Source organism: Doryrhamphus excisus, linkage group LG1, assembly GCF_037039965.1.
Source record: "Doryrhamphus excisus strain RoL-2023G ecotype Guam linkage group LG1, RoL_Dexc_Guam_v1.1, whole genome shotgun sequence".
Taxonomy (NCBI): domain Eukaryota; kingdom Metazoa; phylum Chordata; class Actinopteri; order Syngnathiformes; family Syngnathidae; genus Doryrhamphus; species Doryrhamphus excisus.
The window spans coordinates 27,343,449-27,582,261 of record NC_136357.1 but is presented as its reverse complement, the minus strand read 5'-3'; the positions used below and the strand labels follow the sequence as shown (position 1 = coordinate 27,582,261).

Here is a 238,813-nt window from a genome sequence, read left to right as displayed (position 1 = left end):
AATAAAATAAAATAAAATAAAATAAAATAAAATAAAATAAAATAAAATAAAAAATAACTACTCTAAGCTCTCATTCTAAGTCTTTGGTGTTTTGCCCCCCATTGTCCCTCCCGTGTCCAAAAATGTATTTGCTCCCTGCTTTTTTACCAATTTAAGAGGAATAAAGTGTGAAAAACAACATACTTTTTTAAAAAAATTGCAATTAAAAAAATATTTTTGACCAAATTGTGAATATGTGGTCATCCGCGGTCATATGTGGTTCATGGGTTCCAGACCCAATCACCATTACGCACCACATTGCTCGACTCTTATACTGCAGGAACTTGACATGACTGCGAATCATCACGCTAGCGAGCTTGCAAGCTAACCACTTTGCCTTGAATTTATTTCTTCTAAATTCAAGACGCCAAAAATTAACCACTTCCACACGAGATGGGAGGATATTTTTTTTCTTCACTCTATCATGTCGGAGAAGACAGTATTAAGGTATCTATGTTTTGTGTCATTACTTCCACCTAGTGACCAGAAAATAATATAAATAAAAATAAATTTAGTGTTTATACTGTATAAAGGTGTATGCATATTCAATGTATACTCCAGTACTACAATATGTATTGCCTGTGCAGTTGTTGCATGAGAAAAGCTGTGCAGTGCTGCATGTGGTTGCTGCCTCACAGTGGTTGCATTGTAGTAGCTTCCACATTTGGTTCCTCTCCCTCTGTATATAAAATGGTGTGTGTACCTCCTTCCTGGTTTCTTGTTTTTTACATGTTGGTCACACTTTAATCTTTCAGATCATTCAACTAATTTAAATATTACTGACAACAGAACTGAACGCAGAATGCAGTTTTTAAATGAAGTTTGGTATTATTCGTGGAGAAAGGTCAGAGTTCAGGACAAGAACATTTAAAGCTCATCTCAATTTTTGTATTTCAGAAAAAGAGCATCATACCAACAGTAAAATATGGAGGTGGTGGTGTGATGTTCTGGGGCTGTTTTTTCAGAAAAAGAAAATCATACCAAAAGTAAAATACGGTGGTGGTAGTGTAATGGTCTGAGGCTGTTATTTCAGAAAAATAAAATTATAGCGGTGGTGGTAGTGTGATGGTCTGGGGCTGTTATTTTAGAAAAAGAACATCATACCAAAAGTAAAATATGGTGGTGGTAGTGTGATGGTCTGGGGATGTTATTTCGGAAAAAGAAAATCATAGCAACAGTAAAATACGGTGGCGGTAGTGTGATGGTCTGGGGCTGTTATTTCAGAAAAAGAAAATCATAGCAACAGTAAAATACGGTGGCGGTAGTGTGATGCCCTGGGGATGTTATTTGAGAAAAAGAACATCATACCAAAAATAAAATACGGTGGTGGTAGTGTGATGGTCTGGGGATGTTATTTCAGAAAAAGAAAATCATAGCAACAGTAAAATACGGTGGCGGTAGTGTGATGGTCTGGGGCTGTTATTTTAGAAAAAGAACATCATAGCAACAGTAAAATACGATGGTGGTAGTGTGATGGTCTGGGGCTGTTATTTCAGAAAAAGAAAATGATAGCGGTGGTGGTAGTGTGATGGTCTGGGGCTGTTATTTTAGAAAAAGAACATCATACCAAAAGTAAAACATGGTGGTGGTAGTGTGATGGTCTGGGGATGTTATTTCAGAAAAAGAAAATCATAGCAACAGTAAAATACGGTGGCGGTAGTGTGATGGTCTGGGGCTGTTATTTCACAAAAAGAAAATCATAGCAACAGTAAAATACGGTGGCGGTAGTGTGATGCTCTGGGGATGTTATTTGAGAAAAAGAACATCATACCAAAAATAAAATACGGTGGTGGTAGTGTGATGGTCTGGGGCTGTTATTTCAGAAAAAGAAAATCATAGCGGTGGTGGTAGTGTGATGGTCTGGGGCTGTTATTTCAGAAAAAGAACATCACGCAAGCAGTCCTGCCCTGCAAAAGGAACGGTGAACTGACTCTCGAGCCAATCAAAAAAAAAAAAAAAGCATTTGCAACTGAACGGACTGAATGGGTATTTTAGAGGCGGTGACCTCATTCATTCAGTTCACAAAAAAGAACTAGTTCTTTTGGACCCGTTCGTTCATGACTGACACACCACTAGCAAGCGCGTTTGTGATGGGTAGCTCGATTCGTTTTACTGACTCATGAGTCACTCACTGAAGTGAGTCGGTTAAAATCTTGCATCTTTTTTTGTGGAACTACTTATAATTGAGAAATTTGACAGCCAATTTAAAAAAAAAAGATCATTTGACTAATAACGCACACGATCCAGTTTATGCTTTAGTGGGCGTGATCTTCCACGTCCCGAACTTCCTCTGTTTACCAGTCTTTTCCCCCCTCAGGATCTTCATACGTGGCTTGTGGAGGAGGTGGCGGGGGGTTAAAGGCAGCTGCAGACGGCCCATTCCTGCCTTCAGCTGCCGGGGGGGAATCTTGACAGTTTTCGGCGCAAGCCAGCCTCCGTCAAGTCGGGTTGGATGGCAGGGACACTACGGTGCAAACCCCATTTAAGAAACAAGGTATTTTAACACGGAAATGGCGAGAAATGTGTCGCTGTGCTAACTTTCCCTGAAAGTCTTTGCCACATGTATTGACGTGCACTGATTGAGCGTCCATGCTAGTAGCATTAGCATGCAAGTGTTTTCATTTGCGCTAGCGTTAGCTTGCTAACATTTACCTGTCTGCGTCAGAGCTGTTTTTTGGAGCGACGCTATCAGAAATACTTATCAGACTTATTTTAATTCAGTTAAGATTGTTTTATTGTGTATTGTTTGCGTTCTAGTATCGAATACGGGACGAAGGCTTCGTCCCAGTCAAAGCTAGCATACTAACCTGCTTGTGTTGATGCTGTGTTAATATACGTTAACTTTTCTTAACCTCTCAGAGGCTAATTCAGGCAAATTCCGCTTTTAGGTCTGTAGACGTTTACATTTAAAACTCTTTTCGTGTACTTTTTCCACGATTCTACGGTGGCCGATATGGACAAACGCGCTACAGCGTCCAAAAACGCTATTAAACGCTATTAAACACATACTTACTGATATGAATTCCAATACTACAATTACATATTTGTTCTAACCAAATATATTGTTCTCTGGTTCTTCCATATCTTACTTATTGTGTGGAAATATGGGGTAATAACTATATAAAAGTACTCTTCACTCGCTAAATGTACTGCAAAAAAGGTCAGTAAGGATAATTCATAATGCTGCCTACAGAGAATATACTACTTATTTTTAAAATCACAAATACTTCAACTTGCTGATTATAGTTAATCTTAAAACAGTTAAAATAATACATAAGGCTAAAAATAACCAATTAGCTAAAAATTAGCTACACTTTTCCTCACGAGGGTCGCGGCGCCAGCCAATCCCAGGGCACATTTAGACAAACAACCATTCACACTCACATTCATACCTATGGAAAATTTGGAGTCGCTAATCAACCTAGCATGTTTTTTTTTTTTAGAATGTGGGAGGAAACCGGAGTCCTCGGAGAAAAACAAATGAAACATGCAAATGATGGGTGGAATTGAACCATGGTCTCCTAGCTGTGAGGTCTGCGCGCTAACCACTAGACCGCCGTGCCGCTGATGTGCTATATATATATCACTAAATTGACAGTTACTATGGTACCCATTATGTCATTGTATGGTCATATGACCTTGTACTTTGGTACGTGACAAAAAAAAAATTAAATGTAAAAAAAATAAAACTAAAATAAAAAAAATTCATTCATTTTCTACCGCTTTTTCCTCACGAGGTTCGCGGGGGTGCTGGAGCCTATCCCAGCTGTCTATGAGCGAGAGGCGGGGTACACCCTGGATTGGTCGCCAGCCAATCACAGGGCACATTTAGACAAACAACCATTCACACTCACAGTCATACATATGGAAAATTTGGAGTCGCTAATCAACCTAGCATGTTTTTTTTTTTTGGAATGTGGGAGGAAACCGGAGTCCTCGGAGAAAAACAAATGAAACATGCAAGTGATGGGTGGAATTGAACCATGGTCTCCTAGCTGTGAGGTCTGTGCGCTAACCACTCGCTATATATATCAGTTAGTATGGTACCCATTATGTCATTGTATGGTCATATCATCTCGTACTTTGGTACGTGACAAAAAAAAAATTATTAAAAAAAATGTAAAAAAATAAATAAAATTTTATGAATGAATCACTTTAAATTATATTAGGAAAGCAGGAAGTGAACAAATGTAACAGTTACTGATTGTAAATTTTTCCTACTCCTTTTTGGACATGTGGAACTGAACTGATTATGTGATGCATTCAATTGTAATCTGATGCATGTTCAAATGAAATTAAACCATTACCAATACATAAATCCTGCAGGCAGCAAAATGGCCAAGTGTTTCTGACATGTTACTTTTTTTTTTCTTCCAGGATTACCAATTACAGGTGCTCTTCGGCCCTTGGTACGGATGAAAGCTGAAGGCCGCCACAAGCCCATCTGGGCGGCTAATGTCGCTGCTCCGTGTGTCATACTCACCATATTGATGCTGACAACTCAAGCGGCGTCAGGCCAAAAGATGATACAAACAGCCATGGCTCATGCTACAGCCACGGCCGCAGGACCAGGCCCTAACCTCACAGATGACCTCCAAGGCCTCCAGGCGCTCGCAGACTTCCTAGCCAGCGAGCGCGCTCATGTTTGGCTCTTGTCCCTAGCGGGATCATTTGTCGTCGGACTCACTGGGATTTTTCCCTTGCTCATCATTCCCATTGAAGCTGGAGCAGCGCTCAAAACCGAAGGTAGGACCTCCTTGCTTGTATCTGACTCTTCTGGTTTTGATTTGTGACGGAAGAGGTACATACATTTTCCTTGAAATAAGCTAGCTGCTAGCAAGCCAAGGTAACTGCCGAACTTCAAGAGCAGTTGCCTAGCAACAATGCAAACCAAAGCAAAATGTTACCAACCCTGGAAATCCGCGTTGGAAAATCAGAAACTGGGTCAGACTGGGTGTCTGATGGGGACGATGAGGTGAACGATACCAAGAATGGGGGGGGGGGTTGCAGAAGTCAAATACATATTTGATATGTATTTATATGTATTTATACTATGGTACCCATTATGTCATTGTATGGTCATATCACCGCGTACTTCGGTACGTGACAAAAAAATAAAGATACATTTAAAAAAATGTAAAAAAATAAAACTGAAATAAAAAATTATAAAAGTATATGTATTTGTGTGTGTATATATATATATATATATATATATATATTTACAGATATTAATTACGCTATTGTGTGTGTGTTTCCTCAGCCGGATGCCAGAAGCTAAAGCAGCTTTTGAGCTTTGCAATTGGTGGTCTTCTTGGTGACGTGTTCCTCCACCTCCTTCCTGAAGCTTGGGCGCTCTCCGGTTCCTCAGGTGGTGTCCCTTCTAGCGGTACCGTGACGATCTTTGACACGTATAGTGCGTAGTCGGCGTTTTAGTTTTTAGTTGATTATTATTTCAGACATAGTTCGTATCGGCGATAAGATTAATTTATGTAAAAACTAGGGCTGTCAATCGAGTAAAATATTTATATATCACGATTAATCGCATTTTTGGGTCCATAGTTAACTCATAATTAATCTCATTTAACCACAGATGGGAAAACGTTTTTAATCTATAATAAGTAGGGGAAATCAATTTGTGGTAAACAATTTGATGTGCAACTTCAACGATAATTACATAAAAATTTATGTAAAAGGATATCAATCGGGTAAAATATTTCATCACAATTAATCACATTTTTTGTCCATAGTTAACTCACAATTAATCTCATTTAATCGCAGATGGAAATAAGTTTTTAATCTGTAATAACTAGGGGAAATTTATTTGTGGTAAACGATTCGATGTGCAACTTCAACGATAATTACATAAAAATTTATGTAAAGGGCTTCAATCGGGTAAAATATTTAATCGCAATTAATGGCATTTTTTGTCCATAGTTAACTCACAATTAATCTTATTTAATCGCAGATGGAAATACGTTTTTATCTATAATAAGTAGGGGAAATCTCTGTGTGGTAAACGATTCAATGTGCAACTTCAACGATAATTAAATCAAATTTTATGTAAAGGGATATCAATCGAGTAAAATATTTGATCATGATTAATCACATTTGTGTCCACAGTTAACTCACAATTAATCTGATTTAATCGCAGATGGAAATGAGTTTTTAATCTATAATAAGTAGGGGAAATCTATTTGTGCAACTTCAACGATAATTACATAAAAATTTATGTATAGGGATATCAATTGGGTAAAATATTTTATCACGATTTATCGCATTTTTTGGTCCATCGTTAACTCACAATTAATCGCATTTAATCGCAGAGGGAAATACATTTGTATCTACAATGAGCAGTAGCAGGTGATGCTACGCTTGTCCGCCTCGCTCCAAAGCAGTCAAACGGCCATCGTCATTGCAACCGCAAGGTGCGATGCTACGGAGGTAGTTTTCGTTAAATCTGCCCTTATTACTCTCAAGCCTCATTTGGACTCGGTCACTAACTTGTCATGGTGTCCGAACGTGTGATGAATGAAACAAGCCGTCCTAACTGCAAGATGTAAAAATAGTAATAAACAATTTGATAGCTTGTATATTATAATTTGGTAATAAATGAACCTATTGTCTTCTACCTTTTCCAGCCAGTAAAGGAAAGCACTGCATGACCCAAGGATTGTGGGTAATCGCTGGCCTGCTGGCCTTCCTCCTCCTCGAGAAGATGTTCCCAGACCAAGATGGCCACAAGGACACGCCTTCTCATTCGGACCTGAATTTTAACTCCACTGTAAGTTCCGTAAGGTGTTTTCCATGTGATTATGCACACCGGTAACAAAACGGGTTTATCAGCCTGACAGCATCACCCCGCTTTTAGCCGCTTTTAGCCGCTTTTAGCCGCTTTTAGCCGCTTTTAGCCGCTTTTAGCCGCTTTTAGCCGCTTTTAGCCGCTTTTAGCCGCTTTTAGCCGCTTTTAGCCGCTTTTAGCCGCTTTTAGCCGCTTTTAGCCGCTTTTAGCTCTGAATGAATGTACGGATATTGTATTTTAATGCATCGTTTACTCTGTTTTTACGCAACTCTATTTTTTTCTTTATTTTTTTTTCCTCTACTGTAAAGTCTTTGAGTACTCTGAGAAGCGCTTTTCAAATAAAATGCATTATTATTATTATTAATATTATGATTATAATACATGCTTTCTTTCTTGGATTTCTTTCACTAGATTTGCTTTTTTTGAGTATTTTCGTGATCAATAGTTGTCCCCCGCTTTATTTTTTTTCCTCTACTGTAAAGCGTCTTTGCGTACTCTGAAAAGCACTATACAAATAAAATTTATTATTATTATCATTATTATTATTATTATTATTATTATTATACATGCTTTCTTTCTTGGATTTCTTTCACCAAATTTGCTTTTTTTTGAGTATTTTTGTGGTCTGATTAGTTGTCCCCTGTTTATTTTTTCTTTACCATAAAGCGTCTTTGAGTACTCTGAAATGCACTATACAAATAACATTTATTATTATTATTATTATTATTATTATATATGCTTTTTTCTTGGATTTCTTTCACCAGATTTGCTTTTTTTTGAGTATTTTTGTGGTCTGATTAGTTGTCCCCTGCTTTATTTTTTTTCTCTACTGTAAAGCGCCTTTGAGTACTCTGAAATGCGCTATATAAATAACTACTATTATTATTATTATTATTATTATTATTATGCATGCTTTTTTCTTGGATTTCTTTCACCAGATTTGCTTTTTTTTTAGTATTTTTGTGGTCTGATTAGATGTCCCCTGCTTTATCTTTTTTCTCTACTGTAAAGCGCCTTTGAGTACTCTGAAATGCGCTATACAAATTACGTTTTTTATTATTATATGTGCTTTCTTTCTTGGATTTCTTTCACTAGATTTGCTTTTTTTTTTTTTTAGTATTTTTGTGGTCTGATTAGTCGTCCCCCGCTTCGATGTAGCTGAAGACTCACACATTTTTCCTCCTTGCTAACTCTGTTGTACACTAGTAACTGCAACCCCATTGCCTTCATATATACTGTACTGTAAGTTTTTAAAAACATCCATGTTGATGACTTTTTCCCCCAGTTGACTCTGTGCAGGCATAATTTGTCACACAGTCGGAACAATTGATTCAGGAGGTTTTCATCTTGTTTTAGCCAATCATGTCCTGGTCTTTATATGACTCGCTCTGTTGAATAATTACTCATAATTACTCACTGACAGCTGCCGTCTGAGGGCCTCATGTTGAATGAAATATTATATTTGTGTAACAGGCATTTTCTTGTAGATATTGCTCTGTAATAAATAAATCATAATAAATGTCTAAATGCTGCTTTGGATCTCCACAGACGCATTCAAATTCAGCGTACAATGGAAAGAGCGTTGTGTTGAATGGAAATGGGACACACGGCGACTCTCGGGCGTCTTCAAAGCATCCGAGTCTGCAGGAAACATCGGAAAACGTCAAGGTATGTAATCTGGCAAGAAGAAGCGATATATATTCTCTAGATGTCGACGGGTCTGATTTACTGGCTAACGATAATGACTAAATCTAAATTGGTAAATTGCGTTTTCTATCAAATTACCCAAACCCAATCTGGAATTAGATTAAAAACCAAATCAATATCTGTTTAACTGTTTTCTCAAACACTGCGCTGTGTTCCAGACAAGCGGCTACCTAAACCTACTGGCTAACTGCATTGACAACTTCACCCATGGGCTAGCTGTTGCAGGGAGCTTCCTGGTCAGCAAAAAGGTGAGCGACTGCTTCTCGTGAGTTGATGTGACTCGCTGGTGTTAATTAATCAGTTAATCGCACCAGAAATTAAAACAAACTCGATTTTTTTTGCCTCGATGAATTGACGTGCATGTGAGTGTGAATGGTTGGTTGTCTATATCAACGCAAATCCAACACAAAACATGTTTTTGCAAAGATACGGGCACCACCTTCTTGTTTTGCCATGAGTTACTCTATGTCTTGAATTCAATTGTTTTTCACCTTCTTTATCAAAACTTTCCTTGGCTCCATTTTGGGTTGTCGAGGTGAGAGACACAATTGAATTCAAGACATATAGTAACTCATAGCAAAACAGGAAGGTGGTGTCCGTGTGGTGTCTTGCTGCCACATTGTGTCTTTGGGATCTCTCACATCAAGAATCAAGTCATCTTTGCGTGGAGTTTGCATGTTCTTCCAGTGCATGCGTGGGTTTTTCTCCGGGTACTCCCGGTTTCCTCCCAACATTCCAAAAACATGCTAGGTTAATTAGCTAAAAGTAAAAAAGTTAAAGTGATGAGCGTCATTTATCCGTTTCAGATGGATAAATGACTCTTTTCCCATAAGAAATAATGTAAATCCAACACAAAACATGTTTTTGCAAAGATATGGGCACCACCTTCTTGTTTTGCCATGAGTTACTCTCTCTTGAATTCAATTGTTTTTCACCTTCTTTATCAAAACTTTCCTTGGCTCCATTTTGGGTTGTCGAGGTGAGAGACACCCTGTGCATGCGTGGGTTTTCTCCGGGTACTCTGGTTTCCTCCCAACATTCCAAAAACATGCTAGGTTAATTAGCTAAAAGTGAAAGTGATGAGCGTCATTTATCCGTTTCCAGAAGGTCACACTCTTTTCCCATAAGAAATAATGTAAATCCAACACAAAACATGTTTTTGCAAAGATACGGGCACCACCTTCTTGTTTTGCCATGAGTTACTCTAAGTCTTGAATTCAATTGTTTTTCACCTTCTTTATCAAAACTTTCCTTGGCTCCATTTTGGGTTATCGAGGTGAGAAACACAATTGAATTCAAGACATATAGTAACTCCTAGCAAAACAGGAAGGGGGTGTCCGTGTGGTGTCTTGCTGCCACATTGTGTCTTTGGGATCTCTCACATCAAGAATCAAGTCATCTCTGTGCGGCGTTTCCATGTTCTCCCCGTGCATGCGTGGGTTTTCTCCGGGTACTCCGGTTTCCTCCCAACATTCCAAAAACATGCTAGGTTAATTAGCTAAAAGTGAAAGTGATGAGCGTCATTTATCCGTTCCAGAAAGTCAGACTCTTTTCCCATAAGAAATAATGTAAATCCAACACAAAACATGTTTTTGCAAAGATACGGGCACCACCTTCTTGTTTTGCCATGAGTTACTCTATGTCTTGAATTCAATTGTTTTTCACCTTCTTTATCAAAACTTTCCTTGGCTCCATTTTGGGTTGTCGAGGTGAGAAACACAATTGAATTCAAGATATGTAGTAACTCATAGCAAAACAGGAAGGTGGTGTCCGTGTGGTGTTTTGCTGCCACATTGTGTCTTTTGGGATCTCTCACATCATCTCTGTGCGGCGTTTCCATGTTCTCCCGTCCGGGTACTCTGTTTTTCTCCCAACATTCCAAAAACATGCTAGGTTAATTAGCGACTCCAAATTGTCCATAGGTATGAATGTGAGTGTGAATGGTTGTTTGTCTATATGTGCCCTGCTGTGGTTGGCTGGCTCGCCCGAAGACAGCTGGGATAGGCTCCAGCCTCTACCCTCGTGAGGATAAGCGGTATAAAATGAATGAATATTAAGTTAATAGTTTGGACACCCCCGATATAGAAGGTATTGCTAAATTCTATACCCACTTGAATAATTTTTCAAAACAAAAAAGAAAAAAAAACACGTTTTTTTTTAAAATCCTGTTGCCCATGTTAGGTCATGTTTGAATCCTAAATATATATTTTAGTACTACAAAAGAGCCATTCAGCAGTAAACATACTGCGAAGGAGTCCAGCTGGTGTGACATAAGGCTACCAGCATGAACTAGGAATTGTATACATGCCAGAGGAGGAAGTTAGCGAGATGTCTCAAACACATGCACACGTCATTTCACGGGTGTTTTAGTACGCAGTATCGCAGCACACGGCACACCAATGTGTCGGCCTTTTCCGATGCTTTAAAAAAAAAAAAAATCCCAAGGCACCGTCTTTGGGAATTGACACGTAAAAGAATGATATTCTGTCTGCAGGTCGGCTGCCTGACAACCTTTGCCATCTTGCTTCATGAAATTCCACATGAGGTGAGATTCTTGGTTTTTCCTCATTTAAATATGAGTGTGAAGTGGACGTACACGGCATGGGCTGGAAAAAGCCATACGGAATCTTGAGAATTTCAGCCAAAAATGAGAAGAACGCAGATTTGCCCTGCGGTCGACTTGGGTATTTTATTAAAGGAAAACTTACCATGTTTGTTTTAATATTATTATATTGTTTTTATATATCATCCTCATTCTTATCCTCATCCTAATCTTTTATCCTAATCATCATCCTAATCCTTTATCCTCATCCGAATCCTTATCCTCATCAGAATCCTTATCCTTATCCTCATTCTTATCCTTTATCCTAATCCTCATCCTCATCCTAATCCTTATCCTCATCATCATCATCCAAATCCTTTATCGTAATCCTAATCATCATCCTAATCCTTATCCCAATCCTTTATCCTCATTCTTATCCTCATCCTAATCCTTTATCCTAATCATCATCCTAATCCTTTATCCTCATCCTAATCTTTTATCCTAATCATCATCCTAATCCTTTATCCTCATCCGAATCCTTATCCTTATCCTTATCCTTTATCCTAATCCTCATCCTCATCCTCATCCTAATCCTTATCCTCATCATCATCATCCAAATCCTTTATCGTAATCCTAATCATCATCCTAATCCTTATCCCAATCCTTTATCCTCATTCTTATCCTCATCCTAATCCTTATCCTTTATCGTAATCCTTATCCTCATCATCATCATCCAAATCCTTTATCGTAATCCTAATCATCATCCTAATCCTTATCCCAATCCTTTATCCTCATTCTTATCCTCATCCTAATCATCATCCTAATCCTTTATTCGAATCCTTATCCTCATCTTCATCCTAATCCTTATCCTCATTCTAATCCTCATCATTGTCTAAATCCTTTATCGTAATCCTAATCCTTTATCCTCATTCTTATCCTCATCCTAATCCTTATCCTCATCTTCATCCAAATCCTTTATCGTAATCCTAATCATCATACTAATCCTTTATCCTCATCCTAATCCTCATTCTTATCCTCATCCTAATCCTTATCCTCATCCTAATCCTTTATCGTAATCCTAATCATCATACTAATCCTTTATTGTAATCCTAATCATCATACTAATCCTTTATCGTAATCCTAATCATCATACTAATCCTTTATCGTAATCCTAATCATCATACTAATCCTTTATTCTCATCCTAATCCTCATTCTTATCCTCATCCTAATCCTTATCCTCATCATCATCCAAATCCTTTATCGTCATTCTTATCCTCATCCTAATCCTTATCCTCATTATCATCCAAATCCTTTATCGTAATCCTAATCATCATACTAATCCTTTATCCTCATCCTAATCCTCATCCTAATCTTTATCCTCATCATCATCATCATCCAAATCCTTTATCGTAATCCTAATCATCATCCTAATCCTTTATCCTAATCATCATCCTAATCCTTTATCCTAATCATCATCCTAATCCTTATCATCATCCAAATCCTTTATCGTAACCCTAATCATCATACTAATCCTTTATCCTCGTCCTAATCCTCATTCTTATCCTCATCCTAATCATCATCCTCATCCTAATCCTTTATCGTAATCCTAATCATCATACTAATCCTTTATTCTCATCCTAATCCTCATCCTTATCCTCATCATCATCCAAATCCTTTATCGTAATTTTTATCCTTATCCTCATCCTAATCCTTATCCTCATCCTAATCCTTATCCTCATTATCATCCAAATCCTTTATCGTAATCCTAATCATCATACTAATCCTTTATCCTCATCCTAATCCTCATTCTTATCCTCATCCTAATCTTTATCCTCATCATCATCATCATCCAAATCCTTTATCGTAATCCTAATCATCATCCTAATCCTTTATCCTAATCATCATCCTAATCCTTATCATCATCCAAATCCTTTATCGTAACCCTAATCATCATACTAATCCTTTATCCTCATCCCTATCCCTATCCTATCTCCAGGCCCAACTAGATACTGTTAGTCTTAGTCTAAGTACTGGCCAATCCAGTTCTGTCATCTAAGTTTTTTTATGGAGTCCACAGAGTAACTATGAGCTCCAGTCAATCATGATCACCCAAGTTCATTTCTGGGACCTTCAGTTGGTCTTACGATAAGACCAGAACTGGTCTATGTGTTATCTACCATTTTAATCCCGAGTGTTCGCTGTGTAAAGGTTTTCCTCTCATCCTCAGGTGGGGGACTTTGCCATTTTGCTGCGAGCCGGATTCGACCGCTGGAGGGCCGCTCGTCTGCAGCTGTCCACCGCACTCGTCGGCGTCCTGGGCGCCTGCTTTGCGTTGTGTGCCCAATCACCGGAAGGCGCGGGTACGATTCTTTTCCTGGTTTCTTGTATTCATTAGGATAAAGTACCCTCAAACGTTTATTGATGTACCGTCCACAGAGAACGCCACAGCTTGGATACTACCTTTCACTTCTGGTGGATTCCTCTATATCGCCTTGGTGAATGTGGTCCCGGACTTGCTGGAGGAGTCCAGTTTCAGGTACGCGAGTAGAATATTCAATGTTTGAATCCCAGGTCGGTCTGAGTTTGTTTTTGTTTTGTTTTGCAGACACTCCCTTCTCCAGATCCTGCTCATCTTCTGCGGCGTGGCGGTCATGGGTCTCCTGTCGGCTCTTTGAGCCTTTTGAGGGACAGACGTCTAGAAGTAGTAAGGACGGTGTGGAAGTCCTCGCCGTTGTTTGATGCCACTCATACGCGACAGCTCACAATACAACTTTATTGACACTCCCAACAAAATATCCCAGTGGTAAGTCATAGTTATGAGATTTTTTTTTTTTTTTGAAGCTGAAATTATGAGATAAAAAGTCATAATTTTAAGATTAGAAGTCAAAGTTATGAGACAAAATGTCAGAATTTTAAGATTAGAAGTGAAAGTTATGAGATAAAATGTCATTCTGAGATCAGAACGTCATAATTATGAGATAAAAAAATCTTAATTTTAAGATTAAAAGTGAAAGTTATGAGACAAAATGTCATAATTTTAAGATTAGAAGTGAAAGTTATGAAATTAAATGTCATTCTGAGATCGGAACGTCATAATTATGAGATAAAAAGTCATAAGTTTAAGTTTAGAAGTGAAAGTTATGAGACAAAATGTCAGAATTTTAAGATTAGAAGTGAAAATTATGAGATAAAATGTCATTCTGAGATAGGAACGTCATAATTATGAGATAAAAAAATCATAATTTTAAGATTAGAAGTGAAAGTTATGAGATAAAATGTCATTCTGAGATAGGAAACTCATAATTATGCGATAAAAAGTCATAATTTTAAGATTAGAAGTGAAATTTATGAGATAAAATGTCATTCTGAGACAGGAACATCCTAATTATGAGATAAAAATTCATAATTTTAAGATTAGACGCGAAAGTTATGAGATAGGTATGTCATAATTATGAGATAAAAACTTGAAGTTGAAGATAAAAAGTTGAAAAAATGAGTCTTATATCTCATAAGTCAGACTTTTTATCTTATAATTTTGACTTTATTAAAAAATTATGACTTTATTATCTCAAAATTCTAACATTTTATTTCATGAGATGAACTATTTATCCCATAATTTCACCTTTTTTTTTCCTTTCACTATGACTTACCATTGGGATATCTTTGTTTCTTTCAGTGGCGGGAAAAAGCATCTTCCATATTATTATGCTATTCCTTAAACAAAATAGCACTTTATGAATCGGTGACTCGGAAAGACCACCTCCATATGCTGACAGGAAATAGTGTTAAAGGAAATAAGATATTTTTTTAATGGATGACTGTTACCATATTGTCTTATACTGTACATCTTGTACATCAATCCCGTGTTGCACATGTAAAACATCCAGTAGGTTTACCTCCTTTTTTAAAATGGATGCAATTGTAGCGGCTGCGTATTTATTAAAAAGGACACCGACTGCAAACAGTAAGACGTTCCAGCATTGTTTTTTTTGTTTTTTTTATCCTTCAAGTCTTCATAATCATAATCTCATAATTCAGACTTTTTAATCTTATAATTTTGACTTTATTCATAAATTATGACTTTCTTATCTCAAAATTCTAACATTTTATTTCATGAGATGAACTATTTATGTCATAATTTCACCTTTTTGCCTTTTTGCCTTGGGAACGTCATAATTATGAGATAAAAAGTCATAATAATTTTAAGATTAGAAGTGAAAGTTATGAGATAAAATGTCATTCTGAGATAGGAATGTCATAATTATGAGATAAAAATGCATAATTTTGAGATTAGAAGTGAAATTTATGAGATAAAATGTCATTCTGAGATAGGAACGTCATAATTATGAGATGAAAAGTCGAAGTGATGAGATAAAAAGTCGAAAAAAGTCTCATGTCTCATAATTCAGACTTTTTATCTTATAATTTTGACTTTATTCATAAATTATGACTTTCTTATCTCAAAATTCTAACATTTTATTTCATGAGATGAACTATTTATGTCATAATTTCACCTTTTTGCCTTGGGAACGTCATAATTATGAGAAAAAGTCATAATAATTTTAAGATTAGACGTGAAAGTTATGAGATAAAATGTCATTCTGAGATAGGAATGTCATAATTATGAGTTAAAAAATCATAATTTTAAGATCAGAAGTGCAAGTTATAAAATAAAATGTCATTCTGAGATCGGAACGTCATAATTATGAGATAAAAAGTCATAATTTTAAGATTAGACGTGAAAGTTATGAAATAAAATGTCATTCTGAGATCGGAACGTCACAATTATGAGATAAAAATTCATAATTTTGAGATTAGAAGTGAAATTTATGAGATAAAATGTCATTCTGAGATAGGAACGTCATAATTATGAGATGAAAAGTCGAAGTGATGAGATAAAAAGTCTCATATCTCATAATTCAGACTTTTTAATCTTATAATTTTCATTTTATTCATAAATTATGACTTTGTTATCTCAAAATTCTAACATTTTATCTCATGAGATGAACTATTTATGTCATAATTTCACCTTTTTGCCTTGGGAACGTCATAATTATGAGATAAAATGTCATTCTGAGATTGGAATGTCATAATTATGAGATAAAAAGTCGAAAAAATAAGTCTTATATCTCATAATTCAGACTTTTTATTTTATAATTTTGACTTTATTCATAAATTATTTTTTTAATTTTTAAAATGTTTTAAATTGTAGCGGCTGCGTATTTATTAAAAAGGAGACCGACTGCAAACAGTAAGCCGTTCCAGCATTGTTTTTTTTATCCTTCAAGTATTTTATTGTATAAAAAAATATTCTCACATGAGCAAATTATAATTCCACAACTGGTGGTATTTTTTTTACGCAAAATACCGCAGATAAAGGTTTAAAGCCTCGCCGCACAAAAATCCTGTCCCCCCCACTTCATGTCTTATATGTCAATGCTGCTAAGCCGCTATATGGGAAATGTCATATGGAAATGAAGTAGGGGGAGGGGGGGTCAATATGATGTTCACATTGGTCCCTTTTTCTGCACAGTTTGTTTGGCAGGCTTCTGTTGCCATAACGACTCCGCTGCAGGTTGCCTACCTTAGTCATCGGCCTGCGAGAGGTGCCCATTGTCTGTGGGAGGCCTTCCTCGGTCGCACGGCACATAAGGATGACAAACACTCGACGTGTAAGAGGGCTGATATGGTGTTAAATCAGCAGGAAAGATGGAACACCCTTTTTAGCCTTTAGCTTTGCGTCGGTGATGTAGTTTTACTCAGGAAAACGACCTCTGATCGGAATTTATTCACCAACTGAGGATCGAACTAGCGACCATCAGACTGGAAGACAACAATCTGATCCATGTCACCCTGTATAATAAGCAGAATGTTATCGGCGTGAAAATGTACAAGTGTTTCTTTTCACCAGAAAATAGTTGTCAAAAATTTGAAGACTGAGGATGGAACCAGCAACCATTAGGCGAGGAGACAACCACCTGATCCATGTCGCCCTGTATAATAAGCAGAATGTTATCGTCATGAAAAAGTGTGTTTCTTTTCACCAGAAAATAGTCGTCAAAAATTTGAAGACTGAGGATGGAACCAGCAATCATCAGGCTGGGAGACAACCACCTAATCCATGTCATGCTGCATAAATAAGAATAAGCAGAATGTTACCGTCATGAAAAAGTGTAAGTGTTTCTTTTCACCAGAAAATAGTTGTCAAAAATTTGAAGACTGAGGATTGAACCAGCAACCATCAGGCTGGGAGACAACCATCTGATCCTTGTCGCCCTGTATAATAAGCAGAATGTTACCGTCATGAAAAGGTATAAGTGTTTTTTTCACCAGAAAATAGTCATCAAAAATTTGAAGACTGAGGATTGAACCAGCAACCATCAGGCTGGGAGACAACCACCTAATCCATGTCACGCTGCATAAATAAGAATAAGCAGAATGTTACCGTCATGAAAAAGTGTAAGTGTTTCTTTTCACCAGAAAATAGTCGTCAAAAATTTGAAGACTGAGGATTGAACCAGCAACCATCAGGCTGGGAGACAACCATCTGATCCTTGTCGCCCTGTATAATAAGCAGAATGTTACCATCATGAAAAGGTGTAAGTGTTTTTATCACCAGAAAATAGTCATCAAATATTTGAAGACTGAGGATTGAACCAGCAACCATCAGACTGGGAGACAACAATCTGATCCATGTCGCCCTGTATAATGAGCAGAATGTTACCGTCATGAAAAGGTACAAGTGTTTTTTTCACCAGAAAATAGTCATCAAAAATTTGAAGACTAAGGATGGAACCAGCAACCATCAGGCTGGGAGACAACCACCTAATCCATGTCACGCTGCATAAATAAGAATAAGCAGAATGTTACCGTCATGAAAAAGTGTAAGTGTTTCTTTTCACCAGAAAATAGTCGTCAAAAATTTGAAGACTGAGGATTGAACCAGCAACCATCAGGCTGGGAGACAACCACCTAATCCATGTCGCCCTGCATAAATAAGAATAAGCAGAATGTTACCGTCATGAAAAAGTGTGTTTCTTTTCACCAGAAAATAGTTGTCAAAAATTTGAAGACTGAGGATTGAACCAGCAACCATCAGACTGGGAGACAACCACCTGATCCATGTCGCCCTGTATAATAAGCAGAATGTTATCGTCATGAAAAAGTGTGTTTCTTTTCACCAGAAAATAGTCGTCAAAAATTTGAAGACTGAGGATGGAACCAGCAATCATCAGGCTGGGAGACAACCACCTAATCCATGTCATGCTGCATAAATAAGAATAAGCAGAATGTTACCGTCATGAAAAAGTGTAAGTGTTTCTTTTCACCAGAAAATAGTTGTCAAAAATTTGAAGACTGAGGATTGAACCAGCAACCATCAGGCTGGGAGACAACCACCTAATCCATGTCGCCCTGCATAAATAAGAATAAGCAGAATGTTACCGTCATGAAAAAGTGTGTTTCTTTTCACCAGAAAATAGTTGTCAAAAATTTGAAGACTGAGGATTGAACCAGCAACCATCAGACTGGGAGACAACCACCTGATCCATGTCGCCCTGTATAATGAGCAGAATGTTACCGTCATGAAAAGGTGTGTTTCTTTTCACCAGAAAATAGTCGTCAAAAATTTGAAGACTGAGGATTGAACCAGCAACCATCAGGCTGGGAGACAACCACCTAATCCATGTCACGCTGCATAAATAAGAATAAGCAGAATGTTACCGTCATGAAAAAGTGTAAGTGTTTCTTTTCACCAGAAAATAGTCGTCAAAAATTTGAAGACTGAGGATTGAACCAGCAACCATCAGGCTGGGAGACAACCACCTGATCCTTGTCGCCCTGTATAATAAGCAGAATGTTACCGTCATGAAAAGGTATAAGTGTTTTTTTCACCAGAAAATAGTCATCAAAAATTTGAAGACTGAGGATTGAACCAGCAACCATCAGGCTGGGAGACAACCACCTAATCCATGTCACGCTGCATAAATAAGAATAAGCAGAATGTTACCGTCATGAAAAAGTGTAAGTGTTTCTTTTCACCAGAAAATAGTCGTCAAAAATTTGAAGACTGAGGATTGAACCAGCAACCATCAGGCTGGGAGACAACCATCTGATCCTTGTCGCCCTGTATAATAAGCAGAATGTTACCATCATGAAAAGGTGTAAGTGTTTTTATCACCAGAAAATAGTCATCAAATATTTGAAGACTGAGGATTGAACCAGCAACCATCAGACTGGGAGACAACCACCTAATCCATGTCGCCCTGCATAAATAAGAATAAGCAGAATGTTACCGTCTTGAAAAAGTGTAAGTGTTTTTTTCACCAGAAAATAGTCATCAAAAATTTGAAGACTAAGGATGGAACCAGCAACCATCAGGCTGGGAGACAACCACCTAATCCATGTCGCCCTGCATAAATAAGAATAAGCAGAATGTTACCGTCTTGAAAAAGTGTAAGTGTTTTTTTCACCAGAAAATAGTCATCAAAAATTTGAAGACTAAGGATGGAACCAGCAACCATCAGGCTGGGAGACAACCACCTAATCCATGTCACGCTGCATAAATAAGAATAAGCAGAATGTTACCGTCATGAAAAAGTGTAAGTGTTTCTTTTCACCAGAAAATAGTCGTCAAAAATTTGAAGACTGAGGATTGAACCAGCAACCATCAGGCTGGGAGACAACCACCTGATCCATGTCGCCCTGTATAATGAGCAGAATGTTACCATCATGAAAAGGTACAAGTGTTTTTTTCACCAGAAAATAGTCATCAAAAATTTGAAGACTGAGGATTGAACCAGCAACCATCAGACTGGGAGACAACCACCTAATCCATGTCGCCCTGCATAAATAAGAATAAGCAGAATGTTACCGTCTTGAAAAAGTGTAAGTGTTTTTTTCACCAGAAAATAGTCATCAAAAATTTGAAGACTGAGGATTGAACCAGCAACCATCAGACTGGGAGACAACCACCTAATCCATGTCGCCCTGCATAAATAAGAATAAGCAGAATGTTACCGTCTTGAAAAAGTGTAAGTGTTTTTTTCACCAGAAAATAGTCATCAAAAATTTGAAGACTAAGGATGGAACCAGCAACCATCAGGCTGGGAGACAACCACCTAATCCATGTCACGCTGCATAAATAAGAATAAGCAGAATGTTACCGTCATGAAAAAGTGTAAGTGTTTCTTTTCACCAGAAAATAGTCGTCAAAAATTTGAAGACTGAGGATTGAACCAGCAACCATCAGGCTGGGAGACAACCACCTGATCCATGTCGCCCTGTATAATAAGCAGAATGTTACCGTCATGAAAAGGTGTAAGTGTTTCTTTTCACCAGAAAATAGTCGTCAAAAATTTGAAGACTGAGGATTGAACCAGCAACCATCAGACTGGGAGACAACGTCCTGTATAATAAGCAGAATGTCTTGACTTTATTCTTGTAAAATTAGTTGGGGTTTTTATTCCACATTTTTGCTAACAATTTCAATTTTCATATTATGACTTAATAATATTTAAACTATATGCTACTAAAATTGTTTTTTTTTACTATAATATTACGAGTTTATTCATGTGACTTATTACTCTTGTAAAATTATTTGGGTTTTTCAATTCCACATTTTTGCCAACAATTTAAATTTTCATCCTGTAAATTTATTGAACTTTATTCCCATAATATTTTGATTTTATTCTTGTAACATTTTAATTGTAATTTTTCAACTATATTGTATTTAAAATGACATTTTTACTATAGGTTTACTATAATATTTTGACTTTATTATTGTAACATTACAGCTGTTTCAACCACCCAATTTTCCCCAAAATTCCAACTTTATTTATTGTTTTTCTCATAATGTTATCACATTATTGTTGGAAAATTGGGAAAATTAAGACTTTTTCTATTTTACTATTTTGACTTTTTTATTTTATTATTATTATTATTATTAATTTTATTTTTTATTATTATTTATTATTATTTTATTTTTGTATTATTATTATTTATTATTATTTTATTTTTGTATTATTATTATTATTTATTATTATTTAATTTTATTATTTAATTTTAATCGAGTTAACAAAGCCAATATCGACTGTTCTCCTCTCCATCCCTCAGCAGCCTGGTGGTGAGAGAGGAGTACTGCACCTCCGTGGCCCAGCCTCCTCCTCCTCCTCCTTCCTTCCTCCTCACAGCGCTGGTCTCCATCCATCCATCCTCCTCCTCCTCCTCCTCCTGGACCACAACAGATGGTGACTACAACATTTCATCCAGCGCGGGAGCCCACAACAACAACAACAACAACACCTTCCGCATCCTGTCCGTACAAGACGGACCTTTCTCCGTAGAAATGTTCCGGGGCAGCACAGTGTGAGCGTTTTTGACTCGACTCACCCACGGCCACGGAGTGTGTGTGTGTGTGTGTGTGTGTGAGATTGGGCTGGGTGGTGGTGGTGGTGGTGGGGGGAAGCCTCTCTTCGCTGTCTCCACCATCGAGCTGGGGGGGAAAAGATGGCGGCCATGAAAATGTTAACCAGCGGAGGTCTCTTCCTGGCTTTCTGCGCGCTGGGGCTTCTCGCTATGGCGATCTGCACCGACTACTGGTACGAGACGGACGCCCGGAGACACCGAGAAAGGTGTAAAAACTACGCCAACAAAAGAACCGACCCGGGGTACATCTACATCTCCAACCACAACCTCCCACTCCAGATGCCTCCTAAGAAGAAGAACGCGGGGGTCGGCGGGCCTCTCTTCAGAGCCAAGCGGCACTTCGTGGCAGCAGCGTCCGCCATGGAGTCCCACTGCAGTCGGCAGTTTAACTCCACCGTGTCCGGCCTTTGGAGGAAGTGTCATCGCGAGGGATTCGACCTTGAGACCGAGGACCTTATTTACAAAGGTAAAGGTGAGCTTGCTTGTGTTTGTCTTGTTGAGGAACAGGCCACCTTTTTTTTTTTTTTTTTTAGCCTGACGACAACAACAACAACACAAGCATGCAGGCCATCTTTCCTCTTCCTGTCACTCAAACAGCATCATTTGCACACTTCAGGGAATTGAACATCTTTTAGAGTTAATATATCTTTGTTGCATGACTCAAAGATCAATCAAATTCATTCATTCATTTTCTACCGCTTTTTCCTCACGAGGGTCGTGAGGGGTGCTGGAGCCTATCCCAGCTGTGTTTGGGCGAGCCAGCCAATCACAGTGCACATATAGTCAAACAACCATTCACACTCACATTCATACCTATGGACAATTTGGAGTCGCTAATTAACCTAGCATGTTTTTTTTTTTTGGAATGTGGGAGGAAACCGGAGTACCCGGAGAAAACCCACGCATGCACGGTGGAGAACATGCAAACTACACAGAGATGGTGGAATTGAACCCTGGTCTCCTAGCTGTGAGGTCTGCACGCTAACCACTGGAACGCCGTGCCGCTAACTAATTATTATTCATTCATTCATTTTCTACCGCTTTTTCCTCACGAGGGTAGCGCTGGAGCCTATCCCAGCTGTCTTCAGGCGAGCCAGCCAATCACAGGGCACATATAGACAAACAACCATTCACACTCACATTCATACCTATGGACAATTTGGGAGTCGCTAATTAACCTAGCATGTTTTTTTTTGGAATGTGGGAGGAAACCCACGCTTGCACGGTGGAGAACATGCAAACTTCACACAAAACTGGCCGAGGGTGGAATTGAACCCTGGTCTCCTAGCTGTGAGGTCTGTGCGCTAACCATTCGACCGCCGTGCCGCGTTTCATAATTATTCATTCATTCATTCATTTTCTACCGCTTTTCCTCACAAGGGGTGTGCTAGAGCCTATCCCAGCTGTGTTCGGGCAAGCCAGTCAATCACAGGGCACATATAGTCAAACAACCATTCACACTCACATTCATACCTATGGACAATTTGGGAGTCGCTAATTAACCTAGCATGTTTTTTTTGGAATGTGGGAGGAAACCCACGCATGCACGGTGGAGAACATGCAAACTGGCTGAGGGTGGAATTGAACCCTGGTCTCCTAGCTGTGAGGTCTGCACGCTAACCACTCGACCGCCGTGCCGCTAATTATTCATTCATTCATTTTCTACCGCTTTTCCTCACGAGGGTCGCAGGGGGTTGCTGGAGCCTATCCCAGCTGTCTTCGGGCGAGAGGCGGGGTACACCCTGGACTGGTGGCCAGCCAATCACAGGGCACATATAGACAAACAACCATTCACACTCACATTCATACCTATGGACAATTTGGAGTCGCTAATTAACCTAGCATGTTTTTTTTTGGAATGTGGGAGGAAACCGGAGTACCCGGAGAAAACCCACGCATGCACGGGGAGAACATGCAAACTCCACACAAAAATGGCCGAGGGTGGAATTGAACCCTGGTCTCCTAGCTGAGAGGTGTCCAAAGTGCAGTCTCGGGGTCATTTCTGGTACATTTTCTTTTTTTTTAATTAACCGCAGGCACATTGGAGAAAAATAAAAACAAACAAAATAAAGCAAAAATCATTCTAAATGGATCATGCATCATGGTGGGCGAGTGGTAAGCACACAGACCTCACAGCTAGGAGACCAGGGTTCAATTCCACCCTCTGTGTGAAGTTTTTTTTCCAGGTACTTCAGTTTCCTCCCACATTCCAAAAACATGCTAGGTTAATTGTAAACAAAATAAAGCAAAACTCATCCTAAATGGAGCAATGTAAAGTGTGGTTCACCTTTCACTGCCTTGCCATTTTTAAAAAAAATTAAATTATTACAAGCTGCACGGCGGTAGAGTGGTTAGTTGCGGGGGGGGGGGGGGGGGTATTGGATATTGAAAATGGGAACAGAAAAAGTGCACTGTCCTGAAGTGTTTTTGCACCTTTTATTGTTTATTTACTTGGCTGCACAGCGGTCCAGTGGTTAGAGCACAGACCTCACAGCTAGGAGACCAGGGTTCAATTCCACCCTCGGCCATCTCTGTGTGGAGTTTCCTTTGTGTCTCCACCATGCATGCGTGGGTTTTCTCCGGGTACTCCGGTTTCCTCCCACATTCCCAAAACATGCTAGGTTAATTAGCGACTCCAAATTGTCCATAGGTATGAATGTGAGTGTGAATGGTTGTTTGTCTATATGTGCCCTGTGATTGGCTGGCCACCAGTCCAGGGTGTACCCCTTCCTGAAAATAGGACAGCAGCAACAGTATATATTTTTAAAAAGGATACAAAAACGCTTCAGGTTGAAGAGTCAGAGGCGTGAAATATGAATATCTAATTTCTTGTGTCCAATCCTAGAAATTGGGCATTAAAATTCCAATGAAGGGTTAAAATCTGAGAAAAGTGTATAAAGTGTAAGGTGAGAGGTTTTACAGCCTTTAAAAAAATATAAATACTACTCGGCTACTTTGCGGATTTCACTTGTTCGGACCATTTTGGGAACCTAACTCTCATCAAGACAATTCTTACCAGGTGTGGGTGTTCCATTGGGCAAGGCAGCTTGAAGCCACTCATCAGTGATTGGACACACACCTGACTTCAATTGTTTGCTAAAAACTGGTTTCAGTTGCTCGTTAAGTCTCCTTAGGCTGAGGGTTCAGTTATTTATTCCCCCCCCCCCTTCTGTCATTGCTTGCATGCTATCCTTATTAAAACATGAAAACCTAGAAATGTTTGGGCGGTTTTAGTTCAAGCAGACATTGTTTTTTTTCATCTGTGGGATGGTGACTTTATGCAGAAATGTGAGAAATTACAAAAGGTTCAGATACTTTTTCATATTACTGTATGAAGGCATGTACTATACAAAGTATTAATAAACATATGAAGGCATGTACTATACAAAGTATTAATAAACATATGAAGGCATGTACTATACAAAGTATTAATAAACATATGAAGGCATGTACTATACAAAGTATTAATAAACATATGAAGGCATGTACTATACAAAGTATTAATAAACATATGAAGGCATGTACTATACAAAGTATTAATAAACATATGAAGGCATGTACTATACAAAGTATAAATAAACATATGAAGGCATGTACTATACAAAGTACAGATAAACACATGAACAAAGTACGAATAAACATATGAAGCCATGTACTATATAAAGTACAAATAAACATATGAAGGCGTGTACTATACAAAGTACAAATAAACATATGAAGGCATGTACTATATAAAGTACAAATAAACATATGAAGGCATGTACGATACAAAGTATAAATAAACATGAAGGCGTGTACTACATAAATTATAAACATGAAGGCATGTACTATAAAAAGTATTAATAAACACATTAAGGCATGTACTATACAAAGTACAAATAAACATATGAAGGAATGTACTATACAAAGTATAAATAAACATATGAAGGTGTGTACTATACAAAGTAGTAATAAACATATGAAGGCATGTACTATACAAAGTATAAATAAACATATGAAGGCATGTACTATACAAAGTACAAATAAACATGTGAAGGCGTGTACTATATAAAGTAGTAATAAACATATGAAGGCGTGTACTATACAAAGTAGTAATAAACATATGAAGGCATGTACTATACAAAGTATAAATAAACATACATATATTGTTAACTTATCCCAGTGATAAACGAGGGAACACTGTTTATTTATTTATGACTCGTATAGACACTGTATATATATATGTGTTTTTTTGTGTGTTTTTTTCCACCAGGTATTATTCAACGATGCATCCCAGTAAAGTACCACTATACTTCCTCCATCCTACCGCGAAACTTACCGGTTAACATCACGAAGACCATACGACAGGATGAGTGGCATGCACTCCGTAAGTAACCGTAAAACCAAGAATAAAGTCAAAATATTAACAAAGTTGTTTAAAAAGTTGTAATTTTATGAGAGTAAGGTTGTAATATTATGAGGGGAAAAAATGTCATTTTTGGTAGATGAAAGGTTTATTATGTGAAAATTTTTGGAGAATTAGGTCCGAGAAAAAGTTGTAATATTAAGGGACTAATGTCATAGTCAAAATATCAGTCATAAAATTATGAGAATAATTATGAGAATAACATTTACGAGAAGAAAGTTGAAATAGTTAAAAAAAAAACCAACAACAACAACAACAATGGAAAAAACAGCTGTAATTTAACGAGTATAAAGTCAAAATACACAACAAAAAAAGTTATATTCTAACAAGAAAAAGTAGTATTTTTTTTAGAATAATGTCATAATATTATGAGCAAAAATAACATTATTTCAGTAGCATAAAGTTTAAATGTAAAAAATATTTAAAAAATTATATTTAAATATTGTTAGAGACAAACAAAACAAAAAAGTTGTAATTTTTGGAAAATTAGGATGGGAAAACTGTCATAATATTATGGGAATAAAGTCAAAATATTACAAGAAGAAAATGAACAAGAAAAAAGAGAACAAATAATTATAAAATAACAAAAAAACAGAACCAAATTTTATAAAGTTGAAATAATAAATAAAAGAGTCAAACAAAACAAAAAGTTGTAATTTTTTTTGAAAAATTAATTTGGGGAACAAGTTATAATATTATGGGAATAAAGTCAAAATATTAGTCATAATATTACAAGAACAACATTTACAAGAAGAAAGATAACAAATAAATCTAAAATAACAAAAAACAATAACAAAATTTTTGTAGTATAAAGTTGAAATATTAAAGAAAAATTTGTAATTTTGTGAGAAACAAACACAACAAAAAGTTGTAATTTTTGGAAAAAAAATTAGTGTGGGGAACAAGTTATAATATTATGTTATTAAAGTCAAAATATCAGTCGGAATATTACGGGAAGAAAATTAGCAAAAAGAAAGTTAAAATAGTTCAAAAATAATATTAAAAAAACAACAACAGAAGTGGAAAAACATTACTTTAAGAGTTAAAGTCAAAATATTAGCATTTTTACATTCCGCTCCTAGGTGCTCCCGAGGACTTCCGGATAAATAGATCCGTATTGACCGAGTATTGACAATCTGCAGCCTGCTAAAAATTGTGACTGATTTTTAGCTTTCTTTAGCTCTGTTTGCCATATAACGATAATTCCTGCAAATCTGAAGTATTTCTACGTATCCGTATGCGACCTGTTTTTTTTTGAACGATATTGTCGTTTCTTCGTGCAGATCTAAGAAGAATGACGGCCGGCTTCGTGGGAATGGCCGTATCCATCATTCTTTTTGGCTGGATCATCGGAGTGCTGGGATGCTGCCAGCAGCATGACCTCATGCAATATGTAGCTGGGCTACTCTTTCTAATGGGAGGTACTGTACACACAGCTATGACCCTCAACAGAAATGCCAGGATTTTTCCAAAAAAAATTCAAAAAAATTTCCAAAAAATTTCCCAAAAATTTTCCCAAAAAATTTTCCCAAAAATTTTTCCAAAAATTTTTCCAAAAAATTTTTCCAAAAAATTTTCCAAAAAATTTTCCAAAAAATAACAATCAGGATGTGGGTCTCAAGTTAATATTTGTAATTTTGTCAACAAAATATAAAATGCGCACACAGAAAGATTATAGACTATAAACCTTGCAATCCTACCTTCACTGGGTGTTCCCAGCTTCAACAGTTGTGAAAGAATCTGATGTATATCTAATCAATGTACTACTATGTCCTTTCTAGGGATCGACCGATATGGGTTTTTTTTTTTCGGCCGATGCCGATACCGATTCCCAGCGTGCTTTGCGGCACCGTCGATGTAAATAGTTAGTCAGTTTGTAGTTAAAGTTTGCATAGTTGTTCATTCTTGGTCTGCTCAACTAGTGAGAGCGCTTTTATTCGTCGTTGTTTTTTTGGGGGGATTTCTTGTTGTCACACCATGACTTAAACTGGTAACACCGTGACTTAAACTGGTCACACCCTGACTTAAACTGGTATGTCTAGCGATGACCCAGTGAAATGTGCAGTGCAGCTAAAAGCAAGCTAATTCTTTTACTTGTCACGCATGTTAGCTATTTCAAAGCAGGTGACGTTATTTCAACGAAGCGTAATTGTTTGAGGTTAATTAAAAGTTGAAAATGTACCCTTGTTATGGTGCGGTATTTACATCGAATTCGGGAGCTGTTGGTGTTTTATATATCGTACTAAATTGTGTCAGTGTGATGTGTTTGTGTGTGGAGGCGGGGCTTTTATTTTATTTTTATTTATTTTTTTTTATTTTTTTTAATTTTATTTTATTTTATTTTATTTTATTTTATTTTATTTTATTTTATTTTATTTTATTTTTCTGTGCACCACGCATGCACGGGGCACGCCGTGCAGCCCTGTTGTAATGTAATGTAATTTTATTAATGTGTTAATATTAATAACATTTCTAAAGAAAAAATTATTAATAATTTATTGTTAATTTATTGTGAATTTAATGGGATTTTATTTTATTCTTTCGTGCACCACGCATGCACGGGGCTCGCCGTGCAGCCCTGATGTCATGTAATGTAATTTTATTAATGTGTTAATATTAATAAAATTTATAAAGAAAAAAATATTAATAATTTATTGTGAATTTAATGTGATATAATGTTATTTTATTTTATTTTATTATTATTTTTTATTTTATTTTTATACGCGGTGCATTAATGTTTTAATATTAATGAAATTTATGAATAATTTATTGTGAATATATTGTGATGTAATGTTATTTTATTTCATTTACTGATTATTTGTTAAATATTAAAATAAATGTGATGTATTTTTTCCCAAACTAATAATTTTCAAGCATAAATTTTTTTATTTTTTGTATTTATTTATTTATTTATTTTTAGACAGATAGTGATAGTAATCCAGTCTTTCATTGGAGAAGGACAGTGATAGTAATCGGCCTTCATTGTGTCGTGTCTTTTCTGCCCCCCCCCCCCCCCCCCCCACAGGAACATGCTGCATCATCTCCTTATGCACGTGCGTGGCGGGAATCAACTTCGAGTTATCCCGCTACCCTCGCTACATGTACGGCCTCCCCGAGGACATTAGCCACGGCTACGGCTGGTCCATGTTTTGCGCCTGGGGGGGCCTCGGCCTCACGTTGCTGGCCGGCTTCCTCTGCACGTTGGCCCCCTCCTTGAGCACGCCGACTCGTACAACGACCCACAAGCCCAGGCAAGAGAATGGAAGCGTGTGACAGGACCCGGCGACTAAAACGCGGAACGCACAAATCACACAAAAGTACACTTTTTCCGAACCTTGATGTGTTTAACTCGAAATTTTTTTTTTTATTTTTTTTATTTTTAATTTTTTTTTTTTTATCACCGCCTCGCCCCGCCCTCGACATCGGCCATCCTTCTCAGTGTTTATTGTGCCTGAGTCGTGATAGCATCGTTTGGAGCAAAAAGAGGCTTCACACATACATTTTTGGACCTCTGGATTTGGGGGTCGGGGGGGGGGGGATGGGGGTGTCACGGAGGGTTCGAACATTCGTCCGAACAGGCCGATGGCTTCTTAATAGCACAAACGTTTGGTGTTTTTTGTCTTTGACTCGCTGACTTTACGGCAATCTGAAAGTGACTGTTTTACAATGGTGCTCGATCTAAGTCCGTTTTTTTTAAAGGCACATACACATACAAACAAAGATGGCCGCCAACAGTCGATGTTTGCGTTCTCGGGTTGAATGAATCCAGCACAAATTTGAATTTATCTACAAAGTGTTGTAAAAGTACAAATGTGTCTTATTGTGTGGAATATATTTTTGTTTTTTTTTTGACTTGGAATTAGCTTGTTTGTATATGTTAGCATCGCTAACCTGAATCCATTGTAGGATTTAGCAAGATGGTGGCCATTTTTTTTTTTTTTTGAAGCAATATGAATTGCTGAGGTTGTGACTTGCGGGGTTTTTCGCTACAAAAAGTGGAATTTTAAGTTGGATTTTTCACCCAAATTTTTAGCTTAAAAGTGCTTATTTTTTCACCAAAAACAAAAGTCCTTAAATAATATATATATACTAAAATATTAGTTATATTACTTCAATTTTTTAAAATTTTATTTCTAAATAATACAGTAGATTTGGCTATACAGAAGTCCCTCGCTGTTGCTACAATTCGAATTTGTCGGTTACACTTTGTCATAATAGGTCAGAATTGTTGTACTAAAATATTGGCTATATTACTTCAATTTTAAAAAAATTTATTTGAAGTAATACAATAGATCCCGGCGTACAGAAGTCCCTCGCTGTTGCTACACTTCGAATTTGTCGGTTACACTTTGTCATTATAAGTCAGAATTGTTTTTTATGGTTCAATATTTATATTTGCAACATATTTTTTGCCTCAATTAAGCATTTTTAAGAAGACAAATATAACCTGACGACACGGAGGATTGGCGCTTCGAGGGTGAATTCATTGTAGGATTTAGCAAGATGGTGGCCATTTTTTATTTTTATTTTTTTGGAAGGAATATGAATTGCTGAGATTGTGACTTGCGGGGTTTTTCGCTACAAAAAGTGGAAATTTAAGTTGGATTTTTCACCCAAATTTTAGCTTAAAAGTGCTTATTTTTTCACCAAAAAACAAAAGTACTTAAATAATATATATATACTAAAAATATTGGCTATATTACTTCAATTTTTTAAAATTTTATTTGAAGTAATACAGTAGATCCCGGCATACAGTTGTTGCTACACTTCGACTTTGTCGGTTACACTTTGTCATTATAGGTCAAAAAATTTTTTTATGATTTAATATTTATATTTGCAACATATTTTTACCTCAATTAAGTATTTTTAAGAAGAAAAATGGCTAAATGAAGTAAAATACAAACACAGGCATTCATCAGACGCGTATTAAAACGTAAGTAACGATGAAACAAGCAACTCTCCCAATGCTAACATGAGTTAGCATTGTTGTCCAATTTTTTTCCCGATCATGAAAACTGATATTTTTTTTATGTCATGTGTCATATGTCATGTTACGCATATCGGTATCGGAAATTACGAGATGGACGATATTGACGTATCGTGATGATATGTAGTATTTTGCACTGGACACTAAGTAACGTTGCATTAAAATATAAGTAAAAAACGGAAGAACAACGCGGAAGTCTCCGTTTATTATTCCTTATTTATGTCTTATGTGTGTTATTTGCTATTATTATGTCTACTATATTGGGTCATTGGGTACTATAGGGGTGTTATTTCATGCCCAGAGGGCTCTAATAGTGTTAAAAAAATTTTTTTTTGAAGGTTGTAATTTTTTTTATGGTCTAACTACAAAAATATTCCAAAAGAACTACCATACCATATTGTGTAACTGGGTAGTATAGGGGTGTTATTTCATGCCCAGAGAGCTCTAATAATGTTAAAAAAATTTAGAAGGTTGTAATTTTTTTTAATGGTCCAACTACAAAAACCACTTCATTAAAATTCATTAAAAAATGAATTTCATTTGTATTTTTTTTTACTTTGTTCTTGAATGCACCACAGTTATTTGTTATGTTGTTGGTGAAAATAATAATAATAATAAACAATAGTAAATAACTGATAATAACGCAAATAAAGACAAGTAATAATAATTGAAAACTGGAATAAAAATGTTGCTTAAAATTGCTTAAATTTCCACTTTTTGTCGTGTTGCCCGTGCAATTTTTTTTTTAGTAGTAACACGACAAGAGGATTGCCGATGTGTTTGAGCGCCTTCGTGTTTCAAAGAGCGTCATGGAGGCCAAGGTGTGGCTCGATCGGAGCCAAGGAAAAAAATTTTTTTTTTCTATTTTTGACACTACAAACGTGCATTGTTGCACCGTGAGTGAGTCATCAGATGCAACGCACCATACTTGTATGTCGAGCCGCAAAAGTGAAACTTGTACAGAATTTCTCAAAACAAAAAAAAACGCCACGTTATTTCTGAGTACCTTTACGTTTCATACTTTAAATGCGTACTCATATAGTACTTTTTCTACTTTCAGAGTACTCAAAGTACTTTGACGACAAGGGGTTCCAGTATCTATAAAAAAATAAATAACACACCACACCGTCAATTCTACAATCACGTAAACGGACAATTTTTTTTCATCAAACAGTGAGATTTCCCACTTTTTTCGGCGGACCTTGAACGCACCATACTTGTATGCCGAGACGCAAAAGTGAAACTTGTACATAATTTCCCAAAACAGGACAAACTGCCACGTCATTCCTGAGTACCTTTTACGTTTCATACTTTAAATGCGTACTCGTGTAGTACTTTTTTCTACTTGCAAGGTACTCAAAGTACTTTGAAGACAAGGGGTTCCAGTATCTATAAAAAATGAAAAATACACCACACCGTCAATTCTACAATCACATAAAGTGACATTTTTCATTTTTTTCATTAAACGGTGAGATTTCCCACTTTTTTCAGCAGCCCTTGAACGCACCATAATTGTATGCCGAGACGCTAAAGTGAAACTTGTACATCATTTCCCAAAACAGGACAAACTGCCACGTCATTCCTGAGTACCTTTTACGTTTCATACTTTAAATGCGTACTCGTGTAGTACTTTTTTCTACTTGCAAGGTACTCAAAGTACTTTGAAGACAAGGGGTTCCAGTATCTATAAAAAATGAAAAATACACCACACCGTCAATTCTACAATCACATAAACTGACATTTTTTCATTTTTTTCATTAAACAGTGAGATTTCCCACTTTTTTCAGCGGCCCTTGAACGCACCATACTTGTATGCCGAGACGCAAAAGTGAAACTTGTACATCATTTCCCAAAACAGAACAAACTGCCACGTCATTCCTGAGTACCTTTTACGTTTTATACTTTAAATGCGTACTCGTATAGTACTTTTTCTATTTTCAAGGTACTCAAAGTACTTTGAAGACAAGGGGTTCCAGTATCTATAAAAAATGAAAAATACACCACACAGTCAATTCTACAATCACATAAAGTGACATTTTTTCATTTTTTTCATTAAACGGTGAGATTTCCCACTTTTTTCAGCGGCCCTTGAACGCACCATAATTGTATGCCGAGACGCTAAAGTGAAACTTGTACATCATTTCCTAAAACAGGACAAACTGCCACGTCATTCCTGAGTACCTTTTACGTTTTATACTTTAAATGCGAACTTGTGTAGTACTTTTTCTATTTTCAAGGTACTCAAAGTACTTTGAAGACAAGGGGTTCCAGTATCTATAAAAAATGAAAAATACACCACACCGTCAATTCTACAATCACATAAAGTGACATTTTTTCATTTTTTTCATTAAACGGTGAGATTTCCCACTTTTTTCAGCGGCCCTTGAACGCACCATAATTGTATGCCGAGACGCTAAAGTGAAACTTGTACATCATTTCCCAAAACAGGACAAACTGCCACGTCATTCCTGAGTACCTTTTACGTTTCATACTTTAAATGCGTACTCGTGTAGTACTTTTTTCTACTTGCAAGGTACTCAAAGTACTTTGAAGACAAGGGGTTCCAGTATCTATAAAAAATGAAAAATACACCACACCGTCAATTCTGCAATCACATAAACTGACATTTTTTCATTTTTTTCATTAAACAGTGAGATTTCCCACTTTTTTCAGCGGCCCTTGAACGCACCATACTTGTATGCCGAGACGCAAAAGTGAAACTTGTACATCATTTCCCAAAACAGAACAAACTGCCACGTCATTCCTGAGTACCTTTTACGTTTTATACTTTAAATGCGTACTCGTATAGTACTTTTTCTATTTTCAAGGTACTCAAAGTACTTTGAAGACAAGGGGTTCCAGTATCTATAAAAAATGAAAAATACACCACACAGTCAATTCTACAATCACATAAAGTGACATTTTTTCATTTTTTTCATTAAACGGTGAGATTTCCCACTTTTTTCAGCGGCCCTTGAACGCACCATAATTGTATGCCGAGACGCTAAAGTGAAACTTGTACATCATTTCCCAAAACAGGACAAACTGCCACGTCATTCCTGAGTACCTTTTACGTTTTATACTTTAAATGCGTACTCGTGTAGTACTTTTTTCTACTTTCAAGGTACTCAAAGTACTTCAACGACGAGGGGTTCAAGTATCTCGATGCGTCGATACCCACCGTCGGAGGATCAAAGCAGCAACCTTCAGGTTAAAGCGGAAGTAAAAAAAAAAAAACAAGAGAATAGCGGGGATCTACTGTATACAAAGTACTATGTACACAGAGTACTGTATGTCTGAAGGAATACTACTAGGATGGCATAGCACAAAGACACAAATGAGCTGATTTTTTGTGTTGGCCAGACGCGATTTTTATTTTTTTACCTGGCCACCGCAAGAGTTCGGTTTCATTTCCCTTCAAGTTAATGATACCAGATTGTTGCCGGGGATGAAGCATCGTGACGTGGTGTTATGAACTGTTTCTGTTATTTGTTTATTTTTATTTTTTTAAACAAAAAAAAGATGTTATTGTGTGTTGACAACGCTAACGTGCGTTCCGTCTTTTTCATGGACTGACAAGTGTTGCCGTGTTGGATGTTCGCACATTTGTTAGCATGTAACACACACTATTGTGTCTTGGAAAAGTCCCGTCCGAGCCTTTATTGTGAAAATCTCATGCCAGTAACCAGCGGGGGAAGAAGCGGGTGACACTTTCACTTTCACTTTTATGAGGTTCGCCACCCCCAACTGCAGCAACACGAGTTGTTACCGTACGTGTCGAGCTAACCGAAGCAATACTGCACACTTGTGATGTTTTTTGTGTACTTTTGTGCAGCGGTCTCGGGGGGGGGGGTCGGGATATAAGATACAGAAATGATCCAAAATAAAAAAAACACACCGTCAATTCTATAATCACATAAACTAAATTTTTTTCATTTCTTTCATCAAACGGTGAGATTTCCCACTTTTTTCGGTGGACCTTGAATGCACCATAGCTGTATGCCGAGACGCAAAATGGAAACTTGTACATAATTTCTCAAAACAAAACAAACTGCCACGTTATTCCAGAGTACCTTTTACGTTTTATACTTTAAATGCGTACTCGTGTAGTATTTGTTCTACTTTCAAAGTACTCAAAGTACTTTGACGACAAGGGGTTCCAGTATCTATAAAAAATGAAAATTACACCACACCGTCAATTCTACAATCACATAAACTAACATTTTTATTTTTTTTTTTCATCAAACGGTGAGATTTCCCACTTTTTTCGGTGGACCTTGAACGCACCATAGCTGTATGCCGAGACGCAAAAGAGAAACTTGTACATAATTTCTCAAAACAAAACAAACTGCCACGTTATTCCAGAGTACCTTTTACGTTTTATACTTTATATGTGTACTTGTGTAGTATTTTTTTCTATTTTCAAAGTACTCAAAGTACTTTGACGACAAGGGGTTCCAGTATCTATAAAAAATAAAAAACACACCACACCGTCAATTCTACAATCACGTAAACTGGCATATTTTTTTTCATCAAACGGTGAGATTTCCTACTTTTTTCGGTGGACCTTGAACGCACCATAGCTGTATGCCGAGACACAAAAGGGAAACTTGTACATAATTTCTCAAAACAAGACAAACTGCCACGTTATTCCTGAGTACCTTTACGTTTTATACTTTAAATGCGTACTCGTATAGTACTTTTTCTACTTTTAAGGTACTCAAAGTACTTTGACGACAAGGGGTTCCAGTATCTATAAAAAATGAAAAACACACCATAAATTCTACAATCACATAAGCTGACATTTTTTTCATCAAACGGTGAAATTTCCCACTTTTTCTGGGGGCCCTTGAACGCACCATACTTGTATGCCGAAACGCAAAAGTGAAACTTGTACAGAATTTCTCAAAACAAGACAAACTGCCACGTTATTCCTGAGTACTTTACGTTTTATACTTTAAATGCGTACTCGTGTAGTATTTTTTCTACTTTCAAAGTACTCAAAGTACTTTGACGACAAGGGGTTGCAGTATCTATAAAAAATGAAAAAACACACCACACGTCAATTCTACAATTACATAAAGTGACATTTTTTCATTTTTTTTCCATCAAACGGTGAGATTTCCCACTTTTTTCGGCACCTTGAACGCACCATAGACGCAAAAGTGAAACTTGTACATCATTTTTCAAAACAAAACAAACTACCACGTTATTCCTGAGTACCTTTACGTTTCATACTTTAAATGCGTACTCGTGTAGTACTTTTTCTACTTTCAAGGTACTCAAAGTACTTTGACGACGAGGGGTTCCAGTATCTATAAAAAATGAAAAAAACACACCACACCTGAACCATGCCGCCCCCGACGTTAGTCACAGTTGTCAAAATATCAATTTTTAACATTATTAGAGCTCTCCGGAAGTGAAATAACACCCCTATAGTATAACTTTACACTCCTGTTACCTCATAGATATAAGACAATAAGCCATTTAATACATAAATAACACTCATACTCGTGTGTGTGTGTGTGTGTTGCTGTAAATATGTTATTCCAAATCACCGCCGGACGTTCGATTTCGGTGACGGCCATCTTTGACGTACAAAACTAATTAAAAAGAGACTTTTGATATGAGAGCAGGTTTGATGCCGATTTTTCAGGATCGCGAGGCAAACACGATTTCCCAGTCCGACAAAATCCAACCACTTTTTCGGCAAGTCGGCGCGATTAATTTTGATTAATTTTAATTTTATTGCACGTATAACGACCGTAGAAGCCCCGTAACAAAGCGGTTGTGACGTAGGCTTGTAGGGATTATTGTGCTTGTTGTGAGATCATTCAAACTTGCAATAAAAGTCTGTTGTTCCGGCGATCAAGTCTGGTGCTTGTGTGTCTCACCGAATATTACATAGTGGTATTGTAGTGGCTGAATATTACATATCTTTGAACGCATCGGCCGAATGAATGTGTTTTAGTTCGGGGTCTCCATTTTTATGCTTGAAAAGTATTATTTAAAAATAATAATAAATTAAAATAAATAAATTTTATAAATAATTTATTAAAAATAATAAAATGAAATAAAATGAAATAATAAAATAATAATAAAATGAAATAATAAAATAATAATAAAATAAAATAATAAAATAAAATTAAATAAAACTAAATAAAACTAAATAAAACTAAAAATAAGTTATAAAATAAATAAACTAAAAAAATAAATGAAATAATAATTCTGATCAAAATAAAGTAAAATAAAATAAAATAAAATAAAATAAAATAAAATAAAATAAAATAAAATAAAATAAAATAAAATAAAATAAAATAATAAAATGTGTGCATTTTGGTAAAAAAAAATTGGTCAAATTGGTAGTGACTATGTGATTGTAGCATTGTTCCTCTTATTTCACGGTGTTGGATCATTTCTGTATTTCTACGCGTCGGCCACCGGTGCTTTTTAGGCAACAATCTGCCATTTTTTTTTTGTCACCCAAATCCACATTAACTGCACATTATTAAGCACACATGCAAAAATGTATTTCAAATAACACAACAATACAATAATACGGATTTGTACGACTTTATTACCGATACATTCCAAAACCAAAACAAGCACTTGGGAGAAAATATATATAATATAAAATATATATATATATATATATATATTTCCTTGAAGAAGATCAACTTCCTGTGTTTTGATAAACAAAAAAAAAAGGGGCGCTGGTTTGGATCCCATATTTCTCCCACTTCCGTAACACTGCATGTGTTTTTTTGTGGAGATTAAAAACACATAACGACATAACATGCATGTTCAAATTGTCTTTTATTTCAGTATAAAAAAGTCCAGTTTTTCATGATATTATTTTAATAAAATAAAAAATAAAACCGTGCACTTGTGGGAGTTGTTGCCCTTTTTTATTTAATTTTTTTTAATTTTTTAATTTTTAATTTTAATTTTTTTGCAGCATGCATGCATGCCTCCATCGGGGCCGCTGATGTGGCCTTTTGTCACTGGGCACATGATGCCATCTAGAGGAGGAAACTATATCTTATAAATATGCATGTATAGACTGTACATATAAGTATATATAAATATGTCTTTTAGCAGCAATTACAAGAATATTCATTACATAATAGGCCATATTTTTGCATAATATGCTATACATAAAACCCATTTGGAGACTTAAACTTACTGCAAGTAGCATATAAGTCAATACTTTTATTATTTTTATTATCATTATTTAAGTAAACACATAAAGTATTAAAAAACATTTCTGTCATAAACAATAATAATAATAATAATAATACAAGACTAAAACACATAATTTGCATATTATTGACTGAAAACATACAAATAGTGCATAGATTAAAAATAAACATGAGAGTTGCACTAAATAAGCTAAATAGGCATCCTGGTCTTTGTTTTTTTATCGCACCGTGAGTGGGGTAGTCATGTAAAAAAAAAAAAAGAACAGAGGGTCATCAACTTGTACTTGTACTTGTGTGTCACTCACATTGCCGGCGACACAAGCGCACGCACGGCCTGCTGTGTTGAGCCGTGATCGCACCGTGAGTGGCATAGCCTTGACTGCACCGTGAGAGCAGTTAGCGGTACAAGTTTGAGACCCTTTTGTGTTCTTTTGCTCTCCAGTTGGTGTTTTTGTTTGTGTTGAGATGACGATCCAATGTTATGTTATCTTTCTCCCGGTGCAATCAACCTTGTCTTTATCTTGATCGCACCGTGAGTGAGCTAGTCGCGCACTAACTTGTACCGCCATCTCGTTAATGATGCGATCAAGGCTTCCCAGCCCACCTTGCGTTTTTTGTTGATCGCGCCGTGAGTGAACTTGTGGTTGGATTTGATGACCCTCTGTTCTTTTGTGCAGCTCGATCGCACCGTGAGTGAACAAGTCATCCACAAAAGAGCACAGGATCACGAACTTGTACCGCCATCTTGTTAGTGATGCGATCAAGGCTTCCCAGCACACCTTGCGTTTTTTGTTGATCGCACCGTGAGTGAGCAAGTTGTCCACAACAGAGCACGGGATCATGAACTTGTACCACCATCTCGCTGATGATTGCACCGTGAGTGAGCATGTGGTTGGATTTCATGACTTCTGTTCTTTTTGCATCTTGATCGCACCGTGAGTGAGCAATTCGTCCACAAAAGGTTACTCGCTTATCAATTTGTACCACCATCCCACTCACGGTGCAACCAACACTAGGTTGAAACAATAACAGATTCTTGTGCAGTTTTCTTGGATGCAATCTGGCGGATCGGGTCTACTTCTTGGCCCGGTAATGGGCGTTGACCACCATGAACGTGTACTACAAGGCTTCCTTGTCCACCTTGCATTTGTGTTGATCGCACCGTGAGTGAGCATGTGGTTGGATTTCATGACCCACTGTTTTTTTTGTGCATCTTGATCGCACCGTGATGCAATCAATTCGTCCACAAAAGGTTACACGGTCATCAACTCGTACCACCGTCCCACTCACGGTGCGACCAACACTAGGTTGAAACAATAAAAGATTCTTATACAGTTTTCTTGGATGCAGTCTGGCGGATCGGGTCTACTTCTTTGCCCGGTAATGGCCGTTCTACGCGGTCGTCAACTCGTACCACCGTCCCACTCACGGTGCGACCAACACTAGGTTGAAACAATCAGTCTTGATGATCGGGGTCTACTTCTTGGCCCGGTAATGGGCGTTGACCACCATGAACGTGAGTGAGCAATTCGTCCACAAAAGGTTACACGGTCATCAACTTGTACCACCGTCCCACTCACGGTGCGACCAACACTAGGTTGAAGCAATTCTTGTTCTTATGCAGTTTGTGTTGATCGCACCGTGAGTGAGCATGTGGTTGGATTTCATGACCCACTGTTTTTTTTGTGCATCTTGATCGCACCGCGATGCGATCAATTCGTCCACAAAAGGTTAAACGGACATCAACTCGTACCACCGTCCCACTCACGGTGCGACCAACACTAGGTTGAAACAATAAAAGATTCTTATGCAGTTTTCTTGGATGCAGTCTGGCGGATCGGGTCTACTTCTTGGCCCGGTAATGGGCGTTCTACACGGTCATCAACTCGTACCACCGTCCCACTCACGGTGCGACCAACACTAGGTTGAAACAATCGGTCTGGATGATCGGGGTTTACTTCTTGGCCCGGTAATGGGCGTTGACCACCATGAACGTGTACTACAAGGCTTCCTTGTCCACCTTGCGTTTGTGTTGATCGCACCGTGAGTGAGCATGTGGTTGGATTTCATGACCCACTGTTTTTGTGCATCTTGATCACACCGTGAGTGAGCAATTCATCCACAAAAGGTTACACGGTCATCAACTCGTACCACCGTCCCACTCACGGTGCGACCAACACTAGGTTGAAGCAATTCTTGTTCTTATGCAGTTTGTGTTGATCGCACCGTGAGTGAGCATGTGGTTGGATTTCATGACCCACTGTTTTTTTTGTGCATCTTGATCGCACCGCGATGCGATCAATTTGTCCACAAAAGGTTAAACGGACATCAACTCGTCCCACTCACGGTGCGACCAACACTAGGTTGAAACAATCAGTCTGGATGATCGGGGTCTACTTCTTGGCCCGGTAATGGGCGTTGACCACCATGTAGCCGTCGGGCGACGTGTTCAACGTGAGTGGCTTAGCTTTGGCCTCGGATCTGCCCACCGGTCCTCCTCTGCAGGGGTCGTGTTTTTGAAGGTAGCTCAAAAACGTCTCCCAGCCGCCGCCCACGCGGACCATCACGTGACGCTCGTTCAGCATCTGCGACGCAGAAGAAGAAGTCACGCCTTATCGCCACCATTTTGAATCAGCCCTCGTATGTCACGTTGTAATATTTACAAGCGTCCCCTTTGCACGAATGTCAAATGGTCTCTCCCGTAAGCTTTGTCAAAATCTCATTAAAGCAAATGAAACAGCTGAGCTCACACGGCAGACTAATCCATATATGAGCATGCAGGCGCGCACGAGTGCCGACTGACGCACAAAGCCGCGTCCACACACACACGCACGGCCTTGGCGTGTGCTGACAGCTGTTGCAGAAAAGGCGGTCCGTCGTCTCGGAGTCGTCGACACATCCTTCACAGTCTTAGAGAGAAGCCACTGCTGCCATGGCAACCGCTGCCATACAATATAAAGGAAAAAAAAAATAAAAAGGGTGGGATTGAGATGAAACCATCGCACACCCACCCACGACTCCCCGGGGGGGGGGGGGGGGGGGGGGATGCGAGCGTTCCCAGGAGGCCTCGCCAAGCAGGCTATTGTCCTGTCAGCGCCCCCCCCCTCAATTCCCGCCCCCTCCCTCACTGGCTTTATCGTCAATAAAGCCTTCATTAAGGAGCTATTAAGAATGTGATCATACCAGCAGATATGTTCCCTTTGTGTGTGTGTGTGGGGTGGGGGGGTTGGGGGCACATGTTAAGGGCGGACGGAGGTCGGGTCCGACATCCTTAATGAACAATCTCGCCGCCTTACAAGCTCAGAATATCATTAACACCGCGTTTCTTTCTGAGTGCGGGGGGCACAATTATCCCCTTTGCCTGTAAATGGTGTTATGGTGTTCTATACCATGCAAGCCCCCCCCGGCCCCGGCCCCGCCCCCCCCAAAAAAGGCACTTTTGCTTTTATTTTACTACCTGGTTAAGTCTACTAAACTAACTCATCAAGTCCCGTTCCACAGTGCCTGCTTATGTCGACGACGCCATATATGATCGACCGCTTATGTCGACATTTGAACACGTTTATGTTGACATAAAATTTGAGACCCCGCCCAAAAAAATTGGTCCGTTTATGTCGACGACTGGTCGCCATTGTGTCGATCAATTGATCAAATCCCGGTCCAAAGTGTTTTCTTATTACTAAAGTTATGCTTAAGTTAACGTCAACCTAAACGGTAGACCGCTTAGTTTGACATAAAATTTGAACGCCAAAGGGGTAGTTTCGACCGCTTATGTCGATATTTGAAACTTATTTTTAAAAATGGGTCCGTTTTTGCCAACAACTCATGGTATATCAACATCTTATTAGTAACAAGGGCATCGACATACAGTACAACACATTCGACCTATTATGTTGACATAAAATTTGAGACCCCCCCCCAAAAAATGGGTCAGTTTATGTCGACGACTGGTCGCCATTGTGTCGATCAATTGATCAAATCCTGGTCCAATGTGTTTTCTTATTACTAAAAAGGGCCTGCTTAAGTTAACGTCAACCTAAACGGTAGACCGTTTAGTTTGACATAAAATTTGAAAGCCAAAGTGGTAGTTTCTACGAACAATTGGTCCGTTTGGCCCGTTTATGTCGACAGCCCATCTATGGTCCACATGCCATATATGATCGACCGCTTATGTTGACATTTGAAACCTATTTTAAAAAATGGGTCAGTTTATGTCGACAACTCATGGTATATCAACATCTTATTACTAGCAAGGGCATCGACATACAATACAACACATTCGACCTATTATGTTGACATAAAATTTGAGACCCCCCCCCAAAAAATGGGTCAGTTTATGTCGACGACTGGTCGCCATTGTGTCAATCAATTGATCAAATCCTGGTCCAAAGTGTTTTCTTATTACTAAAGTTATGCTTAAGTTAACGTCAACCTAAACGGTAGACCGCTTAGTTTGACATAAAATTTGAACGCCAAAGGGGTAGTTTCGACCGCTTATGTCGATATTTGAAACTTATTTTTAAAAATGGGTCCGTTTTTGCCGACAACTCATGGTATATCAACATCTTATTACTAACAAGGGCATCGACATACAGTACAACACATTCGACCTATTATGTTGACATAAAATTTGAGACCCCCCCCCAAAAAATGGGTCAGTTTATGTCGACGACTGGTCGCCATTGTGTCGATCAATTGATCAAATCCTGGTCCAATGTGTTTTCTTATTACTAAAGTTATGCTTAAGTTAACGTCAACCTAAACGGTAGACCGCTTAGTTTGACATAAAATTTGAACGCCAAAGGGGTAGTTTCGACCGCTTATGTCGATATTTGAAACTTATTTTTAAAAATGGGTCCGTTTTTGCCAACAACTCATGGTATATCAACATCTTATTACTAACAAGGGCATCGACATACCGTACAACACATTCGACCTATTATGTTGACATAAAATTTGAGACCCCCCCCCAAAAAATGGGTCAGTTTATGTCGACGACTGGTCGCCATTGTGTCGATCAATTGATCAAATCCTGCTGTTTTCTTATTACTAAAAAGGGCCTGCTTAAGTTAACGTCAACCTAAACGGTAGACCGCTTAGTTTGACATAAAATTTGAAAGCCAAAGTGGTAGTTTCTACGAACAATTGGTCCGTTTGGCCCGTTTATGTCGACAACCCGTCTATGGTCCACATGCCATATATGATCGACCGCTTATGTTGACATTTAAAACCTATTTTAAAAAATGGGTCAGTTTATGTCGACAACTCATGGTATATCAACATCTTATTACTAACAAGGGCATCGACATACAGTACAACACAGTCGACCTATTATGTTGACATAAAATTTGAGACCCCCCCAAAAATGGGTCCGTTTATGTCGACGACTGGTCGCCATTGTGTCGATCAATTGATCAAATCCTGGTCCAATGTGTTTTCTTATTACTAAAAAGGGCCTGCTTAAGTTAACGTCAACCTAAACGGTAGACCGCTTAGTTTGACATAAAATTTGAACGCCAAAGGGGTAGTTTCGACCGCTTATGTCGATATTTGAAACTTATTTTTAAAAATGGGTCCGTTTTTGCCAACAACTCATGGTATATCAACATCTTATTACTAACAAGGGCATCGACATACAGTACAACACAGTCGACCTATTATGTTGACATAAAATTTGAGACCCCCCCCAAAAATGGGTCCGTTTATGTCGACGACTGGTCGCCATTGTGTCGATCAATTGATCAAATCCTGGTCCAAAGTGTTTTCTTATTACTAAAAAGGGCCTGCTTAAGTTAACGTCAACCTAAACGGTAGACCGCTTAGTTTGACATAAAATTTGAAAGCCAAAGGGGTAGTTTCGACCGCTTATGTCGACATTTGAAACTTATTCTAAAAAATGGATCAGTTTATGTCGATAACCCACGGTATGTCGACTTCTTAAGGGCGTCAACATACAGTACAGCACGTTTATGTTGACATAAAATTTGAGACCCCCCCAAAAAAATGGGTCCGTTTATGTCGTCGACTGGTCGCCATTGTGTCAATCAATTGATCAAATCCTGGTCCAATGTGTTTTGTTATTACGAAAAAGGGTCTGCTTAAGTTAAACAGTAGACCGCTTAGTTTGACATAAAATTTGAAAGCCAAAGGGGTAGTTTCGACCGCTTATGTCGACATTAGAAACCTATTTTTAAAAATGGGTCAGTTTATGCCGACAACTCACGGTATGTCAACTTCTTATTACTAAAAAGGGCATCGGCATACAGTACAACACATTCGACCTATTATGTTGACATAAAATTTGAGACCCAAAGAAAAATGGGTCCGTTTATGTCGACGACTGGTCTACATTGTGTCGATCAATTGATCAAGTCGTGGTCCATCGTGTTTTCTTATTACTAAAAAGGGCCTGTTTAGGTTAACGTCAACCTAAACGGTAGACCGCTTAGTTTGACATAAAATTTGAAAGCCAAAGGGATCATTTCTACAAACAATTTGTCGACAGCCCGTCTATGGGGACTAACCCATCACGTTGCGGTCCACAGTGCCTTGTTATGTCGATGACGCCATATATGATCGACCGCTTATGTCGACATTTGAAACCTATTTTTAAAAATGGGTCAGTTTATGTCGACGACCCGTTTACAGGGTGTCGATCAACTGATCCAACGTGTTGTCTTATTACTAAAAAGCTTAAGTTATGCTTAAGTTAACATAAATGGTAGACCGCTTAGTTTGACATAAAATTTGAAAGCCAAAGGAGTCATTTCTATTAACAATTGGTCCGTTTATGTCGACAGCCGGTTTATGGGGACCAACTCATCAGGTCCCGGTTCATAATTTTTTGTCTATTCCTACAAAGTAATTGTCGATGTCAACATAAACGGTCGACTGCTTATGTTAAAACGATTACAGCCCAGGTAACTAGCGAAAGTCACGAGTAAATAGGCAAGTATTGGTTTGCAGATTTCTGGTTATGTCGGAAAATTTGCTTATGTTGACATCAGGGGCGTCGGCATAAAGGGGGTTTCAATTTCCACCCAAATCCCAGATTTGGGAATGGGAAGCAAATGTGCGTGTCTGGGTTATAAATGGATATTAAAATGACCCCAGGTTGACGGGTTACTTGATTTGTGGTTCGAACACAAAGCCCCCTTTTCCCCTGCAGGTAGACCCACCCCTGCCCCCCCCCCACCCCTGCCCCCCCCCCCACCCCCCCACACACAAGAGTGCTACGTCTGCATCCTATAAACCATTCTCCGGATTCCCTCGACACTTCCCTGTCGGGAAAAATGAATGTTCTCTCAGGACAGATGAGGGATTTGAACATCTGCCAGTAGGAGTCAGACTTGAGCCACCACATCGCGCAGCTTCTCGGCCTTTAAGGAAACCACGGCACCGAACATTATTTCCAGTAACGGAGACCAGTCTAACCATTATTGGATGACTCATTATGGGAAAAGGGAATGGGATGCGTGGTGCGTTTTAGGACAGTCGGAATCGCAGACGTCTTTGCTAGCCTTGACGGTGCAATGTACATTTCAGTAGAAATAAAAACATATATTTCTGCAGTTATTGCTAGATTTTCATAAACAAACACTATTATTCAACACGCAGATGATTATGGGCGTATAGTACCAGTACCCCCCCCCCCCCCCACACCCCCCCACCCCCCCAGCCTAATTGGGCACAGACAAGAAAGGGACGCCTTTTTTTTTTAACACCAAAGAATGGCTGAGCACTTCAAGGCCACCATGATTGAATAGTCTCCGAAGGGAATAGACAGGATGGAGTGGAGGGAGGCGGGGCTGGAAGTTTACACGCGGGGAGGGGCGGCGGTCACGCTCAGTCGCTCATTAACAAGACGTCAGATTAAACCCCCCCCCCACCCCCCTTTTTTCCCACCCCCCTAAAACCCGCTAATGACTTTATCTTGCAAATCAATAGTATGTGCTTGTTAGAAAGATATGTACGCACGATATTCTTGAGGGGGGGGGGGGGGGTACTGTTGCGGTTTAGGGTAAGCGGTACAGAAAATGGATGAATGAAAATCGATATTAAAAAAAAAATCATATGTCATGTTACAGATATCGGTAATCGCTAATATCGGTATGGGAAATTAAGAATTGGACAATATCGGTTTTGGGCTAAAACACCAATATCGGATATCCCGAATATTATTATATGATATATATATTTAAAGAAAGAAATTATGAGTATCAACTTTGCTCTTTTTTCTCAATTTTTTGCTGTTTTTATTTATTTTTTTGGAAATTCAACTTTCGCGCAATAACTTATTTTTCCAAAAATTCAACTATTATTTGTCATAACATTATGACTTAAAAAAAAACTTCTTTACGCGACTAAAATTATGTTATTTTTCCTCATAATATTATGAATTTATTTTCATAAAATTGCAATGTTTTTTTTGTTGCGAGAATATGATTATTTGTCCTTTATTTTGGTAAAATTATGCCTGTCTTTTGTATTTCTGCTACATTTTTTTCAATTTTCCAAATATTAACATTTTCTTCTCTGAATATTTTGACTTTAATTCCAATATTTTTTATTTATTCCCATAATATTAACACTTTTTCCTCAACCTAATTTGACTTAAAAAAAAAATAAAAAAATCTTAAATATTTCAGTGTCATGCTACTAAAATTTTTTCTTTATAATATCAAAAAAAAATTAAAAATTAAAATTAGGACTTTTTCTCATCAGATTAATTTTTTTTCATCTTAATATTTTGATTGTTTTTCTTGTAAAATTACAAATTTATGCTGCTAAAATTATGTTATTTTTCCTCATAATATTATGAGTTTATTTTCATAAAATTGCTGCGGGAATATGATTATTTGTCCTTTATTTTGGTAAAATTATGTATGTCTTTTACATTTGTATTTAATTGCAATTTTCCAAATATTTAAATTTTCTTCTTTGAATATTTTGACTTTAATTCCAATATTTTTTATTTATTCCCATAATATTATCACTTTTTTTTCTCAACCTAATTTGATTTTTATTTTGTTCCTCATAATATTATGACTTAAAAAAAAATGTTCTTAAATATTTCAATGTCATGCTACTAAAAGGACCTTTTCTTGTCAGATTAATTTTTTTTATCTTAATATTTTGATTTTTTTTCTTGTAAAATTACACCTTTATGCCACTAAAATTATGTTATTTTTCCTCATAATATTATGAGTTTATTTTCATAAAATTGCTGCGGGAATATGATTATTTGTCCTTTATTTTGGTAAAGTCTTTTACATTTGTATTTAATTTTTTTTTTTGCAATTTTCCAAATATTAAAATTTTTTTCTCTGAATATTTTGACTTTAATTGTAATATTATTTATTTATTCCCATAATATTATCCCTTTTTCCTCAACCTAATTTGATTTTTATTTTGTTCCTCATAATATTATGAATTTTAAAAAAAAAATCTTAAATATTTCAATGTCATGCTACTAAAATGAGATATTTTTTTTATTATAATATAATGTTATTCTCGTAAAATTAGGACTTTTTCTCGTCAGATAATTTTTTTTTTCATCGTAATATTTTCTTATTTATTTTTTGTAAAATTAGTGCTGATTTTACTGTTTTTTAAATAGCCGTTGGCTCCAAAAATAGCCGCAAATGTCCCCTGGGGCTCACTTTGGACGCTAGCTAAATAACCAATAACAATACTTACTCATCTGCATCGTTCGTCTTAGTTCATTTTTACATAAACAAAAACCGGTTATGATAACAACTACGTGTGATTCATATATTTTATCTTAGCGTACGTGAAATAAATCCCTTCCCGCATGGAAGCAGACGGACTCCCATGAGGGCTGTCATTTGAACCGCACACACAACGGGCCGTATCTTTGCAAAAAATCATCCTGAAAGAGCCACGTTTGTTTTTCCCCTCAGGTTTGAACTCTTTGCTGAAGGGGCTGTGTACTGAATAAAATCATTGTCAGCCCAGTCTTATCCAGACCATTGGTTGCCAGGCAACCCAGCCTCCCAAAAGGCCTTTTCCTTGAGCCTTTGTATTGAAAGACACACACACACACACAGGTGGTGAAAGGCACCGACGTTTTCAAAATAACGGCAAAACACATTTTCTCATCCAACGATACTGGACTGATGAACACGATTGATATCGTTTTCCCAATTGCCTGATTGGGTCAACTGGTTTTGTTCCATCGGTCTTCAAAGCTTGTTTCTACGGTTTCTTCCGACTCTCCGACTTGTTTACCGTGCCAAAAAAAAACATTGTCCGACTCAATTTCCGATGCCGATATCAACCGATACCGATATTTGTAACATGTGGTGAAATTATGACATATGTATAGCATTTTTTTTTTTAATCTGGAAAAATTCTGATACCGATATCGAGCAATATAACATTTTTATGCTGATATCAGGCCGATAATTATCAATACTGATAAACATAATAAAACACAAAAATGTTGAGGAAAAAGTGATAATATTATGGGAATAAATTAAAAATATTGGAATTAAAGTCAAAATATTCAAAGAAGAAAATTTAAATATTAATTTAAAAAATTAATACAAATGTAAAAGACAGACATAATTTTTCCAAAATAAAGGACAAATAATCATATTCATGTAGCAATTTTATGAAAATAAACTCATAATATTATGAGGAAAAATAACATAATTTTAGTAGCATAAAGGTGTAATTTTACAAGAAAAAAAAAATATTAAGATGAAAAAAAAAAAACCAAGACAAAATCAGTGCCGATAATAATCTGTACCGATAGTTACCAGACACCCCAGAATTTTTTTTTTCTTCACTAGAAAATATAAGAATATGAGTATTTTTCCTCTTCATATTTTGACTTTATTCTGTAAAATTAACGCTGTTTTTAATTTAATTTCTGCAGATTTTCGGCAAGAACTGTTGAAATTTTTTTCTCATAATATTTTGACTTTATTCCCATAATATTTAGAACCAAAAAAAATTATTTAGATTCATATAATATTACATCTATTTTTTAAAAAATTATTTAATATTTCAATGTTATTCTACTAAACCGCTATTATTTTTTCTTGTGATATTAAGATATTACTCTTGTAAAATTATGACATTTTTGCGTTATTTTCGCGAAATTTTCTTCTCATAATATTTTGACTTTATTCCCATATTATTTTGAACCAAAAACTTTATTTAGTTTCCTATAATATTACAAATAAAAATAAAAAATAGTATAAAATAATAAAAAATATATAATATAATACTAAAATAATGTATAATATATATATATATTTAATTCTTTAATATTTCAATGTTATTCTACTAAACTGCTGCTAATTTTTCCTTGTGATATTAAGACATTACTCTTGTAAAATTATGACATTTTCGCGTTATTTTCGCGAAATTTTCTTCTCATAATATTTTGACTTTATTCCCATATTATTTTGAACCAAAAACTTTATTTAGTTTCCTATAATATTACAAATAAAAAAAATAGTATAAAATAATAAATAATATATAATATAACATTAAAATAATGTATAATATATATATATATTTAATTCTTTAATATTTCAATGTTATTCTACTAAACTGCTGCTAATTTTTCCTTGTGATATTAAGACATTACTCTTGTAAAATTATGACATTTTCGCGTTATTTTTGCGAAATTTTCTTCTCATAATATTTTGACTTTATTCCCATATTATTTTGAACCAAAAACTTGATTTAGTTTCCTATAATATTACAAATAAAAAAATAGTATAAAATAATAAATAATATATAATATAATATTAAAATAATGTATAATATATATATATATTTAATTCTTTAATATTTCAATGTTATTCTACTAAACTGCTGCTAATTTTTCCTTGTGATATTAAGACATTACTATTGTAAAATTATGACATTTTCGCGTTATTTTTGCGAAATTTTCTTCTCATAATATTTTGACTTTATTCCCATATTATTTTGAACCAAAAACTTTATTTAGTTACCTATAATATTACAAATAAAAAAAATTGTATAAAATAATAAATAATATATAATATAACATTAAAATAATGTATAATATATATATATATTTAATTCTTTAATATTTCAATGTTATTCTACTAAACTGCTGCTAATTTTTCCTTGTGATATTAAGACATTACTCTTGTAAAATTATGACATTTTCACGTTATTTTTGCGAAATTTTCTTCTCATAATATTTTGACTTTATTCCCATATTATTTTGAACCAAAAACCTTATTTAGTTTCCTATAATATTACAAATAAAAAATAAAAAATAGTATAAAATAATAAATAATATATAATATAATATTAAAATAATGTATAATATATATATATATTTAATTCTTTAATATTTCAATGTTATTTTTCCTTGTGATATTAAGACATTACTCTTGTAAAATGAGGACATTTTTGCATTTTTTGTTGCATTATTATCACAATACATAAATATCATACGGAAGGAAGCATGTATTCATGACTTACTCGTATGTAAAGAAGTTTTTCCCCAACACGATAACAACCCTTTGGCTGCTTTTCAATGGGGAACCTGGTTGGACAGCTGCAGGGGGGGTTTTCAATAATATTTCTCACCTGAAAAAGAATAAGACACACAAAGTTGTTCATGCAACACAACCATGCAACAATATACACAATGTGTACAAATAAAGTTGCATACAATGTCATCCAAAATATTACGTGAGCCATTGCTTTTTCGCTTGCTGTATTTGGAGTGCCGGTTCAGGTTTGACGGCGGGGAGGATGTAGGGGGTGTGGCTAGCTGAGGAAGACCAAGTGAGGTTTGCGTTGAAGATGTGGTTGTGGAGAGTTTGGGGGTTGAGATGTAGGACTGCGGGGGGGATAAAGATAAGGGTAATGAATCAGAGGTGATGTGGTCTTCACGGAGACGGGTTATATTTGGAGTAATGGCCGCCGGTTGGGAAGGAGCGGTGGTTGATTGGGAGCAAAGCACCGAGGAAGGGAAAAAGGAGAAAGGAAGCGGGGACGGTGGAGATGTGAGCCCTGCTTCTTCTCTCTCCAGTTCTTTCTCCAACTTCACCAGGCCTGGAGGTTCCACTCCGTACCTGAGTGGGGGAAAAATATGCCAGAAATTATCATATACTTTGTTGCACAGCGGTCGAGTGGTTAGCGCGCAGACCTCACAGCTAAGAGACAATTAATTAGGAGTTCAATTCCACTCTCGGTCATCTCTGTGTGGAATTTGCATGTTCTCCCCATGCATGTGTTGGTATTCCGGTTTCCTCCCACATTCCAAAAAAAAACATGCTAGGTTAATTAGCGACTCCAAATTGTCCATAGGTATGAATGTGAGTGTGAATGGTTGTTTGTCTATATGTGCGCTGTGATTGGCTGGCTCGCCCGAAGACAGCTGGGATAGACGTCAGCACGGTGGTCGAGTCGTTAGCACACAGGCCACACAGCTAGGAGACCCGAGTTTGATTCCACCCTCGGCCTAGATTTTCAAAGTTAACCAAAAAAACATACTCATCTTGGTTAACATCTGCCTCCGGTTAACAAGTTTTTTGGTTAACAACCAACGCTGTTGAGGGCTGTACGGTGACGAAGACCACCGGGATAGGCTCCAGCACCCGTCTCCCCCTGGGATAGGCTCCAGCACCCCTCACGACCCTCTTGAAAATGAATGAATGAATGTTGCAAAACCACTGACTGTTTTACTCGATTCATATTACTCGATTAATCGTAAAACAGAATAGTAATCGTCAGATTAATCGACTATGAATATAATTGTTAGTTGTTTCCTCCCACATTACAAAAACATGCTAGGTTAATTAGCGACTCCAAATTGTCCATAGGTATGAATGTGAGTGTGAATGGTTGTTTGTCTATATGTGCCCTGTGATTGGCTGGCTCGCCCGAAGACCACCGGGATAGGCTCCAGCACCCGTCTCCCCCTGGGATAGGCTCCAGCACCCCTCACGACCCTCTTGAAAATGAATGAATGAATGTTGCAAAACCACTGACTGTTTTACTCGATTCATATTACTCGATTAATCGTAAAACAGAATAGTAATCGTCAGATTAATCGACTATGAATATAATTGTTAGTCGTTTCCTCCCACATTCCAAAAACATGCTAGGTTAATTAGCGACTCCAAATTGTCCATAGGTATGAATGTGAGTGTGAATGGTTGTTTGTCTATATGTGCCCTCTGATTGGCTGGCTCGCCTGAAGACAGCTGGGATAGGCTCCAGCACCCTCACGACCCTCGTGAAAATGAATGAATGAATGTTGCAAAACCACTGATTGTTTGACTCATATTACTCGATTAATCGTAAAACAGAATAGTAATCGTCAGATTAATCGACTATGAATATAATTGTTAGTCGTTTCCTCCCACATTCCAAAAACATGCTAGGTTAATTAGCGACTCCAAATTGTCCATAGGTATGAATGTGAGTGTGAATGGTTGTTTGTCTATATGTGCCCTGTGATTGGCTGGCTTGCCCGAAGACAGCTGTGATAGGCTCCAGCACCCCCGCGACGTGGTAGAAAATGAATGAATGAATAATACATTTTATAAAAAGACTAAAACCGTCCCCGCACTCCAAAGGGTTAATCTAGTTACCTTGCAGCGATGCGTCCCAGCGCCATCAAACACAGGCACACCTCCCGAGGTTGTTTGTGGAGGACTTGAAACATGAAAAAAAAAAAAAAAAAAGATGCTTCAGGTAGATACACTTGTGTCTAGTTGAAAGAGCAGAGAGGGGGACACGATGCTGTCTTTATTGTGCCCGGCCATCTTTGAAGCGGAGCTGGAATTCCTGGCCTTTGAATGTGGAGCTGAGGGCATGAGGGCATAAATCCTTCATCTCCCCTTCCACCGGGTCCGCTACTTAGACATCAAACAATGTTCCTGTTTGGACGTATCACAGTCAAGAGCATTGTGAGCGGTGAAGACAATATCAACGCTAACGTGCTCGTGGATTTACGATACAAATGAAGGTATTTGCTCAATTTTGCTAGCTAAAGATAAAAACTAGTCTCACAAATACAGACAAAATATTTTTCCAGCCAACAAACAGGGTGCTTTTTTGCAGCTGTGCTGTAATAAGAGCGGTTCAGAAGGCAACGGATGCGACTGGAGGGGACCAGCAGAGGCGGGCAAACCTGCTTTTTATTCAGGTTTTCACTTAATTATGGCAATACTAAAAATAAACACATTTTGCAGCTGTGCTGTAATAAGACCCGCTTACTTGTAGGCATGCAGGGACTGCAGATAAGCCCACACGTCTGTATTAGGTGTTGTTGTTATTAGGAATAAAAAATCTGGTTCTCATTCTATAATTTGGTTCTTTAAGATCCCTTTATCCTCTATTCAAAACCCACTTAGAGTCCTCAGGGGGAGTAATATAGTAATATTCAGTAAGCCCAAACTTTGGATCGCCAGAACAACAGGCTTTTATTGCAGGTTGGACACAAATATCACAAATCCTCACACCAAGCTAGAACGCAACTCTGAACCAAAGACATCACTTCCTGTCTGTGTAAAGTACGAGTCTTATTTACGTTTTAAATTGCTTATTTTGTCTAATAATAGAGTCAAGGCGACTATAGGGGTGTTATTTCATGTCTAGAGGGCTCTAATAATGTTAAAAAAAACAGATTTCTGAAGTTTAGAACCAATTAACCGTGATAAACATATGTAGATGATATGTAGTATTCCACACAGCTCACTGGGTACCGGTAATTTTACTGTAATATTCAGTAAGACACACAAGCACCAAATTTTCGATCGCCGGAACAACAGGCTTTTATTGCAGGTTGGAACTATCTCACAAATATAGAACCCAACTCTGAACCCAAGACGTCACTTCCTGTCCGTGCAAAGTACGAATCTTATTTACGTTTTAAAAGGATTACTTTGTTTAATAAGAGAGTCAAGGCGACTATAGGGGTGTTATTTCATGTCTAGAGGGCTCTAATAATGTTAAAAAAAACAGATTTCTGAAGTTTAGAACCAATTAACCGTGATAAACATATGTAGATGATATGTAGTATTCCACACTGCTCACTAGGTATCAGTAATTTTACTGTAATATTCAGTAAGATACACAAGCACCAAACTTTCGATCGCCAGAACAACAGGCTTTTGTTGCAGGTTGGAACTATCTCATCATAATAGCGATAATAATCGAATCTGAAGGTATCAGAGTAGTACCCGCTCACCCAAATCCTCGGATTCAAAAAGGTGGGCCCTGTCAACGCCAATCTTACAGCACCAATAGAGGAAGTTGGCTGTGTTGTCCCTGGCAAAAAACGATCCCGAAGTGGCATCGGCTCTCCAGTGGATCACTCTTCTGGTCAAAGGCTGCACAAAACACAGAAATTAATTAAATTAGAAATTATTTTTTTTTTGTATGATTCCAATTATGTGCAGACTTCCTGATGAAATCCAGGAAAAGAAAACCGAAACCGTGAGACCCGTGTTGCGGCACCTTCATGTTGCTACTGTGGCTCATCTTGTCCTGAAGGAACTGTGCCATTTGACAAAGAAGTACGCCGTTGTCCAATCGGTCCATTAGACTGTCGGCGGTGAGGTCCACACCTAAAACACATAATTTAAATTCACCGATGAACCTAGCATGTTTTTGGAAGTACCCGCAGAAAACCCACCACCACCTATCACCCACTTACGCAATCTTGAGTGTATAAAAAGCTAGGCAGGGAAAGGAAAGGTGCTTTTTGCAGCTGCGCTGTAATAAGACCCGCTTACTTGTAGGCATACAGGGACTGCAGATATCGTTATCTGCTGATACGTGCTTTAAAACGCAGATCGTCTCCGCCCCCGCTGTGGCATCCACAACAATCATGTGTGGGACTTCCTGTCTGTCTGAGAGTGATAAATTTCGTGCCTCAAAAAATGTCTCACTGGGTGGCGCTGTGAAAAGTTTTAGATTGGTGACGCATATAGAGGCGAGCACTTGGGTTTGAGACTCGATTCGACTACAAATCCCCGGTCCCAAACTGCTGTACTTGCTAGTGTGGGTAAAATATGCGGACGAGTACCGCTTCAGTACGGATTTGGGAGCATGCAGATATTATGTAGTACTTTTAGTGCAGGAGGAACTCTCGTTGTGTGCAGGTCAGTCTCGGCATTTCCCCGGTTGGGCTGTCCAATGAGCGTTGACGGCTTGCGTGGACTGTATCTGCGGTTCAGAAGGCAACGGATGCGACTGGAGGGGCCCAGCAGAGGCGGGCAAACCTGCTTTTTATTCAGGTTTTTAATTAATTATGGCAATACTAAAAATAAATACATACCGGGATATTTTGCAGCTGTTCTGTAATAAGACCCGCTTACTTGTAGGCATACAGGGACTGCAGATAAGCCCGGACGTCTGTATTAGGTATTGTTGTCAGGAATAAACAATCTGGTTCTCATTCTATCCACTTAAAGTACTCGGGGGAGGATTTCTACACTCAGTTTTCGGTTTTATGTCATCAAAATACGGCAAGATTTTGTAAGTATTATCTGTTACCTGCATAATCACAGCATGATATGAAATATCAAATCATATTTTCCAGCCAAAGTCCTTAGACTTTGCAGAGCGTATGATTAAAGGGTACTGAACTCACCCATGATGGTGTTGAACCAAAGAGCCAGGTCTTCTTTCATTGGCAGCAGACTTGCGTCATGGCGGAAAGGAAGCCATTGGTTGTACTCTTGTGGACTGGCCAGACCCGGCCCGCGTTGATGATACTTCTGGCCCACGAGACAGCTCATCCCCAATCCCGTGAGCTGAGTCGGGCTCAGAGGACTCTGGGCTCTGCCGTCCATTGATTCCACGTCGTCCTCCATTCTTCAGCAGTGATTGGCTTTGACAAGTCCTACATGGAAAAGCTTTTAGTTTGAGTCTATTTTTTGTTTTTATCATATCTTCATCATATCAGACAGACTGGAAGAACTGACCTAAGTCACCTTGAACCAGGTTTCAGGAGGCTTGTGTAAAACCATTTATTGCACGGGTTTTCATTTAAAAAAGAAGTGTTTCCAGGTTCTTTTTTGTATGGAAACATATAATTGAATAAAAAAAGAATTTAAAAAAATTAAAAAAAAATTAAAAGTAAAAAATTAGCAAGAGAAAAAAGGTTGTCATTTTGTGATAATAATAATAATAACAACAACAACAATAATAATAGAAATTACTACTAATAATAATAATGTGATGAAAATTTCAGTAGCTTACAGTAAAGGGTGTTTTTTTAAAAATGCCATAATATCATGAAAAACAAACAAATAATGTTGTCATCTTTAGAAAATGAGGAAGTCAAAATGTTATGGGTATAAAGTGATAATTACGAGAAAAAAACATTTATCAGAAGAAAGTAAACATAGTTAAAATCAATGTATTTGGAACAAAAACTCAAATTTAAATTTTTTTTCGAAGAATATACAATGTCATGTTAGTAGCACCGAGTTGAAATATTACAAAAATATGTCAACTAAGTAAAGTTTTAATTAAAATAAAACACTTCTATGCTAGTACTTCGGTATGTGACAAAAATGAATAAATAAAAATAAAAAAATAAAAATTATATTAGGAAAGCAGGAAGTGAACAAATGTAACAGTTACTCATTGTAAAAGTACCAGATGAACCGCGACCTTCGTGACGATAAGCAGTAGAAAATGAATGAATTAGTATAGTTTTTATATATTTATGTATATATTTATATATTTTATATTATGTAATATATAATATTTTATATGATATACTACATTCATATATTTTATATTATATTTATATATTTATATTATATTTATATATATAATATTATATGTATATTTATATATATATATATATGTATGTTGTATACGTGCCATATCCTGGTATGTATTTATTTCTATTATTGTCATAATTCATTGAAAATCTGAATAAAACGCAGGTTGCCCGCCTCTGCTGGGCCCCTCCAGTCGCATCCGCTGCCTTCTGAACCGCAGATACAACTGACGCTGCTCTCGTTTACAATATGTATATATATATATATATATATATGTATATTTAGTATATAGTTTTTAGATTATACATAGACTGTAGTGTAAAATGGATTATATTTTATGTCTAGAGCACTGTAATAATGTTTAAAATAAATTTATATTAATTTTTATATTTAAAAATAAATATTTAAAAAAATGTCTTATATTTAAAATTTATAATAACAAATTTTTCCATGCTCTAAATACAAAAATATTCTGTTTATTAATAACGGAACCTACTTTGCAGAAATTCACTTATCATGTATCGTGTCTGGAAGCAATTAATTACTTCTAAGGCAATTAACCGAATGAGGAATTACTGTATGTGAACTATCTGGGGTCTAAGTCAGTGTTTTTTACAAGTCAAGTCTCAAGTCATCAATACAGGTCGAGTCGTGGTGCAAAAATAAACATAATCCACACATTTGTTGTTTGCTTTTAAACCAGTCATTGATGCCAAAATCCATGTCAAGTTGCAAGTTTTTCACGTTTTATCATCCAAATTGTGACTCGACCAAGTCAAGTCGAGTCAAGTCAAGTCAAATCCACACATTTGTTGTTTGCTTTTAAACCAGTCATTGATGCCAAAATCCATGTCAAGTTGCAAGTTTTTCATGTTTTATCATCCAAATTGTGACTCGACCAAGTCAAGTCGAGTCAAGTCAAGTCAAGTCAAGTCAAGTCAAGTCAAGTCTTTTGCCATCTGTTCAAAAAACATTTCAAAATTGGGCTTTAAGTAGTGGCTTCTCGTTGGAAAACCGACTATGAAAATGTATGGAACAGGCTAGCTCAGGGGTGGGCAAACTACGGCCCGGGGGCCACATCCGGCCCGCCAAGTGTTTGAATACGGCCCGCCCAATCTTTCCAAAGTATTTCATTTAAACTCAACATACAACCTGGCATCATGGCCTGAGCCAACCTTTTGATGGTTTTATCAATTTCGTTTTTTGACATGGTCTGTTGTTTACAAAGTGCTCCTGAAAAAAGGGACACAAGCACATAATAATAATAATAATAATAATAATAATAATAATAATAATAATAATAATAATAATAATAATAATAATAATAATAATAATAATAATAATAATAATAATAATAATAATAATAATAATAATAATAATTATTATTATTATTATTATTATTATTATTATTATTATTATTACTATTATTATTATTATTATTATTATTATTAGAACTATTATGATTATTATAATTATTATATTAATTATATATATTATTGTTATATTTGCATATTTTACATAGTAATAATATAATAATTATTATTTTAATTTTATTGTAATTATTATAATATTTTATTATTTTTCAAATATTTAAATATAAATATAAAATAATAAATAATAATAGCAGATTGCATGACAATTTTACAGATACAATAATACCAGGTGGACTGTTACGTGTAAAATATATAGTCTGCCCCCCCGCCGCCCCCCCTGTAAATTTTGTCATATCAATGCGGCCCGCGAGTCAAAAAGTTTGCCCACCCCTGGGCTAGCTAGTAGCCTAGTAGCTAGTAGCTAGGTAGTCTCCATCGTAATACTTTGCCCCCAGCTTTGTCTATGGAATTAATAGTTATTCTGATATACGGTTATCGTATCTATTTTGCGTCAAAATAAGAAAATAGAAGTACACCTGGCATGTTTTTGTTTCGAGGACCCATAGAACTCAAACTAGGGGCTTGGGGAAACAAGACATTGGATAGTGAACTGTATGAAAATGATGAATATGTGTGTGTTTCTTCACGGGTGTTCTAATAAATAGAGACAGACAAGCACACAAACGTGAAGATGTAGACACAGTGAAAGAGCTCTTTTGTAAACACATCATGCAGACTCGGGACAGACGAAAGGGAGGGGGCGGCCGCCCCAACTCGGAGGCGGCTTTACAAGTTGACTCGGATGCCATGAAAGCCCCGTGTCTTTAACAAAAACATCCAGGTGAGAAAATCGCACTTCTGCTCGAGGATGGTTCTGCTGGGAAGGGAAGGCAAAGGTCACCCACTGACCCATCTCCGAGACACTAGCGGCCTTTATGCTCCAGCAGGCGCACCTCGAAGTGCATGTGTGCAAACACAAGTCCGTGCATGTAACTGTGTCATGGGTGGACATCCCGGACTGGTGGCCAGCCAATCACAGGGCACGTTTAGACAAACAACCATTCACACTCACATTCATACTGATGGACAATTTGGAGTCGCTAATTAAACCGGAGTACCGGAGAACATGGAAACTCGAATCGGAATCGAACCAATCTGTGTGGCCATTTTTTGTTCGTATTTCAACTTTATGCTAGCAACCAAATTTTTTTCTTTGCAAGAAAATTTCTCATAATATGTGAACATTTCTGATAAGATATTAAAAAAAAATTTGTTTGTATTTCAACTTTATGCTAGCAACAAAAAAAAATTTCTTCGCAATAACACAAATTTTTTTGTCCATATTTCTTGGAGTCGCTAATTAAACCGGAGTACCGGAGAACATGGAAACTCGAATCGGAATCAAACCAATCTGTGTGGCCAACATGCAATCCACTTGTCCACGGCGTTGCTCGGCGATAATATTAAATAATTTGTTTTGTTTTTTTCTCATAATATGTGAACATTTCTGTTTCTGTTAAATATAAAAAAACTTAAAATTTTTTGTTCGTATTTCAACTTTATGCTAGCAACCAAATTTTTTTCTTTGCAAGAACACAAGTTTTTTTGTCCATATTTGTCATAATATGTGAACATTTCTGGTAAGATATAAAAAAAATGTGTTTGTATTTCAACTTTATGCTAGCAACAAAAAAAATTTTCTTCGCAATAACACAAATTTTTTTGTCCATATTTCTTGGAGTCGCTAATTAAACCGGAGTACCGGAGAACATGGAAACTCGAATCGGAATCGAACCAATCTGTGTGGCCAACATGCAATCCACATGTCCACGGCGTTGCTCGGCGATAATATTAAATGATTTGTTTTGTTTTTTTCTCATAATATGTGAACATTTCTGTTTCTGTTAAGATATAAAAAAAACGGAAAAATTTTTGTTCGTATTTCAACTTTATGCTAGCAACCAAATTTTTTTCTTTGCAAGAACACAAGTTTTTTTGTCCATATTTCTCATAATATGTGAACATTTCTGATAAGATATAAAAAAAAAATTTGTTTGTATTTCAACTTTATGCTAGCAACAAAAAAAATTTCTTCGCAATAACACAAATTTTTTTGTCCATATTTCTTGGAGTCGCTAATTAAACCAGAGTACCGGAGAACATGGAAACTCGAATCGGAATCGAACCAATCTGTGTGGCCAACATGCAATCCACTTGTCCACTGCGTTGCTCGGCGATAATATTAAATAATTTGTTTTGTTTTTTTCTCATAATATGTGAACATTTCTGTTTCTGTTAAATATAAAAAAACTTAAAAATTTTTGTTCGTATTTCAACTTTATGCTAGCAACCAAATTTTTTTCTTTGCAAGAACACAAGTTTTTTTGTCCATATTTCTCATAATATGTGAACATTTCTGATAAGATATAAAAAAAAAATTAGTTTGTATTTCAACTTTATGCTAGCAACAAAAAAATTTTTCTTCGCAATAACACAAATTTTTTTGTCCATATTTCTTGGAGTCGCTAATTAAACCAGAATCGAACCAATCTGTGTGGCCAACAAGTGAACACTTATCCACAGCTTGGCTCGGCGATAATATTAAATGATTTGTTTTGTTTTTTTCTCATAATATGTGAACATTTCTGTTAAGATATAAAAAAAACTGAATTTTTTTTGTTTGTATTTCAACTTTATGCTAGCAAAAAAAAAAAATTTTTTTGGGTCCAAATTTCTCATCACAAACTATTAAAATTACTGTTGATTTTTACAATTTTTGCAGTTTTTTTTTCTTCTGCAATTCCATTTTCAGAATGTGTCACAGGCCACATTATTATGGGTTGCAGGCCCATAAAAGTTAGCTGTTATAGTTAAAAAGAAAAGCTAAAAAAGAGCTAAAATCAAATAAACAATAAAACATGAAGCAGCAGGTCCGACAGGGTCGAAATGACACCGAGAACATGTTCACTAACGAGGAATAATAAAACACCGAGCATCGAACATCCTTTGATGAAACACGGACTTTTAAAAAACATGACCTTTAGCATCTGATTCTGACATTTTGAATGTAGTGGACTTTAACAAAGATCTTTTTTCACCAGGAAATATCGCTAAAAACAATTTAATACAAGTTCTAGGAGTAGTAAATGAAGGCAGTTATACTTACGGTAACGGTTTACTTTGCTCCAGAGTGTCCCTGAAGTGTCCACACATGTCTTAGAGACCCATGGTCTTGGCCTCATGAGCTCTCCTGTGTGTACACACACACACAGTTACAGGCGGAGGTGGAACTCACCGCACAATACTTGTCGGCAACTGCCGGTGTCGTCTTACACCGCCGCCGTCGAGACATGTCGGTACACAGTCCATCGCCGAACTCGAAACTGAAAGCAACATTTTGGAGTTTCAGCACAAATTCATGTACAAAAATGTCACTAAATTTTACATTTTAAGGACATTCATGGGCTAGCTCAGGGGTCAGCAACCCACGGCTCCGGAGCCGCATGTGGCTCTTCGGCATCTTTGTTGTGGCTCCCTTTGTCAACAAATGTAAACAGAGTCCGATACTAGCAAGAGTACTCCATCAACTCTTCTTTTTCGCTTCTGAACTACTTTGATTTTTGACAGCGGATGCGACTGGAGGGGCCCAGCAGAAGCGGGCAAACCTGCTTTTTTATTCAGATTTTCAATGAATTATGAATAATACTAGAAAAAAATATATACCGGGATATGGCGCGTATACAATATGGTGTGATATACCATTTTATACGGCTTTATTTGCGGTTCAGAAGGCAGCGGATGCGGCTGGAGGGGCCCAGCAGAGGCAGGCAAATCTGCTTTTTATTCAGGTTTTTAATGAATTATGACAATACTATAAATAAATACATACCGGGATATGGCACGTATACTATATGGTGTGATATACACAATAATATATGTTTTGAATAATAATAAACACTAGTGTGGGTAAAATATAGGGACGAGTACTGCGTCAGTACGGATTTGGGAGCATGCAGATACTATGTAGCACTTTTAGTGCAGGAGGAACTCTTGTTGTGTGCGGGTCAGTCTCGGCATTTCCCCAGTTCGGCTCTGGCATCGGCTATATCTGCGGTTCAGAAGGCAGCGGATGCGACTGGAGGGGCCCAGCAGAGGCGGGCAAACCTGCTTTTTATTTAGGTTTTTAATGAATTATGACAATACTAGAAATACATTCATACCGTGATTATCGGGATCGGTATCAGCGGCATAAAATCCTGATCTGAACATGCCTAGTTATTAAATTTTATAATTTTTTGTCCAATTCCGACAAGGCAACCACACTGGGTTCTCTTGGTGTGTTTGTGCATATATGTGGTCTGTAGCTCAGGTGTGACTGCTGGTTCATTTGCAGCCCTCTCCCAGGGGGACGTCCCTCATGTCTGGCAGCCCACCCCCCTTTCCTCCTTAAGTGTGGTTTCTTCCTGCTAATCTCATTCAGAGGAGCATGGTTATGAATATTAATGACTTATAGTTTGGATGCCCTTCAACCTTAATAATTCAACCTCACATCAAATACACACAGACACTTCCTGCTTGCTATGTTAAATCAAATAAAATGACCCGCAGCAGTTTTTTACGAAAAAATTCGACAATAATGAACCCGTCTTTGTTAGCAGGAGATCCGTCAGTGAGGAAATGATTAAATTAAAAACAATGTCTCCGCAACACGATGTGGATCAGCACACACATGACAGATGGCATTGTAGGTTGCCAAGACAATTGAGTGAGGGGGTGTGAGTGGGGGGGGGATCGATAATGCCGCACGAGGCACCATGTGCTGTGTACCACTCAAATTGGTCCCCAGGGTCAAGAGGACCCGAGGCCCATCAGATGGGGACACACTTATTAGAGACTCACAAGTGTTTTATCTTCCTGTCAGATGCAAGCAGATATCAGCGGATATCGTTTAATTGAATATTTTGTTTTTATTTTTTTGCTCAACCTGAACTAGGAAAATGTACTTATTTTTTTTACTTTAATTTACTTTAATTCCTTACATTTAATTGCTTATATTTTGTTAATATTTTGACTTTATAATCATAATCTTAATTTTAATCAACTTAATTTTTAAAAACTTGCAACCAGATTTTTGTTTTGTTTGTTTCTTAGAATATTTTGACTTTTTTAAAAATTACATATTTTGTTTTCTATTTTGTTTTTTTTTTTTTGCTCAATCTGAACTAGGAAAATGTACTTATTTTTTTACTTTAATTTACTTTAATTCCTTACATTTTATGCTTATATTTTGTTAATATTTTGACTTTATAATCATAATCTTAATTTTAATCAACTTAATTTTTAAAAACTTCCAACCAGATTTTTATTTTGTTTGTTTCTTAGAATGTTTTGACTTTTTTAAAAATTACATATTCTGTTTTCTATTTTGTTTTTATTTTTTGGCTCAATCTGAACTAGGAAAATGTACTTATTTTTACTTTAATTTACTTTAATTCCTTACATTTAATTGCTTATATTTTGTTAATATTTTGACTTTATAATCATAATCTTAATTTTAATCAACTTAATTTTTAAAAACTTGCAACCAGATTTTTGTTTTGTTTGTTTCTTAGAATATTTTGACTTTTTTAAAAATTACATATTTTGTTTTCTATTTTGTTTTTATTTTTTTGCTCAATCTGAACTAGGAAAATGTACTTATTTTTACTTTAATTTACTTTAATTCCTTACATTTTATGCTTATATTTTGTTAATATTTTGACTTTATCATCATAATCTTAATTTTAATCAACTTAATTTTTAAAAACTTGCAACCAGATTTTTGTTTTGTTTGTTTCTTAGAATGTTTTGACTTTTTTAAAAATTACATATTCTGTTTTCTATTTTGTTTTTATTTTTTGGCTCAATCTGAACTAGGAAAATGTACTTATTTTTACTTTAATTTACTTTAATTCCTTACATTTAATTGCTTATATTTTGTTAATATTTTGACTTTATAATCATAATCTTAATTTTAATCAACTTCATTTTTAAAAACTTGCAACCAGATTTTTGTTTTGTTTGTTTCTTAGAATATTTTGACTTTTTTAAAAATTACATATTTTGTTTTCTATTTTGTTTTTATTTTTTTGCTCAATCTGAACTAGGAAAATGTACTTATTTTTACTTTAATTTACTTTAATTCCTTACATTTAATTGCTTATATTTTGTTAATATTTTGACTTTATAATCATAATCTTAATTTTAATCAACTTCATTTTTAAAAACTTGCAACCAGATTTTTGTTTTGTTTGTTTCTTAGAATGTTTTGACTTTTTTAAAAATTACATATTTTGTTTTCTATTTTGTTTTTATTTTTTTGCTCAATCTGAACTAGGAAAATGTACTTATTTTTTACTTTAATTTACTTTAATTCCTTACATTTAATTGCTTATATTTTGTTAATATTTTGACTTTATAATCATAATCTTAATTTTAATCAACTTAATTTTTAAAAACTTCCAACCAGATTTTTATTTTGTTTGTTTCTTAGAATGTTTTGACTTTTTTAAAAATTACATATTCTGTTTTCTATTTTGTTTTTATTTTTTGGCTCAATCTGAACTAGGAAAATGTACTTATTTTTACTTTAATTTACTTTAATTCCTTACATTTAATTGCTTATATTTTGTTAATATTTTGACTTTATAATCATAATCTTAATTTTAATCAACTTAATTTTTAAAAAATTGCAACCAGATTTTTGTTTTGTTTGTTTCTTAGAATATTTTGACTTTTTTTAAAATTACATATTTTGTTTTCTATTTTGTTTTTTTTTTGCTCAATCTGAACTAGGAAAATGTACTTATTTTTTATTTTAATTTACTTTAATTCCTTACATTTTATGCTTATATTTTGTTAATATTTTGACTTTATAATCATAATCTTAATTTTAATCAACTTAATTTTTAAAAACTTGCAACCAGATTTTTGTTTTGTTTGTTTCTTAGAATATTTTGACTTTTTTTTTAATGACATATTTAATATTCTGGCTATTTTTCCTCTTAATATTATGATTTTATTCTAATATTTGGTCTTTACTCTAATTAAATAACTGCTTTTTTTTAGAACATTTTCTACCTATTTTTAGTTTCTTTGTTTAATTCTATTTTTAGACCTTGCAGAGGGTCAATAAAAATTTAACTGCAGGCCCTAGACGGTCTCCGGGCCACACCTTGGACACCCCTGCTGTAATATGTCTCTCTCTAAACCAATAAAAATCACTGGGTGTCACTTTTTATTATTTATAGGTTAATATGACATGTATTCAATATTGTGTGGTACACACAATCATATATGTTTTAAATAATAATAAACACTAAAAAATTTTTCTTTTTAATGACATATTTAATATTTTGTCTATTTTTTATCTTAATATTATGATTTTATTCTAATATTTGGTCTTTATTCTAATTAAATTACTGCTTTTTTTTTAGTTTTCTTTGTTTAATTCTATTTTTAGACCGTGCAGAGGGCCAGTAAAAATACAACTGCAGACCCTAGACAGTCTTCCGGGCCACACCTTGGACACACCTGCTGTAATATGTCTCTCTCTAAACCAATAAAAATCACTGGCTGTGACTTTTTATTATTTATAGGTTAATATGAATATTGTGTGATATACAGAAATCATATATGTTTTAAATAATAATAAAAAACATATATATAATTTATAAATATATAATTGTAATAAAAAATAATTTTATTGAATATTATAATTTAATAAAATTAAATAAATATATAATTTTATATTATATATTTCTATTTTACATTTATTCCCCATATTATCTGCTTGCTCCATCCTTAATACATGTTATGAGAACATACTTCACCATGCCTATGCCCCCCCGCCCCACCCCGGGGGAATTTAACTCATTGCATCCTCCGTCTTTGGCGTCTTTTTAATTACCACTGATGATTCCTGCAGAGTATTAAAGCCGCTGTCAGTGGGCGTGTGGCTGCCAGGCGTCCATAATATAAAAGACCGGCTAATAATATGTCAGCCATTTCTGCGCATGACAAATGAATGCTGGTAGTGGCAGGTGGGGGGTCAGTAGCCTCCGGGAGTGGGTGGATGTAATGGGGGGGGGTTGTTTTAATTAAACTACCTGCCACGTAGTAAATACAAAGCAAAAAAAAAAAACAAAGTACAAGCTAGTTTTAGTGCTTAGTGTTTATATAGAAAGAGTATATCTTTGTGTTGCAGTGTCGCCTTACGTCCACCAGAGAGCAGCAAAAGCGACTTGATAGCTGTTGTTTACTTTTAATGGAGTGCAGCCATTATGTGTAGTCCTTTTATTCTTCGCAGAGACAAAAACACAAAAGGAAATACATCCGGAATGAAATATCACACTTTTAAATCAAGCAAACAGAATGAATTACGCCTTTTTTAGTACATAAAAAAGGACATACCTGCATTTTAAGGTGCATTTCATTACCTACGGTGTCTGTGCGGCGCCATGGCAACGCCACAAAAGCTCGCCGCATTTCGGCTTCGGCTTCGGCTCCGCGGGTCGTTTGTCTCCCTGTCACCGCCATTCCAATCACTGGGATTTTAACAAGATTACCAAGGAAGGGAGTGGAAGCAATGGAGTAGCGGTGTAATGTCATTATGGTGTGATAGAGTGCTTCGAATGTCTGTGTTATCGCCATTCAGTCGCTTAACCCCTGTCAGCACGTGAGGGATCACAACCTCGTGCCGTGTCGTGTCGTGATGAGAAGCCGTCATGGCGGCCATTAACTGTCAAAACTCGACAGACACGGGCGGGGCCCGTAAATGAATGAATGAATGAATGAATGAATGAATGAATGAAGGGCTTCTCTTTCGGTTTGATTATTTGTCTTTGGTGTGTGGGGAAGGAAGCGTACGCTACGCTCTCCTGGCGACGACATTTCTTTTTTTTTTGGTTAGCTGCGACACAGGTAGCCATAGCAACTCATAGACAAAAGCTACATTTTTTTTTTACATTTTTTTCCATTACAATTCTTCTTACCTCGTTCAATTATGCTCAAGGTTCTGCGAAAAATAAAGCAGTTTTGCGTCAAGTCCTAATAAGAACAAGGAAATGCTCAACAATCTCAGTCTTGTGTGATCCAGGAAGGAAAACAACATGGCGTCCATTTTGTTATTGATACTAAGTCATACAAGGCCATACTAGTCATACTAGCATCACAAAATAATACGAATCTGAGATTTTGACAATAAAAATGTAAATTTACATAAATAAAAACATAACATTTTAAATTTCCAAGAATAAAGTCCTATATTTATGAGTAAAAAAGACATATATTAGCTTTGCCCAATGCTAAAGGTCACACAAGCCCCCCTTATTCCGAAACTAGCGATAATACGAGAATATGTTTGGAAATTTACAAGAATAAAGTCAGAAATTTACGACAAAATGACGTTATGTTACAGGCATTGCCTGAGACAGCTATGAAAGCGGGGTACGTTTGTGACCTTTGGCCTTGGGCAAAGCTAATAAGGAAGTGAGAAGTGCTGGACATGCTAATCTGTGTGCTAATCTCAAGTGTTATGTTTTGTTGACATGTAAATAAAAGCTGAATTTCCCCTTTGACGGTATGATATCGTGATGTGTAATATTACCACTTTTTTGTTGAAATCTAAGCTTTTTGGGGGGGGGCATAATACTTTTTTTAGTTGGGAGAAAAGGGGTTTTGAAAAGGGGACAGAGGTTTGTGTAACTTTTGGTATTAAAATCAGCTTATTTTGTTCGAGTCAAAAAATGATGATTCAAACCTTGTGGAACAGGATCAGTGCTAGGGCGGTGCTCTCGGGCGGAAAAATGTTTTTTTAAAAGGGGACAGAGGTTCATCTTATTTAGTTAGAGTGCAAAAATAAGATATGGGCAGTGCATGGGTACATATTTAAACCTTGTCGAACTAGGATCAGTATTAGGGCGGTGCTCTTGGGCGGGAAAATGTTTTTTAAAAGGGGACAGAGGTTCATCTTATTTAGTTAGAGTGCAAAAATAAGATATAGACAGCCCATGGGTACATATTTAAACCTTGTCGAACTAGGATCAGTATTAGGGCAGTGCTCTTGGGCGGGAAAATGTTTTTTTAAAAGGGGACAGAGGTTCATCTTATTTAGTTAGAGTGCAAAAATAAGATATGGGAAGAGCATGGGTACATATTTAAACCATGTGGAACAAGGATCAGTATTAGGGCGGTGCTCTTGGGCGGGAAAATGTTTTTTAAAAGGGGACAGAGGTTCATCTTGTTTAGTTAGAGTGCAAAAATAAGATATGGGAAGAGCACGGGTACATATTTAAACCTTGTCGAACAAGGATCAGTATTAGGGCGGTGCTCTTGGGCGGGAAAATGTTTTTTTAAAAGGGGACAGAGGTTCATCTTATTTAGTTAGAGTGCGAAAATAAGATATGGGAAGAGCATGGGTACATATTTAAACATTGTGGAACAAAGATCCGTATTAGGGCGGTGCTTTTGGGCGGGAAAATGTTTTTTAAAAGGGGACAGAGGTTCATCTTATTTAGTTAGAGTGCAAAAATAAGATATAGGCAGGGCATGGGTACATATTTAAACCTTGTCGAACAAGGATCAGTATTATGACGGTGCTCTTGGGTGGGAAAATGTTTTTTTAAAAGGGGACAGAGGTTCATCTTATTTAGTTAGAGTGTAAAAATAAGATATGGGCAGGGCATGGGTACATATTTAAACCTTGTCGAACAAGGATCAGTATTAGGGCGGTGCTCTTGGGTGGGAAAATGTTTTTTTAAAAGGGGACAGAGGTTCATCTTATTTAGTTAGAGTGTAAAAATAAGATATAGGCAGTGCATATTTACATATTTAAACCTTATGGAATAAAGATCAGTGTCCGGTCGGTGCTCTTGGGGGAAATGAGTTTTGAAAAGGGGACAGAGGTATGTGTGACACTGGTATTAAAATTGCCATGTTATGTCGTTAGAGTGCATGTTTGACGTCAGGATGTAGACACAGACAGGAACAACAATCCATGAAAAAGTATTAAAAAGGGGACAGAGTGTATACATTTTATTATTTTTTTGTCAGAGCAAGAGAATACGAAAGTGCTGAGTAAAAAGTTGACGGATCTGCGTTACAGTAAAAAAAAAAAGTTAAAAAAAAAACTTTTGAAGAAGGGACAGAGCGTACGTATGCGTGACTCATGCACTCATTGAGATGTAGCATCTCTGCAGTGTGTGAGTCACCATGCTGCAGTCGCCCCGGCGAGGCACGGCACGAGGGAGGGAGCGAGCGAGCGAGCTTAGAGGGGGGGGGGGGGGGGGCGCCGATAACAAAGGACGTTGATGTGATGAAAGAGAGATAGCGACATTTAGCTTATCTTTTTCATCACACGGCCGCTTTTTTACTATTCATTCAATATAGATATCATCTTTTTAAGAAAACTACAGAAATCCGTAAATGTCTGCATTTTTTATTTGTATTAAAAAAATTTTTTTTTTTAATGGGGGACACTCCAAGTAAACACATGTTGATGATTATTTCTTTCAATTCCGTGATGACTGTTTTCCGACACTCACGGCTTCAGCTCTTAAAGGCACAGCTCATAAATATTTCACCGCCGCAATATCTGAGTTCAAAATCAATTTGTACCCCCAATCACCCCCCTACCCGTCGTTAAGGTCTCGTTACAAATGGCTGCACAAATTTAAAAAAAAAAAAAAAAAAAAAAAAAAATCCGCCGGGTGTTATTTTCCTACTTAACTGCAGTGCAATTACCTGTAATTGTAAAGCACTTTTCAGTACTAAATTGGTAAATTGCAGGGTTTATTCTCAACCGGCTATTATAGTAAATGGTTTAATATTATGACAGGTTATCGAACACAAGTGTCATTCGTATAGAAAATTGATTTATTGTCATCAGCGCAGCCAATGTTGTCATATTTTTATATTATTGTACTACAGTAGTAGTAGCATTGTTGCTGTTATGCTTCCATTAGACATGAAAGCTTATACCCACTCTCACTTTTTAATGAGATTTATTGTGTGTGTGTGTGTGTGGTGGTGGGGGGGGGGGTCACCCCACTGCGAGGCCATCAGTAACAGGCAAGAGAACAAAAGGAGGCCTGATGCTTGGATTTTTTTTTTTTGCTGAACCCCCCCTTCCTAAAGCTCAGGCACACACACTCTCCCATCTGGTGACATGGCATTAAGGGGCGACGCTGCTTTCAATGCACGCACACACACACATATACACACACATATACACACACTTGGGGCAGGCTTAATTAATGTCCTTCCTTTATTTGTCATGGAACTGCAAACTCTTTTGTGACACCGTATGACATGGAAAGTGGGTCTTTTTTTCCCAAAATAATGTGATCCATTTTCACATAAACAGTGGATTTTTTTTAATGACTTGGCATCCATTTTATAATAAACTTGTTTTTTTAAATATTTTTTTGTTTTTTTTCATGAATAAAATAATATTTTTAAATTTTTTTAATTATTTCATTAGATTTTTCTTTTGCAGAACAATCAAATTTTTTTTCCTTATTTTTTTTAATGACTTGGCATCCATTTTATAATAAACTTGTTTTTTTAAATAATTTTTTTGTTTTTTTTTCATGAATAAAATAATATTTTTAAATTTTTTAAATATTTCATTAGATTTTTCTTTTGCAGAACAATTAAATTTTTTTTCATTATTTTTTTAATGACTTGGCATCCATTTTATAATAAACTTGTTTTTTTTTATAATTTGTTTTGTTTTTTTCATGAATAAAATAATATTTTTAATTTTTTTTATTATTTCATTAGATTTTTCTTTTGCAGAACAATCAAATTTTTTTTCATTATTTTTTTTAATGACTTGGCATCCATTTTATAATAAACTTGTTTTTTTAAATAATTTTTTTTGTTTTTTTTTCATGAATAAAATAATATTTTATTTTTTTTAATATTTCATTAGATTTTTCTTTTGCAGAACAATTAAATTTTTTTCATTATTTTTTTTAATGACTTGGCATCCATTTTATAATAAACTTGTTTTTTAAAATATTTTTTTTTGTTTTTTTTCATGAATAAAATAATATTTTTAATTTTTTTTAAATATTTCATTAGATTTTTCTTTTGCAGAACAATTAATTTTTTTTTCATTATTTTTTTTAATGACTTGGCATCTATTTTATAATAAACTTGTTTTTTTATAATTTTTTTTCATGACTAAAATAATAATTTAAAAATTTTGAATCAAGGAATAATTTTGAATTAAATATTTCATTAGATTTCTTTTTTGCAGAACAATTAATTTTTTTTCATTACTGTGCATCCATTTAAAATTAACATTATTTTTTTGTGCTAATTTTAGACTTTGAAAATGTTGGGGGTTTTTTGCATAAAAAAATTATTTTTTTTTAAAATGCATCAGTGTTGGGGAAACTAATGTTACTAACATGCTAACATACATGAGATTACTGTATATTATGTCTTGTTTTCTTTGTTTATATCTACTATATTGGGTAATAGGAGTGTAAAGGTGAATATAGGGGTGTTATTTCATGTCTAGAGAGCTCTAATAATGTAAAAATATATATATTTAGAAGGTTATAACTAGGTTTTCTATGCTCTAATTAGGGAAATATTTACATATATGGACTGATACTTTGCTATAAGGGATGAGTGTATGAGAAATGAAATATGTATACAATACGTGTGTGTGTGTGTGTGTGTGTGTGCAGTGAGGGTCTGATGAAGGAGACTTTCCGACTAATTTTAGAGTGCCTCGCCCCAGAGGCTCCCTGCTGACGAGTTTATGACGCACTTCCTGACAAGGTGGTAGGAAGCAGCTTATGAGAGGAGAGGAGGGGGAGGAAGAGGAGGGAAATCGGGGTGTGGGGGTGTGGGGGGGGGTGGAGATGAAGCTAAATATATCAGGTCTGGTGTTACCGCTGGAAGCTGGCATGTGCATCCAATCATGCTTCCTGACTCGTGCGGCGGGGAGGGGAGGGGGGGGGTGGGGGGAATCGAGTCTGGGTTTCCGTAGCCAATCGGCGTCGACCCACGCCCTGTTTTCACAGCATCGACGTAGAAATCCGACACCCAGAACTGCGTGTTTGGCATTTCTATGGGGAAGCAGTGGTTACTATGGAAGAGATTTAAGCACCATGGACAGCTCATTTATGGGCCTGCAGAAAGCAGTCAAGAAGCTAAGTTAGATTAGGTTGTTTTTATGCAAGTACTATTCATTCAGTATTCATTTTCTACCGCTTATCCTCACGAGGGTCATGGGGGGGGGGTGCTGGAGCCTATCCCAGCAGTCTTCGGGCGAGCCAGCCAATCACAGGGCACATATAGACAAACAACCATTCACACTCACATTCATACCTATGGACAATTTGGAGTCGCTAATTAACCTAGCATGTTTTTTTTTTTTGGAATGTGGGAGGAAACCGGAGTACCCGGAAAAAAACCCACAGATGCGCGGGGAGAACATGCAAACTCCACACAGAGTGCGGGATTGAATTGGGGTCTGCGTGCCAACCACTCGACCACCGTGCAACCACAGAAATTAGTGTTAGTAAGTAAATGGATTTTCAGACTCACATTCATAGCTGTGAACAATTTGGAGTCGCCGTGGTGATTAATTGTGATTAATCAATTTAAAACTACGATTAATCTGATTAAGGTTTTTCATCATTTGACAGCCGTAATTATGACATATTTATGGGTCAAAAAGGCAACATTTTTGTAATAATTATTTTAAATTAAATAATTATTTATAAATAAATATTATTAATAAATATGATAAAATAATAATTTTTGTAATTTTTCAACACAAAATTTGGTAATGGTAATGGGTTTTATTTCATTTGAACATGCATAGGATTACAATTGAATGCATCACATAATCAGTTCACAGACACACAGAGATTGGCCGAGAGTGGAATTGAACTGGGGTCTGCGTGCTAACCACTTGTCCACCGTGCAACTACAGAAACTAGTGTTAGTAAGTAAATGGATTTTCAGACTCACATTCATAGCTATGAACAATTTGGAGTCGCCATGGTAATTAATTGCGATTAATCAATTTAAAACTACGATTAATCTGATTAAAGGTTTTCATCATTTGACAGCCCTAATTTAAAAAAAGGCAAATTTTTTGTAATAATTATTTTTAATGAAATATAATTATTTATAAATAAATATAATTCTTTAAAAATAAATATTATTAATAATATTATAAAATAATTATTTTTGTTATTTTTCAACGCAAAATTTGGTAATGGTAATGGGTTTTATTTCATTTGAACATGCATCAGATTACAATTGAATGCATCACATAATCAGTTCACAGACACGCAGAGATTGGCCGAGGGTGGAATTGAACTCGGGTTTTCTACCTGTGAGGCCTGCGTGCAAACACTTTTCCCACGTGCAGCCGCAAGTACTCTATTTTGCTCTTTTTTTCCCCCTGATGTTTTTTTTTAACTTTTATGAAAATTTGTTGAAAATGTCACATATCCACCCCCCCCCCCCCCCAAAAAAAAATAAATCCCTTATTAAAGATGCTGGACTTGTTTTGGACACCCCTGCTCTAATTGGTTGTGTGTGCAGAGTGTGCAAATCAGGAGCTTATTTATGGGCCATATAACCTCTCTGGGACGGTCACACCACATGACCAACCCCCCCCAACCCCACCCCCCCACCCCTCCGAGTCATTAAAGAGTGATTTTGGCATCTATTTCCACACACACACACACACACATCAATTTAAGTTCCCTCGGGGCTGTAGCAACACCTGCCCCCCCCCACCCCCCTTTAAGATGGCGAGCATATGTGCCCCGCCTCCGATGCGGCACCCCCAACTCCCCCACATGTTATATATTTCTACGTATTGCGCAATCCAAATGAAATGTCAAAGAATCGTTGACGTCCGTGAACGACTCGGTGACGTGAACCCGCATATCGCATCCATCAATCTCAGAAGACGAGTGGGGAGTGGCCACCGGGGGGGGGGGGTGTAGCGGGGGAGTGGCGTGTGTTGTGTAATAAGTGGATTGATGGTCACGCGAGGTTACGGGTCACCTCCCTTCACTTGCACTGCGACAGGATGGCGGTTCTGGCTGGTTGACTCTGAGAAAATAACGTGTCGTCTGGCTGGTTGACACGTGGATGGAGCTTGTCAAATTAACCAAAGCAATAAAAAAAAAAAAAAAAACAGGACACGGAACACAAAGACACGGAGCAAATTTGTTATGTCACCTCATTGAAAGGTTGCGCATATATCACGCAACAATATGTTTGTGTTGCTTTATTATTTTCATTCTTCAACTGATTATTTGAAAATTTGACCCTCAATTTTTGAACATAGTTTTTTTTTTTAATGTTGGCTAATTTATTTTTAATAATCATGCAAAGAAAGTATAATTAACCCATAAGAACCCCCTAAAAACTATACTTACTTACGGACTTTTGTATCGAGCTGTGGACTACAGGACAGCTTCACCTCGTCCTACTTCCTGCTACTGCACACCCGCAACCGCCCTCTAGATACGCCCACTAAAGGGTTTTTAAAAGGGGACAGAGGTTCATCTTATTTAGTTAGAGTGCAAAAATAAGATATGGGCAGAGCATGGGTACATATTTAAACCTTGTGGAACAAAGATGAGTATTAGGGCGGTGCTCTTGGGTGGGAAAAGGGTTTTTAAAAGGGGACAGAGGTTTATCTTATTTAGTTAGAGTGCAAAAATAAGATATGGGCAGGGCATGGGTACATATTTAAACCTTGTCGAACAAGGATCAGTATTAGGGCAGTGCTCTTGGGTGGGAAAAAAGTTTTTAAAAGGGGACAGAGGTTCATCTTATTTAGTTAGAGTGTAAAAATAAGATATGGGCAAAGCATGGGTACATATTTAAATCTTGTGGAACAGATCAGTATTATGGCAGTGCTCTTGGGTGGGAAATGGTTTTTAAAAGGGGACAGAGGTTCATCTTATTTAGTTAGAGTGTAAAAATAAGATATGGGCAGGGCATGGGTACATATTTAAACCTTGTCGAACAAGGATCAGTATTAGGGCTTTGCTCTTGTGTGGGAAAATGTTTTTTTAAAGGGGACAGAGGTTTATCTTATTTAGTTAGAGTGCAAAAATAAGATATGGGCAGAGCATGGGTACATATTTAAACCTTGTGGAACAAGGATCAGTGTTAGGGCGGTGCTCTTGGGTGGGAAATGGTTTTTAAAAGGGGACAGAGGTTCATCTTATTTAGTTAGAGTGTAAAAATAAGATATGGGCAGGGCATGGGTACATATTTAAACCTTGTCGAACAAGGATCAGTATTAGGGCTTTGCTCTTGTGTGGGAAAATGTTTTTTAAAAGGGGACAGAGGTTTATCTTATTTAGTTAGAGTGCAAAAATAAGATATAGGCAGGGCATGGGTACATATTTAAACCTTGTGGAACAAGGATCAGTATTATGGCGGTGCTCTTGGGTGGGAAAAAAGTTTTTAAAAGGGGACAGAGGTTCATCTTATTTAGTTAGAGTGCAAAAATAAGATATGGGCAGAGCATGGGTACATATTTAAACCTTGTCGAACAAAGATCAGTATTAGGGCTTTGCTCTTGGGTGGGAAAATGTTTTTTAAAAGGGGACAGAGGTCTATCTTATTTAGTTAGAGTGCAAAAATAAGATATGGGCAGGGCATGGGTACATATTTAAACCTTGTCGAACAAGGATCAGTGTTAGGGCGGTGCTCTTGGGCGGGAAAATGTTTTTAAAAGGGGACAGAGGTTCATCTTATATAGTTAAAGTGCACAAATAAGATATAGACATGATAGGCAGGGCATGGGTACATATTTAAACCTTGTGGAACAAAGATCAGTGTTAGGGTGGTGCTCTTGGGCAGGAAAAGGGTTTTTAAAAGGGGACAGAGGTTCATCTTATTTAGTTAGAGTGCAAAAATAAGATATGGGCAGGGCATGGGTACATATTTAAACCTTGTGGAACAAAGATCAGTGTTAGGGCGGTGCTCTTGGGTGGGAAAAAGGTTTTTAAAAGGGGACAGAGGTTCATCTTATTTAGTTAGAGTGGAAAAATAAGATATGGGCGGGGCATGGGTACATATTTAAACCTTGTGGAACAAAGATCAGTGTTAGGGCGGTGCTCTTGGGCGGGAAAAACATTAAATTATTATAAATCATTATAAATGATTATAAATTAATTTTTATTTATTATTAAATCATTAAATAAATGTTTAATGTTATTTTTTTTTTTTCGACACCAAATAAGATGGAAAAATAAATAAGCAAATCAAAAAACAAATGAAACAAATTAACAAATTAATTGTTATTTATTATTAAATTATTAAATAAATGTTTCATGTTATTTTTTTATTTTTCGACACAAAATAAGATGGAAAAATAAATAAGCAAATCAAAAAACAAATGAAACAAACTGAATATTAAAAATTGCAACAGAAAAGCTTAGCGAAAAGGTTAAACCTCCTGAAGTGTTTTTCATTGTTGTTTACTTGGCTGCACGGCGGTCCAGTGGTTAGCACGCAGGCCTCACAGCTAAGGATGGAGGGTGGAATCTCTGTGGTAAGTTTTTCCCCGACTTCCTCACTGCCAACGCAAATCAAAGCAACGAGTAAGAGGCCACACAGGAAGTGCTCGGCTAATGGCTGCCCTTCTTTGTACGCTGCTGGTGAAATCAATAGCGTCGTTCTCCAGGGGTCGGCAGGACCTATTGACAGCTCTAACCTCTTAATGGAGATGAGAGGGAGGAGGAGTGCTTATTGAGCTATTTGGGAGTGTTACTTCCATTTAGGAGACGACGCCTACATCCGCCAACGAAGCCATTCGTACCTATGGACAATTTGGAGTCGCTAATTAACCTAGCATGTTTTTGGAATGTGGGAGGAAAACCGGAGTACCCGGAAAAAAATCCACGCATGCACGAGGAGAACATGCAAACTCCACACAGAGATAGCCGAGGGTGGAATTGAACCCTGGTGTCCTAGCAAGGCCTGTGTGCTAACCACTCGTCCACTGTGCAGCCAAGTTTACAACAATAAAGTCATAATATTATAAGGAAAAATATATATTTTTGAAACATAAAGTTATTTTTTTAATGTCATAATATAATAATAAACAAAACAAAAAATTGGTTAGCAAACAGGTTATTTTATGAGAAAAAAATCAAAATATTTTGTGGAAAAAGTCATAATATAAAATATAAAGTCATAATATTATAAAGAAAAATATATATTTTAGAAATATAAAGTTATTTTTTAATGTCATAATATAATAATAAACAAAACAAAAAATTGGTTAGCAAACAGGTTATTTTATGAGAAAAAAATCAAAATATTTTGTGGAAAAAGTCATAATATAAAATATAAAGTCATAATATTATAAAGAAAAATATATATTTTAGAAATATAAAGTTATTTTTTAATGTCATAATATAATAATAAACAAAACAAAAAATTGGTTAGCAAACAGGTTATTTTATGAGAAAAAAATCAAAATATTTTGTGGAAAAAGTCATAATATAAAATAAAAAGATTCACAAAAATATTGAAATATAAGCAAAGGACACTTTTTAATATAGCAGGTATATGAGTTGATAATAATAATAAGTAATAAGTCTTTGGAGAGCACATTAAAAAGTGTTGAGGAGCTACTGGCTGCTCATGATCTACTGGTTGGAGACCCCTGACTTAATTTACCATGTTTGAACTCAAAAAATAGACACTCATTGTTGTACACACTTTGTCACAGCAACGCTCAGAAGCATAAGGACATAAGGGGCGCCGCGTTTACTAACTGCAGATAATCTTCCACATCAATAATTGTCTCATGTTGATGAATAACTTTTCACAAAATTAGAAACACAAAAAAATCTTTTTGATTATTTCTTTGTTTTTTTTTTGTTTTTTTTTTTTAAAGAAAATTATGAATATTTTTTTGACACCAACAAACCTCTCATTTTACGGGTTTATGAGTTGATAATAAATGAATTAAGCCTTTGGAGAGCTCATTAAAAAGTGTTAAGGAGCTCCAAAGAATAGAAACCTGACGAGGATCACTCACTGTCGTACACACTTTGTCAGAGCTAAGCTCAGAAGCCGGACATAAGGGCTCCGCGTTTACTAACTGCAGACAATCTTCCACGTCAATAATTGTCTCATGTTGATGAATATCTTTTCACAAAATTAGAGACATAAAAAAATATTTTTGATTATTTCTTTGTTTTTTTTTTGTTTTTTTTTTAAGAAAATTATGAATATTTCTTTTTGACACCAACAAACCTCTCGTTTAGCGGGTTTATGAGTTGATAATAAATGAATAAAGTCTTTGGAGAGCTCATTAAAAAGTGTTAAGGAGCTCCAAAGAATAGAAACCTGATGAGGATCACTCATTGTCGTACACACTTTGTCAGAGCTAAGCTCAGAAGCCGGACATAAGGGCGCCGCGTTTACTAACTGCAGATAATCTTCCACGTCAATAATTGTCTCATGTTGATGAATATCTTTTCACAAAATTAGAGACACAAAAAATCTTTTTGATTATTTTGGTTTTTTTTTGTTTTTTGTTTTAAGAAAATGATGAATATTTTTTTTTTGACACCAACAAACCTCTCATTTTGCGGGTTTATGAGTTGATAATAAATGAATAAAGTCTTTGGAGAGCTCATTAAAAAGTGTTAAGGAGCTACAAAGAATAGAAACCGATGAGGATCACTCATTGTCGTACACACTTTGTCAGAGCTAAGCTCAGAAGCCGGACATAAGGGCTCCGCGTTTACTAACTGCAGACAATCTTCCACGTCAATAATTGTCTCATGTTGATGAATATCTTTTCACAAAATTAGAGACACAAAAAAATATTTTTGATTATTTCTTTGTTTTTTTTGTTTTTTTTTGAGAAAATTATGAATATTTCTTTTTGACACCAACAAACCTCTCGTTTAGCGGGTTTATGAGTTGATAATAAATGAATAAAGTCTTTGGAGAGCTCATTAAAAAGTGTTAAGGAGCTACAAAGAATAGAAACCGATGAGGATCACTCATTGTCGTACACACTTTGTCAGAGCTAAGCTCAGAAGCCGGACATAAGGGCTCCGCGTTTACTAACTGCAGACAATCTTCCACGTCAATAATTGTCTCATGTTGATGAATAACTTTTCACAAAATTAGACACACAAAAAAAATCTTTTTGATTGTTTCTTTGTTTTTTTTTTTTTTTTTTGTTTTTTTTTTAGAAAATGATGAATATTTCTTTTTTGACACCAACAAACCTCTCGTTTTACACAGCAACAGAAGGCATAGAATTACACTTTAGAGGCACAAAAACAGGAAACTTGAACTACTTTAAGTTGCACATTTGTCATGTTTTTTTTTTATGTGTGTGTGTTTTTTTTTTTGTTTTTTTTTGTTGTTGTTGTTGAAAATACAGAATCAGTTCATGTTCTTAAACGCCACCGACGGTTTAGACAATGGAAATCAGGAAGTACACAAGGAAAAAGGGATGGTACACGTGGGGAAGGAGTCATCGATGAAATGACGAAAGAAGGCGATACAAGAAGAAAAAAGAAAAGAAACGGAGCACCCGTCGTTCACGGAGCCCCGTTTTTTTTATCATTCTCATCTGGTGAGCAGCCCAAATCGCAAATTCTTTGCTTTGTCACATGATCAAAGATGTTTGCTTTGGGCTAAATATTATTTGATATATTATAGATTATTATAGTTTTTTTTTTTTCTATTTGTGTGCATTTTTTCTACATTTGTTATCACAAAAAACACTAACTCGGAAAACAAATGCATAAAAAACTGTTACATGATGATGTTTGATTGAACCGGAACTGTTACTATGGATTTATTGCTTTGTACAGTACAGGGAGATGTTTGATTCCAGACTGTTCTTAGTCTGTGGACGCTGTTTCGGGAAATGGCAAGCCCATTTTTTTTTTTTTTTTTTGCCCATCACCTTTGGTTAATTGTGCAAAGAAATGGAAACATCAGTAACAGTTTCTGAGACAAAAGACTACACTGACTGGAAAAGTTAAAAATAATAATAATAATAAGACAACGTTGCAACCACAAAGTTCCATGCATTAATACACATTCATACACATTTATATTGTGAAGTGCTGATGAATGGGATTCAAACGACAACTTGGATAAACTCGGCCCTTTTAGTGAGTCTAAAATGGGGTGCATTGGCTCAATTACAATACTTTCGGTGAATTAATCAAATGTATTAACTCTATTTAATCGCTAATAAATATGTACCTAGATGGAGAATCATTAAGTCTTGTACTGGAATGTTATTATTCATTCATTCATTTTCTACTAGGGGGGGGGGTGCTGGAGCCTATCCCAGCTGTCTTCAATCGAGCCAGCCAATCACAGGGCACATATAGACAAACAACCATTCACACTCACATTCATACCTATGGACAATTTGGAGTCGCTAATTAACCTAGCATGTTTTTGGAATGTGGGAGGAAACCGGAGTACCCGGAAAAAAAACCCACTCATGCACGGAGGAGAACATGCAAACTCCACACAGAGATGGCCTAGGGTGGAATTGAACCCTGGTCTCCTAGTTGTGAGGTCTGCGCGCTAACCACTCGACCTCCGTGCATCCCCCAATTTTCAAGTTATCCGGGTTAATTCATCCATTCATTCATTTTCGAGCCTATCCCAGGGGGAGACGGGTGCTGGAGCCTATCCCAGCTGTCTTCGGGCGAGCCAGCCAATCACAGGGCACATATAGACAAACAACCATTCACACTCACATTCATACCTATGGACAATTTGGAGTCGCTAATTAACCTAGCATGTTTTTGGAATGTGGGAGGAAACGACTAACAATTATATTCATAGTCGATTAATCTGACGATTATTATTCTGTTTTACGATTAATCGAGTAATCGGTTCGGCCCCAGACGAACCAAATTAATATGAGTCAAACAGTCATTGGTTTTGCAACATTCATTCATTCATTTTCATGAGAGTCGTGGGGGTGCTGGAGCCTATCCCAGGGGGAGACGGGTGCTGGAGCCTATCCCAGCTGTTTTCGGGCGAGCCAGCCAATCACAGGGCACATATAGACAAACAACCATTCACACTCACATTCATACCTATGGACAATTTGGAGTCGCTAATTAACCTAGCATGTTTTTGGAATGTCGGAGGCAACCGGAGTACCCGGAGAAATCCCAGCAGGGACTTAAATAGGACAACTCCACACCTAAAAAACGTAGAACTGTAGAAGCCTTTTTGGATTAAAGGTGAGTACCTGTGAGTCAATGAGACCCATCTTTTTCCAAAAAAGATCCCAAGGTGTTCCCAAGCCAGTTCAGAGACTAATCCGACATGCTCTGAACAATTCCCAAGGGAATTGTCTGTCCTGATCACATGACCGAGCCAACTTATTCGGCTGGTCTCAAAGTCTACTCCGAGTTTCCAAAGGAGAGCCCATCCACCCATTTCGGATGATTCGGTCACTACCCAAAGCTCATAATTTCATGTTGCATTCAACAAACCGTTTACCGCCATTGGGAATATTTGCGGAATTTTTGCGGAATATAGTTTATTTATGCGAACTAAAAATGTGCATTGTCTATTTCCATATAATATTTTGTTGATATAATATATTGATACTGTTATACAATTTTTTTGGCTAATTTGTCTCTGCATTGCACACACGCCCTTCATGAGGAGCACTCATTGTCGGACACACTTTGTCACGGCGAAGCTCAGAAGCCGGATGTAAGGGCGCAGCGTTTACTAACTGGGGAAAATCTTGGCACGACACCGGTAGTGCAGGACTAGCGTGTTTTCCGGACAGTTAGCACTGTAACCCCCCCCCCCCCCCCCCCCCCGTCCCCCCTCCTTTATGACAGTTATTATCACTTTTTTTTGGGGCAAAAAAAATGCTGTAAACACATGATTGCATTATATTTCTATATGTGCTTATTTGAAATCAGACCTTTTAAGGTCTGAGCGAGGAAACAAAAACAGAGGTGTATTCCGCCATTCGGAATATTTGCGGAATTTTGCGGAATATAGTTTATTTATGCGAACTAAAAATGTGCATTGTCTATTTCCATATAATATATTGATACTGTAATACCATTTTTGGCTAATTTGTCTCTGCATTGCACACACGCCCTTCATGAGGAGCACTCATTGTCGGACACACTTTGTCACGGCGAAGCTCAGAAGCCGGACGTAAGGGCGCAGCGTTTACTAACTGGGGAAAATCTTGGCATGACACTGGTAGTGCGGGACTAGCGTGTTCTGGAGAGTTAGCACTGTGAGTTAGCACTGCCCCCCCCCATCCCCCTCCTAGTTATTATCAATATTTTTTGGGGGGCCAAAAAAAAATGCTGTAAACACATGATTATATTATATTTCTATATGTGCTTATTTGAAATCGGACCTTTTAAGGTCCGAGCGAGGAACCAAAAAACGAAGGTGTGCTTTTTCGGAATGATGCGGTACAATCGACGATCAACGGCGGTCGGTTTACAAAGCTACGCAGTGGTGCGTTTACAGACGCAAATGTGCTGAGCTGCAGTGTGTGGTACTCCGACCCCAAGCGGGTCATGTGATTAATCACGGGAACCCTATACAGGCTTCTGTCGTTCTACAGGAAGTCTTTGCTGATGAGGATTTTTCACATTAAAAGACAGTTTCACTCCAAATAGTTATATCTATTATCCATATGCATAATAATACATTTACTGCCAATTTGGTCAAATACAGTTTAGTATATTTTTTGTTTATACATTAAGATGATACTTCTTGTGCAAACACAACAATAGATTGTGATTTATATATTTTTTTATATTTCTAATTTGATGATATTATTTTGGACTAAACTGACACACACGCTCAAGACGTCTACACATGTATCGGTGTGTGTGTTGTGTGTTTGGTCTACGAGTAGCCCTCCTCCCGCCTGTATCCATAGCCGCCTCCCTGGGACTCCTCCTGCACGTACTCCTCCGTCTTCTCCCAGCTGGCCGCCCAGCCTCCGTTCACCTGCGTGGTGGCGCCGTACGACTTGGCGGGGCCTCCTTGAGCGGCGTAACCCTGCGTGATGTCGCCCGTCTCCTCGGCCAGCTCGTCCTCGTCAATGAAGCCGCATTTCTCTTCGCTGGTGAGCTCCGGGTCGGCCCATGGCTGTTTTTCCCCCGAGGCAAAGATGCCGTAGAAGACCACGCCCCCGTAGTGCACCATGGAGGCGATTAGGAACACGTACTGCCACTCTTCCCGCGTCTGCAGTGGGAAAAGGAGGAAAAAATTAATTTAGATGTTCACCGATTCACGGGTACTCGACAAAGAGCAGCGTTTCACTGATTCATAGGTACTAGACAAAAGACTCGGGTCTCATTGACTCACAGGAACTCAACAAAGACTCGCTTTTCACTGATTCACGGGTACTCGATGAGGACTTGATATTCACCGACTCACGGGTGCTTGACAAAGACTAGTGTTTCACTGACTCACGGGTACTCGATGAAGACTTGATATTCACCGACTCACGGGTGCTTGACAAAGACTAGTGTTTCACTGACTCACGGGTACTCGATGAAGACTTGATATTCACCGACTCACGGGTACTTGACAAAGACTAGTGTTTGTTGACTCGCAAGTGCTCGACAAAGACTCACTCGTCACTGACTCAAGGGTACTCAAAAAAGACTCACATTTCACTGACTCACGGGTACTTGATGAGGACTTGATATTCACCGACTCACGGGTACTTGACAAAGACTAGTGTTTCGTTGACTCGCAAGTACTCGACAAAGACTCACTCTTCACTGACTCAAGGGTACTCAAAAAAGACTCACGTTTCACTGACTCATGGGTACTCAACAAAGACGCGAGTTTAATGGTACTCAAGAAAGACTAGCGTTTCACTGACTCACGGGTACTAGATGAAGACTTGATATTCACCGACTCACGGGTACTTGACAAAGACTAGTGTTTCACTGACTCGCAAGTGCTCGACAAAGACTCACTCTTCACTGACTCAAGGGTACTCAAAAAAGACTCATGTTTCACTGACTCATGGGTACTCAACAAAGACGCGAGTTTAATGGTACTCAAGAAAGACTAGCGTTTCAATGATTCACGGGTACTTGATGAAGACAAAGACTAGTGTTGCACTGACTCGCAAGTGCTCGACAAAGACTCACTCTTCACTGACTCAAGGGTACTCGACAAAGACTCGAGTTTTATGGTACTCATTACAAAGACTGGCATTTCAACCGATTCATGGTGACTTGACAAAGACTCACATTTCATTGACTCACAGGTACTCAATTAAGACTAGATATTCACCGACTCACGGGGACTTGACAAAGACTAGATATTCACCGACTCACAGGTACTCATTACAAAGACTAGATATTCACCGACTCACGGGGACTTGACAAAGACTAGATATTCACCGACTCACGGGTACTCATTACAAAGACTAGATATTCACAGACTCACGGGGACTTGACAAAGACTAGATATTCACCGACTCACGGGTACTCATTACAAAGACTAGATATTCACCGACTCACGGGGACTTGACAAAGACTAGATATTCACCGACTCACGGGTACTCATTACAAAGACTAGATATTCACCGACTCACGGGGACTTGACAAAGACTAGATATTCACCGACTCACGGGGACTTGACAAAGACTAGATATTCACCGACTCACGGGTACTCATTACAAAGACTAGATGTTCACCGACTCACGGGTACTCATTACAAAGACTAGATGTTCACCGACTCACGGGCACTTGACAAAGACTAGATATTCACCGACTCATGGGTACTTGACAAAGACTAGATATTCACCGACTCACGGGTACTCATTACAAAGACTAGATGTTCACCGACTCACGGGTACTCATTACAAAGACTAGATGTTCACCGACTCACGGGCACTTGACAAAGACTAGATATTCACCGACTCATGAGTACTTGACAAAGACCAGCGCTTCACCGACTCACAGGTACTTGACAAAGACTAGATATTCACCGACTCACGGGTACTCATTACAAAGACTAGATGTTCACCGACTCACGGGCACTTGACAAAGACTAGATATTCACCGACTCATGAGTACTTGACAAAGACCAGAGCTTCACCGACTCACAGGTACTTGACAAAGACTAGATATTCACCGACTCACGGGTACTCATTACAAAGACTAGATGTTCACCGACTCACGGGCACTTGACAAAGACTAGATATTCACCGACTCATGAGTACTTGACAAAGACCAGCGCTTCACCGACTCACAGGTACTTGACCGAGACTAGCGTTTCACTGACTCACAAGTCCTCGACGAAGACTGACTCTTCACTGATTCAAGGGTACTCGAATAAGACTCAACTTTCACTGACTCATGGGTGCTCAACGAAGACTCAGGTTCGCTCAAAATCTATCGTTTCTCGACTCACGATGTAGACCGGAGTTTCACAGTACTCGACAAATATTAGCGTTTCACCGACTCATGGGTACTCAACGAAGACTCAAGTTTCACTATACTCAAGAATGAATAGCGTTTCAATGATTCATGGGTACTCGATGATGACTAGCGCTTCACCGAATTACAGGTACTTGACAAAGAGTCTCCTTTCACTGACTCACGGGTATTTGACTAAGACTAGCTGTTCACTGATTCAAGGGTACTCAACGAAGACTAGCGATTGTTAAAAAGCTGCAGATTGTCTGGAATAATATTGAATTGTTTATTTTAATTGAGGATGGTATCGAGTCAATGTGATGTCAATTGATTCGAGAGAATCAAGTATCCAATTCACCAGGAGAGATATTCATTTCTGTGCATGTGTTTTGGGACGAGTGACCGATTCACTTCAGTGAACGATTCATAAGAACTTGAGTCAGTTAACAGAATCCTGTTTCGCCTGTTTCCAGTTCTGTGTATTAAAAAAAAGAATCATACCAATGTGTCAATTCCAAGACAAAATCGTGTACCTTGTTTTTCGTCATAGCACCAACAATCAGAGGACACACCATGCCAGACAGGGTACCCACTCCATTAGAGATGCCCATGAGGATGCTGGCATAGCGGGGAGCGATATCTAGATGATTGACATTGAAGCCTGAAAAAATATAAAAACACGATGAAATATCGATTTATTTTCTTTCTATCTACATCATCAGGTTATGAAATCAACAGTATGAATAGTGGATAAAAGCAACACCGACGGCGACCATGTTGGAGCAGAAATAGGCAGGAAGTCCACCCTCTCCCCCCACTCTGACGGTCTGCCTGACAAATCTCTTGAGACTACCCGGCTCTGAATTATTTAACACTCCGGGAGAAAGGTCGAAAAGAACAGGCGGTCACATTTTGCACACAGTCACAGAACCGAGAGCGCTACGACCATCGCTGCTAAAATATAAATACAAGGCATTCAGTAGATGCATTCATTTATTTTCCTTATTTTCAAATCAGTAATTTTACATAAAGGAAATTTATAAATGGCCCCTGGGCCGCACTTTGGACACCCTTGCAGTAGAGACACTATAGTATGTCCCCAGTCAAAAGGCATTCAGTAGATGCATTCACTAATTTTCTGTTATTATGTTTACTATAATATGTAATAGGAATGGAAAATGTAATTTCAAAAAAAAAAAAGTTTAATTAAAAATAAATTTAAATGTTATTTCATGGCTAGAGAGCTTGAATTATGTTAAAATTCATATTTTAGAAGTTCATAACTTAATATAATTTAATATACTTAAATGTGTTTATAAATAAGGAATTCTATACATGGAGGAAATTAATGAATGACCCCTGGGCCGCATTTTGGACACCCTTGCAGTAGAGACACTATAGTATGTCCCCAGTCAAAAGGCATTCAGTAGATGCATTCAATAATTTTCTGTTATTATGTCTATTATAATGTGTAATAGGAATGGAAAATGTAATTTCCCCCCCAAAATTTTTTTTATTAAAAATAAATGTAAATGTTATTTCATGGCTAAAGAGCTTGAATAATGTTAAAATTCATATTTTAGAAACCATAACCAGGTTTAATATACTTAAATGTGTTTATAAATAAGGAATCCTACATGGAGGAAATTCATGAATGGCCCCTGGGCCGCATTTTGGACACCCCTGCAGTCGAAACACTATAGTACCGTACAATGGATATTCGGCTAACAAAAAATAAACATAAACAGAAAAGGTGTCCAGTGTTTATGTAACATAAACAATTTTAAGTCATTTATAAGTCGCTCTGGAGTATAAGTCGCAGGAACAGCCAACCTAGTGCGACTTAATACGGTAAATACGGTTAATTTTCTTGCTAGCCTGTGTTTTTTGTGTGTAATATATTCTTTTCATATCTTTATTGAAGTTGTTTATTTACTAACCTGATATAGCAAATCCACTGAAGCCCACTGCCAGCACCAGGAAGGAGATGGCCACCCCTTTGCTGTGGGAGTATCCGACCACAAGCAGCAATGTGGCCTCCATGCCAAATCCTAACAGAGACAGGCAAGGCAGGTTTTAACACACCAGCGCACAAAAAGTCCACGGGCGATGGCGGGCATCACGATGCCGATTGAATTAAGCTTCACGCTCTGCTCTCAATTACACGAGTGACGGATATGAAATCAATACGCAATGACAATCACTGTTTGGGTTCGACCAAACTACACTTGATTACCACGCGGTGGGGACTCAGTGCCCATGAAAAAAAACAGCAACACCCTATAAATGTGCAGGGGGGGGGGATGTGTGAAAATTGATACTTCAAGTCTGGGTTTTTCCTCACCTCCGCAGTTCATGATTTTCCTGACTGTTGTTGTTGACAGGATGTTCTGGCTGCGAAGGTAGTCCGCCAGCTGGCCGCCAAAGGGCACGATGATGGTCATGACCAAATGGGGCAGCGCGGACAGGATGCCGACCTGCAATCACAGGAACGCCATCAACCCCCCCGTGAGGTTTGGCAACTGGTTTATTTTTTAAATATGTGCAAATTTGCAATAAAAGTGACAATTGAAACTATATAGCTACTATCTACGTATACCAGGGGTCTCAAACACGTGGCCCCACTAGTTTGAGGGCCCCGCCTTGATATGAAAGTTTAATGTTTGATATGGATGCTGTATGGTATCATGTACCCAGAAAAAATTATTACGTTTGATTAATGTTCATGTTAAAGGTTAAATAACTGTTAATAGTTATCCTCCCTATCCGTGTGGAAGTGGTAAGTTTTTGGCTATTTAAGTTGAAAGGAAATAACTTGAAGGCTACCGTTTAGGTGGCTAGCTCTCTAGTTTGCGAGTTAGCATGTGTCTCAAGACCCTACAGTTGCGCAATATGTTGTAAAATAAAAAAAGTATAAATGTGACTATAGTGGTGTTTTGTCATGTCTACAGGGCTCTAATAATGCTTTGTTAATTTTAATATGAAAAAAAAATAAAAATTAAGATATTTGAGATCTTTGTGTTAAGTCTGCCTTGGACTCTTTCAATCAAGGGTCTTTCTACCGTTTTCAGTTCTTCAGTAATCAGCAGTAGAGCATAGGTAAGTTTCAGGAAAATATCAGTTCCCAACTAGAAAATAGAAACCCATTTTTTGTGACTTTTACATTTATTTTGTATATATTACCTTAAAAAATAATAAAATTTGATTAAAAATGTGCAAATTTGTCCAAAATATCTGGACATTTTTTGACCAATTCTGTGAAATTTGATACTTTCCCATGGAATTCCTAATGGGCAACTACAATTTTCCATATTTTTTCCTCATATTCAAATACCAGTGTTGACGGATATATATATTTTTTTTGTCCATAACATTTGCAAACATGCAATGTAGATTCACCTTGCTGATCTCAAAGCCAAACACTTCCTCAAAGTAGGCGGGTTGACTGATAAGCAGCAGGTAAAACGTCCAGCTCCTGCAGAAGTTGGCCACAATGATTGCATAGACGGGCATAGAGGTGAAGAACTTTCTCCAGGGTGTCTTGAATTTCTGGAAGAAATTGATTGACTGCGTTTGATTTCATTCAATTACCAGTTAAAAAAAAAACTGGCGAGCTCGAAAACTGAGGTTTGACTGTGCATTAGAATTAGAAAATGTCTAACAATCAAAAATTAAATAAATGTTACGTTCGGTATTGTGCCACAACCGAGAAGAACCTTGGCAAAACATTTGCTAGCATTTTTGTTGAAAACCGAATCATACAAAAACTGGCGAGCTCGAAAACTGAGGTTTGACTGTGCATTAGAATTAGAAAATGTCTAACAATCAAAAATTAAATAAATGTTATATTCAGTATTGTGCGACAACCGAGAAGAACTTTGGCAAAATGTTTGCTGGCGTTTTTGGTTGAAAACCAAATCATACTGGCGAGTTCGAAAACTGTGCATTAGAATTAGAAAATGTCTAACAATCAAAAATTAAATAAATGTTACATTCAGTATTGTGCAACAACCGAGAAGAACCTTGGCAAAACATTTGCTGGCATTTTTGTTGAAAACCGAATCATACAAAAACTGGCGAGCTCGAAAACTGAGGTTTGACTGTGCATTAAAATTAGAAAATGTCTAACAATCAAAAATTAAATAAATGTTATGTTCAGTATTGTGCGACAACCGAGAAGAACCTTGGCAAAACATTTGCTGGCGTTTTTGGTTGAAACCCAAATCATACTGGCGAGTTCGAAAACTGAAACAGAAATGACCTGAAAGTCTAGTATTGAACCGGTTCTCGGTGATTACAGTACCGTAATTACTGGTCAGCGGTACTGTTAGTCTCACCTCAGCAGGACCCATTAACATGGCGCTTTCTCCGATGCTCTCCTCGATGTAGCAGCGCTCCTCGTCAGTGATGGTCGGATGTTCAGCAGGGCTCTCATAGGACACTAATATCCAAAACATATACCAAAAGATGCCGACGCATCCTGCACATAACAAAAAAAAAAACAGTTCAAGATCATTTGAGAAGTGTTGTTTTTTCCCATTTTTTGTTAGTTTTACAAACTACCCGAGATAATAAAACCCAGAAACTGTTTCCAACCCAGAAAGAAACACTAGGGGTAAGTTATCGACATCAAAATAACATCAGGGGAGGAAATCAATACATAGTCTCCCCGGATAAATCCATTTGACTTTCAGTGGTTACAATGATACTCAACCTTATTTGATTTGAACCTAGCAAGTCCAAATATATTTTCCACGAATCCCTGAATGATACCCATTCTGTGTTCGGATTAACGAAGCGTACCATAGACATAAAATACCGAGGACCAGCCTGTGTACTGAACCAGGATCCCAGCCAAAGGCATTGCGATCACAGCACCGGCATAGGAGCCTGAAACGGACCAGAACAAAGTAAGTATAAAATATTTCTCAACAGGAATATGGCATTAAAAATCATTTTTAATAGTACTTACCGCAGAACGAGATAGTGGCCAGACGGCTTCTTTCAAGCGGAGGAGCCCATTTACTCCAAATGCCATGACAAGCCGGGTAGGTGACGCCCTAAATAACAATTGTATTTATTCGTAATTTATTTAGTGCTTTACAAATAAAAACACAACATAAGGCTAATATTGTTAAGATTTACGGTTGTTAGGGTTAGAAATTGGGTTGGGGTTAGGATTCCGTTTAGAGCAGTGGTCTCAAACATGCGGCCCGCGGGCCAAATGTGGCCCGCAGGACACCAGTTTGAGGCCTCCGCCTTGATATGAAAGTTTAATGAAAGTTTGATATGGATGCTGTATGATATCATGTACCCAGAAAAAAATTATTACGTTTGATTAATGTTCATGTTAAAGGTTAAATAACTGTTAATAGTTATCCTCCCTATCTGTGTGGAAGTGGTAACCACATATAGTGGTAACCAACTATATGTGGTTTCTTAAGTTTTTATTATTTGCCGTTTTATTATTATTATTATTATTATTATTATTATTATATTTACTTATTACTGATTGATGAGAAGTTACAGATATTCTCAATTGGTTTGGCTCATTTGTTGAAACAGGTTTCGACTTTCTCAACACACTTGGTTGTTTTACCAAAAAACACGGTTCAACCACCCCCCCCCCCCCCAAAAAGCTCCTATCTCTCTAAGAACAGCTCACTCGTGTGTCAAAACTACATTTCTTTCCTGTATAAATTTCCAGCGCCCCCAAAATGCATCAACTTTTTGGCATTATTTAAGCACCATAACTAAAAATTGGACCACTGAACTATACCCTCATGCCCAATTCTCAGTTTTAACCCAGTCCGCACAAGAGAGTAGTAGCATAGTTTTTAATTTTGACCATTGAGCATTGAATGTGACATTTATTTAATTTTTAATTGTTAGACCTTTTCTAATTCTAATGCGCAGTCAAACCTCAGTTTTCGAGCTCGCCAGTTTTTGTATGAGTCGGTTTTCAACAAAAATACCAGCAAATGTTTTGCCAAGGTTCTTCTCGGTTGTCGCACAATACTGAACATGAAATGTATTCCGTTTTTGATTGTTAGACCTTTTCTAATTCTAATGCACAGTTTTCGAACTCGCCAGTATGATTTGGTTTTCAACCAAAAAGGCCAGCAAACATTTTGCCAAGATTCTTCTCGGTTGTGGCACAATACTGAACGTAACATTTATTTAATTTTTTATTGTTAGACATTTTCTAATTCTAATGCACAGTCAAACCTCAGTTTTCGAGCTCGAAATGCCAGCAAACATTTTGCCAAGGTTCTTCTCGGTTGTGGCACAATACTGAACATAACATTTATTTAATTTTTGATTGTTAGACATTTTCTAATTCTAATGCGCAGTCAAACCTCAGTTTTTTCGAGCTCGCCAGTTTTTGTATGATTCAGTTTTCAACAAATATGGCAGCAAATGTTTTGCCAAGGTTCTTCTCGGTTGTTGCACAATACTGAACGTAACATTTATTTAATTTTTGATTGTTAGACATTTTCTAATTCTAATGCACAGTCAAACCTCAGTTTTCGAGCTCGCCAGTTTTTGTATGATTCGGTTTTCAACAAATATGGCAGCAAATGTTTTGCCAAGGTTCTTCTCAGTTGTCGCACAATACTGAACATAACATTTATTTAATTTTTGATTGTTAGACATTTTCTAATTCTAATGCGCAGTCAAACCTCAGTTTTTTCGAGCTCGCCAGTTTTTGTATGATTCGGTTTTCAACAAAAATGCCAGTAAATGTTTTGCCAAGGTTCTTCTTGGTTGTTGCACAATACTGAACGTAACATTTATTTAATTTTTGATTGTTAGAAATTTTCTAATTCTAATGCACAGTCAAACCTCAGTTTTCGAGCTCGAAATGCCAGCAAACATTTTGCCAAGGTTCTTCTCGGTTGTGGCACAATACTGAACATAACATTTATTTAATTTTTGATTGTTAGACATTTTCTAATTCTAATGCACAGTCAAACCTCAGTTTTTTCGAGCTCGCCAGTTTTTGTATGATTCGGTTTTCAACAAAAATGCCAGTAAATGTTTTGCCAAGGTTCTTCTTGGTTGTTGCACAATACTGAACGTAACATTTATTTAATTTTTGATTGTTAGACATTTTCTAATTCTAATGCACAGTCAAACCTCAGTTTTCGAGCTCGAAATGCCAGCAAACATTTTGCCAAGGTTGTTCTCGGTTGTGGCACAATACTGAACGTAACATTTATTTAATTTTTGATTGTTAGACATTTTCTAATTCTAATGCACAGTCAAACCTCAGTTTTCGAGCTCGCCAGTTTTTGTATGATTCGGTTTTCAACAAATATGGCAGCAAATGTTTTGCCAAGGTTCTTCTCAGTTGTCGCACAATACTGAACATAACATTTATTTAATTTTTGATTGTTAGACATTTTCTAATTCTAATGCACAGTTTTCAAACTCGCCAGTATGATTTGGTTTTCAACCCAAAATGCTAGCAAACATTTTGCCAAAGTTCTTCTCGGTTGTGGCACAATACTGAACGTAACATTTATTTAATTTTTGATTGTTAGACATTTTCTAATTCTAATGCACAGTCAAACCTCAGTTTTCGAGCTCGAAATGCCAGCAAACATTTTGCCAAGGTTCTTCTCGGTTGTGGCACAATACTGAACATAACATTTATTTAATTTTTGATTGTTAGACATTTTCTAATTCTAATGCACAGTCAAACCTCAGTTTTTTCGAGCTCGCCAGTTTTTGTATGATTCGGTTTTCAACAAAAATGCCAGCAAATGTTTTGCCAAGGTTCTTCTCGGTTGTTGCACAATACTGAACATAACATTTATTTAATTTTTGATTGTTAGACATTTTCTAATTCTAATGCACAGTTTTCAAACTCGCCAGTATGATTTGGTTTTCAACCAAAAATGCCAGCAAACATTTTGCCAAAGTTCTTCTCGGTTGTGGCACAATACTGAACATAACATTTATTTAATTTTTGGCAAGTCAAACCTCAGTTTTCGAGCTCGCCAGTTTTTGTATAATTCGGTTTTCAAACAAAAATGCAATTGAGCATTGAATGTGATACAATGAAATGTTGCAGACATATTTTGGTGACAACAACCATTAGACCTGAAGAATCTGTTTACATGAAAATGATCTATTCAATCGGAAATTGTACTAAATGTAGGTTGACCGTCCTTACTGTTGCTATCTGTACTTAATCATTCGCAAAGATGTACCCAAGCACATTTGGTGCAGTTATTATTATTATTTTTATTATTATACAGTTGCAGTTATTTTGAGAATTTCTGTTTCAAGAACTGAGCCCGAACCAATTGTTGTTAAGACCTTCCGGAAAACTCAACTATAGTATTTAAGGAAATTTATTTCTATATTTTTAGGTATAATATATGTACAGTATGTACATAGACAGCATTTGACCCTGGTTTTTTTTACGGCATTTGTTTATTTTATAAGTCTATAGTTGATTAAGACAATAACTAAGAAAGATGACAAACATTTGCCTAATGAAAAACGTGTACAGCAAAGCATCAGTGAAGCAATTAAATCTTCATTAACTGCTAATTTGATGATTTGAACTCGCTGGCCAGGCGTGATTTGTAATACGTAGAAATAAGCATAAGCTATATACTTATGAGGAATATTTGCATGTAACATTAGTGACTGTTTTTCTTCTTCAACTACATTTTCGAAAATTCAGCATCAACTTCAATGAAGCCAACGGATTTAATACATGAGCATGACTCGCTCCACAGGCTGAATACCAAGTGCACTTTCCTTTGTTTTGTAGCCGTTTCTATTCATAGCTTTAAGCACAATATGTAGCATTTCAATTCATAATAAAGAGGATCCTTACCTCCACCAGCCCTTGTAGTATCCTAACGAAAATGACGCAGCCATAATGGACACGAGCGGCCGAGGGAATGAACATGTTGAGTGTTGACGTTAGGACAATGGCTGCACCAAACACCCTAAAAAAAAAAAAAGATGCAAAAAAATGCATTGATGCTTTTCGAATTCTAATGCACAGTTTTCGAGCTCGACAGTTTTTGTATGATTCGGTTTTCAACAAAAATGTCAGCAAACGTTTTGCCTACCTTCTTCTCGGTTGTCACACAATACCAAACATAAAAGGTATTTTATTTTTGATTGTTAGACCTTTTCTAATTCTAATGCACAGTCAAACCTCAGTTTTCAAGCTCGCCAGTTTTTGTATGATTCGGTTTTCAACAAAAATACCAGCAAATGTTTTGTCAAGGTTCTTCTCGGTTGTAGCACAATACTGAATGTAACATTTATTTAATTTTTAATTGTTAGACCTTTTCTAATGCTAATGCACAGTCAAACCTCAGTTTTCGAGCTCGCCAGTTTTTGTATGATTCGGTTTTCAACAAAAATGTCAGCAAACGTTTTGCCGAGCTTCTTCTCGGTTGTCACACAATACCGAACATAAAATGTATTTCATTTTTGATTGTTAGACTTTTTCTAATTCTAATGCACAGTTTTCGAGCTTGCCAGTTTTTTGTATGATTCGGTTTTCAACAAAAATGCCAGCCAACCTTTTTTCCGAGCTTCTTCTCGGTTGTCACACAATACTGAACGTAAAATGTATTTCATTTTTGATTGTTAGAACTTTTATATTTCTAATGCACAGTCAAACCTCAGTTTTCGAGCTCGCCAGTTTTTGTATGATTCGCTTTTCAACAAAAATGTCAGCAAACGTTTTGCCGAGCTTCTTCTCGGTTGTCACGCAATACTGAACATAAAATGTATTTCATTTTTGATTGTTAGACCTTTTCTAATTCTAATGCACAGTCAAACCTCAGTTTTCGAGCTCGCCAGTTTTTGTATGATTCGGTTTTCAACAAAAATGTCAGCAAACGTTTTGCCGAGTTTCTTCTCGGTTGTCACACAATACTGAACATAAAATGTATTTCATTTTTGATTGTTAGACTTTTTCTAATTCTAATGCACAGTTTTCGAGCTCGCCAGTTTTTTGTATGATTCGGTTTTCAACAAAAATGCCAGCAAACGTTTTGCCGAGCTTCTTCTCGGTTGTCACACAATACCGAACATAAAATGTATTTAATTTTTTGATTGTTAGACCTTTTCTGATTCTAATGCACAGTTTTCGAGCTCGCCAGTTTTTTGTATGATTTGGTTTTCAACAAAAATGCCAGCAAACGTTTTGCCGAGCTTCTTCTCGGTTGTCACACAATACCGAACATAAAATGTATTTAATTTTTTGATTGTTAGACCTTTTTCTAATTCTAATGCACAGTTTTCGAGTTCGCCAGTTTTTTGTATGATTCGGTTTTCAACAAAAATGCCAGCAAACGTTTTGCCGAGCTTCTTCTCGGTTGTCACACAATACGGAACATAACATGTATTTAATTTTTGATTGTTAGACCTTTTCTAATTCTAATGCACAGTTTTCGAACTCGCCAGTTTTTTGTATGATTCGGTTTTCAACAAAAATGCCAGCAAATGTTTTGCCAAGGTTCTTCTCGGTTGTTGCACAATACTGAATGTAACATTTATTTAATTTTTGATTGTTAGACCTTTTCTAATTCTAATGCACAATTTTCAAACTCGCCAGTATGATTTGGTTTTCAACCAAAAAGAAGAAGAAGAAGAAGGCATTTTGCCAAGGTTTGTCTCGGTTGTGGCGCAATACTGAACGTAACATTTATTTAATTTTTGATTCTTAGACATTTTTCTAATTCTAATGCCTCAGTTTTCGAGCTCGCCAGTTTTTGTATGATTCGGTTTTCAACAAAAATACCAGCAAATGTTTTGTCAAGGTTCTTCTCGGTTGTCGCACAATACTGAATGTAACATTTATTTAATTTTTAATTGTTAGACCTTTTCTAATTCTTATGCACAGTCAAACCTCAGTTTTCGAGCTCGCAATTTTTGATATGATTCTGTTTTCAACAAAAATGCCATCGGTTTTGGTCCATTTCAGGCTTCGTTGGATCTTTTGGAACAAAAGAATAACGAAAACCGTCGTACCAGTTATGTTTCATTCCCCCTGCATTTTAGGTTTCTATATACCGTGGGGGACAATAAGATGGCACCCAGTCCACACTTTGAATACCCCTGCACTATAAAGTCCATGTCATAATGATCCTATCTATCACTTACTGCTCTTATAATCGTCATGCTTTCTCTCTCACATTTTTAGGATCGGGTTAGTCTTAATTATTAAAACATGTTCATGTAATTAAAGCTGCTCCATTTATTATTCCATAAGATTGATGTTCATTTCCCTGCAATGGCTTAGCAGCAGAGCAGAGGCTCAGTCGCTTGTGTCGCTTAGCAACCTTGCTTCCGGGGAAAACAGCTCAAAAAAAAAAAATATATATATATATATATATATATATATATACTATTTTTTTGACAACAGAATGCATCAGAAATGTTTAATATCGCCAATGAGGTTATTTATTTGCCAGTTTTATCTGTTTGTCAGTTTGCTTGTGTTCAAAATAACTTGAAATGTTCTGAATGGATTTGGATGACATTTTCAGAAACTGAAAATTAACATTTAACAATTAACATTGCAAGATAGGCACATTTAACGCCACAAAAAATGTATATTTTTTAGAATACAAAACTATAGAGAACAGATTTTCCAAACAGGTTCTACAAAATATCAGAAGCTAATACGGCTAATGGAATAATTATGAATACTTACCAGAATATGAAAAAAATGGTGGGATTCTGAATTTTTTATCATAGGAAGACAATAAATGAAGCTAAAAACATACAATAAACATCAATATATATATAGCTAAGATGCTAAAATGCTAACTGATTTGTTGTATTATCAAAATCTCTAGATCTGGATCCGCCATTATGGAAATTTCGATTTTGGTTAATAACTACTGAACTAATATAGCTATCATTATGAATCAAATTGCTAATGGTGCATTTCCATGGTAAAGCAATCTAAATACATTGAAAAAATAAACGCAGGACTAATATTTATAATGTAAATTACAATATTTGGCGAACTATGGCGCTTGGCGGAAGTTATGTATTTCTGTCACGTGCAAGCAAGTGGGCGGGACCAGCTCTTTTAATCCTTTTCCCTCCCAAGTCAGGCACGAGCTCAATATGGCGGATATTAGGTCCATGTTCGTCGGTTTAAATTAAAAAAAAACCACACATATACACACAATATTTGTGTTTTTACGTCCATTATTATGCTATAAAGGGTATTTCGTTTTAAATTTATATATATTTTGTCGAATCTTATCAAAACGATATAGTCAAATCTTGCTAGTAACTACAAGTGAATCTCACGAAAATACCAGCATCCGCGTCAATAAAGGCCATCTTTATCTCCAACACATGGCGGCCCCCGCGGGGGAACGGCTGCCAAGAACCCCGCACACCCCCACAGGGAGCTCATTAACAGGTGGAACCATGCCCGCCACCCCCGCCATTGGACCGGCAGCCCGGCCGGCCTCCTGCTGGAAGCTACATCCCATCACCTTCACGGACTTGGCTTCAATTATACATCGAATATATATTAATATATATATATATGTCATATTTATATTAAATATAAAGCAAATAATGGAGAGTGATTCTAGTGCCGCCTACCTGTTTGCAGCCAGCCTGGAGGAGATGTACCCTCCTGGGATTTGAGTCACAATGTAGCCCCAGAAAAAAGATCCATGAATCATCCCTACTGTCTCTGGATCCCAGTTGAATTTGGCTTTCTGGGAAATAAAAAAAAAATTAAAAATTAAAAAAAATCATAGATATATTATAGAAGTTCGATTTCTATTTTTATGTATTTTTTAAAAATTAATTATGAGGGAGTATTGGCTGAAAACGTTTGAATATTGATAACAGTAATAATTGTATTACTTGAGAGGTTTTAGTGTGATTTATTATTTTTTTTAAAAAATGTTAAAAACGAAAAAAAATGATCTTATCAATAATTGAATGCTGAAAAAAATGTGGTTTTATAAAAAAAAATAAAAAAAAAATAAAAAAAAAACAGAATCAGGTATCTTGCTGACGTAACATCTCCTGACCACACCTCCTTAATGATAATCTTCCCGTTCTGATGGATGGTGCTGTTGTTGACCATGCCCACGATGGCCACGCCCAGGTTACACCTGATGCCGAAGGAGATGCAGAAACCCAGGCCGCTCATGATGGCGATGATGTAGCGGCGCGGCAGGCCGAAGCACTTGCAGTCGCATAGCGGGGGCTTCTTTTCCGCGGCCTCTCGGGGCCGCCCGTCCTCCGTCAGTTCGATCACTTCCCCGCCTTTTTGCTTCTTCTCCATCACCCTTAAAAAAAAACACCACTATTCACTGAAGATTAATTTATAAATAATATACAAAATAATCAGTAATAAATATTTTATATATTTAAAAAAAATTAATATATTTTTTTTGTACGTATACATGTGTGTTTTGTTATTCGATTTTTTTAAGCTACATAAAAAAACAAAATTCATAAAAAAATATATATATTACAGTACCGCATTGCAGCATCACTTTTATGCTCATTAGCATTCAGTGGATTGAGCAGCTCCCCACGCACAGCAGTGGGCATCCCTCATTTTTTTTTACACACACACACACAATTCTGAATCATAATACCATAATAATAATAATTAAAAAAATACAATTGTTATATTTGATTGAATATTTCAATAAATTAACATGGTTTCTGTTGGTTGATGTAATATATATATTCAAAATTATTGCAAAATTCATTCATATTGATGACCCCTGGCAATGCCATAATGCCCCCCCCTCCACACACACACACACACACACACACCACAACACATACACGCACACACACACACACTGCATTGCATAATTATGTCACTTAAAAAAAAAAAAAAAAAAACACGCAGGTATGACCTTACCTGTGCATGTGACCCAAGGTCTTCCCCGCCAGGTCCTTCATCCCCGCCGTGGCCCTGGTTCTCATGGACTCCATATCCAGTCACTGTAGGCCTCTTTTCTTCTTCTACTGTTGTTATTTCTCGTCTATTTTTCTTCTTCTTTTTTTTTTTTGTTTTTTTACTGCTTACTCGTCATGTTCCTTTACGCCAATTCCAGATCTTCTTCTTCTTCTAAAGAAGGTGCCTTCATTGAGCCTCCACCTCTAGTCCGTTCCTGGATGATGATGAGATGTTGAAGCAGACAGCAGCAGCGGTGGTTAAAAAAAAAAAAAAAAAAAAAAAAAAAAAAGAAGAAAAAAAAGCGCACAACAACGACTGAATGACGCCTTAGAGAGAAAAATGAGGAGACAAAAAAAAGGGTAAAGTTTATATTTGCCGGATATGGAGGCGCTTTTTTGGAGTTGCGTGCGTGGAAAAGATGGGAAGAGGAGAGTGAGAAGATCTGGTGTCTCCTGTGCTTGAGAGCACGTTGGTCTGACGTCGTGTTCAGCCCAGCCAGGTCAGCCGCAGCGTCAACATCTGGGACACATGTGGTGGCGCAAAACATGCGGACAAAATCTATTTTGCACAAGAATATATATATTCGCACTATCTCTCTTTTTTTTCATTTTTTTTTATTAAATCTAATTCTAATTCCCATCATTATGCATTCAGAGTTAAGACTTTTTTGCATTTTTTTTTTTACATATAATCAGCTTTAAAGATGAATATGGTGCAATTTTATTACATAAAAAAATAATCAAAATCGTGCAGAAGCATGGTAAAGCTCATGAAAGCTGCACCCCACCACCCCCACCCCCCACCCCCCACCCAAGGGCGGTGCTATGGAAACCAAATGAGCGGGAGTGAGTGGATTTTCCCCTCCACCTAGAAATCCATCAATAATATATGTAGCTCCATATTTTCATCTCCAGGACAACCACTGCTTCCCGCACAAAATATGCACACATTTTATACATATATATTTTAATATACAGCAGGGATGCTACAAGTATTACAATTTAGATATATAATAATAACAATAATAATAAGAATATTAATTATAATAGCAATAATAGGAAGAAGAAGTAGAAGAAGAACATGTACCATAGATATGATGTGATGAAGCATTTTTGGTTATAAGGTTCCTGAGGTTGTGTGTTTTTTTTATTTGTGGGTAAAGAGCACCACCTGGTGGTTAGAAAAAGCACAGCACAGCACAGCGTCAATGAAAGCCACTTTTTTCTCTTTAATTCCTTTTTATTTTCGTTTTGGGGGCACATAATAATAATAATGATAATGATGATGATGATGATGATTATTATTATTATTATTCAATATGATGATGATTATTATTATTATTATTTAATAATGATGATGATGATTATTATTATTTAATAATGATGATGATGATTATTATTATTTAATAATGATAATGATGATGATGGTGATGATGATGATGATTATTTAATAATGATAATGATGATGATGATAATTATTATTATTATTATTATTATTTAATAATAATGATGATGATGATGATTATTATTATTTAATGATGATGATGATTATTATTTAATAACGATAATGATGATGATTATTATTATTTAATAATGATGATGATGATATTATTTAATAATGATGATGATGATTATTATTATTTAATAATGATAATGATGATGATGATGATGATTATTTAATGATGATGATGATGATGATTATTATTTAATAATGATAATGATGATGATGATTATTATTATTTCATAATGATGATGATGATGATGATTATTATTATTATTATTTGATAATGATGATGATGATGATGATTTAATGATGATGATGATTATTATTATTTAATAATGATAATGATGATGATGATGATGATTATTTAATGATGATGATGATGATTATTATTATTATTATTATTTAATAATGATAATGGTGATGATGATTATTATTATTATTTAATAATGATAATGATGATGATTATTATTATTATTATTTAATAATGATAATGATGATGATGATGATTATTATTATTATTTAATAATGATAATGATGATGATGATTATTATTATTATTTAATAATAATGATGATGGTGATTATTATTATTATTTAACAACAACAACAACAACAACAATAATGGCGGCACGGCGGTCGAGTGGTTAGACCTCACAGACCTCACAGCAAGGAGACCAGGGTTCAATTCCACCCTCGGCTATCTCTGTGTGGAGTTAGCATGTTCTCCACCGTGCATGCGTGTTTTTTTTTTCCGGGTACTCCGGTTTCTTCCCACATTCCAAAAAAAAAAACATGCTAGGTTAATTAGCGACTCCAAATTATCCATAGGTATGAATTTATGAGTGTGAATGGTTGTTTGTCTATATGTGCCCTGTGATTGGCTGGCTCGCTCGAAGACAGCTGGGATAGGCTCCAGCACCCCTTTGTGAGGATAAGCGGTAGAAATTGAATGAATGAATGAATTTTTTTTTTTTTTGGTTTTGGAACTCTACACTGTCTTTCTTAAGGTGGAGTCATGAACCTTGACCTTAACTGAGGCAAGTGAGGACCGCAGTTTGAACACCTGTGGATGAATTTATATTTTTTAATATAAAAGTAAGCGAGTAATGGAAGCCATGATGGTGTGAATTATTGTTGCAACTTTTAATTAAGGCTGGCCAGTAAATATATAAGATAGTTACAAGAGGTTCCTTTTATTTGGACACAACATAAAACACTTAAGCGACACACGTGGGAATCTTATAGCTTTTACATATTTATGATTATTATCCAGACACACCAGCAATCAGCAATGAGAATATTTGTCATCACCAGTACAGTACAACATACAGTATAGCTTTATCACAGGGGTCTCAAACTCAATTTACTTGGGGGGCCACTGGAGCTAGGGTCTGGGTGAGACATCAGGTTTTCCATAAAAAAAAAAACAAAAAAAACGCATTTATTAAAAAAAAAAAAAATTTTTTTACTTTGCTTTGGTTCCAATTTTCGACAATAAAAGCTCTGATAAAACATCCCACTGTTCTCAAATATCTTAATTTATTTATTTATTTATTTTTCTACACAAAATAAGATGAAAAATAAACAAATCAAGAATAATTAAAATCAATAAATCTGTAATAAATAAATATAATAATAATAATAAAACGGCAAATAATAAAAACTTAAGAAACCACATATAGTTGGCGGGTAGACAAATTATTTTTTTTCAGATTAAAATGAACAAATCATTATTAGAGCCCTGTAGACAGTCACATTTATACTTTTTTTTATTTACAACATATTGCGCAACTGCAGGGGTCTTGAGACACATGCTAACTCGCAAACTAGACAGCTAGCCACCTAAACGGTAAGCCTTCCAAGTTATTTCCTTTCAACTTAAATCGCCCAAAAAATTACCACTTCCACACGGATAGGGAGGATAACTATTAACAGTTATTTAACCTTTAACATGAACATTAATAAAATGATACCATACAGCATCCGTATCAAACTAACATTAAACTTTCATATCAAGGCGGGGGGGGGCCTCAAACGAGTGTCCGGCGGGCCACATTTGGCCCGCGGGCCGCATGTTTGAGACCACGGATTTATCACATGCAGGTGGTGAAAATATTTTAAATTAAAAAAAAGACTTAAATATATACGTAAGAGGAAGGAAAGAAGGCATTTTCCGCTTTTCTACGGCACACGAACGCTACATGCATCCTAATATAGGAATATTTCATAGCAGGTGATTAAGCTCATTAAAACAAAACAAGAAAAAAAAAAAAAACTAGCATTTTGGATGCTAGCATCAGCAGTTTCAAACCGGCATTCCGGTTCACAGGCACTCGGACAGCACTTCGTGCTTATCCAATTCCGTGGACGTCTCGGTGACGAAACTGGCGCTGAGTTGAAGTTTCAGCCTCTCCACCTCGTAGTTATGCAGGTACTCTTGAATCAGGTAGCGTTCCCGTTTAATGCGCGCCTTCACATCCGAAGGCACGTCCGGGATCATCCACGCCACGAAGAACTTCACCACGAACACCACGTGCTGACGGGCGGAGATCGGGAAATCGATGTTACGTATTTAATATTTCACGTTTCATGTTGACATAAGAAATTGGAGCTTACTTCCATGATGATGATGAAGGCCATTTTGGCGGCAAGTATGTGCCAGAACTGCATGGTGTGGGTATATTCCTTGTGGTGTCCCGGGGGGTAGCGATAATCTCGGTATCTGTGAAAACCAATTGGGAAAAATTCCGGAATGACCGTTATGACTTTTTTTTATCTTTTTTTATAACTTTATAACTGCAGTATTTCCATGTTAATCTTGCAAATTTTGTACTTGTAATTATGACTTTATTATGAAAATATTCACACTTCCCCCCCAACATAAATTCTCTAAAATTGACTCGTAATATTACAACTTAAAAAATAATGTCTTTAATATTTCAACTCTATGCTAGTAAAATTATATTTTTATTTTCTGATTTTTTAAATAATATTACTACTTTTTTCCCCCAAATATTTTGACTTTATTCTCATAAAATTACAAATGCCTTTACAATTTTTAACATTTGTGATAATGACTTTATTCCCATAATATTTTGACTTTATTCTCAGAATATTATTTTTTTTTCCATTGTGTAATTTTCAAAAAATTATAACTTAATTAATATTACGCCTTTAAAAATTAAAGGCATCATAATACAATTTTTTCATTAATATTTCAACTCTATGCTAGTAAAATTACGTTTTTATTTTCTGATTTTTTTTCATAATATTACTACTTTTTTCCCCCAAATATTTTGACTTTATTCTCATAAAATTACAAATGCTTTTACAATTTTTGTCGAGTGAATTATCTTCTTGTGATTATGACTTTATTCCCATAATATTTTGACTTTATTCTCAGAATATTATAACTTTTTCCACTGTGTAATTAAAAAAAATAACTTAATTAATAATAATTTTATAATAATAACATCTTTAAAACTTTTTAAAAAATATGTCCTATTATATTATTATTATTATTATTATTATTATTATTATTATTATTATTATTATTATTATTATTATTATTATTATTATTATTATTATTATTATTATTATTATTATTTCCTTAACCTAATTCTCCAGAAATTAGAATTTCCTGATATGTTTTGTCCCTCATAATACAATTTTTTTTCATTAATATTTCAACTGTATGCTATAAAATGATGTTCATTATTTTCCACATAATATTACAATGTACAATAAAGTAAAATAATAGATTTTTCCACTTTTGCTGTGTTTTCGTTGGTTTTTTGTTAATATACATTTTTAGACATTATTTTTTTTTGGATGTATAATATTTTGAATTAAACTTATTAAAATTAAAACTTCCTTTTTTATATTTTTTCCTTGCAATATTACGACTTTATTGTAGTAATATTTTAACTTTATTATTGTAATATTATGACTTTTTCGCACGCTTTATGACATTTTTCTCTTCATATTTTGTATTTATTCTGGTAAAATTACTGCTCTTTTTGCCGTTTAAAATTATTATTTTTTTTTATATATTTGTGATATGTCGTGGGCTGCAAAATGTCCCGGGAACCTCGCTTTGCACACCACTGCCTCAATGTATTATTATAAAACATGAAATATATGCTTAGATATGATTACCTACAGTTGGCGGTTGAATTATCAAACCAGCTGGCTTGCTCTTCTGGCATGTTGTGTTCAGGGATCTGCGAGATGTTGTATACCGACAAGCTGTTGTTCACGTAGCCCCTCATGGAGGCCTCTTTACTGTACGCATAGAGGTAGACCAAACGGGGGATCATGTCCGAGGTGAACGCCATGATGAAGGCCTGAAATCGACGTGAGCAGGTTTGGAAAAAGCCCAAAAAAAAGTGACATTTGGAATTCTTTGTGTTGACTCACATTGGTAACCACTGACAATATGGCGACTGCGTTAAGAATCTCCTGCCATGCGCCGATGTTTCGAGCCTTGGATGCCACGGGTCGTCTGAACTGGGTGGTGAACTTCCAAGCGTCCACCCGAATCTCCAGAATATTGTTGAAAAGAGCCAGGACAGGAGCCAAAGGAAACGAGGCCACAAACAAAGTGATGAAGCCAAACTGGACAACTGAGAGTGTAAAGCGGAAAAAATTATTAATAATATTTCATCAAAGCTGAGCTTAAAAAAGTATTCGAGGATCGTTACCCATCTCCAAGTACTCATAGAACAATCCAAGCTGGCTGAAGTTCTGCAGGACGTGGTCCTGCTCCCAGCGGCTGTAATGATTCTCAGGATGGTGGCGTCCTCTTCGGCTACTCCACCAGTTTCGCATCAACCTGATAGGAAGGTCATGAAGGCGTCAGGTGACATCTTGAGGCACACAATCAGAAACGAAAAACGAAATTGCAACATGTAAAGTAAAAAAAAAACAAGAGAACCTTGGTTAGCGTTATTAATTGGGACTCTAACCAAAACGGACACAAACCAAATTGATTTTTCGCACAAGAAATCATGTAAATCCAATTCATTCATTCATTCATTTTCTGCCACTTATCCTCACGAGGGTCGCGGGGGGTGCTGGAGCCTATCCCAGCTGTCTTCGGGCAAGAGCTCATTCGTTCCAAAAAGTGAAAAATGTTAACAAAAAACATGTTTTTATACTTTTACAATTTCAATACAGCAAACTATTCAAAACACATATGAATCAGAAATTGAATCCTTTGTGACCATGAAAATGAAATTGCAACATGTAATCCTGTAAAAAAACAAGAGAACCTTGGTTAGCGTTATTAATTGGGACTCTAACCAAAACGGACACAAACCAAATTGATTTTTCGCACAAGAAATCATGTAAATCCAATTCATTCATTCATTCATTTTCTGCCGCTTATCCTCATGAGGGTCGCGGGGAGGGGGGGGGGTTGCTGGAGCCGATCCCAGCTGTCTTCGGGCGAGAGAAAAAGTCAAAAATGTTAACAATACTGTTTTGTAAAAAAAAAAAAGGGAACCTTGGTTAGCGTCATTAATTGGGACTCTAACCAAAACGACACAAACCAAGTTGATTTTTCGCACAAGAAATCATGTAACTCCAATTCATTTGTTTTATAAAGTAAAAAATGTTAACAGAAACATGTTTTTATACTTTTACAATTTCAATACAGCAAACTATTCCAAACACATATAAATCAGGAATTGAATCCTTTGTGACCATGAAAATGAAATTGCAACATGTAATCCTGTAAAAAAAACAAGAGAACCTTGGTTAGCGTCATTAATTGGGACTCTAACCAAAACGGACACAAACCAAATTGATTTTTCGCACAAGAAATCATGTAAATCCAATTCATTCATTCATTCATTTTCTACCGCTTATCCTCACGAGGGTCGTGGGGGGTGCTGGAGCCTATCCCAGCTGTCTTCGGGCGAGAGCTCATTCGTTCCAAAAAGTCAAAAATGTTAACAAAAAAAACATGTTTTTATACTTTTTAAATTTCAATACAGTAAACTATTCTAAACACATATGAATCAGAAATTGAATCCTTTGTGTCCATGAAAACGAAATTGCAACATGTAATCCCGTATTGTAAAATACAAGGGAACCTTGGTTAGCGTCATTAATTGGGACTCTAACCAAAACGGACACAAACCAAATTGATTTTTCGCACAAGAAATCATGTAAATCCAATTCCTTTGTTCCAAAAACCGCCACTGCTTTAGAACCGTCTATTAGAGTTATTATCATTATTATTATTATTATTCTTATTTTCTGGATTCTGCTACAGAGAGCTGTCAATATTAACATATTTATGTGCTGAATCACGCTTCCAAATCCAATCAAAGTCAACACAGCGAGAAAACTTTAACCAAAACGGACACAAACCAAATAGATTTTTTGCAGAAGAAATCATGTAAATCCAATTCATTTTTTCCAAAAAGTCAAAAATGTTTTTATACTTTTATAATTTCAGCACAGTAAACTATTCTAAACACATATAAATCAGAAATTGAAGCCTTTGTGTCTATGAAAACGAAATTCCAACATGTAATCCCGTATTGTAAAATACAAGGGAACCTTGGTTAGCGTCATTAATTGGGACTCTAACCAAAACAGACACAAACCAAATTGATTTTTCGCACAAGAAATCATGTAAATCAAATTCATTCGTTCCAAAAAGTCAAAAATGTTAACAAACTAGTAGCTGTTTACCGCCACTGCTTTAGAACCATCTATTAGAGTTATTATTATTATTATTTTCAATGCATAGTTTCTGGATTCTGCTACAGAGGGCTGTCAATATTAACATATTTATGTGCTGAATCACACTTCCAAATCTAATCAAAGTCAACACAGCGAGAAAACTTTAACCAAAACGGACACAAACCAAATAGATTTTTTGCAGAAGAAATCATGTAAATCCAATTCATTTTTTCCAAAAAGTCAAAAATATTTTTATACTTTTATACTTTTATAATTTCAGCACAGTAAACTATTCTAAACACATATAAATCCGAAATGGAAGCCTTTGTGTCTATGAAAACGAAATTCCAACATGTAATCCCGTATTGTAAAATACAAGGGAACCTTGGTTAGCGTCATTAAATGGGACTCTAACCAAAACGGATACAAACCAAATTGATTTCTCGCACAAGAAAACATGTAAATCAAATTCATTCGTTCCAAAAAGTCAAAAATGTTAACAAACTAGTAGCTGTTTACCGCCACTGCTTTAGAACCATCTATTAGAGTTATTATTATTATTATTATTTTCAATGCATAGTTTCTGGATTCTGCTACAGAGGGCTGTCAATATTAACATATTTATGTGCTGAATCCCGCTTCCAAATCTAATCAAAGTCAACACAGCGAGAAAACTTTAACCAAAACGGACACAAACCAAATTGATTTTTCGCACAAGAAATCATGTAAATCTAATTCAGTCTTTCCAAAAAGTCCAAAATGTTAACAAAAACATGTTTTTATACTTTTACAATTTCAATACAGTAAAATATTCTAAACACATATGAATCAGAAATTGAAGCCTTTGTGTCCATGAAAACGAAATTGCAACATGTAATCCTGTATTGTAAAATACAAAGGAACCTTGGTTAGCGTCATTAATTGGGACTCTAACCAAAACGGACATAAACCAAATTGATTTTTCCCATAAGAAATCATGTAAATCCAATTCATTCGTTCCAAAAAGTAAAAAATGTTAGCAAACCAGCTGTTTGCCGCCACTACTTTAAGGTTATTATTAGAGTTATTATTATTATTATTATTATTATTTTCAATGCATAGTTTCTGGATTCTGCTACAGAGAGCTGTCAATATTAACATATTTATGTGCTGAATCACGCTTCCAAATATAATCAAAGTCAACATAGCGAGAAAACTCGACCGGAACCGTCCACCGGAAAGTTGTGTGCGGCGGTGAAATGCATCCAGGTGGAAACAATGGATATATAGATTATGTTTGTATCAAATTTCCATATACAGACCACTGACATACTAAGTTAGTGAGTTTTACTGATGTGCGGCACACGTCATGTGACTACCAAATATACCAATATCGTTCGGGTGATATTATGGGATATACTTACGGCAGCAGTGCTTCCTGGATGTTTCCCCATAGTTGTTTTCCTGCCATGACAATCACCAGCTGAGTGGTCAGCTCAATCAGACAGCCTCCAGGGTCACACTAGGATGGTAAAAAGTTCCATTACAGTATTTTAATTGGATTTTCACTACTGGTGTTTGATTCCGGTGGCATAATCCTTACAAAATAAAACCGTTTTCAGGGATTCTATTGAGTACCTTGAGTCTGCATCACATGACGACATTTAACTTTAGAGCAGGGGTGTCCAAACTTGTTTACACAAAAAAAAAAAAAAAAACGAATACAGAAAAATCAATGAAAAATATTAGTACAGCGAGACCTTGGTTAACATCCACCCCGGTTAGGACTTTTTCAGTTAACATCCAAAATTTTTGCGGAAGTTTTGCCTTGGCTTGTGTTTGTCTGCTTGTCTGGTTTGTTTACGCTGACATCTTAATCTTAATTTGATTTTCTTTGGTTAGAGTCCGTTTTGCTTTGAGTCGGACCTTAACCAAAGTACCACTGTATGAACAGTTTTGTTGTTTGATTTATATGTGACTTTTTGATCTATTTTCCAATTTATGCTGCCAAAAAATTTTTGCGGCCATTTTGAAAAAAAAAAAAACGAATACAGAAAAATCAATGAAAAATATTAGTACAGCGAGACCTTGGTTAACATCCACCCTGGTTAGCACGTTTTCAGTTAACATTCAAAATCTTTACGGAAGTTTTGCCTTGGCTTGTGTTTGTCTGCTTGTCCAGTTTGTTTACGCTGATATCTTAATCTTAATTTGATTTTCTTTGGTTAGAGTCCATTTTGCTTTGAGTCGGACCTTAACCAAAACACCACTGTATGAACAGTTTTGTTGTTTGATTTATATGTGACTTTTTGTTCTGTTTTCCAATTTATGCTGCCAAAAATTTTTTGCGGCCATTTTGGACACCCTTACTTTAGCGGTTCCTCTGTACAATGAGTTGCGATTGAGAACCCGGAGACACCCACCTCTTCGTTCCTCAGTTTGCTCCACTTTCCGAACATATATGAATATTCACCAGGGAAACCCACAAATTTTCCCTTGAAGAATGCGACATAGAAGCAGGAGGAGTAATAGTTGACAAACTGGAAGAGGAACATCTTCATGGTGAGCCGGTTCTCGTACTCCAAATGGGTCTTTGGGATCTCTGAACGTAGAACACATCGAGAGATGAGCGTGTGAATTAAAAAAAATAGTCGTAAGATCAACTTACCCATATCTGTGATCCAGACCGCCACCCTCTCGTAGAAGAAGTTGAGGATCATGATGATGACAAAGTTGATACAGGAAGCAGTCACAGAAGTGGCCAGTTGCGGAGTGATGAACCTGCCCACCACCTGGATCTTCCTCATGGGGTCCTTGATGATACTGGCAAAGGCGGCATACACGGCCAGTCTGTACGCGATGACCCCGATAATACAGGCCAGAATCAGAGAGATCTGTATCGGGTAAAAAACACGGCGTACTATTAGAAGTCCAAGATCAGGCGTGGTCCAGTTTTAAGGGTCCAGATACCCAGAAGATGACTGTGGTTCCAGAAAGGCAGAAGCGGGCACACTTGCTGGTGACAGGGAGATACGGTTCCATTTCCTGGAAGATGAATTATTGTTATTTTACAGTGGAACCTTGGTTAACATCATTAATGTATTGTAACCAAAAAAAAGGCTATCTGACTCAATTTTTCTCATAAAAAAATAATGTAAATCAAATTAATCTGTTATAGAAAGCCTAACATGTTCATACAAAACATGTTGTTTTAATATTATGAATGTATATGCAGTACACAATTGCAGTACTATAAATGATAACTAAAAGGGATAAATTAACATTTAAAGTTACTTTAAATGAGGCTGCACGGCGGTCGAGTGGTTAGCGCGCAAACCTCAGAGTTCAATCCCACACTCGGCCATTTTTGCATGTTCTCCCACCGTGCATGCGTGGGTTTTCTCCGGGTACTCCGGTTTCCTCCCACATTCCAAAAAAAAACATGCTAGGTTAATTAGCGACTCCAAATTGTCCATAGGTATGAATTTTATGAGTGTGAATGGTTGTTTGTCTATATGTGCCCTGTGATTGGCTGGCCACCAGTCCAGGGTGTACCCCGCCTCTCGCCCAAAGACAGCTGGGATAGGCTCCGGCAACCCCCGTGACCCTCGTGAGGATAAGCGGCAGAAAATGAATGAATGATTATGAAGTATAAAGTAAAAGTATCCACCGCAGGAAGTACGCTGTCAAATAAAATGTCTACTATATATACATATTTTGAGCATAGAAAACCTAAATACATAGTCTAAATACACTTTTTAACATTATTAGATTCCTCTAGACCAGGGGTCTCAAACACGCGGCCCGCGGGCCAAATGTGGCCCGCAGGACACTAGTTTGAGGCCCCCGGCCTTGATATGAAAGTTTAATGTTTAATGCGCAAGTTTAATATGGATGCTGTATGGTATCATGTACCCAGAAAAAATTATTACGTTTGATTAATGTTCATGTTAAAGGTTAAATAACTGTTAATAGTTATCCTCCCTATCCGTGTGGAAGTGGTACGTTTTTGGCTATTTAAGTTTAAAGGAAATAACTTGAAGGCTTGTTCACCTGAGTGATCTTGTTGAGTCTCCTGTTGGTGCATCGGATTTCAAACTCGGGCCGGATTTGAAGCTGTTGCTGTTCCTCTTCAAAGTCCACCAGGTCCCACTCGTACTCCAGCCGGGCCTGACGCCGCTTCCAGAACTCCAAGAAGAGAGTTACTGTACCCATAATAACAAAACAGCTGTCTTCGGGCGAGCCAGCCAATCACGGAGCACATATAGACAAACAACCATTCACACTCACATTCATACTTATGGAGAATTTGGAGTCGCTAATTAACCTAGCATGTTTAGCCGAGGGTGGAATTGAACTCGGGTCTCCTAGCTGTGAGGCCTGCGTGCCAACCACTACAACACCGTGCAGCCCATAGCAAAACATTCATTCATTCATTTTCTACCGGAGGGTCGCGGGGATGCTGGAGCCTATCCCAGCTGTCTTCAGGGCGAGAGGCGGGGTACACACTGAACTAGTCGCCAGCCAATCACAGGGCACATATAGACAAACAACCATTCACACTCACATTCATACTTATGGACAATTTGGAGTCGCTAATTAACCTAGCATGTTTAGCCGAGGGTGGAATTGAACTCGGGTCACCTAGCTGCGAGGCCTGCGTGCAAACCACTCAACCGCCGTGCACCCCATAACAAAACATATAAGACATAAATCGGACTTGTGTGTTGCTGTAAATGCGGTCCCAGGTTGGAGGAGCAGAATGAGTGGCGGACAGGAAGTGACGTCAGAGGTTCAGAATTGAGTTTTATCTCAGAGAGTGAGACTATTGTATTAATTTTTATTCATTTTTATTGTTTCGGTGAACAAGTGCGGTGCTTTACTGGCACCTAGCGACCAGTTTAGAATATTACGCATCATCTTTGAATGCATCTTCTGAATGCCTTATATTTGTATTTAGTTTTAAGAATTGAATGCTGAATTGCGAATACATAAATGGGTTGTTTTGGTGGCTTTTTATATTGATTTTGTTTCTAAAAGGCGGCGGTTATTATACGGAACCGGCGAGGAGCGTTAGCATCACAGATCACGGTCGTTTGATGACATTTGGAGAAGCTTGTCACTCACCCCAAATCCCCATGAATATGGCAAAGAACACGGTCCCCTCATTGTCGAAAAGATGAGATTGCTGGAAGAGAAAAACACCAAAAAAAAAATTAGGTGGAATATTGCTAATTTGCACATTTAATCGAAATGTGAAATAGAAATACCGTATTTTCCGGACGATAAGTCGCAATTTTTTTTTTCATAGGTTGGCTGTTCCTGCGACTTGTACTCCAGAGCGACTTATAAATGACTTAAAAATGTTTATGTTCCATAAACACTGGACACCTTTTTGTTCATGTTTATTTTTTGCGTAGCTGAATAACCATAGCGTTAGCATATCTTACACCTATTCAGCCTGTTCTATATGCTTTTATTATTATTATAACTTGCCTTCCAATATGACGTCATGCCTGTTTTGTAATTAAGTAATAAATAATAAGTAAAGTAATAAATGAAGTAAGTAATTAATAGTAATAATAAATAATAATATTTATAATAATAAATAACAAACAAATAATTACATTAATTAATTACTTAATTAATAATAATTATAAAACTAAATTAAAATAAATTACCCACAAATAAATGCAACGCTATTCCTTTATTATTATAACTTGCCTTCCGACATAATGTCTGTTTTGGTTAAGTAATAAATAATAATAATAATAAATAATAATAAATAACAAACAAATAATTAAATTTAGTTAATTAATTAATAATAATCAAACTATAAAATAATAATAAGTAGTTTGTAAAATAAATTACCCACAAAAAATGCAACGCTATTCCTTTATTATTATAACTTGCCTTCCAAGACGACATAATGTCTGTTTTGGTTAAGTAATAAATAATAATAATAATAAATAACAAACAAATAATAAAATTAATTAATTAATTAATTAATAACAATACAACTATAAAATAATAATAAGTAGTTTGTCAAATAAATTACCCACAAAAAATGCAACGCTATTCTTTTATTATTATAACTTGCCTTCCAAGACGACATAATGTCTGTTTTGGTTAAGTAATAACTAATAATATAATAATAATAATTAACAAACAAATAATAAAATTAATTAATTAAATAATTAATAACAATACATATAAATAAATAAAATAAATAAAATAAATAAAATAAATAAAATAAATAAAATAAATAATAAATAATAAATAATAAATGACCCTTGTGAGGATGAGTGGTAGAAAATGAATGAATTAATAAAAAATTTTAAAAAATAAAAAATTAAAAAATAAAATTAAATAATAAATAATAATTGACCCTTGTGAGGATGAGTGGTAGAAAATGAATGAATTAATAAAAAAATAATAAATAAAAAAATAATAAATAAAATTAAATAAAAATAAAAAGTAAAAAATAAAAAATAAAAAATAAAAAATAAAAAATAAAAAATAAAAAATAAAAAATAGTTTGTAAAATAAATTACCCATAAAAAAATGCAACTTTTACTCCAGTGCTACTTATGTATTTTTTTTCCTACCTAATTATGTATTTTTGGCCTTTAGCTGAATAACCATTGTGTAGGCATATCTTACACTTATTCAGCCTGTTCTTTATTTATTTTATTATTGTAAGAACTTGCCTTCCAAGAGGACGCAATGTCTGTTTCGGTTAAGTAGTTTGTCAAATTTTTTGTAATTTTGTCCTTGTGCGACTTATAGTCCGGAAAATACGGTACTCAAAAAGGGAATTCCGTTACCCAGGATGAGAGGCATGTGGAGTTGAGCTTCCAGAAAGAGCACTTTTTGTCGCATAACGGGCACATGACGATACTACCTCCAATGTCACGGTCACAGATCTCCTTGCTGTGAGGAAAGAACCGGAAAGATCCAGTCATAGCGTCAACATAAACAGCACAAACGGCATGACTGAAACACCAACCTGGATATGTTGTCGTCGTAGCTTAGCACCCCGTAGGTGAAACATATGAAACCCATGACGGCTGCAAAGAACAACATCTCCGTGTAGAAGCCCAGCCACGCAAAGTAGATGCCGATCTTTTCCCCGTAGTACTTCCTGGAAGAGCATGTTGACTTAGTCTGGATTGCTGAAGGAGATTTCTACTTCAATAATAAACAACATTCCGAAAAAACAAAAAAGGTGTCCCACCTGATGAGGTTAAGCGGCTGTTCTTTGTAAAAGCACAGAAACCTTGCCCAGTGCTTGTACAGGTTGTAGCGCTCGCTCTCACATTCGGCGTCTCGTGCCCTCTTCCAGTAACGACACTGAAAGGAAGAGGACAGGAAGTTGAAAAAGGATTCCAGTTTGGGAAAAAAAGTCCTGCTTCTCAACACCGATACCAATAAGAACAAAAAGAATGTCTTGAAAAGCCTTCAACATCACAAAATTTCTCATTTTTCTCTCCAAAATTTGCATGAGAGCACCAAATCTGGTGCATTGCAAGTTTTATTCCTTGACTGTCTGTCCATTACTGTGACAATACCCATCAGACCACATCATTAGAGAAGGATTTTAAGAACAAAAAATATGTCTTCAAAGGAGATAATATTTGAAATTCGCATAAGAGCACCAAATATTGGGGCATTGAAAGTTTTATTTTCTGCTGAAAAAGAAAGAAACCTTGGCTGTCGGACCACCTTCAACCCAAAATTTTAAGAACAAAAAAAATGTCTTTAAAGGCCTTCAACGTCACAATATTTCGCCTTTGGAATTTGCATAAGAGCACCAAACCATGGGGCATTGAAAGTTTTATTCCTTGACTGTCTGTCCATTACTGTAACAATACCCATCAGACCACCAAGTATTTTAAGAACAAAAAAAATGTCTTTAAAGGACTTCAACGTCACAAAATTCCGTCTTTGGAATTCGCATGGGAGCACCAAACCATGGGGCATTGAAAGTTTTATTCCTTCACTGTCTGTCCATTACTGTAACAATACCCATCAGACCACCAAGGATTTTAAGAACAAAAAAAATGTCTTTAAAGGCCTTCAACGTCACAATATTTCGCCTTTGGAATTTGCATAAGAGCACCAAACCATGGGGAATTGAAAGTTTTATTCCTTGACTGTCTGACCATTACTGTAACAATACCCATCAGACCACCAAGGATTTTAAGAACAAAAAAAAGTCTTTAAAGGCCTTCAACGTCACAAAATTTCGCCTTTGGAATTCGCATGGGAGCACCAAACCATGGGGCATTGAAAGTTTTATTCCTTGACTGTCTGTCGATTACTGTAACAATACCCATCAGACCACCAAGGATTTTAAGAACAAAAAAAGTCTTTAAAGGCCTTCAACGTCACAAAATTTCGCCTTTGGAATTCGCATAAGAGCACCAAACCATGGGGCATTGAAAGTTTTATTCTCTGCTAAGAAATAATGGAACCTTGACTGTTCTAATGGGATGACACATGACACGATCCATCAATGGAACAATGGAGCTTCAGATTGTGCAGGGGTGTCAAACGGCAGATGGTTATGATGGGATATTGCGGGAGGGGGGCAGGGGGGGGGGGGGTATTGACTGTCTTTCATCAAACAAAGACAGTCAATACTTACATCATGAAGCGGGAACGCTGCTGTGTACGTCCCGTTGCTGAGTAGTCTCTTTATCCCCGTTTTGTCTTTAGCTAGTCCGCCATCTTTGTAGTACGGACATCGAGCCAAGATGTAGAACACCTGAAAAAAAAAAATATCTTACATTTTTTTTTATTTTTTTTTTTTTTTACTCTTTTAACCGTAGTATAAAATACTGAACATTTAAAGAAACACTCACGATTCTGTTTCTGGTGGAAGGCGGGAAAAATGTGTCCTTGTCGTTAATGAGGAAGAAGTCAGTCTTGCGTTTGTCGAAGGGATACGTGAAATAATCGGGCTGAGGGTGCATGATGTGCTCGGGTAAGCGGAAAGGATGCGAGAGCCATTCCAGTGGAACATCCTGGCCGTGAGGGATATCGCTAGCCTTGAAGGGAACCTTAATCTTCAAGACATCGGCGTAGGTGGCCAGAACGTCCCACGGAGCGTGGATCTTCAGGAAGTAGGTTTTTTGGTCTTTGGAGTCCTAAAGGCGGGTTTAGATAAGAGAATAAGCAATTAAGGGAATAATAACGCTTAATTCTTTTAAAAAAAAAAAGGGGGGGGGGTATCCAGGGGTCTCAAACAAGCGGCCCGCGGGCCAAATGTGGCCCGCAGGACACGAGTTTGAGGCCCCCGTCTTGATATGAAAGTTTAATGATATGGATGCTGTATAGCAGGGGTCTCAAACTCAATTTACATGGGGGGCCACTGGAGCTAGGGTCTGGGCGAGACTGGGCCGCATCAGGTTTCCCCCCCCCAAAAAACAAAAAAAAACGCATTTATTAAATACAGAAAAATTAATAAACTTTGCTTTGGTTTTGATTTTCTACAATAAAAGCTCTGATAAAACATTCCACTGTTCTCAAATATCTTCATTTTTATTTTTCTACACAAAAATAAGATGAAAAATAAATAAACAAATCAAAAATAAAGAAAATCAATCAATCAGTAATACATAAATAAATATAATAATAATAATAAAACACCAAATAATAAAAAATTAAGAAACCACATATAGTTGGTGGGTAGACAAATTATTTTTTTCAGATTAAAATGAACAAATCATTATTAGAGCCCTGTAGACATGACAAAACACCACTATAGTCACATTTATACTTTATTTTATTTACAACATATTGCGCAACTGCAGGGTTTTGAGACACATGCTAACTCGCAAACTAGAGAGCTAGCGACCTAAACGGTAGCCTTCAAGTTATTTCCTTTAAACTTAAATCTCCAAAAACTTACCACTTCCACACATATAGTGAGGATAACTATTAACAGTTATTTAACCTTTAACATGAACATTAATCAAACGTAATAATTTTTTTCTGGGTACATGATACCATACAGCATCCATATCAAAACATTAAACTTTCATATCAAGGCGGGGGCCTCAAACTGGTGTCCTGCGGGCCACTTTTGGCATGCGGGCCGCGTGTTTGAGACCCCTGCTGTACATATAGTATCATGTACCCAGAAAAAAATTATTACGTTTGATTAATGTTCATGTTAAAGGTTAAATAACTGTTGATAGTTATCCTCCCTATCCGTGTGGAAGTGGTAATTTTTTGGCTATTTAAGTTGAAAGGAAATAACTTGAAGGCTACCGTTTAGGTCGCTAGCTCTCTAGTTTGCGAGTTAGCATGTGTCTCAAGACCCTGCAGTTGCGCAATATGTTGTAAATAAAAAAAGAGTATAAATGTGACTATAGTCGTGTTTTGTCATGTCTGAAAAAATCTGAAAAAAATAATTTGTCTACCCACCAACTATATGTGGTTTCTTAAGTTTTTATTATTTGCCGTTTTATTATTATTATTATTATTATTATTATTATATTTATTTTTTACTGATTGATTGATTTATTTATTTTTCATCTTATTTTGTGCAGAAAAATAAAAATGAAGATATTTGAGAACAGTGGAATGTTTTTATTGTAGAAAATCGGAACCAAAGCACTGAAATTTTTTTTATATTTTTCTGTTTTTAATAATTTTTTTTTTTTTTTTTGAAAACCTGATGCGGCCCAGCCTTGCCCAAGACCCTAGCTACAGTGGCCCCCAGGTAAATTGAGTTTGAGACCCCTGACATTAATCCTCCCCTTTAAGACATTTCCCCACTAACATCTTGCACCACTATATATTGTCCTCTAGGTGGTGCAAGTGCTCTGTGTTTGATTCCCTCTTACAGATTTGTCTTCTGTTTCCAGTTCCAGTCCAGCTTTTTCAAGGTTGGCTTCAAACTCCCTCCTCCTCTCCTAAGGACAAACACACACACACACACACACACACACACACACATAAAGAAAACCACAGGAATGAGAGCAGAACTTAACAGGCTGACCAGGTTTCCCGTTTTCTTCATTATCATCCATCTTTGCTGATGCAACTGACCACATTTGACCCGCAGCCGCTGTCTTGCAAGTTTATTTTAATGAATAAAGTTAAAGGACGCAGGGCATAATAGCAGGAAGTGTTTTTTTCTTCAATAAGTACAATTGAAACATAAAATAACGGACAAAAAAAAACAGGGCAAATAATCATTGAATCGAAGTATTTAACTCGGAGTGAGTCGTATGGTGCTGTGTTTTTTACTTCTTTCTTTTTATTTTAATTGTTTTTTATTTTTTTTAATACTTTTATTGCTTTGCTTCTTGTTTTTAATATTTTAATATCTATTTTATTTACTATTTTATTTCTTAAATTATCTTTTAGTTTTGGATTATTATTTTTAAAAAAAGCTTTATATTACATTTATATAATAAAATGTTATTATTTTTACATTAAATATAAAAATCTTTATGCCGCAATATTATGAGAAACAAACAAAAAACATCTAATAAAGTTGTAATATTTGCTAAATTATTATTAGTATATATTATATAGTATATATTATATATTAGTATAATTATTATTAACCAAGAAAAACATCCAAATATTAAAAAAAAAGTTGTAATCAAACCAAAAAAAGATGTCGTAATATTATGAGGAAAAAGAATAAATTAAGGAAGGAAACATTACAAAAATATTAAAGAAAAAATAAATATATTAATATTAGTATTCATCAAAGTGAAAATAAAGTGAAAATATGGGAATGAAGTCATAAAATTTAGGGGAAGAAGAAAGTTGAAATTGTTGGGAAATAAAAATAGGAAAAGAAAAAAATACGTTTTCTAACAAGAAAAAAGCCATAATTATTAATTATTATAATTATTATATATAATTATAATTATAATATAATTATTATTTAATTATACTATATATAATTAAATATAATTAAATATAATTATAAATAATAATTATTAATATACAAGAATAAACTCAAGGAAAAAATATTTTTCGTAGCATAAAGTGGATGTACTAAATAAACAAATATGTAAATATTTTTGTAATATAATTAAATAAAATAAGTTCTCTGCACAATTCTGGTGTTTTGGTCGTATTTGATGACTTGTGCCAATGGAAAATTCTGTTCCGTACGATCACTTCCCATTTGTGGTCTTCTGTATTCCCGTTCTGGATTGCACAATAAAGCTAAAAGCGGTCTCACACTGAAATGCTGACTCGTCAACTTCAGGCTGACGGTTTAGACGGTCACCTGTTTCTTCTCTCCGTCTTTGTCGTCCACGTAAGACAGCACAAAGTCGATTCTCCGCACGCCGTCCCGAAAGAACACGGTGTCTTTGTTGGGTTGTAACTTCTCAGTCTGGAAGACAAACAACATGCAAAAGAAACCTACGGTTATAAGTACAAAAAGTGTTTGATTTGTTATATTTGGCGCACTTAGATGTAACCGATTGGGACTCAAACACACCACATTTGTTGTAAAAGTAACAAAAAAAACCCCACATAATATAGGAGTAAAATATGGTGGTGGTAGTGTAATGGTCCAGTAAAAGTAACCAAAAAAAACATAATACTAAGAGTAAAATATGGTGGTGGTAGTGTAACGGTCCAGTAAAAGTAACCAAAAAAAACATAATACTAAGAGTAAAATATGGTGGTGGTAGTGTAACGGTCCAGTAAAAGTAACCAAAAAACCATAATACTAAGAGTAAAATATAGTGGAGGTAGTTTAATGGTCCAGTAAAAGTAACCAAAAAACCATAATACTAAGAGTAAAATATGGTGGAGGTAGTGTAATGGTCCAGTAAAAGTAACCAAAAAAAACCATAATACTAAGAGTAAAATATGGTGGTGGTAGTGTAATGGTCCAGTAAAAGTAACCAAAAAAAACATAATACTAAGAGTAAAATATGGTGGAGGTAGTGTAACGGTCCAGTAAAAATAACCAAAAAAACATAATACTAGGAGTAAAATATGGTGTTGGTAGTGTAATGGTCCAATAAAAGTAACCAAAAAAACAATAATACTAAGAGTAAAATATGGTGGTGGTAGTGTAATGGTCCAGTAAAAGTAACCAAAAAAAACAATAATACTAAGAGTAAAATATGGTGGAGGTAGTGTAATGGTCCAGTAAAAGTAACCAAAAAAAACAATAATACTAAGAGTAAAATATGGTGGAGGTAGTGTAATGGTCCAGTAAAAGCAACCAAAAAAACCCATAATACTAAGAGTAAAATATGGTGGAGGTAGTTTAATGGTCCAGTAAAAGTAACCAAAAAAAACATAATACTAAGAGTAAAATATGGTGGAGGTAGTGTAAAGGTCCAGTAAAAGTAACCAAAAAAAACCATAATACTAAGAGTAAAATATGGTGGAGGTAGTGTAAAGGTCCAGTAAAAGTAACAAAAAAAAACACAATACTAAGAGTAAAATATGGTGGAGGTAGTGTAATGGCCCAGTAAAAGTAACCAAAAAAAACCATAATACTAAGAGTAAAATATGGTGGAGGTAGTGTAATGGTCCAGTAAAAGTAACCAAAAAAACCCATAATACTAAGAGTAAAATATGGTGGTGGTAGTGTGATGGTCCAGTAAAGTAACCAAAAAAACCCATAATACTAAGAGTAAAATATGGTGGTGGTAGTGTGATGGTCCAGTAAAAGTAACCAAAAAAAACATAATACTAGGAGTAAAATATGGTGTTGGTAGTGTAATGGTCCAGTAAAAGTAACCAAAAAAGCCATAATACTAAGAGTAAAATATGGTGGAGGTAGTGTAATGGTCTGGGGCTGTTTTGCTGCTTCAGGACATGGAAGACTTGCTGTGGAACCATGGAAAATGTCCGACCATCTGAAACCGACTTGGGTTCTACAGCAGGACTATAATCCAAAACCGACCAGAACCAAGACTTTGGAGTGACCTAGTCCAAGTCCTGACCTGAATCCTATTGAGATTCTGTGCATGTTAAAAACCTTAAAAAGCAAAAATGAGTGGGCTGGAAGAGACTCATTGCAAGTTATCACTTGATTGCAGTTGTTGCCGCTAAGTACTTATTAGCCAAAGTGGAACAAAATGAGAAAATCCTGATCATGAATGGTTTGTGTGTTTGCGTGTGGCGTCCTTTTAGGGAACTGACAAGAGGTCTTTGAGTCAAAGAGGTCTTGTGATTCAGTAATGAGAGCGGCGGAGTCAGTAAAAGGCCACCCGAGCAGATGCTGTACAAGAACAGAGTCCTGAAACAAAGGAAACCCCTCAGAGTGACAGTAAGGCTATTATTATTCTGTAAGTACACCATTTTGGACCTTGAATGTTACACCATAAATTCATGACAGTACCAATAAAATAGCCCTCAATGATGACTGCTATTATGGTATTATGGTATTCTTAAAAAGTTGAAAAAAAAATAAAATTCAGTAACTTGAAAAAATTTAATAAATAAAAAAATATTAAATACAAAATTATATAAAAATAATTAAAATATTATTTAATTAATTACAAGTTAAATTAAAATAATTCAGAATTTATGTTTATTTATTTTTGTCAAAATATACATGCAACATTGGAGTGTTTAACGCAATTTGCATAACTGGCCAGGACAGATGTACGTGTAATTTTGATGAATGAAAAGCTTTTTTGTTATTAATTATTTTATTATTATGCTGTTATTATGGTATTATGGTATTCTTAAAAAGTTGAAAAAAAAATTTTTTCTCAGAAATGCAATGATTCAGTAACTTAAAATTTTTTTTATTTAATAAATCAAAAAAATATTAAATACAAAATTACATAAAAATAATTAAAATATTATTTAATTAATCACAAGTTAAATTAAAATAATTCAGTATTTATGTTTTTTTAATTTATGTCAAAAAATACATGAAATATTGCAGTGTTTGCCACAATTTGCATAATTGGCCAGGACACATGTACATATGTACATATAATTGTGATGCATGAAAAGCAAAACAATACATCAATAGCTCACTTGTTTGTTATTAATTATTTTTTTTCCCTGTAAGAAATCATGTCAATCTAATGAATCAGATCCAGACATGCAAAAATATGAATAAAAATTGAGAATAATTACAGTTTTACATGTGGAAAACAATGTATATAAAATAATAATAATAATTGATTATAATAATAATTTGCAATGACCGACTCTGACAAAATGTATTTTTATTTATTATATTTTTTATTTTATTTATTAATATTATTTATTATTTTTTATTTTATAGTATTAGCACAAAATAATATTTTATTATTTTATTTATTATATTTTTATTTTATTTATTTATTATTATTATTTTTCTTTTTTATTCTATAGTATTTGCACAAAATTTGACCAGAAAAAGTTTGCCGTAAGATGGGATTGAATACTTGCTAAATATAATGACCAAGTCGCTAAGTTGCCAACACTCGTCCCTCCTGCTACGTCTTCTTATTCTCTGACAAACCAGCATCTGTATGAACCGTAGTTAAAGAGATGCAGAAACAGTTTGACTAACCTCAGTATGTCCTGGCAGCGTTTCCCTCTCAGACAATGAATTGACGCCATTTCCACCGTTTTCATCTGTGGGGGAGAAACAGGTTTAAATGATGAAAATATGGCTGCACGGTGGATGAGTGGTTCGCGCAGACCTCACAACTAGGAGACCCGGGTTCGATTCCACCTCTCTTTAATAATGTTAAAACCCACATTCAGAAGGTCGTAAATAGGTTTTTTGATACTATATGATGAAAATATGGCTGCACGGTGGACAAGTCGTTTGTGCAGGCCTCACAGCTTGGAGACCCATGTTCGATTCCACCTCTCTTTAATAATGTTAAAACCCACATTCAGAAGGTCGTAAACAGGTTTTATGATACTGTAATGATGAAAATATGGCTGCACAGTGGACAAAGTGGTTAGCGCACTGGCCTCACAGCTAGGAGACCCACGTTCGATTCCACCCTCGGCCATCTCTGTGTGGAGTTTGCACGTTGTTTGTTTGTCTATATGTGCCATGTCATGATACGACACTAATGAGGAGCAGTCATATGACTTGGTCAGCTGACATGAGGTCCCCCTCCTGATTCGCTGTCGTTGCTGCAAGCAAACCCTTAAAGGGCCAGCAGGTGCAGGCAATCAGCGGCTCCTAATGTGGCTCATCAACAAGCGGCTCACAACCCCTTTTTTTTTTTTTAGAAATCAAACCTAAGTGTAAGTGTAACTACGGCCATCTTGAATTGGAAATTGGAATTGTTTGGAATGTTTATATGTGGAATGTTTACTCTTAGAATGTTTTAAAGACGGCTTTGGTTCGGCACCAAGCAAAGGAAGACTTCAGCAATGGCAGTGAACAGGTAGGACTGTGTTTCCTTTTGGGTCTGTGGATAGTGGACTAAAGGGTCAAGGACCATTCCCCCCCAGAGTGGAGTGACATGACAATACTAATAAAATTGCCCTCATTGATGCTATTATGGTAATCCTTGTTGGTAGTATTCTTAAAGTATTTTTTTTAAGCCCAGAAAACTCACAAATGCAATGATTCAGTAACTTAAAAAAAAATTAAGTAATAAATTAAATTTATTTAATGAATAAAAAAATATATTAAAAATATATTAAAATAATAAAATAAAATAAAATAAAAATAATTAAAATATTATTTAATTACAAGTTAAATTAAAGTAATTCAGTATTTGTCAAAAAATACATAAAACATTGCAGTGTTTGCCACAATTTGCATAATTGGCCAGGACACATGTATGTGCAATTTTGATGCAAGAAAAGCAAAACAATACAGCGATATCTCATATTTTATATATATATATTTTATTTTTATTTTTATTTTTTCGCTGACCTAATGATTTTGTCTGTACACACTAACTCCTTATGATGTGCTATATGTATATATGTATATGTGTGTATTTATATATATATATATATATTTTTTTTTTTCTTTAGTTTATTTTTGTCATTTACCAAAGTATGTGACAAAAAAATAACAAAAAAATGTAACTGTTACATTTGTTCACTTCCTGCTTTCCTAATATAGTTTAAGGTATTTTTTTTAGTTCATTATTATTTATATATATATATTATTTTTTATATTTATTTATTTTTTGTCAGTTTAATTATTTTATTTATTTGATTATTTTATTTATTTTTTTGATGTTATTTTATTAATTTTTTTCAACAATTTTTTTTTTTTTTAGTGTGACCATTTCTTTTCTGGCCTTTCTAACGATTTCGTCTGTACACACTAACTCCTTATGATTGACAGTTACTATGGTACCCATTATGTCATTGTATGGTCATATCACCTCGTACTTTGGTATGTGACTAAAAATTTAAAAAAATTATAAAATAAATAAAAAAAAACTTAAAATACATTAGGAAAGCAGGAAGTGAACAAATGTAACAGTTACTGATTGTAAAAGTACCAGATGGAGGGGTAGGATTTTAATAAGCTTTGCTTCTTCCTACTCCTTTTTGGACATGTGGAACTGGGAACTGATTATGTGATGCATTCAATTGTAATCTGATGCATGTTCAAATGAAATAATACCATTACCATTAAGTATCCTGGAATGGATTGTGTTTTTGACTACTGTAATAATTCCATAAGGAATACATGCTTGCATGCATACAACTTTTGTAGAGAGCTGGTGCTGACTGACTGCCTTTCTGCTGGGCTTCCCCTTTAAGAGTAATCACCTGGTTAACATGGCTGCCTGTGACTTTAAGACAACCTAAAAAGGTCTGGACAGTTTGGTCCTCAGGATAATCATTAATTAGAAGATGTGGGAGAAATTAAATGAGTCCCCCCCCCCCACACCCCCCCACATACACGCTCTGCCGCTCTCTCTCTTTAATTCCTGAATGGTGGGAACATGGAAATTCCTGTGGGGGAAGGTTGGAACGTGCATGAAGACGGCGACGGCGAAGGGGGGGGAGGGGCTGAGCTTTATGCGTCTCTGCAGAGCCAGAAAATCCCACGTGAAGGACGCACACACAAAAAAGGCATTCCCCTTGCCTATGTGTCCGAACACAAAGATCTCAGACTTGGGAACGGGAATGTCATATCAGTAGAATCCCATGCACTTAAAAAAAATTGTATTCATTTGAAACCAGATCATTAGAACGCATGTAAACACTTTAATCAGATTATGATGGACTTTTAAGAAGTCTTTGTAGAGGATGAAGCGAAATGGGATTTGCGCTAAAATAATCGTGCTACATTTTTGGAATCAGTGTGTGATATTTTGTAGAATCCGTTAGCTGAAACTAATTAGGGGGGTGTTCAAGGTGCAACCCGGGGACACTGGCGGCCCGCGACTGTTTGTTTATTGGGCCTGCGACTTATTCTGAAAATACAATTTTTAACAAAAAACAACACCACCAATGGGAAAATCGGCAGTAATTTTACAAAAATAATGTCTAAATATTAAAAGGCATAAAGTGTAAGCTAACAGTAATTTTACAAAAATAATGTCTAAATATTAAAAGGCATAAAGTGTAAGCTAACAGTAATTTTACAAAAATAATGTCTAAATATTAAAGGGCATAAAGTGTAAGCTAGCAGTAATTTTACAAAAATAATGTCTAAATATTAAAAGACATAAATTGTAATTTAATGAGAAAAAAAATCTAAATTTTTGCAATAATTTTGTAAAATTATGAGGAAAAAATAACATTTTTGTAGCATAAAGTTGTATTAAAAAAGCGTTATATTAAATTGATATAATTTAATTTTATTTTACATTAAATATGAAAAACTTTATGCCGCAATATTACGAGAAACAAACAAAAAAATCAAATAAAATTGTAATATTTGCTAAATTATTATTAGTATATATTATGTAGTATGTTATATATTATAATTATTATTAACCAAGAAAAATATTAAAACAAAAGTTGGAATGGAATGAGAGACGTAAGTCGTAATATTACGAGGAAAATGATATATTAAAAAAATTACAAAAATATAAAATATTTCATTTCAACAATATGCTAATAAAATGACATTATTTTTCCTCATAATATTTAAACTTTGTTCCTCTTTAGAATACTACTTTTCTCAATATTAAATAAATAAATAAATAATAAATAAATAAATTTTTTTCTTGCAATTATAGCCATAATATTTTGACTTTATTCTTGTGACATAACTTTTTCTGCAACCTAATTTTCCCCAAAAAAATTTGTTTCTTTTCATAATATTACCACTTCATAATATTCTTTAATATTTACATTTTATGCTCTTAAAATGAGGTTAAATTGCTAATTTTTTCTATTAATATTTTAATTTTATTCTTGTCAAAATTTCTGCTGACTTTTCCACTAATTCTTTGAAAATGACTTTTCATGTTAAATTATATTTTATATTTTTTTTCCAATGTGACGCATTCAATATCAATTTCCTTTCTACGTCTCTAAGGAATAATGAATACATGAAACATTAAAATATTAGTATTAACTCTGCACCCTTTTATTTCTGCCTGTGGTGTTTTTTTTTTTCTATCCTTTTTTTGGGCCCACTTGACCTTATCCGCAGCCGGTTATATCTGGGTTGAGCAAACAGAAGCAAAGGCTACTTGCCCTTAGACAAATAAATGAGGAAAGTGCTCCCAAAGGCAGCCTAAACAAGACTTAAACCAATGCAAGAAATACACCTGAATGCTGAGTGATGGTACTAAGTGGTTAGCACGCAGGCTTCACAGCTAGGAGACCCGAGTTCAATTCCACCCTCGGCCATTAATGCTTTAGGGATAAACTGCAAAGTAACAATACAATACAACACTGATGGCTCTAATACACCACAAGGAAGCAGAACACAATTCCCATTTGAGTTAATGAAATAGGCACTCCGGGTACTCCGGTTTCCTCCCACATTCCAAAAAAAAAAAACATGCTAGGTTAATTAGCGACTCCAAATTGTCCATAGGTATGAATGTGAGTGTGAATGGTTGTTTGTCTATATGTGCCCTGTGATTGGCTGGCTCGCCCGAAAACAGCTGGGATAGGCTCCAGCACCCACCACGACCGTCATGAAGATAAGCGGTAGAAAATGAATGAATGAATTAATTAGGAATGTCAAGTGGTTTGTACACAGGCCTCACAGCTAGGCGACCCGAGTTCAATTCCACCCTCAGCCATCTCTGTGTGGAGTTTGCATGTTCTCCACCGTGCATGCGTGGGTTTTCTCCGGGTACTCCGGTTTCCTCCCACATTCCAAAAACATGCTAGGTTAATTAGCGACTCCAAATTGTCCACAGGTATGAATGTGAGTGTGAATGGTTGTTTGTCTATATGTGCCCTGTGATTGGCTGGCTCGCCCAAAGACAGCTGGGATAGGCTCCAGCACCCCCCACGACCCTTGTGAGGTTAAGCAGTAGAAAATGAATGAATGAATGAATGCTTTAGGGATAAACTGCAAAGTAACAATACAACACTGATGGCTCTAATACACCACAAGGAAGCAGAACACAATTCCCATTCGAGTTAATGAAATAGGCACTCCGGGTACTCCGGTTTCCTCCCACATTCCAAAAAAAAAAAACATGCTAGGTTAATTAGCGACTCCAAATTGTCCATAGGTATGAATGTGAGTGTGAATGGTTGTTTGTCTATATGTGCCCTGTGATTGGCTGGCTCGCCCGAAAACAGCTGGGATAGGCTCCAGTCATATATATTTTTTCATTGTACTTTTCTTAACGATAAAATCTCATCTCGTAAAACCAATTGTGGGTATCGTTTTATGAAAACTGCTTCATAAACCCACTTTTGGGTCCAGACCCACCAGTTGAGAACCACGACCCTGCTTAATTTCCCATGTTTTGAAATGCAAATGTTCATAATCCTGTATTAAATGTTACTATTTCTCACCTTTAGTGTTAATTTCTATTTTGTATGCAAACCCAATGCTTACAAAACTCTCATTGACGATTTAGTCCTTTTGCACAAAGGCAGCAACACAAAGCCGTGAGTTATTGCATTTCCTGCCCCCCCCCCCACCCCCCCCGCATCAATGAAACTTTAATGGTTTGATTCAGGTAACGTGCTTGGAAGACAGAATGCGTTTCCTCATGGCCACGCCTGTGCTATATTGGCCTGTTTGTCTTCCTTACGTGATATATTATATCATCTGTCTCCAGCCCTTAAGAATACTATAGCTGGACATTTATATTTATGGGCGTGCCTGAGGTGCTTAGACCTCGTAAGGAGCTTAGGGGTGGACGCTATGTTTCAATAACAATAGGGACCTATTATGCTTTTTTCCATTTTTCTGACCTATAAATATTGTTAGAATGTTGTATTGTCGTGTTAAACCATGCCAAAGCTTATGGCTCAAAAAGCTCGGGTTTCAGAGGGCGTTGCAAAACTGGTCCTTTGTGATGTCACAGAGGGGCGGACTTCCTTATGGGCGTGGCTGTAGGCCAGACACACTCTTGAGTGTAGCCGAGTAAGAATACCCAATTATTGAATAGAACTAAAAAAAAAAATGATTGAATAAAGAACAAAAGAGGGCGACTTGTCTGTACCACATATTGGAATTTGTGGAGCGATCGCGTTCCTCGTGCTGCTTCGCTGTACCTGTGGACAATTTGGAGTCGCCAATTAACCTAGCATGTTTTTGGAATGTGGGAGGAAACCGGAGTAACCGGAGTGCCTGTTTCATTAACTCGAATGGGAATTGTGTTCTGCTTCCTTGTGGTGTATTAGAGCCATCAGTGTTGTATGTGTCTGTTATTGTATTGTTACTTTGCTGTTTATCCCCAATGCATTCATTCAGGTGAGCCAGCCAATCACAGGGCACATATAGACAAACAACCATTCACACTCTCATTCATACCTATGGACAATTTGGAGTCGCTAATTAACCTAGCATGTTTTTTGGGGGAATGTGGGAGGAAACCGGAGTAACCGGAGAAAACCCACGCATGGCCGTGGGAATGTGGGAGGAAACAATTATATTCTTAGTCGATTAATCTGACGCTTGTTTTACGATTAATCGAGTAATCTGTTCGGCCCCTAGACAAACCAAATTAATATGAGTCAAACAGTCAGTGGTTTTGCAACAGTCATTAATTCATTTTCACAAGGAGCCTATCCCGGGGGATGGGTGCTGGAGCCTATCCCAGCTGTCTTCGGGCGAGCCAGCCAATCACAGGGCACATATAGACAAACAACCATTCACACTCACATTCATACCTATGGACAATTTGGAGTCGCTAATTAACCTAGCATGTTTTTGGAATGTGGGAGGAAACCGGAGTAACCGGAGTGCCTGTTTCATTAACTCGAATGGGAATTGTGTTCTGCTTCCTTGTGGTGTATTAGAGCCATCAGTGTTGTGTTGTGTTGTATGTGTCTGTTATTGTATTGTTACTTTGCTGTTTATCCCCAATGCATTCATTCATTTTCTACTGCTTATCCTCATGAGGGGGGGGTCTTCAGGCGAGCCAGCCAATCACAGGGTACATATAGACAAACAACCATTCACACTCACATTCATACCTATGGACAATTTGGAGTCGCTAATTAACCTAGCATGTTTTTTTTTTTGGAATGTGGGAGGAAACCGGAGTACCCGGAGAAAACCTACGCATGCACATGAGATGGCCGAGGGTGGGATTGAACTCCGGTCTTCTAGCTGTGAGGTCTGCGGGCTAACCACCCGACCACCGTGCAGCCGACTTCACCTTTTTTTTTTTTTTTTTTTTTTTTGAATGAGAAATCTCATCTGATTCACAGGACTGAGTACTACACCTTCCTTGGAAAAATACCTCATTTTGTGTAAGCATGCATGACTACAATACGTATAATACATGCATCAGTGCATATGAGACATTTGGGCCATGAACACAGCACGCCACGCCGTGTGGGCGGCGACATGGAGGCTGAAACAGCAAACGGGCAAAAGACCCTCTCGGGTGTGATTAGCGCACATACCAGTGGAGAATTAACAGCCAAGCAGAAAGCGGCGTTATGGTTATCGATCGATCGAGCGCAGCGGAGCTCGGCGCTATGGCAGTGCTTCTCAAATAGCATTTAATTTTAATGCAGACCTACCAACATGTACACATTTATAGTACTCAACATTTTTGTGTGCATTTTTTTTGGTTTCAGTTTCAAGTCCCCCCCCATGAGGGGGGGGGAATAAGAGAAAATAATTGAGAAGCACTGCATCATGGGAGACAAAGTAGATGAAATGAGAGAATTGAAGAAAAGTGATGAAAAGGACGGACAGACAGGCGTCACATTAAGCCTCTCATCTGCCCGTACCTGTGTGCAGGTTGGTCCTGAACGCAGTCAGCACGGCGAGGCCATCTTTAAAGAGCAAATATCAACGTTAGCAACTGCTATTATTATTATTATTATTATTATTATTATTATAGTCCATAAGAAATAAACAAGCCTGTTTTTAAATACTGTTGAACAAATGAAAAGATCCCATATACTCCAGCAACTGCATCAGAACCGTAACAGTAACCGTAAAGATTACTCGATTACTCGATTAATCGTGAAACAAGTGTTAGATTAATCGATTAAGAATATAATTGTTAGTCGTTTCCTCCCACATTCCAAAAACATGCTAGGTTAATTAGCGACTCCAAATTGTCCATAGGTATGAATGTGAGTGTGAATGGTTGTTTGTCTATATGTGCCCTGTGATTGGCTGGCTCGCCTGAAGACAGCTGGGATAGGCTCCAGCACCCCCACGACCCTTGTGAAAATGAGTTAATTAATGTTGCAAAACCACTGACTGTTTGACTCATATTAATTTGGTTCGTCTGGGGCCAAACCGATTCCTTGATTAATCGTAAGATAGATTAATCGACTAAGAATATAATTTTTAGTCGTTTCCTCCCACATTCCAAAAACATGCTAGGTTAATTAGCGACTCCAAATTGTCCATAGGTATGAATGTGAGTGTGAATGGTTGTTTGTCTATATGTGCCCTGTGATTGGCTGGCTCGCCCGAAGACAGCTGGGATAGGCTCCAGCACGCCCACAACCCTGGTGAAAATTAGTTAATTAATGTCGCTAAACCACTGACAGTTTGACTCATATTAATTTGGTTCGTCTGGGGCCGAGCCGATTACTCGATTAATCGTAAAACAAGCATCAGATTAATCAACTAAGAATATAATTTTTAGTCGTTTCCTCCCACATTCCAAAAACATGCTAGGTTAATTAGCGACTCCAAATTGTCCATAGGTATGAATGTGAGTGTGAATGGTTGTTTGTCTATGTGGCCTGTGATTGGCTGGCTTGCCCGAAGACAGCTGGGATAGGCTCCAGCACGCCCACAACCCTGGTGAAAATTAGTTAATTAATGTCGCTAAACCACTGACTGTTTGACTCTTATTAATTTGGTTCGTCTGGGGCCGAGCCGATTACTCGATTAATCGTAAAACAAGCATCAGATTAATCAACTAAGAATATAATTTTTAGTCGTTTCCTCCCACATTACAAAAACATGCTAGGTTAATTAGCGACTCCAAATTGTCCATAGGTATGAATGTGAGTGTGAATGGTTGTTTGTCTATATGTGCCGTATGATTGGCTGGCTCGCCTGAAGACAGCTGGGATAGGCTCCAGCACCCCTTGTGAGGATAAACAGTAGAAAGTGAATGAATGAATGAATGAATAACAGTGCTCCACGGTGGTGGAGTGGTTAGCACGCAGAGCTCAATCGCACCTCCACCTTTATTAATATTCATAAAATCTGCAACAACAAAGACTCATATTTTGCTATGACTCAAACAATTCGTGTGGGTGTGTGCAACTTCACAACATGAGCACCAATAGCAGCTTTTTTTTTTGCTCCGATCACTTGGGAAGCATTTCATTTTTAGAGTTATGAGTTATGTTTTCTCACACTTGAGTAACCTCAGCTTGGCATTGTGACATCAAATTGAGGAAGTAATATTGATGCTGGGTACAGACCTCACTTCCTCTTAAGTCAGAGGTCGAGACGAGGTGCAGTGCCTTGTTTATCGCAGTTAACTGGTGCCAGACCCGACTGTGATAAGTGAATTTCTGTGAAGTAGGATGTATAAATGGAATAGAAATAAGAATAGAAAACCTGTTTAAATATGTGTGTAACATTATTAGAGCCCCCTTCACATGAAATAACACCCCTATAGTCACATTTATGCTCCTATTACCCAATATAGTAGACATAATCATACAAAAGAAGCCATTTAAGTACCCGAAAACAAGACTGTGTTGCAATAAATGTGTTCCGGATATGTGGAGGACAGGAAGTGAGTTGAGTTTTAGCGCAACAGTAGCTTGTGTTATCATAATTCATTCATTTTCTACCGCGGGGAGCCTATCCCAGTTGTCTTTGGGCGAGAGAGCCAATCACAGGGCACATATAGGCAAACAACCATTCACACTCACATTCATACCTATGGACAATTTGGAGTCGCTAATTAACCTAGCATGTTTTTGGAATGTGGGAGGAAACCGGAGTACCCGAGGGTGGGATTGAACGCGCTAACCACTCGACCACCGTGCAGCCCTGTTATTCATTAATTCATTCATTTTCTACCGCTTATCCTCATGAAGGTCCCGGAGGTGCTGGAGCCTATCCCAGCTGTCTTCGGGCGAGCCAGCCAATCACAGGGCACATATAGACAAACAACCATTCACACTCTCATTCATACCTACGGACAATTTGGAGTCGCTAATTAACCTAGCATGTTTTTGGAATGTGGGAGGAAACTTAGTCGATTAATCTGACGCTTGTTTTACGATTAATCAAGTAATCGGTTCGGCCCCCAGACGAACCAAATTATGAGCCAAACAGTCAGTGGTTTTGCAACATTAATTCATTCATTTTCACGAGGGTCGTGGGGTTGCTGGAGCCTATCCCAGCTGTCTTTGGGCGAGCCAGCCAATCACAGGGCACATATAGACAAACAACCATTCACACTCACATTCATACCTACGAACAATTTGGAGTCGCTAATTAACCTAGCATGTTTTTGGAATGTGGGAGGAAACGACTAACAATTATGTTCTTAGTCGATTAATCTGACGCTTGTTTTACGATTAATCGAGTAATCGGTTCAGCCCCCAGACGAACCAAATTATGAGCCAAACAGTCAGTGGTTTTGCAACATTAATTAATTCATTTTCAAGAGGGTCGTGGGGGTGCTGGAGCCTATCCCAGCTGTCTTCGGGCGAGCCAGCCAATCACAGGGCACATATAGACAAACAACCATTCACACTCTCATTCATACCTACGGACAATTTGGAGTCGCTAATTAACCTAGCATGTTTTTGGAATGTGGGAGGAAATGACTAACAATTTATATTCTTGGTCGATTAATCTGACGCTTGTTTTACGATTAATCGAGTAATCGGTTCGGCCCCCAGATGAACCAAATTAATATGAGTCAAACAGTCAGTGGTTTTGCAACATTCATTCATTCATTTTCACAAGGAGCCTATCCCGGGGGGGTGGGTGGTTGCTGGAGCCTATCCCAGCTGTGTTTCGGGCAAGCCAGCCAATCACAGGGCACATATAGACAAACAACCATTCACACTCACATTCATACCTACGGACAATTTGGAGTCGCTAATTAACCTAGCATGTTTTTGGAATGTGGGAGGAAACCGGAGTACCCGAGGGTGGGATTGAACTCCTCGCTGTGAGATCTGCGCGCTAACCACTCGACCACCGTGCAGCCCTGTTATCATTATCATAATTATTATTATTATTATGATTATCATGTTGTTATTATTAGGGGTCTGATATTGATACCCGACACCCGGGGCTTGTCCCTATCGCTGCAGCTTTTTGAAAAGTTTGCCAGGAAAAACGAGCTGACGGCTAAACCGATGTTTGAGTTTGTCATAGAAATGACGGCGCCGGATAACCAGCCCGTTATTGCTTAAAAATACTTAATTTTAGTATTTTTATACTAGCTAGCATACTGTATATTTTTATTGTAAAGTGTTTTACATACATCAACAATGGTTTTCAATTGTGACCAGATCATCAATATTTTGATTATGACGCTAAACAATAGAAGAAAGAGACGGCTGGCTATATGGGTTATTTAGTATCATGCCTCCATCGCAGGGGGTAATACAATTACAGGGTCAGTTTCCATAGCAACTCTTTGGCTCGGTTTCTACTCCGGCTGGGAGATGACTTCATCTGGCAGCAGATAGGAGAGCGAGATCAGCTTTGAAGGAAGTAAAGATGCTAAAACATCAAAAAAAGGGCAGACAATTCATAACACTTAATAATACGTTATGATTAAAGGCTGCCTTTTACCGATCCATGACTCCATGGGGGGGGGGCTCTTCCAATACATTAAAACTCCACAAAGACATTTCTCAATGAGGCAAAGGTCCATTGATTATATTGGCTGCATATATTACAAACAAAAATGTCCTTTTCACTTAAGATAATAACATTTATGACATTTAAACATAAATCCAAAACATAGTCAAAGCAAATATATCAGGAGGTTAAGTCAAATTGAATCAAGGATCTCAGGAATTCAATCATGGATGGATAAATAGATAGATATTGTTGCCTGTCTCCCGTATAATACCAGAGACAAAATAAGATAAATGATAATAATAATAACGTGGAGAATAAATAGATGACATCAGATTTGAACAACAATGTACAGTGTAAACAGTAAATTGCACACATTTAAATAATTGAATTTAACTTCATTTTATTTTATTATTTTTATTTTATTTATTTTTATTGTAATGCTATTTTTTGTTTTATTTTAATGTTATGTTATTTTTTGTTTTATTTTAATGTTATTTTTTGTTTTGTTTTTTGTTATTTTGTTTTGTTTTGTTTTATTTTATTTTTGTTTTATTTTAATGTTATTTTATTTTTGTTTTATTTTAATGTTATTTTATTTTTGTTTTATTTTAATGTTATTTTATTTTTGTTTTATTTTAATGTTATTTTATTTTTGTTTTATTTTAATGTTATTTTATTTTTGTTTTATTTTAATGTTATTTTATTTTTGTTTTATTTTAATGTTATTTTTAGTTTTATTTTAATGTTAATTTTAGTTTTGTTTTATTATTTTTTGTTTTATTTTAATTTATTTTATTTTTAGTTTTATTTTAATGTTATTTTATTTTTAGTTTTATTTTAATGTTATTTTTAGTTTTGTTTTATTGTTATTTTTAGTTTTGGTTTATTTTAATGTTATTTTATTTTTGTTTTATTTTAATATTATGTTATTTTTAGTTTTATTTTAATGTTATTTTTAGTTTTATTTTATTTTAATGTTATTTTTAGTTTTATTTTATTTTAATGTTATTTTTAGTTTTGTTTTATTATTTTTTGTTTTATTTTAATTTATTTTATTTTTAGTTTTATTTTAATGTTATTTTATTTTTAGTTTTATTTTAATGTTATTTTATTTTTAGTTTTATTTTAATGTTATTTTTAGTTTTGTTTTATTGTTATTTTTAGTTTTGGTTTATTTTAATGTTATTTTATTTTTGTTTTATTTTAATATTATGTTATTTTTAGTTTTATTTTAATGTTATTTTTAGTTTTATTTTATTTTAATGTTATTTTTAGTTTTGTTTTATTATTTTTTGTTTTATTTTAATTTATTTTATTTTTAGTTTTATTTTAATGTTATTTTATTTTTAGTTTTATTTTAATGTTATTTTTAGTTTTGTTTTATTGTTATTTTTAGTTTTGGTTTATTTTAATGTTATTTTATTTTTGTTTTATTTTTAGTTTTATTTTAATGTTATTTTTAGTTTTGTTTTATTAATATTATTTTTATTTTATATTATATCATTAATTATTTATTCATTCATTCATTTTCTGCCGCTTTTCCTCACGAGGAAAACCCACGCATGAACATGCAAACTCCAAAAAAAGATGGCCGAGTGTGGAATTGAACTTGGGTTTCCTAGCTGTGAGGTCTGCGTGCTAACCACTCGGTCACCTTGCAGCTTATAGTAGACATTTTACTTGACAGCGTACTTCCTGCGGTGGATATTGTCTCATCAGTGTAATAAAATATTTCAACCTTATGCTACTAAAATTAGATTATTTTTCCTCATACTATTCCGATGTTTTTCTCGTAAAATTAAAACTTTTTTCCTCGTAATATTTTCACCAAATTTTCTAAAATTCATGTTGATTTTGCCATTTTTGGTGTTACTCTTCTGAATTTTTTTTGCTAATGCCGCGGGCCAATAAAACAGCAGCGGGACGCAAACAGCCCCCAGGCTGCAGTTTGGACACCTTTGCTATAAATCCATGTTTGGACAGCTGACCCTCCTGAAAATAGGAGCGAGGACGGACCAATGCCTCTCCTTTTCACATGCGGCTGAAGGTCGTCTCTGATAAGATCCTATCTATCAACATACAACAGGCGTCTGGTAAACAGACTATACTGTATGCTGGACTCGCTCTTTATTAAAAACTCGTCAATAAACACCGTTTTGTGTTAGTAGTCGAGTGTTTATTGCGCTTTAATCAACACATTTAGCTTTTGGCTTGAATGCATCTCATTTCCCACGACCGGATAATCCGTAGCTAACAAAATGAAGCAAACTCAACCATGGGCTCAAACTAAAAATAACGCTACCATGAGATTATTACATGGCTAAGAGGGGTGTGATAATCATACCACTGACAAGCCAATAACAGCTGTGTACTGTTTGATATTTTATAGGAACAGATACTGCAAAAAGTTTGTTTCTACCTTTTTTCTGGGGTTGTTTTACATCAAAAATATGGATTTATTTACAAATATTGCCTTTAAAGCAACCTTAAATGTTCAGTTATCGCTTTAATTCATAATTTATATGTTGTAAAAACATTAAAAAAGTGTTTTGTGTTAACATTTTTATCTTTCTGGAACCAATTTTACATGAGGAATTGATTCGGTTTACATCCGTTTCGGTTAGAGTTTGACTGAATGACGCTAACCAAGGTTCCACTGTAATTTAATTGATGAATTGATTTTGCAAAGTCAAGTCAGCTGTGATGAACAACAACAAACAATTGTAAATAATTTTTTAAAAAGTTAAAACGTGTTAGTGTTAACATTTTTATCTTTCTGGAACCAATTTTACATGAGGAATTGATTCGGTTTACATCCGTTTCGGTTAGAGTTTGACTGAATGACGCTAACCAAGGTTCCACTGTAATTAATTGATGAATTGATTTTGCAAAGTCAGCTGTGTTTGTTAACATCAACAAGCAATTGTAAAACATTCTTAAAAAGTGTTTTGTCTTAACATTTTTATCTTTCTGGAACCAATTTACATGATTTCATATGCAAGCAATTGATTCAGTTTACATCTGTTTCGGTTAGAGTTTGACCGAATGACGCTAACCAAGGTTCCACTGTAATTAATTGATGGATTGATTTTGCAAAGTCAGCTGTGTTTGTTAACATCAACAAACAATTGTAAAACAGCAACGTTGATGTGAAACCACATCTCCTGATGGGTTGAAATGCCTTTAATGGATTGTGGATGCTATGATCCAAACCTCACTGACGAAGCGGCTTGCCGTTGAGCAAAGACTGATTGATGACTGACCCTCAAGAAAACCAGACTGCATTAAATATGGATGTAAAATACATACAAAGCCATATGCGTGTTTGGACACAGCAGTGAAATTGCCAAGGAAATGCCATTGTCGTATAATAATAATAGTGTGGAGAATGACATCAAATATGAACAATGTACAGCGTAAACAGTAAATTTCACAAATAATTTAAATAATTTTGAATAAATAATAATAACTTTGCAAAATAATTGCAGTGGAACCTTGGTTAGCGTCATTAAGTGAAACTCTAACCGAAACAGATGTAAACAGAATCAATTCCTCACATATGAAATCATGTAAATTGGTTCCAGAAAGATAAAGATGTTAACACAAAACACTTTTTTAGCTTTTTTTTTAAAGAATATTTTACAATTGTTTGTTAATGTTAACAAACACAGCTGACTTTGCAAACTCAATTCATCAAATAATTACAGTGGAACCTTGGTTAGCGTCATTCAGTCAAACTCTAACCGAAACAGATGTAAACAGAATCAATTCCTCACATATGAAATCATGTAAAGAATGTTTTACAATTGTTTCTTGTTAACAAACACAGCTGACTTTGCAAAATCAATTTGTCAAATAATTACAGCGGAACCTTGGTTAGCGTCATTCAGTCAAACTCTAAACGAAACAGATGTAAACAGAATCAATTCCTCACATATGAAATCATGTAAAGAATGTTTTACAATTGTTTGTTGTTAACAAACACAGCTGACTTTGCAAAATCAATTTGTCAAATAATTACAGCGGAACCTTGGTTAGCGTCATTCAGTCAAACTCTAACCGAAACAGATGTACACAGAATCAATTCCTCACGTCTGAAATCATGTAAAGAATGTTTTACAATTGTTTGTTGTTAACAAACACAGCTGACTTTGCAAAATCAATTCGTCAAATAATTACAGCGGAACCTTGGTTAGCGTCATTCGGTCAAACTCTAACCGAAACAGATGTAAACCGAATCAATTCATCACATATGAAATAATGTAAAGAATGTTTTACAATTGTTTGTTGATGTTAACACAGCTGACTTTGCAAAATCAATTCATTACAGTGGAACCTTGGTTAGCGTCATTCGGTCAAACTCTAACCAAAACAGATGTAAACAGAATCAATTCCTCACATATGAAATCATGTAAAGAATGTTTTACAATTGTTTGTTGATGTTAACACAGCTGACTTTGCAAAATCAATTCATTACAGTGGAACCTTGGTTAGCGTCATTCAGTCAAACTCTAACCAAAACAGATGTGAACCGAATCGATTCCTCACATATGAAAATCATGTAAATTGGTTCCAGAAAGATACAAATTTTAACACAAGACACTTTTTAATGGTTTTACAACATATAAATACATATAAATAATATAACCGACCCTGACCAATCGCAACAGAGTAGGCGTGGTCTCAGAATCTGAGCGCTGTGAGCTGTACATTTACCCAATACACTTTTTATACGCATTATTTTTTTTACTATAAGAACCTATGGTGCCCCATTGGGATCCAATGGAGTTCAGCACAAAATCTTCCTTTTTTTAAATATGAATATTATCTAATAATGATCAACCACGTGTTTCGGAAACACTTTGCAGTGTGCTTGTTTTTGAATGACACACAAACTTTCCTACTTCACGTGACGTCATTGAACGCAGTCAGTGCCAAAAAAAGCGCACAAACTTGAATGCAACACTAGAATGTCAACTCAGGCAGTGGAACCTCGGAACCACATAATAATAATAATAATAATAATTAAATAGTTGATTTAATTGACTTTTAATTTTTATATTATATTGCAGTAGTGTGGTGAGTGCACTTTGGTCATATATTTTTTTTTCTGATAATTGAAGATGGAAAATTAATAAGGACACGTACCTCCGGTGTGAAAGTCGGTGGTGTTCTGCAGCTCGATCAAAGTTTCATCCTTCGACTTGCCCGTTATTCTCCTCATTGCGGCCGACAATGTGCTCAGTCAGAGAGGCTTGTGACTGGGGGAGGGCAGGGGGGGTGGCACTGTGGCACTGTATATCCACCATGTGAACAAACAGATTCACCATTCACCGAGGATGCTGATCGAATCCGGATCAATTTAAAAAAAAATGATTACAGAAGCATCTTTTAGCACATTTTGGGAAGGATCCCAGCGAAAGTGAAGCCTTCTGGCTCCCAGACGCTACCCGATAAGAGGAGGTACTCATATAAAAGGGGAGTGGCAAAGGGTGTTTTCATCGGCTAAATGAAGTGATGGGTCGTTCGTGAACGATACGGCTCCCGGAGACGTCTTCTTATTATTTAAGCCAACTACGACATCCGGGCTCCTTACGGAGTGTTCACGTGACCTGACCAAGCCGGAAGTCGGCCAAGTAAGACACGCTCACCGGGCACAACATGCATGTAATCGAATTAACCATAAAAAGCTTCAAAATAGTAGCGAGCTTATGTAATAGAAATGTATATTTTCACCGTTACAAGTACAATTGCATAAATATCGCCTAATAAGCCTTAATAAGATCACAGCTGCCTTGTCAGGGAGTCATGCTGTTGTTATGATACATTCAATGCTAGCTAACAGTAGCAGCTAAACTTAGCCGTATCGCTATAGTTAGCTGACAACAAACATAACTGCTTGCTGTGTTATTGTTGGTGTATTTTATATTATATCACTGCTTGCTATTGTTTTAACGTCGACCATCAGGAACACGAGATCCTTTGTTTAATGCGCTTATAAAAAATTATAAAAAATAAACACAAGCAAGTGCTGCTAAACTAAGCTAAACCTGCTAGCTTTAGCAAACATAACAAACAAATATAATAATAATAATAATAAGAATAAACAAATATTAAAATATTTTCAGAGTCAACATAAAAACAACACAAGCAAGCGCTGCTAAACTAAGCTAGACCCGCTAGCTTCAACAAACATAACAAACAAATATAATAATAATAATAATAAACAAATATTAAAATATTTTCGGAGTCACAACATAAAAAAACAAGCAAGCACTGCTAAACTAAGCTTAACAAACAAACATAATAATAATAATAATAATAATAAATATTAAAATATTTAAATCTTTCAAAATTTTCTAAAATTCTAAATTTTAATTTTATTTTTATTTTTTTTTTTGTCCATAGGTACCATAGTAACTGTCAATATAGTGATATATATATATATATAGCACATCATAGGGAGTTATTGTGTACAGACAAAATCATTAGAAAGGTCAGCGAAGAAATGGTCACACTAAAAAAAAATAATAAATAAATAAAATTAATAAAATAAAGTAAAAAATAAAGAAAGAAAACATAAATTACAAATCAATAAAAATAATTAAATAAACAAATTAATAAATACATTGACAAATATAAAAATAAATAAATAAATAATAATAAAAAAACTATATTAGAAAAGCAGGAAGTGAACAAATGTAACAGTTAAATTTTTTTACAGTTTTTTTTTTTACAGGTTTTTTGTTATTTTTTTTGTCACATACTTTGGTAAATGACAAAAATAAAATGCTTAGCAAAGAAGGAAGTGAACAAATGTAACAGTTACTGATTGTAAAAAGTACCAGATGGAGGGGTAGTATTTAATAAGCTTTGCTTCTTCCTACTCCTTTCGGACGTGTGGAACTGTAAACCGATCATGTGATGCATTCAATTGTAATCTGATGCATGTTCAAATGAAATAAAACCATTACCATTATCATGAACAACCTTTTCACTGCCAAAAATGCTTCAATAAGTTTACTGCTTCATTTTTCATTTTTTGCCATCCCCACTTTATTATTATATTACATAAAAGACGGGTAAAATATTTTCTTCAAAAATACCGAGGTAGTCCCTCTTTGGGTCACGGCTGCTTAGTATAATAATACTAATAGTACTAATACTTGGTACATGTCCTCACCAGAAGCTTATCACTTGACAGCCGTATAGCTTTTTATCTCCTCTGCCTCTTCCTGTCAGTTTCCTTCAGTTCAGGAAAACAAAATGTCCTCCTTTGGCAACTTTTTGATACATTCTGTGAAAAAGTCTTTGCCCCTTGGAACTTCATGTGTCCCGTTTTGAGTAACGTAGCATTTAAGAGTAAAATATGGTGGAGGTAGTGTGATGGTCTGGGATGACGGCTGCACGTCATGGAGTAGTCCAATATAACTTCCTAACTATATTATGGTAATGGTTTAATTTCATTTGAACATGCATTAGATTGCAATTGAATGCATCACATAATCAGTTCACAGTTCCACATGTCCAAAAAGGAGTAGGAAGAAGCAAAGCTTATTAAATCCTACCCCCTCCATCTGGTACTTTTACAATCGGTAACTGTTACATTTGTTCACTTCCTGCTTTCCTAATATAATTTAAGTTTTTTTTATTTTTATTTTTTTTTCTTAATTTTATAAAAAAAAATGTTATTTTGTTCTGTTCACATACCAAAGTACGAGGTTATACGGCCATACAATGACATAATGGGTACCATAGTAACTGTCAATCATAAGGAGTTAGTGTGTACAGACGAAATCATTAGAAATGGTCACACTAAAAAAATAAAAAATAATTGAATAAATAAATAAAATAACATAAAAAATAAATAAAAACTCAAATTACAAATAAATAAATTAAATTGACAAAAAATGAATAAATATATATATATATATATATATATATATATATATCAACAAATACTAATAATAAACCCCTTAAACTATATTAGGAAAGCAGGAAGTGAACAAATGTAACAGTTACATTTTTTTTAGTTTTTTTACAGGTTTTCTTTTGTCACATACTTTGGTAAATGACAAAAATAAACTTAAAAAAAACCCAAACTTGAACTATATTAGGAAAGCAGGAAGTGAACAAATGTAACAGTTATTTTTTTTTTAGTTTTTTTACAGGTTTTTTTTGTCACATACTTTGGTAAATGACAAAAATAAACTTAAAAAAAAACCCAAACTTGAACTATATTAGGAAAGCAGGAAGTGAACAAATGTAACAGTTACATTTTTTTTAGTTTTTTTACAGGTTTTTTTTTGTCACATACTTTGGTAAATGACAAAAATAAACTAAAAAAAAAACCCAAAACTTGAACTATATTAGGAAAGCAGGAAGTGAACAAATGTAACAGTTACATTTTTTAAGTTTTTTATTTTTTTTGTTATTTTTTTGTCACATACTTTGGTAAATGACAAAAATAAACTAAAAAAAAAAACCCAAAAACTTAAACTATATTAGGAAAGCAGGAAGTGAACAAATGTAACAGTTACTGATTGTAAAAGTACCAGATGGAGGGGGTAGAATTTAATAAGCTTTGCTTCTTCCTACTCCTTTTTGGACATGTGGAACTGTGAACTGATTATATGATGCATTCAATTGTACTTTGATGCGTGTTCAAATGAAATAAAACCATTACCATTACAATTCACTACAGTTAATTGAACATTTAAAAAAATGCCGTGAATATTGCAGTAACTATTGCAATATCGGGGCGAAGAAACAACAAAAAGTGACAGTTGATAGTATTAATAATATATCAAACTTCACTAAATCATAACAATATGTATCTAACTTCCAACATACTCGTAAACGGTAAACAATCCCGGGGCCATTTCATCGACCTCTGTGGTCTGCTTGATTGTTTTGGTCTGATGAATATTTATACTACAAACATATTTTTCAAATCTCATTCAGCCATATATATACTACATAATTAGTACCTCAGGGACAAAAACGTCCCTTTGAAACTCATTATAATCCCATCCTTTGCCATTTTAGCATGCAATACATCATACGTTGTATTATATGAGCTTCCATTGCGTACAACTTTGTTTAAAACGGAAAGAAACTATTTAATGTTTGACCTATGGGACAGATTGTTTGCTGTGTTGCTATTTGGTTCACGATAAATGCAACATTTATGCCGCATTTATGAACATAATCAACGTTTAAGAGCAGCAATACATGTCATGTGTGCAGTGGGCTGTGAAGGGTTTTGTCGCCCCCCTGTGGCCAAATAGTAGATTGTTGTTGTTTTTTTTTTTTGCTACAACTATTTGAATGGTGCATTTGAGGAGATGATTTAATGTGTGGAATAAATGAAGTGTTACAAACGCCTCTAACTGATCGCCGATAAGTAGGCCGATAGGTATTTGAATCGATTTTTCCAGAAATATACTAATAAATATACTAATAAATCGTGTTTTGCGGTTGAATACGGTCTATTATTAGTCAAAAATGTGTCAAAAATGTCGCTTTTTCAAGCAGTTGTTTGTCTACATGAGCCCTGTGATGATTTGCTGGCTCGCCCGAAGACAGCTGGGATAGGCTCCAGCCCCCCCCCCCCCCCCCCCGCCACCCTCGTGAGGATAAACGGTACAAATTTAACGAATGAATGAAGCAGAAAAATAGCTAAATGTTGTTTAAGACACACAAGCACCAGACTTGCAAGGTTGGAATGATCTTACAGATGAAACTCAACTCTGAATGTCACTTCCTGTCCGCCACTCACTCAAGGGAACACGTTTCGTAGCAACATAAGTCTTATTTATGTTTTATTTACTCGTATTATGTCTAACATATTGGGGTACTATGAGTGTAAAGTTTACAATAATAGGCTCTAATAATATTGATAATTATATTAATTTTAATTTTAATAATATTATTATTAATTAACAATATCAAATTAATATTATATTGATATTATTAATAATAATGTTAATAATATTATAATATATTAATCTGCTATTATTAACTAATTATTAATACTAATATTATAATATTATATTAATATTATTATGATTAATTAATATTATAATTTAATATTATTAATAATTATTGGTACTATTCATGTATAATATTATTAATAATATTAATAAAGGCTCTAATAATATTAGGATCCATATTTATGAAGTCATAAACGAGATTTCGATGCTCCAATTATGGAAATACTCCATTTATAAATAAACATACATACAAATTTATAACCCGCAAGGCATGCTAGGAAACCCACGTGCTCACTTCCTCAACATTTTGTATGTAAAATCAGTTTGCTGTGTAATACTGTAAAATATTAAGTTCTAAGTCTTTAAGAGGGATTTTTATTTTTTTTTATCCTGCAGTATTTTTGTGAATTACGACATTTTTTCATTCTGCGTGGTCAAATTCTTTTTTTTTTTTCATTTAGGGTTTTTTTTTTTTTTTTTTTTTTACAGTTGTACAATAACAATAAATACAATGCAGGCTTGTCACAACAAAGAGTTGTAACTGCTATTACACATAACAGCCGCTAGAGGGTGCTACAGCACAGCCAAAAAGAGGCGCTGCTTTGTTCTCGTGGAGTTCCTTGTTTATCCGAACAGGTTCACTTTAGTATGCCAAACCGTGAAACAAAACACCATCTTCTTATACATCATTTCATAAATAGACCAACTTATTAAAAAAAATGTATTAACTACCTTGTTTTTTTTAAGTTCTTTGTTATTTATTAGTACTCTAAATTGTGTGTGCGCACAACAAAAGTATGGATTGTTATTCATGTAAATGAATAACAATACGTGTAATGCGATGTAACACTTAGTAATAGTAATTGTTTGTTAGCGTTGCGTTCAATGACTTGTTTTTTTTTGGACTCTTTTGTTCCGTGTTTGTGTGTGTGTGTGAGAGAGAGAGAGAAAGAGAGAGAGAGCATGGTTGCTTCCAGTGGAGTGGATGAAGAAGAGAAGAAGGAGGATAGGGGGAAAGCGGGATGCTGACAGATTCCTGATAGATAGGCTAAAAATGGCGAAAGCGGGTTCAGTCGCGCCGTAGTTCCCGGACATCGGAACATGTAACCTGGATGTTTTTTTTTTTTTCCTGAGCCGGAGCCGTTAACTTCACCCTGTTTTTTTTTTGTTTTTTTTTTTTTTAGTGCCGGATTATTTGAGCGTTTTAAATGGCACCCACCAGCCGCCGCTTCCGCCTTGTTCCGTGCTTCTTTTTGGGGATCCTCCTTAACGCTTTCATCGGTAAGTGGTGGCATGGTTGTGTGGGTGTGGGATGGAGGTGGTGGACGGTTCACGGAAGCTGGCTGAAGCCGAGATAAGTGCGAGGAGTGACCGCTAACCTTGAACTTGCCATCCCCCCTACCCCCTTTTTCGGATATGGCTCCGAATATGAGCTCGGTTATCGAATATGATGTGGTAAAACTTTGTGTGCAGTGTGCACGTACCTTATGTGTGTGTGTGTGTGTGTGTGTGTAGTTGAACAAGAACCACGTGCAGCGTGACACGGTGAAGTTTATTATGATGTGTTCAATGTCCTCATGTACAAAAACAAACAGGACTCCCTTTTGTGTGTTGACTTGACTCAATGGACGGTTCCTATGTCATTATTAGGGGTTGGGTGCTGGAAACTTTTGGGCTGGATCTGTTGGTTCTCAACTGGTGGGTCGGGACCTAAAATCGGGTCGTGGGTGCATTCTGGGGGGGCAAGTAAAAAAAAATTATTCATTCGTTTTCTATTACATATCCTCACAAGGGTGCCGTGGGGGGGTGCTGTCTTTGGGTGAGAGGCGGGGTATATGTTTTGCTTTTTCTTTGGCTTTTTTGGCAACATTAATTCAACAAGCCGCTTACACAGCCCTAACTGCCCTAACAGAGCCCTCTTGCCATGAAATAACACCCCTATAGTCACCGTTACTCTACTACCAGCCACCGCTTATCCTTATGAGTGTCGCAGGGGAACGCTGGAGCCTATCCCAGCTGTCTTCGGGCGAGCCAGCCAATCACGGGGCACATATAAACAAACAACCATTCACACTCACATTCATACCTATGGATAACTTTGAGTCGCTAATTAACCTAGCATGTTTTTTGGAATGTGGGAGGAAACGACTAACAATTATTTTCTTAGTCGATTAATCTGACGCTTGTTTTACGATTAATCGTGTAATCAGTTCAGCCCCAGACGAACCAAATTAATATGAGTCAAACAGTCAGTGGTTTTGCAACATTCATTCATTAATTTTCACGAGGGTCGCGAGGGGTGCTGGAGCCTATCCCAGCTGTCTTCGGGCGAGCCAGCCAATCACAGGGCACATTTAGACAAACAACCATTCACACTCACATTCATACCTATGGATAATTTTGAGTTGCTAATTAACCTAGCATGTTTTTTGGAATGTGGGAGGAAACGACTAACAATTATATTCTTAGTCGATTAATCTGACGCTTGTTTTACGATTAATCGTGTAATCGGTTCGGCCCCTGACTAATCAAATTAAGCACCCTAGCATGTTTTTTGGAATGTGGGAGGAAACCGGAGTACCCGGAGAAAACCCACGCGTGCACGGGGAGAACATGGCAGAGGGTGGAATTGAACTCGGGTCTCCTAGCTGTGAGGCCTGTGCGCCAACCACTCGAGCACCGTGCAGCCTGATTTTAGTCATTTTGCCTGTAATTTGTTCATCATGCTAATCACGGAATAAGTCGTAATTTATACTTAATTTTACTCCGAAGTCACTCACTGTACGCAGAGTACTTCAAGGACATATAAAATAAAGTAAAAATACAACAGAACTCGTACAACAAGTTACGATTTTCACATTGTAAATATTGTGTGTGCGCGTATTAAAATTTATTTTCGGTGAGTAACTTCCTGCACGTTACACTTTGTGGACATTTTTTACGGCTTAAAAAACGCACCAAACATGAGCTCAGATATTGTGTAATTTCATCATCACCTCCTGGCAAAAATACATTTGCGCTTGCGAATGTTTTAACGATGATCGTCGCCGATATTGGTGGGCGGGCGTGTGTTCACTTTTTCGGAGCCCCCTGGTGTGAATACTTCATCATTTACTTGTAATTATTAGTCAACACTTACAGTAATAATTGTAGCTGATTGCCTGATATTAATATATTTACATTATGTCATTAATGCTAAGAAAGTTGTCTGATTGATACGGTGTATGAAGGGTGTTGGGTGTCTTTAATATTCATTATTGATCGACTTCAAGACTTATCGATGAAGATGCGTTCAATGTCACGTGGGCGGGATTTGTGGGCGTGGTCTGAGAATAGATACAAAGAGAGTAGTGGAGAGAATATTTGGAGATATTAGATGTCAAGACTGCCTTGTTTCTTTGCAAATTCTGTCTTCGGGGTGGGGAGTGTAAGTGTGTGTAAGTGGGGGGGCGGGGGGGGGGGGTCCTTTGTTCACTGTGAGGCCCCCCGAATTGAAAGAGCGGAGGATATTGAATATTTGCCACACAGAAAAAGCCCCGGCTGGATGATCATGGGGTGGTTGGGATACATCAGAGCTAGGCTTTTGTTTTTATTCTGCTTTTTTTTTCCAATCAAATTTAATCTGCAAATTATGCAATTATGATTTTAGATCAAAGTCAATTTAGACGAAGACTCACTTCAGAGACATTTCAATCGCGCGGATTCGAACCAAAAAGACGAGAGCCTGTGTCACAGTTTATGAATGGCGATGCGAGAACTCATCATCTATCAGATCTCCTGATAGGACTTTAACTCTTAACGCTCGTTTTCCTACAGCAGGGCGGCCTATTTTATGGGGGTGGGATTGGGGGGGGGGGGTGATGTCATTATCTAATTTGCATAACAGGCCACAACATATGTGCATGTGATTTTCATAGGCGCTGTGGGAGACAAAGAGGGAGCAAAAAGCAAAACAAACGTTTAGACATTGGGGTGGATAATTGTGATTAATCACACTAATAGGTGAGTTAACTCATCATTAATTCAAATTAATTATAGATCGAATTTTTAAAATTTAATTTTTTTTTAAAGTATGTCCGATAATAATCTAATCTAATTAATTAATATAATACAATTAATTAATATAATATAATTAATATAATATAATATAATAAAAATAAACAAAAATAATAAAGCTATGCTTTTAGGGAAAAAAACAACATACATATATATTTCAAATATAAAGCCAAAATATTAAGAGAAAAAATATATATATTATAAGGAAAATATGATAATTTTAGACCATAAATATTATATATAAATAATAATAAATATAATAATAATAATAAATATATATTAAAAATATATAAAAAAAATTTTTAGAGAATAAAATTGTAGTTTTTAAGGATTTTAGGGTAATTAGGTTGTGTAAAAAATTCTAGTATGATGGAGTCAAAATATAAGTCAAAAGATAAGTCAAAATATGATGCAAATAAAGTCATAATTATTCAAGAAAAAAGTTAAAATAGTCATAAAAAACACAGCATACATTGTATATATTTTAAGTATAAAGCCAAAATATTAAGAGAAAAAATATATATATAATATCATAAGGAAAATAGGATAATTTTAGTAGCATGGCGTTAAAATATTAAAAAAAAACTTTTATTAAAGAATAAAATTGTAGTTATTGGAAAGTTGTTAAAATTTTCAAAATTAAAATAAATTTCGATGATTGGTCTGTTTTCAATGGACGAGTATGAAAAACAAAATCCCAAAACCCAATGATTCAAATACCAAAACAGCTGTCGATTAATTAGATCATTGATTAATCAGTTAATTAATTTCCCCATCTGTAATTCACACACAGTCCCGTTATAATGTGTTTATGAGGTGCCAAATAAATGATTTATACGATAAAACAATCAGCTTTGGGCTAATATGTAATAATACATCCCATTGGTAATGAGTTAACTTTATGTTTACAATATGCTGAGGGCCAATAAAAACGAGCTCTAGGCCGAAATTGTTATGACTTAAAAGATGATTTACATTAAAAATTCATCATCCTCATAACTTTACATGTGATTGCGCATGGACTGTTTCCCACTGTGCTAACATTGCAGTAACATTGCCGTGTAATTAACTTGCCAGTACTCGGAATTACATGGCGATGCAGTACATCGGGTATCTAGAGGAGAACAGTATTGATGTCAAAATTCCATAACTGAATCTTATTGGCTGAAAATATAAGCACTGTTTGCATATTTCTGCCTGGGAGGAGATTAAATATTAGCTTTTATGGAGGCACCGAAAGCTGAGTGAGGGAGAAATTGATATGGGAAAACCCTCCGCAATACCGACTTCATTATAGGGGTCTCAAACACGCGACCCGCGGGCCAAATGTGGCCCGCAGGACACTAAGTTTGAGGCCCCCCCGGCCTTGATATGAAAGTTTAATGTTAGTGCGGCCCGCGCAAGTTTTGATATGGATGAGTGATCAAATGGCTCGCTCGAAGACGGCTGGGATAGGCTCCAGCACCCCCGCGACCTTCATGAGGATAAGTGGTAGAAAATGAATAAATGAACGAATGAATAAAAATTACGGTTAAGTGAGGCTGATAAAGTTTAAACACAAAGCTGGCTTGCCTGAAGACGGCTGGGATAGGCTCCAGCACCCCCTCCCCGCAACCCTTGTGAGGATAAGCAGTAGAAAATGAATGAATTAATTAAAAATGTGATTAAGTGAGACTGATAAAGTCTAAACACAAAGCTGGCTCGCCCGAAGACAGCTGGGATAGGCTCCAGCACCCCCCCCCCGCAACCCTCATGAGGATAAGCAGTAAAAAAATGAATGAATGATTGAAAAATGCGATTTAGTGAGGCTGATGAAGTTTAAACACAAAGCTGGCTCGCCCGGAGACAGCTGGGATAGGCTCCAGCACCCCCTCCCCGCAACCCTTGTGAGGATAAGCAATAGAAAATGAATTAATTAATAAAAAATGTGATTAAGTGAGACTGAAAATGTCTAAACACAAAGCTGGCTCGCCCGAAGACAGCTGGGATAGGCTCCAGCACCCCCACACCGCAACCCTCATCAGGATAAGCGGTAGAAAATGAATGAATGATTGAAAAATGCGATTTAGTGAGACTGATGACGTCTAAACACAAAGCTGGCTCGCCTGAAGACAGCTGGGATAGGCTCCAGCACTCCCCCCATAACCCCTGTGAGAATAAGCAGTAGAAAATGAATAAATTAATTAAAAATGTGATTATTTGAGCCTGATAGAGTCTAAACACAAAGTAGCGACGGATGACTACATGTTGAATTTGCGAACCGAGAAGCCTTAGGCGAACATTCATTGATTCATAGTTTATTAAATATGTCCTAAGGCACCAAATATGATGCTTTTTTTTTTTTTTTTGAAGAATCTATGGCTTCCTATCCTATATACAACACGATGGACCTTTACTCATTATCGATGACCTCAACTTGTTGTACGACTCAATATTGTGTGCAAAAATAATTTTCTTCTGACCTTTTCCACACTTGCTTCTCGCATCGTATTAACCATCCCTGTCGTCAGGCCCTCATTAACATTCATTAACGTTGCTTTCTGTCGGCCCACACATGAATGTGTGATTATGTAAATTCAAAGCGAAGGAGCACGTTGGCATCAATGAACCAACAACTTGAACATCTGGGGTTCCTCGGTATACCACACCATTCGCTTGTCAAAGAAAATTTAAAAAAAAAATTATTAAAGCTGCAAGCAATGCCAAAGGGGTCCCCACACCCCCAATTTTTGATATAGACAGAAATATTGTGCCGGCTGGTCATCTATTTTTTTGTTTGTTTTTTTTTTACCCAATATTTTCATGGAGTTGAGGTATTCCGCCACACCCGTTGTGCCAAAGTCGGAGTAATATTCTGTAGTTGTCAGTATATCTATATACAAGATGATTCATATTGCGTTTGAACTCAAGTCAATAGACAGTAATCCCTCGTTTATCGCGATTAAGAGGCTCCAGACCTGGCCGTGATAAGTGAATTTCAACAAAGTAGCATTCCTTCTTTATGAATGACATATTTTTTTTCATAGCTCCACGACCTGTTTACAACCAATTTCAACATTATTAGAGCCCTCTAGACATGAAATAACACCCCTATAGTCAACTTTACACTCTTATTATTCTTTGGAACTGAGTTGTTAACATTTAGAATATAGTGGAGAATTTGCCTGATTGTTGTTGCCGTACCGTACCTCATCATATGAGCTTATTTGGTCAGAATAGTTGACTTCCTGTTTGTTTTGAGACTTTTTGTGCATCTGTCATGATTGATGTCACCCTTAAAGTTATCTTTTCTAAATTTAAATTTAACCACATGGGTACATGATACCATATAGCGTCCGTATCAAACTCGCAGGCCGAGAGTTTGAGACCCCTAGACGCCCTAAACGGACCAAACCAATATGAACCAAACATAATCCCGTTATTGATTTGGGTTGGCTACATATCTGTCCATCACCGTTTTCCAAAATTTACCAAAGTTGTTATCGATTAATTGGAGATTAATTGGATTAATCTCATTTTCCCGAGCTGGGATTTCAGGGATGAAGGTTTTCTGGTCTGACCCGTGTGCCCCCAGCTCCACTCCCTATGCTGCCCCTTATAGCGTCCATATCAAACTCGCAAGCCGAGAGTTTGAGACCCCTACACGGACCAAACCAATATGAACCAAACACAAACCCGTTATTGATTTTCAGGTTGGTTACATATCAGCCGAAAATGTCCAAATTTTAACAAAATTGTTGTCGATTAATTGGATAATAGATTAATTATGGATTAATTATTACAGCCAGAGTCTGGAACAGCAGAATCTGCACCTGCCAGTTAAGGGTTAAATATTTCTACTAAGTGGCAGCACTGATGTGTCTCTGATCCCATGGTGCGTTTACTGACTCTGCTTTTTGATTGGGAAAAACAGATGAAAGATATAGATGAATTATGGATTAATTAATTAATCTCAGTCGTGATGTGATCACCGCGCTCACTCAACTTCTACTCAAATGGGAAGCATTTTCCCGGGCTGGAATTTCAGGGATGAAGGTTTTCTGTTTTTGACCCGTGTGCCCCCCCCCCGGCCCCGTCCCCTATGTTGCCCCTTGTAGCGTCCATATCAAACTCGCAAGCCGAGAGTTTGAGACCCCTAGACGCCCTAGACGGACCAAACCAATATGAACCAAACACAAACCCGTTATTGATTTTCAGGTCGGCATATCATATCAGCCGAAATTTTACCAAAATTGTTGTCGATTAATTGGATAATAGATTAATTATGATTAATTATTACTGCCAGAGTCTGGAACAGCAGAATCTGCACCTGCCAGTTAAGGGTTAAGGGCAGCACTGATGTGTGTCTGATCCCATGGTGCGTTTACTGACTCTGCTTTTTGATTGGGAAAAACAGATGAAAGATATAGAGGAATTATGGATTAATTAATTAATCTCAGTCGTGATGTGATCACCGCGCTCACTCAACTTCTACTCAAATGGGAAGCATTTTCCCGGGCTGGAATTTCAGGGATGAAGGTTTTCTGTTTTTGACCCGTGTGCCCCCCCCCCTCGGCCCCACCCCCAATGCTTGCCCCTTCAGTCGCCCCATCCCCTCCCACCGGATTCCAGGGCCTGGGGGGGCAGAGACTGGTAGTGCTTAGTTCATCAGCAACTGAAACGTGATACCCGTAGAGACCGCCGACCTCCGAGCCAAGTCACTTTAAGATTGTTTACATTCTTTATTTATTGTTGCCAGCCCATCTGTTGCCACGGAGATACGACCAGTATAGCACGTTAGCTCTTTTTTTTTTCCGAAAAGGAAATCCTTACCTCAGACACATTTTTTTTAAGGCAAAAAAAATCAAAGACCCCAGGATGTCACCTGTTTTAGTACGCATTTTAAATGTTGTTTGTAGGTTAGCGTTTCTGTGTGTTTACACGTGCATTTCCTGATTCTTTAACCCTGAGGTATTATAAGACAGGCGTATACATTTTGTTTGTTTGCATGTGAAGGTCGTCGATATGGAAATGATTACCAAGGCCACAACTGCTGCAGTGCTAGCTTTCAGAAGACAACGTGACAAAAAAATCAAAGGATGATGTAGCTTCTCCAGATATGTAGACCACATCCATTTTCAAGAGCTGTAGTAAAAGGAAGATGCAGGAGAAGCGGATTCGGGTATACATGGACCCAAATGTTCCAATTGCATTCGGTTTATTTTCTGAAATGAAAATAATAATAGTAACCTTTGTATACACCTCGTTCCGAAAGAAAAGTGCCAATCCGAACATATAAACATAGCATATTTTGGTGCAAGTCTTTGAGTTCTTATGTTGTAAAGTGTGCTTATTTGTACCTATGCTGTTCTATGAGGGTTTTTTTTTTACCAGTACCCAGAATTGAACCTTTGTATACACCTCGTTCCCAAAGAAAAGTGGCAATCCGAACACAGAAACATAGCATATTTTGGTGCAAGTCTTTGAGTTCCTATGTTGTAAAGTGTGCTTATTTGTACCTATGTTGTTGTATGAGGGTTTTTTTGCCAGTAGCCAGAATGTAACCTTTGTATACACCTCATTTCGAAAGAAATGAACACATAAACATAGCATATTTTGGTGCAAGTCTTGGAGTTCTTATGTTGTAAAGTGTGCTTATTTGTACCTATGTTGTTGTATGAGGGTTTTTTTTGGCAGTTGCCAGAATTGAACCTTTGTATAAACCTCATTCCGAAAGAAAAGTGCCAATCCGAAAAAGAACATATAAACATAGCATATTTCGGTGCAAGTCTTTGAGTTCTTATGTTGTAAAGTGTGCTTATTTGTACCTATGTTGTTGTATGAGGGTTTTTTTTGGCAGTTGCCAGAATTGAACCTTTGTATAAACCTCATTCCGAAAGAAAAGTGCCAAATCCGAATGAATATATAAACATAGCATATTTTGGTGCAAGTCTTGGAGTTCTTATGTTGTAAAGTGTGCTTATTTGTACCTATGTTGTTGTATGAGGGTTTTTTTGCCAGTACCCAGAATTGAACCTTTGTATACACCTCGTTCCCAAAGAAAAGTGGCAATCTGAACATATAAACATAGCATATTTTGGTGCAAGTCTTGGAGTTCTTATGTTGTAAAGTGTGCTTATTTGTACCTATGTTTTGAGGGTTATTTTTTGCCACTAGCCACGTATACATGGACCCAAATATTGGAATATTCCTTTCCCCAATCCGATTGAGGTATCTTGTACCCGTCCAAACGGGAAGTTGTTAACCGGGACGGATGTTAACCAAGGTACCACTGTACTGGGAAAGATTAGCAAATCTGGAACAGTTTGCAATTGGTGTTATTGCATCTATATTTAGCAATGTTTGAAAGGCAGGTGCAAAACTGGTGCTTTACGCACACAAATGGCACGCATTTTCAACACTTTTCCATAACTACCATAACCTAATAAATCGAAAAAATGATGTTGTTTAATAATGTTGTAGTGTAAAACGTGTATGTGTTTATGGTCATCCTCCACCAAGAATTCCAATTCCTGACTGCTGTTTTAAAAAAAAAATCCAAATATTTCAACTTTCAAATTCCAAAATATTTTTATGGATGTCTGATAATTATAAAAATATATATAAAAAATATAAAAAATAAATTATAATTTTTTTTTTTTAAATAAGATACCGATATCGACCGATAATTTCCTGTATCTTATTTTTTTCCCGATCATGAAAAACTATTTTGTTGGACAAATTGAGAGTTGTACATTCCTAATAATTTTCCAAATTTTTTTTCTTTATTTCCATAATATTTGGACTTAGTTTCCACTTTTTCCCCAACCTAATTTCCAAAATTTCCCAACTTAAAAATGAGATGACAAATTTTGTGAGAATGTTAGACTTTTTTTTTAATCCTTTTAATAAGACCAAAATATTTTGACTTTATTGTTGTAACATTCTAATGTTTGCTGCAAACTAATTTTCCAAAAATTAAAATTTTATTCATAGTTGTGTTTCTCATAATATTATGACTTAAAATTGATACTAATGCTCTTTTTTTGTGTACATCCATTATTATTATTATTTGTAAAATACTGAAATTCAATATATACCCTGCTGCATATATTGCAACCCCGCATTGTGATCTTGTGTGTGTCGTTGCAGGTGTGTCATGTGATGCGGAGCTGTCCTTCACCCTGGAGCCCAGTGACATCATCGCGGTACAGCAGCAGCCCCTTATGCTCCACTGCCAGGTGAACGGTATCCCCCCGATCACGACACAATGGCGGCACAACGGCGTGCTCGTGACTCAGGACCAGTATCACGCCACCTTCATCAATGGCTCCCTCCTCATCGGGCACTTCCTGAAGACCAAATCCGATAACTCATCCGATGAAGGGGACTATGAGTGTATGGCGCAGAATTCCTTTGGGTTGGTGGTGAGCCGTAAGGCGCGGATACAAGCAGCCAGTAAGTGTTTTTGTCTTATTTCGTAACAAAATTAATTTTGTTATTTTTATAAATTTTTATAATTTTTTATAAATTTTTATAAATTTCGTTTTGGCAGTAAGTGTACAAAATACATTGTAAAAATTATCATGAATCCTTGGCACAATTTTAATTTAAATTTGGGTCACTTTGATTTATCATCTTGATATCTTCATATTTACAGTAATATACAGTATCTATTGAAAGAGTGTACAGTTTTGTCTTATTTCGTAACAAAATAATTTTTGGATAAATTTTGATAAATTTTGATACATTTTTTATAATTTTTTAAATAAATTTTTATACATTTTTATACATTTTTATACATTTTTTATAAATTTTTTATAAATTTTTATAAATTTCGTTTTGGCAGTAAGCGTACAAAATACATTGTAAAAATTATCATGAACCTTTTGCACAATTTTAATTTTAATTTGGGTCACTTTGATTTATCATCTTGATATCTTCATATTTACAGTAATATACAGTATCTATTGAAAGAGTGTACAGTTTTGTCTTATTTTGTAACAAAATAATTTTTGATAAATTTTAATAAATTTTTATAAATTTTTTATAATTTTTTAAATACATTTTTATAAATTTTTATAAATTTTTATACATTTTTATACATTTTTATACATTTTTATACATTTTTATACATTTTTATACATTTTTAAAATGTTTTAAAAAATGTAATAAATTTCTTTTTTGCAGTAAGCGTACAAAATACATTGTAAAAATTATCATGAACCTTTGGCACAATTTTAATTTGGGTCACTTTGATTTATCATCTTGATATCTTCATATTTACAGTAATATACAGTATCTATTGAAAGAGTGTACAGTTTTGTCTTATTTCATAACAAAATAAATTTTGATAAATTTTGATAAATTTTGATAAATTTTGATAAATTTTGATAAATTTTGATAAATTTTGATAAAAAATTTTTAAATACATTTTTATAAATTTTGTTTAGGCAATAAGCGTACAAAATACATTGTAAAAATTATCATGAATCCTTGGCACAATTTTAATTTTATTTTGGGTCACTTTAATTTATCATCTTGATATCTTCATATTTACAATAATATACAGTATCTATTGAAAGAGTGTACAGTATAACATAGATTTTTGGTAGTACAGTCATCCCTCATTTATCACGGGTTATTTTTTTTCCCGATCATTAAAAACAATTTTGTTGGACAAATTGAGAGTTCAGCAAAAAAAAAAAAAAAAAACAATATCGGACATTCTGAATAATTTCCCTTTTTTTTCTTGTAATTTTATGACTTTATTTCTTTAATATTTTGACTCTTTTTTTTCCAAAAAATTTCCAAATTTTTCCAACTTAAAAATGAGATGACAAATTTTGTCAGAATGTTAGTTAGACATTTTTTTAATACTTAAAATAAGACTTTTTTTAAAATTACTTTTTGCCCAGAATATTTTGACTTTATTGTTGTAACATTTGAATGTTTGCTGCAAACTAATTTCCCAAAAATTACAATTTTATTCCTAGTTGTGTTATTGTTTTACTCTTATTATTCTTGTACAGTTACGACTTTTTTCCTTTAATATTTTGAGTTTATTATTAAAAAATGACTGCTGATTTTGATTTTTAACTTGTACTTTTAGTCACATTAAAAGTGCCCTTTTTCTAGAACATTTTGACATTTATGAAACTAGTTTTTATTTATTTTATTTTTTTATCTATTTGTTTTTATTTATTTATCTCCCTTCCTTTATACAGGAGGACAAGCGTGCATTATTTACGTTTTTTTTCAAAACCACCGTTTAACATGCCAGACGTCATCTGAGGTGAAAATATGGAACTTTGCACTGTTGATCAGTTCCGTCTTATTTATAACCAGTGAATGGAAAAAAAAAAAAAAAAAGCTGGAAAAGGTCTAAAAGGAAGGAAAAGCACGATCATTTGACCATGACTGATGTGAACCCTGAACGGATGGCTTCTTATAACACGTCCTTGAATAGAAAAAAGGGAAATGTACTGAACAAGCACAGCACGTTCGGGAGGGATTTGGTCATATTTTTATTCAAAGACGTCTAAAATGCGACTCGAGTATCATCTCAGAAGTGTGCTTTTTTTTTTTTTTTTTTTTTTTTTTTTTTTTTACATAAAATCCCCGCCGCCGTATTCTCTGTGGTGTGTTTGCGACTGTCAGTTGAGTTTATGTTTCCCAGACATGACCTGAGGACGTATAAAAGCAAATGTACGGGAAAAATATTCCTCTAAAGTGTCAGAAAACGCAGCGCATCTCGCGAGAACCCGTTTAGTGATGATCGTCATGTGCGGGCCCGCAACAAATACATTAGGACCGCTACAAATAGATTCAGCGCCTTGTGTGGAAAAGATTATTTAACAAGAAAACTACAACCAATTAGTCAAATTACAAACAACGAATAAAGTGAATAAAGTGGTTAATATTATTATATATTATAAAAATATAAATAATAAATAATATTATTATAATACAATTCAGATTTAGAATGTTAAATATTATGAGAATAAAGTCACAATAAAACAATGTAATTTATTATATATATATATATATATATATATATATATAAAGAAACAAACAAAGCAAAATAAAATGATAATTTTTGGAAAATTTGGTTGGGCAAAAATTAATATTACGAAAACAAAAAATTATGAGAATATTGTCACATTATTCTGAAAAAAACAAAGGTATGCCAGCATATGTATAGTGTTTTTGTGCTAATATGCCGTTCATGCTACTAAAATTACATTTTCATTTATTCTTTTTTATTATTAGAATACAACTTTTTTTTTGTATTTTGACTTTATTTTTGTAAAATTACAAAAAAATTTTTTTTCCATTTTTCACATTTTCCAAATGTTATATATATATATATATATATTCACACCCAAAGACAGCTGGGATAGGCTCCAGCACCCCCCGCGACCCTCGTGAGGAAAAAGTGGTACAAAATGAATGAATGAATATTATAAATTTTTGCCTAACCAAATTTTCCAAAAATTATCATTTTATTTTGCTTTGTTTGTTTCTTAAATTATGATGACTTCAAAATCATAATATTACAATCTTATTCTTGTAAAATTGCTACAACTTTTTCTTGTGATATTTTGACTTTATTCTTATTTTTGACTTTAACTCTTTCAACTTTCTTTTTGAAAATTTTCTTCTCTGACTTATGATTTTATACTTAGAATATTTTTACTTTATTCCCGTAACATTATAACGTTTTCCGCATGCCGCCGAGCGCGTTAATACATGGAAAAAAAATCCATGTCCTTTTTTTTATGGCCAAACATGATCTCCTTTATTGTGGACTTGTGTCATCACCTGTTTTTGAATTTCATGCACAAAAATGTATATTTTAATGTTGTGCTACTTCATATATAGTTTTATATCTTTGTTGTTAAATTAGAATTTTTTGTCAGTTAATATTTTTGCAAAAATAACTGCTGATTTTACTTTTTTTTTTTTTTTTTTACTGTTGTTGTTTCCAAATGGCCCCTGAGCCGCACTTTGGACATCCCCTGACAGTTAACTGAAGCTGTACTGCGTAGAAATCATACACAGGTACGCTCCCGAGCTACGTCTAGCCAGAGTAAAGATGAAGCACTGAGTCCAAACAGGAAACAGGCATATCAAAATAAAAGCACAGAACCGTAAACAGCAAAAAAAACAAAAGTCCACTTTAGTTTTTGTATTTTTTTTTTTTTTTTTTATTGTTTGATTCTCTGCTCCGACAGCCGCGCATTAGCGACAAACAAGGACGTTCTGCGCCGTGTCTTTCTGTTTCCTGTCTACAACACGCGGCTTCATTTTCCCGGTCAAAGAGTTTGAGTAATCGATCGCCCGAACAAAGATCCCTAACCAGTGTTTGTTAACGCTGATGTCCTTTTTTTTGTGGTCGGGGGGGGGGGGGGGGGGTAATTTGCGGTGTTACACATGCTCCGACAACAGAGTGTGTGATTACCGAAAGCCTCTTTATAGCCCCCCCCCCCGGTGGATAAAACGTCTGTCCTATTCCACGCTACCTCCTTCCATAAATTTCACTTTTTATTAGCTTGACAGCCATTTGTGTGAGCTCACAGTCAGGGGTTGGTGTCTCGGATTGGGGGGGGGGCTCCCGTCTAAATCGCCATCCAGCCCAGGAAAAAAAAAAAAAAAAAAAAAAACGTCCCCCCCCCCTAAATGTTATCTCTTTGATGGTAAATTTCACTGGCCTCCCTCCAAGTTAGCCTCTGATTCCCACTTCCAGGACCGTTCTCATTAGTTTGGACTCGGGAAGCTTTTCATCATGTCAATGAATGACAAGGCTGGTACCCACCCCCACATCCATCCATACACCCACCCACCCACCCACCACGGTACACCAGCGTCACCAGGCAACACACCACAAAAGCCCCCCCCTGTTACGAAATAGCTCTTAGTATCAACTGAAATGACTTAACCGGAAAGAGTCAGGGACTCGTCACATGCATCAGATTGCAATTGAACGCATCACATTAATCAGTTCCCAGTTCCACATGTCCAAAAAGGAGTAGGAAGAAGCAAAACTTATTAAATCCTACCACTCCATCTGGTACTTTTTACAATCAGTAACTGTTACGTTTGTTCACTTCCTGCTTTCCTAATATAATTTAAGTTTTTTTTGTCATTTTTTTGGCCTAATTTTTTTTTACTTTGGTCTAGTATTACTCAAAACGTATTAAAATACAAGGCATATGTAGTATTTCAGTCACTAGGCAGCAGTACTGACAAAAAAACATTAGCTTACATTACATTAACATTGCATGAAGACGTAATAGAGTGAAAAAAAAGTTCTGCACCCATCGCGTGTGGAAGTGGTAATCTTTTAGCTTCGGGTTAGCTCACTAGAAGCGTGTGTCTCGAGTCCTTACAGAGCCGTGCATGTGATATAAACAATGGTAATGGTTTTATTTCATTTGAACATGCATCAGATTACAATTGAACGCATCACATTAATCACTTCCCAGTTCCACATGTCCAAAAAGGAGTAGGAAGAAGCAAAACTTATTAAATCCTACCCCTCCATCTGGTACTTTTTACAATCAGTAACTGTTACATTTGTTCACTTCCTGCTTTCCTAATATAATTTAAGTTTTTTTTTGTCATTTTTTTGTCCTAAATTTTTTTGACTATGGTCTAGTATTACTCAAAACGTATTAAAATACAAGGCATATGTAGTATTTCAGTCGCTAGGCAGCAGTACTGACAAAAAAAACATTAGCTTACATTACATTAACATTGCATGAGATATAAGAGTGGGAAAAAAAAAGTTCTACACCCATCGTGTGTGGAAGTGGTAATCTTTTAGCTTCGGGTTAGCTCATTAGAAGCGTGTGTCTCGAGTCCTTACAGAGCCGTGCATGTGATATAAACAATGGTAATGGTTTTATTTCATTTGAACATGCATCAGATTACAATTGAACGCATCACATAATCAGTTCCCCGTTCTACATGTCCGAAAAGGAGTAGGAAGAAGCAAAGCTTATTAAATCCTACCTCTCCATCTGGTACTTTTTACAATCAGTAACTGTTACATTTGTTCACTTCCTGCTTTCCTAATATAATTTAAGTTTTTTTTTTGGCATTTTTTTGTCCTAAATTTTTTTGACTATGGTCTAGTATTACTCAAAACGTATTAAAATACAAGGCATATGTAGTATTTCAGTCGCTAGGCAGCAGTACTGACAAAAAAACATGAGCTTACATTACATTAACATTGCATGAAGATATAAGAGTGGAAAAAAAAAATTCTACACCCCTCACGTGTGGAAGTGGTAATGTTTTAGCTTCGGGTTAGCTCACTAGAAGCGTGTGTCTCGAGTCCTTACAGAGCTGTGCATGTGATGTAAACAATGGTAATGGTAATGGTTTAATTTCATTTGAACATGCATCAGATTGCAATTGAACGCATCACATTAATCACTTCCCAGTTCCACATGTCCAAAAAGGAGTAGGAAGAAGCAAAACTTATTAAATCCTACCCCTCCATCTGGTACTTTTTACAATCAGTAACTGTTACATTTGTTCACTTCCTGCTTTCCTAATATAATTTAAGTGATTTATTTATTTTTGTTTTATTTTATTTTTTATTTTGGTTTTATTTATTTTTATTTTTCGTCACGTTACCAAAGTATGAGGTGATATGACCATCCAATGACATAATGGGTACCATAGTAACTGTCAATATAGTGATATATACAAGTTACATATATAAATAATAAATAATAAATAATAAATAATAAATAATAAATAATAAATAATAAATAATAAATAATAAATAATAAATAATAAACAATATAAATAATTTATTTAAAGAATTTAAATGCATTATTTTAGCTATTTGAAGATGAACTATATCAGCAAGTTGAAGTATTTGTGATTTTCCAAATAAGGAGTTAGTATGTTCTCTGTAGGCGGCATTATGAATTATCCTTACTGACCTTTTTTTTTTTGCAGTACATTTAGCAAGTGGAGATTGCTTTTATAGTTATTAGCCCATAGTAACTGTCAATATAGTGATATATACAAGTTACATATAAAAATAAAAAAGTATAGATATAAATAATAAATAATAAATAATAAATAATAAATAATAAATAATAAATAATAAATAATAAATAATAAATAATAAATTAATATATAAATAAATAACAATATAAATAATTTATTTAAAGAATTTAAATGCATTATTTTAGCTATTTGAAGATGAACTATATCAGCAAGTTGAAGTATTTGTGATTTTAGTATGTTCTTTGCAGGCGGCATTATGAATTATCCTTACTGACCTTTTTTTTTTTGCAGTACATTTAGCAAGTGGAGATTGCTTTTATAGTTATTAGCCCATAGTAACTGTCAATATAGTGATATATACAAGTTACATATAAAAAATATATAAATAATAAATAAAAAATAATAAATAATAAATAATAAATAATAAATAATAAATAATAAATAATAAATAATAAATAACAATATAAATAATTTATTTTTTTGCTTTTATAGTTATTAGCCCATATTTCCACACAATAAGTAAGATACGGTAGAACCAGAGAGCAAATAAAGAGTGCGGATTCACGGCAAGATGGCTTCCAAAATGTGTCTTTTTACTGCGACTATATAACTGTAAGGCTTATAGTCGCCAAACCTACATGAAAAAGAGACGGTAGTAAAGGATGAAATCGGAGAAGCGAGAGGATGCTCGTAAAAAAAAAAAAAAAAAAAAAATGTTCCTCCGGGCCTCTGCGTGTGGCGTAAATGTAACTTTCCGTCATGTAAATAAATGTTAGATAGAGAAGAGAAGAGTACCTTCCAGAGAAAGTGATTTTACGGGGGCGAGGGGGCGGGGGCGGCGGCGGCGGCGTACACATGTGTGTTCGTGCATCTCGAGTGTCAGTGGTAGCCGACTATTACCCTTTGACCTTCCTGTTCCAACCCCTTTCTTGGCTTCCCCGCTGAGCTGAAACGGCGAAGCGCCATCTCTGCCTCTCCTCGCGGTTTCCCTTTGTTCTTCCAGGCGAGACACCCACCCCCGCTCTCTCTCACTCCGCCCCCTTTCCACCCCCGTTCCTCCCCTTGCTTGATGGCCATGCAGCAACTTAATGCCATTTAAGCTTGTTTTGACATTTGAGCGTGAAGTGGATCTAATCCTTGAAACTAGAATAGGTATGAATGTGAGTGTGAATGGTTGTTTGTCTATATGTGCCCTGTGATTGGCTGGCTCGCCAGAAGACAGCTGGGATAGGCTCCAGCACCCCCGCAACCCTCGTGAGGATAAGTGGTAGAAATGAAATGAATGTTGCAAAACCACTAACTGTTTGACTATTAATTTGGTTCGTCTGGGGCCCGAACCGATGACTCGATTAATCGTAAAACAAGCGTCAGATTAATCGACTAAGAATAGAATTGTTAGTCGTTTCCTCCCACATTCCAAAAACATGCTAGGTTAATTAGCGACTGCAAATTGTCCATAGGTATGAATGTGAGTGTGAATGGTTGTTTGTCTATATGTGCCCTGTGATTGGCTGGCTCGCCCGAAGACAGCTGGGATAGGCTCCCGCACCCCGCACAACCCTCGTGAGGATAAGTGGTCGAAATGAAATGAATGAATGAATTAATGTTGCAAAAACTGTTTGACTATTAATTTGGTTCGTCTGGGGCCCGAACCGATGACTCGATTAATCGTGAAACAAGCGTCAGATTAATCGACTAAGAATAGAATTGTTAGTCGTTTCCTCCCACATTCCAAAAACATGCTAGGTTAATTAGCGACTCCAAATTGTCCATAGGTATGAATGTGAGTGTGAATGGTTGTTTGTCTATATGTGCCCTGTGATTGGCTGGCTCGCCAGAAGACAGCTGGGATAGGCTCCAGCACCCCCGCAACCCTCGTGAGGATAAGTGGTAGAAATGAAATGAATGTTGCAAAACCACTAACTGTTTGACTATTAATTTGGTTCGTCTGGGGCCCGAACCGATTACTCGATTAATCATAAAACAAGCGTCAGATTAATCGACTAAGAATATAATTGTTAGTCGTTTCCTCCCACATTCCAAAAACATGCTAGGTTAATTAGCGACTCCAAATTATCCATAGGTATGAATGTGAGTGTGAATGGTTGTTTGTCTATATGTGCCCTGTGATTGGCTGGCTCGCCCGAAGACAGCTGGGATAGGCTCCAGCACCCCGCACAACCCTCGTGAGGATAAGTGGTCGAAATGAAATGAATGAATGAATTAATGTTGCAAAAACTGTTTGACTATTAATTTGGTTCGTCTGGGGCCCGAACCGATGACTCGATTAATCGTGAAACAAGCGTCAGATTAATCGACTAAGAATAGAATTGTTAGTCGTTTCCTCCCACATTCCAAAAACATGCTAGGTTAATTAGCGACTGCAAATTGTCCATAGGTATGAATGTGAGTGTGAATGGTTGTTTGTCTATATGTGCCCTGTGATTGGCTGGCTCGCCCGAAGACAGCTGGGATAGGCTCCAGCACCCCCATGACCTTGGTGAGGATAAGCGGTAGAAAATGAATGAATGAATTAATGTTGCAAAAACTGTTTGACTATTAATTTGGTTCGTCTGGGGCCCGAACCGATTACTCGATTAATCATAAAACAAGCGTCAGATTAATCGACTAAGAATAGAATTGTTAGTCGTTTCCTCCCACATTCCAAAAACATGCTAGGTTAATTAGCGACTCCAAATTGTCCATAGGTATGAATGTGAGTGTGAATGGTTGTTTGTCTATATGTACCCTGTGATTGGCTGGCCACCAGTTCAGGGTGTACCCCGCCTCTCGCCCAAAGACAGCTGGGATAGGCTCCAGCACCCCCGCGACCCTTGTGAGGAAAAAGCGGTCGAAAATGAATGAATGAATGAATTATTATTTTGCGCCGATCGCATCATCTTTGGCGCGAACTGGCACCAACTGGCACCAACTGGCACCAACTGGCACCGGTTCAGTGGACTTGTTTACATTCTCGTCGAGTAGCATTCCCGTTTTAAGGACCTGGCCTACGACCGCTCGGAGAGTCGGTCCTTCGGGGCTGGCAAGTGTGCTTAGGGTGTTGAAAAGCAGTATTCCCTCCCGCTGTCTCATCAGCACCTCTCCATCTGTATGCCATTGTGTCAGACTGGGGGGGGCGGGGGGGGGACATGGGATTTTTTTTATCTCCACCCGGGAGCTTTGACCTCTTGTGTGCAATTACACAAGCTTCTAGGTAATTACTGACGGGGGCTCAATGCCATATGTTTGATTCGTGGAACAAGGGGAAAACATGTATTGCTTCATATTTATTTTAATATTTTAATATGTCTGCAAAACAATAGGATTCTCTCGTTCTTGTTTTTTCTGGATGGAATATAGTTGTCACATGTACGGTATACAAACAAACCGACCAATGAAAGCTCGGATATGAGAATGAATTGAAGGGGCCTATGTATCGATTCGACGTGACGTCTTCATCATTAGAGTTATTAACTTTTGTAGTTTAGTATCAAATTGTCCGATTCGTCATCAAAATTTGTACTTTGGGGAAAAGTTTCAATGTTAATATTATCGTAATAATTACGAGAAAAATAATAAAAAAACTATTATATTATATTATAATTATTCATATAATATTTATAATAATAATTATTATATTATTTTATATAATATTAATATAATATATAATTTAATTATTATAATAATTATTTTATAATATAATGTAATATAATGTAGTATAATATAATAATAAATATATACAAAATATATTATATAATATATATATAATATATAATATAATAATATTTAAAATGATACTAATTATAATATTATTATATATTATAATTTTAATTTGTGAATGTATAATCATTTAACTAAATCTATTTTTACTATAATATTAATATAATACATAATTTAATTATAATAATTATTTTATAATATAATATAATATAATGTAGTATAATATAATAATAAATATATACAAAGTATATTATATAATATATATAATATAATAATATATAAAATGATACTAATTATAATATTATATATTATAATTTTAATTTGTGAATGTGTAGTCATGTAACTAAATTTAATTTAATATAATATTATATATAATATATAATATTAATATAATATATAATTTAATTATTATAATAATGATTTTATAATATAATATAATGTAGTATAATCTAATAATAAATATATACAAAGTATATTATATAATATATAATAATATATAAAATGATACTAATCATAAGATTATTATATATTATTTTAATTTGTGAATGTAATCATGTAACTAAATCTAATTTTAATATATTATATATAATATATAAAATTAATATAATATATAATTTAATTATTATAATAATTATTTTATAATATAATATAATGTAGTATAATATAATAATAAATATATACAAAGTATATTATATAATATATATAATATAATAATATATAAAAGATACTAATTATAATATTATTATATATTATAATTTTAATTTGTGAATGTGTAATCCTGTAACTAAATCAATTTTTATTTTCTATTCACCCAGCCCCGGTGTTAGCATCGGAGCCATTGTCTAATCTGCTTTGTTAATGAAATGTGTGTTAGTCCTTGCCCCTGGACCACCCTTTGGTATCCCCCCAAAAAAACAAATAAAAAAGGGGGCCTAAAATTCCTTTGCTCTGCTTTTAAGACTCGTGGGAGGAATTTTCATTAATGGAGGTGAAAGGTGAAAAGACGGAGAGCAAAGGCCAAGTCATTGGCTGCACCAAATGCTTGGGACTTGGACTTGGACTTGGACTTGGACTACAGTCTGCGGTAAAATGCAAAGTTTAAGTCTGTTTAGATCCTCCATATTTGGCTTCGTATGGAACAAACCAATTCTTTGTTTGCTCTGGTTTGAGGTTTTAAGATCGTAATTTTTAAGATGAATGAAGTTTAATTTGCACCATCCCACCAATAAAAACACCCAAATATGTACATTTTAGTCGATATTGCATTTGAAAAAAAATCTTAAAAAGGACAAGGATGGGCGCTATAATCCGAGGGCATCGTTAATTATTAATAACACAAATGGTAGTAATCACTTGAATATTAATGCATTTGGACACGCTGACCACTTTAGAAATTATAATCAGGATGAAAGAAAACATTATTAATTGTACTGCTAATAATTCAACATTAATTTATTTCATATATGTTTCTTGCGGAATCATATTTTTTTGTTTTTGCGAAAATCCACAACATATATTTAACACATGCACTATTTTATGCTTATTATTTTCCTTGAATTATTTGTCTAATTTTATCTGTAAAAGTGTTTTATTATTATCAGCTGTTTTTTTTCAGGAGTACTTTAAACATCCGGTAACATTAAACTATTTCATTTAATTTTAAAGTGTTTTGTTTTTTTTTTTTTTTTTTTACTAAATAAGACATCAGACTTGCAGTTTTTGTTTAAAAGTTGAAATACTTAAAAAGCAACTAGCGGGCCGGATTTTAACACTAGGCGTACCACATGTGGCCCCCGGGCCGTAGTTTGCCCACCCCTGGTTTGGACTGTCAAAGAAGTGGAATTAAGAGCCAGCTAGCTTAGCCCTGTGAGGCTAACCTGAAACCTGCCCCGTTGCTTATAGTAGTTTCATATGTGACAGAGGCCAGCACTCCTGATTCTGAAGGCCTCGGGCAGATTACATTGACATAGCATAGGTAGGTGGGTGGGTGGGTTGCGGGACTAGGTATGTAGGTAGGTGGGTGGGTGGGTGCGTTGCGGGACTAGGTAGGTAGGTAGGGTGGGTGGGGGACTAGGTAGGTATGTAGGTAGGGTGGGTGGGGGACTAGGGAGGTAGGTAGGGTGGGGGACTAGGGAGGTAGGTAGGTAGGGTGGGTGGGGGACTAGGTAGGTAGGTAGGTAGGGTGGGTGGGGGACTAGGTAGGTAGGTAGGTAGGTAGGGTGGGTGGGGGACTAGGTAGGTAGGGTCGGTGGGGGACTAGATAGGTAGGTAGGTAGGTATGTAGGGTGGGTGGGGGACTAGGTAGGTAGGTAGGTATGTAGGGTGGGTGGGGGACTAGGTAGGTAGGTAGGTAGGTAGGTATGGTGGGTGAGGGACTAGGTAGGTAGGTAGGTAGGTAGCAAGCAAGCATATTGGATGCTAACCGAGTAATGTGTGTAAACCAAGGCAAAATTTGCCCATAAATTCTCAACGCTAATTAAAAAAGACAACCATATAGTCAAAGACTAGTCTGCCTCGGTTAAAGTACGGATTAGGTAGGTAGCAAGCAAGCATATTGGATGCTAACCGAGTAATGTGTGTAAACCAAGGCAAAATTTGCCCATAAATTCTCAACGCTAATTAAAAAAGACGACCATATAGTCAAAGAGTAGTCTGCCTCGGTTAAAGTACGGATTAGGTAGGTAGCAAGCAAGCATATTGGATGCTAACCGAGTAATGTGTGTAAACCAAGGCAAAATTTGCCCATAAATTCTCAACGCTAATTAAAAAAGACGACCATATAGTCAAAGAGTATTCTGCCTCGGTTAAAGTACGGATTAGGTAGGTAGCAAGCAAGCATATTGGATGCTAACCGAGTAATATGTGTAAACCAAGGCAAAATTTGGCCATAAATTCTCAACGCTAATTAAAAAAAGACGACCATATAGTCAAAGAGTAGTCTGCCTCGGTTAAAGTACGGATTAGGTAGGTAGCAAGCAAGCATATTGGATGCTAACCGAGTAATGTGTGTAAACCAAGGCAAAATTTGCCCATAAATTCTCAACGCTAATTAAAAAAGACGACCATATAGTCAAAGAGTAGTCTGCCTCGGTTAAAGTACGGATTAGGTAGGTAGCAAGCAAGCATATTGGATGCTAACCGAGTAATGTGTGTAAACCAAGGCAAAATTTGCCCATAAATTCTCAACGCTAATTAAAAAAGACGACCATATAGTCAAAGAGTAGTCTGCCTCGGTTAAAGTACGGATTAGGTAGGTAGCAAGCAAGCATATTGGATGCTAACCGAGTAATGTGTGTAAACCAAGGCAAAATTTGCCCATAAATTCTCAACGCTAATTAAAAAAGACGACCATATAGTCAAAGAGTAGTCTGCCTCGGTTAAAGTACGGATTAGGTAGGTAGCAAGCAAGCATATTGGATGCTAACCGAGTAATGTGTGTAAACCAAGGCAAAATTTGCCCATAAATTCTCAACGCTAATTAAAAAAGACAACCATATAGTCAAAGAGTAGTCTGCCTCGGTTAAAGTACGGATTAGGTAGGTAGCAAGCAAGCATATTGGATGCTAACCGAGTAATATGTGTAAACCAAGGCAAAATTTGGCCATAAATTCTCAACGCTAATTAAAAAAGACGACCATATAGTCAAAGAGTAGTCTGCCTCGGTTAAAGTACGGATTAGCCCCCCCCCCCCCCCCCCAAAATCGGCATGACGGCCGATCGTAGTGCTTTTCCAAAACATGACTGGTACACATTGCCTACTCATGCCTGTTATGTTCCGAGGTATGTAGTAGAAACGTGTGTGTGGGGGGCGGGGGCAGGGGCGAGGGGGGCGCATGAGTCCAGTTGTGTGTTTTGTTAAAGCAGGGATCTTTTCGGCAGCAGCTCCTCTGTGGGCCTCAGCTGTGCCCCCTCTCGCTCCTCTCCATGTTTGTGTGCGCCGGTACCTCTGGGAGCGGAGCAGCGCCTATTGTTAGCGTTGAACTCCAGGGGCAGCTGAGTGGCTGGGAACAGGCGAGGCTGTGGGGATGTGGTGTTCCGTCGGTCGTGGTGGCGGCGGCGGCGGCGGTGGTGGCCCGAGCGTTTGTTCCCCTGACCAAATCATCTCGCTAAAACCGAGGCCCCCCCTTTTGTTGCCGCTGACTCCGGGTGGGTGTGTTTCCCCCTTGCGCCCTCGCCGACTCCCCTTCTCTGTTTCTGCATTGACTTAGAAAAAGAAGGGTCAGAGGTGTTTGGGGGCGGTTGATGGAGAGGTGGTGGTGGTGGGGGGAGGATGGGGGGTGTATAGCTGGGAAATGGTGACCTTTGTGTGTGCACGAAAGCAGAATTAAGGCTCCCCTCCTCCATTGCTCGGTCTCCTTCTCATTCCCCAGGGGAGGCCCACACACCCCCCTCCCTTGATGGCCCCGGGGCAGTGACAATGACCTTGGCTTTGGGAGTGAAAAAAAAACTGGAAAACCCGTCAGTTAAAACTTGGAATCATTCATTCATTTTCTACCTATCCCAGTTGTCTTCAGGCGAGAGGCGGGGTACACCCTGGACTGGTGGCCAGCCAATCACAGGGCACATATAGTCAAACAACCATTCACACTCACATTCATACCTATGGACAATTTGGAGTCGCTAATTAACCTAGCATGTTTTTTTTTTTTGGAATGTGTGAGGAAACCGGAGTACCCGGAGAAAACCCACGCAAAAAATACCCAGCATCCACCAGTACAACGTTTCATGTGTGTGGCAATACAAAAGGCAAAAGCGCTAGCATTGCTAATTGCAGTTAGCACACTAATGGTGACTCAGCAGCACTCGTGTCCGCTGCCAAACGGGCTGCCAACGACGAGCGACGGGGGGAGGGGAAATAGATGCGGGGGCATGTCCCCATGGTCTCAAAATGATCTCCCAGCCCCCCCCTCTCCGGAGGCCGGACCCTGAACCAGGAAGGAACATTCCATTCCGGTGCTTTGTTCTGACCTCCTGACTCCTGCGGCTCCGTTTCAAGGGCGGCTTTCGACAGGCAACCGTTTGGTGGGTTTGATTCTGCTTTGAGTGAATGTTTGAAAAAGTGCTCCCTTGACCCCTCGAGCAGCAGCATAGCAAGCTAGCGAGCTAAGTAGTTCCCTTGCGATAGACACAGACACCATCTTCCTGTTTTGTCCTGAGTGACTTCACCTTGACTTAGTAGATATCAACTGAATATTTTCATAGTACAAAACACTATTAGAGCCCTCTAGACATGAAATAACACCCCTACAGCCACTTTTACAGCTAACCAGTTGCCTTTGCGATGTAGTACTTATTCTCGACTAGATTCTAGAAACAGACGGTAGGTTGGTAAGTGGGTGGATGGGTGGGGTTGGGTGGGTGGATGACTAGGTAGGTAGGTAGGTAGGTGGGTGGGTGCGTTGGTGGGTTGGGTTGGGTGGGTGGGGGACTAGGTAGGTAGGTGGGTGGAGGAGTAGGTAGGTAGGTAGGTAGGCAGGTGGGTGGGTGCGTTGCGGGACTAGGTAGGTAGGTAGGTAGGTAGGGTGGGTGGGGGACTAGGTTGGTAGGTAGGTAGGTAGGGTGGGTGGGGGACGAGGTAGGTAGGTAAGTAGGTAGGTGGGTGGGAGGGGGACTAGATAGGTAGGTAGGTAGGTAAGTGGGTGGATGGGTGGGGTTGGCTGGGTGGATGACTAGGTAGGTCGGTAGGTTGGTAGGTGGATGGGTGGGGTTGGCTGGGTGGATGACTAGGTAGGTAGGTGGGTGGATGGGTGGGGTTGGCTGGGTGGATGACTAGGTAGGTAGGTGGGTGGGTGGATGGGTGGGGTTGGCTGGGTGGATGACTAGGTAGGTAGGTGGGTGGGTGCGTTGGTGGGTGGGGTTGGGTGGGTGTGGGACTAGGTAGGTGTGTGTGTGGGGTTCGGAGTAGGTAGGTAGGTAGGTAGGCAGGTTTGCGGGACTAGGTAGGTAGGTAGGGTGGGTGGGGGACTAGGTAGGTCGGTAGGTAGGTAGGTAAGTAGGTGGGTGGGTGGCGTTGGGTGGGTGGGGGACTAGGTAGGTAAGTAAGTAGGTAGGTGGGTGGATGGGGTTGCGTGGGTGGGGGACTTGGTAGGTAGGTAAGTAGGTAGGTGGGTGGATGGGGTTGCGTGGGTGGGGGACTAGGTAGGTAGGTAAGTAGGTAGGTGGGTGGATGGGGTTGCGTGGGTGGGGGACTTGGTAGGTAGGTAAGTAGGTAGGTGGGTGGATGGGGTTGCGTGGGTGGGGGACTTGGTAGGTAGGTAAGTAGGTAGGTGGGTGGATGGGGTTGCGTGGGTGGGGGACTTGGTAGGTAGGTAAGTAGGTAGGTGGGTGGATGGGGTTGCGTGGGTGGGGGACTTGGTAGGTAGGTAAGTAGGTAGGTGGGTGGATGGGGTTGCGTGGGTGGGGGACTAGGTAGGTAGGTGGTAAACGCTAGTAAAAGGTCTCTGCGGCACTACTTGTGCTTATCTTGGAATAAATCCACTCATGTATTTCCACGCGGTGCCAATGGCTTATGAATTTGTGGCGGTTTATGAACGCTGGCGACTGGTGAAATATTTATGAAGTCCCGCTGCCGGGGATTGCCGCTGCCGGGGATGCAGGAGCAATTTGGAGGATTAGCGGAAACTTGCAGCGATACTCAAAGGGATGAAAAGTACTTATTGGATAATCAAGTAGAGGATTTGTATCATCCATCAAAATGGAGCCTTTAATCATTTTTATGATTTTTTATTTTTTATTTTTTATAAGTGACTTCCTGTCATGTACTCCCTCGACGTGAAAAGAAGACGCTCGTTTTGCCAAGCAGAGGCGTTATTTGCGAGTGGGAAGACAGTTTTAGAGGCTGAGTCGGCTGATGGCAGGTTGAAAGAGCCAATGATATGTGCTGATGTCCGACGGCTCACAGTGGCCCTCACCCCCAACCCCCAACCCCCACCCCCCCACTGTGGGGTCATGTCGCTGTCACAGTACAGTACACTGGTCACAATATGAGGCACAATATTTTGGTTATCTACTGTACAACGACACTGCATCAAATATACTAAATCATTCATTCATTCCATTTTCTATCCTCACAAGGTGCTGGAGCCTATCCCAGCTGTCTTCGAGCGAGCCAGCCAATCACAGGGCACACATAGACAAACAACGCTAACCACTCGACCCGCCGTGCAGCCCCCAATTTTCAAGTTATCCAGGTTTATTCATCCATTCATTCATTATCTACCCGGGTGGCGGGGTTGCTGGAGCCTATCCCAGCTGTCTTCGGGCGAGCCAGCCAATCACAGGGCACATATAGACAAACAACGCTAACCACTCGACCGCCGTGCAGCCCCCAATTTTCAAGTTATCCAGGTTTATTCATCCATTCATTCATTATCTACCCGGGTGGCGGGGTTGCTGGAGCCTATCCCAGCTGTCTTCGGGCGAGCCAGCCAATCACAGGGCACACATAGACAAACAACGCTAACCACTCGACCCGCCGTGCAGCCCCCAATTTTCAAGTTATCCGGGTTTATTCATCCATTCATTAATTTTCTAACCCTTTGGCGGGGGTGCTGGAGCCTATCCCAGCTGTCTTTGAGCGAGCCAGCCAATCACAGGGCACACATAGACAAACAACGCTAACCACTCGACCCGCCGTGCAGCCCCCAATTTTCAAGTTATCCGGGTTTATTCATCCATTCATTAATTTTCTAACCCTTTGGCGGGGGTGCTGGAGCCTATCCCAGCTGTCTTCGAGCGAGCCAGCCAATCACAGGGCACACATAGACAAACAACGCTAACCACTCGACCGCCGTGCAGCCCCCAATTTTCAAGTTATCCGGGTTTATTCATCCATTCATTAATTTTCTAACCCTTTGGCGGGGGTGCTGGAGCCTATCCCAGCTGTCTTCGAGCGAGCCAGCCAATCACAGGGCACATATAGACAAACAACGCTAACCACTCGACCGCCGTGCAGCCCCCAATTTTCAAGTTATCCGGGTTTATTCATCCATTCATTAATTTTCTAACCCTTTGGCGGGGGTGCTGGAGCCTATCCCAGCTGTCTTCAGGCAAGCCAGCCTAACCACTCGACCGCCGTGCAGCCCCCAATTTTCAAGTTATCAAGGTTTATTCATCCATTCATGAATTTTCTAACCCGGTGGCGGGGGTGCTGGAGCCTATCCCAGCTGTCTTTCGGGCGAGCCAGCCAATCACAGGGCACATATAGACAAACAACCATTCACACTCACATTCATACCTATGGACAATTTGGAGTCGCTAATTAACCTAGCATGTTTTTGGAACGTGGAAGGAAAACGGAGTACCCGGAGAGTACGTGGTTAGCGCGCAGACCTCACCCGGGTTCAATTCCACCAGTCCGGTCTATACAAAATATTAATAAGTTTAATGAGATTTACAGATACCCATGATAACTTGATATGATATGGATATGATGGTATTTTATATTAGATAAATATTGATTCTGAACTGTTGAAAGTTTTGGTCAAAAAGTCAAAATTAACTCCTCGTGTATATTTTATTTTTTAGTCATATTGGTTTTTATCGCCAAAGTACCTCTCTTTGCGCCACGACTTGTTACTGTATATTGAATTTTTTTTTATATATATATATATATCATTGCAATGTGATAGCGGTGGTATTAAGAGGCAGATTAATGCCCGGGTACCAAAATACGCGGTGGGGGGGGCGATGATCATATTATGCAGTGGGATGGAATAGCGGTTATCACGTTCGCCTCGCAGTCAGGAAATTACAGGTTTGAGTAACCACAGGAACAGACTTCCCCCAACAACACATTTGTGGATAGCAGTTGACTGCCGCCCAGTCAAGGTGCCCCCGCACGATGCCTTTTCACTCAATGTCAACTGACTAGGACAAGCGGTGTTGGATATTATATTATATTATATAAAATTATATAATCATCAGGAATAGCAATGCTATCGGAAAAATGCGGAATTTTGTGACATCAATATAGCAGGTGTGGATTTAATGTTTTTTTTCTTATCACTGTTTTCCCTCCATCCACCAGGGAATATTATTATTATTATTATTATTGTCCCTGACCGAGCCCGGGGACCACATGCACCCCCAAAATTGCTAAATCCAGATGAATTTATGTTAATATGCAGTCGGTAAAACCCAATCCCCCCCCCCAAGACTCTTTATGCGCACATGTGATGTCTCCGCCACGCCCACCATGCGGCGTCTAGGTCACGCTCGTGCACAAAGGAAAATAAGCAGCGAGGAAGAAGAGCACAGGAGAAGCAAACATACTTCCTGTCATAATCATTTAGAGCGATATTACATCGGGTGATAAATCAAAAGTCCTTTGTCTTCCTCGTCCTCTTCCTCTACCTGCAGCGTGTTTGCTAACTCCGACATAAAACGGGAGGATCTCCTCGATCAGATAATCCAATATCCTTCACGGGATTTGAGTCAACAAAGAAAGACGCCGGATTTGCATAAATTGAACATCCAATTTCTTAGTTTTGGTCTGGTAAACAACAAACAAGGCTTCAGAACTCCGAATAAGGAACTTTATGTTATTTTAAATCCCTCACATTGGTATGAAATATTATGTCATGCGGTCAGGTATTAATGGCTGAAGTAAAGTGGCGGTCGAGTGGGTAGCGCGCAGGCCTCTTGGGTATTTGGGTACTTGCTTTTCTTTTGATTACAGCTGCAAAATAACCAAACACAGAGCCAGAACCATGTAAATTTTCATAAAGAAGGTAGGAAACAGTATTGAATTCAAGAAATAACTCACGGCAAAACAGGAAGGTGGCATCACCAAAGTAACCTTAAATGTTAATCCATCCCTTTTGTCATTTATAAGCATTTTATAACCGTAACTGTGATAGTTGACACTACAGTGTCAACTGCTGACGACCTCATAGACTGGCAAAATAACTCATGGCAAAACAGGAAGGTGGTATCACCGAAGTAACCTTAAATGTTAATTCATCCCTTTTGTTATTTATAAGCATTTTATAACTGTAACTGTGATTGTTGACACATACAGTGTCAACCGCTGACGACCTCATAGACTGGCGAAATAACTCACCGCAAAACAGGGAGGTGGCATCACCTAAGTAACCTTAAATGTTAATTCATCCGTTTTGTTATTTATAAGCATTTTATAACTGTAACTGTGATTGTTGACACATACAGTGTCAACCGCTGACGACCTCATAGACTGGCGAAATAACTCACCGCAAAACAGGAAGGTGGTATCACTGAAGTAACCTCAAATGTTAATTCATCCCTTTTGTCATTTATAAGCATTTTATAACCGTAACTGTGATAGTTGACACTACAGTGTCAACGGCTGATGACCTCATAGACTGGCGAAATAACTCACCGCAAAACAGGAAGGTGGCATCACCTAAGTAACCTTAAATGTTAATTAATCCGTTTTGTTATTTATAAGCATTTTATAACTGTAACTGTGATTGTTGACACATACAGTGTCAACCGCTGACGACCTCATAGACTGGTGAAATAACTCACGGCAAAACAGGAAGGTGGCATCACCTAAGTAACCTTAAATGTTAATTCATCCCTTTTGTCATTTATAAGCATTTTATAACTGTAACTGTGATTGTTGACACATACAGTGTCAACCGCTGACGACCTCATAGACTGGCGAAATAACTCACCGCAAAACAGGAAGGTGGTATCACTGAAGTAACCTCAAATGTTAATTCATCCCTTTTGTTATTTATAAGCATTTTATAACTGTAACTGTGATTGTTGACACTACAGTGTCAACGGCTGATGACCTCATAGACTGGCGAAATAACTCACCGCAAAAAAGGAAGGTGGCATCACCTAAGTAACCTTAAATGTTAATTCATCCGTTTTGTTATTTATAAGCATTTTATAACTGTAACTGTGATTGTTGACACATACAGTGTCAACCGCTGACGACCTCATAGACTGGCGAAATAACTCACCGCAAAACAGGAAGGTGGCATCACCTAAGTAACCTTAAATGTTAATTCATCCGTTTTGTTATTTATAAGCATTTTATAACTGTAACTGTGATTGTTGACACATACAGTGTCAACCGCTGACGACCTCATAGACTGGCGAAATAACTCACCGCAAAACAGGAAGGTGGTATCACTGAAGTAACCTCAAATGTTAATTCATCCCTTTTGTCATTTATAAGCATTTTATAACTGTAACTGTGATTGTTGACACATACAGTGTCAACCGCTGACGACCTCATAGACTGGCGAAATAACTCACCGCAAAACAGGAAGGTGGCATCACCGAAGTAACCTTAAATGTTAATTCATCCCTTTTGTCATTTATAAGCATTTTATAACCGTAACTGTGATAGTTGACACTACAGTGTCAACCGCTGACGACCTCATAGACTGGTGAAATAACTCACGGCAAAACAGGAAGGTGGCATCACCTAAGTAACCTTAAATGTTAATTCATCCCTTTTGTCATTCATAAGCATTTCATAACTGTAATTGTTGAGGGCTGTAAGGCGGACGAGTGGTTAGTGCGCAGGTCACACAGCTAGGAGACTCAAGTTCGATTCCACCCTCGGCCATCTCTGCGTGGAGTTTACACGTTCTCCACCGTGCATGCGTGGGTTTTCTCCCCGGGTACTCCGGTTTCCTCCCACATTCCAAAAACATGCTAGGTTAATTAGCGAATCTCCAAATTGTCCATAGGTATGAATGTGAGTGTGAATGGTTGTTTGTCTATATGTGCCCTGTGATTGGCTCGCTCGCCCCGAGGACAGCTGGGATAGGCTCCAGCACCCCCAGAAAATGAATGAATGGTTGTATTTTTGCATGTGAAATGCCAAAACAAATTCAGGACAATAACATTGGTCAATAAATCAAAGCTTCAGACCTCGAAAACAAAGTGATTTGCTTATGCTAAATTAGAGTTCGAATCCACCGATATGTTTTTCTTTCTTAAACATTGGTACCGTGCCTCATCATTACACTCTGTGATTAGATCCCTCCTGTTTCACTATGGCGTAATCTCGCCGTAAACACCCCCCCCCCCACAATGATCTATGTTTGCCACACATGCGATGGCACAGCGTTGCCTGGGATTGTGATTAATGGGTGCTATTCAGCCCCGAAAAATTCCCTTGAGTGGTTGCCAGTTGGCTTTACTCGGAGAAGAAACTCATTACTGCTGTCAGTTGACGCTGACGAAGAAGGGCGGGGTCTAAGTGATTGAATGTGTGTGTGTGTTTGTGTATTTGTGTGTGTGTGTGAAAAACTGATTTTTGTGCATTCATGTCCGTCCACCTTTGGCATATACGAGCCATCATGCGTGAATAAGCGTATCCAGTGGTTGAGTGTAAAAGTGACAGGGCTCCCTTTTGATTGATAATCTCCACGCCATCTTCGGGCGTGTACGACACTCGTAAATGGATCCGACCGAGCCTCTTTTTTTTTTTTGTCTGTGGTGAGTTAAATCACACAAGATGTCAAATAATATTTCGATCGATGGCGCCTGGACTGTTGACTGAACGGTTCAGGTTTTATGAGAAGATATTCCGGTCCTCATCCGATCAGTTCATGTGCTAAAAGACTAGATAGGACAGCTCGAGTCAGTCTCTAATCGGAGTAAGATGAGTCGTTTGAAAATTCTTCACAAAAAAAATGGCACCATGGATTCTATTGGATCGGTCAAGACCGATGACCATTCTTGGACCAAGTCAAGGTTGTTACTGGTTCCAAAAATTGGTCATTCGGACTTTACCCAAAAGCAGCAAACATCGAACATTAGCATTGTTTACATGAGTTTTTCCTCTTTCTGATTTCCGAATTACCTTTCCGAAAACAATAGTATACATGGAAAGGAATATTCCGATCTCTTGTTTACATGCGCCGTTATAATCAAACAGAATAGTCAATAAACCGAATAAAATCGGATTATTTGGGTCCTTGTAATCATGGCGATTAAAACATGGAATAGATTTTTCTGTATTAGAATATTTTACTGGGCTGCACGATGGTCTAGTGGTTAGCGCACAGACCTCACAGCTAGGAGACCCTGGTTCAATTCCACCCTCAGCCATGTCTGTGTGGAGTTTGCATGTTCTCCCCATGCATGTGTGGGTTTTATCCGTTTTTTTCCCACATTCCAAAAAACATGCTAGGTTAATTAGCGACTCCAAATTGTCCATAGGTATGAATGTGAGTGTGAATGGTTGTTTGTCTATATGTGCCCTGTGATTGGCTGGCTCGCCCGAAGACACATTCCAAATAATCATGACAAATTAAAGTTATTTGATACATTTTTGCCCGATTAGCAGAGTCGAGTTCGATTCCACCCTCGGCCATGTCTGCGTGGAGTTTGCATGTTCTCCACCGTGCATGCGTGGGTTTTCTCCGGGTACTCCGGTTTCCTCCCACATTCCAAAAAAAACATGCTAGGTTAATTAGCGACTCCAAATTGTCCATAGGTATGAATGTGAGTGTGAATGGTTGTTTGTCTATATGTGCCCTGTGATTGGCTGGCGACCAGTCCAGGGTGTACCCCGCCTCTCGCCCAAAGACAGCTCGGATAGGCTCCAGCACCCCGGCGACCCTCGTGAGGAAAAGCGGTAGAAAATGAATCAATGAATGAAACTTGAAAATTGGGGGATGCACGGCGGTCGAGTGGTTAGCGTTGTTTGTCTATATGTGCCCTGGGATTGGCTGTCTCGCCCCGAAGACAGCTGGGACAGGCTCCAGGCTTTTTTTTTTGTGTTTGTGTCTTTTTCCGAGCCTGTCCGTTTTCCGGGAGTGACAGTCTGTTCGCCGTGCCGACGCTAGCGACCCCAGATGCTGGTTAGTCTGTTTCCTCAGTTTGACATCAACCGCATAGTCGAGGTTGGCCACCTGATCTGAGTCAGATCATCCTTGCTCGAGATTAGATGGTTGGTTATGTTGCAGCTGAGGCACACTGAACCTCCTTTGACAATTTGACAATTACCAAGGGCAGATGTGGGGAGGGGGGGTGGGGGGCGTGGCGGAGATTTACGCTTTCAGCCGTTTGGGGAACCCCGTTTTTCAGTGTGCTGTGAAATGCAATGGAGCGCACCATCCAGTCCCGCCCTGCATTGTTTACATATCCCATGGGAGTGCCAGATGTGGGGTCAGACTTTTACCCCAAAAGTCAAAATAGTACACCCCCCCTTCTATTCTGATATCATTTTCAAACCTAAGGGGTCAGACTTTTAGCCCAAAAGTCAAAACAGTACCCCTCTGTTTATTCTGATATAATTTTCAATTCTAAGGGGTCAGACTTTTACCCCAAAAGTCAAAATAGTACCCCCGTCTATTCTGATATCATTTTCAAACTTAAGGGGTCAGACTTTTACCCTAAAAGTCAAAACAGTACCCCCTCTGTTTATTCTGATATCATTTTCAAACCTGAGGGGTCAGACTTTTACCCCAAAAGTCAAAATAGTACCCAACCCATCTATTTTGATATCATTTTCAAACCTAACGGGTCAGACTTTTACCCCAAAAGTCAAAATAGTACCCCACCTCGTGTATTCTGATATCATTTTCAAACCTAAGGGGTCAGACTTTTACCCCAAAAGTCAAAACAGTACCCCCGTCTATTCTGATATCATTTTCAAACCTAAGGGGTCAGACTTTTACCCCAAAAGTCAAAATAGTACCCCCCGATTATTCTGATATCATTTTCAAACCTAAGGGGTCAGACTTTTACCCCAAAAGTCAAAATAGTACCCCACCCCCTTCTATTCTGATATCATTTTCAAACCTAAGGGGTCAGACTTTTACAGCAAAAGTCAAAAAGTACCCCACCCCCTTCTATTCTGATAATATTTTCAAACCTAAGGGGTCAGACTTTTACCCCAAAAGTCAAAACAGTACCCCGTCCCCCCGCCACTGTCTATTCTGATATCATTTTCAAACCCAAGGGGTCAGACTTTTACCTCAAAAGTCAAAACAGTACCCCCCTTTGTCTATTCTGATATGATTTTCAAATGTAAAAGGTTTAGTGTGATATCATTTTCAACCCTAGGAGGTCAGGCTTTTACCCCAAAAGTCAAAACAGTACCCCCCTGTCTATTCTGATATCATTTTCAAACCTAAGCATATTTCATCAGGTGTATCTTCCAAGTTTCTTATATATATTTTTTGTATACCCCCCGTTTTTATTCTATCATTTTCAAACCTAAGGGGCCAGATTTTGACCCCAAAAGTCAAAACAGTACCCCCTTTTGTCTATTCTGATATGATTTTCAAATGTAAAAGGTCAGACTTTTACCCCAAAAGGCAAAACAGTACCCCTCTGTTTAGTGTGATATCATTTTCAAACCTAGGAGGTCAGGCTTTTACCCCAAAAGTCAAAACAGTACCCCCCTGTCTATTCTGATATCATTTTCAAACCTAAGCATATTTTATCAGGTGTATCTTCCAAGTTTCTTATATATATTTTTTGTATATATTTTATATATTTATATATATTTTATCTACTTAAAATACAATGCCACAAAAGAAAGTAGCCTCCTCAGAGCTGCCTTCCAACCCAACAATTGTCCTCTAATGAGGGGGAAGTAATGAGGAGAATTGTGACCCCCCCTCCACAAATGTGTGTTCGGGGTTGTAATTCACAGTCTGTGGTCCTCGCTTATTTTTTGCCCTCACAAAACAAAAACAAAAAAAAACGTTAAAACGCATTTCCGTTTAAATATATGCTCCATATGCTCCAGCTATCTCGCTTTTCAAATATTTCGAGTTCCTCCAGAGACAACGAGAGAAGAAGAATAAAGCTTTTTTTTTTTAGGTTTTTCTTTTGTGCAGGGGAGTCTGCGCTGTATGATATGAATGATATGAATATGAATATAATATATACGTGGATAAGAGAACATATATGCAGGTAGGATGATGGGAGCCTCATCTCATTTGAATTCTAAAGCCGCCAGTTGCAATGCTGAGGTATTGGCGATATTAATTAGACATGTGGCCTCTGGGCATTATAGTGAATGGCATTGTGAAGGCGTCACATCTCCCCGGCAACAATCAGGTGCAGGAAAATGCACCCCCCCCCCTCTTCGACCCCCCCCAGCCGTAAATGCAAAGTGGATTCTTGAGGTGAAAAAAAAAAAAAGATGCATTTACATTTGGAGGGAAAACATGAAGTTTTAATGAGATGTGTCAAAAAAGAAAAGGGGTCGCACGGCGGTCGAGTGGTTAGCTAGGAGACCAGGGTTCAATTCCACCCGGTACTCCGGTTTCCTCCCACATTCCAAAAAAAACATGCTAGGTTAATTAGCGACTCCAAATTGTCCATAGGTATGAATGTGAGTGTGAATGGTTGTTTGTCTTTTTGTGCCCTGTGATTGGCTGGCTCGCCCGAAGACAGCTGGGATAGGCTCCAGCACCCCCCGCAACCCTCGTGAGGAAAAAGCGGTAGAAAATGAATGAATGTCAAAAGAAAAGGGGTCGCACGGCGGTCGAGTGGTTAGCCCTGGTTGGCGGTCCCGCAGACCTCACAGCTAGGAGACCAGGGTTCAATTCCACCCGGTACTCCGGTTTCCTCCCACATTCCAAAAAAAACATGCTAGGTTAATTCGCGACTCCAAATTGTCCATAGGTATGAATGTGAGTGTGAATGGAAAATGTTTATTTCAGTGAACCGTTCAGTAAAAAAGATTCGTTCATTTCGGTTTCATTTGTCGTTTGCCTGTGATCTCCCCCTGAGTGTCGAGTCACTCGTGTTCACGGCCGTTCCGACTCAACAGCGCTACAACACGTGATGACTAGTGATGTGTCGGTTATGAACGAAATAAGGAAGAAATTTTTTTTGCATAGAGTTGAAATATTAAATGAAAAAAATTTTGAAAAAAGGGCACACTTTTTTTTACAAGAAGAAATTTTTTTTTGCATAAAGTTGAAATATTAAATGAAAAAATTTTGGAAAAAAGGGCACACTTTTTTTTAGAAGAAGAAATTTTTTTTTGCATAGAGTTGAAATATTAAATGAAAAAATTTTGGAAAAAAGGGCACACTTTTTTTTACAAGAAGAATATTTTTTTGCATAGAGTTGAAATATTAAATGAAAAAAATTTGGAAAAAAGGGCACACTTTTTTTACAAGAAAAAAATTTTTTTTTGCATAGAGTTGAAATATTAAATGAAAAAATTTTGGAAAAAAGGGCACACTTTTTTTTACAAGAAGAAATTTTTTTTGCATAGAGTTGAAATATTAAATGAAAAAATTTTGGAAAAAAGGGCACACTTTTTTTTTACAAGAAGAAAAAAAAATTCAGTCGCATATAAACATTTAAATATGGATGTAGTAACACCCTAACTAAGACGCTAATTTGGCGGGGAGATAACCGAGTTGGGGGGGGGGGGGGGCGGTGGTAGGAGATTGACAATTCTTCCAAGTGGAAGATATTCTCGTCCTCAGCGGTGTTCGAGTACGCACTGAGCTGCATTTATTCCCACAATCCTCTTGTTTCACTTTCACTTTCACACACAAAATGAAAGAAAAACGACTCCCGGGAGTATAACCAAGAAAAAAATGAAAACTATATCAGAACCGAATATGGAGATGTCGAAGCTCGATAAGGAGCTTTTCAGTTGTGTTTATCATGGCGCCGGCGGTGCCTGTGTGGGGGCGTGTCCGGAGTGGACCCCCATGAGAAAAGCCCACTTGCATGTTGAAGATGTCTTTGTTTGATACCACAGAATCCATTTGACAGGATTTGCGGATCAGTGTAGTTGCGGACAAAGTCTTTAGAGGCGAGATAGATGTGTCCCCCCCTTTTTGAGTCCGTCGGGCGCCATTACTCCAACTATCATGGGAGAATGTTTGAAGTTGTATAATGACGATGGGGTTTTAAACCTAGTTAGCCCCTCAAGTGATACAAAAGGCTCGCTCGTTATTGTTCCCACGCATCAAATCCCCCCTTTGTTGCCTGTGAGAAAACACGTTACGTTGTTTCTTAAAGGAGAGGACGCCATTTTCAAAAGTTAGACTGACAATGTCTGCTAATTTCATATGAAAACAAATGAAAACTAAAGCTGTAATTTTACACAAATAAAATGAAATTATTATGAAAAATTAGGAAAAAAAAGGCAATTTTTTTTTACAAGAAAAATTTTTTTCAGTCGCATAGAGTTGAAATATTAAATAAAAAAATGTGACAGTTATAAGACAGTAATATTATGAGAAACAGACAAAAGTTATCATTTTTGTAAACTTAGATGGTAGAAGAGAATAATAATAATAATAATAATAATAATAATAATAATAATAATAATAATAATAATAATAATAATAATAATAATAATAATAATAAAGCCACAATATTCTGAGAATAAAGCCATAATCACGAGAAGAAAATTTACGAGAAGAAAATTGAATCGTTGAATCGTTTACACAAATTAATTGAAATTTTTACGAAAAATTTGGAAAAAAGGGCAAATTTTTTTTACAGGAAGAAAAAAAAATTCAGTCGCATACAGTTGAAATATTAAATAAAAAAATGTGACAGTTGTAATATTATGAGAAACAGACAAAAGTTATCATTTTTGTAAACATAGATGGCAGAAGAGAATAATAATAATAATAATAATAATAATAAAGTCACAATATTGTGGCAATAAAGCCATAATCACAAGAAAAAAAATTACAAGAAAAAAATTGAACAGTTGAAAAATGTAAAGGAGGAATATAAAAAAAACAAAAACAGCTGTTATTTTAAAAACAAATAAAATTAAATTATTACGAAAAATTTATTATGAAAAAAGGGTACACTTTTTTTTACAAGAAGAAAAAAAATTTCAGTCACATAAAAAAATGTGACAGTTGTAATATTATGAGAAACAGACAAAAGTTATCATTTTTGTAAACTTAGATGGCAGAAGAGAATAATAATAATAATAATAATAATAATAATAATAATATAAAATAAAAAAAGGGCACACTTTTTTTTTACAAGAAAAAAAATTTCAGTCGCATAGAGTTGAAATATTAAATAAAAAATGTGACAGTTGTAATATATTATTATTACAGAACATGGAGACATTACCTTACATGACATTACCTTAACACTTCATGTCCAACATGACAGAGCAAAAAAAAAAAGTTATCCTCCCATTCTGTGTGGAAGTGGTACTTATTTAGTTCCTTAAGTTTAGAAGAAATAAATTTGAGGCTAACCGGTGAGCTTGCGGGCTGCATGGTGGTCGAGTGGTTAGTGCGCAGGCCTCACAGAGTTCAATTCCACCCTCGGCCATCTTTGTGTGGAGTTTCTATGTTTTCCCCGTGCATGCGTGGGTTTTCTCCGGGTACTCCGGTTTCCTCCCAACATTCCAAAAACAGGTATGAATGTGAGTGTGAATGGTTGTTTGCCTATATGTGCCCTGTGATTGGCTGGCTCGCCCGAAGACAGCTGGGATAGATAGATAGATAGATAGACTGACTAATGCTAATTCTGCTAATTCAAATGAAAACAACTTTTTGTTTATTATTTCAGCCCTCCCTTCAGGTCCGTTCCGCACTCTTGTCTCTAATCTTTACCCAAGCTGCGCCTGGAAATTTAAATAATCCCTTAATTTTCAGCATCTGCTGTGCTTTTTAATGGCTTTCTCTTTAATTAAGGCCTGCAAGCTGCAGCGAGTCCAGGAGGCTTAGTGCGCAGATTTGGGGGCTACCGGGGGGGGGCTAAGGGCAGGGTGCCGCAGTGGGAGGAGCAGCAGAAGCAGCAGCAGCAGTCGGACGGACAATGGGGCTGCGGGGGTGGGGTGGAGGACCCAACCCCCGGTCTTTGTCATGGCGAACTAAACGGTATCCGTGCTAGCATCCTCTGTGCAAACATAATAGGAATCGTTTCATTTTTTTTCAATGACTTTGATACTGATTCATGCTAGTGTGTTTTATCTGGATGCTAATATGATCCGGACTGTGTAATTATACTGTTTATACTGGTTCCACTACTGGTTCCAATACTGGTTCCAATACTGGTTCCACTTCAGCCCGATTGGCAGGCACTTCCTTTTTTGTTTTGCTTGCACCGCTGACCCTCGACCCGCTTCAAAATAAGCGCACAATTCCCGAGCTGTGTTGATATTGAACTTGTAACTGGCGGGGGGTGGGGGGGCGGGGGTGGGGGCGGGGGGGCGGCATGCCATTTAAAAAGGTCACAACATCTCTGCAAGAAGGTAGCGCCGAGACGTATACACCACGTGTCATCTGTAATGATTGTAAGCTAGGCAGGTGTTACCGAAAAGGAAAAATAACAAAAGTAATTAGCTAAATGAGGTGCGAGCGGGGCGTTGATTCGGTTTAAAAATTTAAAAATTGGTTTGAATTAGCAAACCAATCAGTGCCCTTCGCCCCACCGTCGTTAGCTGGGAGAGCCCCGGAAGTTTAAAAAATTTGGTGTTCAACTAAAAAAAAATAGACTTGTAGTAGTACAAAAGTAATTACTCTCAATGAAACGCTATAGCTTATGACCTGTGATGCATCCTAAAAATATAATTAAAAAAAATACAAATAATTTTAAAAACAACTGCAAAAATTGAAAAAAAATAAGTCATCATTTTATGTTGTAATATTATGAGAAACAAACAAAAGTTGTCATTTTTGTAAACTTATATGACAGAAGAGAATAATAATAATAATAATAATAATAATAATAATAATAATAATAATAATGAAGTCACAATATTGTGGGAATAAAGCCATAATCACGAGAAGAAAATTTTCAAGAAGAAAATTGAAATAGTTGAAAAATGTAAAGCAGGAATTAATAAAAAAACAAAAATAGCTGCAATTTCTTTTTTGAATTTTTTTTTCAGAAAATTCAATAGCTGAAAAATGTAAAAGAGGAATAAAAAACAACAAAAACAACTGCAATTTTACATAAATAAAATGAAATTACAAGAAAGAACATAATAATAATAATAGTGTCAAAATATTGTGGGAATAAAGCCATAATCACGAGAAGAAAATTTACAAGAAGAAAATTTAATAGTTGAAAAATGTAAAGGAGGAATAAAAAAACAACAAAAACAGCTGCAATTTTACATAAATAAAATTAAATTATTAAGAGAAAGAACATAAATAATAATAATAATAATAATAATAATAATAATAATAATAATAATAATAATAATAATAATAATAATAATAATAATAATAATAATAATAATAATAATAATGTCAAAATATTGTGGGAATAAAGCCATAATCACCAGAAGAAAATTTACAAAAAGAAAATTTAATAGTTGAAAAATGTAAAGGAGGAATTAACAAAAAAAAACAGCTGCAATTTTAAACAAATAAAAAATGAAATTATTACGAGAAAAAAAAAATTCTAAGGAAAAAAAGGCACACTCAAGAAGAAAATAATTCTCACACAATGAATAATAGGAGTATAAAGGTGACTTGTAGCTGGTGCTTGTGTGTCTCACCGAACATTGCAGTAAAACTACTGCCACCTAGTGACCAGTGTAGAATACTACATCTCATCAATGCGTCTTTTGAATGCTTTGTATTTGTATTGTATTGTAATTTAGACATTTTTTATGTTTTAAAATGCTTAATTTAAGCAATATAAAATACATAACATTTCCTTAAATATGTTTTTTTTAACGCGTGGGTTTTTTCCGGGTACTCCGGTTTCCTCCCACATTCCAAAAAAAAAACATGCTAGGTTAATTAGCGACTCCAAATTGTCCATAGGTATGAATGTGAGTGTGAATGGTTGTTTGTTTTTTTTTTTTACCTAATAATACTTGGTAATATATTTTTTAAAAAATCGTGATGGGGTGAAGCAACAAATTCCGGGATCCGGGATCTACCCATTTGGGATAGGCTCCAGCTCACCCATGAATGAGCATAAGCATTGACTTCTTTAGCTAAATAAACTGATAACTCTACTCCAACCTCTTCCACCTCCTGGAGGAAACCTTAATAGCATCCATCAATCTTAACGATGTTTAACCCAAGCGCTACGTCATTGATCGACACATAATAAGGATGCTAAAAAGCCGCATGCAAACAAGCATATAGCATGAGCTGCTATTACAATACAAGCGCTTTTTTTTTTTTATTTCACGTTATTTATGTATATAGTACGTTAATTAGCAATGCAGGTAGCGTAAGGTGGGAAATGAGTGTGGGGTGGAGTGGAGTGGAATGGGGGGGGTAGACTTCCCCTCACAGGTGATAAGCATCACGCACCAGGAAGCGACTGATTGATCACGGGAGTGGTTTCAGGCTTGGGTATGCGGCAACGAGGACAAGGGAGGGGAGGCGGGGGTAGGGGGCAGGGGGTAGGGGGGCGGGGGGGGTTGGCAAGGAGACAATAAAATATCACATCCGCATTAAAATAGCGTCTCTACAACACAGCCTGCTATTTCAGGGACGCTTGTTTTAAAGGCGTTCTGTCACGATTCGGCATGTCTGTGGTTGCGGTGCGAAACCCAGGATGCAGAGAGCAGGACCAAAAGCGAGTAAAAATATTAATTTTTTGCTATGATTGCAGCAGCAGAAGTCCAAGACAGGAAGTCCAATACAAAATAAGAGTCCAGAACGGAAACCAAACAAACTGTCACGAGAGAACCCACAGGGCGGGACACATTCTATGCTGGAATAATAGGATGCAACATCTCCATAAAAATAAAATAAAAATAAAAATAAAAATAAAAATAAAAATAAAAATAAAAATAAAAATAAAAATAAAAATAAAAATAAAAATAAAAATAAAAATAAAAATAAAAATAAAAATAAAAATAAAAATAAAAATAAAAAAAACAGTCTCTTACTATCACAAAGCTTGCATCCTGTCATATTTAAATATACGGCGCTCAGTGGGAAAAAAAGCATTGGACACCTCTGCTGGTTATGAAATAGCAAGAATGGCTCATAATGGCAACCCATTATGAGAAAAAAAAATTAATATATTTTTTAAATAATTTTTTATATATATTTTATAATTTTAAAATATTGCCAAAATTAAGGCAATAAAGTCTAAATATTGGAGAATAAATTCATAACATTACAAGAAAAAAAAATAAATTTCAAGAAATTAATAATAATAATAATAATAACACCACAACCTGGTTATGAAATAGCAAGAAGGACTCATAATGGCCACCCATTATGAGAAAAATAATTTTTTAAAATATATTTTAATAATAAATATATATTTTTTTATAATTTTTAAATATTGCCAAAATTATGGTAATAAAGTCTAAACATTGAAGAATAAATTCATAACATTACAAGAAAAAAATCAAAAAAAAATTTTTTTAAAGAAAGTTAATAATAAAATGTGGAATAAAAAGCAATTATTATTATTATTACGATTTGAGAAAAAATATTATTTTTTTATATATTTAATATTTAAAAATAAATAAAAATAAAATAATAATCTCCATTATTTATTGGTTGCATCTCTATTTTACTCTCTTCCCACCGTGTGTGGGGGTGGGTGCACTTAATGATATCACAGGCTTGAGAGGACACTCGGGGGGGTGGGGGGGGGGGTTGGGGACAGAAACGGTTGAAACGAAGATAATGGCGTTGGCGGTGGGGATGGGAGGTATAGCGAGGACATGATATGATTGGCACCGTATTAGAGTATCTACTTGCCTCATTAACTCGGTAACGTCCATATTAGGGGTGGAATAATTTGCAAGATGACACTATTATGCATTATTTTGCCAATGATGATATTACCATACGACGTTTATGTAAGTGATACCATGCTTGATTGAATTGGAGGCACAATATTGCCTATTGGGAATATTCATATCTCTACATATCATATATGTAGCCTGTGATTGGCTGGTGGACAGTCCAAGGTGTAATACAGGGGTGGGCAAGAGGCGGGGTACACCCTGGACTTGGTCGCTATGCAATGACAGGGCACATATAGACAAACAACCATTCACACTCATGCTAACATGCTAACATGCTAACAATGAGCATGATAGTGCTAAGTCTTTATATCCGTCTCCCTATGTAAATGGCTAAAAAAAAATGCTACGACGCCAATGTTAACATGCTAGCAATACTAACATTAGCATGCTAACACATAACATTCATTCATTTTCTACCGCTTATCCTCACAAGGGTCGAGGGGGTGCGGTGTACCCCCCTGACCGGTGGCCAGCCAATCACGGCGCACATATAGACAAAAAACCATTCACACTCACATTCATACCTATGGATAATTTTGAGTCGCTAATTAACCTAGCATGTTTTTTTTTGGAATGTGGGAGGAAACCGGAGTACCCGGAGAAAACCCACGGATTCAAACTCCACACAGAGATGGCCGGATTAATTTACATTTAAGGTTACTTAGGTGATGCCACCTTCCTGTTTTGCCGTGAGTTATTTCTTGAGTTATTTCGCCAGTCTATGAGGTCGTTAGCGGTTGACACGGTAGTGTCTACTATCGCAGTTACAGTTATAAAATGCTTATAAATGACAAAAGGGATGAATTAACATTTAAGGTTACTTAGGTGATGCCACCTTCCTGTTTTGCCATGAGTTATTTCTTGAGTTATTTTGCCCATCTAGAAACTGTAGTGTCACCTATCACAGTTACAGTTATAAAATGCTTATAAATGACAAAAGGGATGAATTAATGTTTAAGGTTACTTAGGTGATGCCACCTTCCTGTTTTGCTGTGAGTTATTTCTTGAGTTATTTTGCCCATCTAGAAACTGTAGTGTCAACTATCACAGTTACAGTTATAAAATGCTTATAAATGACAAAAGGGATGAATTAACGTTTAAGGTTACTTAGGTGATACCACCTTCCTGTTTTGCCATGAGTTATTTCTCGAGTTATTTTTCGCCAGTCTATGAGGTTGTCAGCGGTCGACACGGTAGTGTCTACTATCACAGTTACAGTTATAAAATGCTTATAAATGACAAAAGGGATGAATTTACATTTAAGGTTACTTTGGTGATGCCACTTTCCTGTTTTGCCGTGAGTTATTTCTTGTATTCAATACTGTTTCCTACCTTCTTTATCAAAATTCTGGCATTTACATGTTTTTGGCTCTGTGTTTGGTTATTTTGCAGCTGTAATCAAAAGAAAAGCAAGTTGAGAAACGCCGTTGAATTCAATAAATAACTCACGGCAAAACAAGAAGGTGGTGACCTTGTTGATGTATTTGATTTGCTAAAAAGTTTGTGTTGTCACGTTGATGTTATGAATTCCTGCGTCATCTGGGTAATGGGATATGTTTTGTTTGCGTGTTGGCGTGTTAAGGTTGGCGATAAAACGTAAAAAAAAAAGCATGTGTGCGGTTTTGTCAGAATGTAACATAACTTACCCGATGTTCAATATGGCGGATGTTCCTTGTTGAAACTGGTCGTTTTTTTTTTTGCATGACATAAGTCGCAAAAAGCTAAAAAAAGTCAAATTCAGAATAGAATCTGTTCGTGATGGTGTTTTAACGACAAGTAAAATTAGTTTGAAGCGTAAAGGCCAGGGTGTACGTGTGGACTGCTCGTTCTTATAACGCCCATTTCATTTCTCCTTTTAAATGGATGAGAGATGAGCAGTTCAACGGGGAAAAAAGAGGTTGGGGCCCAGGATTCTAACTTTCTGTCGTGCCAGGGAAGTGGGACGGAATTGATGAATGGAGAAATTAATGGCAGTGACAGCACTTTTACCCTGACACTGGTTCTCAAATCCAATAATCACTGTCCGAGTAAACCTGGAGTCATATTTCATTTTTTTTTGTGTCGGTACGAGATTCCCTTATTCCCTGATTCAATCAACTCTTCTTTGCACAACTGCCTTTCATTCTTTCTCTTTAAAGTAGTCACTTAGCTATCAGTGTCCCGCCTTATTGCCATCGCTTCCTATTTTCCTCTCAATTGTTCTTCTTTTGTGGTTTATTAGTCAAAACATTGAAATTTTTAATTTGATATTCTGGTCACTAGGCAGCAGTAATGACACAAAAACATAGAGACGTTTACCTTACATTACATTACCTTAACACTTCATGTCCAACATGACATTTCATGAGTGAAAAAAAAAAGTTATCCTCCCATTCTGTGTGGAAGTGGTACTTATTTAGTTTCTGAAGTTTAGAAGAAATACATTTGAGGATAACTGGTTAGCTTGCGGGCTGCATGGCGGTCGAGTGGTTAGTGCGCCAGGCCTCACAGAGTTCAATTCCACCCTCGGCCATCTTTGTGTGGAGTTTGTATGTTCTCCCCCTCCCACATTCCAAAAACATGCTAGGTTAATTAGCGACGATGAATGAATGAATGTTGCAAATCCACTGACTGTTTGACTCATATTAATTTGGTTCGTCTGGAGCCGAACTGATTACACGATTAATCGTAAAAAAAAAAGCGTCAGATTAATCGACGAAGAATATAATTGTTAGTCGTTTCCTCCCACATTCCAAAAAACATGCTAGGTTAATTAGCGACTCCAAATTGTCCATAGGTATGAATGTGAGTGTGAATGGTTGTTTGTCTATATGTGCCCTGTGATTGGCTGGCTCGCCCGAAGACAGCTGGGATAGGCTCCAGCACCCCCCATTCCCCCCCGCGACCCACGAGAGAATAAGCGGTAGAAAATGAATGAATGTGAGTGTGAATGGTTGTTTGTTTATATGTGCGCTGTGATTGGCTGGCTCGCCCGAAGACAGCTGGGATAGGCTCCAGCACCCCTCTGCGACCCATGTGAGGATAAGCGGTAAAAAATTAATGAATGTGAGTGTGAATGGTTGTTTGTCTATATGTGCGCTGTGATTGGCTGGCTCGCCCGAAGACAACTGGGATAGGCTCCAGCACCCCTCTGCGACCCTTGTGAGGATAAGCGGTAAAAAATGAATGAATGTGAGTGTGAATGGTTGTTTGTCTATATGTGCCCTGTGATTGGCTGGCTCGCCCGAAGACAGCCGGGATTGGCTAGTTGTATGTCAATAGTGGCCGGGGCGTGGCTCATGTTTTATGTATGATGGGCGGCTTCCAGTAATGTCAGCAAAATCAACCGCTAACTGAGCAGAATCTACTATAGTGTCTTAATTATTATTATTATTATTATTATTATGACTTATTATTTTATTAATTTGCTACACGTGAACACATCACGCATACTTGAGAGTACCTTTCATCAGCGAGCTTCTTCATTTGTGTGACTTGTCTCGGGAAAGATTTTCAGTCCCACCTAACCTCCGCATCGTCAGCAGCAGCAGCAGCAGTGATGCCTTCAGGGCTTTTAATTCAATGCTGCAATGCACCTGAACTCCACATCATGTTTGTACCACAGAAAAAAAAAAAAAAAATATTGGCTTTTGTTGACACTTACACCGCATATAAGAAATGACAAGCCTGGAAATGTTCTTATGGGCGAAAAGTATGCATTGATTTCATAACTTTAGTTGCGGTATATAAATAAGCTGTACAGTAATCCCTCCTGAGACAACTGTGATAAGTGAATTTCTGCAAAGATAAATTGAATATTTTTTATAGCTTGAGCATAGAAAACCCTGTTTACGACCTTCTGAATATGGTTTTTTATTAAGACATTGTTAAAGACCTCTTGATATGAAATAACAGCCCTATAGTTTCTTTTGCACTCCTGTTACACAATATAGTAGTCATTCATTCATTTTCTATCGCTTATCCTCACGAGGGTCGCGGGTGGTTGCTGGAGCCTATCCCAGCGGTCTTCGGGCAAGCCAGCCAATCACAGGGCACATATAGACAAACAACCATTCACACTCACATTCATACCTATGGACAATTTGGAGTCGCTAATTAACCTAGCATGTTTTTTTTTTTGGAATGTGGGAGGAAACCGGAGTACCCGGAGAAAACCCGGAGAGAACATGCAAACTCCACACAGAGATGGCCGAGGGTGGAATCGAACTCGGGTCTCCCAGCTGTGTAGCCTGCGCGCTAACATATGTATTAGAGCCCTGAAGACATGAAATAACACTCCAAAAAGTCACTTTTACACTATTATTCTTTGTTTACATCACATTGCGCAGGCAACAGGATCAACACTGCTAGCATAGCCACCTACTAAGCTAAACAGTTAGCCTCCAAATAACTCATTCTAAGATCAAAAAAGTCTTTCAAATGAAGTGAGGTCAAGGGACAAAGAAGCAAAAAAAATTACCACTTCCACACTAAATGAGAGGATAACCTTTTGCACTTGATCTCATTAGCCAATGTAGAGGGACGACTATAGGGGGGTACGCCCTGGACTGGTGGCCAGCCAATCACAGGGCACATATAGACAAACAACCATTCACACTCACATTCATACCTATGGACAATTTGGAGTCGCTAATTAACCTAGCATGTTTTTTTTTTTTTTTTTTGGAATGTGGGAGGAAACCGGAGTACCCGGAGAAAACCCACACATGCACGGTGGAGAACATGCAAACTGGAATTGAACTCAGGTCTCCTTGCTGTGAAGTCTGTGCGCTAACCACTCGACCACCGTGCAGCCTTCAATTTAATTATTTGTAATTAATTCAGATTATATTATTATTTAGAATTTATTATTTTTTATTATTATTATTATATTTTGAAAAACTATTTTTATTAAAAAATATTTGATGGTAGGCCATTTTTTATTTTATTTTTATATTATTTATATTTATTTATTTTATATTTATTATATTATTATTTCATATATTTACTGGGATATTTTTTTTTTCTTTAGCGATGCTTTGATGCCATGTTTGAGATCATCCCAGCAAACCGCCCCCCCCGCCCCCTCCGCAAATGAAAATATCACACATACACTTGGCGACTTTGAACACGGAATTAGCGAGATATTTAATATTCAACAGACGCTCGGCTACTAAGGGAATTATTGATGAAAAAGGGGGAGCTAATATTTAACATAAATGCGTGTGCGTTGGTGGGGAATGTCGAGAAAATAATACCAACCGAGACATCTTCATCATGCAAGATGCAATGCTATGCTACGCTAACCGTGGCTCCTTGAAAGCACCATGACCTTTACTAAAGTGAAATCACGTTATGGCATGAGGGGCTATAGCTGTGATTTACTTGATTGTTCTTGAACGCTTCCCCAAAGCTGATCTCATGTTTACATGTGTTGAAAAAAAAAACATACATTTCTCGACATATGTAAACATTTAGTATGTAGGTCAGGCACGTTTTAAAAAATTCATGTCCAACATCGTCTAAGACAACAACAGGACAGACACATCAATATCCTCGTACGCCGCGTTTTTTTTTTTTTTTTTTTTTTTTTTTTTTTTTCCCGAAGCTACACTTTCACATTTCTTCCCCCCCCCCTGATAAAAAACAAAAGACGGCACGGACGAGCGATGAGCAGCAGCAAACTCAATTAGAGAAGCCCTCTTCATCCACATTGTTCCCGCCCTCGCCGGCACATGGATTCATTTAAATGTCAGCCGCAATTAACTTGGATGAGGTCGGGAGACGCACCGGCGTTCAGCCATTCTTGCTATTTCATAACCAACAGTAGAGGTGTCCAACGCTTTTTTATTGAAATATGACAGGATGCAAGATTTGTGATGTTAAGTGAAAAAGCGCATTTTTTGCTTAGTTCGATTCCACCCTCGGCTATTTCTGTGTGGAGTTTGCATGTTCTCCATCGTGCATGTGTGGGTTTTTTTCCGGGTACTCCGGTTTCCTCCCACATTCCAAAAAAAAATCGTAAAAAAAAAGCGTCAGATTAATCGACAAAGAATATAATTGTTAGTCGTTTCCTCCCACATTCCAAAAAAAACATGCTAGGTTAATTAGCGACTCCGAATTGTCCATAGGTATGAATGTGAGTGTGAATGGTTGTTTGTCTATATGTGCCCTGTGATTGGCTGGCCACCAGTCCAGGGCGTACCCCCCCATAGTCTAATGAAATCGAGTGCAAAAGGTTATCCTCTCATTTAGTGTGGAAGTGGTAAATTTTTTGCTTCATTGTCCCATGACCTCACTTCATTTGAAAGACTTTTTTGATCTTAGAATGAGTTATTTGGAGGCTAACTGGTTAGCTTAGTAGGTGGCTATGCTAGCAGTGTTGATCCTGTTCTCCACCGTGCATGCGTGGGTTTTCTCCGGGTACTCCGGTTTCCTCCCACATTCCCAAAAAAACATGCTAGGTTAATTAGCGACTCCAAATTGTCCATAGGTATGAATGTGAGTGTGAATGGTTGTTTGTCTATATGTGCCCTGTGATTGGCTGGCCAACAGTCCCTCTCGATCTCATGTCAGACAAACATTGTATGACATGAGATCAAGTGCAAAAGTTTATCCTCTCATTTAGTGTGGAAGTGGTAAATTTTTTTGCTTCATTGTCCCATGACCTCACTTCATTTGAAAGACTTTTTTGATCTTAGAATGAGTTATTTGGAGGCTAACTGGTTAGCTTAGTAGGTGGCTATGCTAGCAGTGTTGATCCTGTTGTTTGCGCAATGTGATGTAAACAAAGAATAATAGTGTAAAAGTGACTTTTTGGAGTGTTATTTCATGTCTTCAGGGTTCTAATAACGTTAGCGCACGGGCCACACAGCTAGGAGACCCAAGTTTGATTCCACCCTCGGCTATCTCTGTGTGGAGTTTGTATGTTCTCCACCGTGCATGCGTGGGTTTTCTCCGGGTACTCCGGTTTCCTCCCACATTCCAAAAACATGCTAGGTTAATTAGCGACTCCGAATTGTCCATAGGTATGAATGTGAGTGTGAATGGTTGTTTGTCTATATGTGCCCTGTGATTGGCTGGCCACCAGTCCAGGGCGTACCCCCCCCATAGTCTAAGGTGCAAAAGGTTATCCTCTCATTTAGTGTGGAAGTGGTACATTTTTTGCTTCATTGTCCCATGACCTCACTTCATTTGAAAGACTTTTTTGATCTTAGAATGAGTTATTTGGAGGCTAACTGGTTAGCTTAGTAGGTGGCTATGCTAGCAGTGTTGATCCTGTTCTCCACCGTGCATGCGTGGGTTTTCTCCGGGTACTCCGGTTTCCTCCCACATTCCAAAAACATGCTAGGTTAATTAGCGACTCCAAATTGTCCATAGGTATGAATGTGAGTGTGAATGGTTGTTTGTCTATATGTGCCCTGTGATTGGCTGGCTCGCCCAAAGACAGCTGGGATAGGCTCCAGCACCCCCCCCTGCGACCCTCGTGAGGATAAGCGGTTGAAAAAAAATGAATCGAACTCGGGTATCCAAGCTGTGTGGCCCATGCGCTAACCACTTGACCACCGTGCAGCCAAATTATGCCTCTTTTGTTAACATTACGACGTCATTCTTTCAGACTTTTCTGGTTAAAGTACATTTTTAGAATTTTGCCGTGGGCCAATAAAAAAGTAGCCATGAACATATTTAATATGGTATATAGTACGTTTACAGGAGAATAAGCGGCATAGAAAATAGAATTATGGCGTACCGGTACCCTTTGGCGTTATATGTCTATATATGAAAGGCACTCATCCCAAGTCTGATTCCCTCATCTGGAATAGAATAGGCAAATGATTCAAGTGGAATACTAGTGGAATACTAAACAGATGTGTTTAAATTTTTCAACATGGCGTCTAATATGCATCGAGAGATCTAAGGTCATCGTGGAGAATAGCACACTTCTCATTAAGCTATGAAATGGAGTCATCACAGCATCGCATCTTCCCACTTGTCGCCACTTTATATCAGTCACGTCTCACGAAAAGCGGACTAAATATGTTCTCTATCGGCGAGAGCGGGTGCTTTGTTTTTATTCCAGTTAATGCATTTTAAACAGTACAATAATAACCTCACACTGGAGCATCACATGGATCAAAAATGACTTCAAAACCAAGCGGAATAAAATTGGACTTATTAATAAAGATTAGAATAAAGCCTATCCCAGCTGTGTTTGGGCAAGCCAGCCAATCACAAGGCACATATAGACAAACAACCATTCACACTCACATTCATACCTATGGACAATTTGGAGTCGCTAATTAACCTAGCATGTTTTTTTTTTTTGGAATGTGGGAGGAAACCGGAGTACCCGGAGAAAACCCACGCATGCTAACCACTCGACCACCGTGCAGCCTTCAATTTAATTATTTGTAGTTAATTCAGATGATATTATTATTTAGAATTTATTATATTTATTATTATTATATTTTTTAAAACTATTCTTATTAAAAAATATTTGATGGTAGGCCATTTTTTATTTTATTTTTATATTATTTATATTTATTTTATATTTATTATATTATTATTTTATATTTTTCCTGGGATGTTTATTTATTTATTTTTTCTTGTCACCTACTAAGCTAACCAGTTAGCCTCCAAATAACTTATTCTTAGATAAAAAAAAATCTTTCAAATGAAGTGAAGTCATGGGACAAAGAAGCAAAACATGTACCACTTCCACACTAAATGAGAGGATAACCTTTTGCACTCGATCTCATGTCATACAATGTTTGTCTGACATGAGATCGAGAGGGACGACGATGACGGGGGAGGGGGGTACACCCTGGACTGGTGGCCAGCCAATCACAGGGCACATATAGACAAACAACCATTCACACTCACATTCATACCTATGGACAATTTGGAGTCGCTAATTAACCTAGCATGTTTTTTTTTTTTTTTTTTGGAATGTGGGAGGAAACCCATGCATGCTAACCACTCGACCACCGTGCAGCCTTCAATGTAATTATTTGTAATTAATTCAGATGATATTATTATTTAGAATTTATTATATTTATTATTATTATATTTATAAAAAAATATTCTTATTAAAAAATATTTGATGGTAGGCAATTTTTTTGTTTATTTTATATTATTTATATTTATATTTATTATATTATTATTTTATATTTTTACTGGGATATTTTTTTTGTTTTTATTTTTTCTTGCCACCTACTAAGCTAACCAGTTAGCCTCCAAATAACTTATTCTAAGATCAAAAAAAATCTTTCAAATGAAGTGAGGTCATGGGACAAAGAAGCAAAAAATGTACCACTTCCACACTAAATGAGAGGATAACCTTTTGCAGTCGATCTCATGTCATACAATGTTTGTCTGATATGAGATCGAGAGGGACGACGATGGGGGGGGGGGGGGGGTATACCCTGGACTGGTGGCCAGCCAATCACAGGGCACATATAGACAAACAACCATTCACACTCACATTCATACCTATGGACAATTTGGAGTCGCTAATTAACCTAGCATGTTTTTTTTTTTTTTTTTGGAATGTGGGAGGAAACCCATGCCTGCTAACCACTCGACCACCGTGCAGCCTTCAATGTAATTATTTGTAATTAATTCAGATGATATTATTATTTAGAATTTATTATATTTATTATTATTATATTTTTTTAAAAATATTCTTATTAAAAATATTTGATGGTAGGCAATTTTTTTGTTTATTTTATATTATTTATATTTATATTTATTTATTTTATATTTATTATATTATTATTTTATATTTTTACTGGGATATTTTTTTTGTTTTTATTTTTTCTTGCCACCTACTAAGCTAACCAGTTAGCCTCCAAATAACTTATTCTAAGAAGAAGCAAAAAATGTACCACTTCCACACTAAATGAGAGGATAACCTTTTGCACTCGATCTTATGTCATACAATGTTTGTCTGACATGAGATCGAGAGGGACGACGATGACGGGGGGGGGTATACCCTGGACTGGTGGCCAGCCAATCACAGGGCACATATAGACAAACAACCATTCACACTCACATTCATACCTATGGACAATTTTGGAGTCGCCAATTACGATTCGTATTTATATTTCATTATTCTGTAAAAGCATTGAAAATGTGGTTACTAACTCGAGTGAGCGTAATGGTACAGTCCATGTCTGGTCCTTGGGTCCTTAGTTGAGTGTTTTCATCAATAGCGGCTCGTGAAGAAGGAGCCCCTTACTGAGAACCAAAGGCGCCATTTAAGTTGATTTATGTTGCATCCTTCACCTGTGGTCACAAGCTTTGTGCGGTGAATGAAACATATAAAACAACCCCCCCCCCCCGTACCCCCCCCCCCCCGCCCCGCCGAAGGGCACATCAGATGCTTTTGAAAAGTAGCAACGTGCTAACAAGTGAATCAAGACCCCCCTCCTGCTCTTTTCCTCAGCCATGGCCGACTTCCACGTCCAACCGGAGGCGGTTCACGTGGAGGAGTCTGGTGTGGCCAGATTCCAGTGTCAGATTCACGGTCTGCCAGAGCCCGTTATCAGCTGGGAAAAAGATGGCCGTCCCGTGGAGACCAAGGACAAAAGGTCTGTGTTTGCATTTCCATCGTTACACATTGACGTGATGTCAGTGAAGTTATCAAGTTTGGACAATTTGATGTATTTTTAATCCCACTCCAAAATCTTGTAGGACATGAAAAGTGTCTGTGAAAAGTATTTTATTTTAAAATAATTATTTAAGTAATTATTAAATAATTATTTGTAAATATTTTTTCAAATAATTCTTTAAATAATTACTTAAATAATCAGTAAATAAATATTTTTAAATATATATATATATATATTTATTTTTTTTATATTTTTTTATCCCACTCCAAAATCTTGTAGGACATGAAGTGTCTGTGAAAAGTATTTTATTCAAAAATAATTATTTAAATAATTCTTTAAAATATTTTTTTAAAGAATTATTTAAACAATTAGTAAATAATTATTTTTAAATAAAAAAAATGTAATCCCACTCCAAAATATTGTAGGACATGAAAAGTGTCTGTGGAAAGTATTTTATTTTAAAATAATTATTTAAATAATTATTAAATAATTATTTTTAAATATTTTTTTTTAATATATTTTTTAAAAGAATTATTTTTGAATAATTTTTTTTTTTTAATCCCACTCCAAATTCTTGTAGGACATGAAAAGTGTCAAAGGGGGAGTCCAGATTTCATTCATCCATCAGTGGTTGATCCAAAAGTTGATGCTTTAATTATTAAATAATTATTTAAATAATTATTTTTAAATTAAAAAAAAATTGTTATTTTATTTTTGTCACGTACCGAAGTACTAATATAGTTTAATAAAAAAAAAAAAAGCTTATTAAATCCTACCCTTCCATCTGGTACTTTTACAATCAGTAACTGTTACATTTGTTCACTTCCTGCTTTCCTAATATAGTTTAAGTTTTTGTTTTTTTGTCACGACAAAAATAAAATAACATTTTTATATATATATATATATTATATATTATATTATATATATTTTATATATATATATTATTATTATTAAAATAATCATTTAAATAATTACTTAAATAATTATTTAAATATTGTTATTGTTATTCTTATTATTAAATAATTCTTTTAAAATATTTTTTAGTTATTATATTTAAAAAATAACAAAAAAAAATTAAATTATATTAGGAAAGCAGGAAGTGAACAAATGTAACAGTTTCTGATCGTAAAAGTATCAGATGGATGGGTAGGATTTAATAAGCTTTGCTTCTTCCTACTCCTTTTGGACATGTGGAACAAGACCCTGAATACTCTCCCAACCACGCAGGGCCATCAAACTGGACACTGTATCTTGTTAACGTAGAGAATCGAACTAATACACAAAGAGTGACAGAAGGCGATATTGTACATATTATGTATATGGAATTTAACCTTGTTTTGATTTTCAGGTACACCCTTTTACCTACGGGGGTTCTGCAGATTACGGGAGTACGTGAGGAGGACAGTGGAAAGTTCTGCTGTGTGGCTCATAACAGCGCCGGAATCAAACACAGCACCGAGGCCCTCCTTACCGTTTCAGGTTGTCATCCATCCATGCAGCATCAGGACCAACGGTCCCTGTTTTTTTTCCTCGTGGAACACGCTCTATAGATTAATAGCTTCATGGTCTGGATCCCGACCTTTTGTGTTTGCTGTCAACATTCCAGTATATTCCCAAGATTTTCCAAAGCTATTGTTACTCTCCCGGATCTAAGAGATAGACTATATATCGGTTTGAGGCACTCTAGAGGAATTCCATTAAAGGATGCCATCCATCATTCCCATTCCTATCTCATATGTGCTTCCAGGTTCCCAGTCTTCTGTTTACAAAGAACCGATGATCCTCGTCGGGCCGGAAAACCTCACCCTCACTGTCCACCAAACCGCCATTTTGGAATGCGTTGCTACAGGATACCCTCGACCCATCGTGTCTTGGAGCAGGCTAGGTAATCCAACATGAACACGTTGATTATTGACATTATTTGTGTAATTTGCTGTTTATGCTGTACGTGATGTTGTTTATCTATCCATCCATCCATCCATCCATCCATCCATCCATCCATCTATGTCCGTCCATCCATCCATCTATGTCTGTCCATCCATCCATCTCTGTCCATCCGTCCATCCATCCATCCATCCATCCATCCACCCATCCATCTATGTCCATCCATCCATCTAGCCATCCATCTATCTAGTATGTCCATCCATCCACCCATCCACCCATCCATCTATGTCCATCCATCCATCTATCCATCTAGCCATCCATCCATCCATCCATCTATCTATGTCAGTCCATCCATCCATCCATCCATCTATGTCCGTCCATCCATCCATCTATGTCTGTCCATCCATCCATCCATCCATCCACCCATCCATCTATGTCCATCCATCCATCTAGCCATCCATCTATCTAGTATGTCCATCCATCCACCCATCCACCCATCCATCTATGTCCATCCATCCACCCATCCATCTATGTCCATCCATCCATCTATCCATCTAGCCATCCATCCATCCATCCATCTATCTATGTCAGTCCATCCATCCATTCATCCATTTATGTCCGTCCGTCCATCCATCTTCTATCTATGTCCGTCCATCCATCCATCTAGCCATCCATCCATCCATCCATCCATCCATCTATGTCCGTCCATCAATCCATCCATCCATCCATCCATCCATCCATCCATCCATCCATCCATCTATCTACATATGTCCGTCTATCATCCATCTAAACATCCATCCATCCATCCATCCATCCATCCATCTATCTATGTCTGTCCATCATCCATCCATCCATCCATCCATCTAGCCATCCATCCATCTATGTCCGTCCATCCATCCATCCATCCATCCATCTATCTTCTATCTGTCCATCTATCCATCCATCTAGACATCCATCCATCTATCTATGTCCATCCATCCATCTATCTATGTCCGTCCATCCATCCATCCATCCATCCATCCATCTATCTATCTTCTATCTTTGTCCGTCTATCCATCCATCTAGACATCCATCCATCCATCCATCTATCTATGTCCATCCATCCATCCATCTATCTATCTTCTATCTTTGTCCGTCTATCCATCCATCTAGACATCCATCCATCCATCTATTTATGTCCATCCATCCATCCATCTAGCCATCCATCCATCTATGTCCGTCCATCCATCCATCCATCTATCCATCCATCCATCTATCTATGTCCATCCATCCATCCATCCATCCATCTATGTCCGTCCATCCATCCATCTATGTCCGTCCATCCATCTATCTATGTCCGTCCATCCATCCATCCATCTATGTCCGTCCATCCATCTATCTATGTCCGTCCATCCATCCATCCATCTATGTCCATCCATCCATCCATCCATCCATCTATGTCCATCCATCCATCCATCCATCTATGTCCATCCATCCATCCATCTATGTCCATCCATCCATCCATCCATCCATCTATGTCCATCCATCCATCCATCCATCCATCCATCTATCTTCTATCTATGTCTGTCTATCCATCATCCATCCATCCATCTAGCCATCCATCCATCTATCTAGCTAGAGCTAGCTAGCTAGCTAGCTAGCTCTGAAACGCCTCAGTTCCCCTGTGTACGTGTACATTATTGTTCAAATCAGTGTGCCGTACATTATTACAGTAATCCCTCGCTTATCACTGTTAATTGCTTCCAGACCCGACTGTGATAAGTGAATTTCAGCGAAGTAGGGTTTCTTATTAATAGATGAAATATTGACGTAGTTAAATTTGTTTACAGCCTTCTAAATATGCTTTTAAAATATTTTATATATATTTTTTTTATTGTGTGTGCATTTCTGAAAACATTGTGTTCATGTGGATTTATATTTTCATATTATTCATATTAATATTCATATTATTTATATTTTTTTTCATTTTGTGTATGGAATGGCACATCAAATTGCCCGCTCAGCATTTGATATTTGTGCGAGCGTTTCACGTACACGTTGCCCCCCCCCCCTCCCCACCCCCACACCCCCAGTGCATATTTGTATTCTTTACTATCTGTCTTGATCAGTTCTTCAATCTGGCATACGTTTTCTTTAGCAATTATCAAATCTGATTTGCTGCCCCTTTGGCGGCCCCCCCCCTCTTTTCTTCTTCAAGCCGCCGAGGCATAATCACATTGATGGTTCAATCTTGCACAATGCCTTCGGAATGAAATGCTAACACGGTGGGATTTGTACGTATTAGATTACAACAGGGAGGCTGGGAAAAGCCGCAGAAATGAATCTAATAGTTTCACATCAGTCTCTGCTTAACGCCGCAGTTTGTTTGCTGCTTTTTCATTGAGCCGCGCCACACCCCTCCTCCCTATATAGCGCCGGCTCTTTCTTTTTCTGACACTAAGTTAATTACTTCCCGGCGGAGGGAAGAAAGTGAGAACGGAAGAAATGTATGTAGCAGTAAAAAAGTAGCAAAAAAGAACAAGGCTGCTGTTGCTGAGACAAAGCTGGACTGTTACTTCGCAGTAAAAACCCTCATACAACAACATAGGTACAAATAAGCACACTTTACAATATAAGAACTCAAAGACTTGCACCAAAATATGCTATGTTTATATGTTAATTTCTTTCGGAATGAGGTGTATACAAAGGTTCAATTCTGGGTACTGGCAAAAAAAACCCTCATATAACAACATAGGTACAAATAAGCACATTTTACAACATAAGAACTCAAAGACTTGCACCGAAATATGCTATGTTTATATATTCATTTCTTTCGGAATGAGGTGTGTACAAAGGTTCAATTCTGGGTACTGGGAAAAAAACCTTCATACAACAACATAGGTACAAATAAGCACACTTTACAACATAAGAACTCAAAGACTTGCACCAAAATATGCTATGTTTATATGTTCATTTTTTTCGGAATGAGGTGTGTACAAAGGTTCGATTCTGGGTACTGGCAAAAAAACCTTCATACAACAACATAGGTACAAATAAGCACACTTTACAACATAAGAACTCAAAGACTTGCACCAAAATATGCTATGTTTATATGTTCATTTGGATTGGCACTTTTCTTTTGGAATGAAGTGTATATAAAGGTTCAATTCCTTCCGTTTCAGCAAATAAACCGAATGCAATTGGAATATTTGGGTCCATGTATACGTGGCTAGTGGCAAAAAAACCCTCATACAACAACATAGGTACAAATAAGCACACTTTACAATATAAGAACTCAAAGACTTGCACCAAAATATGCTATGTTTATATGTTCATTTCTTTCGGAATGAGGTGTGGAATAGCGATTGCATTTATTGTGACATTTTTGCAGATCTGCTGGAAGCAGATGCTGTGTTAGCATGCTAATGTTAATATGTTAACATGCTAACATTAGCATACTAGAATTTATTTTGCACTTTTTGTGAATATGAACTTAAGCAGAAATTATCATGCTAGGCGTAAAAATGCTAGTGTTAGCATTGCTAGCATAACAGCATGTAGCATTTTTAAAAAAATGTTTTAACGCTATTATGAGTAGGTGTTAGCATGCTGATGTTAGCATGTTAGCATTGTTAGAATGCTAACATTAGCATACTACGTAGATGGAACAATCCTAATGTCAACATTACTGATACAGCTTGTTGATAACAGCGTCGAGGTTGTGATGGCATAGTGACTTTCAAGAACACAGTACTTGTACAGTACTCAGTACTCTAAATTTTCTAGTTACCTTGAATTTATGCATTTATTCATTCTTTTTTTTTTTCTTACCTTTCTTATCCCTTCTATCCAGCTTTGTTTGATAGCGATTGCATTTATTGTGCCATTTTTACAGATCTGCTGGAAATGCGAACATGTCCTGGGGATTAGTCGTATCGATCTGACTGCTGTCCTTTCCTCTCTCATTAGACGGGCGCCCAATCGGTGTGGAGGGAATCCAAGTGCTCGGCACCGGCAACTTGATGATTTCCGACGTTGGTGTGCAACACTCAGGGGTTTACGTGTGTGCTGCAAACAAACCGGGGACCCGCGTTCGTAGGACCGCTCAGGGTCGTCTTGTGGTCCAAGGTGAGTTGAAGAAAGCATGCTAATAATTATCGTACCGATATGAGGGAATTATGATGTTAAAAATAGCTCAGATAACCCGGTCATTATAAAAGAAACGTGGAGTGATTTTTTTTCCTGCCTTTAAATTCCTTTAATGCCTTTAAAATATTAGCATGCTAATATATATAACAATAGCTAAAAATACTGCATTGTTAGCATGCTAACATTAGCATACCCTCGTGAGGATGAGTGGTAGAAAATGAATGAATAAATTATGGTAGGTGTAAGCATGCTGATGTTAGCATGTTAGCATTGTTCGCATGCTAATATTAGCATACCCTCGTGAGGATGAGCGGTAGAAAATGAATGAATAAATTATGGTAGGTGTAAGCATGCTGATGTTAGCATGTTAGCATTGTTCGCATGCTAACATTAGCATACCCTCGTGAGGATGAGCGGTAGAAAATGAATGAATAAATTATGGTAGGTGTAAGCATGCTGATGTTAGCATGTTAGCATTGTTCGCATGCTAACATTAGCATACCCTCGTGAGTATGAGCGGTAGAAAATGAATGAATGAATAAATTATGGTTGGTGTTAGCATGCTGATGTTAGCATGTTAGCATTGTTAGCATGCTAACATTAGCATACCCTCGTGAGTATGAGCAGTAGAAAATGAATGAATTATGGTAGGTGTTTGCATGCTGATGTTAGCATGTTAGCATTGTTAGCATGCTAACATTAGCATACCCTTGTGAGTATGAGCAGTAGAAAATGAATGAATTATGGTAGGTGTTTGCATGCTGATGTTAGCATGTTAGCATTGTTAGCATGCTGACATTAGCATACCCTTGTGAGGATGAGCGGTAGAAAATGAACGAATGAATGAATTATGGTAGGTGTTAGCATGCTGATGTTAGCATGTTAGCATTGTATTTATTTATTAATATTTTACATATATTTTACAATATTTTTTATACACAGTACACACAGAGGTCTTGATCATGGGTAGTGTGCAATATTTTTGAATACTAGTATTTTTAGCCATTTCTATACGGACACCGTATTATGTTAGGTGTTAGCATGCTAATGTTAGCATTGTTAACACGTCAACATTAGCGTACGAGAATTTATTTTGCACTTTCTGTGAACATGAACTCGAGCAGGAATTATCATGCTAAGCGTTAAATGCTAATGTTAGCATTGCTAGCATAACAGCATGTAGCATTTTTATGCTGAATAATGGACAATACATATGGAAACTTGTCATCAATTCAAGTCAATTTCACACTTAAACCACACCCACTTCCGGTGTATGCCCCGCATTTTATTTTAAAAGCCGCTGAAATGACCGCGATAGACAGGATCCAAAATTCCTAACTAGCCTTTCTCATTCAAATACTGGTTTGACCAGTCGGAACATATCTTGCATTCACTCTATTCTTGTATTGATCAAACTGGACCACACCATGACAGTATTGATGCCGATCAATATTTCATTTTATCTTCCTGTCAAGTCAAAGACAAGCATCATATGCCCAGAGGAGTCAAGAAAAATGACAATGTCCATTCAAAAATATTTTTCTGGTAGTTTATTAGTACTGAAGTGGTAAAATCTATTAATGCAAATTATTAAATCCCGCCTAAATAATTTTAAGTGCATTACCGAATGTGATCCCACATTCTGCTTCTGCAAAAAAAAAATTTTTTTAATGAAAAATGTCCATTCAATAATATTTTCCTGGTAGTTTATTAGTACTGAAGCGGTAAAATCTATTAATGCAAATTTTTAAATCCCACTTAAATAATTTTAAGTGCATTACCGAATGTCCTCATTCTGCCTCTGCAAAAAAAAAAAAAAAAATTAATGAAAAATGTCCATTCAATAATATTTTTCTGGTAGTTTATTAGTACTGAAGCGCTAAAATCTATTAATGCAAAATTTTAAATCCCGCCTAAATAATTTTAAGTGCATTACCGAATGTGATCCCACATTCTGCTTCTGCAAAAAAATTTTTTTTTTATGAAAAATGTCCATTCAATAATATTTTCCTGGTAGTTTATTAGTACTGAAGCGTTAAAATCTATTAATGCAAATTTTTAAATCCCACTTAAATAATTTTAAGTGCATTACCGAATGTCCTCATTCTGCCTCTGCAAAAAAAAAAAAAAAAAATTAATGAAAAATGTCCATGCAATAATATTTTTCTGGTAGTTTATTAGTACTGAAGCGCTAAAATCTATTAATGCAAAATTTTAAATCCCGCCTAAATAATTTTAAGTGCATTACCGAATGTGATCCCACATTCTGCTTCTGCAAAAAAAAAATTTTTTTAATGAAAAATGTCCATTCAATAATATTTTTCTGGTAGTTTATTAGTACTGAAGCGCTAAAATCTATTAATGCAAAATTTTAAATCCCGCCTAAATAATTTTAAGTGCATTACCGAATGTGATCCCACATTCTGCTTCTGCAAAAAAAAAAATTTTTTAATGAAAAATGTCCATTCAATAATATTTTTCTGGTAGTTTATTAGTACTGAAGCGGTAAAATCTATCAATGCAAATTTTTAAATCCCACTTAAATAATTTTAAGTGCATTACTGAATGTCCTCCTTCTGCCTCTGCAAAAAAAAAAAAAATAATTAAAAATGTCCATTCAATAATATTTTCCTGGTAGTTTATTAGTACTGAAGCGGTAAAATCTATTAATGCAAATTTTTAAATCCCACTTAAATAATTTTAAGTGCATTACCGAATGTCCTCATTCTGCCTCTGCAAAAAAAAAATAAATTTAATGAAAAATGTCCATTCAATAATATTTTTCTGGTAGTTTATTAGTACTGAAACGGAAAAATTTATTAATTCAAATTATTAAATCCCGCCTAAATAATTTTAAGTGCATTACCGAATGTGATCCCACATTCTGCTTCTGCAAAAAAATTTTTTTTTTAATGAAAAATGTCCATTCAATAATATTTTTCTGGTAGTTTATTAGTACTGAAGCGGTAAAATCTATTAATGCAAATTTTTAAATCCCACTTAAATAATTTTAAGTGCATTACCGAATGTGATCCCACATTCTGCCTCTGCAAAAAAATTTTTTTTTAATGACAATGTCCATTCAATAATATTTTTCTGGTAGTTTATTAGTACTGAAGCGGTAAAATCTATTAATGCAAATTTTTAAATCCCACTTAAATAATTTTAAGTGCATTACCAAATGTCCTCATTCTGCCTCTGCAAAAAAAAAATGTAATGAAAAATGTCCATTCAATAATATTTTTCTGGTAGTTTATTAGTACTGAAGCGCTAAAATCTATTAATGCAAATTATTAAATCCCGCCTAAATAATTTTAAGTGCATTACCGAATGTGATCCCACATTCTGCTTCTGCAAAAAAAAAATTTTTTTTAATGAAAAATGTCCATTCAATAATATTTTCCTGGTAGTTTATTAGTACTGAAGCGGTAAAATCTATGAATGCAAATTATTAAATCCCGCCTAAATAATTTTAAGTGATCCCACATTCTGCTTCTGCAAAAAAAAAAAAAATTAATGAAAAATGTCCATTCAATAATATTTTTCTGGTAGTTTATTAGTACTGAAGCGCTAAAATCTATTAATGCAAATTATTAAATCCCGCCTAAATAATTTTAAGTGCATTACTGAATGTGATCCCACATTCTGCTTCTGCAAAAAAAAATTTTTTTTTCATGAAAAATGTCCATTCAATAATATTTTCCTGGTAGTTTATTAGTACTGAAGCGCTAAAATCTATTAATGCAAAATTTTAAATCCCGCCTAAATAATTTTAAGTGCATTACCGAATGTGATCCCACATTCTGCTTCTGCAAAAAAAAAAAAATTTTAATGAAAAATGTCCATTCAATAATATTTTTCTGGTAGTTTATTAGTACTGAAGCGGTAAAATCTATTAATGCAAATTATTAAATCCCGCCTTATTTATTTTCAGTGCATGAGCCTTCCCTCCAATATGCTCTCCGGTCTTCAATCCTCCAGTGACGAGTGTGAGATATTAACAAAACACACTTTCTTAATTAGCAGGCATAGATAATTCATGGTAATAGTTGAAATCACATGGAATTTGCCGAATACACCGGAGTCTAGTTAAATAAACGCATGAAGCGGGAACCCGAACTTCAGCAGAAGCAAAAGTGTAATTACTTACTGTGATTTAAAGTATCCATAAAGTCCCCTGCCTTGTTCCATATGAATAAGTTATCACCTGTAATTGACCACGGGTGGCATGGCTGAGACGTACTGTGATGAAACTGCAGTTGACTTTCATGTGTTTAAGCGTTTTTAAAGCACATTGAAGGCTAACGGATGCTCGTACGCATGCACCTTTTTTTTTGCCACTTCCTGTTTACACACGACTAGGAGAGCGGATCGTGCTGCTAACTGACTACAAATGACATCGGTGAAACAAATTGGGGTATTGATTTGATACCAAGGAAACACGGCGCCAATATTGACAAAAATGATACTCATGTTAAGGGCTGTGTGGGTATGCTGGAGTCTATCCCAGGTAGGGTGCGCTCTAAAGTCAGCTGGGATAGGCTCCAGCATGCTCCAGCTGGAGCCTATACCAGTTGACCTTGGGCAAGAGGTAGTGTACACTCAAAAGTCAGCTGGGATAGGCTCCAGCATATCCTATCCCAGGTAGGGTACACTATAAAGTCAGCTGGGATAGGCTCCAGCATGTCCCTGCTGGAGCCTATCCCAGTTGACTTTGGACAAAGGTAGGGTACACTTTAAAGTCCGCTGGGATAGGCTCCAGCATATCCTATCCCAGGTAGGGTACACTATAAAGTTAGCTGGAAGAGGCTCCAGCATGCCCCCGCTGGAGCCTATCCCAGTTGACTTTGGGAATGTTGTAGTGTACACTCTAAAGTCAGCTGGGATAGGCTCCAGCATATCCTATCCCAGGTAGGGTACACTATAAAGTCAGCTGGGATAGGCTCCAGCATGTCCCTGCTGGAGCCTATCCCAGTTGACTTTGGACAAAGGTAGGGTACACTTTAAAGTCCGCTGGGATAGGCTCCAGCATATCCTATCCCAGGTAGGGTACACTATAAAGTTAGCTGGAAGAGGCTCCAGCGGGGACATGCTGGAGCCTATCCCAGTTGACTTTGGGAATGTTGTAGTGTACACTCTAAAGTCAGCTGGGATAGGCTCCAGCATATCCTATCCCAGGTAGGGTACACTATAAAGTCAGCTGGGATAGGCTCCAGCATGTCCCTGCTGGAGCCTATCCCAGTTGACTTTGGGAATGTTGTAGTGTACACTCTAAAGTCAGATGGGATAGGCTCCAGCGGGGTATTTTGCGAGTGATGCTGGAGCATCACTCTTTGGACAGAAGGTAGGGTACACTTTAAAGTCAGCTGGAATAGGCTCCAGCATATCCCTGCTGGAGCCTATCCCAGTTGACTTTGGGAACGCGGTAGTGTACACTCTAAAGTCAGCCGGGATAGGCTCCAGCGGGGTATTGTGAGAGTGATGCTGGAGCATATCCCAGCTGACTTTGGACAAAAGGTAGGGTACACTTTGGTTAATGTCCGTTTTGGTTAGTGTCGGACCTTCTGAAACGGATGAATGACGCTAACCAAGGTTCCACTGCAAACACAAATGAGAACTGAAAAAGAACTTCTGGAACGGATTAATTGGATTTACAATTTTTCTTATGGGAAAAAGTGATTTGGTTAATGTCCGTTTTGGTTAGTGTCGGACCTTCTGAAACGGATTAATGACGCTAACCAAGGTTCCACTGCAAACACAAATGAGAACTGAAAAAGAACTTCTGGAACGGATTAATTGGATTTACATTATTTCTTATGGGAAAAAGTGATTTGGTTAATGTCCGTTTTGGTTAGTGTTGGACCTTCTGAAACGGATTAATGACGCTAACCAAGGTTCCACTGCAAACACAAATGAGAACTGAAAAAGAACTGAATATTGCGGTTGGTATCAAAATCAGTATTTGGATCGCCCCCCATCCCCCCCCCCCACGGCACAATAGCATATAAAATCTCACTTTTTGATTTTTGATCTGACGATTTTTCCGCTTGTTTTTCAGCTCCTGCGGAGTTTATTCAACCTCCGCAGTCCATCGCTCGCCCCGTGGGGACCACCGCCATCTTCACCTGCCAAGCTCAGGGTGAGCCGGAGCCCCAGCTGACTTGGTTGAAGAACGGACAGATCTTAGAGCCCGGGGGCCACGTCAAACTCAGGAACAACAACAGGTAGGGCGGAACAAAACAAGACCTATTTATTGTCCTATTTTACATACTAATATATTCATACTCAATTCAAAATAGCAAAAGCCCTGCAGTTAAATGTTGTATTTGCCGTGTTTTGCTCTTTTCCCGTGAGGTTTGTATTTACATTATTATTATTATATTTATATATATATATATATATTTTTGAGGTTTTGTTTTGTCAGTTGTGTGCAACTTTCAGCGTCGGTATCGGTCTCTGAATAGTCCCAGGCAACCAAATTCAGCCAAATTATGACACAAACCAAAACACAGAGTTCTGCGTCCTGGCTAGTCATGCAAATCTAGACATGCTGTATATTATGATCGCACTCGGGGTTGAAATATGATCACTACACATTTTTTTATGACCATAAATCTTAATGAAGCAATTAAGCAATGTTTGGATCATTACGTGTGATGAGTGCTGTAGAGACCGCTAGCTAGTGTACAAGCTAAAGTCAGCTGGGATAGGCTCCGGCGGGGTATTGTGGGAGTGATGCTGGAGCCTATCCCAGCTGACTTTAGCTCGTGCAAAGTCAGCTTGGATAAGCTCCAGCATTACCTTGCAGGAGCCTATCCAAGCTGACTTTAGACAAGAGGTAGGGTATACTTTAACGTCAGCTGGGATAAGCTCCGGCATATCCTATCCCAAGTAGGATACACTATAAAGTCAGGGTAGATTGCTGGAGCCTATCCCAGTTGACTTTGGGCAAGAGGTGGTGTAAACTCTGAAGTCAGGTGGGATAGGCACCAGCAGGGGTGTGGTGGGGGTAATGCTGAAGCCTATCCCAGTTGACTCCAGCATTACCCCCGTAACACCTCTGCTGGTGCAGAGTGGGAGTGATGCTGGAGCCTATCCCAGCTGACTTTGGACAAGAGGGAGTGTACACTCTAAAGTCAGCTGGGGTAGGCTCCATCATTACCCCTGTAACACCTCTGCTGGTGCAGAGTGGGAGTGATGCTGGAGCCTATCCCAGCTGACTTTGGACAAGAGGTAGGGTACACTCTAAAGTCAGCTGGGATAGTCTCCAGCATTACCCCCGTAACACCCCTGCTGGTGCAGAGTGGGAGTGATGCTGGAGCCTATCCCAGCTGACTTTGGACAAGAGGGAGTGTACACTCTAAAGTCAGCTGGGATAGTCTCCAGCATTACCCCCGTAATACCCCTGCTGGTGCAGAGTGGGAGTGATGCTGGAGCCTATCCCAGCTGACTTTGGACAAGAGGTAGGGTACACTCTAAAGTCAGCTGGGGTAGGCTCCAGCATTACCCCCGTAACACCCCTGCTGATGCCAGCTGACTTTGGACAAAAGGTAGGGCACCAAATAAAGTCAGCTGGGATAGTCTCCAGCATTGCCAGCCTATCCCATCATGATCACTACACATTTTTTTATGACCATGAGTCTTAATGAAGCAATTAAGCAATGTTTGGATCATTAAAGAACACCGTTTTGCATGGCCGGGTGGTGATAAATCCCTATGGGTGGTGTTTCTCCATCAGCTCGGAAGGTTTAATGCCGCAGCCGTCTGATTTAATGGCGGTCTTTGTATGCGTGAAGCATATTGGCTGCTGGATGTTGGATGCTTTCCCATGGCGGGTCCACACCCCCCCTAGAGTGTGATGATGAGTGCTGTGGAGACCGTGTTTTCACACCATAAAGTCCACACACACGGCGCAGTGCATGTTTTATCGGGGATGCCGGATGTGGCGTTGCAAAAGCATGTTGAAGATCATTTAGATGACGAATTGCAACGTTGTTGTTCCCACTTCTCCATAACCTAGCTTTTTTTTTAATGTGTTGTGATTTTTTCAGTTTTTTTCAGTTTTTTTCACTTGCTTCTAATGCACTTTTCTGGTCAAAAAAACGGGGGGAACCTCATACACACTTAACAGGGGCCCCAGAAGCACCCAAAAACGGCATAAAATGCGAGGTTTTTAATTTGGTGATTTTTGACAAAAAACGTTTTTTTTTCCAGTTTTTTTCAGTTTTTTTCAACTTGCTTCTAATGCACTTTTCTGGTCAAAAAAACATGGGAAACCTCACACACACTCAACAGGGGCCCCAGAAGCACCCCAAAACGGCATAAAATGCGAGGTTTTTAATTTGGTGATTTTTGACAAAAAACGTTTTTTTTCCAGTGTTTTTCAGTTTTTTTCCACTTGCTTCTAATGCACTTTTCTGGTCAAAAAAACATGGGAAACCTCACACACACTCAACAGGGGCCCCAGAAGCACCCCAAAACGGCATCGAATGCCAGGTTTTTAATTTGGTGATTTTTGACAAAAAACGTTTTTTTCATTTTTTTCAGTTTTTTTTTTTCATTTTTTTTTCAGTTATTTTCAGTTTTTTCACTTGATTCTAATGCACTTTCTGGTCAAAAACACAGTGGAAACCTCACACACGCTCAACAGGGGCCCCAGAAGCACCCAAAAACGGCATAAAATGCCAGGTTTTTAATTTGGTGATTTTTGACAAAAAACATATGTTGTTTTTTTCATTTTTTTCAGTTTTTTTCCACTTGCTTCTAATGCACTTTCTGGTCAAAAACACAGTGGAAACCTTACACATGCTCAACAGGGGCCCCAGAAGCACCCAAAAATGGCATAAAATGCCAGGTTTTTAATTTGGTGATTTTTGACAAAAAACTTTTTTTTTTCCAGTTTTTTTCACTTGCTTCTAATGCACTTTCTGGTCAAAAAACCGGGGGGAACCTCACACACACTTAACAGGGGCTCCAGAAGCACCCAAAAACGGCATAAAATGCCAGGTTTTTAATTTGGTGATTTTTGACAAAAAACCTAAGGGGTTAGTATGTCGTTTTTCCAGCTTTTTTCAGTTTTTTTTCAGTTTTTTTCATTTTTTTTTCACTTGCTTCTAATGCACTTTTCTGGTCAAAAACACAGTGGAAACCTCACACACACTCAACTGGGGCCCCAGAAGCATCCAAAAACGGCATAAAATTGCAGTTTTTGAGGGCGGTGATTTTTGACAAAAATCATAAAGGGCATGTGTTTTTTTTCAGTTTTTTTCAACTTGCTTCTAATGCACTTTTCTAGTTAAAAAAAAACATGGGAAACCTCACACACACTCAACTGGGGCCCCAGAAGCACCCCAAAACGGCATAAAATGCCAGGTTTTTAATTTGGTGATTTTTGACAAAAAAAACGTATGTTGTTTTTTTTCATTTTTTCATTTTGTTCAGTTTTTTTTCCACTTGCTTCTAATGCACTTTCTGGTCAAAAACACAGCGTGTGTAAGGTTTCCACAACAGGGGCCTCCAGAAGCACCCAAAAACGGCATAAAATGCCAGGTTTTTAATTTGGTGATTTTTGACAAAAAACGTAAGGGGTTAGTATGTTGGTTTTTTTCTGTTTTTTTTTTTTCACTTGCTTTTTTTTTGCTTTCACTTTTGCTGTGATTTTTGACAAAAATCATAAGGGGCATGTGGTTTAGTGGGTTAGTACGTCGTTTTTTTCATTTTTTTTCCTGTTTTTTTTTCATTTTTTTCCTGTTTTTTTTCAGTTTTTTTTTCAACTTGCTTCTAATGCTTTTTCTGGTCAAAAACACAGTGGAAACCTCACACACCCTTAACAGGGGCCCCAGAAGCATCCAAAAATGGCGTAAAATGGCGTACAGTAAATCGTACAGAGTAAATGTATCACATATGCATGAAAAAAAAATCAATAGTTACAGTGTAGTGCGGCAAGCACAGGGAGAGCAGAGACCGCCATCACTCATGTGCGCTGATGCACTCCCGCTTGCATCCGCCATCCGACACTGTATTAAAACGACCGGAAAAAAGAAGTAGGAGCAAACAAATGAGGGTACAACGTTTGGTTGTAGGAAAAAGACATGAAAAATGGCTTCCAAAAGCGAAGCCATGAGTGGGCAAAAGGAGAAGATAAAGCGGTCATAATCAGAGCTGTCACTGTGTTTTCCACCATGCACCATTAGTGTACGACCTGCTATTATGTGGATGTCATGCTTCACAAACCCTCCTCTGATTGCTGAGGGACTCCATCATGTAATCTACCATTAGCTAATTAGCTCATAAAATCGTCTAGTTGACCAGCAGGCGCTTTCTGCCAAATAGAGGAGGTTTGCGTCTTCAGAATTTGCCATTGTGTTGTTTAGCGACAGATAGTAGCAGAAGACAGAGGCTGATATCAATTCAGATTTAGACATGACGTAAACAATTACTATTTGTGCAGGATAAACAGATCTGGACAACACAAATCATGGTTATATAAACACAGAACCTAGCAAAAACAAAGACTAGACTCCTGTCTTTCATCAGAAAAAAAAAGTTTGTTTCTACCTTTGTCTGTTCTTTAGTAATCAGCGATAGAACGTAGGTAAGTTTCAGGAAAATATCGGTTCCCAACTAGAAAAAGGTAGAAAAGAAACAAAACCGAGCATAACAACTACTATATACTATAATAACAACTGCACACGGCTGCACGGTGGACGAGTGGTTAGCACACAGGCCACACAGCTAGGAGACCCGAGTTCAATTCCACACTCTGTGTGGCGTTTGCGTGTTCTCCCCCGTGCATGTGTGGGTTTTCTGCAAATTTTATTACGTTTGTGGGAAATTTATTACATTTGCGGGAAGTTACTACCTTTACAGTTTTTCACTTTGCCACATATGTAATAATTTTCCGCAAATGTAATAGTTATTACTTTTGTTGGAAATTCAGTATTATGTTTGCAGTAGGCAAATTTTATTACGTTTGTGGGAAATTTATTACATTTGTGGGAAGTTATTACCTTTACAGTTTTTCACTTTCCCACATATGTAATAATTTCCCGCAAATGTAATAACTTAAATTCAGTATTCTGTTTGCAGTAGGCAAATTTTATTACGATTGTGGGAAATTTATTACATTTGCGGGAAGTTATTACCTTTACAGTTTTTCACTCTTCCACATATGTAATAATTTCCTGCAAATATAATAGTTATTACATTGCAGGAAATTCAGTATTACGTTTGCAGTAGGCAAATTTTATTACGTTTGTGGGAAATTTATTACATTTGCGGGAAGTTATTACCTTTACAGTTTTTCACTTTCCCACATATGTAATAATTTCTCGCAACTGTAATAGTTATTACTTTTGCAGGAAATTCAGTATTACGTTTGCCGTAGGCAAATTTTATTACGTTTGTGGGAAATTTATTACATTTGTGGGAAGTTATTACCTTTACAGTTTTTCACTTTGCCACATATGTAATAATTTTCCGCAAATGTAATAGTTATTACTTTTGCGGGAAATTCAGTATTACGTTTGCAGTAGGCAAATTTTATTACGTTTGTGGGAAATTTATTACATTTGCGCGAAGTTATTACCTTTACAGTTTTTCACTTTCCCACATATGTAATAATTTCCCACAAATGTAATAGTTATTACATTTGCAGGAAATTCAGTATTACGTTTGCAGTAGGCAAATTTTATTACGTTCGTGGGAAATTTATTACATTTGCGGGAAGTTATTACCTTTACAGTTTTTCACTTTCCCACATATGTAATAATTTCTCGCAACTGTAATAGTTATTACTTTTGCAGGAAATTCAGTATTACGTTTGCCGTAGGCAAATTTTATTACGTTTGTGGGAAATTTATTACATTTGTGGGAAATTTATTACATTTGTGGGAAGTTATTACCTTTACAGTTTTTCACTTTGCCACATATGTAATAATTTTCCGCAAATGTAATAGTTATTACTTTTGCGGGAAATTCAGTATTACGTTTGCAGTAGGCAAATTTTATTACGTTTGTGGGAAATTTATTACATATGCGGGAAGTTATTACCTTTACAGTTTTTCACTTTCCCACATACGTATGTAATAATTTCCCGCAAATGTAATAGTTATTACATTTGTAGGAAATTCAGTATTACATTTGCAGTAGGCAAATTTTATTACGTTTGTGGGAAATTTATTATGTTCGTGGGAAATTTATTACATTTGTGGGAAGTTATTACCTTTACAGTTTGTCACTTTCCCACATATGTAAGAATTTCCCGCAACTGTAATAGTTATTACTTTTGCAGGAAATTCAGTATTACGTTTGCCGTAGGCAAATTTTATTACGTTTGTGGGAAATTTATTACATTTGCGGGAAGTTATTACCTTTACAGTTTTTCACTTTCCCACATATGTAATAATTTCCCGCAAATGTAATAACTTAAATTCAGTATTCTGTTTACCGTAGGCAAATTTTATTACGCTTGTGGGAAATTTATTACATTTGTGGGAAATTTATTACATTTGCGGGAAGTTATTACCTTTACAGTTTTTCGCTTTCCCACATATGTAATAATTTCCTGCAAATGTAATAGTTATTACAAACTTTTTTTTTCTGATGAAAGACAGGAGTTTAGTCTTTGTTTTTGGTAGGTTCCATGTTTATATAGCCATGATTTGAGGTTGTCAATTTGGAGTCGCTAATTAACCTAGCATGTTTTTGGAATGTGGGAGGAAACCGGAGTAACCCGAAGAAAACCCACACATGCACGGTGGAGAACATGCAAACTCCACACAGAGATAGCCGAAGTTGGAATTGAAACCCTGCTGTGAGGCTTGTGCGCTAACCACTCTACCACCGTGCAGCCCTGTATTCCAGTATTTTCCAGTGTAAATACATACAATGTAATACATGACGGTTTCAGTCCAGGTTGTTTTGAATAAACCAGGATGCAACCTTGAACCAGTAAAATGACTTCTACCTGAACCTCAAAGGGCCTTTAATGTCCGCCGTGCGGACTTTTTTTTTTACTCTGTTGGTTCAGCCTGGATGTGAAATGACGGCATTTTTTTTTTTTTTACCTCGGCAGCTAAGGCAAAACAAAAGTAATCATATGTAAATTATATTCGACTGCTCTGGGCTGCCCAGTGCTTCCATTCTTATATATATATATATATATATACGTATATATATTATATAAAGTGTATTACTGCTTTGAGCGGGTAGCCCGAATATAAGACCGCAACAGACCCCATTTTAATGAATGAATGCGGCGACTAGCGGAGAGTGTGCGTGTTTGTGCAACGACCCGGTTTCTTTTCCGTCAGCCACTCATCTCCTATGACCTTCAAGAGCAAATCGGACAAGGGTAGGAAAGGGGAAATCGATTGTATATTTCATTCGCGCACACACACATGCATGCAACAGATTCATCAAAACGCCAGCAAATACGTAACACACACACACACAAACGGCGGCGTTATTCATGCGGGCGTGTGCACGCACATAATCAAACATAACATTTTACAAATGTGTTGCCCTTTGAACTCTACCGAGGTGGTGGATGGGGGTGGGGTGGGGGGGGGGGTACTGGATATGATGTCAGCTCACACCCGATTGGCTGCTTATGTAGACGCACACGGCAAATTCTGGGGGAGGTTGTCGGTTATTAATATTATTAATATTATTTATTATTGTTGATATTAACGTTGACGGTATTGATTTGTTGTGTGTACGGATTTTATGATGAAAAAAGGAAAGGAACGACGTTTTTGTTTTTGTTCGATGTTTAAAGGTTCTCGACAAACGACACGTTATGTCAATAAAATTTATGCACTGCAAACGTAATACTGAATTTCCTGCGAAGTAATAACTATTACATTTACAGGAAATTATTACATATGTGGGAAAGTGAAAAACTGTAAAGGTAATAACTTCCCGCAAATGTAATAAATTTCCCACAAACGTAATAAAATTTGCCCAATACAAACGTAATACTGAATTTCCTGCAAAAGTAATAACTATTACATTTGCAGGAAATTATTACATATGTGGGAAAGTGAAAAACTGTAAAGGTAATAACTTCCCGCAAATGTAATATGAGACAAAATAATGATCTTTGTAGTTGTTGTTTGTTCTTTCTTCTTATAATGAGGGAGAAGGTGTAGATGCCATTTTTAGGATTTTAACAAAATATATTTTTTTTTTTTTGTGGAAAAAATATTATTCAAAGAGTATCATTTGGATACATTAAAGGAATCTTTAATTATAATTTAAAAAAATAACATAATTGTCATAATTGCAATTGTTAAAATAAAAATAAAAATAAAAATAAAAATAAAAATAAAAATAAAAATAAAAATAAAAATAAAAATAAAAATAAAAATAAAAATAAAAATAAAAATAAAAATAAAAATAAAAATAAAAATAAAAATAAAAATTTTGTAATAGTACATTTACAGTTTTTCACTTTCCCACATATGTAATTTAGTATTACGTTTGTAGTAGGCAAATTTTATTACATTTGTGGGAAATTTATTACATTTGCGGGAAGTTATTACCTTTACAGTTTTTCACTTTCACTTTGTACGTTTATGACATTAAAGGAATCTTTAATTATTAAATTATAATTTATTTTTAATTAAAAAAAATAACATAATTGTGATAATTGCAATTGTTAAAATAAATATAACAATTAAATAAAAATAAATAAAATGATTATTACTATTATTATTATTATATTTCATTATTTCTTTTGATTATTTCTTTCCTATATACACACAAAAATCACACATACATACAATAATATAATGTAACTAAAACACATGTACGCCCACAAATAAAATGTAATAATTTACATTTTTATTACGTTTTTGGGAAATGTATTACATCTGCGGGAAGTTATTACATTTACAGTTTTTCACTTTCACTTTCACTTTGTACATTTATTACATTAAAGGAATATTTAATTATTAAATTATAATTTATTTTAAATTAAAAAAATAACATAATTGTGATAATTGCAATTGTTAAAATAAATATAAAAATTAAATAAAAATGAAAATAAATAAAATTATTATTACTATTATTATTGTTATTATATTTTATTATTTCTTTTGATTGTTTCTTCCCCATATACACACAAAAATCACACATACATACAATAATATAATGTAACTAAAACACACAAACAAAATTATTAAACAAAATTTAATAATTTTTATTAAATTTTTGGGAAATTTATTTGCGGGATTATTACATTGAAAGCTGCAGATTTGTATTACATTTGCGGGTGTAATAAGCCTTTCTTTTTTGTTTCTGGGCATTGGCCTTGACCTTTAACCCCGCCTGTAATCAGTCATATCACCCGTTCCTCTTCCTCTTCTCAGACCACAGCTTGTCGCCCCCTCCTCTTCCTCCTGGTCTTCTCTTTGTCCTTTTTCCCCTTGTGTTGGGTTCATAATGGCCATGGTGGGGGTTATTATTATTATTATTTTTTTTTTTTCCATGAGGTGCTGCTCAGAGACAATGGCGAGCAAAAGCGACCCGAAGGCCCCCACCGTTAGAGAGACACACTGGCCTTCCATCCATCAATCTGTGAAACGACCTTGAACTGATGGGTAAATGATGGTTGTCACCCTGTCAGGAGAGGACAGCCCAGGCTTTGGATAAGCAAACAACCCCCCCCCCCCACCAACCCCCCCATTCTCAACCCTAAATCCTCTTTCCATTTGTTTTGTCTTTTTTTTAAATCGAAACTTCAGACATCCCTGCTCTATGGTAATCATCACCAAAATATATCTTTTGTTTTTAATGTAATTTGTTGTTTCATTCGATATTTGTGACTTTATCACAAATATGGGATTTGACTGCAAGCCCACCCGATCCCATTCATGCACCCAGTGGAATCCCCCCCCCCCGGCCCTCCCCGTATAGGAAGGAATGTGGTTTACATTTACAGCAACACGGCTAACACCTACTTCAAACACGAGTACTTTGTGGGGGAAAAGACTCGCCGCGGCAGGAAATGTCAAACTGAGTAAAATAGAAAATAATAATAATAATATCCCAGAAAAAATATACAATAATAATATAATATAATAAATATAAAATAAATAAATATAAATATAAATAATATAAAAATAAAATAAAAATGGCCTACCATCAAATATTTTTAATAAAAATAGTTTTCAAAAATAATAATAATAGGAAATGTCAAACTGCGTAAAATAGAAAAAATAAAAAAATAAATAATATCTTGGTAAAAATATAAAATAATAATATAATATAATAAATATAAATAAATATTAATATAAATAATATAAAAATAAAATAAAAATGGCCTACCATCAAATATTTTTAATAAGAATAGTTTTCAAAAAATAATAATAATAATAATAATAATAGGAAATGTCAAACTGTGCAAAATAGAAAAAATAAAAAATAAATAATATCTTGGTAAAAATATAAAATAATAATATAATAAATATAAATAAATATTAATATAAATAATATAAAAATAAAATAAAAATGGCCTACCATCAAATATTTTTAATAAGAATAGTTTTCAAAATGTATTTAATAATAATAATAATAATAGGAAATGTCAAACTGCGTAAAATAGAAAAAAAAATATCTTGGTAAAAAAATAATGATATAATATAATAAATATAAAATAAATAAATATTAATATAAATAATATAAAAAGAAAATAAAAATGGCCTACCATCAAATATTTTTAAAAAGAATAGTTTCAAAAATAAAAAAAATAATAATATGAATTAATTACAAATAATTAAATCGAAGGCTGCACGGTGGTCGAGTGGTTAGCGCACAGACTTTTCAATTCCAGTTTGCACGTTCTCCCCCGTACATGCGTGGGTTTTCTCCGGGTACTCCGGTTTCCTCCCACATTCCAAAAACATGCTAGGTTAATTAGCGACTCCAAATTGTCCATAGGTATGAATGTGAGTGTGAATGGTTGTTTGTCTATATGTGCCCTGTGATTGGCTCGCTCGCCTGAAGACAGCTGGGATAGGCTCCAGCACTCCCTGCGACCCTTGTGAGGAAAAGCGTTAGAAAATGAATGAATGAATGAATGAATAAATGCATTTTTTGGGAGGGGGGGGCCCTGATGCGGCCCAGCCTTGCCCAGACCCTAGCTCCAGTGACCCCCAGATAAATTGAGTTTGAGACCCCTGCCATAAACAGATTGGAAACTATGACAATATTCCATATATAAATATGGACTCCTACTTTGCTGAAATTCACTTATCACTGTTGGGTCTAGCATTAGTTATTCGCGCTAAATGAGGGATTAGCGCAATGTGAGTGTGTGTTTTGTGCTACTGTCCTTCGACAATCAGTATCCTCTCAAGGGGCCCATTCGGATGTGTTGGCATTGGGTCCGGCACCCCTGTCACCCCACCCCTGGGGGACGTCGGGGGCGGGGGGGCTTTTTTGCTCCATCCGGTCACGTGACCTCTTCGCAAAACACCTCATCCGTCGCCGATATGAAAAGCTACCAGAAATGTGATGGTTGCGTCGTGAGCGGGAGGGGTGGTGACTGCCGCCACCTTCGGGGTCAGAGGTCAGACAGGGCGTTTTCTTTGACCTGATAATTAGCCAGATTGAATCCACCTGGCGGGGAAGAGGATAATTATGCGTCCGTTTCACAGTTACAGTCAAAAAAAAAAAAAAATGGCTGATTCTGTTTTCCATTCTGGAACTCCTGACCCAGAAAAGCGCTCCCCCTTTTTCCACGGAATGTATCTTTCCACACCAAAGTGAGCTCAAATACCACTTCCCAGGTGTCCAATTAAAAAGGTCCGCAAGGTGACAAGTGAGTGACAAAGTAGTCTTGAACAAAGCTTCCATTTTTTTTTCCTCACAAGATCGTCTTCAGTTGGGGTCACATGGTTTTTCATGTATTGAAAAATGAAAAAATATATAATTATTGTTACTAGTCCAGGGTGTACTCAGACAGCTGGGATAGGCTCCGGCATGCCGATTATTACCGATGACCTAGTATTAATACCATCAACTTCACTCTTTGCTCTTTTGTTGGCATTTTTGTTATTTTTAATTAAATCTTTCAAATATTTAAACTGTCTTCTTAAATAATTTGATTTTTTTGGAGGGGGTAAAATTATGACTTCCTTCCTGTAATATTAGTAATATTATAATAATAATAATGTGTAACCCGGCGGTTGAGTGGTTAGGCCACAGGCTTTACAGTTCGGCAATAATAATAATAATAATAATAATAATAATAATTATAATAATAATTATAATAATAATTATAATAATAATTATAATAATAATTATAATAATAATTATAATAATAATTATAATAATAATTATAATAATAATAATATAATATTTTTTCCCAACCTAAAGTTCCCAAAACATCATTGATTTTTTGGGGGTAAAATTATGACTTCCTTCCTGTAATATTAGTAATATAATTATTATTATTATTATATATAATATTAATAATTGTAATAAATATAATAAAAATTTTCCCCAACCTAAAGTTCCAAAAACACAATTTTCCTTGCTGTAATATTAGTAATATAATAATAATAATAATAATAATAATAATAATAATAATAATAATAATAATAATAATAATAATAATAATAATAATAATAATAATAATAATAATATATTAATATTTATATATAATATGAATAATTGTAATAAATATAATATATTTTTTCCCCAACCTAAAGTTCCAAAAACATCATTTTTCCTTCCTGTAATATTAGTAATATAATAATAATAATAATAATAATAATAATAATAATAATAATAATAATAATAATAATAATAATAAATAATAAATAATAATAATAATAATATATTAATATTTATATATAATATGAATAATTGTAATAAATATAATATATTTTTTCCCCAACCTAAAGTTCCAAAAACATCATTTTTCCTTCCTGTAATATTAGTAATATAATAATAATAATAATAATAATAATAATAATAATAATAATATATCAAAAATTATATGCTGTTAATAATTATATATAATATTAATAATTATAATAAATATAATATAATTTTTCCCGACCTAAAGAAACACATTGATTTTTGGGGGTAAAATTATGACTTCCTTCCTGTAATATTAGTAATATAATAATAATAATTATTATTATATATAATATTAATAATTATAATAAATATAATATAATTTTTTTCCCAACCTAAAGTTCCAAAAACATCATATTAAAAAATTACCAAAAAACCTATTTAACTCATTTTTATGTTTTTTACTGATTTTTCAAGGCACTCAAAATATTGTTTTCTTGGGTTATATAGACATGGCATACACCAAAAGAAAGATTAGACTCTCGTCTTTCATCAGAAAAAAAAAAGTTTCTTTCTACCTATTTTAATTCTTTAGTAATCAGTAGTAGAACATAGGTAAGTTTCAGGAAAATATCGGTTCCCAACTAGAAAATAACTTGCATGCGTTAAAATTGCACAACACGGCGAGATGCCTTTTTTCACTTCCTGGTTGCTGGCCGCATGGATTTGGCATGCTGTATTTTATTGTGGAGTTACATCATCACCTCTTTGTGCCTTTCCAATGAGGGACGAATGAGTTAATATTTCAACTCTATGCTACTAAAATTGCATTACTGTAGTATTTTTATATTATATATATATATTTGTTTATATATAAGTGTGTGCAGATTGTCTCGGGAAAAGCGAAGAAAAACCGTGCTGCTGGATGGAAAGTGTAAATATAGATGTATTATGTGTGGGTCGACACATGAAAGCTTTCACTGATGTCGTTTTTTTTTTTTTTACTGTAAAATAGATTTATGTTTTTCCGATGGCCGTTCCAGCGGACGACAAACCAGTTTGAAATATGGACTCTCTGGCTGCAGCTTCTGTGTGCAAGGGCGGGGGTGATGTGACAAGAATAATGTCATATTATATCTTTGTGAGAGTCATTAAGTTCTGCACCCTGCAAAAAAAAAAATGCATTGGTAAAAAAATATTTTTGGGTTTCATTATGAGACGAAAAGTTTTCATTATGAGATAAAAAAAATTGTGTAATATTATTATATTATATTTTGTAATATTATATCTTTGCAAAAAAAACTTAAAAATGATAAAGTCAAAAAATAAGTGTAATTTTATAAGAATAAAGTCAATATATTAAGGAATTAATGAAAAAAAAATGCATTGGTAAAAAAATATTTTTGGGTTTCATTATGAGACAAAAGGTTTTCATTATGAGATAAAAAAAATGTGTAATATTATTATATTATATTTTGTAATATTATATCTTTGCAAAAAAACTTAAAAATGATAAAGTCAAAAAATAAGTGTAATTTTATAAGAATAAAGTCAATATATTAAGGAATTAATGAAAAAAAATGCATTGGTAAAAAAATATTTTTGGGTTTCATTATGAGACGAAAAGTTTTCATTATGAGATAAAAAAAAATTGTGTAATATTATTATATTATATTTTGTAATATATCTTTGCAAAAAAAACTTAAAAATGATAAAGTCAAAAAATAAGTCTAATTTTATAAGAATAAAGTCAATATATTAATGAATTAACGAAAAAAAATGTATTGGTAAAAAAATATTTTTGGGTTTCATTATGAGACAAAAAGTTTTCATTATGAGATAAAAAAAATTGTGTAATATTATTATATTATATTTTGTAATATTATATCTTTGCAAAAAAACTTAAAAATGATAAAGTCAAAAAATAAGTCTAATTTTATTAGAATAAAGTCAATATATTAAGGAATTAATGAAAAAAAATGCATTGGTAAAAAAATATTTTTGGGTTTCATTATGAGACAAAAGGTTTTCATTATGAGATAAAAAAAATGTGTAATATTATTATATTATATTTTGTAATATTATATCTTTGCAAAAAAACTTAAAAATGATAAAGTAAAAAAATAAGTGTAATTTTATAAGAATAAAGTCAATATATTAAGGAATTAACGAAAAAAAAATGCATTGGTAAAAAATATTTTTGGGTTTCATATTTTTCACTTCCTTCTGCCTCTCACAGCACGCTGACCATTTACGGCATCAGCCAGGACGACGAGGCCATCTACCAATGCATCGCTGAGAACAACGCCGGCTCCACGCAAGCCAGCGCTCGCCTCACGGTGCTCTGGGCCGACGGGCTCCCCGGTGTGCCCACCGACGTGCAGGCCGAGTCCCTCTCACCGACCACCATCCAGGTGTCCTGGAGGGAGCCCGATCAGAACACGCAGGACATCATCGGCTACGTCCTGCACATACGCCGGACAGCAGGTCAGGCCGCAATCCCTCGCCGCGATATTTCAAAAATTATTTTATTTAATTATTATTAGTTTTCTTAGTTATTAGTAGAAAAATTGGCAAGATTAAGTATTTTCAAGCTTAAAAATGGATGAAAAAGTTGAACTTGTGAGATAAAAAGTCCAAATTATGAGATAAAAAGTTGAACTTATGAGATAAAAAGTTCAAATTATGAGATAAAAGTCATAATTATGAGATAAAAAGTTGAACTTGTGAGATAAAAAGTCCAAATTATGAGATAAAAGTCATAATTATGAGATAAAAAGTCCAAATTATGAGATAAAAGTCATAATTATGAGATAAAAAGTTGAACTTATGAGATAAAAAGTTGAACTTATGAGATAAAAAGTCCAAATTATGAGATAAAAGTCATAATTATGAGATAAAAAGTTGAACTTATGAGATAAAAAGTCCAAATTATGAGATAAAAGTCATAATTATGAGATAAAAAGTCCAAATTATGAGATAAAAGTCATAATTATGAGATAAAAAGTTGAACTTATGAGACAAAAAGTCCAAATTATGCGATAAAAGTCATAATTATGAGATTAAAAATCCAAATTATGAGATAAAAGTCATAATTATGAGATAAAAAGTTGAACTTATGAGATAAAAAGTCCAAATTATGAGATAAAAGTCATAATTATGAGATAAAAAGTCAAAATTATGAGATAAAAGTCATATTTATGAGATCAAAAGTTGAACTTATGAGATAAAACGTCCAAATTATAAGATAAAAAGTCCAAATTATGAGACAAAAGTCATAATTATGAGATAAAAAGTTGAACTAATGAGATAAAAAGTCCAAATTATGAGATAAAAGTCATAATTATGAGATAAAAAGTCCAAATTATGAGATAAAAGTCATAATTATGAGATAAAAAGTCCAAATTATGAGATAAAAGTCATAATTATGAGATAAAAAGTTGAACATATTTTGTCAGATTTTTATTATTCTCATAATTATGCATTTTTTTTGTGGACTGGACTTAATACATTATTTTGTCTGATATTTATTATTCTCATAATTATGTATTATTATTTTATTTTTTATGGACTTTTTTTTACTTTTGTGGACTGGACTTAATACGTTATTTTGTCAGATTTTTATTATTCTCATAATTATGTATTATTATTATTATTATTATTATAGTTATTATTTATTTTTTGTGGACTGTTTTTTTTACTTTTGTGGACTGGACTTAATACGTTATTTTATCTGATTTTTATTATTCTCATAATTATGTATTTTTAAAAAAAATTGTGTCCTGTCCAGTCATTATTTTTATTTTTTTTAGTATGCATTATCATACATATGCAGGGCTTAAATGGTTTATCTTCTCCGATTATGTCTACTGTATTGGGTAATATGAACGTAAAGATGACTATAGGGGTGCTAGTTTGTGTCCGGAGGTCTCTAACAATGTTACACAATATATTCAGAAGGTCGTAAATTAAATTAAATTAAATTAAATTAAATTAAATTAAATTAAATTAAATTAAATTAAATTAAATTAAATTAAATTAAATTAAATTAAATTAAATTAAATTAAATTAAAAGAGTTGATATCAAAACGTGACAGTTTGTAAAAATGAAACCAGCTGAAATTATTGCTTAGGTGCTCCTCCTGGCCCCGCTTCTCTCTGCAGGTTATTGTCTCAGATGTATAATTAGCCCCCCCCCCCCGGGGGCGTCAGCCGCTAAGATGTGCTGTAATTACACTTCCAGGATGGCACGGCCGTGATTGTTTTAGGGCTGGAGGTAGATTGTGGTTATGGTCGGAGTGTCTCCGGATTAAGAGCAATAAAATGCAATAACACGCCCTCTTTAATGCCCCCCCACCCCCCACCCCTACCCTCCACCCCCCGCTCCTCATCTTCCACACAATCAGACCCCGTGGAAATGGAGTACGAGGAGGCCGTGAGTAAAGCGACGCTGCAGCAGATCATCCGAGATCTGGAACCTTCCACCAGCTACACCTTCTACGTCAAGGCCTACACGTCCCACGGAGCCAGCAAGCCGTCAGACAGCGTGATGGAGAACACGCGTGGGGAAGGTAGGAGCTCACACGGGAACACGTGTCAGCAAGGACCACCTCATTTTTTTTTAAAAGGGCTTTTACTTTATGATGCAATGTCTTATTATGACGTATAAAGTCGTAATTATGAGATAAAAAGTTCAACTCGTGAGATAAAATGTTGAAATTCTAAGAGGAAAAAGTCCAAATTATGAGACAAAAAGTCACAATTATGAGATATAAAATTGAAATGATGAGATAAAAGTCATAATTATGAGATAAAAAGTTGAACTTGTGAGATAAAATGTTGAAATTCTAAGAAAAAAAGTAAAAATTATTAGATAAAATGTGGAAATTGAGAAAGTCCAAAAAAAGTCCAAATTATGAGACAAAAAGTCATAATTATAAGATTAAAAAGTTGAACTTATGAGATAAAAAGTTGAAATCATAAGATTAAAAAATAAAATTGTTAGATAAAACATCTTAATTATGAGATAGAAAATCTAAATTATGAGATAAAAAGTCATAATTATGAGATAAAACGTTGAAATTATGATATAAAATGTTGAAATTGTGAAAGAAAAAGAAAAATTATGCAATAAAAAGTCCTAATTATGAGATAGAAATTTTAAATTATGAGATAAAAAGTCATAATTATGAGATAGAAAATTGAAATTATGAGATAAAAAGTCATAATTATGGGATGGAAAATTTAAAATAACAGATAAAATGTCGAAATTGTGAAAAAAAAGGACAAAGTATGAGATAAAAAGTCTTTAAAAAAAGATGAAATTTTTAGATAAAACGTCTAAATTATGAGCTAGAAAGTCTAAATTATAACATAAAAAGTCATAATTTTCGAATGGAAAATTAAAATTAAGAGATTAAATGTTAAAATTGTGAAAAAAAAAGTCCAAAGTAAAATAAAAAAAAGATAAAAAGTCTTAAAAAAGATGAAATTTTTAGATAAAACATCTAAATTATGAGCTAGAAAGTCTATATTTTGAGATAAAAGTCATAATTATGAGAAAGAAAGTTGAAATTATGAGATAAAAAGTCATAATTATGAGACAGAAAATTGAAATTATGAGATAAAAAGTCATAAATATGGGATGGAAATTTTAAATTAAGAGGTAAAATGTCAATATTGTGAAAAAAGGCCAAAGTATGAGATAAAAAGTCTTTAAAAAAAGATGACATTTTTTGATAAAAAATCAAAATTAGAAGCTAGAAAGTCTAAATTATAACATAAAAAGTCATAATTATCGAATGGAAAATTAAAACTAAGAGATAAAATGTTGAAATTGTGAAAGAAAAAGTCCAAAGTATGAGATGAAAAGTCTTAAAAAAAGATGAAATTTTTAGATAAAACATCTAAATTATGAGCTAAAAAGTCTAAATTATAAGATAAAAAGTCATAATTATCAAATGGAAAATTAAAATTAAGAGATGAAATGTTGAAATTGTCAAAAAAAAAAAGTCCAAAGTATGAGATAAAATGTCTTAAAAAAAGATGACATTTTTAGATAAAACATCTAAATTATGAGCTAAAAAGTCTAAATTATAAAATAAAAAGTCATAATTATCGAATGGAAAATTAAAATCAAGAGATGAAATGTTGAAATTGTCAAAAAAAAGTCCAAAGTATAAGATAAAAAGTCTTAAAAAAAGATGAAATTTTTAGATAAAACATCTAAATGATGTCTTCCAAAGTGGCGGCGCAGTTGATGAGTGGTTGTGTACGGTCTTGCAGTTCCGGCCCCCCCGTCCCTCGTCACCAAGGTGGTGAACAGCAGTGTGGTGCAGGCGGTGTGGGAAGCTTCCACCCAGATGGGTCAGCACCAAGGCTTCCGCCTCTATTACAGAAGGGCCCACACGGCAACCTTTACCGGGCCCGTCGTCTTGCCGCCCAACGCCACCCAGTACAACATCACCCAGCTGGGTGAGAGGCTTAATGCTATTCATATTCATATTCATATTCATATTCATATTTTTTAGCAGTATTATTTTGCACCAAAAATGGTGGCCACCAACTGGGTATCATACACAGGAAAACTACAGTTCAGTTTCTGGGAAACCCTCATAAAAAAAATTATTTTTTCTCTCCATATTTATAAAATTACAGCTATTTTTTTCAAATTTTTTGTTTTTTTCAAACCAAATTTTTTTCTTGTAATTGCCACCATATTCCCATAATATTTCTATTTAATTTTCAGAAATTTACAAATGTTTCAGCAACCTAATTTTCCCCCCAAAATATCATTTTTATCATTTTTTTAACTTTATTTTATATTTCAATGTTATGCTATTATGCTATTATAATTTCATTAATTCTCATAAAATTGCAACTTTCAACTTCTTTGAATCCCTTTGTCATTTTCATAACATTATCCATTTTCAGCAACCTAATTTTCCAAAATTTTAATATCTAATATTATTTATATTTCAATGTTATGCTACTATTATTATTTAATTCATTCTCATAAAATTGTACATTTCAACTTGTTAAAATCTCTTTTTTGTCTTAATATTTTGACGTCATTTTCATAATATTATCCATTTTCTGCAACCTAATTTTCCAAAAAAATTCATATGTAATATTATTTATATTATATTTCAACGTTATGCTACTATTATTATTTAATTCAATGTCATAAAATTGCAACTTTCAACTTGTTAGAATCCCTCTTTTCTCTTAATATTTTCACGTCGTTTATCATCATTTATTATCCATTTTCTGCAACCTAATTTTTTCCAAAAAATTGTCATAACTTTTTTACTTGATATTATAATTCAATGTTATGCTACTATTATTATTTCATTCATTCTCATAAAATTGCTACTTTCAACTTGTTAGAAATTAATTATGAGATAAAATATTTTTAATATTTTCACGCCGTTTATTGTTTGTATAAATTTTCTGCAATAATTTTCTAATTTTCTAAAAAAAAAAACCTTTTTGTTTCTCATAATTTTTTTTCCAAATCATGCTACGAAAATCACATTATTCAAAGTATTACGCTGTTTTGTGAAATTTACTACTTTTTTTGTTAATATTTTGACTTTATTCTTATAAAATTAATGCTAATTTTTTTATTGTTAACTTTAAATCGTATTTTTAGAGTGGGCCATTAAAAAAAAAAACAGTGCTCCACAAATGGCCCCCGGGCCCCATATTTTAATATGTAATATTATTTATATTATATTTCAATGTTATGCTACTATTATTATTTAATTTGTTCTCATAAAATTGAAACTTTTTTTTCTTGTCATTTATTGTTTGTATCAATTTTTTGCAATAATTTTCTAACTTTCTAAAAAAAAAACTTTTTTGTTTCTCATATTTTTTTTTCCAAATCATGCTACGAAAATCACATTATTCCTCCTCAAAGTATTATGCTGTTTTGTGAAAATTACTACTTTTTTGTTAATATTTTGACTTCATTCTTATAAAATGAATGCTATTTTTTTTATTGTTAGTTTTAAAAATTTATGTAATATTATGTAATGATTATTTATATTATATTTCAATGTTATGCTACTATTATTATTTCATTCATTCTCATAAAATTGCAACTTTCAACTTGTTAGAATCCCTCTTTTCCCTCTTTTAATATTTTCACGTCGTTTATTGTTTGTATCAATTTTCAGCAAAAAATTTCTAATTTTCTAAAAAAAAAACTTTTTTGTTTCTCATAATTTTTTTTCCAAATCATGCTATGAAAATCACATTATTTTGTGAAAATTACTACTTTTTTTGTTACTATTTTGACTTAATTCTTATAAAATTAATGCTAATTTTTTTAATTGTTAGTTTTAAATCGTATTTTTAGAGTGGGCCATCAAAAAAAAACAGTGCTCCACAAATGGCCCCCGGGGCCTCACTTTTCACACCACTGACTTAATGAAGGTTAATGATTACCCGTGTCCGTTTTTTTCCAGATCCGTCACTGGTCTACGAGATTAATCTGCTAGCGTACAACCAGCACGGCGACGGCAACGCCACCACACGCTTCGTTTCGCTTCGAGACGCGCTGGAGAAATCTGGTACGCCAAAACACGACCGCTTGTTTTTTTTTTTACGATGGTCTGGTCTGAACGCGGTCTTGTCTGAACGTGGCGTGTCCCGTCTCCCCAGTTCTGGACGCCTCGTGCGATTGCGTGCAAGACGAGCACAGCAAAACCTCCGCCACCGGCATCATCATCGGTATCCACATCGGCGTCACCTGTATCGTTTTTTGCGTTCTCTTCCTCGTCTTCAGCTACCGCGGCAGGTATGGATGACAAGAACCTGTCAATAACCCCCCCCCCCGGGGTGGGGGCCAGGGGATAAATGTCGGCTTTGTCATGTCCGTGTTCTTGTAATCCTCAGGTTGATGATGTGTAAGGCGGTTCAGGCCACCCCCCAGGCGGCACGCAACGCGGCGTTGGAGTCTTCCTCCTCGTCCCAGGGGGCCACCGGGCTCAACATGGCCACCAGGAGAGAAATGGAGGTCAACGGCTTCGCAGGAGGGAACAAAGTGGTCGACAGCAACGAGCTGGAGCAACTCTTCCCTCGACCCGACACACCAGACTCACGCAGGGTGAGTTTTCAAAAACGCTTTTTAAAAATGGATTTATGAGGAAAGTCACAATATTTTGTTGGGGGCGGGGGGGGAACGCCATATTATGAGTAGAAAAATATGCATATTCAGGAATATTTTACATATTTTTCTGTCGAAATTATTCATTCATTTTCTACCGCTTATCCTCACAAGGTAAAAAAGAAACAGAGGTAAATGGAGTCAAAATATTAAGTGAGTAATGCTATAATATGATGAGGAAAAATAACATTAAGTAGTAACATAATTTATTAGCAAAGAGTTTAAATACTCAAGATTTTTATTTTATTTTATTTTATTTTATTTTATTTTATTTTATTTTATTTTATTTTATTTTATTTTATTTTATTTTATTTTATTTTATTTTATTTTATTTTATTTTGGAAAAAACATTCACACTCACAAAAAACAGTGATAAATGGGGTCAAAATATTAAGTGAGTAATGCTATAATATGATGAGGAAAAATAACATTAAGTAGTAACATAATTTATTAGCATTTATTAACATAGAGTTGAAATATTCAAGATTTTTATTTTATTTTATTTTATTTTATTTTATTTTATTTTATTTTATTTTATTTTATTTTATTTTATTTTATTTTATTTTATTTTATTTTATTTTATTTTATTTTATTTTATTTTATTTTATTTTATTAGGTTTGGAAAAAAAACATTAACACTCACAAACAACAGTGGTAAATGGAGTCAAAATATTAAGTAATGCCATAATATGATGAGGAAAAATAACATTAAGTAGTACCATAATTTATTAGCATTTATTAGCATAGAGTTTAAATATTTGAGATTTTTATTATTTATTTATTTTTATTTTTTTATTAGGTTCGGAAAAAAACATTCACACTCACAAAAAACAGTGGTAAATTGAGTCAAAATATTAAGTAATGCCATAATATGATGAGGAAAAATAACATTAAGTAGTAACATAATTTATTAGCATTTATTAGCATAGAGTTTAAATATACAAGATTTTTATTTTAGTTTAGTTTAGTTTAGTTTAGTTTAGTTTAGTTTAGTTTAGTTTTATTAGGTTTGGAAAAAAAACATTCACACTCACAAAAAACAGTGATAAATGGAGTCAAAATATTAGGTGAGTAATGCTATAATATGATGAAATAATATGAGGAAAAATAACATTATGTAGTACCATAATTTATTAACATTTATTGGAGTTTAAATATTCCAAAATTTTATTTTATTTTATTTTATTTTATTTTATTTTATTTTATTTTATTTTATTTTATTTTATTTTATTTTATTTTATTTTCGGAAGTCAAAACGATGATCGAAATTAACCGTATGAAGTATAATAATATTTTTCTGTATGCATTTTCAGGCTGATTCCGCCGTTGTGTCCTACTCACCGAATACCACCCAACTCTCCACGATACCGCTCGACGAATTCACCGTGGAACGGGATTCGGGGAAGCAGTTCCAGGAATCCTTTGCGACACGAACGGGTCAACAGAACCAAGACTAATTTGGCGTACGATCTACCGACTCACGCGCGAATCTGTCTGTGGTGTCCACTCAGCTTCTTTCTCACTCAGGTTGTTCTTTCAAAGTAGTTTGCATTTTGTGCAACGATTTTTATTAGTAAGTTAAGACGGTTCTATCGAGTCTAGGATTGATTTTAAGGAACTTGGGTTTTTCCCAGGAAAACCATCTAAGTGTTCTTGTGCTCTCGCTGGTTGGTTTTTTTTTGTTTTCTGGTCTTAGGCAGCACTCAAAAGAACCCCAAAAATGTCCTTGTTATACAAAGATGATTTCATTTTTAAGTTTATAATTATATATTTACATATATCTTTATCATCTCGGTGTGGAAGTGGTTATAAGTTATTGTTCTTATCGCTACTTTTTCCGTGGATGAACGATTCCATCTTCCTCGCTCACAGAAGACCTAAGCCTTCTTTAAGGGACTCGGTGTGTTCTGTCTCAGGACTTTTGTTTTCTTCAGTCGGGAATTCTGGGCCTTCATGCAGGCGTTGGGTTGTATGAAGCTTGTTATTTCACAAAAAAAAAAACTACCTCAGCCGGGAATGAATGTGTTACGGGAAGCCTTTGTGGACTTTATCTTCCCTTGTGTTCTCACTTACTTTACATGCGAAAAGGAACTGATGGGTCCGAATTACAAGATCAGGTGCCGCGCTACCTCAGATGTCAAGAATCGAGTCTCTCTCCTAAGCTCCTCTCGTGCTTTGTCGTAAGCAAATACGACAAACACGAGTATCCAACAAAAAGCACTTCCAAATGCTGAATTGAATGTTCTACCTCAAAATAACATTTGTTGTTGTTGTCACTGTTGTCGTTGTTTTTATGCATCAGGAAAAAAATTTTTGCTCCGTTTTTTTTTTTTTTTTTTGGGGAAGTATGTGACGTGTGTGTTGCCACGCTGAAAAGGAAAAAAAAAAGTAGGACATGAGATTATGAAATTCAATCACAACACTAAATTCATCACGCAGCGACTTGATACTGAAAATATTTATATACAAATAAATGTCCCAATATGACTTGAAAAATTAAAAAATTTCCCCTAAGGTGTTACGTCACAGCAAAACATTCATTGGTGTGCTGCGATGACGTCAGCTTCCCTGGGCTCTGGGTGTTCTGGTTCCCTCTGGTGCACAGAAGCAGCATTCCAGTGCCATTTTCTCGATTTATTGTTGTTTTTTTCCCCATATAAAACGAATATTGATACATGTTTCTATATTTCTGAGTAATAACCTTTGAGTGTTAGTCGCTGTGTGATGAGTTTAATGCCGGCTTCTAAATTTAGTGGGTGCGGCTACACCTGAATTTATTTAAGTATGTTGACCCACACGAGGGGAGAACATGCAAACTCCACACAGAAATGCCAAATTGGAGATACAAACCCTGGTCTTCCGGATCCCCTTGGCTGTGTGGCAAGTAAGCTAACCACTAGTCCACTGTGCGTCCTGTTGTACTTTGAAACAACTGGAACAGGATCAACCCCTTTTTTTAAAGCTATACAGCGTTCCCTCATTTATCACAGGGGATGGGTTCCAAAAATAGCCCGCAATAAGTGAAATCCATGAAGTAGCCAACTTCATTTTTTTTGCATTTTTGTACTTTTGCTGTATTGCAGCATTTTTGTTTCCTTGTTAAAAACATATTTCTGCACTTACTGAAATTAAGACCGAAACCCAATTAATTAAAATAATAATTCTAAAAATATGCATATTTCACGCCTGTGACTGTGCATTTTCGTACTTCTTGCTGTACTGCGGCATTTTTGTTTCCTTGTTAAAACATATTTCTGCCGTACTCCTGCTGTTGCTATCCTCCTCCTTCAAACTGAAAAAGAAAAAAACTTACTGAAATTATGACCGAAACCCAATTAATTAAAATAATAATTCTAAAAATATGCGTATTTCACGCCTGTGATTGTGCATTTTCGTACTTTTTTGCTGTATTGCGGCGTTTTTGTTTCCTTGTTAAAACATTTCTGCAGTACTCCTGCTGTTGCTATCCTCCTCCTTCAAACTGAAATTAAGACCGAAACCCAATTAATTAAAATAATCATTCTAAAAATATGCGTATTTCACGCCTGTGATTGTGCATTTTCGTACTTTTTTGCTGTATTGCGGCGTTTTTGTTTCCTT

At 36.3% G+C, this 238,813-nt stretch overlaps 6 protein-coding genes across 8 annotated transcripts; 3 read left to right on the top strand and 3 right to left on the bottom strand.

Annotated features, from left to right (window-relative positions):
• Positions 1-2,362: 2,362 nt before the first annotated feature.
• slc39a13 (solute carrier family 39 member 13) lies at positions 2,363-13,899 on the top strand. The gene is made up of 10 exons (XM_058078595.2): positions 2,363-2,533; positions 4,417-4,785; positions 5,300-5,407; positions 6,678-6,820; positions 8,387-8,506; positions 8,704-8,793; positions 11,040-11,090; positions 13,316-13,448; positions 13,525-13,624; positions 13,694-13,899. The coding sequence occupies exons 2-10, from the start codon at positions 4,455-4,457 to the stop codon at positions 13,761-13,763; spliced, it is 1,146 nt and encodes a 381-aa protein (XP_057934578.2). The 5' UTR covers positions 2,363-2,533; positions 4,417-4,454; the 3' UTR covers positions 13,764-13,899.
• Positions 13,900-21,552: 7,653 nt separating this feature from the next.
• On the top strand, positions 21,553-29,449 carry tmem276b (transmembrane protein 276b). Its single transcript, XM_058077642.2, has 4 exons — positions 21,553-21,979; positions 25,766-25,879; positions 27,202-27,339; positions 28,944-29,449. The coding sequence occupies exons 1-4, from the start codon at positions 21,595-21,597 to the stop codon at positions 29,189-29,191; spliced, it is 885 nt and encodes a 294-aa protein (XP_057933625.2). The 5' UTR covers positions 21,553-21,594; the 3' UTR covers positions 29,192-29,449.
• A 7,875-nt stretch (positions 29,450-37,324) lies between these two features.
• gas2b (growth arrest-specific 2b) lies at positions 37,325-61,521 on the bottom strand. Its single transcript, XM_078793046.1, has 9 exons — positions 61,417-61,521; positions 55,734-55,985; positions 54,596-54,705; positions 54,327-54,468; positions 52,726-52,789; positions 50,796-51,201; positions 50,603-50,710; positions 40,471-40,692; positions 37,325-40,290 (listed from the first exon to the last, which is right to left on the bottom strand). Exons 2-8 carry the CDS (start codon positions 55,954-55,956, stop codon positions 40,501-40,503), a joined length of 1,245 nt encoding a protein of 414 aa, XP_078649172.1. The 5' UTR covers positions 55,957-55,985; positions 61,417-61,521; the 3' UTR covers positions 37,325-40,290; positions 40,471-40,500.
• A 21,097-nt stretch (positions 61,522-82,618) lies between these two features.
• Positions 82,619-99,958, bottom strand: slc17a6b (solute carrier family 17 member 6b). Its single transcript, XM_058078401.2, has 12 exons — positions 99,654-99,958; positions 98,808-99,063; positions 98,363-98,481; positions 94,605-94,719; positions 90,720-90,807; positions 90,551-90,637; positions 90,085-90,227; positions 89,147-89,296; positions 88,092-88,224; positions 87,688-87,798; positions 86,281-86,408; positions 82,619-83,549 (listed from the first exon to the last, which is right to left on the bottom strand). Exons 1-12 carry the CDS (start codon positions 99,725-99,727, stop codon positions 83,208-83,210), a joined length of 1,746 nt encoding a protein of 581 aa, XP_057934384.1. The 5' UTR covers positions 99,728-99,958; the 3' UTR covers positions 82,619-83,207.
• Positions 99,959-102,950: 2,992 nt separating this feature from the next.
• On the bottom strand, positions 102,951-140,635 carry ano5b (anoctamin 5b). Of its 2 annotated transcripts, XM_058077245.2 has the most exons (21): positions 140,327-140,635; positions 131,152-131,196; positions 123,389-123,453; positions 120,134-120,241; positions 118,725-118,793; positions 116,736-117,020; positions 116,519-116,638; positions 115,106-115,221; positions 114,878-115,012; positions 114,696-114,801; positions 112,996-113,056; positions 111,922-112,073; positions 110,839-110,913; positions 110,537-110,762; positions 110,292-110,470; positions 109,293-109,390; positions 105,897-106,027; positions 105,613-105,818; positions 105,352-105,539; positions 103,810-103,915; positions 102,951-103,729 (listed from the first exon to the last, which is right to left on the bottom strand). In XM_058077245.2, exons 1-21 carry the CDS (start codon positions 140,400-140,402, stop codon positions 103,517-103,519), a joined length of 2,760 nt encoding a protein of 919 aa, XP_057933228.2. In that variant the 5' UTR covers positions 140,403-140,635; the 3' UTR covers positions 102,951-103,516. The 2 variants fall into 2 exon arrangements, with proteins under 2 accessions (XP_057933228.2, XP_057933229.2); XM_058077246.2 differs by lacking the exon at positions 131,152-131,196.
• A 59-nt stretch (positions 140,636-140,694) lies between these two features.
• igdcc3 (immunoglobulin superfamily, DCC subclass, member 3) lies at positions 140,695-236,828 on the top strand. Of its 2 annotated transcripts, none has more exons than XM_058077249.2 (14): positions 140,695-140,814; positions 156,361-156,666; positions 201,051-201,195; positions 202,565-202,695; positions 202,964-203,101; positions 207,049-207,207; positions 213,287-213,452; positions 228,278-228,525; positions 230,445-230,609; positions 232,324-232,512; positions 234,513-234,617; positions 234,709-234,844; positions 234,943-235,153; positions 236,527-236,828. In XM_058077249.2, the coding sequence occupies exons 2-14, from the start codon at positions 156,435-156,437 to the stop codon at positions 236,668-236,670; spliced, it is 2,169 nt and encodes a 722-aa protein (XP_057933232.2). In that variant the 5' UTR covers positions 140,695-140,814; positions 156,361-156,434; the 3' UTR covers positions 236,671-236,828. The 2 variants fall into 2 exon arrangements, with proteins under 2 accessions (XP_057933232.2, XP_078649159.1); XM_078793033.1 differs by lacking the exon at positions 140,695-140,814 and adding an exon at positions 146,027-146,454.
• Positions 236,829-238,813: the final 1,985 nt, after the last annotated feature.

What these genes read in the sequence shown, in the direction of transcription:
- igdcc3 (XM_078793033.1), top strand. Translation starts at nt 146,382, where the DNA reads ATGGCACCCACCAGCCGCCGCTTCCGCCTTGTTCCGTGCTTCTTTTTG. An exon ending in CGTGTCTTGGAGCAGGCTAG is followed by an intron (nt 203,102 to 207,048) that starts GTAATCCAACAT and finishes CTCTCTCATTAG; the next exon opens with ACGGGCGCCCAATCGGTGTG. An exon ending in GTCTTCAGCTACCGCGGCAG is followed by an intron (nt 234,845 to 234,942) that starts GTATGGATGACA and finishes TGTAATCCTCAG; the next exon opens with GTTGATGATGTGTAAGGCGG.
- slc17a6b (XM_058078401.2), bottom strand. Translation starts at nt 99,727, where the DNA reads ATGGAGTCCATGAGAACCAGGGCCACGGCGGGGATGAAGGACCTGGCG. An exon ending in ACCTTGGGTCACATGCACAG is followed by an intron (nt 99,064 to 99,653) that starts GTAAGGTCATAC and finishes TTTTTTTTTAAG; the next exon opens with GGTGATGGAGAAGAAGCAAA. An exon ending in CAGTGGATTTGCTATATCAG is followed by an intron (nt 86,409 to 87,687) that starts GTTAGTAAATAA and finishes ATATTTTTTCAG; the next exon opens with GCTTCAATGTCAATCATCTA.
- gas2b (XM_078793046.1), bottom strand. Translation starts at nt 55,956, where the DNA reads ATGGAGGACGACGTGGAATCAATGGACGGCAGAGCCCAGAGTCCTCTG. An exon ending in TTTTGAATCCGAGGATTTGG is followed by an intron (nt 52,790 to 54,326) that starts GTGAGCGGGTAC and finishes TCATGTTTCAAG; the next exon opens with TCCTCCACAAACAACCTCGG. An exon ending in GTAATATTTTGGATGACATT is followed by an intron (nt 50,711 to 50,795) that starts GTATGCAACTTT and finishes ATTCTTTTTCAG; the next exon opens with GTGAGAAATATTATTGAAAA.
- ano5b (XM_058077245.2), bottom strand. Translation starts at nt 140,402, where the DNA reads ATGAGGAGAATAACGGGCAAGTCGAAGGATGAAACTTTGATCGAGCTG. An exon ending in CAGGACCAACCTGCACACAG is followed by an intron (nt 123,454 to 131,151) that starts GTACGGGCAGAT and finishes TCTCCCCCACAG; the next exon opens with ATGAAAACGGTGGAAATGGC. An exon ending in TATTGTCAGTGGTTACCAAT is followed by an intron (nt 105,540 to 105,612) that starts GTGAGTCAACAC and finishes CGTCGATTTCAG; the next exon opens with GCCTTCATCATGGCGTTCAC.
- tmem276b (XM_058077642.2), top strand. Translation starts at nt 21,595, where the DNA reads ATGGCGGCCATGAAAATGTTAACCAGCGGAGGTCTCTTCCTGGCTTTC. An exon ending in CGAGGACCTTATTTACAAAG is followed by an intron (nt 21,980 to 25,765) that starts GTAAAGGTGAGC and finishes TTTTTCCACCAG; the next exon opens with GTATTATTCAACGATGCATC. An exon ending in GCTACTCTTTCTAATGGGAG is followed by an intron (nt 27,340 to 28,943) that starts GTACTGTACACA and finishes CCCCCCCCACAG; the next exon opens with GAACATGCTGCATCATCTCC.
- slc39a13 (XM_058078595.2), top strand. Translation starts at nt 4,455, where the DNA reads ATGAAAGCTGAAGGCCGCCACAAGCCCATCTGGGCGGCTAATGTCGCT. An exon ending in ACCTGAATTTTAACTCCACT is followed by an intron (nt 6,821 to 8,386) that starts GTAAGTTCCGTA and finishes GGATCTCCACAG; the next exon opens with ACGCATTCAAATTCAGCGTA. An exon ending in AAACATCGGAAAACGTCAAG is followed by an intron (nt 8,507 to 8,703) that starts GTATGTAATCTG and finishes GCTGTGTTCCAG; the next exon opens with ACAAGCGGCTACCTAAACCT.